General features: G+C 40.4%; 3 protein-coding genes across 4 annotated transcripts in view; 2 read left to right on the forward strand and 1 right to left on the reverse strand.

The window, feature by feature from the left end:
* The first annotated feature begins 1,680 nt into the window (after window positions 1-1,680).
* On the forward strand, window positions 1,681-79,495 carry LAMC2 (laminin subunit gamma 2). The gene is made up of 23 exons (XM_070746295.1): window positions 1,681-2,009; window positions 24,328-24,516; window positions 26,165-26,300; window positions 29,935-30,033; window positions 33,673-33,809; window positions 36,376-36,495; window positions 40,803-40,992; window positions 44,007-44,116; window positions 45,901-46,122; window positions 49,298-49,480; window positions 51,353-51,556; window positions 56,308-56,444; window positions 57,563-57,719; window positions 59,573-59,778; window positions 61,171-61,253; window positions 61,964-62,101; window positions 63,598-63,742; window positions 66,714-66,863; window positions 67,637-67,751; window positions 72,899-73,098; window positions 73,620-73,778; window positions 73,892-73,991; window positions 78,069-79,495. Exons 1-23 carry the CDS (start codon window positions 1,928-1,930, stop codon window positions 78,317-78,319), a joined length of 3,513 nt encoding a protein of 1,170 aa, XP_070602396.1. The 5' UTR covers window positions 1,681-1,927; the 3' UTR covers window positions 78,320-79,495.
* Window positions 79,496-80,815: 1,320 nt separating this feature from the next.
* On the reverse strand, window positions 80,816-202,593 carry NMNAT2 (nicotinamide nucleotide adenylyltransferase 2). Of its 2 annotated transcripts, XM_070746296.1 has the most exons (11): window positions 202,378-202,593; window positions 127,363-127,451; window positions 125,365-125,432; window positions 116,392-116,470; window positions 101,636-101,762; window positions 98,427-98,507; window positions 96,818-96,862; window positions 92,427-92,503; window positions 90,045-90,146; window positions 86,315-86,382; window positions 80,816-84,095 (listed from the first exon to the last, which is right to left on the reverse strand). In XM_070746296.1, exons 1-11 carry the CDS (start codon window positions 202,460-202,462, stop codon window positions 83,993-83,995), a joined length of 924 nt encoding a protein of 307 aa, XP_070602397.1. In that variant the 5' UTR covers window positions 202,463-202,593; the 3' UTR covers window positions 80,816-83,992. The 2 variants fall into 2 exon arrangements, with proteins under 2 accessions (XP_070602397.1, XP_070602398.1); XM_070746297.1 differs by lacking the exon at window positions 98,427-98,507.
* Window positions 202,594-248,297: 45,704 nt separating this feature from the next.
* The window catches only part of SMG7 (SMG7 nonsense mediated mRNA decay factor), a 47,713-nt gene continuing 7,652 nt past the window's right edge, over window positions 248,298-288,358 (forward strand). Inside the window, exons 1-17 of the mRNA XM_070748543.1 lie at window positions 248,298-248,536; window positions 250,904-251,036; window positions 252,648-252,819; window positions 253,521-253,592; window positions 255,220-255,370; window positions 255,597-255,701; window positions 256,025-256,160; window positions 257,699-257,861; window positions 259,774-259,930; window positions 266,032-266,102; window positions 268,358-268,418; window positions 269,168-269,287; window positions 275,395-275,827; window positions 278,419-278,563; window positions 279,341-279,738; window positions 280,165-280,242; window positions 280,596-280,970. Of these exons, the coding sequence (XP_070604644.1) occupies window positions 248,298-248,536; window positions 250,904-251,036; window positions 252,648-252,819; window positions 253,521-253,592; window positions 255,220-255,370; window positions 255,597-255,701; window positions 256,025-256,160; window positions 257,699-257,861; window positions 259,774-259,930; window positions 266,032-266,102; window positions 268,358-268,418; window positions 269,168-269,287; window positions 275,395-275,827; window positions 278,419-278,563; window positions 279,341-279,738; window positions 280,165-280,242; window positions 280,596-280,970 (3,009 nt within the window). The remainder of the gene's footprint in view (window positions 248,537-250,903; window positions 251,037-252,647; window positions 252,820-253,520; window positions 253,593-255,219; window positions 255,371-255,596; window positions 255,702-256,024; window positions 256,161-257,698; window positions 257,862-259,773; window positions 259,931-266,031; window positions 266,103-268,357; window positions 268,419-269,167; window positions 269,288-275,394; window positions 275,828-278,418; window positions 278,564-279,340; window positions 279,739-280,164; window positions 280,243-280,595; window positions 280,971-288,358) is intronic.

Consider the following 288,358-nt stretch of genomic DNA (forward strand, 5'->3'; position numbering starts at 1 on the left):
AATGGCGGCGGCTTGGGTTTGTAAGGTGAAAATAGTTTGGAAGAAGAGGCAAAAAAAATCTTAAACCCCAGGTTTGTATCTCAAAAAGTTTGTATGACGATGGATTTATAAGACGAGGTATCACTGTATATATTGTATACACACACACATACAGAGAGAGAGAAGTTTGATTTACTTGAAGTATCTGTTGAAGCACAGTATATATAATTTATGAAATATGAAATATAATTTATAAAATATAATTTATAAAATAATTTACAAGAGTCCCTAGGGAGTTGGGCGGTATTCAAATCTACACAAACAAACAAAGAAACAAACAAAGAAACAAACAAACAAAAGAATGAGATATCTGCTTTTTAAAAAATTAAGAATAGTTTATCTAATGTTAATTTTAATATGGTAATTGTTAATTGGTCACAATCATCACCACTTGAAATGTTTAACTACAATACTAACAATTTAACAGAGTCAAAAGATCTTGCAGGTCATCTAGTCCAACCCCCTACCCAAGCAGGAGACCCTACATCTGCCTCTACCTAGGATCAAACTCATAACCTCCTGATTGTGAGGCAAGAGCTTCATCTCTAGGCCATAGCAGCACTATCTACTGTCTATATTTTTCCTTTATTAAACAGGACAATAAAGGGGCTTTGGAGACATTTGTGTAATGGTGGTGGTAGAGATAGTGATGACTTACCCAAAGTTCTTAAACCCTAAATTGTATAATTCTGGTCTAAATGAATTATATGCCTTCTTTTTTAGTCTTGCATTGCTGGTAACTGTGCAAATCCAAATAATTGCTCTTGAGAATCAGTGGAACACAGAAAGCTGAAATTAAAAAGGGTGAAGCTACTGGATTATTCTCAAATTTTATAAATTATAGTGTGGAAAATGGGCTGTCTGGGAAATTCTGGAAATTGAAGTCCCTACACATCTTCAAGCCTCCCAGTTTAAAAAACACTTCCCTAGCTGATCTTGAAAAGTTAAGCAAGATTAGACCTGATTACCACTTGGATTGGAAGACATCTGGAAATCCTGAGCCTACAGGCTAGGCTGGAAAATTGCAAAATAATGCCTGAAGGAAGTTATGGCAAACCAATTCTAAATGCTTGCCAAAAGAGCCACAGAAACATGTTGATTAAGTCATCAAGAACCTAGCTCAATTCAGTCATGTCACTTATTTCCCTTACACAGTATCAACTCTGCTTCCAAATGCATCCTTTGATCTGAATGGAATCAAACTATCTAACCTCCCTTTGCACTGTAAGTTCAAAAGCTGGCAAGCATAAAGGCTGCTGCAGCGTTCCCTATAATCATCAGGCTGAGATATTTCAAAATTACTCTAATTGACTGGAGGTGAGTGAGAACATGCCCAGATCTATCCAGCACCTAGGTAAACAAAATGTAGAAAAACTGTGTGTTCCTTTGCTTTGGGACGTGAGGTTGACCTTCACATAACCATTCTAAGCAGATCCTCTGCTTTAAGTCGGTGGCAGAAGTGTGGAAGATCCAGGCTTAAATCTTACTTCCCATCCTTCTGCTGCCATCCCACTCCCTCTTGGCTCGTGGCCAGGGGCGGTTGCTGCTATACTCTGTAGAGAACCGCCCCTGTGAACAGCTAAGACGAAATAGTTAAGTACTATACCTGCTTCCACTGCTGCTCCCTCCCCCCACCACTTCTTTTTTAAAAAATTCACAAGGTGAGTCAGAGTGGAGGCAAGCTCCTTTCTTCCTGTTGAGAATGATTCAGGCAGGAGAGGCAATAAAAATTCCCTGAAAGAAGACAAGGAGACTCAGTGGAATAAGCTGCAGCGGAAAAGCCACACAGACCAGAGACTACCTCTCCATTCAAGACCTCTGTTGGGGCTGGGAAGGACGTTGGATTTGAGTCACCTCTGGAGACAAAGCTAGTCCTGGGTTGCCCGACATGTCTTTACCTTGGCTGATAACTCTGAGTTGCCTTGCAGCTTCACTTTTTACTGCAACTCTTGGCACCCAAAGAAGAGAAGGTGAGACTCAAAAAACCCCTTAAATTAAAAGCATCCTGCTTTAGATTTGGAAAAGGGTTCCATTTAATTCCATTTCTCTTTTTCCTGTTTTCCATGTGAAGGTTATTCTTGGGCAATTCTCCAGGTTGCAGCCCCTCTGGAGCTGCAAAAGAGGGTGCATAGTAAGCAGGGGGTGTTATCGAGAACTAATAGCAGAGCGCTTTGATGTGGCCAGCGCTCAACAAGTGGATGATACAGAAGGCAAGATTAGCTGTTCACCTAACTTTTCTTCCCGTGGTTTTGAACCCTTTCCTCTCCTTAAACCAGTTCATATTATCCCTCATTGAGGCTTATGGGTGGTCACCTAGCAACTAAAAGAAGCTAGATCATGTTCAGATGTAATGTTTGGGCAAGGGATAAAAAAACCACTTTGTTGTAATCACCGTTACTAGGCCAAAGCTTGGGACATATGTCCTATCGTTTCAACAGGTCCTTTCATTGCAAATGAAAATAACTGAACAATAGATAGGACTCTTGAGTGTTTCATTCATAAAGTAAATTGTTCATTCTAAATTCCATGAAAATTCTGTGCATTCTGTTTTTTTCTAATTTTTCAGATGGCCGTAACAGACAATTTAAAACCCTTTCTATATTTTGTACATAATTGTGCAGGAAATGCAATTATCTCTGAAGGGAATGCTGTAATTAATTATTTTGGCTTTCAAATTTGACACAGAGTTGAATGTACAAGTGGTGGAGCATTAGTAACATATGTTCATACAATTAATTTCATGACATAATTTTACAAAGATTAAAAAGGTGTTTCTATCATTATGCCTTTGGATAATGTGTGCAGCTGAGCTGACACATCATCTTATAACTGATAATATATAATTCTAGCTATCAATATTACACATTGATGTGTACAGTATTTTATACCATTGGAAACATTTTTCCTTTTAAACATTGTAGGAAATGTCATTTCACTGGGAAGCTGAGAATTTTAATATAAAGCCTTATTCTATATATCATGTGGGGACATCGGTTCCTCTTCTCATTGCCCCCAATTCCCAAACTTTTTCTTTGTCCCTTCAAAAACAGAATTTGGAAAAGAAAGTATATTCTCTCTATATAAAAGCTCAACTCATCAAGTGTGAGCTATTATTATTAAGAAGTGTGAAAACAAACAAACAAATCATTATTAACCAAAATTAGAGATATGGTAGGAATTGAAAGACTGTATGGAGTATCTTGAAAGAAGGAGCAACTGTTTTCTTGACTTATTTCTAATTATTAAAGCTTTAAAAATCTTTAAGAGAAATGAAATCTGACTCTGATTTCTCTATATTATTTATTTATTTGATTTGATTTTTATGCCGCCTTCTCCTTAGACTCAGGGCGGCTTACAACATATTAGCAATAGCACTTTTTTTTAACAGAGCCAGCATAAGACGGAGTGGCTATGGGTTCTGCCTCCCAAGGACAATTCCATCTGTCCATCCATCACCCGGGGGAGGAGTTATTGACCTCCCTCAGAGAGGGTCCGCAACTTGGGCGTCCTCCTCGATCCACAGCTCACATTAGAGAAACATCTTTCAGCTGTGGCGAGGGGGGCGTTTGTCCAGGTTCGCCTGGTACATCAGTTGTGGCCCTATTTGGACTGGGAGTCACTGCTCACAGTCACTCATGCCCTCATCACCTCGCGGTTCGACTACTATAATGCTCTCAACATGGGGCTACCTTTGAAAAGTGTTCAGAAACTTCAGATCGTGCAGAATGCAGCTGCGAGAGCAGTCATGGGCTTCCCCAAATATGCCCATGTTACACCAGCACTCCACAGTCTGAATTGGTTGCCCTTCATAGCACTGGGCCAGATTATCTCAGGGACTGCCTTCTGCTGCACGAATCCCAGCGACCAGTTAGGTCCCACAGAGTGGGCCTTCTCCGGGTCCCATCAACTAAACAATGTCATTTGGCAGGACCCAGGGGAAGAGCCTTCTCTGTGGCAGCCCCGGCCCTTTGGAACCAACTCCCCCCAGAGATTAGAATTGCCCCGACCCTCCTTGCCTTTCGTAAGCTCCTTAAAACCCACCTCTGCCATCAGGCATGGGGGAACTGAGATATTCTTTCCCTCTAGGCATTACAATTTACACATGGTATGTTTGTATGTATGTTTGGTTTTATAATAAGGTTTTTTTTAGTTGTTTAGTATTGGATTGTTACATGCTGTTTTTTTATCACTGTTGTTAGCTGCGCCGAGTCTGCGGAGAGGGGCTGCATACAAATCCAATTAATAATAATAATAATAATAATAATAATAATAATAATAATAATAATATGTGGGGACATCAGTCCCTCTTCTCATTGCCCCCAATTCCCAAACTTTTTCTTTGTTTGTCCCTTCAAAAACAGAATTTAGAAAAGGAAGTATATTCTCTCTATATAAAAGCTCAACTCACCAAGAAGTGTGAAAACAAACAAATCATTATCAGCCAAAATTAGAGATATGGTAGGAATTAAAAGACAGTATGGAATATCTTGAAAGGAAGAACAATTTAATACAACTGTTTTCTTGACTTATTTATAATTATTAAGGCTTTGAAAACTTTTAAGAGAAATGAAATCTGACTCTGATTTCTCTATTACCTATATTTCCTATATTAATATTGATTCTTTCCTGGTTGCTTATTTGTACCTTATGACAATCATTGTGTTGTACGTCATGATTCTTGACAAATATATCTTTTGTCAAGCATATGCACCAATGACAAATTCCTTATGTGTCCAAACACACTTGGCCAATAAAGAATTCTATTCTGTTCTGTTCTGTTCTATTATGGATATCAATCTTACCACAAGTTTTGAACAATGTGTCTGTGATGACTGAAGAGGCATTATGTGCTCACTAAAGGCACAGTAAAAAGAAGAAGCGGACAAAGAATGAGGTGGCTGGATGGAGTCAAACCAAGCATGCAATATTTGTTAAACATCAGCCCACTGAAGAATATTTATTATTACTGTGGAATTGAACAAAACATAATCTTCTCCTGCTTTACCAATGGAATTTTCTTCCCTTCTCACTTTTTTAGCTTGTAGAAGATATTGTTAGTCATTCCCATTTGCTTTCTACCAGCATTTACACATCTTAGCATTGGACCAGAATATCTCCGAGACCACCTCCTGCCGCACGAATCCCAGCGACCGATTAGGTCCCACAGAGTGGGCCTTCTCCGGGTCCCGTCAACTAAACAATGTCAGTTGGCGGGCCCCAGGGGAAGAGCCTTCTCTGTGGCGGCACCGGCCCTCTGGAACCAACTCCCCCCGGAGATTAGAACTGCCCCTACTCTTCCTGCCTTCCGTAAACTCCTTAAAACCCACCTTTGCCGTCAGGCATGGGGGAACTGAAACATCTCCCCCTGGGCATGTTTAATTTATATATGGTATGCTTGTGTGTATGTCTGTTAGTATATGGGGTCTTTTTAAAATCTTTAATATTTTAAATTGTCAGATTATTTATGATTTGTTTCCACGTGTTGTGAGCCGCCCCGAGTCTTCGGAGAGGGGCGGCATACAAATCTAAGTAATAAATAAATAAATAAATAAATAAATCTTCAGATTACTTAATACCTTTTCCCATTGTTAATAAACATTCAGCATATTACAGGTAGTCCACATCCACTATTGAAACCAGAATTTCAATTGCTAAGTAAGGCAGTTTAGTGAGTTGTGCCCAAATTTTATATCCTTTTTTTTTTGCCATGGATGTTAAGTGAATAATTTCAATTTGATAAGTGAATCAACTTATAGGGTGTGGTGTGGTGGAGTAGAACAGAACAGAACAGAACATAATTCTTTATTGGCCAAGTTTGATTGGATCCTACAAGGAATTTGGTTTTGGTGCATATGTTCTCAGTGTGCATAAAAGAAAAGATACCTTTGTTAACAATCGTGAGGTACAACACTTCATTTTTAATATGCTGTTGAATGCTGATCAATTTATTCATCCATACTTTAATTTCATCGGGACATAAAACATAAACATATTCAAGCCTATTCATTTGGTTCTCTAGTTCTATAATGAAACTTTAAGCTTTCTTTTTCTCATTTACAGTCTCAGGGACTTGCCGAAGAACAAAAATCTGCTTGCTTTTTTCTAAAGTGGAAGCTCACCAAACACTCCATCCATTCTTGAAGTTTCTTATTTGTTTGTTTGATTGGTTGGTTGTTTTAAATTTATTGGCTTGTGGATAGGGTGCAAACTAAAAGGAGACAAAAACAGCTAATCACAGGCAGCTTTGACTAAATTATTCTAATAACAAAATCCATAAAACAAATTAGTAGCCATTAAACAAACAACAAACACAGTGTAGGGCTACCAAAATTTTTACTACCACACTGTGGGTGTGGCTTATGCAGGATCCCCTGCATTTTCTTTCAACATCTTTCAGTGCAAATTGGGTGCTCTGGGGTGGAGCTCCATTTTCGCTACCCCCCACTGCGCCACCCGCCCCCGTCCTGGCAATAGCCCACCCCTGAACAAACATCCACGCTGGGGCCAAAGTTAGGTTTCCAAAGTTTTCTGGACCACTATGAGAAGATGCTATTCTTATCTCTGGAGGAATATTGTTCCAGAGAGTGGGAGCTGTTCTGTATGAAGGCTTCGAAAGCGTAACTCTTTACTGCATCCATTCTTATAGAGCCAGGGTGGCACAGCAGGTAGAGTGCAGTACTGCAGGCCACTGAAGCGGACTGTAGGTCAGCAGTTCAAATCTCATCACCAGCTCAAGGTTGACTCAGCCTTCCATCCTTCGGAGGTGGGTAAAATGAGGACCTGGATTGTGGGGGCAATATGCCGGCTCTGTTAAAAAGTGCTATTGCTAACATGTTGTAAGCCGCCCTGAGTCTAAAGAAAAGGGCGACATAAAAACAAACAAACAAATAAATAAACAAATAAATAAACAAATACTCCAAGGTCCTTTCTCTGAAACAGGAAAACTAAGACAGCTGATTGGTTGAACCAGCTAGCAGCCTTTTATTTAAAGAGATAGCTTCCTGGTTGGTTCCTTTGATGGATCTGTGTGTTATTCAATAAAGGGCTGTTAGTCACTACTGTCTCCAAGTCTCTTCAGTACCAGAACTTTACAGGAGCCACAATAGATGGCAACATTTAATGGAGGGGACCTGGAGCATATCCAGGGATGAGATTTAGCCGGTTCGCATTGGTTCATGCTGCCTTGGGAATTCTGGGAATTGAATACACCTTAAAGTTGCCAAAGTTGAGAAGCATGGGTTTACACTAGAGTTTAGGATTTTCCATTCCTGTTCTATTTAGAGTTTGGTGCAACTAAATAAATCAGTTGTGGTTCCTTAACAAATAGTGATGAAAATGATATGAATCATTACTGGCCCTTTTGTGAGGAACTGAAATTAAAAATTGATCTGGGAGTTGATTATGGTAGATATGGGATTATAGAAATAATGTAGACAAATGTTAATCTTAGAGTAAGAGTATGATATTTTAAAACTTATATCTGTACTAAATAAAGTTGGAAGTCATTCTTTTTCAGTTTTCCTTCTTTTCCTCTTTTTCACTCTTTTTCTTTTCTTTTTTCAAGTCGGTTTTTTATTTGTTTATCCCCTAGGTTTGTATTTTTTTTAATACAGTATATGAAGAATCAAATGCTCAGCCATTATAATCCTACATTCCTTATTTACAGGAATCATATCAAAATTTAGAATGAAATCCACTGGGAGCCATCTCATATAAGGCGGGCTCTGAGTCCCTCTAACCAAAAAGTGTTTATCAATAGAAGATAATTGTAGCTCAGGGTTGAGCCTTGGTGTTCTCTGAGCTTGATGGTTTTCTTACAGATGTTTCATTACCAAATTAGGTAACATCATCAGTACTAAAAGGGAATGGAGTTTGCTCTTATTTTCATATACAGTACTAGTGGCTTACCCTGTCAATGTTGTTTCACTAACATTGTTTTGATTTGTGCCAGGTCTCTATAGCCTCAGGCAGAAAAAGGCTATTCTGCACCCAGTGAAGGGCTACCAAAATTTTTACCACCATACTGTGGGTGTGGCTTATGCAGGACGCCCTGCATTTTCTTTCAACGTCTTTCAGTGCAAATTGGGTACTCTGGGATGGAGCTTCATTTTCCCACTGCATCCCCCCCCCCATCCAGGCAATAGCCCACCCCTGTCTGTTTTAAATTTATTGGCTTGTGGACAGGGTGCAAACTAAAAAGAGACAAAAACAGCTAATCACAGGCAGCTTTGACTAAATTATTCTAATAACAAAATCCGTAAAACAAATTAGTAGCCATTAAACAAACAACAAACACAGTGTAGGGCTACCAAAATTTTTACTCCCTCAAATGTTCTTTAAAATACAAAGTTTCCTAACATTCCTTTATGAACCTCCAACATGCAAACTCATCCTAAAACGAATCCTCTTTACCTGGAGCTTCAAAATTTGCTGGGAAGATGTCTAGCCAAAAGTGCATGTGTAGTGTACATCTGACTTCCTTCGTAACCAAACAAAAGTGTATTTTATGTGCAGTTCACACCCGTTGCTCGCTGGATCTGGATGTCACAAAGCAAAGCCCACATTTTGTAATTAACCCTTGTGGCCTGTTTTGACTGGCAGAGTGCTTCAGGAAGCTAACTGCTCTCCCACCCCTTGGCCACACCCACCTAGCCCAAATCCATCCAGCCGGTCATTGGGGCAGAAAACTGGTTGTTAAATTATTTGAGTCCCACCATTGAGTATCTGCTATGCTGAAATATACTGAGTGGGAAGAAACAATTGGTGTCTTAGTCTTTTTTCTGTACTGGCATCTTTTTTATGTACTCACTCATCTTATTCCTATACACATATTAATGTCACCTAAAAATCTTGTACATCCATTTATGCTGCAACAATCACCTCTGTGGATCATATTCATTCACAATGTTGCACATTCCAAGTTATAATCTTTCATATGCTATGGCCATCATTAGGTGGCCCCAGGGCATTTGTTTGCTTGTTTGTTTGTTTGTTTGCTTGCTTGCTTACTTGACTTCTCTGCCACCCAATCCCATGGGACTTTTAACTTTTATTACTCACCATCTATGCACACAACACACACACACACACATAGAGAGAGGGGGGGAGGAGAGAGAGTGTACATACATACCTATGCAAATCCACATACACATATACCAACACACAATTCGAAACCAGGAGACTGCGAGTTCTAGTTCCACTTTAGGCATGAAAGCTAGCTGGGTGACTTTGGGCCAGTCACTCTCTCAGTCCAACTCACCTCACAGTGTTGTTGTTGTGGGAAAATAGGATTAATTTATTATTAATGAAAATGGTAAAGATGGGTTAAGAAATAAGAAAACAAAGACTATAATTCAGTGATCTATAACCTCAGAATGTGATTGAGTACAAACCAACTGTGTACTTTTAATCCTGGCTGGGCTTTATTCTAATGTCATATTTGTAAATGTTCCACTATATCCTGAGATTTGGTCATTTACAATTTATAATATAGCATTGAATATATACAAAGGCTTCACAGGTTTAGACTGTTTACTAGAAATGAGGGGATCTAATGGATAATGATCCCCAGATTATTGGAAGTCACTGTCCATTAGATTACTAGGGCATAGACCTAAATAAAAGAAAGGTAAGCCATGAGAGCTAATACGGAGAGAAGAGTTTATTTTTGAGCTCACTTTATAAATCAGTGTTAGTTAGGGGCCATGAAATCAAGTTTGATTCCTGGTGATTGTATGAGCAAAATGTTCTCCATCTTACTTCCAATAATGATTTGTAGTTCTTCCAAAAATATTTTTGTAATTTCTTTGATACTGTCTATCTTATCTATTGTCTTCTTGTTCTTTTACTTCCTTCTACTTTGTCAAGCATAAGCGTTTGTTCCTAATCCTACTTATGTTATATTCTCATATTATAGTAATTTCTACTTGCTGATCATCACCACAAGCAATCCTATGTTTTTACTTAGTCAAGGCTGATTCATCCTTCTTGAAGGCTAAGGTATTATTAGAATGTTCACATCCATAATTTGAAGACACAAAACATTGCTTTTACTATTCTGATTTTATCATGAAAATATCGATATCCTTCATGATGTTGTCTATCCTTGTCTTCCTTCCTAGGATTAAAATCCTCTTCATTTTTCCAGCATATTCCTTGTCTTTATCTAGTTTTCAGCCCTGGAAAATTAAAAGTCACTTTTAATTTTCTAGTTAACTGTAAACTGTAAATTCCCATTGCCTCTGACATTTATTTATGACTTCTTGCCATAATTTTCTTTCTGGAATGTAAGAGAAGAGATTCCCCATTATTTTGGTTCTGTGCTCAATAATGTCCTCAATATTTGAGGAGCTCCACAAAGAGGGGATCAACCTATTTTTGAAATCACCATAAGGCAAGACCAGAACCAATGGATGGAAAATAATCAATGAGAGAAGCAACATAGAACTAAGGGGAAATGTCCTAATGGTGAGAACAACCAACCAGTGGAATGCCTTTCCTTCAGAAGCTGTGGGTTGCAATTACTGGAAAGTTTAAGGAAGAGACTAGACAGCCACCTCTATGAAATGGTACAGATTTTCTTGCTTGTGTAGGGAGTTGGACTTGATCAGTGGAATAACCTATTATCTTCTTCCAGATGTTTTAAAACACCAGTTTAGACTAGCCCTGGAATCTCCTAGTAGACTCTCCTCCAGATACCAGTCATGAGTAAGCCTGCTTAGCATTTTGAGACCAGCCTAGATGGGCTACCTGCTGCTACCTGTTAAACAGGTAGTCCTCGACTTATGACCACAATTGAGCCCAAACTTTATGTTGCTAAGTGAGATAGCTGTCAAGTGAATTTTGCCCCGTTCTTGCCATTTATTTATTTTATTTATTTATTCGATTTTTATGCCGCCCTTCTCCTTAGACTCAGGGCGGCTTACAACATGTTAGCAACAGCACTTTTTAACAGAGCCAGCCTATTGCCCCCACAATCCGGGTCCTCATTTTACCCACCTCGGAAGAATGGAAGGCTGAGTCAACCTTGAGCCGGTGATGAGATTTGAACCGCTGACCTTCAGATCTACAGTCAGCTTCAGTGGCCTGCAGTACAGCACTCTACTTGCTGCGCCACCCCGGCTCTCACCCCGGCCATAGTTTTTAAATGGCTCACTGCAGTTATTAAGTAAATAACTTGTCAGAGGTTTGAAAGAGGTGATGTGAGCCAGTTGCCAAGCATCCAAATTTTGATCACATAATCATGGGGATGCTGCAAGCGTGAAAAATGATCATAACTCACTTTTTTAAAAATGTTGTTGTAACTTCCAACAGTCATTAATGAATGGTTGTAAGGTAAGTGAAGGACTACCTGTATATCAAATTCCAGCCAGTCAGCTTCAGTTACAAGATGACTATGCTTAGCATAGGCAGGCTTCACTACCATGTAGACAGACTTTTAAAACAACACCTGTTCTCTCTTCTTTCTCTTTACTCATCATAGATAAAAGAGACATGAAAATGCAGAATGCTTAACTTGGAATGTTAGAAGCTCATTGAAGTAAAAGTTGTACTACAACAATTAACAGCCCAGTTGTGTCTAATAGTGTTGAATGCTTTTGGTTACTGAGCAAATATCTTTTAATCCTTCTGCCTGAATGAACAAAATGAAAAGTACTGACCCCAAAATACTCCCTTTGTAAAGACTGGAAGGAGGAAAAAACCCATTCTTTTTTTGTCTGCCAAGATCCTTAGAGCCATAAGTAGTAACTTGAATTACAGCCAAATCCTATTTCCCAGAAGCAGGGAACTCTTATCATCCCCAGCCAATCTAGCCAATAGTATGATAACCAGGAGTTCTGAAACACCCCAAATCAGCCACCGAGGCTGCCAGCCAGTGTGAAATCTTCAAAACAGACTTGTATTTTTTAAAGAAAGAAATAAAGGCTTATTTCTTATCTTTGCTTCATTATCAATAGAACAGGCTACTTGATTTAAATTTCTTCCAAAGGGGTGTGTGTTGTGTGTGTGTGTGTGTGTTTGTGTTTGTGTGTGCGTTCAAGGTAAACCAGGGTGCCTGTCAGTGATGGGCTGCCAAAATTTTACTGCCACACTGTGGGCGTGGCTTTTTGTGGGTGTGGCTTGATGGTTATGTAACCGGAGTAAGAATGGCTTGCCGGCCATGTGACCAGGTGGGAGTGGCTTGACAATCATGTGACTGGGGGGGTGCTTAAAGGTCATGTGACTGGGTGGGAGTGGCTTACCAAACAAGGCAAGTTTTCAAATAGGTGCTTGGACTCTTTTTCAGTTGATTAAGTCACATTATTTGAACAGCCACAAAAAGGACAAATGATAGACAGCATTATTTGTTGAGGAGCACAGTAACATTTTAAGGTTTTGTACTGAACCCACAAGGTTCAGTATGATAACAGATTAGGCAAGTAGCTCAATTTTCTTTAATTTCTATTTTAGATAATGATTAAAATGATTAAAGCTTTTATGGGTAAAAACAAACTATTTAATTATTTCCTATTTTAAAAGTAATTAAGGATGGCACTAAGGTACTAGAGAAGGAAGGACAATAAAAAAACTATTACCGTAAGTATTCAATAAATAGTGCATAAACTTATCACCCCCATTGTGTCCCCCCCCGTGGGGGCAGCAGCCTAAATTGATGCCAGTTATTAGTGCAAATACTACATTTATTATACAGTAAAAAAAATCTCAAGGATTCCCCCACCGCAGATTTTGTTCATCTGACTTTTGCCTTGGTTGCAGCATTTCTTCCTGTTCCTTAAAATTATTCCTTCTTCCCCTTACAAGATGTTTTAGTTCTGTTCCATCCAATCGCATCTTTTATATTGAAGGAAAAATGCAGAGGGCAAATGCCTTTAATTCCTTTAAGGCTAATGGCAGGTGTTAAGAGACTATTTTTTTTTGCAGGGGATAAAGATAAATATATGGATGTTTTCTTACTCTTATAAAATGAATGAATAACAATGCAATGACCAAAACAGACTAAACTGTCCCTTAGTGGTTAAAAAAAGGAGTTCAACATTGCTAGAGAATGAGCACCATGCCCAAGCTATATTCAGAAAAGCAACACAATCCTATACATGTCAACTTAGAAGTAAAACTCATTGAATCAAACAAAGCATTGTTCTTGATAAGATTTGTGTCTCAGGATCACTGATAGTAGCATTAACTGTGCTCTTGCAGTTGTATGTTATATTTTCAGCAAACATTAGTATTGCTTACTGCCTTTCCTTCTGGAATCCCTCTGAAATTTTTGTGAAAGTTTATAGTATTATAGAACAGTGTGGAAACATTTTTTTTCTTCATTTTTTCTATGTCTTCTTAGCTGAGATTTTGGATTCTACTTTGGCGAGATTATAATACACCTTGGAACAGCAGCAGACAACTATTCGGGGTCCATAAACCACATTAAAGACTTTTAGATACTGTCTTCTTCAAATAACATTTATAGCCTGTTATACAAATCAAACTACAAATCAAATATGTTTCATGAAATGCATATTAGGATTGATTTGTTCATTGTCTTCTTCACTTGGTAACTTTTTCCACAAGCAGATTATATTACCTTAAAGATAATCATTTATTGAAATATTGTTCTGCTTATCTCAACCACAAGGCTTTCCAATGGCAAAAACAGGAAGAAATCTATAATTATTTTGGAGATGAGAATATAGTTTTAGTCGGATAACCCATTTCCAAACTGAAAGTCTCATTCACACTGTATAAATAAATAAAAATCATGAAACAACTTGATAGGTACAACAGCCCTGGCAAAAGATACGGTTTAATTTTGTAAAAATTATAGACAGCCTTATCATGATGTCATTGTCTTGAAGGTGGTTATTTGTTTGGTTTTTTAAAAATATATATTTTTACAAGTTGCAGCAAAACCCAGACCCAATAGATTGATCTCACCCATTAATGAATTAATCTGTTGGCTAGGAAAATTGCTTTGCTATAATTATATGTGGACAGTTAACTAACCCACCATCATTTCCATATTTGAAGTTTGTAATTTTTCAAACAAATAAGCAAGAGGTATCACATTTTGTAATACACCTGGAGGAGAAGAGCAGGAAAGGATGGGAAGGGACAGAGTTAAGTGCATCATCAGTTGCATTTATGTTGCCAAAAAGATCCAAATCCAGCCTCTCTTGATTTAATCCTTATCTAGCAGCAATTTAATGCTTACCATTAATTAAGATTCTTGTGTATAGATTTAAATAAACATTGTATGCTGCAGCTTTACAAATGACCCTGATTCTTTGCATCTGGGAATTTTGTTTTGTGCTTGTTAGCATTCAGCATAGAACCAAAGTAATGGAGAGTCGAATTTTATCCTGCAGTGCAAATTATTGCCGGAATTTTGTGGCAAGAAATGGGAAGACATTTAGATATAGTCAAGCCAGCATGAATTTTACCAAATCTACTTGTGGTCCATTCCTAGGCTTTGCCCTCCACCAATACTCCGTGTTCCTTTTTTTTTACTTGTTGTGTACCAATATATGAAAATAAGCTAATCTTTGAGGAATCATTTTCTCCTTGGGTTAAAACTTTTAAAATTTAAAAGATATCACACCAAATTGTCACTGATGTTTTAGGTTTTGGGGGGAACGTTTTTCAGGGAAAGCATTTTCTATATCTCTTTGTGGTCATATAGTTGTTGACTTGAACTTTCCAACTTTGATGTAATACTTTATTACACTATAGTAGGCTGACTGGTTGGCTGATTTGGCAGATGAATCAATTCACTGTTTTGAATTATTTTTGTCAGCCTTCAAGTCCAATGATTTGGTATGGTATCTAAATAGATCAACCTTTCTACTATTTTTCTACAGGGAAGTGCCCTGAAGTCCCAGAGTGCAAAAAACAGCACAACAGACAAACTGGAAGTTCGGAAAATAGACTTCTGGTTTACCTGTTGTGCAGTAATGGGCAGCAAAAATTATTACTGCCACACTGGCTTATTTTGTGGGTGTGGCTTGCTGGCCATGTGACTGGGTGGGAGTGGCTTGCTGGCCATGTGACCAGGTGGGAGTGGCTTGAACGATCATCATCGTTCAAGTGAACAGATAAGTCTTCAACCTACAACCTCACCAGTGTTACTCTCTGGGGCGATAATTTGCTCTCCTTCCTGGGTCGCCCCCTGCCTTAGGCTGGGTAGCTAGACGAAAGGGTGCCGATCAGCTGTTGAAAAAAGAGGGGGGAGGAAATGGGCCCTCTGCATCTCCTGCCGGTGCTGGTCTTCCTGCCGCTTTCCGGGGAGGAGAAGGAGGATGGGAGGGGGGAATAGTCAGCTGGAGCTGGGCACACAGCTTCATTTCTGCCGGTGGAACTACATTCCACCCCATCCTGCCTGCTGCCCACCCCTGCTGTTGTGCTGTTTTTCACACTCTGAGGCTTCAGAAAGCTTCCCTGAAGGTTTTGGAGTGTGAAAAACAATACAATGGGAAAATTGGAATTCCAAACTTCTGGTTTGTTTGTTTTGCTATTTTTTCCAGTCTTCAGTGAGGCTTGTGTGCATGCGCATTAATAAATCAAGACAAAATCCCAATGTGGTGGAATTTACAGGCAAGGGAATTTAGGACTTTACCTATTCTAAATGGAGTTGTACTTTCTCAGAATGAAATATCCAGAATTTGGAGATACTTGTAGAGTCATCAATTGGTGATCAAGATACTATGACTAATCTCAGTCAGTATGTCAGGTATAGACTTCATAATCAGGAACAAATTATTTACAATACTTTCACCATTTGGTAATTGACAGAAACTAAAGCAAATGACCTGGGCAAAGATACCGCCTAAACAAAAGGAGGTGAAGCATATTTTAAAGTCCAGAATAACCAGATGACATTCAGAAGTGACTCCAACATAGGTCCCCCCCCCCCATCATTCACTGAACTAAGGAAGAGAAAGTACAGTACAACCAGACTTGCATGATTCTGTTATAATAGCCGATTTCAATAAAAGTAATTTTAGCTTTCATGTGAGGTTGATGTTTTGGTCTGGTTCATCTAGCAGGGCTAACTTCACCTCATCTTTATATCATTGTAGTGTGTTGTGTGTAGTCCATCCTTGTACCAGCCACAACAAACTATGCAAAACAACCCAGTGAGCTATCTGGCAATGCCTATGCAATACTTTAACTGAAGCTGCCAATTAACTCCCAAGACTTGTTCAAAGTTTTAGTTATGATATACAAGACTTTAAAAACATTGGCCCAAAGTGGCTATTAGATAGATTTGGTCAGTCACTGAGATAATTGAGGAAGTATGCTAAGCACTGTAGTAGAAAGCTTTCTGGTTGCTGTTTGTTAGGCAGATTTTCCACTGGCATTCTTTCCTTCCTGAAACTTGGGAAGTCAAATAATAATAATAATAATAATAATAATAATAATAATAATAATAATTTATTGGATTTGTATGCCGCCCCTCTCCATAGACTCGGGGCGGCTAACAACAATAATAAAAACAACATGTACAATCCAATAATAAAAACCACTAAAAACCCCTATTATAAAACCAAACATACACACAAACATACCATGCATAACTTGTAATGGCCTAGGGGGAAGAGCTACCCTGTTTCACCGATAGTAAGACACCCCTGATTGTAAGACGTATCGGGGGTTTCAGGGGGGTCGGCTAATATAAGCCGTACCCCAAAAGTAAGACATATGTCTTACTTTCGGGGAAACACGGGGGTATTGCCGCCTCCCTCTCATCTAGCTGCGCGCCGCCTCCTGCCCACGTCCGCACCGTCCCCCTCTCCATACGTCGCCGCGTCTGCCACCTCCGTCTGATCCAAATGAGCGCCGCCTCCTGCCCACTTCCACGCCGCCCCCTCCATACGTCACCCTGTCTGCCGCCTCCGTCTGATCCAAATGAGCGCCGCCTCCTGCCCACTTCCGCACTGCCCCCTCCATACGTCACCGCGTCTGCCGCCTCCGTCTGATCCAAATGAGCTCTGCCTCCTGCCCACGCCTGCGCCGTCCCCCTCTCTATACGTCGCCACGTCTGCCACCTCCCTCTGATCTTAATGAGCGCCGCCTCCTGCCCACTTCCGCGCCGCCCCCCCTCCATACGTCACCGCGTCTAAATGTTAATTTTATGGTTAAAACAAAAAATTCGACAATTTTTTTCCAATATAAGACATACCCTGAAAGTAAGACATAGTGGGGCTTTTGGGGATAAAAAGAAAGTAAGACACTGTCTTACTTTCGGGGAAACACGGTATCTCAACTCCCCCATGCCTGACGGTATAAATGAGTCTTGAGTAGTTTACGAAAGACAGGGAGGGTGGGGGCAGTTCTGATCTCCGGGGGGAGTTGGTTCCAGAGGGCCGTGGCCGCCACAGAGAAGGTTCTCCCCCTGGGGCCCGCCAAACGACATTGTTTAGTCGATGGGATCCGGAGAAGGCCAACTCTGTGGGACCTTATCGGTTGCTGGGATTCGTGCGGTAGCAGGCGGTTCCGGAGGTAATCTGGTCCGGTGCCATGTAGGGCTTTAAAGGTCATGACCAACACTTTGAATTGTGACCGGAAACTGATCGGCAGCAAATGTAAGCCACGGAGTGTTGAAGAAACGTGGGCGAATCTTGGAAGCCCCATGACTGCTCTCGCATCTGCGTTCTGCACGATCTGAAGTTTCCGAACACTTTTCAAAGGTAGCCCCATGTAGAGAGTGTTGCAGTAATCGAACCTCGAGGTGGTGAGGGCATGAGCGACTGTGAGCAATGACTCCCTGTCCAAATAGGGCCGCAACTGGTGCACCAGGCGAACCTAGGCAAACGCCCTCCTCGCCACAGCCGAAAGATGATGTTTATGTTTTGGTCTGGTTCATCTAGCAGGGCTAACTTCACCTCATCTTTATATCATTGTAGTGTGGTGTGTGTAGTCCATCCTTGTACCAGCCACAACAAACTATGCAAAACAACCCAGTGAGCTATCTGGCAATGCCTATGCAATACTTTAATTGAAGCTGCCAATTAACTCCCAAGACTTGTTCAAAGTTCTATTTATGATATACAAGACTTTAAAAACATTGGCCCAAAGTGGCTATTAGATAGATTTGGTCAGTCACTGAGATCATTGAGGAAGTATGCTAAGCACTGTAGTAGAAAGCTTTCTGGTTGCTGTTTGTTAGGCAGATTTTCCACTGGCTTTCTTTCCTTCCTGAAACTTGGGAAGTCAAAATGTGTGTCTGGGAAGAAATAGAAATTTAATTTCATTCCTTCACAAAATTGCTTTTCTCTAATTAAAGATACTGGGATGTAAAGCCTTTCTGTGCAGTACAAATAAGACCTATTTTTCTCCATACCCACCCTCTCCAGCCTCAGTAAGTCATTTTAATCATGCTATGTATTCAGTCATTAGAAGAGGTAGCTTTAAGTTAGGGAATTATTATTATTATTATTATTATTATTATTATTATTATTATTATTATTAATTGGATTTGTATGCCGCCCCTCTCCGTAGACTCGGGGCGGCTAACAACAGTAGTACAAAACAGCATGTAAATCCAATACTGAAACAGTTAAAAAACCCTTATTTGTAAAACCAAACATACATACAAACAAACAAACATACCATGCATAAATTGTAAAGGCCTAGGGGGAAAGAATATCTCAGTTCCCCCATGCCTGACGGCAGAGGTGGGTTTTAAAGAGCTTACAAAAGGCGAGGAGAGTGGGGGCAATTCTAATCTCCGGGGGGAGTTGGTTCCAGAGGGCCGGGGCCGCCACAGAGAAGGCTCTTCCCCTGGGGCCCACCAAACGACATTGTTTCGTTGACGGGACCCGGAGAAGGCCCACTCTGTGGGAATGTTTTCTCCTTGGACCCATACAGTCTAGCAGCAGTTGTTGTTTTCTCCTTGGACCCATACAGTCTAGCTACCAAATTGGATGTTCTTTACTACTGTTCCATCAATAGGTGAGGTCAAATTATGGAATCAGAGGGTAGGAAAGGACTTTAGAGCTGCAGGGCAGGAATCCTCAGACTTTCACAAGCAAAAGTTTGTTCAAACTTTGAAAGCCTCTAGCAATAGAGTGCCCATGACTCAAGAGGCAGGTTGTTTCAGTGCTTAACAGCAATCATGGTCAGGAAATTCCCTATTTTAAGTTTGGACTTCCTTCTGCAAAGCTCCCTTCTCCTTCTTTCCTACATGCAGCAAAATAGAAATTCACCAGTTCTCCACTTTTCTGTGTCGCTATCGTATTCGATAGATGACAGTTTTCCCACCATTAGGGATGTTGACAAAAGCAGAGAAGTAAATTATTTACCTTTACTAGATAAATGGTCAAAGCAATGGAAACTGCAGTTTAATGTTTCCAAATGTAAAATAATGCACTTGGGGAAAAGGAATCCTTAATCTGAGTATTGTATTGGCAGTTCTGTGTTAGAAAAAACTTCAGAAGAGAAGGATTTAGGGGTAGTGATTTCTGACAGTCTCAAAATGGGTGAGCAGTGTGGTCGGGTGGTAGGAAAAGCAAGTAGGATGCTTGGCTGCATAGCTAGAGGTATAACAAGCAGGAAGAGGGAGATTGTGATCCCACTATGTAGAGCACTGGCGAGACCACATTTGGAATACTGTGTTCAGTTCTGGAGACCTCACCTACAAAAAGATATTGACAAAATTGAACGGGTCCAAAGACGGGCTACAAGAATGGTGGAAGGTCTTAACTATAAAATGTATCAGGAAAGATTTAATGAACTCAATCTGTATCGTCTGGAGGACAAAAGGAAAAGGGGGGACATTACTGAAACATTTAAATATGTCAAAGGGTTAAAGGTTCAGGAGGGAAGTGTTTTTAATAGGAAAGTGAATACAAGAACAAGGGTACACAATCTGAAGTTAGTTGGGGGAAAGATCAAAAGCAACATGAGAAAATATTATTTTACTGAAAGAGTAGTAGATCCTTGGAACAAACTTCCAGCAGACGTGGTTGGTAAATCCACAGTAACTGAATTTAAACAAGCCTGGGATAAACATATATCCATCCTAAGATAAAATACAAAAAATAGTATAAGGGCAGACTGGATGGATCATGAGGTCTTTTTCTGCCGTCAGTCTTCTATGTTTCTATGTAACCAAAGCTGGAGGAAATCAATGACTTACTTATTAAGCCCTACAGATTCATAATCAGATCTTGGTATTGGGCAGGTAGGATAGGAATTGCTTATAGGGACTGCAACATTCATGCTGGCAGATAGTTTTCTACCAAGAGAATATATCTGTATAGCATCAGGGAAAGCTCTTAGATGCTAAATTCTCCATGTAATGTGCAGTGGACTTCAGTCAAGTTTTGTACAGTTGTTACATTAGATCAATCGGAACATATATTATAAATGCTGATACAGCAATAGACAGTGACCGGAAATTCATTCTGAATTTCTGGAAAGGCCAATTTCTTTGGAGAAAGTCAAGTTCTAGCAAGACTCACTTTCAGCGGCACTGAAGAAGGTTTTTGGGGCTGCTGCCAGGCATGTGAGCTACAGCCATGCCTCTGGCAATCTGAGTAAATTCCAGGTGGTGCAGAGTGAATGCTGAAGGGAATGAGATCAGCTTGGCAGCCATGGCAGAGCCTGGGCAGGTCTGAATTGTAGGATCTTCTCAGGTACTTGGAATGTAAGAGTCGTGCCTGAACTTGATTGTATGCGTTGGCAGCCAAAGTGAGGCTTAGCTAGAGCAGCTGTTGACGACTCTCTGGGTTTCTGACAAATATGTGGTTATTCTCAGATGGATGGATAACAGGTTGGTGGCATAGGTGACAGAGATGGAGCCATATATGCTGTTCGGGGGGTTGTTTCTGCTCAGTACTAGTATCGGAATTTTATCCCTTTTCATGAGGAATTGTTCTTATATTGCAAAGGGCTACATGTTTATATACATGCAGCAAAGGTGAAAGATAAAGGATTCCCTGTGGATTTTACTCCGTTAATCGTAGCCGACTTTAGGGAGTGGAGCTCATCTCTGTTGCAAGACCTTTGAACCAGTACTGTCTGAAGACATTTTCCACAGTCATGTGACCAGCATGACATCACAGAGCAGTGTTATCTTCCCACCAAAGAGGGTACCTCTTTATCTACTTGCATTTGCAGGCTTTCGAACTTCTAGGTTGCCAGGAGCTGAAGGCAAACAGCCCTCCCCCAGTGGGTCGACCTCTAGGGAGGCACTGGATGCCATGATTGCCACATCAGAATGAAGCAACAAAGAGAATTTTCTCAATGAGATGACCTCGATTGTATTGAGATCTCTCCTTTTATTGTATTTCACTTTTCCTGACATGTAGTACAGAATAACCAATTCGCGAACGCCACATACATTAAGCCATCCCCCAACTACCATTCACTCATGCGCTGTATAAGGCAACCTCCTCGTGACTTCCCTATAGATAATTAACGGAAGCTCCATTCTTTGCCTTTTCCTGGATTGTGTGTTTACTGGTGATTAGCAAAGGAATGAGAGTAAGGCATATATTTCCTTATATGGAAGTTAGCTATAGGTTTTCTTCATGCTGTATATCAAGTTAATTATTTTCCACGTGGTCATGGATTCTGCAGCTTGCTTACTCAGCCTGGACTTTGCTGCCCCTTCATAGAGGAAAAAAATAAGGTTTATATAGCACCCATTAGGCTAAAACATCACTCTTCAGCAATATTCCATTCCAATGTTCAGTGCCTATGAACCTATGATTACAACAAGGAGCTGGGATGGACCTTGTTGTTTGGCACCTGGGTCTTGAATATGGATTATTGGCTTTCCAGCTAACAAGACAGCATCTTAAATGCTGTGCCACCACACTACCCATATACAGTACATGCAGATGCTCAGTTTAAATCTTATTGCTGGGGTGGGGGGAAATGAATTTACATTGCTAAGAGACTTGCTTTTTTATTTTTTACAAATCTTTCTTAATCCATCTCAATATCTCAGAACAGAACTACACTAGTGCTGGATAATCCATCAGGCTCAATGCCAATGGTTATAGGGCTCCTGAGGATCTAAGAAAAAGATTTAGGCCCAACAAATCTTTATTATATAAATCTATGATCATGTTATGCTATGATTTGTCTGAAGTGGTGTAGGGTTTTCTGCCTAAATAGGGAGTTGAAGAGAAGACCTCCAAGGTCCCTTCCAACTCTGTTCTGTTCTATTCTATTCTCCCATAAATTATATATTTATCTGATTGGAAGAAGCTTCAGTTATGACAGCACCCACAGCTTAAAGAATCTGAATCCAGTTCCGAATTATACTACATTTTCAGTTGGTTTACCTTATACAATCGTGTAAAAATTCATCCATGGATTAGTTGACATTTTTAGCCATAACACCATGAAAATGTGGTAACTGTAAATAAGATGATCTCTCAAATTTTCATATGTTTGAATTTTCACAATTTGCTTATTTGAGGTTGGTGCATTTTTTCATAATAGTTTGGTTTAAAATGTAGAGGGGTTCTACTGATCTGTAGATTGGCTTATGCACAAGTTTGTATAGGATATATGGATATTTTCTTTTTCAAAAAAGCTGAGGGGAAAATCTACCACATATACTTGTGGATAAACCCATCCTTGATTAAACCAAACCCAGTGGCACCTAATATTCTTGGCTTATCTGTGAATATACACAGTATATATATATTGTGTATATATATTACCTCTTTAACAGGTATAGCTTATCTGTGAGTATATATGATTTATCTCTTTAACAGTCACAGCCTTTGTCTGTAAAATCTAGATACCGTAAGTGTAGACACTGAGAAATCTAGTAGAGATCCCTGTAGTCTCCATATTTTATGAACAATCCTGGGATTTCCATAGAGTTTAAATGACTTAATGCATTTTGTACACTGGCTGTGAAGTTTCCTTTAATTCTGCTGAAAGTAAAAGCTAAGTCCATTTTAACACATTTGTTCACAATTCTGAATAATTGCTTTTCTATCCCTTGCTGTTCCTAAGCCTTACTTCTCCTTTCTTATCATTTACCTATTGTCCTGCTACTGTTAAATTTTAGATTATAAAATTTCCTGAGGCAGGAAAATGTCATAACATATACAATAATACAACCTAATTAATACATTCACCAATTTTTTGCTGCTGTGCAAATGTGAAATTCCCCTGATTTTGTTGTTCAGAATTGCTGTATCTGCCGAAGCAAGGAAATTTAAATGAGGAGCAAGAAGGTTAGGGATCAAAACTTACTTTCTTACTGTCCCAGTTGTAAGTTACTTCTTTGTTTCAACATGGGAAGGTCTAGTTTTGCTTCCCTCAGGAACTTCTACATACTAAATGTTCTGTTGAGCTCTCTGGCAGAATCCTCCTGAAAATTCAGATATAAATTTCAGAAACACACACGTTTGAAAATTCAAAAGAATGTTCTTTATAATGAAAATTCACTTAAACTAAGCCCTCTTTTTGTATAGCAAAGAGCACTCTCTCCAAACAAACTGGTAATTGGTACAAGTCCCTTATCAGTTCTGAGATACTTAGCTTGCAGCTGTGAGGCAATTCACAGTCCTCCTTCTTTCACAAAGTGAAACACCCTTTGCTCTGCTTTAGTTTCAAAGCGGGGGAAAAAGCAACACACCAAGGTCGAAGTCAGCAAGGCAGGCACGAATCACAATGATCAGAGAATCCTCCACAATGGCCAAACCCACACGCTGCTCTTTATAGCAGCCTCACTAATTACTACAGCCCCAGCCAACCACAGGTGGCCTCATTTTCTTTGATAATAATCTCTCAGTTGTTGCTGCCTATGCATCGCTCTCCCCATGCGTGGCTGTATCATTAACTCTTGTTCCGAATCCAAGGTGGAGCTAGATAATTGATCTCCTTCTGAGCTGTCTGCCACACTCTCCTCCTCCCTGTCACTCATGTCTTCTTCGTCAGAGGAGCCTTCATCATCAGATTCCACCGGGAGCAAAACAGGCCTGTGGCATGTGGATGTCTCCCCCACATCCACAGTCCTTGGGGCAGGAGCTGGGCCAGAGCTAACCACAACACTAAATTAGGATATTCTGTTTAGCTGTGTGAGGAAAGAGAAAAGGGTTTGAAACTTGGAAAACCAGAAAGAATGAGAAGTGTAATTCATCTCTGCTCTTCTAAATTGCATTGTTTCAAGCAAGGGGGGGGGGGGAGAGAAAATCGCATTATCATTAATAGTGTTGCAAATGAGGAGTTTCTAATACTTCAATGAATGTAAACTGCACAATAAATCTAATCGCCTCGGCCTCTTTTGCTTAATGGTAGTGATTCTGTTGCTTTGCCTTCCAGCCTGTAACTGCAATGGGAAGTCCAGACACTGCATCTTCGACCTTGAGTTGCTCAGGCGGCAGGGAAATGGGTATCGGTGCCTCAACTGTATTGACAACACGGATGGAATTAACTGCGAGCGATGCAAAGAGGGCTTCTATCGCCGGTCCCAACAAGATCATTGCATGCCCTGCAACTGCAACTCCAGAGGTAGGCAGACGCAGATTTAGGAAATGGGAAGGAAGAAAAAAAAACCCTCTGACTCATAGGCCATCTTCCCACTTATACACAAGTATGCAGGTAGCTCCAGGCAATATATTTTCTGTGTCATGTTCTCATGGCTCTTCCTTCATCTTGGATTTAAAAAATGAGCTATGGTAGCGCAGTGGCTAGAGTCTAATACTGCAGGCTATTTCTGCTGCCTGCCAGCTGCTTGCAATTTGGTGGTTCAAATCTCACCAGGCTCAAGGTTGACTCAGCCTTCTATCCTTCCGAGATGGGTAGAATGAGGACACAGATTGTTGGGGGTAATATGCTGACTCTATAAACCGCTTCGAGAGGTTTACTCTCTAAGAGAGCATTGTAAAGTGGAACATAAGCAGGAGGATCGTGGATGTGGAGATGCCAGACTGAGCCATGTGATGAACTTGTGGGTGTGGGGATTCGTGCGCCTTCCGCCACACGAATCGCAGCGACCAGTTAGGTCCCACAGAGTTGGCCTTCTCCAGGTCCCATCGACTAAACAATGTCATTTGGCGGGACCCAGGGTAAGAGCCTTCTCTGTGGCGGCCCCGACCCTCTGGAACCAACTCCCCCCCAGAGATCATAATTGCCCCCACCCTCCTCGCCTTTCGCAAGCTCCTTAAAACCCACCTCTGTCGTCAGGCATGGGGGAACTGAGATATGCCCTTCCCCCTAGGCCTATACAATTTATGCATGGTATGTTTGTGTGTATGTTTGGTTTTTTAAATTAAGGTTTTTTAAATTATTTTAAATATTAGATTTGTTATATGTTGTTTCACTATTGTTGTTAGCCGCCCCGAGTCTGCGGAGAGGGGCGGCATACAAATCTAATAAATAGAAAATAGAATAGATGGATGAACCTTAACGTGGATGGGGAATTGCAGGACCGTCAGTATTGGGATGACTACAGTGTGTGTCAACATGGCTCTGTTAATAAATTGGAAATTAGAATAAATACAAGGATTGGACTCTGATTTATTTCTCAGATGTTATTTGGAACCCTGACAGGTATATTAGCTGAAGCCAAGAATAACTTACAATTGAGCCAAGAATGTATGTTTCTAAATGAGAAATTTGTTACATGGGTTTTGCCCCATTTTATATCTTTCTTGCCATAGTGGTTAAGTGAATCACTACAGTTTGTAAGTTAGTAACATAGTTGTTAAGTGAATCTGGCTTTTCTATTGACTTTGCTGAATTTTGATCACGTAACTATGGCGATGCTGCAATAGTCAAAAGTGTGAAAAACAGTCATAAGTCACTTTTTTGAGTGCTGTTGTAACTTTGAATGTTTACCAACGGAATTGTTGTAAGTCAAGGACTACTTGTATAGACTGGAATCAAAGAGGGTCTCTAAGCTTGGATTTGGTTGCTTGGAAGGAATGTTGCATCATCCAGAGCAGGCACCTTTCTCAATCCAAGAGAAGCACATATCCGTGATACTTACCTTATGGAATTAATCTTCAGAGTTTTTCTTCTCTTCCGTTGCCATATCGCTTCCAAACATCAGCACGAATTCTTCTGAAATGATTGAGATCTCATAGACAAGTTGAGAATAAATTATAATGTCAGAAATTAGTTCACAATATCATATCTCCACATTTCCTCTCTATAGGTTCTGTCAGTACACAGTGTGATAACCATGGCCGGTGTCATTGCAAACCTGGTGTGACGGGTGATAAATGTGACCGATGCCAGAACAATTTCCATTCCTTCTCTGAAGCTGGATGCATAGCTGTTGGGCAAATACAGTAAGTAACTTCAGGTTTATGGAACTGTCAATCACGGATAATTGTGTCTTTGCGGAAATTCAGATTTGCTTCAACAAAAACAAATTTGGTTGATTTTCCTATGCTTTTTACATAAAGCTCTGAATCATTCCATTTGCTAAATGGAATTCCATTTGCTAAAAATACTATATAGACTGTATATCGGAAACTGCATTTTTCAATTTTGCTGGTATTTGTGAGAATACAGTGTTCCCTCGATTTTCACAGGTTTGAACTTCGCGAAAAGTCTATACCATGGTTTTTCAAAAATATTAATTAAAAAATACTTTGCGTTTCCCCCCCCCCTATACCACGGTTTTTCCTGCCTAATGATGTCATATGTCATCGCCAAACTTTCATCTGCCTTTAATAAATATTTTTAAAAATAAACTTTCATAAATAAACATGGTGAGTAATAATCTAAATGGTTGCTAAGGGAATGGGAAATTGCAATTCAGGGGTTTAAAGTGTTAAGGGAAGGCTTGTGATACTGTTCATAGCCAAAAATAGTGTATTTACTTCCGCATCTCTACTTTGCGGAAATTCAACTTTCGCGGGCGGTCTCGGAACGCATCCCCCGCGAAAATCGAGGGAACGCTGTACATGTTTGAATGTCTCCATTTTTAAAAATCTCTTTAGGCTTACTGCATGTAGATTGCAAACGTCCAAAGAAAACCCCAATCAATGGCAGGGAAAGAGTAGAGTTTTCACTATTTTTTTATTCCCCCTCTTGTGGTCACTCAGAATTTGCAGTTCACATATTAGTAGACTTAAGCTTACTTATGCATTTGGAAGATATGTCAAAATCAGAGGACACTGTTTTCTTTGTTCGGGTACATTTTTTTCAACAGAGACCCTGCAGTTGAGAAACAATTTGACAGTCTGTGTTTTATGGATGGTGTGGTATTATTAGGAATGCTGAAAGAATTTGATCTTTCTGTACTCAATGGTGAACTGAACTGACCTCCTTTGCTGATGGGAGGATAAGAACATCTAGTCATACATTTTTTTCAGAATGAATGTTGCAGTGGAATATCTGGTTCAACAATCATGGTGAATTAAGTATGCATATTTTGAGAGAAACTGCATTTAAAAGCAAGCATTTAAATTCTATATATTCAAGGTATAGAATGAACTCAACAATGGAAACATTTGAAAAAGTAATGCAAAACAAAAATAATTCTGTTTGCTCCTAGATCTGGCCTGAAGACTATAAGTATAGCCCTGGTATTTAGACAATGATATATTCTCATCTATCTTTCCATTCATGTTATAACAAGAGCAGTACAGTACAAACATTTTTACCTAGCACAGTGACATATATGTCACTCTTACATTGCATGGTGCAGTCCCTAATCCAGTATTTCTCAATCTTAGCAACTTTAAGCTGTGTTAATTCTTTAAACATCAACTCCCCAAATTCCTCAGCCAATAAATCTAGTTGGGAAATTCTGGGAATTGAAGCCCAGATATGTAGAAATTGCTAAGATTAAAAAAATACTGCTCCAATATATCACTCTAGTATGATTTTTATTAGGGGTGAAATGCTAGTGGTTTGGCCCAGTCCAGCTGCCGGTGGTTCGGAGACCTGGTAGTGGTGGTACCGCAAGCCTCCGGCCACCCACCCAGACATTTTCTTTTTTTAACCTTCTACACATGCACAGAGGGTAAAAAAGCACGCATGACAATGGTGCATGTAAAACGTGTGCGTGAAACACAAAGCGTGTGCTTCCGAACCAGTAGGGAAGGTAAGTAGATTTCACCGCTGATTTTCATTCAATACACACTGTTGGTTTCCCCCCCCCCCCTCCATTTGCTTATATAGTTCATTGAGAAGATCTTTTATCTTTTATCTTCTGCCAATTAAACAGGTTTACATTTGTTGCATTTAACATCTTGGTAGGGATAGATTCTGTCAAATAAATATATGGACCGTGCTGGGAAGTATGATCTGCTTTCAATATTGAGGAAAGTGGACACATTTTTCAATACCCAGGGCAACCAAAGCCTACACTGGAATTAGCTTTCCAGCAACAACAAGATTCATGATTTTAAAACTAATATTTTTAATAGAAGCTCAAACAAGCATCGATGACATATTGTTAACTTTTTCAAGTAACTTTTGGATTAAAACACACACACACATATACATACACACACACATAATACATACATACATATGTACACACATGCACACACAAACATATATATATACACACATACACACACACACACACACACACACACATATATATGTACACATACACACGCACAAACATGAGAATCCATAATTGCAGCTACAATCAATTGAAAACTATTATGTTTCAGAAAAATACTATCATCAATACAAAAGGAGTTTTGGTAAAGATTCTGTTCTATAAAGTTCCATTTGTTTTTTTTAATAGTTCTACTATTCTCTCTGACCAGCTGATAACAATGTGAATTTTCTTGTTTTTCATTAAGATTTTCATGTTTTTCCTTGTTTTTCATGTTAAGATTTTACAGGTGCATTATGTGTGCATGCTATTGAACATTTACTTTCATCCTTATTTTTTAAAATCTCAACAGTCGGTAATGAATAGTCAAATGAAGAAAAAAAGTCCAAGTGCCATGTCTCCATTTTTAAGACTGTTTGTCATTATTATATTTTAAATTAAATAGCAGAACAAAGCACAATTACGATGCAAATATATACTCCAAAAATCCATAAAAAGTGTTTTAAAACAGTGAAAAGATAAAATATAATACTGTATATCACTACAGAAACATAGAAACATAGAAGACTGGCGGCAGAAAAAGACCTCATGGTCCATCTAGTCTGCCCTTATACTATTTCCTGTATTTTATCTTACAATGGATATATATTTATCCCAGGCATGTTTAAATTCAGTTACTTGGATATACCAACCACGTCTGTTGGAAGTTTGTTCCAAGGATCTACTACTCTTTCAGTGAAATAATATTTTCTCATGTTGCTTTTGATCTTTCCCCCAACTAACTTCAGATTGTGTCCCCTTGTTCTTGTGTTCACTTTCCTATTAAAAACACTTCCCTCCTGAACCTTATTTAACTCTTTAACATATTTAAATGTTTCAATCATGTCCCCCCTTTTCCTTCTGTCCTCCAGACTATACAGATTGAGTTCATTAAGTCTTTCCTGATACGTTTTATGCTTCAGACCTTCCACCATTCTTGTAGCCCGTCTTTGGACCCGTTCACTTTTGTCAATATCTTTTTGTAGGTGAGGTCTCCAGAACTGAACACAGTATTCCAAATGTGGTCTCACCGGTGCTCTATATAAGGGGATCACAATCTCCCTCTTCCTGCTTGTTATACCTCTAGCTATGCAGCCAAGCATCCTACTTGCTTTTCCTACTGCCCGACCACACTGCTCACCCAGTTAACAGTTAACAATTACCATTCTATATATACTTATCTAATGTCCTGTAAATATTATCCACACAGTCTAAAGGATGGACTGAAGTATTTCTATCTGTAGTGTGTTTGATAGTTTGAATTGGGGTCAGCCTTGTTTTATTCTGTTTGTTGCTTATGGAAATGCTTGCAAATTCCCCGAAACCAAAGTTCGATATAAGAGTGTGTTTTATTTTCCCAGGAACATTCAGTGCAATTGTGATCCATCTGGAAGCACAGGGCAGTGCATTTCTGGACTCTGTGTCTGCAAGACTGCAGTTGCAGGAGAGCGGTGTGACAGGTGTGTGAGCATGCGGTTTCTATGGTTAAAAGGTTTTGCTTTGTTTTTGTGGGAGGGGGCATTGCTATGATGTCTCCCAAAAATGTATCAGAAAATCTATGCTTGGTGGTTCCAAATCATTTTTCAATCAGATTTTATGAATGAGCCCATATACAGGATGCATTCCAAAAGTAATGCAATTTTTAAAAGTAATTTATTGAACAGATTTGCACAAACACTTAAAATTCTTCAAAGTACTGTCCTTGGGCCTCTACACACTTTTTCCAGCAACTCTGACATGACCGGTACGCGCCTGGGAAGGCTTCTTCGGGGACCTCTTGCAAGGTCATTGTTACGGCTGATTGGATCTCTTCTATGGATGAAAAACGGGTTCCTTTCAGGGCTGGGAACAAAAGGAGGTCTGCTGGGGCAATGTCAGGACTATGGGGGGGGACAGCATTGGCACCTGGTGTTTGGACAGGAACTCGCGGACCCGTAGTGTGTTGTGGCAAGGCATGTTTTTCGTCCATAGGAGAGATGCAATCAACTGTGACCTTGCAAGAGGTCCCCGAAGACACCTTCCAGGGTGCATACTGGTCATGGCAGAGTCGCTGGAAAAAATGTGTAGAGGCCCAAGGACAGTACTTTGAAGAATTTTAAGTGTTTGTGCAAATCTGTTCAATAAATTACTTTTTAAAAAAAATTACATTACTTTTGGAATGCACCCTGTAAATGTATCTGTATCTGATGCATTACTAATCAAGATTATCGAATAGAGTGATCAAAGATCATTTACTCCAAAAGGATTCATAATACGTGGAGTCATCTAACCATAACTGTAGCAAATGGACAGTAATGAGGGGCTCTATATTAGTTCAGTGATGGCTGCTTGATGCTAAGATCACATTCTAATTTAGTGTTTCTGTAGCTTAGTTCTTAATAACTTTACGATATATGGACTTCAACTCTCAGCAAGCTGGCTGGGGAATTCTGGGAGTTGAAGTCCATACAGTGATGGGCTACCAAAAGTTTTACTACCACACTGTGGGCGTGGCTTATGCATTTTGTTTCAACATCTTTCAGTGCAAATTGGGTGCTCTGGAGCGGACACCAAATTTTGCTACCAGTACTGCGTTCCTGACTATACCCGTAGGAGCCCATCACTGAGACCATACCTCTTAAAGTTACTAAGGTTTAATCACTAGCCTAGAAATAACCAAGGCCAGTATCTAAAGTAAGAAAGCTGGTGTGTCAAATTACAATTTCAAATTCTGATAATTTCAGTTTCCTTAATGAACGAACGATCTGTGGGTTTCAAGGTTTTTTTTTTTTTTTTAAAGAAATATGCTTCTCTATAATGTCCAATTTGATAGAAAGGAACTTTGGGGAGCCAAGATATATTTCTCTTCACTGCAAAACATACTATAAAACAACTGTGTCAAATAACTAGAGAATAAATGAAAATCAAAGCCCTGCCATTGAGGGCAGGCAAAAACCTGCATCAAACAACAATACAGATAAAAGAAGAGTAGAGAAATTCACATCATTTCCCTGGTACCGTAATTAGGTATCATCTACTTGGCCCAAAGCTCAGAGGATTAAATGAACAAATTCCTTCCACCTTGACCTGACCATAACATCTACAGCTTTTTGAGTCTTCGGAGAAGGGCAGCATACAAATCTAATAAATAATAATAATAATAATAATTCCATTGATAACTCTCATGAAATCCATCCACCTTGTCCATTAGCTTCCTCCTCTACTTTACTCAACTTTGCAAGAACAGTTGTTCATCTGCCTTCACCTCATATTTAAAATCATTGTCTCCAGTAGAATTGTCAGTCTTGATTTGAAAAGAGCACACAACTGATTGTGTGCTCTTTTCCAAAATCACAATTCAGAACTCTCTTCTTTCTTGAACCCCTTTTCAGTGTTCATCTTTCACAGCCTTACGTAGAATTAGAATTATTCTTCATTGTCATGTCTAGGTTTGTCATTGCTATGATTAATCTCCTCTTGATTTCTCTACTCCATTGTCTATCTATTATCAAGCTCATGGAAACAGAACTGTCTACATCCTTTATTTCTACATCAAATCTGAATTCAGCAACAATACTGGTTGTTCTCATTTTTGTTTTCTTACTCCTCTTTAAATGTAAATCCTGATTTTTTTTCTTTTCTCATTTTTATTTTTCTAACAAGCTTTCTAAAGCTTGTGCACTTTGACACCATAAGAAATGATCTCCATCTTCTGTTAGTGAGTCAATCACCAATTTTGAATTCTAGCTGTCACTTCCTCCATTCCTGCTCCTCATATAATGGATTTACTGTGTAAGTTAAACAGATAACAGATATGTGTTTATCTCACTCCAAAATAATTTCTTACAATAGGTTTTTGTTCATTGCAAAGGTTTCAAAATTATCAAGTACTCTGGCAAATTCACTAGCCTTAATATATTCCATATTTTAGCACAAATTATTCAATCAAAGGCCTTTCTGTAGCAAATACAACAAAAAAATTAAAAGTCTTTAAATTATCTTGCTGTTTTAGTCAACAACTATTTGATCTCTTGCCCTTCTGCCTTTTTAAAAAAATACTTGGACAGTTTGCATTTATCTTACCATGTATAGCTCAACTGTTCTTTGTACGACTGTAAGCAAAAGTTTGCTCACACTAAAAAGGAACTGGTAATTTGCAAATTCTCTTACATCTACTTTCTTAGCATAATTATACCAATGTTCTCACGTTTCTCAGCCACAAATAATATTGGTCCTTATTTGCTGACAAGGAGTATTTGACACTTGTTTCTTCTCTTACAGTTTTAAATAATTCCATAGGTAAATAGAATAGAACAGAATAGAATAACAGAGTTGGGAGGGACCTTGGAGGTCTTCTAGTCCAACCCCCTGCTTAAGCAGCGAACTTTACACTACTTCAGACAAATGTTTATCCAACATCTTCTTTAAAATTTCCAGTGTTGGAGCATTCATAACTTCTGGAGGCAAGTTCTCTTCTTTTTCAACATCTTCGAGGCATGTGTTCCCTCTTTTCCCCAGTGTTAAATCACTGCACGGGAGACTTCTGATGATCCATAACACGTTTATTTAATAAAACACAACGAGCAAGCGTTCTCCTGAAAGGCAACTCCCAACAAGGGCGACGGCTAACCCGTTGCCCTATTTATACCTTTTCTTAAACGCGGGCTTTCTAACTGACAACCGTTTAACTTTGGTGGCAACTTACAATTAGCCGCGTCTTAACCAATCAGTGAATTTCTTCAATTATTTAAACGAACACAACACCCAGGACCTCAAATCATGTGGTCCTGCTGTCCACCATTAAACCATCTTTCCAAGCAGTTTCCAGTGCCTTTTTCCTCACTTGGAACTGAACCCAGAATGTCGCCGTTCTACCATCAAAGTATTATTTGACTAGAAGCACACAGCTTCTTCCCAGTGATAACATCTAATGATGGTTAATCTTGAAATTCGGAAAGGGCTGGGGTTTTTTGCTGGTTAGATACTGAAATATAATATTAAGGTGAGATACTGAAATATTTTCATATCACAGGAGTTAATCAGAGAAAGGCAAAATGGAAATGTGTCAAAAATGTTTAAGAGATCCTGCAATTCGGTATCTTGATTTTTCTCTCGCACAGATGCAAGCAGGGTTATTATAACTTAAATGCAAGGAATCCAGAGGGCTGTTCGCCATGCTTTTGTTATGGACATTCAACTATATGCTCCAGTGGGGAAAATTACAGCGTCTATAAAATTACATCTAAATTTCAACAAGGTAAAACACTTAACTAATTTGGTCTTTTCTTATTTGCATGATCTGCATTCTTTTCCTGATTATACAACTGCTTTAGTTCCCCATATTTGCTTCATTCTGTCTGACAAGTGTTTTGATTGATCCATACTTAGAAACAGACAGTAGTCTTAGTGCTCTGCACACACACACACACACAGACACACACACACGCCTTATTTGGGATTCATTCTTCTCTTTCCAACTGGATGTAAATTAAGATATCCCTATCTGGACAGGGAGTCTTTGCTCACGGTCACTCATGCCCTTATCACCTCGAGGTTCGACTACTGCAATGCTCTCTACATGGGGCTACCTTTGAAGAGTGTTTGGAAACTTCAAATCATCCAAAATGCAGCCACGCGAGCGGTTATGGGTCTTCCAAGGCACACCCATATTTCACCATCACTCCGTGGACTGCATTGGCTGCCAATTAGTTTCCGGACACAATTCAAAGTGTTGGTTATGACCTACAAAGCCCTACATGGCATCAGACCAGATTACCTCCGAGACCGCCTTCTGCCGCACGAATCCCAGCATCCGGTCAGGTCCCATAGAGTGGGCCTCCTCAGGGTCCCATCAATCAGACAATGTCATTCGGTGGGTCTAGGGGAGGGCCTTCTCTGTGGGGCCCCCGGCCCTCTGGAATCAGCTCCCCCCGGAGATTAGCACTGCCCCCACCCTCCTTGCATTCTGAAAAGTTTGAAGATTTATTTATGCCACCAGGCTTGGGGTCATTAGATCTTCCTCCCTGAACTATGAGTGTTTTAGTGTGTTTCATGGAGTGAATGGTAATGAATGTTTTTAATTATATTAGAACTTTTAGGTTTTTTAATTACATTAATTGGATCCAAATGTATTGTTATGTTTTCTTTGATGTGTTTTGAGCCGCCCCGAGTCCTGGGAGAGGGGCGGCATACAAACCCAATTAATAATAATAATAATAATAATAATAATAATAATAATAATAATAATAATAATAATAATAATATAATAATAAAAAACATGCTGGTTTTTTATCATTGTTGTTAGCCGCCCCGAGTCTACGGAGAGGGGCGGCATAAATCCAATAAATAAATAATCAAACAAACAAACAAACAAATAAATAAATAAATAATACAGATACGTTGAATACAGACCACAATTCAGTATATGACTACATTAGATATTAGTAGCATAGAGGCTGGCTGGCAACAAATGACGTTGGGTAAATTTCACGCAGATATCTATTTATGTCCTTGCTGAGACATACAGTTTCCAATCCTCACCCCTCCTAATCAAGAAATTATCTTCCTATATTTTCATTGCCCTCAGCATATTTAGCATATCATTCTCTTCTGTTACTTATTTGCAGTTTCCTGAAGGACTCTTTGAATTTTAAGTGAACTTTCAAGAGTCTCCATGCTTTTTTCAGACATGCCAATCCAGAAGGTTAAAAAGGGTGTGACCAAATAGTTAAACAGCGTAAGGGCTTCTTAAAGATGTAAGTGAAACAGCTATGGCTGGATTTGGGCAAAAATCCAGGACCTGCAGTCTTGGGTTCCCAAATGACTAGTAGATGTTGAGAATAAGAGTAAATGGGCCCATCATCAATAAGAGTAAATGGGCCCATCATCAATAAGTGGAAATGCTTTGGTCACCCGGTCCTGATTTATAAAACTGTCCTCAAGGAGCAAGGCAGAAAGTGATAGCTTGCTTTGGGCATACTAGCTTCATATCTCTAAAATGTTCCTGTGTTCTCAAGTAGCGTGTTTAGAAGCAAGAGATGCGCAGGAATATCCTTACTGTAGAAAGTATTTTTCCCCCCAACAAAGATCCACCCTATGCAAAATCATCTTCTTAGCACAAACACAGTGCTGGCTAGAAGGGCTCCTTCTTTGCCTCCTTCAGAAAGACATTATATTCAGAAAGTAACTCACAGGTACTCTTTGACTTACAACAGTTGTTCACTTAGTGACTATTTGACGTTTACAACGGCACCGAATAAAGTGACTTATGACACAACTGTTGCAGTGTCTCCGTGCCCACATGATCAGAATTCTGACATTTGGCAATTAATGTTATGTTTGCAAGGTTAGAATAAATGTGATCACTGATTGGAGCAGGCGCGAGCAATAAGAAGCCCGCAAGCACAACCAATGGGAAGCCCAGGCGCGACCAATAAGGAACCTCCGGGCGCAACCAATAGGAAGCCCAGGTGCGAAGTCTTGAAACATTGTCACCAATCCCAGCGCTGGTAACAGAGTATATAAGGTGCGGTTTTGGCCGCTTGTTTCAAGTCACTACCTGCCTGCGAGCTGGTCACTTTAAATGTTCCTGATTATTAAATAAAAGAGCTGTTACCCTCTTCATTGGCCTCCAGCCTCTGATTTAACAATTAATATGTTTATTGCAGTGTCCAAAACCAGCAAAATCGAAGGAATGCATTGACCTCAGTTTCAATTACAGACTGTGGATGAAGTTGTTTCTCTCCTGTCGCAATTCCTGAATCAGTGGCTGTGGATTAGATTTCCAACTCAGCTCAGCAAGCTATGTTTTTTCTGTATTTCAGGTGGTGAAGGTTGGCAAGCTCAAGAAAATGGATCCCCATTGCAGCTCCTATGGTCTCCACAGCACAATGAAATTTCTGTCACCTCTAGAAGACCGGTTTCCAGCTATTTTGTAGCTCCAGGTGCATATTTCCATCTCTCTCTCTGACTTCTAAAGCAGTGTTTCCCAACCTTGGCAACTTGAAGATATCTGGACTTCAACTCCCAGAATTCCCCAGCCAGCATTCACTGGCTGGGGAATTCTGGGAGTTGAAGTCCAGATATCTTCAAGTTGCCAAGGTTGGGAAACACTGCTCTAAAGGACCAGTCAGCAAAATATACCTTTAAATTGTTCCTGTATAGACATATATTCAAGATTGGATCCCATTTATAGTCACATAGTGGGTTTTCCCCCCTGGTTTTGAGGTGATTATTATTATTTTAGTGTAGTGTATGTAACAGAGAGCATGTAATAGTTTTCCCAAGAATGCTTCAGTATGGTTTTCTATCATCCTTTAACCAACATTCCTCATAGTGTAACTACATGAAAAAAGTGAAAAGATTCCCACGATCTCCAAATATTTCATATTTAGGAAAATTCAATTTGGCCAGTTAGGCGCTTCTCATTTGAAAATAAGTCTGCTCTTTCAGCAAGGAACTATATAGGATGTAAAATGATCTAGCTTGTACATCAATATATAACTTACCAAAAGATTTCAATACTGGTAGTTATGTATCCTAAATATATAGCAAACGTACAATGAATAATTATCCTACTGAACAAGAAGGTTGCCTTAAACTTGTTGGTATAGACATACATTTATTTTTCTTGGTTAGAGCAGTGATTTTCAACCTTTTTTGAGCCGCGGCACATTTTTTACATTTACAAAATCCTTGGGCACACCACCAACCAAAATGACACAAAATGACACCCTAAGACACTCTCCTCTCTTATTCCATCCCTGTCTCCTCCCCCCCTTGTATTTGTGTGTGTGTGTGGGTGTATACACACTTGAACCATTTCCAAAAACAGGTGAGGGCTGGGGTTTTTCTCTCTCTTATTCTTTGGGTGCTTTTTATCATATGCTTTAAATCAAGAGTCACTTCTATCTCTCTTTTGTTTCTCTCTCTTTTCTCTCATTCTCTGCCTCAATCATTTTCTCATTTCTCTTTTTTTCTCCCCTTTTTGCTCTCATTTCTCTCTCTCTCCCTCTCCTTTTCTCTCTCTCTCTTGCTTTCTTTCTCTTTCTCTCTCTTTCTTGCTTTCTTTCTCTCACTCTTGCTTTCTCTTTTCTTTCTCTCTCTTGCTTTCTCTCTCTCTTGCTTTCTTTCTCTCTCTTTCTCTCTCTCTTGCTTTCTTTCTCTCTCTCTCTCTTGCTTTCTCTCCCAGCAAAAAGTTGTGAGACTGGAACCTGAGCTTCCTTCTTCGCGGCACACCTGACCATGTCTCGCGGCACACTAGTGTGCCACGGCACACTGGTTGAAAGACACTGAGTTAGAGAACAGGGAGATGCTTAAAGCTAACATCATTCATCCATCTACTTCGGTACTGTTGACAGTATGGCAGATTTTCAAGATTTGACATTGGAATCTTTCCCAAGGTTACTTAGAGATGCTGGAAATGTATACAAATGTGTTTTCAGCCACTATTATGGCATTTTCCCAGCAATGAGGAAGACCAGATCTGAAACAATAAAACCTTATCCAAATTGGGAGTAATTTAGTCATTTCTAGTCAAACTTGAAGTGTCTAAACAAATCAAATTAATTGTTTAAGAGCACTTCTACACAACTGTCATTCCTCAAATGCCCAGAAAGGTGATAATTCTTTTTTAAACTTCTGGACAGGCTAACAAAATCCCTGCCATGCCTCAATAATCTTCTCACAGAAGAAGGAAGGAGGTTCAGTAGGTTAATATTTGGAACAGAAAGAAAAACTTAACACATCTCTGCTCAATTTCATCTTGCCTCTTATATTTTCCAACCCAATGTTGGAAAGAAATTAGGAAACAGGCTTGTCAAGCTGTCAGCAAAACGACTCTCTGAAAACTGACTAAAGCAAAGCAAAGTTTGATTGGGTAGGAAAAATGACAAAACAAATGTCAAGTTTGAAAATTAACTCCTGAAGATCCCTGCAGGAAAGGCAGTCGGGCATATCTTGGGATGTTTCTGACTCTTCCATTCTAAATCGCCTCTTCCTCTTCCATCATGTGACCCAGCTTCTGAGATTTTTCTCAACACTTTTGCAAAGTAGTAGAGACATCTGCAGTTTTTGCATGAGAGCAGACCTGTTTCCACCCTCCTCTTAAATTGCATTTCTGTATTTGTGTTACTATGGTCTAGGAAGCATAAGAGAAGCTGCAAATGTCTTTCCAATAAGGATGCCTTTTCCTGGCTGGATCCAGCCCATTGTCAAACCTCAGTCTTTCTCTTCTATGTTACAAATTTGACCCCATTCTGTTCCTTTTTTTTTTTACAGAATTATTCTAACAACAGATTGAATAGACAGATGCAATGCTGAGTCCTTGTACAAATAATGCCTCATGGATCCCAGTGGCCGGTCTGGTCCCACAGAGTTGGCCTTCTCCAGGTTGCATCAACCAGGCAATGCCACCTGGTGGGGCCTAGGGGGAGAGTCTACTCTGTGGTAGCCCCGGCCCTCTGGAATCAAATCCCCCTGGAGATTCATATTGCCCCCACCCTCCCAGCCTTTTGTAAAGCCTTAAAAATGCACCTCTGCCAACAGGCCTGGGGTTAATTGAATTTTAACATTTACCCCACCCTATAATTTAATTGATAATGTATGCTAGTATGAAATGTGAATGATTGGTTTTTAAATGAATTGGGGTATTAGAATATGACACTTGTTAATTTTTTACGTGCTTTCAGATTTAATGTTTTTTGAGTATTTTAAATGTTGGATTTCTCGAATATTGTATTTGTCTTGTGAGCCGCCCTGAGTCTCAGGAGAAGGGTAACATAGAAATCTAACAAACAGACAAACAAACAAACAATTTCCAGTGTATTATTGGACTGGGAGGAAAAAGAAAACCACAGCTTTGAGGCAGATTCACCTATATATCAGTTGAAGTGGAAGTAGAAATCCACAATACCACTGACATCCAAAGGAATAAATGTCCAGCCAGTTTACAAAATCTATTTGGATGTACCCAAATATTTTTTTGGTAAACTTGACATGGGTTTTTTTTGTCTGAAACAGATTTTAAATATACAACTAAGTGTTCTGTCGGGCTCTCTGGTAGAATCCTCCCAAAAATTCACAGGTACAAATTTCAGACACACACACGTTTGAAAATTCAAAACAATGTTCTTTATAATGAAAATTCACTTAAACTAAGCCCTCTTTTGGTATAGCAAAGAGCACTCCTCTCCAAACAAACTGGTAATTTATACAAGTCCCTTATCAGTCCTGTGATACTTAGCTTGCAGCTGTGAGTCAATTCAAAGTCCTTCTTTCACAAAGTGAAACACACTTTGCTCTGGTTTAGTTTCAAATCAGGGAAAAATCAGCACACAAGTCAGTCAGTAAAGCAGTCACGAAACACAAGGATCAGATAATCCTCCACAAGGGCCAAACCCACAGGCTGCTATTTATAGCAGCCTCACTAATTACCACAGCCCCACCCAACCACAGGTGGCCTCATTTGTTGTTGCCTATGCATCTCTCTCCGCATGCGTGGCTGTATCATTAACTCTTGTTCTGAATCCAAGGAGGAGCTAGATAATTGATCTCATTCTGAGCTGTCTGCCCCACTCTCCTCCTCCCTGTCACTCCTGTCTTCTTGGTCAGAGGAGTCTTCATCTTCAGATTCCACCAGGGGCAAACCAGGCCTGCAGCATGTGGATGTCTCCCCCACATCCACAGTCCTTGGGGCAGGAGCTAGGCCAGAGCTAACCACAACACTAAGCAAAGAAGCAAGCCGACACACAGACAGATTGTCCAAAAGGGGCTTTTCAAAAGAAAACTCGACTTTTTGGGTTTCTTTCCTTGAAAACATTTCTTTTCTCATCCAAGAAACTTCTTCAGTCGTGGCTGAATGGTGGGGGAAATGATTGACTAGATGATTGAGAATCTCCACTGATTGAGATGATTGAGGTACACAGATTCTTAACTATACCATCGCCATTCAATTAGAAGCTACAGTATAAGATGTCGCCCTTTAATACTGATTCCTTTGAAGCCCTCTCTATTGCTCTAGAACAGTGTTTCTCAACCTTGGCCACTGGAAGATGTGTGGACTCCCAGGCTGGGGAATTCTGGGAGTTGAAGTCCACACATCTTCCAGTGGCCAAGGTTGAGAAACACTGCTCTAGAGTTAAGCTGACACTGTTAGATAAAACTTTTCCATGGTGTTTTTTTTTTAAGTCATCTGTGGAGAGTTTTAATTCTTATTTTGTATCGCTCTTTTTGCTGTGCAATTTTTTTGTAGCCAGGTTCCTTGGGAACCAGCAGCTGAGCTATGGACAGGTGCTGTCTTTTGATTATCGAGTGAACCGACCTGGATTTCGCCCTTCACCGCACGATGTCATCTTGGAAGGAGCTGGTTTAAGAGTCATGACCCAGTTCCCATCTAATGGCAGGATGCTGCCTTGTGGAATGAGGAAGACATACACATTCAGGTAAATTGCCTGGGGCTGTCTCAAACATTAAAGACGACAGTACAGCTCATAGAAACATAAAAACATAGAAATATAGCTCTCTCACTGACAGCCTATTACTAATTCTGGGTTCACATGGTTCACTTATTCTGAGTCAGCCCTTGATGACCTTAATACAAATGGGGTAAATTTAAATGAACTATCACAGATTTATTATCTCAAATAGTACTTCCATATAATTCAGTATCACCTTAATAGTTTTCAATAGAGGCAGTTTACCTATAAATATAAATACAAGAGCCCACAACAGATACAAGCTTAATATTAACTGCTCCAAACTTGACTGTAAAAAATATGACTTTAGTAATAGAGTTGTCGAAGTGCCGGACTCTACCGGACTCTAACCCCCAACACTTTACCCTTAGATTATCCACGGTTGACCTCACCAAGTTCCTAAGAGGTCAGTAAGGGGCGTACATAAGTGCACCAGAGTGCCTACCGTCCCCTGTCCTATTGTCTCTCCTATATCTCCTATATCTTCTCTTCTATACCTATATCTTTTCTGCTATTCTCTCATAGTTATATTTCACTCCTTTATTTTCTCCTCTATTCCCCCTTTAATACATTCTACCTGATTATATCCTCTATAACCCTCATTGTGTATTGGACTGTGTATTGGACAAGACAAACAAACAAATAAATAAATAAATAAGGAAATGTCAAATAATCAAAAGCTGTTTGGAAAAAATCAAGTAGTATATGTTACTATGTGAACAAGCTCTGTGAGGTTGTATTTTATAACAAATTGATTGTTTAGATCAGAGGTCTTCAAACTTGGCAGCTTTAAGACTTGTGAACTTCATCTCCCAGATAATTCTGGGAATTGAAGTCCACAAGTCTTTAAGTTGCCACGTTTGGGGACCTTGGTTTAAATATATAGTTTTCTAACTATGTCACATGAACCTCCCAACTTTATGGAAGTGTGTTAGGAATTCTGGAACAAAGAAAAACTGATCCTCCCTTGTAGCATAGAGCAGTGTTTCCCAACCTTTTTTGAGCCGCGGCACATTATTCATGTTTTCAAAATTCTGGGGAACACTGAAGGGGTGTGTGTGGGGGGCTAAAGAAAAGTTTGGACAAAAAAAATATATCTTCCTCCATTTCACTCTATTTCTCCCTCCCTCTTTCTCTCTCTTCCTTCCTTCCCTTCTTTCTCTCCATCCCTCTTTCTTTCTTTCTTCCTCTCTTTTTTGCTCTCTTTCTCTCTCCCTCCTTCCCTCCCTCTATGTCTTTCACTCTCCCTCCTTCCCCCCTTTCTTTCTCTCTCTCTCTTGCTTTCTTTCCCTCTCTTTCTCTTGCTTTCTTTCTCTCATTCTCTCTCCCCTCCTTTTTCTCTCTCTCTCTTTCTCTCTCGTTCACCACGCCAGCAACAGAGAGAAAAAGAAAGAGCGAGAGAGAGCCAGAGAGAGAGTGGAGTGCGCAGCAGCCATCAGCCTTCTCGCCCTCCCAGACGTCCCCAGCGCCCGGCCTCGCGCCGCCTCCCGTTAGCCCGGCCGAAAGCCACACAGTCCCGGACTCCCGGATCGCTCGCTTCTCCGGCCAGCGCGGCGCTTTCCTGGGCAGATGGCTTTGCTGACCGGAGAAGCGAGTGATCCGGGAGTCCGGGACTGTGTGGCTTTGTGCCATGAAGAGAAAACGGCAGCAGGGAAAAGTCGGCCGTTTTCTCTTCATGGTGCAAAGCCACACAGTCCCGGACTCCCGGATTGCTCGCCCCAAGGCAGGAGGCAGCGGCGGAGGAGAGTGGGCGGATCGGGCGGGCAATGGGGCAGGGCGGAGAAGCCAGGGGCGCGTTTGGCCGGAGGCACCGTGGGGAGGCAGGGACAGGGAGGTGCGGCAGTAGGTGCCTCCGGCCAAACGCGCCCCTGGCTTCTCCGCCCTGCCCCATTGCCCACCCGATCCGCCCACTCTCCTCCGCCGCCTCTCGCCGCGGCACAGCTGACGGTGTCTCGCGGCACACTAGTGTGCCGCGGCACACCGGTTGGGAAACGCTGACATAGAGGAACCTGTAAAGATGTAGTCTATGCACTGACTCCCCCAAAGTGACACAGCACAGCTGGTTTGTACCTATTATGGTACTTCAACTCTTCAACCCCAGCATCTTCATATTCAGGTTCTGGAGTAGAATCTTTACAGTTGCGTGCCATTTATTTATTTATTTATTTTAAAAACTTATTTATTTATTTATTTATTTATTTATTTATTTATTTATTTAGTTAGTTAGTTAGTTAGTTAGTTAGTCCAATACACAATGAGGGTTTTAGTGGGTATATATCAATATACACATAGTAAAATACATGATGAAGGTTATAGAGGAGATACTCATAGTAAAATATATCTAAGAAATAATAGAAAAGAAGATATAGGAATAGAATATATCAATGAAAGAATAGAAGAAGAGATATAGGAATAGAGGAAAGGTATAGGAGATATAGGAGAGCAATAGGACAGGGGACGGAAGGCACTCTAGTGCACTTGTACTCGCCCCTTACTGACCTCTTAGGAATCTGGATAGGTCAACCGTAGATAATCTAAAGGTAAAGTGTTGGGGGTTTGGGGATGACACTATGGAGTCCGGTAATGAGACATGCCAGTTGGAAAGAGACATGCCAGTTGGAAATAATGAATTTGAAGGAAGTTTACTCCAAACTTGAGTAACTTTTGGTGTGCAACTTTGATTCCTCGATATTAAGGAAGGATACTTAGTTGTCTAAAACTATTAAAATATATATTAATTTACTAAGTAGTTGACTTTTGTAACCATATTTGACTGTATGAGATTCAGAGAAATACAGTACATGTCCTATTTACAGTTCCTCCTTGATGTCAGAATGCTATTTTTCATTCTTTATAGCCACTTGGTTGGTACAACAGTGTTCTCTTTCTTTCATTTCTAATAGTGTTTATATTTTATATTCATTGGTGGCTAGGCATGATTTCTTAAAATATATAATTTTCTTTCTTTCTCTGGTCTGCAGGTTAGATGAACATCCTGGTAGTATCTGGAGCCCCAGGCTTAGTAACATTGAATATCATCAGTTAATTGGGAATTTGTCATCAATTAGGATCAGAGCTACTCATGGAGCTGGTGAGCTGGGATAAACTACTAGGCATAAAAAGGGGGGCTTCATATATCATTTGATTACTTATTTGAACATTTCTGTCCTATTTTATTGTCAGATAGAACACAAAGCAATAAAATGTCCTTCCTGTTAATGTCCTTCCTGTTAATAACAATAACAATAAATATAATAATAATTATAATAATAATAAACAATTATTATTATTATTATTATTATTATTATTAATGTCCTTTCTATCAATGAATACTTCAGTTTCAACAGCAGCAATACACGAGCATATAATAGATTCAAACTAAACCGCTCCAAACTTGACTGCAGAAAATATGACTTCAGCAATAGCGTAATCAATTCCTGAAATGCACTACCTAGCTCTATGGTTTCTTCCCCAAGCCCCCAAAACTTTAACCTTAGACCAGGGGTAGGCTACTGCCTGGACAGGGGGCAATGCAGTGGGGTAGCGAAAATGGAGCTCCACCCCAAAGCACCCAATTTGCACTGAAAGATGTTGAAAGAAAAAGGCAAGGTGTTCTGCATAAGCCACACCCACAGTGTGGTAGTAAAAATTTTGGTAGCCCTTCACTGCCTTAGACTGTTTACAGTCGACCTCTCCCCCTTTCTTTTTTTTTAAAATAAATTTTTATTGTAATGGAAAGATTAAAAAGAGCAGGCATATGATGTTGTATCATTCCACAATATATATAGAGCTGCCCCTAATTCCCCCTCCCTCCCCGTTGAACTGTTAGCTACACAGTTTTATATATATATATATATACATACACATACATACATACATACATACACATACACATACACACACACACACACACACATATATGTAGATTGTTCTGAGTTCGGGTTTTGCCCTGTGTAATTGATTTTAAGAACATCTGGTTTATTTACTACCATTATTTTTTTTATTGTATCGACCCAGTCATAAAATTTCTTCCAAATTTCATAGTATTTTGATTCTTCTTTATTTTTAAGTTTTTGGGTTAATCTGTCCATTTCTGCACAGTCGTATACGTATTTTTTTTAATCATTTCTCTTTCTGATGGTGTTTCTTCTTTTTTCCAATTTTGCGCTATTGTAATTCTAATTGCAGTAATCATATGTTGTATTAAATAATAGTGGTCTTTTTTAAGTTTTTGATTTATTATGCATAAAAGAAAGGTCTCTGGTTTTAATATCAGCTTAATTGTAGTAATTTCGAAGATCCACATTTTAACCTTTTTCCATATCATAAGAGGTCTATAAAGGGTGTGCATAAGCATATCACTGTGCCAGCATTCCTGTCCTACTGTCCAAAAAACATTTTTAAGAACACAAAAGTATCAGTAAGCCAAGTAAAACTATGATTTTAGTCATTCTATACACACAGAAAATTTTCCAGAGTTGTTTTTAGTACAACTTCTGCATCACACAGAAGGTTGCAAACAATGTTCCTTGGAGATAGGGTAGGCTTCTCTCATTTAAAGACATGCTGCCAAGAAGTTATGAGAAGTCCAGCACATCTGGAAACATCAGTCTGGACAAGATGTGCTTGGAGAAGGTTAATCCTTCATGTGCATCTAGTTTTCTCTCAAATTTTAAATTTTTGTTAATAAAGATTAATGCAGAAACAGGAGAGAACAAATGTTGAAAGAAGACATGTAGAAGACATCTGGAAATAGATTCTGACATCCCTACACATATTCTATTTTATGTTAAGATATGATCCAGATGTCATTGCCTAATTTTGTCACGATTTCTCCTCTGGAATATTTCCTAGAATCATTTTTTGTTCCTTTAGTCCCAGGGTACCTCAGTAATGTCATCTTGGTTTCGGCACGGCCAAGCACCAGCTCTCCGGTCCCCTGGGTGGAACAATGCGTATGTCCAACTGGATACCAAGGACAATTCTGTGAGAAGTGTGCTCCAGGGTACAAGAGAGAGAATTCGCGTAACTTTGGGGCTTTCAGGCAATGTGTTCTGTGCCAGTGCAAGGGGGGAGGAACTTGTGATACCGAAACAGGTGAGCAAATCCACAGTCTAAGTTTCTGTCATGGTGAATTTTTCTTTTGTCTATTCTATTTTATTTGAAAGGGCAAAAATGTTTTTTTTAAAAAAATATATTTTTATTGGTTTTGCACATAGGGTTACATGAAACGAACATGTAACTCCGCAGTCTGCATTGGCTGCCGATCAATTTCCGGTCACAATTCAAAGTGTTGGTTATGACCTTTAAAGCCCTTCATGGCACTGGACCAGAATATCTCCGAGACCGCCTTCTGCCGCACGAATCCCAGCGACCGGTTAGGTCCCACAGAGTGGGCCTTCTCCGGGTCCCGTCAACTAAACAATGTCGGTTGGCGGGCCCCAGGGGAAAAGCCTTCTCTGTGGCGGCCCCGACTCTCTGGAACCAACTCCCCCCAGAGATTAGAACTGCCCCTACTCTCCCTGCCTTCCGTAAACTCCTTAAAACCCACCTTTGCCGTCAGGCATGGGGGAACTGAAACACCTCCCCCGGGCATGTACAATTTATGCATGGTATGTTTGTGTGTGTGTTTGTTAATAAATGGGGTTCTTTTTAAATCTTTTTAAATATTTTAAATTTATTTGGATTTGTCATGATTTGCTGTATCTTGCTGTGAGCCGCCCCGAGTCTGCGGAGAGGGGCGGCATACAAATCTAAATAATAAATAAAATAAATAAATAAAATAAAACAGTGCAGACTGCATGTGCCCATCACCCGACTGACAATGCCCACCACCACCACCACCAATTGCAGGGGGTTCAAATATTTACTAGATTATGTTCTTTTATTTCCTTAGCTCTAATTTGCATTTGTTTACTATTCAAAGAGTGATTGGAGTTTATTTTTCACATTTTCGTCGCAAATTCTACTCAACATATAGTCTTTCACCTTATTCCATCGTACCATCAGCTTCTCCAATTTATTTTCATCAAAGTTGTTTAATCTTATTTCCATGATTTCAAAATGAATGTGATCCACCATGTAACAGTACCAGTTCTGTAATGTCCATTTTATAGACTCTTTCCAACCCAATACCACTACCGCTTGAGCGCTTTCCAGTGCTGCAGTGTTTATTTCTTTAAAACCTCTTAGTTCTCTTTGTTTAATTAATATCGCTATTTCTTTTGTAATTATCCAATTAATATTTAGCATTTTATTTATTTCGTTCTGCACTGCCTTCCAAAATTTCTGAACTTCAACACACTCCCAGAACATATGCATGAAAATTCCTTTCTTTTGGCAACCATGCCAGCAATTCCCTTTCCCTTTCCCCTGGACGTGTGCAAGTTGTGCCGGTGTATAATACCATTTATGTAAAAATTTTCTTCTCATCTCGAAAGGGCAAGAATGTTAAAATCACTGTGGGGTCAGTCGATATAATGACCAAAAAATATTTCTTTGTGAAGGAGGACCAGACATGAAGATGTATATTCTATATTATACAGTATGTCCACTATTTTAGAGAAAATAGAGAGAGAGAGTCACACTTATTAATGTGATCAGCCTCCCTGGCTGTGAAGTAATTCTACAAAAAACTATGAGAGTTTCTGGGTCAAATGTTCAGTAAATGGACCCTGAAAAAGGCCTGAAGGAAGTTTTTTTTAAATGCACATGATGTTTAGTTTTCACTTGGTTTCTGCCCACTTGGCTTACCAAAAACCAGAAATACTGCAGCAACAATAATAAGAAAGCTGCTATGAAGTTTTTAATCCTGTTGCTATATGAGCACGGCTAACAGCTAAGATTCTTGTCATTGTCGTGACTTGTCACTGTCATACTTGCTCCCAATTCAAAACATGTTTACTTACTAGTGTTCTGTATTATATTCTATGTATGGGATTATAATGTTATTTTAAATTATATAAAAGTGCAATTGCTACACAACATAAGCGACCTAATATGCAGTTCCTTGGAAGTTGTTCTGTAGGGCTCTCTGGTAGAATCCTCCCAAAAATTCACAGGTAGAAATTTCACACACACACACGTTTGAAAATTCAAAACAATGTTCTTTATAATGAAAATTCACTTAAACCAAGCCCTCTTTTTGTATAGCAAAGAGCACTCACCTCCAAACAAACTGGTAATTTGTACAAGTCCCTTATCAGTTCTGTGATACTTAGATTGCAGCTGTGAGGCACTTCACAGTCCTTCTTCTTTCACAAAGTGAAACACAGTTTGCCCTGGTTTAGTTTCAAAGCGGGGAAAAATCAGCACACAAAAGGTCAAAGTCAGTAAAGCAGTCACGAAACACAACGATCAGATAATCCTCCACAATGGCCAAACCCACAGGCTGCTATTTATAGCAGCCTCACTAATTACCACAGCCCCACCCAACCACAGGTGGCCTCATTTTCTTTGATAATAATCTCTCAGTTGTTGTTGTTGCCTATGCATCGCTCTCCGCATGCGTGGCTGTATCATTAACTCTTGTTCTGAATCCAAGGATTTGCTAGATAATTGATCTCCTTCTGAGCTGTCTGCCCCACTCTCCTCCTCCCTGTCACTCATGTCTTCTTGGTCAGAGGAGCCTTCATCAGCAGATTCCACCAGGGGCAAAACAGGCCTGCAGCATGTGGATGTCTCCCCCACATCCACAGTCCTTGGGGCAGGAGCTGTGCCAGAGCTAACCACAACAGAAGTCAAAAGGTTTTGTTTTGGATTTAGACAGTTGTTCCCTTTCCCTGTTTTTCTAAGAATTTCATTATATTCTATCAATTTATGAAAAGCAATTATTTTCCATAGAATCCTTCATCTATCATCTTTCAGCAGGCAACAAGCTCATTCCTGAGTTTTAGATCCCACATTTTTTCTGGACAGAAAAGCTGTGATTCAATTAATAAATAGCTCTTCTGTATCATTTATTGTGGGTGTGCCTGACCCCTACAATAAGCTACCATTTGTGTAATTAATGGTAGTATTCCAGCCACACAAGATGAAAATTGCTCTTCAAAAGTCTATATTTTTCAGAAAAAGCAGCTTTAATACTTATTTGCATATGCCAGCTTAGATATATCGATCTGTTCTGTATTTAATGGTTTCTTCCTGCAGAATTTTTCTTTTTGTCTCATCTGTTGCAAACTTTTCCCTATTAAAAGAAAACAAGCCAATGGGTTTTGATACAAGGCTCCATTCAACCAAATCCTCTGTCTTTTCTCTTTCCATCTTTGCTCAGGAGAGTGTTATGCTGGAGATGAAACCTTGGACCATATAAGTAATGCTTGCCCAAATGGGTTCTACAGTCTTCCTTGGGACTCAAAGAACTGCCAACCATGCCCATGCCAAAGTGGCTATGGTTGCTCAGTCCTGCCAGGCACACAGGAAATTGCTTGCCACAGATGTCCTCCAGGAACTAACGGTAGGATTCATATTCTGATGTCTGAAAATCCTCCTCCCTCCCACCACCACCACCACCACCACCAAGAGAGCTTGCTTTCTGCAAGGTACTGGCAGGGGTCTAGCCAAGGAGTGGATGGGTGATATGTGGCAAGACCATCCTGGTTCCCAACGTGGGGCCCATGCCCCATAGGGGGGCAATTTCATTTTTAATGGGGGCAATTGGAATCTTGTTTAAACTAGTTAATGACTTTTTAGGCTTCCTCCCGCTGAGTAGTTCACTCTTTGAATAATAAGAATTATATGTCATAGTGGGGGTGAGGCCTCAGGATTTTAGTGATGCTTAGGTGGGGCATAGGCAACCACTGCTATAAGGCATTCAGAGACATGTCTGGGGATGTCGCTCTCTGCTCATCTGCAGAGAGAATATGTGAAAGAAGCAAAAAGGAAATTGCCATTCTCTTCTATAATTAGGATTCCCAAATAATCCTTGCAGTAACAGACGTCTCGTGGTGGGGAGGGACGTGAGACGGGCGTCCTATCAGGGATTTATAGCTTGGTCACGTCCCTCAGTATTGTATCCAGGGCAACCTGTTCTAAAAGAAAAGTGTTGCAAGTTCAATCAAGCTTGATTGAACACACGTGCATGCTGGCCAGCTGATTTTTGGCCTTCTTTTTGGCCATTTTTGCTCTACCCAAACTTCAAGAAAGCTTCCTATTTGGACAGGGTGTCTCTGCTCACAGTCACTCATGCCCTCACCACCTCAAGGTTCGACTACTGCAATGCTCTCTACATGGGGCTACCTTTGAAAAGGGTTCGGAAACTTCAGATCGTGCAGAATGCGGCCGCGAGAGCAATCATGGGCCTCCCTAGGTATGCTCATGTCTCATCAACACTCCACGGCCTGCACTGGCTGCCGATCACTTTCCAGTCACAATTCAAAGTGTTGGTTATGACCTATAAAGCCCTACATGGCATCGGACCAGAATACCTCCGGGACCGTCTTCTGCCACACAAATCCCAGCAACCAATTAGGTCCCACAGAGTTGGCCTTCTCTGGGTCCCATCGACTAAGCAATGTCATCTGGTGGGGCCCAGGGGAAGAGCCTTCTCTGTGGCGGCCCCAGCCCTCTGGAACTAACTCCCCCCAGAGATCAGAACTGCTCCCACCCTCCTTGCCTTTCGTAAGTTGTTGAAAATTCACCTTTGCTGCCAGGCATGGGGAAATTGACACCTCCCCTAACTACTGCTTTATGTATGGTTTGATTGGGTTGTGTGATTATTTTGTTAATAAGGTTTTTAAATTGTGTTTTTTAATATTGGATTTGTACATTGTTATTATTGTTGCGAGCCGCCCCGAGTTCTCAGAGAGGGGCGGCATACAAATCTAATAAATTATTGTTATTGTTTGTTATTGTTATTGTTATTGTTATTGTTATTGTTATTGTTATTGTTATTGTTATTGCTATTGCTATTGCTATTGCTATTGCTATTGCTATTGCTATTGCTATTGCTATTGTTCCTGAACCCTGGGAATGGCAAAAAATGGCTCACTTGAAAGTTTATTTTCAAACTTTTGGTTGTCCCTTTGGGCTGTTTTTTGCCGTTCCCAAGCTTCAAGATTCCGGAGGCTTCAGTGAAGCCTGTGCACATGGCCGGGAGGGGATGCAATGTGCATGTACTGGTGGCAGTGCAGAGGTTGTGCGCATGGATGTGGGCATCAATGCGCTTGCACTCACCCGTTTGGAATCCAAGCCAAAAAAGGTTCACCATCACTGTAGTAGAGTATATGGATTTAGCTCTGTGGTTCCAGGTAGAATTCAGGGGGTGTTCATATATATGGTTGGCTCAGGACATCCCCTGCTTGCTTTTCACTGTTTTTTTTCTTTCTAGGTTCTCGCTGTGAGTTTTGCACCAATGGTTATTTTGGGGATCCCTTGGGTGAGAGTGGACCTCTACGATCCTGCCAACCATGTCGATGTAACACTGTTGACCCCAATGCTTCAGGGACTTGTGACCGCTTGACAGGGGAATGCAAGTGCAAGGATGGATTCTTTGGACACCCTTTATCTGCAAACCCAGCAGAGAAATGTCAAGGTACTCCATTATCTTGCACAAATGAAGGTTGATTTCAAAGTCAATACAACCAAAGAGCTTTCTTTCTTTCTTTCTTTCTTTCTTTCTTTCTTTCTTTCTTTCTTTCTTTCTTTCTTTCTTTCTTTACTTCTTTACTTTTATTTACTTATTTACTTATTTACTTATTTACTTATTTACTTATTTACTTATTTATTTACTTACTTACTTACTTACTTACTTACTTACTTACTTACTTACTTACTTATTGGATTTGTATGCCGCCCCTCTCTGAATCTGAATTATGAGGGTAAACCAGTACAAGTGTAATCATGGAACAACTAAAAGATTATGTATAGATGCTTGCCACATATTATTGGTTTTAGCCAATAATAGTTGGGCTACTTGTGTAATTTTTTGCAGGAGAGCTATAAATTAGGTTACTGCCCCTGTAGTCAGAAGTTTGCGGGTTGGAGAGGCAGTTCTGTTTCTTAGAGTTAGTTATTCCCATGCATAGGTGAACATGCGAACTATTAAAGAGAGAGATAATATGCACTAACATAGCTTGCTGGTCTGACATATCATATAGTGCTCCATATTGTGTATGCTTTATTTCTCTGGTTTGGCACTATCCTGAGAAGGTCCCTAAAGGCTGAAGAGCATTAGTTAAAGTGTGACTTATCCCCATTCAGTTGGCTTCCGGGCATTCATAAATAATAGAACAATAATTCTCATTTAGTCTTGAGGTTTTTATCAGCAGTATTGATTTACCAAGCTAGAGTAATATAGTTCATGTCAACATGCATTATTAGATAGAGCTCCTTCTGTTATCCATTTTTCCCCAATTTAAGAAAAATCTAATTATTTTACCTGTACAGGATGGATTCTGCAAATCTGAATGGACCTTTCCCCTGCCTGCCTTTATCATTATTTTTTTAAAAAATGTGTCAAGTTTATGACATTTTATTTATTTATTGTATTTGTTTGTTTTGTCCAATACACAATTGTTCTTTCGGGCTCTCTGGTAGACTCCTCCCAAAAATTCACAGGTACAAATTTCAGACACACCCACGTTTGAAAATTCAAAACAATGTTCTTTATAATGAAAATTCACTTAAACCAAGCCCTCTTTTGGTATAGCAAAGAGCACTCATCTCCAAACAAACTGGTAATTTGTACAAGTCCCTTATCAGTTCTGTGATACTTAGCTTGCAGCTGTGAGGCAATTCACAGTCCTTCTTCTTTCACAAAGTGAAACACACTTTGCTCTGGTTTAGTTTCAAAGCAGGGAAAAATCAGCACACAAAAGGTCAAAGTCAGTAAAGCAGTCACGAAACACAACAATCAGATAATCCTCCACAATGGCCAAACCCACAGGCTGCTATTTATAGCAGCCTCACTAATTACCACAGCCCCACCCAACCACAGGTGGCCTCATTTTCTTTGATAATAATCTCTCAGTTGTTGTTGCCTATGCATTGCTCTCCTCATGTGTGGCTGTATCATTAACTCTTGTTCTGAATCCAAGGAGGAGCTAGATAATTGATCTCCTTCTGAGCTGTCTGCCACACTCTCCTCCTCCCTGTCACTCATGTCTTCTTGGTCAGAGGAGCCTTCATAAGCAGATTCCACCGGGGGCAAAACAGGTCTGCAGCATGTGGATGTCTCCCCCACATCCACAGTCCTTGGGGCAGGAGCTGGGCCAGAGCTAACCACAACACACAATAATACTCATAGTGCTTGTCATTACCTTCTGAGACGTTTTGAGTCTCCCTAGCATTTCTTGGTTAGCTTCCATCCAAGATCTAATTAGCTCATTCCTGCTTAATTTTTTGAGATAAGCTGAGGCAGGCTTGCTACTGCCATCTGTTATATTTATTTATTTATTTATTTGGATTTATGTGTCTCCCCTCTCTGAGGTCTCTTAGCTATCTATTTATAGAAGGTTATAAAAAAGGTTCACCAACATTGCTCCATAATGATCTTTCCAGCTGGTATGTGATGTTGTAAAGTAAATAGAATATTCTCTCTTAATTCAAATTCTTTTCTAATCCATCAGTGAGATTTAAATTTTTAATTTTAAAAAAATCAGTTTCATTTGCTGAATGCAGATCTTTAAAATTGAAGAAATTGGTTTGGTCATATTTACAACTTTTTGCTATGGGAAACAGGAATATATGTCAAATTATGAAAGCCAAAAATTAAAAAAACAAGGGTAAGTGATAGATAATTCTTTTTAGTTTTGGCTTCCTGTGCCCTCCCAGAGGCCCTCTGGATGCCGGAAATGGCCTATTTCCCAACTTCTGGTGGACCCAAAAGGCTTGTGTTTCACCCTCTCCAGGCTCCAAAGCTTCCCTGGAGCCAGGAGAGGGTAAAAACACCCACCCCTATCCCTCAGAGGCTCTTTGGAAGCCATAAACGCCTTCCTAGAACCTCTGTGTGAGTCAAAAATCAGCTGGCTAGCACACACATGCACTTTGGAGTTTAGCTAGGGCAACGGCTTGTGTGCCAGTAGATATGGCTCCACATGCTACTTGTGGCACCCATGCTATAGGTTCGCCATCACTATTATAGAATATAAAACTTATGCATTAGAATCCAGACCAAATCAATTACAATAGAGTAGCACAGATCACAGTCCACTTAAAATTATGCATTATGAAGGCCAATTGATTTTCAATTGTTTCACCTGCAGAAGTTTCATTTAGCTTGTAAGATAGATACTATCATTACCGAGTAGATAAGTAAAGTGGTTGAAATGAAACAACTGGTATGATAGCCACTGCATTTCTGTTCACTTTTTACTTTCAATATGTCAGAGGAAAAACTGAAATGTTTACACTACAGTATGTAAGAAAAAGAAATCTCAAATAATATTCATCATATTATTCATCAAAGATGATGTGCTTGTGTTGGTACAGTTTTTTATAACCTGTTTTATAAACAACTCTGGATGAATTGGGTCTGAAGCAGAGGTGAGTTCCTACCGGTTCTAACCAGTCTTTGGAACTGTTAGTAAGCCGGTGATAATGTCACGATTCTGTCAGTGCCGGTCTGTGGGTGCCGCCATCTTGTTTTTGGCTTCTGCATATGTGCAGAAGCTGTTTTTTTGCTTCTGCGCATGCACAGAAGCGTGATTTTTGGCAGTCTGCATGTGCGTGCGTGTGGCACAACCGCATGGTGCACAATGCGTGCACACCCACATGACACAGAAAAAAGCAAACGAGTGGTGAAGTAAGTTAGAACCTATCCCTAGTCTGAAGCTACCAAAATTTCCAGCTGCTGACTGTACTGAGTGCAAATCTCTCCCCAATTATCTCTATTGTGATCAGTCTTGGCTATTGGCAGCCAAGGAGTGCAGGGCCCAAAAGGAAAAGCTTTTCTGCCATGGCACCCACCCTCTAGAATATCATCATCCCAGAAATTAGATTGACTCCATCTTGTTGCCTTTTGTAAGGCCTTGAAAACTTGGTTTAGTGGCCCAGACTGGGGCTCTGACCATTGGACACAGCCCATCTCTTGACTGTGTAAATGATTGGCTGGATAATGCCCAGTGGTTATGTGTTATGTTTTTATTTTTTATTTTGCATATACAGTGATACCTTGTCTTACGAACTTAATTGGTTCAGGGATGAGGTTCTTAAGGTGAAAAGTTTGTAAGACGAAACAATGTTTCCCATAGGAATCAATGGAAAAGCGATTAATGCGTGCAAGCCCAAAATTTACCCCTTTTGCCAGCTGAAGCGCCCGTTTTTGTGCTGCTGGGATTCCCCTGAGGCTCCCCTCCATGGGAAACCCCACCTCTGGATTTCTGTGTTTTTGCAATGCTGCAGGGGAATCCCAGCATCGCAAAAAAGAGTGCTTCGCTGGCAACGGAAGTCCAAAGGTGGGGTTTCCCAGCAAAGGGAGCATCAGTGAAATTGCAGCATCGCAAAAACACAGAAGTCCTCGAAACCCCACCTCCGGACTTCCGTGTTTTTGTGATGCTGCGATTTCGCTGAGGCTCCCCTCACTGGGAAACACCACCTCTGGACTTCCATTGCCAGCGAAGCACCTTTTTTTGAGCTGCTGGGATTCTCCTGCAGCATCACAAAAACATGGAAGTCTGGAGGTGGGGTTTCCCATGGAGGGGAGCCTCAGGGAATCCCAGAAGCAGAAAAACAGGTGCTTTGCTGGCAACAGAAGTCTGGAGGCGGGGCATCTCAGCGGCGGCAGTGGGTTTGAAAGGTGAAAATAGTTTGTAAGAAGAGGCAAAAAAATCTTAAACCCCGGGTTTGTATCTTGAAAAGTTTGTATGATGAAGCGTTTGTAAGACGAGGTATCACTGTATTTTTAAAATTTTATTGTAAGCTGCCTAGAGCCAGATAAAAGTGAAGTGGGTGGTGTTAAACTCGCACATAATTGAAGATGCGAGCCGCAGTAACAGTTCAGCACTTTATATTTCTCCTAGCTGTAGTGGTAGCAGAACTGCCAGCAGCCTCAGATAAACCACTTTTAAGAGTTTCTCTGAAGGCTGCTGGCCACTAATAGTTGTTCAAAGTTCCCGCTGCTGGATTAGCCAATCAGCAGCTAGCGTGTAAATAACTAAATGTACGTCCATACGTAATAGGTGGCTATGTGGATGGATGGACAGATTGATGATCTGAGTATTGTAATTATAAAATGTTTAGGTTGAAGTAAACGGAGGAAGATGAGGAAAGAGAAATTGCTTTTCTATTACGTGTTCTGGTCAAGCCACATCTCTAAATATTCTGCTTTTTTACAACCCTTTGTAGCTTGTAATTGCAATTCAGTAGGTTCTGAGCCCCTACAGTGTCGTAGTGATGGCAGCTGCATTTGTAAGCCAGGATTTGAAGGGCCTAGCTGTGAACACACCCGTTGTCCAATCTGCTACCATGAATTGAAGACTCAGGTAGGAGTTGGTACCATCTTTATATCAGTTGATGGTGTGAAAATATTGTCTCCTCCCTTACCTTTCATTGTTTGGCAGTAGGACATCTGAAGTGGCTTGCTGTTAGTTAGAATCTGCAACAAAGATAACCAGTGCTACTTTGCAATTATGAGCAAAACCAGTATTCCACTTTCCCACCCTAAATAAGACACCCATGTTCAATAGGCATGATATTGGAAGAGGCGCTTGATCCTGTGTAGGATTATTGGTAGTGTTGGGAGAACCGAACCTGCAAAGTTCGGGCTCGTGCCAAACTTTGCAGTGTTCAGCATGCCGAACCCGAACATTTTTAAAAGTTCAGGTAAAGTTTGGGTTTGGGTTCAGCGTTTAAGTGAACGCCGTGAAACGCCACCACCCAGGAGGAGAGCGGGGAATCCCATCGTGGGATTTCCCACCTCCTTTTGCTTTTGGCAGCGTTTCGTGGCGTTCAGCCGAACACCGAACCCAAACTTCACCCAAATTTTACCTGAACTTTACCTGAACTTTACCCAAACTTTACCCAAACTTTTAGAAAAAGTTTAAAAAATGCTGCTGCTGTTTGGGTTTGGGTTCGGATTCGCGTTCGGCTAACTCACCCGAACTTCACGGCAAAGTTCGGGTGAGTTTTACAAACCCGAACTTCTTGAAGTTCGCCCAACACTAATTATTGGTAAAATGCTCTACTAATAAGGCATCTGCTGTTGGATTTTTAAAAATTAAAATATTTAAAAATACCTAGTTTTTTCTAATCTGAATTTTTAACCAGATTAATCAGTAATAAATGAATGGCACACAAGTCAATGTTTAGGTTAATTAACTACTTTTGGCTCCACAGAAGTGAGAGGCATCCCAATAATTGCATTTTCATTGTTCTGAGTGTTTCAGAATTGAGTACCAGTGCAATGAATAAGCAACCAAAATGAGTAACTGAAATAGTTACACATATGTGAGAGTTGATTCCTTTGAGCCTCATTTCTGTGTTTCCTTAAAGGTCACGGAGTCACTAATCAAATTCTGAATGTTATTTTCTGGATGACTTTTAGTCATGTTTTAAAATTCACTTTAGCCTGCTAACAAGAGATGATATGCTTGGCTTCCAGGTAGATCAATACCTCCAGCAGCTGCAGGGACTTGAGATACTTGCCTCTCGAGTTCAGACAAGTGGACAGCCAGCAGATTACATTGAGCTGGAGAGGAAAATGAGGGAGGCAGAGGAGCTGCTCCAGAGGATTTTGAGAGATGCAGAAATTTTACAAGGTAACTCATGTCTTCCCAAATCGCTTTGTGGTCTGCAGAGAGAACAGATGTTACAGAGAAAAGGTCACAGTGGATTCAACCAAATTATATACTGTATAAAAAATAATAACAATAATGCATTTAATTTTTCTTTTGAAATATACCAAATTAACATTCACACAGAGAGATAAATGATCTTCACCAACTAGAGGAGGATCTGCTTTCTTTCTCTGTCAGGCTTCAGCTCCCACGTGGCAGAAATTGACCGTATTCAATAGAGAACCACATGCAGTTTTATCCTACAGGAGGAAAAAAAATCTGGCCATATTGAATCTCTATTAATCCCCTGAGAAACTGGGATCTTTCCATTGCTTTTCTTCATTCCTCAATATGGAGTTTCATAACTCTTTAAATATGTACTGAACCATTAAAAAAAACTTTAAGGAAACTCAGTAGTTCACCAATTCATTGCAGGAAGTACAATCCAGCCAAAGTTAATTCCCGTTTCATTCCTGGTTTTTTTTTTTTAAAATGGGAATGCTTTAAAGATGTTTCCTATTCTATTGGAATCTGGAGTTTTCGACATAGTTTAATCCTGGCTTAGTCATGGCCACACATAAGACACAAATAATCAAAACTGTTTATTTTAAAAGTTGATGAAATGTGACCATATGGCTTTATTGAGGCGGGGAAAACACTTTATGGATCCTAATTTTCCAGCTTTTCCTAAAACTGGTTTGTTTTCAAAGCGATGACATTGAAGGAACATTCCAAAAATGGATAAATGTGCAACTATTACTGTGGTAATAGTAACTGTGGGTGCTTCCAATCATGTATCATCAAGGAATTATTTAAATGAAAGCCAAAGCATATCTTGTATGCAATGTGCAACATTTAGCCATGGCTATTGTTTTAATACAAATACAAACTTCTTTTTAATGCAACTATTAGTATCAGATGATGAGATATGTTTGGCTGGAACATGGATAAACAGGAAAACATTATGCCATTCTTATCTGTGATCCCAATAACAATCCTTAGCCAGATAATTTAAACAAACAACACGGGAACTAAAATCTCTGCACACAGGGTAATATGACGTTAGGGGGTAAAATATGTTAAACCACATTTAAAATGGCCTGTCCACTGATAATGATAAGAGAGTAGGCATCTATCTCTTCTGTCTATCACCATGAAACATTTTGGCAAAAATGGTCTTTCTAAGTGGGATTTTCTGGAAATTATGTAAAATCTAATTGCTTGTCAAGTGGGCTTCGCTCCAGCCATGTACAGTGATACCTTGTTTTACGAACTTAATTAGTTCCGGGACAAGGTTTGTAAGGTGAAAGGTTTGTAAGATGAAACAATGTTTCCCATAGGAATCGATGAAAAAGCGATTAATGCGTGCAAGCCCAAAACTCACCCCTTTTGCCAGCCGAAGCGCCCGTTTTCATGCTGGTGGGATTCCCCTGAGGCTCCCCTCCATGGGAAACCCCACCTCCAGACTTCCATTGCCAGCCCGTTTTTGCACTGCTGGGATTCCCCTGCAGCATTGCAAAAACAAGGAGGTCCGGAGGTGGTGTTTCCCATGGAGGGGACCCTCAGGGGAATCCCAGCAGAGCAAAAATGGGCGCTTCGCTGGCAACAGAAGTCCGGAGGCGGGGCATCCCAGTGGCGGTGGCTTCAGTTTGTAAGGTGAAAATAGTTTGGAAGAAGAGGCAAAAAAAGTTTAAACCCCGGGTTTGTATCTCGAAAAGTTTGTATGATGAGGGGTTTGTAAGACGAGGTATCACTGTACTTCATTTCTATGTCAATATGATTTCTGTTGATTTTTGTTCCTGTCTGTTCCGTGTCCTTTTCTTATGATGCATTAGCTACTGGCAGAGCTTTGGGAAACCGATTTTCTAAGATGAAGTCACAAGAGTTCACGTATCGGAGTCATCTGGATGAGATCAATGAAATAGCCAGCAATGTGAACTCTCTGCAAGGTCAATACCAGAGTCAAGTACAAGATATCCAGAGGCTCATTGAGAAAGCCTACTTGGATTTGGATCAGAGTAAAGCAAAGATAGAAGGCGTGGCAAGTATCTCCCCTTGTTCAATTTTTTGGGCCAGTGGGAGTATATGATATTTACAAAGTATGAGCTTATAGTGAATCATGGATGGATAGCTATGAACAGTGATGGGCTCCTACAGGTACGGTCAGGAATGCAGAGCACACAATTTGCACTGAAAGATGTTGAAACAAAATGCATAAGCCCCGCCCACAGTGTGGTATTAAACATTTTGGTAGCCCATCACTGTCTATGACCAACAATTTTCATGAAATCTCTGGCACTTTAAGAATGTATTGCAAAAATCCAATGGCAAAATGGATGTGCTTTGATGGAGCTTCTCCCCCACCAACCACTTTAAGGGTAAGAATTTTAGGGTGGCAAGAAATACAGGAAGCTTCTAGGACAAAGGCACCCAACCTTTTGGGCTCCAGGGATCAGCTCCATGGAGAGGGTTTTTTCTGTGGTCCAGAGGAGGCATGGTTTCATGTGCTGCCTGCATCCTGCTGATGGGGCTTTGCTTGTTTGTGTGGCCAGGCTTCATGCCATGGACCAGTGCTGATCCATGGCTTGAGGGTTGGAGACCCCTGTTCTACAAAGAACTTGTCCAAAATAATTTTGGATAGTGAAATGTGCAGCATATACCATATTTTTGGAGTATAAGACACGCCTTAGTTTTTTGGGAGGAAAATAGGAGGAGAAAATCTGCCTACTAGGTTTTCATCTGGATACCATCCTTAGTTTGATCAGCTTCAACATATTATTTTATCTCCTGGTTAGGACTTTAAAAAAAAACCTTATTTAGAGCGAGTAGCAATGAAAAAAAGCCTGCAAAGACTTAGGGCTGGAAAAAAACCTTTTTGGCGAGGATAGCCATGAAAAAGCCTGCAAGCTGGCAAGAGCCAAGAAGATTGTTCGTACCTTGTTAGGGTTGGGAAAAAAAGCTTCAATAAAGCTATATTCAAAGTATAAGACGCACTTACATTTTCAGCCACTTTTGTGGGGGAGGAAGGTGCGTCTTAATACTCCAAAAAATACGGTAAATTTAATAAATAAAATGAAAAACTTTCCCCAGTCCCCCTCTCATTCCACCATAAAACCTCCTTTGCATTGGCCTCTGAGGCTGGAAGCATCCAGGCAGAGATGTACAGGCCCATTAGAGCTTATGGGCACCACCATGCAGAAATATATTTGTAGAAAAGTGCAAGAGATCTTTATAAAACCTGCAATTTTGAAGAATGTTTTAATCCTTGTGGAATTTATGCCATTGAAGACTACTTCTCAATATCTGCGACTGCAGCTAAGGAAACAATTTTTGTTTATCTTGGAAAAATATTGCCAGGGTCTTCTGTTCTTGTGTTCAAGAGATATGGATCATGAAGCAATCACAACTTAACATTGCTTTTTCCCTTCCTCAGAATGTTCCACCTTCAGATGGCACTGGAAGTAGTTCGAACAGATTCTTAATCCTAGCCAACGAAGCCATGAAGTTAGCAAACAGGTGAATCTGTTCCAGACTGATAAACTTTGTTTCTGTTACCCGGACTCATTTTTAAATCATCCGGAACTGCCTTCTACCGCACGAATCCCAGCGGCCGATAAGGTCCCACAGAGTTGGCCTTCTCCGGGTCCTGTCGACCAAATAATGTCATTTGGCAGGCCCCAGGGGAAGAGCCTTCTCTGTGGCGGCCCCGGCCCTATGGAATCAACTCCCCGCAGAGATTAGAACGGCCCCCACCCTCCTTGTCTTTTGCAAATTACTCAAGACCCACCTTTGTCGCCAGGCATGGGGGAGTTAGGATATTCCTTCCCCTAGGCCATTACAAGTTATGTATGGCATGTTTGTGTGTATGTTTGGTTTTTATAATAAGGGTTTTTTAGTTGTTTTATTAAATTGGATTGTTACATGTTGTTTTTTATCATTGTTGTTAGCCGCCCCTAGTCTGCAGATAGGGGTGGCATACAAACAAACAAATAAATAAATAGTCAACCAAACAACTTTTTAAGAAGTTGTCCTCTGTAAAATCTTGAAGCTGTAAGTTAGATCAAAAAGCTTTTTTTAAAAAAAAATGTCCAGTGACAATAGTGAATTGCTTCATGTTTTTACCAATATGTTTCTCCCACATTCTTTGGCCAAGAGAGAAGGATAGTAGCTGTCTATGAATAAGCTTCACTCTCTCACCACTTGTTTATTGCTTATTTTTTTTCCAGTCACTTGCAGCTGGCAGATACCATTGAGGAAGCAGCCAGGGCCGCAGAAGATGCCTCCCAAGAAGCATTGGCATTGCTGCAGGCCTTTGCAAGTGGAGAAAGTATTGGGACAACATCTGTACAAGGGCTCCAGAAAAAGTGAGTTGGTGGGCTTTGTGTAGGGTTACTGTAGGAGATGACCAGGCTGAGACTGACGGAGGGGTCAAATTTGGCCATGCCTGGGGGCTGTGAACATAATACCTTGTCACGTCAGACTGCAACTGTTCTACATGTGTGTGGATTCGATTGGATAATTCATCATGGTTTATTATAGGTTTGAATGTTCTTATTACTAATTATTTGATGTACTATTTATTGTTGTAAGCCGCTCTAAGTCCCATTGGGATTGGGCGGCATAAATTAAATTAATTAAATGTGTCATCAGCCTCAAATCCCAAGAGATCTAATTCCAGCCCACCTCGAATTCCATTAACTCTTACCCACCGCCAATTTGCTTTGATCATTAGAATAGAATAGAATAGAAATTTATTGGCCAAGTGTGATTGGACACACAAGGAATTTGTCTTGGTGCATATGCTCTCAGCGTACATAAAATAAAATATACATTTGTTAAGAATCATGTGGTACGACACTTAATGATTGTCATAGGGGTCAAATAAGCCATGAAGAAGCAATATTAATAAAAATCTTAGGATACAAGCAACAAGTTATAGTCATACAGTCCTAAGTGGGAGGAAAAGGATGATAGGAATGATGAGAAAAACTAGTAGAAATAGAAGTGCAGATTTAGTAGAAAGTCTGACAGTGTTGAGGGAATTATTTGTTTAGTAGAGTGATGGCGTTCGGAAAAAAACTGTTCTTCTGTCTAGTTGTCTTGGTGTGCAGTGCTCTGTAGCGACGTTTTGAGGGTAGGAGTTGAAACAGTTTGTGTCCAGGATGTGAGGGGTCAGTAAATATTTTCCCCGCCCTCTTTTTGACTCATGCAGTATACAGGGCCTCAATGGAAGGCAGGTTGGCAGGAATTGCTTTTTCTGCAGTTCTGATTGTCCTCTGAAGTCTGTGTCGGTCCTGTTGGGTTGCAACACCAAACCAGACAGTTATAGAGGTGAAGATGATAGACTCAATGATTCCTCTGTAGTTCAGACTCTTGAAGGAGGTAATTGGTTCCAGAGAGTCAGAGCAGCCACTGAGAATGCCCTCCCCTGCGGACCCGCCAGTCAACACTGTTTAGTTGACAGGACCTGAAGAAGACGAACTCTATAGGCCCTTACCGATCGCTGGGAGCTATGTGGTAGAAGGCAGTATCGAAGTAATGACCACACAATATCTCAAGAAGAGATACTGGCACGTCTCTTCTTCTATTCCTGGGTGTGGAAAAGGTCACCTCCTGAAATAACTTCATAAGGATCATGAGATTCATCTCCTTATTTGGATCCTTAGCCAAAAAACAAAAGAACACACCCCAGTAGTATATAAGGTAACCAAATGTAGAGCTTGTTTCTCTACTCTGAATTTGCATTCTCCAAATTACATAGGAGTTAAGCCACGATGGGATAAATCAAGGTGAAGCTTTAAGGGGTGGGGAAGAGAGACTTCCCCCTTTTTAGGCTCAAAGGTTTTACTCTGATCTCCAGATATGACGAGTTGAATCTGCTGACAAAGGAACTGGAGGCTGATGCTAGCCAAGCTGAACCTCATGCTGAAAGGGTCTATCAAGAGAGTCAGCAGCAGCTTGCCTCCCTGACTCGTTTAACAAAGACTGACACAACGTTTTTTCAGGTAAGGCTCGTGCCTGTGATGAATTGTGGTTCTTCCAAGAGATTTCCAATGTCTTTGTTTTACTTCATGCATTAATTTCTTCAACAAGGGATATCCTGGCAAGGGGAGAGAGAAGCTCTGGCGGTATCCACAAGGATGCCTTGCTGTCTTCTTCTGACAGGACCCCATGCTGCCCACAATGTGACTTTACCACCCACCCAGAAATGGGTCCGTGCAGTGCTGCTTTCTAGGCAACTTAATCCATGACATCCCAAGAGGCATGATTAGTTGTCTCCTTGGTTATGATATCTATGCTCTCTGTAATCAGTGGAACGACTTGCTTGCAGAAGTTGTGGGTGCTACAACCCTGAAATGTCTGAAATGCTATAGGACAGTGATAGTGAACCTTTTTGACACCAAATGCCCAAACCGGAATGTATGCGTGTGCCGCAGTGCTGGAAACCCGAAGACCAGCTGGCCAGGTGTGCATGCATGCACTGGCCACCTGGTCTTTGGGTTTACGGCATAAGCAAGCACCTTGGCCAGCTAGTCTTTGTGTGCACTGGAGTACCATAAACCCAAAGACCAGTGCATACATGCATGCGTTGACCAGCTGGTCTTTAGGTTTATTTATTTGTTTTATTTTATTTATTTATTTATTTTATTTATTTTATTTATTTTATTTATTTTATTTATTTTATTTATTTTATTTATTTTATTTATTTTATTTATTTTATTTATTTTATTTATTTTATTTATTTTATTTATTTTATTTATTTTATTTATTTTATTTATTTTATTTATTCGTTCACTCGTTCATTCATTCATTCTTTTCATTCTTTTCATTCATTCATTCATTCACTCACTCACTCATTTATTTATTTGATTTTTATGCCGCCCTTCTCCTTAGACTCAGGGCAGCTTACAACAAGTTAGCGATAGCACTTTTTAACAGAGCTAGGCTATTGCCCCCACAATCCGGCTCCTCATTTTACCCACCTCGGAAGGATGGAAGGCTGAGTCAACCTTGAACCTGTGATGAGATTTGAACCACTGACTTACAGATCTACAGTCATCGGGGTAGAGTTACAATGTTTTGCAATGGAGTCGGATTATGTTTGAGGTTTTAGCCAGATCATGTTTGCCAACAGTTATTTTTCTACTAAAATCCTTGGAGTAAAAGTACCCTGTCTGCAGAGATGCTGGGGAGCTATAATAGTAAGTCTGTGAAACTGGAGACTTCGCATCTCATGAAAGAATGTGCCAGTAACTTTGATCTTTGGCAGCAGCCTAGCCATGGTACTGATATCTCTCAATAACCCTCACTGAGAAACTGCCAAGATTATCTCTCATGCATGACTTTGGCTTGTAAAAAATGAGACTTTATATATAAAGAGATTGATTTGAAAAATCAGCGCGTGGATTCCTCCTTTGTTTCCAAGCTGTGTAGGCCCAAGATAGAACAGTTTCCTATGTGAGTGTGAGTGTGTGTGTACTAGACAAACTCCTAAATGTCTTCCAACTCTGTTATTCTGTTATCTTGTAATGATTGCAAGAGACAGGACAAAGAAATATAATTAATAGGCAAATAAAAGGCAGGTTAACCATCAGTAGGAATGTGTACAGTGCCAGTGGCTCCTCCCTAGTTTCTTGGGTTGTAAAGGGGACCAAGGAAGAAATGTATTTTCATATTTTCAAGATTCTGTCAATGTAATTTTACAATAAAGTAAGATTTAGTTACTTTATTTAGTTACTTTGATGAACTAGTTCATCTGCCGTTTATTCCTGTTTGGTCAACCTTGTGCAGCAGCCACTACCTAACATTGTCTATATACCTAGCACTGTCAACTAGTATTTTACCACTCTTTCAATTAGCACTTGGGTTACTCTGATTTTCCCCCCTCATTTCTTTCTATTTGTATGGTCTACTGACTGAACCTTTTGACTGTATGATCTTTTGACCATTCATTGGCAGCAAAAAGTGAGGGATATTTTGTGTATCCTTTGGCTGTCATCTAGTGGTCAATCAGATTTGTGCAATTGAGATACAATGATTGGATAAGTGTTCTGTCGGGCTCTCTGGTAGAATCCTCCCAAAAATTCACAGGTACAAATTTCAGACACACACACGTTTGAAAATTCAAAACAATGTTCTTTATAATGAAAATTCACTTAAACCAAGCCCTCTTTTGGTATAGCAAAGAGCACTCGTCTCCAAACAAACTGGTAATTTGCACAAGTCCCTTATCAGTTCTGTGATACTTATCTTGCAGCTGTGAGGCAATTCACAGTCCGTCTTCTTTCTCAAAGTGAAACACACTTTGCTCTGGTTTAGTTTCAAAGTGGGGAAAAATCAGCACACAAAAAGTCAAAGTCAGTAAAGCAGTCACGAAACACAAGGATCAGATAATCCTCCACAAGGGCCAAACCCACAGGCTGCTATTTATAGCAGCCTCACTAATTACCACAGCCCCACCCAACCACAGGTGGCCTCATTTTCTTTGATAATAATCTCTCCGCATGCGTGGCTGTATCATTAACTCTTGTTCTGAATCCAAGGAGGAGCTAGATAATTGATCTCCTTCTGAGCTGTCTGCCACACTCTCCTCCTCCCTGTCACTCATGTCTTCTTGGTCAGAGGAGCCTTCATCATCAGATTCCACCGGGGGCAAAACAGACCTGCAGCATGTAGATGTCTCCCCCACACCCACAGTCTTTGGGGCAGGAGCTGGGCCAGAGCTAACAACAACAGATAAGTGTGGCTGAAGAGCTGGAGTTTTAAAAAGAGATTTATTGCCAAGGTCCTAAAGACTATGGTGTGTGAGAAGAACTGAAAAACCAGGACTTCCCTGGGAGTAGTGGACATTGAGAAGAGAATAACAAACCTTGCAGGTTTCAGAAGTACAAAAACCAAACTAATTACTTTTTGTGTTAAGTCCAATCAATTTTAGAGCTTGCTTTCTTTCCCTCACTTTTTCTTCTGGTGTTTTAGGAGGAGGCCGTTCAGCTCCAGCAGAAAATGGACTCTTTATCCGGCTTCATAGATATCTACATGGCAGAGTACAAGCAGCTGAAAAACAACCTAGGGAGGTGGGAGGAAGAGATCAAATTGTTATTGGAAAAAGGACAAAATGACAGACAGGTAAGTAATCAACATAAATATGAAACCGTATATTTTGGAGTCCATAAAGTATTTAATCTTCAGCAGAAAACTTTCAATGAAAAATTTAATGAGGGATTTTTATGACATTATCACATGTTTATGATTTGTTCTCTATTTCTATATAAATACCGGTATTAAAAAATATTGACTATCGTATATTTTGGAGTATAGGATGCACCTTTTTCCTCCCTAAAAGAGGCTGAAAATTTAGGTGCGTCTTATATTCCAAATGTAGCTTTTTCAAAGGCCCCCCCCCCCACTCCTAACTAGGTAGAAACGATCTTCCTGGCTTCTTACTCCCACCAAAGGTTTTTTCCTGACCTAAGTCTTTGCAGGGTTGTTTTCATTCCAACTCCCTCTGCAAAAGGCTTTTTTACCCCTAACCAGGGGATAAAATAATGTGCTGAAGCTGAACAGGCTAAGGACACTAGCCAGATGAATACCTGTTAGGTAGAATTTTTTTCCTATTTCCTCCCCCTAAACTAAGGTGTGTCTTATACTCCAGTGCGTGTTATTCTTTGAAAAATATAGTAAGTTTATGTCATTCTTAGGAATTCCCACTAGAAGGCATAGAAACATCCCCTGAAGAATACTAAAAGTCTGAACCTGGTCTGTAAATAACTGTTGACCTTCTGAGTCTTAAGTGAAAGATCCCTAGTAGGCAAACATTTTATTATTGTACACAGCACAATTGTAGAACTGAATGCTCATGCTGTGCATTTTCACACTCTCGTCTTCCTTTCTGCTTCCAGTCATCAGTTCAGTTGTTGTCTCATGTCAACCTTGCCAAGCAAAAAGCACAGCAGGCAGTGAATGCTGGTGATTCTGCTTTCAATGATGTTGAGAATATCTTGAAGAAACTGAGAGGTGAGTTTCACGTGGGTTTAAACAAGTGGCAAGTTTCTGATGGGGCTTGGGAGTACAGCCCTTTGGATTCAGTCCCAAAAGATATTTCATCTCTGCATCTGCTAGAATGATCTGGTGGGATGAAAAAGCTGCTGTCAACTACAGAGATTATACACTGAATGTGCAGTTTCACATACTCCAAGGGAGCTTTTGGGAATCGATTTTACTCTATGTAATAACGGGTGAGAACTTCATTGAAGGACAGGCTATGATGGTCATTTAAAAACTTAACAAGAAATGGATTCACATCACGTAACTATAAATCAAGAAAAGAGCTGCTCAATTTACATTCTTTAATGTGATTTTATTTCAGTAAGCTCTTGGATTCTTTTAAAAAGTTTGGTTTTGTGTGTGTGTGTGTGTGTATTTAAGTAAGTTAGGGAAAGAAACAAAATTGTATAGATAGAGAAATTTGGTTAGAGCCATGAAGATCCCCCCAAAGTTGATTTTTCAAAAGAAAATTGGACTTTTTTTGTTTTTGCTTGAAGTCATTTCACTTCTCATGCAAGAAGCTTCTTCACTTCTTCAGTTGAATTTAAAATCTTCTGGATGAGAAGCGAAACATTTTCAAAAAATAACGAAGAAAGTCCAGTTGCCTAATGAAAAAGCACTTTTGGGACAACCACGTCTTGTGTGACTGAGAATCTCCATGGACATTGAGCCATGAAGATGTAATAAAAAAATCAAGAGACATTCCAGCTTTGTTTTTTAAAGTTTGCTTGCACATTTTCAAAATCAAGGTTTTACATTTCTTTCCTAGGACAATGTAGCTTGAATATATTCAACTTTCTTTTACATCATATACATGATTACTATTTTGCATTGTTGTAATATTGTGCATCAATGATTATGCTGACATATTTCCTAAATTTCTTTATTCTTACAAGTGTAATTCTGAACCTCTCAGTGTTTCTCATTTTTGTTTTGTTGTTTTCAAAAGTTTGAACAGGATTAGTATCTTCCTATACATTAAGACTATCAAAAAAGATTGAAAATGGGAACAGTTTGTAGGCTACTCTAATCAGGACAAAATCTAGGCTTTTTCAACAATGTTAGTTTAATTCTTGTTCCAAGAAAACATGTTCCCCTTTGGTCCTCATCTTTTAGTAACCAGTAAAAACATTTTTTTTAAAAAAATAATCTTTATTTAACTTTGACATTAAAAACAACACATCTCGACCAACAAACAAGCCAAACCAACAAACAAAAAACATGCATGCAACTACAATAATACAGACACTGAAAACAAAAAAACAGTAAATAAATAGTAATTTAGTAATTTTTATCCCAGAAGGCAATTTGAAGCAAAGCTTGTAGTTGAAAATTTCAAATTTAGGGAAGATTTTCATCACATAAATGAAGGCAAATATACATGTCGCTGGATAGTATTGCATGATTTATTTTATTTATTTATTTTGTCCAATACACAATGAGGGTTTTAGTGGGTATATATCTATATACACATAGTAAAATACATGATGAAGGAGATACTAATAGTAAAATATATCTATGAAAGAATAGAAAATAAGATATAGTAATAGAACATATCAATGAAAGAATAGAAGAAGAGATATAGGAATAGAAGAAAGGTATAGGAGATATACGATTGCAATAGGACAGGGGACAGAAGGCACTCTAGTCCAGTGTTTCCCAACCTTTTTTGAGCCGCGGCACATTATTCACATTTACAAAATCCTGGGGAACATTGAGTGGGGGCGGGTGGGCGGGTGTGTGTGTGTAAAAAAAAGTTTGGACAAAAAATATCTCTCTTCCTCCCTTTCGCTCTATTTTTCTCTCTCCCTCTTTCTCTCTCTCTCTCCCTTCCCTCCTCTTTCTTCCCCCTCTCTCTCCATCTCTCTTTGTTTCTCCCTTCCTTCCTCTCTTTTTTGCCCTCCTTCCCTCTCTCTGTCTTTCCCTCACCCTCCTTCCCCCCTCTTTCTCTCTCTCTCTTGCTTTCTCTCTCTTGCTGTCTTTCTCTCTTTCTCTCTTCCCCTCTCTCTCCCTCTCTCTTTCTCTCTCTTGCTATCTCTCTTTCTCTTTCTCTTTCTCTCTCTCTCTTTTGCTTTTTCTCTTTCTCTCCCCTCTCTCTCTCCCTCTCTCTTGCTATCTCTCTTTCTCTCTCTCTCTTTTGCTTTCTCTCTTTCTCTCCCCCCTCTCTCTCCTTCTTTCTCTCCCCCCTCTCTCCCTCTCTCTTTCTCTCTCTCCCCCCTCTCTCCCTCTCTCTCTCCCCCTCTCTTGCTATCTCTTTTTCTCCCCCCTCTCTCCCTCTCTCCTTCTCTCTCTCCCTCTCTTGCTATCTCTTTCTCTCTCTTTCTATCCCCCCTCTCTTCCTCTCTCTACCTCTCTTGCTATCTCTTTCTCTCTCTCCCTCTCTTTCTCTCTCTCCCTCTCTTGCTATATCTTTCTCTCTCTTTCTCTCCCCCCTCTCTTCCTCTCTCTTTCTCTCTCTCCCTCTCTTGCTATATCTTTCTCTCTCTTTCTCTCCCCCCTCTCTCCCTCTCTCTTTCTCCCAGTAGCCGTGGGGTGACGGCAGGGTGATCAGCTGTGAAGCGGAGCTCCAGAACGGAGGCACAGACAGCGGTGGCTAGACGCCGTACATTTCTGGCGTTGCGCTGGGCATGGACGTGGGGCTTGAGCCTCCGTCCTGGTCCAGCCAGCAGGCAAGTGCCAGCCACGCAATTCCAGCATTTCCAGCCGCCGCCGTCGGTGCCTCTGTTCCTCTGTTCTGTAGCTCCACCTCACAGCTGATCACCCTGACGTCGCCCCACGGCTACTGGGAGAAAGAGAGAGGGAGAGGGGGGGAGAGAAAGAGAAAGCAAGAGAGGGGGGAGAGAGAGGGACCACCCTGCCACTGCCCCACTGCATGGCTCCTGCCCGCTGCCGCCGCCATCACCCTCCCGCTGCACGCCGCCCTCCCGCTGCCGCTACCCTCCCACCAAGCCCCAAAGCTCACCTGCTGACAGGGAAGCTCCAGCCGGGCGGGGCGCCGCAGCTGCTGGAAAACTTGGAAGGCGCAAAGAAGCAAGCTCAGCTTCCGGTCTCACAACTTTTTTCTCTTCGCAAAAAGTTGCGAGACCAGAAGCTGAGCTTATTTCTTCGCGGCACACCTGACCATGTCTCGCGGCACACCAGTGTGCCGCGGCACACCGGTTGGGAAACACTGCTCTAGTGCACTTGATTCAGTCTGGACCAGTCACCAGGATAAGAGATTTTGTCTTCCAAGCTTTTGGACTTATGCTGGACTTATGCCTCTGGGAATTTCTCTGTCTCTCATGCTTTCCCTGAGGATGGACTCCAGCATGATTCTGAAAGCTCAGAAGATTAAAACTCTCATCCTGGTGGCTGACCCAGATCAGATCCTGCAGGAGTTTGCTGCTTCCTAATCAAATCTTTAGAGCTGGATTTTGTGGATTAAATTTTAGAATTGATTGTTTATATGGTCATCTTTGGCAAGTTGTCCTGAGATTTCATTGCAAGGTACAAATCAGAGGTGGGTTCCTGCCATTTTGCACCAGTTCTATCGATGACACCACCACTTTTTTTATTTTCTGTTTTGCTTGTTTGGGGGTTTGTTTGGGATTTTTTGCTGAATTTTCAGCACTGTCCATGCACTGCCATTTTGTTTGGTGTTTTCTCTTTCTTGCTATTTTTGATGATGATGATGATGATGATTATTATTATTATTATTATTATTATTATTGTTATTGTTATTGTTATTATTATTAATTAGATTTGTAGGCCGCCCCTCTCCGTAGCCTCGGGGCGGCTCACAGCAATAATAAAAACAATATACAATAACAAATCTAATATTTGAAAATATCTAAAAAACTCATTATTTAAAAAAGACATACACACAAACATACCATACATAACCTATATAGGCCAGGGGGAGATGTCTTAGTTCCTCCATGCCTGATGGCAGAGGTGGTTTTTAAGGAGTTTACGAAAGGCAAGGAGGGTGGGAGCGATCCTAATCTCCGGGGAGAGCTGGTTCCATAGGGTTGTGGCTGCCACAGAGAAGGCTCTTCCCCTGGGTCCCGCCAGACGACATTGTTTAGTTGACGGGACCTGGAGAAGGCCGACTCTGTTGGGACTTAATCGGTCGCTGGGATTCGTGCGGCAGAAGGCGGTCTCGCAGATATTCTGGTCCGGTGCCATGAAGGGCTTTATAGGTCATAAACAATACTTTGAATTGTGACTGGAAACTGATCGGCAACCAATGCAGACTGCGGAGTGTTGGTGTAACATGGGCATACCTAGGGAAGCCCATGATTGCTCTCGCAGCTGCATTTTGCACGATCTGAAGTTTCCGAACACTCTTCAGAGGTAGCCCCATGTAGAGAGCTACAAGCTTTTACTTCTGTGCATGTGCAGAAGCTGAGTTTTCGGCACTGTTCATGTGCATGCGTAGCACTGCCACACGGTGCGGGAGGAAGCGAACCGGCAGCGAGGTAAGTTAGAGCCCACCCCTGGTACAAATCAAATTAATGAATATCCAGAGTTAGAGGTTGGGAAACTTTAGCCCTGCACTCGATATTCAGATTCTAAAGTTGAAACATCACACCTGGCTCCAGTTCTCTGCATGTACTACATGTTATTCTATATCTTGTACCATTTTCCTCCTTAATGTCCCCAAAAGTTTAATCTCAAAGTATTAGAAAGTGATAATTCAATAAAGCTGAGGCACAAATAAAATAACTTACTCTGTGTCAGGCCCCAGGTTAATATGTGAATTCAAAGGCTGGCCTGACACAGTATGGTAGGGGGAAAAAACCACCCACACACAGGGGAGTGAGAGATATGCCACGTAGCACACATTCCTTCGCGCAGAATCCAAAGTAACTGAACACAGGAAGGAATTAGAAATCCCTGCATTGGATTTGTCCACATGATTTGCCCTTGTGGGTGTGGGGATGGGAGATGAGCTTTTGACCTGGATGTAATCTTAAGGGACCTTAAGTTGGAATGCTGAATCTAAATTGGCTCTGTTAATAAATATGACTCTACGCTAAAGAAATAAGACGTGGAAGTCATTTATTTTCTCAGATGTTTCCCCCCCCCCGTTTTTAAAAAAATTATCTTTATTTTTTTCCACCTTCTGTTTATAGATTTTAATTTCCAAGCAGGTGACAAGCAAAAAGAAGCCTTGGATGCTATGCAGAGATTACCATTCATCATCAGTAAAGTTGCAAGCGCCCGTGAAAAACTGAAGCGTGTAGAAGCAACCTTGGGCAAAGCTGTTAATGAAGCAGAGTCAGCAAGGAGAATGTCTAGTGCAGCAAAGGAGATTGCTGGGGAAATTGATCAGGTACAAATCAGGGGTGGGTTCTAACTTACCTCGCCACCAGTTTGCTTATTCCCGTGGGTGTATGCACACTGCACACTGTGTGGCTGCGGCATGCAGACACGCAAATGCGCAGTACCAAACCCTCAATGTTTGCACATGTGCAGAAGCAAAAATTAAGAGTACCGTTAATTATCAGCATTCGGGTAAGATAGAAAAAAATACCGAGAGTAAGGAGGCTCTTGTTCTAGTTCACAAAAATTTCATTGGGAGATATGAGGAAGGAGCACTACATATGGAGTCTTGAACTTTTACATAAATGTGGGGTGTAAACCAGAAAAAATTAAAGAGGCATCTGATAGAACCACTGTTTTGGGGGGATTGTTTGAGGTTGGTGTCTCAGGTTTGTGGGATTGCTTTAAAAAGTGTTACAATTGCTTATTACTTCTGCACATCAAGCCACCGGACTTGTTTCTTCAACTATCCATCCGAATATCCTCTGTGGATTTTCTTATATATTTTTCCTCTTGTATTTGCATTTCCAGGAGATAGGAAAGCTGGCCTTGGAAGCAAATCGGACAGCAGATGGTGTGCTTGTCTTCGAGAGTGGGATCATGTCTCTGAAGCATGAGGTCACAATTGTGGGGGGGAAATTGCAAGAAAAGGCAAATGCGATTGATATGGATACCTCCATGGCTCAAAGGGTAAGTTTCCGACTTTGCCTTTTTTTAAATCATGGGTGCTTTGAAGAAACATCTGGATCTGTTAGGAAGCCTACTGAACAGATTAAGATAATCTAGTACTGATATTTCTCCAGATAACTGAGGCATCCCAGAGAGCCAGAACCAATGCTGTCAGTACTGCGAATGCTGTCCAAGACACACTCAGATTCCTAGAAGATGTTTCGCGCATGATAGGTAAGAAGCAAAGTGGTCTCCATTTATGGCTAAAGCATAATTTGGTTTAATTTGTGGATGATTCAAGAAAAGTCAATCTGGTTAAATCAATTATAACAGACAACAACAAATGTGTTGATCATTGAACATAGAAACATAGAAACATAGAAGACTGACGGCAGAAAAAGACCTCATGGTCCATCTAGTCTGCCCTTATACTATTTCCTGTATTTTATCTTAGGATGGATATATGTTTATCCCAGGCATGTTTAAATTCAGTTACTGTGGATTTACCAACCACGTCTGCTGGAAGTAGGAGGGCAATAGGAGGGCAAATAATTCCATCATCATTTGAATTCTTATGATATTCTATAAAAGTATGAAAGGGATATTCAATGTGCATTTTTCAATGTACAGTGGTACCTCTACCTAAGAACGCCTCTACTTATGAACTTTTCTAGATAAGAACCGGGTGTTCAAGATTTTTTTGCCTCTTCTCAAGAACCATTTTCCATTTACAAATCCAAGCCTCCGAAACTGTAACCAGAAAAGGCAGGGAGAAGCCTCTGAAGGGCCTCTCTAGGAATCTCCTGGGAGGAAACAGGGCCTGAAAATGTGGGGAGAAGCCTCTGTGGGGCCTCTCTAGGAATCTCCTCGGAGGAAACAGGGCCTCCATCCTCCCTGTGGTTTCCCCAATCGCACACATTATTTGCTTTTACATTGATTCCTATGGGAAAAAATGCTTCTTCTTACAAACTTTTCTACTTAAGAACCTGGTCACGGAACGAATTAAGTTCATAAGTAGAGGCACCACTGTATGTATTTGGGCTAGTTAACAAAGGTATCATTGAGGTATCAATGATAGAGAATATATGATAATATTATGCCTGCATTTAATAAAAAGCAGTTTAAATCTTCACTTATTTTTTTAAATCTTCACTTAAAATTAAAATTTTAAAGCCAGTTTAGCAAATTTATCACTCAGATAATCTTTATAGATGACAACTAGCAGCTTTCATTGTACTCAAAAGCCCATTGGGAGTCAGTGCACCTCCATGAGGGTGGAGAAGTATAGTTGAGCATCATCAGCATATTGATGGTACTTCATCCTATGCCTTCAGATGACCTCATCCAAGGAGTTTATGTAAATTTTAATCAGGATTGGGGTGAGTGCCAAGCCCTGAGGTCCTCTATCCTCCATCAACACCAAAATTGATTCCAGAGGAAGGGAATGAAACCACTACAAGATAACAACATTCCAATCAAACCCATTTTTTAAAAAAAGCATTCCCAACCAAGGCCCACATAAATACACATAGAACAGCTCAAAGCACATATTTAGCTGCCCCGATACCCATGGGATTGGGCAGCATATAAATCAAATAATTTAAATTAAATTAAATTATTCCGGTAGAGAGAGGTTCCCTAAGGATGAGCTCCACCTGAGTCCAAAAGCATGGAAGATTAAACCTCTGGTCCTTGTGACTGATCCAGATTGGATTCTGCAACAAGATATGGAGAGGGGCGGCATACAAATCCAATAAATAAATAAATAAATAAGGAAGGAAGGAAAGAAAGAAAGAAAGAAAGAAAGAAAGAAAGAAAGAAAGAAAGAAAGTAAGTTGGCCTTCTCCGGGTCCCGTCGACTAAACAATGTCATCTGGCAGGACCCAGGGGAAGAGCCTTCTCTGTGGCGGCTCCGACCCTCTGGAATCAGTTCCCTCCAGAGATTAGAACTGCCCCTACCCTCCTTGCCTTTCGTAAACTCCTCAAAACCCACCTCTGTCATCAAGCGTGGGTGAACTGAGACATCTCCCCCTGCCTATGTAGTGTTAGTGCATGATATGACTGTATGTATGTTTTTTATATTGGGGTTCCTTGTTTTTAGATTTTTTAAATGTTTAGATTTTACATTATTAGATTTGTCAATACATATTGTTCTTTATCACTGTTGTGAGGCGCCCCGAGTCTATGGAGAGGGGCGGCATACAAATCTAATAAATAAATAAATGAATGAATGAATGAATGAATAAAGAAAGAAAGAAAGAAAGAAAGAAAGATCCCAATTTTTAAATATGGTGTTGGTCCAAAACGATTCTGCAATCAATAGTATCAAAAAGTACTGAGAGATTGAGGAGAATGAGGTTGGACAAACCACTTCTATCTTATTCATAAGTCATGCATAGATACCATGTTTCCTGAAAATAAGACCCTGTTTTGTTTTATTTTATTGCCACCAAAGAAAGGCACCAGGTCTTATTTGGAAGGGGGTAGATGTCAATCCACTAACTCACCTCACTTGCACGCATCACCCCTGGCCTCTTTTTTGCTATTAAGGAACTTCTTTGTCCGGCAAGTGTAGCATGGCTTTCCTGAAGGCTGCTGCAGCTGATAACAGAGCTACAGATCGATTCTCAGCTCTGTTATCGGCTAGAGTGGCCTTCAAGAAAGCCTTCCCAGCTGTAGCAAAAGAAATGGGCTGAGGTGTATGAGGCCTGGCTGCAACTATCCGAAGGTAAGTAGTTGGGCAGCTCCACACCCCGATCCCCACCGTAGTTTAATTTTTACCTGTGCACCCTGGAGTGGGGGTGGTGGTCTTAATTAGGGCTTATTTTGGGGGTAGGGCTTATATTGGGCGCACACGTAAAAGTCAAGCTAAGACTTACTTTCGGAGTAGCTCGTATTTTCAGAAAAACACAGTACGATCAATGCTGTCATAGTCCCATAACCAGATCTTAAATCATATTGGAAAGAGTTTAAGTTATCTCCTTCCTCTAGCTTTCCATCTTCCTCTCTGAAGCTCCAACATGACCATCTTCTCAAACATCTTCCTTAAAAAGGGAACATTAATTATCCAAAATGGTCAGGTCTAGCAATGGATTTGTGAGCAAGGGGTAGACCATTCTCTCTTTAAGCATCAACTGTACCAGGGGTCTCCAACCTTGGCAACTTTAAGACTTGTGGACTTGTCCATCACCCTGGGGGGGGGAGTCACTAACCCCCTCAGAGAGGATTCGCAACTTGGGCGTCCTCCTCGATCCACAGCTCACATTAGAGAAACATCTTTCAGCTGTGGCGAGGGGGGCGTTTGCCCAGGTTCGCCTGGTGCACCAGTTGAGGCCCTATTTGGACCGGGAGTCACTGTTCACAGTCACTCATGCCCTCATCACCTCGAGGCTCGACTACTGTAATGCTCTCTACATGGGGCTACCTTTGAAAAGTGTTCGGAAACTTCAGATCGTGCAGAATGCAGCTGCGAGAGCTATCATGGGCGTTCCTAAATTCACCCATGTCACACCAACACTCCGCAGTCTGCACTGGTTGCCGATCAGTTTCCGGTCACAATTCAAAGTGTTGGTTATGACCTATAAAGCCCTTCATGGCACTGGACCAGAATATCTCCGGGACCGCCTTCTGCCGCACGAATCCCAGCGACCAATTAGGTCCCACAGAGTTGGCCTTCTCCGGGTCCCGTCAACTAAACAATGTTGGTTGGCGGGGCCTAGGGGAAGAGCCTTCTCTGTGGCGGCCCCGACCCTTTGGAACCAACTCCCCCCAGATATCAGAGTTGCCCCCACCCTCCTAGCCTTTCGTAAGCTCCTTAAAACCCACCTCTGTTGTCAGGCATGGGGGAATTGACATGTTCCTTCTCCCTAGGCTTATAAAATTTATGTATGGTACGCTAGTGTGTATGATTGGTTTTAACTTGTGGGGTTTTTAAAATTAATTTAAATATTGGATTTGTTGTACATTGTGTTGCTGCTGCTGTGAGCCGCCCCGAGTCTGCGGAGAGGGGCGGCATACAAATCTGATTAAACTTAAACTTAAACTTAACTCCCAGAATTCCTCAGCCAGCTGGGAGTTGAAGTCTGCAGGTCTTAAAGTTGATACGGTTGGAAACCCCTGAGCTAAACTACTCCCTTTCTGAAGGATATGTTCATCATAAACATTGCCATTTTCCAGAGGGATCTGAGAAAAAAGTGTGCATTGGCTAACAACTTCAGTGGCTTTGATTCTTGGATTATGAGGCATCTATTTATGTAGCAATTTGGAATTATGGGTTTAGCAGAAATAATTATTCTGTTACTCTTTTTCCAGGACAACTAGAGGATGTGGATGATCAAAGTGTGAACAAGCTTGAAACCAACCTTGGCAACGCCAGAACAAGAAACAACCAGTTGAAAAAAGTGATGCTGCAACTGGAGGAAACAGTCAGCCGGCAAAAGCTTCGAGTCCAGACACTGGATAGTAGCATTACTGAGATCCTTGCAGATATTAAAAACTTGGAGGTGATCCAGAATACTCTTCCTGCAAAATGTTACAATGTACAAGCCATTGAGAGACCTTGAAGGCCTTGCTAGGAAAGCAGACTTCCATGAACCCCATTTACCAAACATCAGGGTTAGACAAATGATTTTGGGGTGAAATGAAGAGAATGGCTGCTTGTGACTCCAACAAACAGGTCCCTTGGAAGTTCTCTTCATCCGGTTGGGAGGGCAATTTCCTTACTCTGCCTTCTGAGGCAACAAGTACCTTTCAACAGCAGCACAATTTGAAGAGAATGTAATTCAAGTCCCCATGTTCTTGAAAAAACCAAAGGGGAAACAATCTGTTGACATGACAGAGAAGGCAACCATAAAGAGCACAGTGTGGAAGAGACTGGATAATTAGGATATGTATCTTCCAATATATAAAATCCTGTGTATTTTTCTGGTTTCACCTGAAGGTGCTATCCTAGACGGTCATCTACCATTGACCACTTCATTTTAGCCCTCCATCTTCTTCAATTGTGATTCAGCAGAAAAAAAAACAGATGTTGCTGCACCCTGCTAAATTTATTCTTCTCTATTATCAAAATTCTAGGCAATGAATATTTAACTTTTCCACTAAGCATCCTAGAAATAACTGTTTCTTTTCAAAAACACTTTACCCTACTACCATCTCTGGTGGCTGTTCAGATAATCATATAGGAGATGGAACATGTATCTATCGATAGACCTAAACTAGTTTTACAATAATTACCTCAGGCCAGGGATTCTGGTAACTCTCATTCTGTGATGGGAAGGAGATTTTAGTAGTATGTTCAGTAAGCTGGTGGAAAGACAATCCCCAAGCAGGAAAGTATGGGCCCTTATACACAGGTTACATAAACTTGTATAAATAGGCCTGCCTGTGATTAGATGTGTTGTTTCTTCATTTTCCTTCATTTTCTTTGTCTCTACTGACTAAATGACAAACTAGAAGGGGAAGAATTAAATAAGGGCAGTGGTCCAAGAGGAGGATTTTTTGGAGGAGGGGGTACCTACGGTACCTCAGGCTGGAAGTGACATTCAGGTCACATTTGTCAATTTAGATGATTCAACTCTTGTCCCAAGATTTATAACATGCTATGGTTCTATCCTTTCCTGCCGAGATACAGAATCCTGAAATACGAAAGAGGGTCTGCTGACTTAAATTTTAAGAACAAAGATAGGTTGAAATTGTGGTACATGAAAAATCTTAATAAATGATTTGCTCCAACAGGATGAATATGGACTAAGCTTACAGTTTTGCTTGTTAATAAAGCCTTTTCTCCCACTAAAACAGCAGCTAGGGTGTATCCCAGCAAGAAGTTCCTTCAAAAATATAGCGATCCATCTACTCTGTCAGGCAACCTTGGCTAGAACAAATGATTCAATAAAACCCAACAGGAAGAAACCTTACAGACTTTAATCTTTTTACTGGTAACCTCATTCAGTTACTTTGGCCAGTCTCTGGACAGACCTTTGCAAATAATTGTATCTGGGTCCATATTGCAAGGTATAGGCTGTACTATTCAGCTCCACCACGTGTCAAACTTGCTGCGTCATGTTTCTGTCACATGACATTTTTCCCAATCATGGGACTGTAGTGGATGTGGTCTGCGCATGATGCATCTGGCCTGTGGGCCACCAGTTTGACACTCCTGTTTACAGCAATGTAATCCATAGAAACAAAGAAACATAGAAGACTGACGGCAGAAAAAGACCTTATGGTCCATCTAGTCTGCCCTTATACTATTTTCTGTATTTTATCTTAGGATGGATATATGTTTATCCCAGGCATGTTTAAATTCAGTTACTGTGGATTTATCAACCACGTCTGCTGGAAGTTTGTTCCAAGCATCTACTACTCTTTCAGTAAAATAATATTTTCTCATGTTGCTTTTGATCTTTCCCCCAACTAACTTCAGATTGTGTCCCCTTGTTCTTGTGTTCACTTTCCTACTAAAAACACTTCCCTCCTGAACCTTATTTAACCCTTTGACATATTTAAATGTTTCGATCATTTCCCCCCTTTTCCTTCTGTCCTCCAGACAATACAGATTGAGTTCATTAAGTCTTTCCTGATACGTTTTATGCTTAAGACCTTCTACCATTCTTGTACCCCATCTTTGGACTCATCCCCCATCATTAATTTTTTGGGGTCAGTGCAGTCATAGTCTTTCAGTCTAGGGCTACAGAGGCACTCCAATAAATTTGTTCTTACGGGAAAAATTGAAATTGAAAGACCATGGTCCTGGAATAAAAGCAGGATATCTATTTGTTCAATAAAAATATAAATTATGCTATTATATAAGGGTTTAATTTGAGAGATTTGGGGGGGAAAATAATACATTTATGATGCATTGCTTTCTAACAGGATTCTGCTTCTATACAAAATGCTGCTGGTGTGTTTGCCCTATGATATTTACACAGCTGAATACTATACCTAGTTTGTTTTAATCTTTTTTAAAGAGAGAAGAAACCTTTTGTCATACTGCAAACAGAAAATATGCCCCCAAATTTCCTAATATCAAAGCAACATTAAAAGCCGTCAAAATGTAATTAGCATAATTTTATTTCTTATATTTTTAAAACATTTTTCCAATTTCAACATTGTCTTTGTGATCACGACCATTTTAGCAATAATGATCGTACTCCAGCATATTACATCAGTGTAAAACCGACATTTTCAAATCTTTTTTTCCTTTTAACATTTTTTTAAACAAAGCAAAGTTTAGTTTAAAAGGGCAGGTTCGGTAACGACAAAGAATTTTCTTCCTTCCCCGTGTAGCTAAATCCATATTTTGTGTCAAGGTAAATCAGTCTGATAGCCAATCTCCACCTTTTACCAAAGCAATCCCATTTGCATGCTCCGAATCACAGTTTCTGAACCTTGACAACTTTAAGAGATATGGACTTCAACTCCTGAAAAGCCTGGCTGCTGGCTGGGGAATTCTGGGAGTTGAAGTCCATACCTCTAAAATTGTTAAGGTTGGCAACATTGCTCCAAATGGATGCTACACCTGCTCCCCTCTCCCCCACAATCATAAGCATAACTGAGAATATGAAGGCAAAGAGTATTGTAGTAAGACTTTATATAAATAATCTGTATCACAATGCTATGTTTCTAAGGCATGCTGTCCTAAACTGGATGAAATTGGAAAGTGGCCCCAATAATCCATCTTTTTTCGTTCAGAGAAACGGAGAGCTTATCCTGTCATTTCCTTTTCATGTCCTACTTGTTTGTGTCCAACCAAAATTGTCCTTTACGCCTTTCGGGAAGGTAGATTTACAGTCACACGCACATACAACCACACACAGAGAATCACACATGCGCGCACACAGAGTTGACTATGTGGTTGTTGGGCGTTGAATCTTGGCATTAAGACCAATAGTGGATTGCAGCAGGAAGTGAATGAGAAAATGCTTTAGAAGTTGTAGCTGACATGTTTCACAGGACAGCGGGAGGACAATTTATCTAGTAATGTAGGCTATCTAAGCCTTCTCTGAGTAGAAAAAAATTCTTATCAAAGACACTGTCTTTTGTACATCTGACTATGTTAGCAGCGAGTACCCAGGTATACTCAGTGCTTTGGATGCTACAGGAAATTATGAGGGCGAGCCTCATCAAGACATCTCTGTACTCAGCTATTCTGTCTGGTTTCGGAGTGCTTGTTTGGATGGCAGCTGGTTCTCGTAAGCAACAGTTCACATCCGAGCTTGTGCGCACAAGGAATTCAGCAGGACCTTGTCGTACCTTGTTTGCTCACATTTCACAGGGAAATCCACATGACATTACCAGCCATCTGGTTTTTTTTTTTCTCTCCCATGCTACTTCTGCCACCTTCTTACTTTATAAAAAGCAATATTTGTGAGAATAAAAGAGTAGCATAATAGCCACAGATGTAAGTGCGGATTGTGATAGTCCATCTTTTTTAGGGTACCATTTAGATGCAGGCACTGACATTAATTCTTGCAATGGGCATTAATTTAGAACCCCCCCCCCATCAATTTTAGTACTAAAGTGCTTCCCTGACTATAGTTTTTTTGTAAAAAAAGAGAGAAACGACATAAATAGAAGAGTATTAAAACACGGTAACACTTCAACTTTGTTTTTAAAAAAAACAAAAATCCCCGTCTTTCTGGCTGGTTTTTTTTTTAACCAGTTCTGTCCTTCCTAATTAAATACTTCTAACTTTGCAGTCTGAAACAGGCAAACTCATTTCAATGAATAAACCACACAGCACAAAATAAACAGGTTATTATCATTATTTTCTCATAAAAAGGATCGTCACTAAGGTTTCTCCCCCATAGCTGAACGGGATCCTCCTGCTCTATGTGCTACACTGCCAGTAGTGTAGAAAACTCAAGCTGTTTTCCTAATTGCCTTTTGCCACCACTGATATTCTCCAATGATCCTAGCCCCTCTCCAGTGCCCGTAACATGCACATGCTACTAAACAGCTGTATTGGTGGACCATTTAATCTACTCCAGCTATTAGCCAGCTTCTTTTGTAATTGTTGCTGTGTTTTGGAGAGGGTTTGCTTTTCGTATGGTGGATAAAGTGTCTATTTTTACAGCATAAATTTGAGCAGCAGTTTCCTTCTGCCAAGGGAAAGAAGGCCCACAGAAAACAGGCTGCCAGACTGTAGGATCATGTACAGTTGTTGCCTACAACAAGAAATATACATGTACGTCCTTGACAGAAGAAAATAATGAACTGAAAGAGCCTACAATTATAGGACCAGCCACGGTACATCATGACAAGTAGTTAAACTGCAAATGATCTCCTGAAGAACATGAAAATCCAGGCACAGACAACTGAGGGCCACATCACTAACTATCATTCAAGAGACCTGTGTTCTGTGGCTCTTTCCCCACTTTTAAGAAATGCTCCTTTAAAAAAAAAAGATGTGCGAGTACAACAGCAACCAAAATAAAAACATACATCATCCTCTCTTTCTGAAACAGAGATCTATTTACAATGCGGGAGGGGGGGAGAGAGATGATAAATACAAAGCAAATTTACTTTCTGAGCTTTTTACACCTTTTCTCCAATAACCTTTAAAAAAAAAAGTTCCCGTTACAGAAAAGCATGACAAATGGGCAGTTCTATTTTTGCTGCTTTCTCTTGTTTTGTGTTTATGTTCACTTCAAAATTCTTCTATCAATAACCCTAAAATATTCTGGTGGGCGTTTTACTTTTTAATAAGTTTGCCAACTCATTGTCATGTTAAAGGATGGCAATTTTTTTAAAAGTCAATTTGGGAGGGCGGTAGGTGGGTGGGTGGGGTTTGAGAAAGCCAATGAGAAAGAGTAAAAATAAAGAGCCCCACCGAGAATTATTTAGCCAAGAGAGGGAGAGAGGAAGGGAAACAGAAGAGCCATCATCCTGCTCCCCAAACCATGCTGGGAAGGCAGGTAATGTTGTTTCCTCTGTTGCATGCTGGGAAGGGCAGTCCAAATCTTCTCCCTTTAAGCAATTGTGCCTGATATCCTTTATTCTTTTTCCCTCCTAACTGCAAGGGGAGAAGGGTTGCTTGATGGCATATGTACTTGGCTGTTAGCTGTAGGCAACAATTCCCAGGGCTGGGGGGGGGGAATAAATCAGAGTGGAAGAGGCAAATGCACGCGAGAGGCATTGAAAAAAAAGAAACAAATGTGAGAAAGAGAACCGTGATGAACAATCATAGGAAGGTGGAGCCACATGGCAGCTTTGCCACAATGCCAGCAAGAGCTTTAACCGGAGGCATTCAGGTACAGCTGGCTCTTAAGGATGTAATCAATGACTGGCTGGCTCAGGTAATCCACCACGTGCCCATCGCCGTGCTGAAGGGCCAGTCTGTGAGGGGTGGGGAGAGAAAGAAGAAGAAGGAAGAGGAAGCATTAACTAAGTTACTTTAAAGCCAGACAGGTATACAGTGTTCCCTTGATTTTCGCAGGTTCGAACTTTGCGAAATGTCTATACCACGGTTTTTCAAAAATATTAATTAAAAATACTTTGTGGGTTTTTTCCCTATACCCCAGTTTTCCCCCGCCCGATGACGTCACATGTCATCGCCAAACTTTCATCCGACTTTAATAAATATATTTTTTAATAAACGTTAATAAATAAACATCCCGACAAATCTAACTATCATTAGTAAAATTATGGAATGCGCAGAACTAACAAAATTAACAATGGAAATTCAAAACAAAAATGATTCAGAGTTCTACAAGGCCTGGGAGAAATGGTTCAGATGGCTATCCAGCCCTAAATATGACAAACCAAAAAATAATCAAAATCGCTTAACATAAACTAAAATTAAGATACGTATAACCAAAAAACGGACGAAAAACAATTAAATCCCTATCTGAGTTCAATCCATTTGATAACTACTAGAAATGTACTAATATCACAACTTACGATAAACTTTCACTAACAAAAACAACAAATATAATTCATCTAAGTCGTCACAACTTAAACGCCTGCTTGGTTGCAGGTAATATTTCTTACTTTCCTATCTCTCTTCTCTTTCTCTTCTCTCCCTCTCCTTTTTTCTCTCTCTTTTTTCTCCCTTTTTATCGTTTATTTTCCCACATTATTGTTGGGTTACCAAATACTACAGCTATAAAATATTTAAGAAAGAACTCTCAATACGAAATATTTACATATGGACAAATATCTGAAATGTATATGCAATAATATATATAAGCTGTGATATAATAATACTGTCTACCCCACTCCTTTCCTACCTTCTTTTTTCTGTATCCCCATTTCCCTTTCCCCCCGTTTTATTCCTTTTTGTATAAATTAATAAAGTATATTTAAATAAATAAATAAATAAATAAATAAATAAATAAATAAATAAATAAATAAACAAACATGGTGAGTAATGATCTAAATGGTTGCTAAGGGAATGGGAAATTGCACTTGTAGCAAGTGGAATCCAGCATGCAATTTTTCTCCAACCCACACCTGTTGCCAATTGAAGAGAAGTAGCCCAGGGAGAATTTAAATTGCCTGCTTTTTAGGTGACAAAAGTCATTGAAAGTTTTCAGCCTTTGCTGATCTGTTTGATAAAGCTATAAAATTCTGGATGAGCTCAGTTGCAATTTATTCCTTTTCAATTCTGCAGTGCCCTTAAAACAATTATCAGAACTCTACTGTTATTTTGAATAACAAACTTCTTGCTACATTTACGGTTTCCACAACAGGCAAAAAAGGGAGAAGGACAGGGGGAAACAACTTTGTAGCGCCAATAAGCAGGCAGGATTTATGGATTACCTCCCAAATTGTTCTGCTTGTTCATGTGCCTGTATTTTATTCTGAATGTACAGGATACAGTTGGCCACTTTAGGATCTGGTGTAGGGGTAGGCAAAGTTGGTTCTTCTATGACTTGTGAACTTCAACTCCCAGAATTCCTGAGCCAATCATGCTAGCTCGGGAATTCTGGGAGTTGAAGTCCACATGTCATAGAAGAGCCGACTTTGCCTATCCCTGTACTAGAGGAATAAAGAGTGCTGCCATAAAGGTAATCCACAATTGAGATCAGATTATCCATGGCTAAGCATGGAAGTTGTTAAATGAGTGGCACTCAATTTTATGAACTTCTTTGCCACAGTGAATGCAGCAGTGCAAATCACTGCAACAGCAAATCACTGCCGTTGTTAAAGGAATCAGGCATTTGTTAAGCAAATCTAGCTTCCCCCATTGACTCTACTTGTCGAAAGCCAGCTGGGAAGGTTACAAATGGTGATCACATGATCTCTGGACAGTGCAATTGTCATAAACACATGCCAGCTGCCAAGCAGCCGATTTTTTATCACATGACCATAGGGATGCAGTGATGGTTGTTAAGTTGAGGACTAGCTTTAGTTTTTTCAGTGCTGTTGCGGCTTTTTTTACTATCACTAAATGAATGGCTGTAAGTTGAGGTCTACCTATATTATCAAAATGTCCTTAAACAGATGGCTTCCCCTTCAACCAAACCAGTTACTTATCAATGATATTTCTGCTATTTTGTTCCCTTCCCCAGTAAATCACCTTCCCCATTCATAGCCCATTTCCCCTTACTCACCTGCTTTTAGTGGAACTGACAATAGCCATGGGGTGATTCACATCATCCTTCACAACCAGGATATTGTTCTGCGGAGGAAACATTGCCAAGGGTAAAAGCATGACTCTTTCCACATGCTCACTAAAGCAAGATATTGGCATTTTAGATTTGTAAACTCAATGGAAGGGCCTTACCTTACAACAGTGTTTCCCAACTTTAGCAACTTGAAGATATCTGGACTTCAACTCCCAGAATTCCCCAGCCAGCGTTCGCTGGCTGGGGAATTCTGGAAGTTGAAGTCCAAATATCTTCAAGTTGCTAAGGTTGGGAAACACTGCCTTAGAATGCCACCTCACCACCCCAAACCCCTTCCCATTATTTCTAAGCTCATCTTTTAAAAAAAAACCAGAGGAAAGTGAAGTTATATTGAATCAGAATTTTGAGCTGAAGAGCTGAACCTTTTTACTGAGAGATTACGGTATCTTTCATTGCAAATTATTTTAAACTAACCTAGTGCTTATTGCATTCTTACCGTTTTTTAATGATTTTTTGTAAGTCACTGAATTGTAAACCTCTGAAAGTATTGTGTACCAGCTATCTGGCAGATAGCTGGTACAAAGCTACTGTAAAGCAAAACTAATTGTATCTGATTTTTTCTCTCTCTAAATAGCTTGAATTGAGATTTGGATACACAAGCCAATAGTTAGGGGAATCCAAGTCTTAGTAAGACACTAGGTTATTCCTACTCTTCTTTTGTTTGCCTTTCAGATATAGTGAAGCCTTTAATTTTTCCAAAACAAAGGCCTGAGGTGAAAATAAAATGACGCTTGCTCACTTTTGTCAGAATCCTTGCATTTTAAAGAAGGGATTAAAAACATAGAAACATAGAAACATAGAAGACTGATGGCAGAAAAAGACCTCATGGTCCATCTAGTCTGCCCTTATACTATTTTCTGTATTTTATCTTACAATGGATATATGTTTATCCCAGGCATGTTTAAATTCAGTTACTGTGGATTTACCAACCACGTCTGCTGGAAGTTTGTTCCAAGGATCTACTACTCTTTCAGTGAAATAATATTTCCTCACGTTGCTTTTGATCTTTCCCCCAACTAACTTCAGATTGTGTCCCCTTGTTCTTGTGTTCACTTTCCTATTAAAAACACTTCCCTCCTGAACCTTATTTAACCCTTTAACATATTTAAATGTTTCGATCATGTCCCCCCTTTTCCTTCTGTCCTCCAGACTATACAGATTGAGTTCATTAAGTCTTTCCTGATACGTTTTATGCTTAAGACCTTCCACCATTATTGTAGCCCGTCTTTGGACCTGTTCAATTTTGTCAATATCTTTTTGTAGGTGAGGTCTCCAGAATTGAACACAGTATTCCAAATGTGGTCTCACCAGCGCTCTATATAAGGGGATCACAATCTCCCTCTTCCTGCTTGTTATACCTCTAGCTATGCAGCCAAGCATCCTACTTGCTTTTCCTACTGCCCGACCACACTGCTCACCCATTTTGAGATTGTCAGAAATCACTACCCCTAAATCCTTCTCTTCTGAAGTTTTTGCTAACACAGAACTGCCAATGCAATACTCAGATTGAGGATTACTTTTCCCCAAGTGCATTATTTTACATTTGGAAACATTAAACTGCAGTTTCCATTGCTTTGACCATTTATCTAGTAAAGTTAAATACATTAAAAACATATTAAAAACGGATTAAAAACATATTACTGCAGGTGAAAATCCAAATTACAGAGACTAAAACAATTAATGACTTTATCCTGAACCTGCTTAAGGCATGTTAGCCCTTCAAGGAAGCCCAGAAAAAGAGCACAATTATGAGTGCTAATTTTGTTGTGAGGTTTTGGAATCTTGAAAGACTAAGAGTATTCCTTCCACCCTCTCATCTTACCCTCCAGAAAACCATGGAGGGTCCCTGCTAAAATGTTTCCCTTGCACCTTTCTTCTTCTGTAGACAGAAATATCTTTTATATGATGATTATCCAGTCTTTGGCCATCCATTCTGTCTCCCAAGATAATTTCAACATGCCATTACTGGACAAAGAAACTATTCTTATCCTTGACTATTTGTAGGAGATGACCAGGCTGAGGGAGGGGTCAAGCTCATCATAAGTCATGAGTCCCTTCATGCCTGCAAGAGATCCAAGTCCAGCCCACCTTGAATGCCTCTCTTATCTTTCCTGCATTTTCCTTAATGGTCAGTAGCCTAGATTCTTATAGAAAGCTTAAGCTTGCAATAACCCTTTATACTCATTTCAATGAGCTGGGGTGGCGCAGCAGGTAGAGCGCTGTACTGCAGGCCATTGAAGCTGACTCTAGGTCAGCGGTTCAAATCTCATCACTGGCTCAAGGTTGACTCAGCCTTCCATCTTTCCGAGGTGGGTAAAATGAAGACCTGGATTGTGAGGGCAATATGCTGGCTCTGTTAAAAAGTGCTATTGCTAACATGTGAGCCGCACTGAGTCTAAGGAGAAGGGCGGCATTAAAAAAATTGAATAAGTAAATAAATTAAATAAATAAGTTGCCTGCATCTCCTGTTTTCCCCAACACATGACACTATTTCCAGGCAAAGCTCTTCTACTGTCCTGGATGCAACTTCCCCAGAAACCTAGTGTTGTGGTTCAGCCTGAGGCTGCTCAGGGACCGGCTGCGTCTCTGCTGGCTCCATGCCCGGAGGAGGATGACAGCGCAGAGGAGGGGGCTGAACAGTCGGACGGGGGAGAGGAGAGTCAGGAATGGGATGAAGGAGAACAGCATGAGAGCCCCGGGGGGGGGGGGGGGCTCTCCCCAGCCAGTAGCTTGGAGTCATTAGGTGATGACACACAAGCTGTCATTGACATGAGACAGAGATGTTCAGAGCAACGAAAGGAGCAGTTAAAGAACTATTATCACCATTGAATTAGAAACAGCTGGGTTTGGGTGTGGTCCTCATCAGCAGGGTTTAAAAGGCAGGCAAGGCCTTGAAGCCATGTGGAGTGTTATCAATTGGAATTGCGGTGACCTGTTTTGATTGTCAGCGTCTCTGATCTTGGCTTGTGGCCTTGCAGTCTGGAAGACTCGTGGGAGGCATCTGTTTACTATCTACAGCTTCGTCTTGGCAGCAAGAATCTGGTATTGCTTCATGGACTATTCCCTTCGTGTATATATTTGAAGTTCCAGCGTTTTTCCTGTTTGTAAGGACATTTTCTGTTACCTGTGTTTTCCTTGAATTATATAAACTGCCTTTGCCTTTTACCAGTGTGTCTGGCTTCTCTTTTTGGGTTGTTATTGGCTTCTGGAGTGACCCAGACAGAACACCTAGAAGACAGAATTCTAGTAGGGTTCCTACCCCTATGTAGACAAACCTGAAATGGACAACTGTATTGTAATGGAACTTGTGGATGATGTTGGGATTCTAGGGGAAGAGATGTTGCCTAGGAAACAATCGGACAAGAAAAACTAGAACCCAAGCGGATTAATGCTCAGAGGAAGAAATTTAGGAAGGACCTGCCATAATTGTTTGAACAGCTAAGAATGGTGCCTTTGTATCTTCACACTTAAAAGATCATATTAATGTATCTTTACAATAAAGTAGAATTAGCTCATCTAGTCATGTTTCCTGTCTGGTTTACCTGGGAGAGCTGACAGCTATGCAACCAAGGAGGTTCAAGAAAGCAGGATTGAGTACCAGCCTAAAGACTATTTATTACTGCAGTTTTAGAACAATAAAAACAAGAAAACTTACTTTATACTTGCGAAGTACAGAAGAGTGGTTCATGATCCTCTCGGTATCAGCACCATCTCGTGGCACAACAACGATGCCAAAGTCCCCCACTATCACCTCCATCTGTTTAAATTAGAATGAATACATTTTATGAAAGCATATATTTAAAGAACATTTATTCTAAATCTGAATCGGCTTTGGAGTTATTGTGAAGACATATTCTATGCACTTAGTTATATTTTGGTTTTAAGATTTTGTATTTGTGAAGAGTGGCATATAAATTTAAGTAGATAGATAGATGGATAGATAGATAGATAGATAGATAGGTAGGTAGGTTGGTAGGTAGGTAGATAGATAGATAGATAGATAGATAGATAGATAGATAGATATTGGGATCCATTTTCTTGCTCATCTGTTTTTTGTTTTCATTTTCCTCTGTATCTCAAAGGCTTCCACAGAGTTTTCAAAAACATAGCACACAGTTTTGGCTGGATCTTGTGAACTATACATACTTGAGGGAAAAAATCAATAAAATAATAACAGAGTTGGAAGGGATCTTGGAGATCTTCTTGTCCAACCCTCTGCTCAGGCAGAAAATCCTATACCATTTCAGACAAACGATTGTCCAATCTCTTCTTAAAAGCCTCCAGTGATGAAGCATCCACAACTTCGGAAGGCAAGCCATTTCACTGAATAATTCTTTTCACTGTCACGAAATTTCTCCTTAGTTCTAGGTTGGATCTCTCCTTCATTAATTTCCTTTCATTTCCTTCTCATCTTGCCTTCAGGAGAATAGTTGATCTCTTCTTTGTAGTAGCCCCTTAGATATTGGAACACGGTTATCATATCACCCCAGTCCTTCTTTTCATCAAACTAGACATACCCACTTCCTGCAATTGTACGTCATATGTTTTAGCCTCCAGTCCCATAATCATCTTTGTTGTTCTTCCATGTACTCTTTCTAGAGTTTCAACATCTTTTTTTATATGTATTGTTGTGGTTAGCTCTGGCCCAGCTCCTGCCCCAAGGAATGTGCAGGTGGATGTGGGGGAAACATCCACATGCCGCAGGCCTGTTTTGCTCCCGATGGAATCTGCCAACAAAGCCTCCTCTGACCAAGGAAGCGTGAGTGACAGGGAAGAGGGGAGTTTGGCAGACAGCCCAGGAGGAGATCAATCATCTGTATCATCCTTGGATTCTGAACAAGAATTAATGACACATCCATGCATGCATAGAGTGATGCATAGGAGACAACAACTGAAGGATTATTACAAGAGAAAATGAGGCCACCTGTGGTTGGGTGGTGCTGCTGTAATTAGTGCTACAGATAAAAAGAACAGTGTGCTGGTTTAGCCTTGTGGCAGTTTATCTGATTCATTGTTTCGTCAAGATCGTAGTTTTTGTGCTGTTCAAGATTGTGTGTGGACTCTCTGGACTTTAGAATTGGACTCAATTTCCCAGTTATTGGGTGAGCAATTGGATTGCATTTAACCTGTGCCTTGTGTGTACCAGAAAATCCCTTTGACATTTAAAAAGGGAGCTGTTTCTGTTTTTGTGTTTATAAAAACTTTTGGGTTTTCCTTTTATAGTGTGGTGTGTGTCTTCCTGGACTAACTACCCTGTAATTACGGGCAGTTGAAACACGCCGGCAGAACAATATATTATGGCAACTAAAACATGGGTGCAATATTCCAAGAATGGCCTTACCAATGCATTATAAAGTGAATTAATACTTCACGTGATCTTGATTTTATCCCTCTGTTGAATCACTTTTTTCAGTACCATTGCAACTTTGAACAATCACTAAATGAATGGTTGTAACTTGTAAGTCAAGGACTACCTGTACAATAGGTTTATCTCTGAGAGGCTTCTCAACCTTTGCATTACAGTTTCTGGAATTCTCAACAATAGTTACCCCAATGGATGAATCTGGGAATTGCAGTCCTCAGATCTTGAGAAAACCCAATTTAAAGGCTGAACCAGCATATGCGTTCATAAGAACACTGAATCAAATCCTTATCCTTGTGGATAAATCATTTAAAAAGAAAATTGGCAAGGGCTATTTTCTTGATATGGTTGTAAGAATAATCAGCTAATAACTCCTACTTCTGAAATATGAAATTACATTTATTTATTTACATTACAAACAAGTGTCTCTCTAACAGCACTATAAAAATCAATACTGTCCTTTTACTATTGTCAGAACTGGAAAAGAAGAGGTCACGAACAGAGAAAGTGGAAGTAGACTGTCAATCTATGATTTCTCAAGCCATCACAATTTAAACAAAACTCAGCAGGAAGTATGTTTTACTAAATCAGTATTTACTTTGTATAAATAGAGAGGAAGGGAGGGAGGGAAGGAAGGAAGGTCACAACTTTTACCACCTTCTGTTATCTACTCACATCAGCTTCATTCCAAAGGCCTGGGATACAGAAGGACTCCAGAAGATCGCTTCCACACAGCAGCAAGATTCGAAGCTCTGAAGAAAAAAGATACAACTATTGAGATGTTCTCGTGGATAACCACTCCCCACTAATCTCTTTGCCTTGATGCCAAGGCTTGAAAAGGAAGGAGATCCCAAAAGATGTGGCTTTAAAACAGAGTTTTGGTTTCCATGCTGTGAAAACACTCTAGATTTGTTACAGTCTGTTACAATCTGTCTGTCAGTTAATCTACTTCACTGACCATTAATATCCCTTAAGCCTTAATGTCTGTGTTATCTTCAATTTTGTTCACCAATATAATGCATGGGGCAGTGGCTTTTCTATGCCTGTATAAACACAAGTGCAGAAACAGAATAAGAGTTGGAAGGGACCTTGGATATCCACTAATCCGGCCTGCTCAAGCAAGAAATCTATACTATTTCAAACAAATGATTGTTGACTCTCTTCTTAAAAACCTCCAGTTTTGGAGCACCCACAACGTCTGAAGGCCAGTCGCTTCACTGATTAATTGTTCTAACTGTTAGAAATTTCTCCTTAGTTTAGGTTGGTGCTCTCCTTGATTAGTTTCCATCCATTGCTTCTTGTCCTGCTTTCAGGTGCTATGGAGAATAGACTGATCCCCTTCTTTGTGGTGGTCCCTAAGATTTGGAAACACTGCTATCATGTCACCCCAGTTCTTCTTTTCATTAAACTAGACATACCCAATTCTTGCAACCGTTCTTCATATTCATAAAACTTTTGATACAGTTGACTTCTAAAGAGAAAATATCCTTCTGCCTTATGTCTGAAGGTGATTCAGTTTATGGAATGCAGGAAAGTGTTCAAGGAGCTCTGTCCAAGATGCCACGTTCTATTACCTGTCACTTCACTCTGTAATGGCAGGGCTCAGTAGAATTTGCAGGTAGATTCTCATAAAATTATATTCAACATCAAGGATATGAAATTTTAAAAATATGAAATCTGCTATGGACTGCTAACTTCTGTCATGTTCCATTCTACGGATTAGCACACACAAAAAGTGTACTCCAAAGTGAACATAGTTGGGAAAGCTGAGTACAAAAAATATTGACTGGGTAGTTATTTTTGGTTAGTGTACATTAGGGGAATGCATAATTCCATCTTTTAGGGAAAATTGCACTGATAATGAATGTGGGTTTTTAATTGTAAGATTAATTTACAGACTACAATTGTGAAAGTGTGAAAAGTGAAAATGAAAGGAAAGACTTAATGAACTCAATCTGTATAGTCTGGAGGACAGAAGGAAAAGGGGGGACATGATCAAAACATTTAAATATATTAAAGGGTTAAATAAGGTTCAGGAGGGAAGTGTTTTTAATAGGAAAGTGAACAAAAGAACAAGGGGACACAATCTGAAGTTAGTTGGGGGAAAGATCAAAAGCAACATGAGAAAATATTATTTTACTGAAAGAGTAGTAGATCCTTGGAACAAACTTCCAGCAGACGTGGTAGATAAATCCACAGTAACTGAATTTAAACATGCCTGGGATAAACATATATCCATCCTAAGATAAAATACAGAAAATAGTATAAGGGCAGACTAGATGGACCATGAGGTCTTTTTCTGCCGTCAGACTTCTATGTTTCTATGTTTCTAATGAGTGCACCTGAAGCAGATTTAGAATAATTTTTCACACCCTCAATTCATTATTAGGTGCTTGTCAGTCTGAAAGGCAATGCTTTGATGTCATATTCCTTTTTTTATCTGGGAATCTGCATAGTATACAGCACGACAAATCATTTGGATTCAATCCAAAAAAGATGGTTTAGAAGGAGACACATGAATGTGGTAAATGACATATTTACAACTCTTCAAAACAGCAAAATCTTTTCCTACAATTTCATAGTCTTGGAAGATTTGCAACCATTGTTTAGAAGTTACAGACAACTGCTAAATATATAGTATCTTCATGCTCTAAAGCAGAGGTCCCCAACCTTTTTTGCACCAGGGACCGGCTTTAAGCTAGACCAGTTTTCCATGGCCCGGTGGTGGTGGTGGGGGGGGGGCTTTGGTCATATGGGGGTGGGGTTATGGAGGGGTGGAGCCAGGGCCGCCATCAGGAATTTTGGGGCCCCATACAGCCTAAGTGTCTGGGGGCCCCCCTCCCCACCATTTTAAAACTACTTTATTTTGCGACATACCAATTATGTATGAAATTTACCTTCTTTGGGGAGGGGTGAAAGGGGAGAGTAAGAGAGGAAGGAGTGAAAGAAGGGAATGAGGGAGGAAAGAAGGGAGGAAGGAAAAGGAAAGCAAGAAATGGAGGGAGGAAAGGAAGGAAGGAAAGAAAGAAAGAAAGAAAGAAAGGGGGAAGGGACAGGAACAGAGGAAGGAAGCAAGGAAACTTATGAAAGGGGAGAGTAAGAGAGGAAAGACTGAAGGAAGGGAAGGAGGGAAGAAGGTAGGAAGGAGAAAGAAAAGAAGAAATAGAGGAAGGGAAGGTAAAAGAGAGAAAGAAAAAGAGCAAGAAAGAAAGCAAGCAAGCAAGAAAGAAAGAGAATGAAAGAGAAATAAAAATAGAGAGGGGGAATGAAAGAAATGGAAGGAGAGAAAGCAAGAGAAAGAAAGAAAGCAAGAGAGAAAAAAAGAATGAAAGAGCAAGAGAGCAAGACAGCAAAAGAAAGAGAGAAAGAAAGAAAGAAAGAAAGGCAACTTCAAAGAAAGGCTCACTGAGCATCTCTCACTCTCTTTCTATCCCTCTTTCTTTCTCTCTCTTCCTTTCTATCTCTCCTCTTCCTTTATCTCCTCTCTCTCTCTCCCTCTCTCTTTCTCTCCCCCCTCTCTCCCCCCTCTTTCCCTCTCTCCCTCTCTTGCTATCTCTCCCCCCTCTCCCTCTCTCTTTCTCTCTCTCCCTCTCTCTCTCTCTCTCCCCCTCTCTCCCTCTCTCTTTCTCCCTCTCCCTCTCTTTCTCTCTCTCTCCCCCCTCTCTCCCTCTCTCTTTCTCTCTCTCCCTCTCTTGCTATCTCTTTCTCTCCCCCCTCTCTCCCTGTCTCTTTCTCTCTCTCCCTCTCTCTCTTTCTCTCTCTCTCCCCCTCTCTCCCTCTCTCTTTCTCCCTCTCCCTCTCTTTCTCTCTCTCTCCCCCCTCTCTCCCTATCTCTTTCTCTCTCTCCCTCTCTTGCTATCTCTTTCTCTCTCTTTCTCCCCCCTCTCTCCCTCTCTCTTTCTCCCTCTCCCTCCACTCACCCATCCCGGGGGTCTTTTTCGGACTTCCCAATCCAAGTCACGCAGCCTTGCGGAGCTCCTGGTGGTCTCTCATCCCCGAATCAGCCAGGTAAACACGGCCCCCTCTTCCCTGGCCCGAAACCAGCGTGAAGATTGGGGGAATTTCTGCGCAACCCCGGCCACTTTCGGGGTTAAATTCCTCTCCCCACCCTCTCCGCACCTCCGAAGGGAGCAGGGCAGCGTTGCTGGGCTGGCCAATTCTGGGCAGGGGGCGAATTCCTCCCGGGGGGGTGGAGGTGTGGATGTGTGCGTGCGCCCGGAAGGCGTCCGAACTTTGCCCGACGGAGCTCTGCAAACACGAGGCAGGGAGGGAGGGAGGCCGTTGCCCGGCCAGCGGGCACCAAACAGGGCAGGGCTCCATGGGAGGGGAGGGGGCACCTCGCGGCTGGGGGCTGCCTGGCTTTGTGATTTTGGCTGGGGGGGGGAGTTAGGAAGGTCCTACTTCTCCCCCCCCCCAGCCAAAAATTCAAAGCCTATCTGCTGGATACGGGCGATGAGTGGGACAGAGCGGCGCGGAAGCCTCTTGCAGCAGCTGCCACAGCCACCGGCTTCGGCGCCGCTCGTCCCGCTCATCGCCCGTATCCAGCAGATAGGCTTTGAGTTTTTGGCTGGGGGGGGGGGGGGAGAAGTAGGACCTTCCTAACTCCCCCCCAGCCAAAATCACAAAGCCAGGCAGCCCCCAGCCGCCAAAGGAGCCTCCTGATTCTCCCCGCCCTGCCCGACGCCCCACCCTGTCCTGCATAATGTCCTCTGCCGGGAGGGCAGCGGCGCCGCGGACCGGCTGGAAAACCCCAACGGCCCGGTCCCGGTCCGCGGACCGGCGGTTGGGGACCTCTGCTCTAAAGCACTGACTGAAATAAGTTCCAAGTAATGCAAAGTTTTTCCAAAGTTTCTGTAGAATGCAGTAGTATCTTTGTAGATGATATCATTCCAGTATTCTCCATCATGCAATACAGCTCCCATAAACTCCCTGATCTTTGCATATATGTATTGTTTTTTCAATTAATATCAACATCAACTGTGCAATAAAATAACCACAACTCATCTGCCCTTCTTATATGCAGGTACACCCACTTTTACAAGGACCTCTGGATGATGCTCACTTACCAATCTCTTCATATCTCATCACAGTCCCCAAATTAGCATTTTCATCTAGAAAACAAGAAAAAAAAATGCTGAAATTGTATTTTGCAGGATGACCTACAACAATGTAAATCTATCAGTTAAAAACACTATATTTACTAAGCAACTCTTACCACCTTATCCTGCTTTTTTACAACTGTACTTAGAGCACCTTTTATAAAGAGTGTAATGAAAAGTAATTACAGTAAAATGAGGGTTCTAAGTAGTAATAATAACAATGGCTAAAATGAAGCAGGAGATTAAATGTGGAAGAAGTTGGCAAGCCCAAATGCTGAAGGCATTATTTCAATTACTTAGTCAGCGTCCATATAGTATGTCCCTAAGAGATTCTTCTGAACTCCAGAATATATCATAGAAACATAGAAGATTGACGGCAGAAAAAGACCTCACGGTCCATCTAATCTGCCCTTATACTATTTCTTGAATTTTACCTTAGGATGGATATATGTTTATCCCAGGCATGTTTAAATTCAGTTACTGTGGATTTACCGACCATATCTGCTGGAAGTATGTTCCAAGCATCTACTACTCTTTCAGTAAAATAATATTTTCTCACATTACTTCTAATCTTTTCCCCAACTAACCTCAGATTGTGCCCCCTTGTTCTTGTGTTCACTTTCCTATTGAAAACACTTCCCTCCTGAACCTTATTTAACCCTTTAACATATTTAAATGTTTTGATCATGTCCCCCCTTTCCCTTCTGTCCTCCAGACTATACAGATTGAGTTCATTAAGTCTTTCCTGATAAGCTTTATGCTTAAGACCTTCCACTATTTTTGTAGCCCGTCTTTGGACCTGTTCAATTTTATCAATATCTTTTTGTAGGTGAGGTCTCCAGAACTGAACACAGTATTCCAAATGTGGTCTCACCAGCACTCTATATAGCGGGATCACAATCTTCCTCTTCCTGCTTGTTATACCTCTAGCTATGCAGCCAAGCATTCTACTTGCTTTCCCTACCGCCTGACTGCACTGTTCACCCATTTTGAGACTGTCAGAAATAACAGAAATATCAAATGTTTAATCCAGTATTGGGTGTCTGACAAATTGAAAAGCAAGTGTCACATTATATACTAAAAAAGGGCATTTTCAGTCCTGGTTTGGATTGATCCAACTTTTTTGAAACACATCCAAGGACATTCACATACAGTGTTCGGCACAGTCCTGGAAATACCTGGGGATAAATCGAGGAGCCCAACATACTTCCATCTTCAGCTATTGTTGGTAGAAATCATTTGATTGCTCTATTTAGTTATACAATCTCCATAGGAAAAACTAATGTCAAGCACCAGGGAATTCAGACAGTTCAGTTGAGTATAAATATTTATTGCAAACTTAAGCTCTCTACAAAAATCTGAGCTATTAAATATAAGGGAAATGAGTGGGAATTAAGAAGGCATTCAAGGTGGGCTGGACTTAAATCTAATTTGGGCACACAGGGACTCATGACTGATGACATGTTTGATCCCTCCCTTAGCTCAGCCTTGTCACCCACATCCAGGAAAGAATCTAATTTCAGCCATAGGTCACAAGTTTTAGCTGGCTACAGACTACCCCTTTTCAACAACATACCCACAAAGGTGAAACGCTCCATTGGGGGACGGACACAGCAAATCCTGCTAAGGCTTTCTCCCACCTTTCCCAAAAGTTTTGCTAAGGAAAGAAGGAAAGCAGAGGATAAAAGAGAAAAAACAGCATTTAATACAGCGTGGAAGTACTATGGTTTACAAATGAAACATTACTGCACTTTCATTTAGGGGCTTTGCTGCACAATTTAAAATAAATAACATATGTGAGTTGTGATTTGATCATCAGAATTTTTTTTAATCCTTGCTTTGACAAAATATTTCTGCTGTTGTCAAACACAGCACAGAACCTGAATGTGTTTCTGAGAACTTCCCAATGGACAAAAAAAATATGTGTCCTCTTATTCAGATGGACATTACTAAAATGCACTTTTCCCTCTGCAATTTAAATATATAACAAGAATCCAATCTGACAAATGACTTAAAAATTATACTAAATTCAGCCAAAATTAAAATATTAGAGCACCAACTAGAGTTATTTTGACAATACATTAAAACAAACATTTAAAACGAAACTCAGTGACAAAGATACTTAAATGAAAAAAACTATAATTAAAATCAACAATGAAAATAATATGTTGTCAACAGACTGATGAACAGAATAAAAATAGATGTAAAACAGTACATCATTTTATGATTGATTGAATAAAATGTAGAAATATATGTTATTGACATTTTAAGATATATGTGTTGACATAAAAATGGAAACTCTGAAGAAAAAACTTAAATACTGTATGTGTGTGTGTGTGTGTGTGTATGTGTGTGTGTGTGTGTGTGTATATATATATATATATATATATGACTAATGAGTTTAATTTATTATGATATTTTAAAAAATATTAGTGTATCATGCACATTAAAAGTAAAGTAAAACATAAATTAAAAATATATATTTTACAAAAGTATAAATAGATACTGCAATCTATTTCAGAATGCCAGACCTAAGGGCTGGTCAATGCAGAGATGCTAAAGCAGTGATGGTGAGCCTGTGATATGTATCAAAGGAGATGCGTCACAATGTTTTGGGTAACACACAAATGTTCAACAAGCCCCAATAACTATTCTAGAAAGCACATCCTGTTCTTGCACAATTTTCAGAAGACACAGAGAGTGATGTGTGCTCTCGTGCAGCTTCCACACCCTCCCAAAGTCACCCTCCCTTAGAGGTCAGTAAGGGGCGAGCATAAGTGCACTAGTGTGCCTTCCGTCCCCGGTCCAATTGTCTCTCCTATATTTTGTATATCTTTTCTCCCATCCATATATCCTTCCTCTACACTTCATTGATGTATTCTATTCTCATATCTCTTCTTCTATCCCTTCCATGATATTTACTACTACACGTTTCTCATATCTCTTCTTCTATCCCTTCCCTGATATTTACTACTACACGTTTTTATTCTCCTTAACTTTCAATTTGTATTGGACAAAATAAATAAATGAATGAATGAATGAATGAATGAATGAATGAATGAATGAATGTTAAAAGGCCGTGCTCTCAGACTTTCTGAAAATGAGTTTTAGCCATATTTTATTTTTGTAACTGTTTGATGTTTCGTTGCATACCACTGAGTATCACATGATTGGACTATTTAAAAAAAAACCTGAATATGTAAATAATTGTTTCCCTATTGTTCCTAGGGCAATATCACGTTTGGCATTTTCCAAAGTCTTGGCATGTCAAGTCCAAAATACTTGCCATGCTTGTGCTAGACTAAATACATCCGGGTCCGTCTTCTGCCGCACGAATCCCAGCGACCGGTTAGGTCCCACAGAGTTGGTCTTCTTCGAGTCCCGTCAACTAAACAATGTCGTCTGGCGGGACCCAGGGGAAAAGCCTTCTCTGTGGTGGCCCTGACCCTCTGGAACCAGCTTCCCCTGGACATCAGAATTGCCCCCACCCTCTTTGCCTTTTGTAAGCTCCTCAAAACCCACCTCTGTCATCAGGCTTGGGGGAACTGAACTACTCTTTCCCCCTAGGCCTATACAATTTATGCATGGTACGTTTGTGTGTATGTTTGGTTTTAATAAGGGTTTTTTAATTATTTTAAACATTAGATTTGTTACATGCTGTTTATTACTGTTGTTAGCCGCCCCGAGTTTACAGAGAGGGGCGGCATACAAATCTAATAGATAGATAGATAGATAGATAGATAGATAGATAGATAGATAGATAGATAGATAGAAAGATAGATAGAAAGATAGATAGATAGATAGAAAGAAAGATAGATAGAAAGATAGATAGAAAGAAAGAAAGAAAGAAAGAAAGAAAGATAGATAGAAAGAAAGAAAGATAGAAAGATAGATAGATAGATAGAAAGATAGATAGATAGATAGATAGAAAGAAAGAAAGATAGATAGAAAGATAGATAGATAGAAAGAAAGAAAGATAGAAAGAAAGAAAGATAGAAAGAAAGAAAGATAGATAGATAGATAGATAGATAGAAAGAAAGATAGAAAGATAGATGGATAGAAATAAAGATAGATAGATAGATAGATAGATGGATAGATAGATAGAAAGAAAGATAGAAAGAAAGATAGATAGATAGAAAGATAGACAGACAGACAGACAGACAGACAGATAAATAAATGGGTTCTCTATCAGATCCAATTGGGCACTTGTGTTACATTTAAAGACAATATCCCTTACTGGATGATCAAAAAGTGAAAGGATCTATTTTCCCCATTTCTCTCTCTGTCCCCATTTCTCTTTGGATACTTAGGGTTAGTGGTTTGCAAGACAAAAATTCTCTCTGCGCCATTAAACCCACTCCAAGGGTGAATCATTGCAGCTGTTCCAGTCAGTTTTTCTCCTACTTTTGTATTCACTCTCTGCCACCTGCTAAAGCCAAGAGCAAACCAGGTGTGCCAGTCAAAAGGGGAGAAAGAAGCAGATGAAAGGACGAGGAATGGCTGAAATGTTTCGACATGCAATTTAGTGGAAGGTTTCTAATTAGGGACTGGCAGCTCTCCTTAGTAAAGATTATAAAGATGAATGAGAAAGTCTGATTGAAACATTTTGCCTATTTTGGATGGAACAGGACATGTCTTTCCCTTCCACATGTCAAAGTGCCAAAAATCTAATCTGGCCAATTATTTTGGCACCTGAAGCAGGAACAAACCTTCACAGGTTCTCTTCTCTCACCTGGGTTACCCCATTTATTACTGTTGCTTCTACAGCTTTCTCTTTGCTCTTACCTGCAGTTGGCTTGTTGGAAAGGTTGCTGTTCTGGTAAATGGGTTGTGGGGTCTCGTTCTGGGGCTGCCCAATCACTGGGGTCAGGGAAGGTGTGTTCACATTGGACAGGATACAACCAGTAACTCGCTGGAAGAAATAACAGAGCAGAATAACAGAGTTGGACTGGACCTTGGAGATCTTCTAATTCAATTCAATTTAATTTAATTTCTTAAATTTATAAGCCACCCACTCCTTTCGGACTCTGGTCCAAAGTCCAAACCACAGCTCAAGCAGAAGACTGTATATCTGTGATTATAGGTTTTTGCCTTGTTTTTACAAAGCTGCCCTTGCCCAATTTTATTTTCCTATTGGCAACTCTGCCAAAACTCTCGGCCACTTTTCTCCTCCATTTTGTTCCTTCACCCTCTATCAGAAGAACAGTGTGAATATAATATTCCTGTGTCTGGATTAGACCATAGCAAGTTATTTAGGAAAAGTACTGTCATAGTCCTAATCCTGACTGCAGTTTTCCATGTACACCTCTCAATTAAACAGATGATAGATAGATAGATAGACAGATAGATAGATAAATAGATAGGTAGATAAGATAGATAGAGAGAGATAGAGAGATAGAGAGATAGAGAGAGAGAGAGAGAGAGAGAGAGAGGTAGATAGATAAATAGATAGATAGATAGATAGATAGATAGATAGATAGATAGATAGATAGATAGATAGATAGATAGATGGATGCCTGGGGAGGGCCGGCAGAGAACGCTGCTGGCCCGACATTCCTTCTGGTTGGGAGGGGTGTCTTTGCTTCCCCCCCCAGCTGATTGGGGAGTCGGGAGGCGAGGGAGTTCCCCCGAGAGTAACTGGCTCAGGGGAGATGACGCAGGAGGAGGGTGTGGTCAGCAGGCCTATTTCAGGACCTGCTTTTCTCACCCTCACTCCTTTTTACTTCCTGCTCGCCTCCCAATCGATCACCCACCCACCCTCCACTATATCCAGGATGTCTTTCCAGAGGTCGCCCGTAGAGGCCGAGAAGGAATTTTTTGCAATCTTGGAAGTTTTTGTCAGATTGTTTTTTCGCCTTCTCCATCCTGGTTGTGTGCGAGGTTTCTAAGGGTTAGGGGTATCAGTTTGTAAATAGGTTGATTTGAATTTATTTTGGTTTTGGTCACTATTTGGCAGAAACGGGGTGGAAAAGGGTGTCAGTTGCAACTGTGTGTTCTCCCTTGGGCATCTTTTAAAAGGTGATGGGTTCCTTCTTCACACAACTCAGGCTTCCTCCCCGGACGGAGCGGTGGGGGGGAGGAATGCTTGGGGCTCATCCACATCATTTCCGTTTCCAGGTCACGGGGGGTGAGCCCTCCCACACGCTGGATGTGGCTTTAGGTTTGGGTGAAGACGTGTCATGCTTCACTCTTACCAAGCAAGGAGTTCGCCCATTAGTTGCCCAGGTATGTTATGTCAGGTATTCCGCCCCATTTAGTTTCCTCTGTAGGTCTCTTTCTGTAATTCAATAAAAGTGACCCATTTTTCATCCAGCTCTTGTGTCTGAGTATTAATTCCCCATCCAATGCAATATTGTCATTGTATGTATATACACAGTATATGGGTATACAACAAAATTCACACAACTAAAGACCAGGTCCAACACACATATCTATCCCCAAAACATGCCCCACCTCCACAAATTCCCCACCCTGAACCACCCAAACATCCACAGACCAAGTAATGCTGTCCAACAGCGCACTGATGGTGACCCTTTAGTTCATTGTTAGATGCAATTATAGCTCTGGGATAAAAACTTTTCAGAAAATGTGTGGTCTGAGTTTTAATTGTTCTGTATCTTCCGCCAGAAGACAGCAGTTCAAAAATATTGTAAGCAGGCGTCTCTGAGAGACTCTCATCATCAATATAGATACGGTGTTTTGTTCACCGCCAGTGGAGCCACCGATTGCAATGTAGAATTAGGAAATGGGGCGGCCAGCATGAGGGAAGGAGGAGGAGCACGGAGAAGAGAGGGAAAGCAGCCTCCTCACCTCTCGACCGCTGCTCCATTGCCTGAATGCAGTGCTGCACCATGGAGCTTTCCCCAGCCACCCTCTGGGGCATCCCCAGGTGCCCTCACTTCTCCCAAGCATTTCTTTGCCTGTCTGATTTCCAATTTCATTGTGTTTCTTGCCATTATGTACAGGGAAGGAAAAGTTTGTGAGAGTCAGAAAAAAAATCACTCAATCAATTCCAACTTCATGAGATGTTTTTCTTATGGAAAAAGAAAAAAAACTTTTATTTGGAATAGATTTTTTTTTAGCCTCACACAAACTTTCATTTCCCTGCACATGATGGCGAGAAATGTGATGGAACTGGAAATCAGGTAGGCAAAGAAATACTTGGAGAATTTGAGGGAAGCAAGGGCACCTGGGCAGTGGTGGATGGGGAAAACTTTTCTGCTCACAAAGAGAGTATCTCCTCTATAACCTTCATCATGTATTTTACTATGTGTGTGTGTGTGTATATATATATGGGCCGAGAGGCAAAAAAGGATCTGTGATGTTCCTTCAATATACCAGGGTGATTCAACACAAAATGTAACCCTTCCCTGGTACAGAGCTGAAAGGATTGGATACTGTAGCCTGGAGGTTAATTCTCTGCCTTACAAGGCAAAGGTTGCAGGTTCAAGTCCCAGTGGGTATGGCTAGCTGATGAGGCCAAAATAAGGCCAAAATAGATCTATCCTAGTCTCCCTTAATTTTCAAATTCAGCAAAAACATGTGACACACACACACACACACGCACACACGCGTGCACACACACACACACACACACACACACACATATATATATTTGTTTTTGTAGATTTTCATGGGTACAGGTATGACGGTCTTGGTATATTCGGGTTTCTTCCCGTGTAGGATTTGGAAATTTCTGGCGACGTTTCGACGAGGTCCCACTCATCATCTTCAGGCTGGTATTTCTGTCCTTGTTCTAAGGCGAACACCTATATATAGACCCACTAAAACTCTCACTGTGTATTGGACTGACTAACTAACTAACTAACTAACTAACTAACTAACTAACTAACTAACTAACTAACTAACTAAATAAATAAATAAATAAATAAATAAATAAATAAATAAATAAATAAATAAATAGAAGATCACTCCATGCGTCCTAATGAAAAGCAGCCCAGCCACTTCCCTTCCCTGCAAAAAATCCAGGCAAACATGGCAGGACCACGTGGAAGGGAGTAGGGAAGGCAGGCCAACGGGTCGGCCACAGGGAGTGCTGGGAAGGCTGCAGGAAAGGCAGGCAAGCCCAGTGGGCCTGTGTGCCATATACAATGGAGTAAGGAAGGCAGGTGGAGACGGTGAGGTGGGCAGCTACTAAAGCTGCAACTCGCAGGCTTACTTACCCAGGCAGGCAGATCAAGGCCGCTCAGTTGGGCACAGGCACTGCATAGAAAGGCAGGCAAGCTTTCCCATGGCACGCCTGCTGTGTAGTCAACGCAAGCGAGGAGCCACACAATGTGCTATGCCAACGAGGTGAGATGAGGAGTGACTTGACTGAGCAGGGCAGGGTGAGTGGGTGGCTGGCGTGAGTGCCAACTAGAGCGAGTGGGCCAGACAGAGGTGTTATTTGCCAGTTCTCCGAACTACTCAAAATTTCCACTATCGGTTCTCCCAAACCAGTCCGAACCAGCTGAATACCACCTCTGAATAGCAAAAGCAATAAGACTTATATACCACTTCAGAATCTTTACAGAATCAGCATATTGCCCCCAACAAACTGGTCCTCATTTTACCCACCTTGGAAGGATAGAAGCCGGTGGTGGGATTTGAATTGCTGAGCTACAGCTAGCAGTTAGGTGAATTAGCTTGCAGTGTTGCACTCTAACCACTGTGCTCTTCTGGGGTGAATCACAGGATACTAGGCAGGAAGTAGGTTAGGGGGGGTGGATATCTCCAAATTGCAGCTGAGTTAGCCTAGTTATTTGAAAGGGGTTATGTCTGGATTTGCGCCTGACTACAATAACCATTTTTAATTAATCCAACTATTTTCTGATTGTCTTTAGTTCTTGTTAATTTTTGCTTATACTTTGCTCAATGCCTCTGTGCTATTGGAATTGAGATACATTAACAAATAAAACTCCTTCCATTTGTCTAAATTGTTCTTTGAGAAGCTCCAGATTATGCAATCGTAATGCTGGATCTAATGTTCTAGTAACAATCTGGTTAAAAGAAACAGGATGGTTTGACTCACAGGTTTCTTAAAGCTTGGAGAACAGGACATCCTTGTGATGATATAGCACAAATGCCTAAGGTGTTCATCTTGCTTGATGAATCTAAAACTCGTTCAATTTAAAACTTGCTTGATGATTTTAAAGCTCAATGCATATCCTCTCAAAGATGCATTTATGTTTAAAGGCCTTAAACCCTTGGTAGCCTAAACAAACCATCCTGTCCAAGGATGTTTTCAAAGGCTGAGTTTTTCAAATTCCTTATATTGTGCAATTGAAAAAAAAAGGTTTTAAAAATGTATCTGAAACAAAGCTTGTTTAATTTTTTCTCAAATCAAGGCATTTTATTCACCTTAACTTTTTAAATTCACAGTACAGTGGTACCTTAAGATACGAACTTAATTGGTGCCGGGAGGAGGTTCGTAAGGTGAAAAGTTCGTAAGACGAAACATTGTTTCCCATAGGAATCAATGGAAAAGCAATTAATGCGTGCAAGCCCAAAACTCAGAAACCGGGAAGCCGGCCGCCACCACCGAAGGAGGATTGAGCATCCCTTTGCCCCACGCTGCTTCGCCCTGCCTGTTGTCCTGGGTGAAGTGCTGGGGGGAGGGAGTCAGGAAGGTCCTCCTGCTCCCCTCCCCAGCCAAAAACAGAAAGACAGGCAGGGCGGAGCAGCGTGGAGCAAAGGGAGGCTGAAACCGCCGGCGGCTTCAGCTTCCCATTGCTCCGCGGGAACGGCAGACCGCCTTTGTATTTTTGGCTGGGGGGGGAGCAGGAGGTGCAGGATCGGGCTGGCAGCGGGTGCGCCGCGAGGTAGCAGGTCAGCATCCTGGGCGGCTGGGCGGCGGGCGAGGAGGCGCGGCCGAGCGGACCTGGCTCCGGCTCCGGCTATACTTCCAGCGAGGATGGGGCGGGCAGTGGGCGTGGCGGCAGCGGTAGCGGTGAGGGTGCATCCAATTCAGGGCTGGCGGCCCCCGACGCAGTGGGGAACATTGGCGCGGGAGGCAGGAGAGGACCGGGCGACTGGAGCAGCAGCGCGGCTTCTTTTTGCCTGGGAGGGAAGGTGAAATGCCGGCGGCTCTAGCAGCTGCTACGAGCAGCATTTCACTTTCCCTCCCAGGCAAAAAGATGCCGGCATTCTGGGATGATGGGGCCGGACTTCCCAGGCGGAAGACGTGCCCCTCTCCCCGGCATCTTTTTGCCTGGGAGGGAAGGTGAAATGCCGCTCGTAGCAGCTGCTACGAGCGGCATTTCACTTTCCCTCCCAGGCAAAAAGATGCTGGCATTCTGGGATGATGAGGCCGGACTTCCCAGGCAGAAGGCGTGCCCCTCTCCCTGGCATCTTTTTGCCTGGGAGGGAAGGTGAAATGCCGCTCGTAGCAGCTGCTTCCGCGTTCGGCTTCAGGAGACAGCTGGGAAGCGGCGCGGCTGTTTTAAAAGGTCGCAGCCGGCCTGGGGCACTTTCCAGCACCCCCCCCGAACCCAGGTTCGGGGTTCGGGGGGGGTGCTGGGAAGCCCCCCAGGCCGGCTGCGACCTTTTAAAACAGCCGCGCCGCTTCCCAGCTGTCTCCTGAAGCCGAATGCCAAAGCCGAACTTCCGCGTTTGGCTTCGGGAGACAGCTGGAAAGCGGCGCGGCTGTTTTAAAAGGTGACAGCCGGGCTGGGGGGCTTCCCAGCAACCTCCCGAACTGAACCCGGGGTTCAGAAAAATTTTGTCTCTTCTTACGAACTTTGTTCGAGTTACGAACCGGCGTTCGGGAGGCTTCTGGGAAGCCCCGCCGCCCGGCTGTCACCTTTTAAAACAGCCGCGCGGCTTCCTAGCAGTCTCCGAACGCCGGTTCATAACTCGAAAAAAGTTCGTAAGAAGAGGCAAAATTTTTCTGAACCCCAGGTTCGTATCACGAGTTGTTCGTAAGATGAGGGGTTCGTATCTTGAGGTACCACTGTATACTTCTTATTGCAATAGATGGATTATTATTATACTGTAATAATATAATAATTACAATGTTTTTTTTAAAAATATATTTTTTAAAAAGCCATAAGAGTACTTCTTATAATTTTGATTAAAATATGGCATAGAATGAAAATGAATAAATGCACAAGTAGTTGCAAAATGAAAAAAGCAAAAACTGCATTGAACTTGTTCTTTAAAAATAATATAGTACAGTAAATGCAATGTACAGTGAACCCTCGATCATCGCGAGGGTTCCGTTCCAGGACCCCAAGCGATGATCGATTTTTCGCGAAGTAGCGGTGCGGAAGTAAAAACACCATCTGCGCATGTGCGGCCATTTTTTCATGGCCGCACATGCGCAGATGGTGAAGTTTGCGTGTGGGCGGTGGGGAAGACCAAGGGAAGGTTCCTTCAGCCGCCCAACAGCTGATCTGCTCGGTAGCGCGGCAGCAGCGAGGAGCCGAAGATGGGGTTTCCCCTTTGCCTGGGCAACGGGGAAACCTCATCTTCGGCTCCTCGCTGCTGCCGCGCTACCGAGCAGATCAGCTGTTGGGCGGCTGAAGGAACGTTCCCTGGGTCTTCCCCGCCGCCTCGGATCCTCGCTGATGCCCGCCCGCCGTTTGCCGCTCGTCCCGTTCGCCCACCGCTCGCCCCGTTCGCCCGCCGCTATCGAACTTGCTATCGAGCCTGCTAATGAAATCCAACCCGCAGTGGCCCTTTCCCCCTCCAGGCTGCGGGAGGGGTCCGGAGAACAATGCCTGGCGCCGCGCTCCCGGCTGGGCTTTTTTCCCCCATTTCCCCTCGGGTGGAATTTCAGACCCTCCGCCGGTTGGATTTCATTAGCAGGCTCGATAGCAAGTTCTTCCTCCCTTTAGAAAGCCCCGCAGCCTCCTCCGCCCGGCGAGGCCGCCAGCGAGGACCCGCAAAGCCGCCGCCGCCGCAGCGAGGCCAAGCCGCCCGCTCCCACGGCACGGGCTCCCAACACAGCGCCGCACAGCCCGCCCTCGGCGATGCCTCCGCGGATCTGCAAGCCCAGCCGAGCGACGCCTCTGGTCTGGGCGAAGGCAGTGGGCAGGCCCCGCCGCAGCAGTCCCCGCGGGCACCGCGCGCCAAGGGCCGGCCAGGCCGCCGGCCAACAAAGGGGCTCCCTCGCCTCCCTCGGGCAGGTTTACAAAGGCAGCGCGGCAACTTGGAGCCCAGCACGCCCCGCAGCCCTCGCCTCACCCGCCCCCGCCTGGCCGGCGCTCCGGCTACCCCCGGCTGAGGAAGAACCGAGTAGCCCGCGCCCTCCCCCGCCCGGCTCCCTTCAGCCCCCCGTGGCCAAGCGGGCGGGGGGCGGGCGGGACTTCGCCTGTCTCCGCCGCCCGCATCGCCCCTCCGGCGGGCCGGCCTCCCCCGCCCGCCTCTGCTGCAGCCGCCGCCGCCTCCCCGACTGGCACAAAAGGGCCCCGCCCGCCCCGCCCCGAAGCTTACCTTGCGAGTTTTTGGCTGCGGGGGGAGAAGTAGGACTTTCCTAACTCCCTCCCCCCGGTCGCCGTTTGCTGCTCGCCCGTTCACCTGCCCGCCATCAGGACCGCCGCGCACTAACTTGATGACGGCCAAGCCGTCCCAGATCGTGGGGAGGGGAGCTCTTCTCCAGCCAGGGGACGGCGAGGCCCTCCCAATGCCCCACGCTTGGAGCCGGAGTGAGGCCACTTCCGCCTCCGGATGAAGGAATCTCCTCAAACTCAAAGCCTGTATCCTGCCGCCCGGTTTACCCAGGACACGAGCGGCGAAGTGAGCCACAGCCACCTCCGTTCGGGCGAAGGAATCCCTGGGCAACGGGGAAACCCCACTGAAACCGGGCGGTTTGGACTTTCCATTCCTCCAAGTCACTTCGCCGCTCGTGTCCTGGGTAAACCGGGCGGCAGGATACAGGCTTTGAGTTTGAGGAGATTCCTTCATCCGGAGGCAGAAGTGGCCTCACTCCGGCTCCAAGCGCGGGGCATTGGGAGGGCCTCGCCGTCCCCTGGCTGGAGAAGAGCTCCCCTCCCCACGATCTGGGACGGCTTGGCCGTCATCAAGTTAGTGCGCGGCGGTCCTGATGGCGGGCAGGTGAACGGGCGAGCAGCAAACGGCGACCGGGGGGAGGGAGTTAGGAAAGTCCTACTTCTCCCCCCGCAGCCAAAAACTCGCAAGGTAAGCTTCGGGGCGGGGCGGGCGGGGCCCTTTTGTGCCAGTCGGGGAGGCGGCGGCGGCTGCAGCAGAGGCGGGCGGGGGAGGCCGGCCCGCCGGAGGGGCGATGCGGGCGGCGGAGACAGGCGAAGTCCCGCCCGCCCCCCGCCCGCTTGGCCCCGGGGGGCTGAAGGGAGCCGGGCGGGGGAGGGCGGGGGCTACTCGGTTCTTCCTCAGCCGGGGGTAGCCGGAGCGCCGGCCAGGCGGGGGCGGGCGAGGCGAGGGCTGCGGGGCGTGCCGTGCTCCAAGTTGCCGCGCTGCCTTTGTAAACCTGCCCGAGGGAGGCGAGGGAGCCCCTTTGTTGGCCGGCGGCCTGGCCGGCCCTTGGCGCGCGGTGCCCGCGGGGACTGCTGCGGCGGGGCCTGCCCACTGCCTTCGCCCAGACCAGAGGCGTCGCTCGGCTGGGCTTGCAGATCCGCGGAGGCATCGCCGAGGGCGGGCTGAGCGGCGCTGTGTTGGGAGCCCGTGCCGTGGGAGCGGGCGACTTGGCCTCGCTGCGGCGGCGGCGGCTTTGCGGGTCCTCGCTGGCGGCCTCGCCGGTCGGAGGAGGCTGCGGGGCTTTCTAAAGGGAGGAAGAACTTGCTATCGAGCCTGCTAATGAAATCCAACCGGCGGAGGGTCTGAAATTCCACCCGAGGGGAAATGGGGGAAAAAAGCCCAGCCGGGAGCGCGGCGCCAGGCATTGTTCTCCGGACCCCTCCCGCAGCCTGGAGAGGGAAAGGGCTGCTGCGGGTTGGATTTCATTAGCAGGCTCGATAGCAAGTTCGATAGCGGCGGGCGAACGAGGCGAGCGGCGGGCGAACGAGGGGAGTGGGGGGCGAACGAGGGGAGCGGCGGGCGAACGAGGGGAGTGGGGGGGCGAACGAGGGGAGCGGCGGGCGAATGAGGCGAGCGGCGGGCGAACGGGACGTGCGGCCGCCGAACGGGGCGAGCGGCAAACGGCGGGCGGGCATCAGCGAGGATCCGAGGCGGCGGGGAAGACCCAGGGAACGTTCATTCGGCCGCCTAGCAGCTGATCTGCTCGGCAGCGCAGCACCAGCGAGGAGCCGAAGATCTTCGGCTCCTCGCTGCTGCTGCGCTGCCGAGCAGATCAGCTGCTAGGCGGCCGCTCGAGAGCAAGAGGGGGAGAGAAAGAGAGAGAAGGAAAGAAAGAGATGAGAGAGGGAGGAAGAGAGTGTGAGATAGGAAGAAGCAACATAGAGAAAGAGAAAGAAAGATGAGAAAGGAAGGAAGAGAGTGACCTGATCGGGTGGGGAAAATCGCGATATAGTGTTCGCGAAGATCGAGATGGTAACAATTGCTGAAAAATCGCGATATAGCGTTTTCGCGAAGATCGAGATCGCGAAACTCGAGGGATCACTATTACAGTATGCAATCACAGAAACAAACTTTTTTTCTGCCACCAGGGGGTGCAGTATTCTTTTGCAAAAGGGACAAATGAAGAGGTGGAACATTATCAGGCATTGTTGATAATTATGGAAAAGTTTGACCTACAAAAGAATTATTTGGTACTTCTTTGAATATATGGATATATGTATGTCATCATCTATAATACATTGCAACAATAATGTGGGACCTAGCTATCAAATCTTCCTCTAACAGCCTTCCCAAATATATTGCCCTTTATAACTCTCAGATTCTTCTCTTTGGCCCCCCCAACCACTATCATATTCATAAAGAAATTAAATATCGTTTTAAACATATTATCATATTTTTATTAAATGATTCTTAAGTTCAGAATAGTGTCCAAAAATGTGTGCTGTGACTTGTAGTCAACAAGTTCCTTACATCTATCTATCTATCTATCTATCTATCTATCTATCTATCTATCTATCTATCTATCTATCTATCTATCTATCTATGTCAGAAACATAGAAACATAGGAGATTGACAGCAGAAAAAGATCTCATGGTCCACTACCCCAAATCCTTCTCTTCTGAAGTTTTTGCTAGCACAGAACTGCCAATACAATACTCAGATTGAGGATTCCTTTTGCCCAAGTGCATTATTTTACATTTGGAAACATTAACTGTAGTTTCCATTGCTTTGACCACTTATCTAGTAAAGCTAAATCATTTGCCATATTACAGACGCCTCCAGGAATATCAACCCTGTTGCACACTTTAGAGTCATCTGCAAATAGGCAAACCTTCCCTACCAAACCTTCCCCTATGTCACTCCCAAAGATATTAAGAAGAATAGGACACAGAACAGACCCTTGTGGCACACCGCTTGTAACCAGGCTCTGCTCAGAATACTCGCCATTAACAACAACCCTCTGATATCTACGTTTCAGCCAGCTGCAAATCCACTGAAATATCTAGGGATTAAGTCCAATCTTCTCTAACTTATTTATCAGCTCTTTATGTGGAACCGTGTCAAAGGCTATGCTGAAGTCCAGATAGTCAGTCAGTCAGTCAGTCAGTCAGTCAGTCAGTCAGTCAGTCAGTCAGTCAGTCAGTCAGTCAGTCAGTCAGTCAGTCAGTCTGTCTGTCTGTCTGTCTGTCTGTCTGTCTGTCTGTCTGTCTGTCTGTCTGTCTGTCTGTCTGTCTATCTATCTATCTATCTATCTATCTATCTATCTATCTATCTATCTATCTATCTAATGTAATTTATATGCCGCCCAACTCCCAAAGGACTCTTTGTTGGGAGTATCAATATTACTCAAAGATTGGATAAATCCAGCAGTCGGTTGCTCTCAGTTTGGACCAGTTCTTAGAACTGGTAGCACTGGGGGTGGGAGACTCCGGCCACCCTCCAGGGATGCTTCTGTGCATACGCAGGGGCGTATGCGCATATGAGTGCATAAGCGAACTGGTTTAAAGGATTTTAGAACCCACTACTGAATAAATCCTTCTATTTTTAAAAGAACAGATGAATAAAACAGACTAAAATTTACTCAAATTGAACAATTGACAAATAAAAGGAGAGAATCCTGTGGTATCTAAAACAACACTAAGCATTTGATGCCCTGTGTTCCTTATGTTCCTTGACCAGTCAGAATCAGTCAAGTTTCCAATCCTTACTTTTTGGAACAATGAAAGGAACAAAGGTGTTCAGTGGAATCTTACTGCAAACAAATTAGATGTCATAAATATTTTGGGAGAGAGGACTGGGCTTCTTTCCTCCTTAAGCTCATTTTCCCTCTTTGCAAAACCATATTTTGAATGAAGGAACCGAAGGGGAAAGGAGGACTCTCCTTTCCCTTGTTAAGTATGACTTCCTAATATATTGCTTCTCTTTCCCTACAATATTCCCAGGGTTCTCTTTCTCATTAGCAGAAACTGAGAGCTAAAGTAAGCGTAGCAGTAAATGTGTTTCTCTTTAATTTTTCCTTTATTTTAATAGTTAAGAGCCACTGTGAGAAGCTCTGCTTTCACTGAGTTCATTGCACATGGGAAGGTAGATTCTTTTTAAAAAGTGGAGTGATTTATTCTCTGCCTTTCAACCTTTACCAAAATAATTAAATCTTTTTTTAATCTGGCCCTGTTAGAAATCACTCCCATGTGATAGCTATTAAGCCCCACTAGCATCAGTTAACTTCAGGAGCAATATGCATCAAAACCACTACAAATTATGGAAAAAAAATGGGTTTTTTTTTCTCTCAACATCTCATTTTCTTTTGGAACATTTCCACACACTCCAAGACAAAGCTTTGAAGATAGTTGACAGGGGCATTTTCAGGATGGATTAAAAAAAAAAAGACAAGATGGCAGTGACTGCATAACCAAAACCTTCATTTTTTTAAAAAAAATGAATGTTATGCATATTTTTAAACATTTTTTAAAAAAACTCTGCATCTTTGATTTGACTGACATCTTGATTTTTTTGGATCCCACTGCAGATCCCACCAATGATGGCACTCAGAATGGTTTCATCGTCTACGTTTAACAGTGCCACAGTCAAATCCAGTATGAGGTGTCTCTTTTTTCTCCCCTGGAAATTTTTATTGTTTGTATGTTTTGTTTTTTGAGGAGCAGGGCAGGATGGGAAGTAAGCAAGGGACATGTCAATATGTCAATATTTGAAATTTCTTAGAAGCTGGAAGACAAAATGTATATGGATTTATGCACACTGTGTAGGAAATGGAAATGGAAACAGTTTGCTCACTGTTTTAAGACTAGAATTTGAGTTTATCGAATGAAACAGCATGTGGAGAAAATTAGGAAGTATATATATACATACAGAATATAGTATTGTCTATATATATATATGACGGTCTTGGTATATTCGGGTTTCTTCCCATGTAGGATTTAGAAATTTCTGGTGACGTTTTGATGAGGTCCCACTCGTCATCTTCAGGGTGGTGCTTCTGTCCTTGTTCTAGGGCAAACACAGCAAGACCTGAGCTGCCTTCCTTCTATAAATACTGGTGGCTGGGTGTGGTTTGATGGCTCAGCAATTGCCTGCTGTGTAGAAACTTCCTGGTGAGTCAGTGGGGTAACACCTGGGGTCATTGATTTAACTGAGGTATGCTGATTAGTTAATGATTGTGGATTAGAAGGCAGCTCAGGTCTCGCTGTGTTCGCCCTAGAACAAGGACAGAAGCACCAGCCTGAAGATGACGAGTGGGACCTCGTCGAAACATCGCCAGAATGTAGATTGTTCTGAGTTCGGGTTTTGCCCTGTGTAATATTTTGCATGTCTATGCGACGCTTCGGTGAAATCACATTCACCATCATCAACAGCACGAAGCTTGAAACTTCAGCCTGATGATGGTGAATGTGATTTCACCGAAACGTCGCATAGACATGCAAAATATTACACAGGGCAAAACCCGAACTCAGAACAATCTACATACATATACCCGTGAAAATTTACGAAAACAAATATATATATATATATATATATATAATTCAGCTTAAACATGTGACATATATATATATATATATATATATATATATATATATATGTTAAATGTTTTTTTTTAAAATATATCTTTTCTTTTATGTACACTGAGAGCAGAGTGGGCCTTCTCCGGGTCCCGTCAACTAAACAATGTCGTTTGGCGGGACCCAGGGGAAGAGCCTTCTCTGTGGCGGCCCCAGCCCTTTGGAACGAACTCCCCCCAGAGATTAGAATTGCCCCCACCCTCCTTGCCTTTCGAAAGCTTCTTAAAACCCACCTCTGCCGTCAGGCATGGGGGAACTGAGATATTCTTTCCCCCTAGGACTTTAAAATTTACGCATGGTATGTTTGTATGTATTTTTGTTTTTATAATAAGGGTTTTTTTAGTTGTTTAGTATTGGATTGTTACATGCTGTTTTTTATCACTGTTGTTAGCCGCCCCGAGTCTGCAGAGAGGGGCGGCATACAAATCCAATAAGTAAGTAAGTAAGTAAGTAAGTAAGTAAGTAAGTAAGTAAGTAAGTAAATAAATAAATAAATAAATATGCATCAAAGACAAATCACACTTGGCTAATAAAGAATTTTATTGTTTTCTAAAGGATTTGCCAATCACCAATCATAAGAGAGTTCTTATTTGCTCCAATTTTGTTGATGGAAAATAAAATGCAAGAGAAGAGTGCTAAGGATTTCTAAGTCTGATTCCAATAAGAAGTACAATACTATGGCCTTTTGCTGGGGTCATACGCAACAGCCTCTTTCCAGAGGCAGAAGAAAATAATGTTACGTAGTATAGACATTGTCCACACACCATGCCCTTAAAATACATTCAGAATGGGGTTATGCTACTCTGCTCTCCATATAGCTCCACCATGTGACATAACAAGGACAGTTACTAGCTGAAATTCAGACATTGCCAACCATGAAGAAAATTACCCCCAATCATTGTAGGGAACATATGACGGAGTTTCTAAGGTCAAGCTGCTCCAACCTATCAATTTGTTTTCTCTTTGTCCTATTGACCTAATGGCCACTAGATGGAAGTTAAAAAACTGTCTTTCAGAGTCCTGTTGGACTGGAGCAATGTATAAAGTTAATGCAGTGGTCCTCTAGCTTAGTGTAGCCCTGATGTAGGCATCTCATAAATGGTTTGGAGTTGGAGCCCACAAAAAGTGTTCCGATATGATTCCGGGATGCTCTTGGGTACATAGACTTAGGGGAGGGGGGGGGAATGTGGGGTTGTATGTTGATGCCATACCTACAACAAGTTACGTTTTATGTTGAAATTAACCTCTTAAAGAACATCCAATGGGAATGGAACTGAATTTTAAAAATAAAAATAACTTATTGCCAGAATACAAAATATCTGATTACTCTTAATCCCTTCTCTGGTTGTAACTTAAAAATTCTAGTGTTTGAAGTGAAGTCACTTTCCATTATATTTTCAATCAATATTCAAATTTAAAAACCCCTAGCCCGGTAACCTTGAAATCTCCGAAAAGCTTCATCTGTTAACTCACTTTCATCAGGTCCCGGTGATGTTCCAGTACACTGCAGGTGGTCTGCCAGGTATCTTGGTAACATTCCCAGGGGTCCACCCTGATATGAGGAAGAAATTAGACAAATCTGATTTGGCAGTCGCAAGTAACAATTACAGTTAAGAATATCAATGTTATACCATTTATTTCCAAACTTTTACTTTAATCAGTACCACATGATTTTTGATGAATGCATCTTTTCTTTTATGTACACTGAGAGCATATGCACCAAGAAAAAATCCTTGTGTCTTCGGAGAGGGGCGGCATACAAATCTAATTAATAATAATAATAATAATAATAATAATAATAATAATAATTACACTTGGCGAATAAAGAAATCTATTCTACTCTATTCTACTCTATTCTACTCTATTCTACTCTATTCTACTCTATTCTACTCTATTCTACTCTATTCTGTTCCGTTCTGTTCCATTCCATTCTATTCAATTCTATTCTATTCTATATCACTTCATCTAAAAGAAAGTCAGTTTCTTGCCCCAAAGAAATCAGAGACAGGGAAAAAGCTCACTTGGTTCAGGTTCTCCATCTGTCAGTTGTGGTGTTCTTCTCCTGTTTAGGGAGGATTTTCCCCCTCCAACCAAATGTATCTGATCTATTTGTAATATGTGTCATGATCTTATAATGTATAAGTATATTACCTCTACCTGATTTCGGTTAATATTGAAAAGCTAAGTAGGAAGAGATCTCCTGAAAGGAAGCAAGTTAAAAAGAAATCCTGAGAAACAACCATGACAAACCAGGTTCATATGGCTGCTTAACCAGAAGGAACATCCATGAGGTCATGAGTAGCCAAACTCAACATGAAGAAAACGTTACGGATCTGCCTATATACAGGATGTACTGGTCTGTGGTCATAATCCCCTTCCAAGGGCAAACCAAGGAGAAGATTAACTGAGTACCAATTGTAGAATTGTGTTGCCGACAAAGGGAAATCAATTGATTTGGCTGAAGACATTCTTATATAGGGGTTATGATACACTTTATGCTTTGCTGACACCAGTGAATTATTTCGCTGGTACCATTACACTCTTTACTGACTTCAATATGAGAGCGCAGGGAATAGTCTGCCTTTCTATAAGATGGCTTTTCAAAAATAATATAAAAAGAACACATACCAGAGCTAGGAACATCTTGAAATGGTTAATAGAATTTACACCGGCTCTATCAATTTAAAGTTAAAATGATGAGTAGATTTCATAACGGACTTGTCATCTGATTGCAGGATAGTCTACTTGTGCCTTGGCAAAATCTTGCTCAGATCAATTGGAAAATGCTAACTGTCATTTCTTCTTTATCAAACATGACAGAATATATAGTAATAAATTGTTGTTTATTACAGCGACAATCTTTTCTTGCTTGCAGTCTTTCAAGCAAACTAATAGTACCAGTTTTTCCAATATACTTATGGTCGTGCTGTGTTATCATCAAATAAAACCGAGCTGCCTTTCATCTCGGGTATTTAGATTCCTATCTCTAATAGCAAATATTAGGGTCTCCTACTACTTCATTTTGAGAAAATCTAGTTTCATGTCAAAATTTGAGGTGTGATGAGGGAGGAGTGTGGAAAATAGATGAGTTACATTAACCCACCCAAAAACAAGAGAAGATCCAACACAAGCATGCTTGAGCTTAAATATGTGTGAGAGTTGGTAGAATGGAAATGGTGATGACTGCACAGAGTACATGTTAACATATCCTTTATTTGTTAGATTTATATCCCAACTTACTTCAGGACCTCAAGATTTATTTATTTATTTATTAATTTTGTCCAATACAAATGGAAAGTTAAAGAGAATAAAAACGTGTAGTAGTAAATATCAGGGAAGGGATAGAAGAAGAGATATGAGAATAGAATACGTCAATGAAGAGTAGAGGAAGGATATATGAATGGGAGAAAAGATATATAAAATATAGGAGAGACAATTGGACAGGGGACGGAAGGCACACTAGTGCACTTAAGATGGTATACATAGGAGGAGGGAGCCTTAATTTCCCCATAAACATCAGTGAGGCATGTAGGGTTGAGAGAGAGTAATCGGGCCAAAGTCACCCAGTGACTTTTATTGGCTGAGGGGGGACCTTTGTGATTACAGGTAGTCCTTGGCTTACAACCAGTGATGGGGTCCTACAGGTATGGCCAGGTACGCAGAACCAGTAGAAAAATTTTGGAAATTACCCAGAGTTCCTTCTGGACTCTGGTTATGTTTTTCCTATCACAGTAAATGAGGTTGAATATGTATAATTTTTGAAGAGTTGTGCGTGTGTGAGTGTGTGCGTGTGTGTGTATACACATACAGTTTATATAGTAGATAATATATCTTTTTGTGTAATATGTATGTACACACATGGCATATATATATATATATATATATATATATATATATATATATATATATATATATATATATATATATTCCATTTTACAACAGCACGAAGCTTGGAAACTTCAGCCTGATGATGGTGAATGTGATTTCACCGAAACGGCGCATAAACATGCAAAATATTACACAGGGCAAAACCCGAACTCAGAACAATCTACATACATATACCCGTGAAAATTTATGAAAACAAATATATATATATACACACACACACACACACACACACACACACACACACACACAAAATATTACACGGGGCAAAACCCGAACTCAGAACAATCTACATATATATAATCTACATATATATATATTTGTTTTCGTAGATTTTCACGGGTATATGTATGTAGATTGTTCTGAGTTCGGGTTTGCCCCGTGTAATATTTTGAGTGTCTATGTGACGTTTCGGTGAAATCACATTCACATTCACTTCAAACCAAATCTCCACCCCTAACACTATATACAAGAAAGAAATGGCAGTTGCAAACATTCCATATTTACAGCAGCACAAAGCTTATAACTTCAGCCTGATGATGGTGAATGTGATTTCACCGAAACGAAATTATATCTCTTTGAGGCGAGGAGGGACCAGGCACCCTAACACTAACCCTTGACGTGAGTGACATCAAGTTGTCCACCTTTAAGCCAGTTACATGACCTTTAAGCCACCCCTGGTCACATGATCACCAAACCACTCCCATAAAATAAGCCACGCCCACAGTGTGGTAGTAAAATTTTTTTGCAGCTCTTCATTGCTTACAATATTCATTTAGTGACTGCTCAAAGTTACAGTGGCACTGAAAAAAGTGACTTTTGACTGTTTTTCAACCTTATGACCAGGGGTGGGCTGCTTCCCGGATGGGGGAGAACGCACTGGGCTAGCAAAAATGGAGCTCCACCCCAGAGCACCCAATTTGCACTGAAAGATGAAAGAAAACACAGGGCATCCTGCATAAGCCACACCCACAGTGTGGTAGTAAAATTTTTGATAACCCTTCACTGCTTACGACCACTGCAACATCCCCATGGCCATGTGATCAAAATTCAGATTATTTGGCGACTGAGTCATATTTATGATGATTGCAGTGTCCTGGGGTCATGTGATCATCTTTTGTGACCTTTCAGCAAGCAAAGTCAATGGGGAAGGCAGATTCATTTAACAACCGCATGACTAAGTTAACAATTGCAGTGATTCACTTAACAACTGTGGCAAGTCACTTAACAAATGTCTCAATTAGCAACAGAAATGTTGGGCTAAATTGTGATCGTAAATTGAGGAGTACAGTAGTCCCTTGCTATACCGTGCTTCACCTACTGCGGCTTCACTTCATTGCGGGTTTCTGAGGAAGTCGATCGGCAGATTTAAACAGCCCACCGAACTCGATCGGCAGGGTTTTTTTAAAAAAAATAATCTAAAATTGTAAATACTGTATTTAAATACTGTATCTAAAATAAATACTGTGTGGGAAGGGTTTATAAACACTTAAAACAATGAAAACTTACCAAACAATTACAATATACATACTTAAATAAGTACTATCAGTCAATAAATTCCCCATCGCGGATTTCACCTATCGCGGCCAGGTCTGGAACGTAACACCAGCGATAGGTGAGGGACTACTGTACCTGATTTATGACAGACCGAACGAATGAAGAAGACCGCCTCATATAGTATGTACACGCAGTGCCACAATATTAGCATATTATCTCAATATGAGAGACAACTCTAGTAACTCAAATGGATTTGGATACTGGCAAATTATACATCTTACTCTGACATGACGGGATGCTGAATACTAGTACATTTCCAAAGGAATAATATTCATATTTAAAAGGTTATAAGAAGAAATCAAAGGTGATATAAAGGGTGGAATTTGTTTTATACAAATATTTGTAAGGAACAAACAGTTAGGCTAGAAAGTGTCTATTCCATATTTGTTTTAGCTTAAAGGAGCTGTGGGAACTGAATCCTACATTACTGATTAAAACCTGACCCTTATTTGAAGGGTTTAGAAGGAGAAAGAGGGAGTAGAAAGGAAAGAGAGAAGGGAAGGAGGAGAGAGAGGTAGGAAGAGGGGTTGAAAGTAGGGATCGGAGAAGGAGATAGAGAGAGGGTTGTGTGGGGGGAAAAAGAAAAAACCTGATCAATAGCAGCAAGATTAGGTATTAAAATAGGCTGTTGAATTTTGATTATTTGTGTACTATCAACATATTCCTAAGATGTATGTATTGATGTATATATCATAAAGTTCTTAAGACCCATCTCTGCCGTCAGGCATGGGGGAACTGAGACATCTCCCCCGGACCTATACAGTTTATACATGGTATGTTTGTGTGTATGTTTGCTTTTAATAATGGGTTTTTAAACATTTTTTAAATTATTATATTTGTTCTTACATTGTTCTTGTTATTGTTGTGAGCCGCCCCGAGTCTACGGAGAGGGGTGGCATACAAATCTAATAAGTAAGTAAGTAAGTAAATAAGTAAGTAAGTAAATAAATAAATAAATTGTGGAGAAAAAAATTATATATATAAAAAAAACCCTGACCCTTATTTGACTCTATGTTTTATCAGGATCTTATTGAATCAAACCTATTAGGTCTACTGGGTTCCTATCCATCTCCTCATTGTAGTTTTGGAAATCCTGCTTCCTCATTCACCCAGTTGTATCTTATGCAGGAAGTAAAGCAGCAGCGGTTATGCCAATTTCTCACATGTGGACAAATCACTGAGGGAACTGTGAAAAATGTGGCCAAATCCCCAGATTCTCCATCACCAGCCTTTTTTTTTTAAGCATGCAAATCTGATAGGCTGAGTTAGCAGCACCGGCTATTAATTGAATACTTGATGAACTGCTAAACTGAGCTGTTTCTCAAACATGTTGTTAGCAGCCAATTTTTTTTCTTATGTTCTCCATCTGAGATTCTCAGAGATGTGAAGTCACTAATTAAAGTGTAATTAAAGTGTTAAAGCACAGTTAACAATGTTGCTAACTGCTCATTCATGGAAAAAAAGGCTATTCAATATAACTATGATGGGGAAGGGTTAATGAATTAATCTAAGGTTGAATTACTTAGTAAGATCACAGTCTCATGACTTCAAAAGAAAACAATTAAACCAACCCTGAAATACCTGCAAATCTTGCTATTGAAATAGGCCAAACCCCTAGGGGCACATGAAATGAGAGGCCTGTTTTACTGGCAAGCCAAACATTTTCAAAAATTTGATCCTGGATCTAATCAGGGGTAGGCAAGCTGTGGACTTCATGCAGCTTCCAAATCTTTGAAAAATAGATCTAATTTAGGCAGCACAATTTTCAGGTTAAATTTTACATTTGCTTCCTATGAGAGTCCCAAAAGTGTTTTTATAAGGGGCAACTGGAGCTTCTGGTTTTTCTTTGAAGATATTTCACTTCTCATCCAAGAAGCTTCTTCAGATCAAAAAGAAGAAGAGCTGAAGAAACTTCAAAGAAAAACCAGAAAATCTAGTTGCCTCTTAAAAAAAGACCTTTGGGATAACCATGACCTGGATGACTGAGAATCTCCATAGACTTCTTATGAGAGGATTGCCTATAGATGTAGAATTCTTATTGACAAATACAGTAATCCCTTTCTACTTTGTGGTTCATCTTTCATGGATTCGCTACTTCAAGGGAAAAGAACGCCGGGGCAGGGACAGTTTGTGTGTGTGTGTGTGTGTGTGTGTGTGTAGGGGGAACTACAGCGGTGGCTTCCTTCAGCCCAAGTGTTAGCTGAGAGAAGCAGGTATCTCTCAGCGGTCAGCAGCGGTGGGTTGTTAACAATACAGGGAGGGTTTTAAAAGTCCAAATACTCGTTAAATACATACAAAAATATCTTTCCTCTACTTCGCGGAAATTCATTTTTTGCGGGTGGTCTTGGAACACATCCCCCGCGAAAAACGAGGGATCACTGTATAATAAAATATGGGATTCATTGATGTGGAATATGGAAGATAAAAAAGCATGGGGCTACCTCTGAAGAATGTTCGGAAACTTCAAATAATGCAGAATGCAGCTGCAAGAGCAATCATGGGCTTCCCTAGGTATGCCCATGTTACACCAACACTCCGCAGTCTGCATTGATTGCTGATCAATTTCCGGTCACAATTCAAAGTGTTGACTATGACCTATAAAGCCCTTCATGGCATTGGACCAGAATATCTCCGGGACCGCCTTCTGCCGCACGAATCGCAGCGACCGGTTAGGTCCCACAGAGTGGGCCTTCTCCGGGTCCTGTCGACTAAACAATATCATTTGGCAGGACCCAGGGGAAGAGCCTTCTCCGTGGTGGCCCCGACCCTCTGGAACCCCGGAGATTAGAATTGCCCCCACCCTCCTTGCCTTTCATAAACTCCTTAAAACCCACCTCTGCCGTCAGGCATGGGGGAATTGAGACATCTTCCCCGGGCCTATGCAGTTTATGCATGGTATGTTTGTGTGTATGTTTTTGCTTTTTAATAACGGGTTTTTACTGACTTTTAAATTATTAGATTGGCATTGGTTGCCGATCAGTTTCCGGTCACAATTCAAAGTGTTGGTTATGACCTATAAAGCCCTTCATGGCACCGGACCAGAATATCTTCGGGACCGCCTCCTGCCGCACGAATCCCAGCGACCGGTTAGGTCCCACAGAGTTGGCCTTCTCCGGGTCCCGTCGACTAAACAATGTCGTCTGGCGGGACCCAGGGGAAGAGCCTTCTCTGTGGGGGCCCCGACCCTCTGGAACCAGCTCCCCCCTGAGATTAGGATTGCCCCCACCCTCCCTGTCTTTCGAAAACTCCTTAAGACCCACCTCTGCCGTCAGGCATGGGGGAACTAAAACACCTCCCCCTTGCCCATGTTGTTTTGTTGATTGATTGACTGTGTGCCTGTTTTTATATATACTGTTTTTATGAGATTACTAATTTTAAATTGTAATTAGATTGATGGGCATTGGATTTGGTATTATGTACTGTGCTGTTTTTTATTATTGTTGTGAGCCGCCCCAAGTTTGCGGAGAGGGGCGGCATATAAATCCAATAAATCTAATCTAATCTAATCTATACATTGTTTTATTCTTGTTGTGAGCTTCCCCGAGTCTACAGAGAGGGGCGGCATACAAATCTAATAAATAATAATAATAATAATGCTGTTCAAGTATATTATAACATATTTTAATAATTTTCCATTGTATTTTTGATGATGTATGTATTTGTTTTGTTTTTTTCTTTTCCTGTTATTTTAAAAGCAATATTTTTAATATAAAAAATAATTCATGCTGTCTGATCATACTTGAGGCTAACAAACCGCAGATCTTAATATAGACCTAAATGAATGTTTCCATGTATATTCTAGTTTGGTATATTCTAGGATGCCTATCAGTAACTTCTTGCTTTGGAAAGCTTCTGTGAGGAGCTATTCTCAGTGAAATCAAATCAATGTCCATTGGGGGGGGGGATTACAAGAGTGGTTGGTGCAAATATTATGCCAACTTATAAAACCTCCAGGTATGTTGACTTCACTTCCCCAAATTTGCATGACTCTTGGTTCATGATGTTGATGACCATACATGCGGAGGTTGCCCAAGCTGCTGAAGATATATTTCATTTCATTTCATTTCATCCACTCACTTAAGAACAATTATAAATAAAATGAAATTTGCACATCTCCATCAGGTTTTAACGATTGAAATATGTTCTCTTCTTGTTGCATCTGCCATTTTAGTTTTGCAAACCTCCTGCATGTTAGCATTTCATAAAAGAGAACTATGTTCTGAATTGGAAAGCCATGAAGTCCAGACCAGAGGTGGTATTCAGCAGGTTCTGATCAGTTCTGGAGAACCGGTAGCAGAAATTTTGAGTAGTTAAGAGAACCGGTAAATACTACCTCTCTGACTGGCCCCATCCCATCTATTCTCTGCCTCCCATGTCCCAGCTGATCAGGAGGAAATGGGGAGTTTGCAGTATCCTTCCCCTGGAGTGGGGAGGGAATGGAGAATTTACACTATCCTTCGCCCAAGAAGCCATGCCCACAGAACCAGTGGTAATTTTTTTTGAATCTCACCCCTGTCCCAGACCCTGAACCAGAGAAGCAGTTGGAGGATCAGAAGGTTAAGAGAGCTGCACAATCAAAGTGCTGCCCCTTTTTTATATCCAAAATACAAAGAAAACCTATAAAATGAGGGATGGGGCTTTGATTGGACAGTGGTAGCCAATCATCTGGACTTTTCTTTAGAGACACTGCTGATGTGCCTGCTATGGAGTGGCTTATCCTGAGCTTTGATTGGACAGTTATAGCCAATCTGCTGTCCCTGCCATGAAGCAGCTTATCCTGAGATTCTCAGTCATCCAGGTCATGGTTGTCCCGAAAGTGCTTTTTCAAAAGGCAACTGAACTTTCTGCTTTTTATTTGAAGATGTTTCACTTCTCATCCAAGAAGCTCCTTCAGCTCTGACTGGATAGTGGGGAATGGAATGGGAAATACTTATCCTGAGTACCACACAAATAGTGAATTCAAGCCATTGCAGAGGACATGAGTGATGAGATGTGCTACTATACCTTATCCAGTCAGAACTCTGAACAGCCAGCTGACACATTGCCAGGCGATGCCGGCTGGAAACCAAACCCTGTAAAGAAATAGATGTCAGACTTAATGGAGATTCTGGATTGCTAGATTTTTTTAAAAGGTTAAATGCTTTTTTAGTCTTAGGTTTCAGAATCCAATTTCATTTATTGTGATATTTGCTGGGCAAACTTAACGTCCCTCAGTTCTCTAATTCAAAGATGAGCAGTGCCAAACAATCATGAGACATGATGAACTTCAGAATGGAACTTTCATAAATCACATTGCTAAGTTTCAGCAGCAAACTACCAAGAACGGACACACAATGTTTGCCAATTATTGGTAGGAAAAACTAGAAAAAAAGTCAGGTTCAATGCAGCGTTAAAAAAACTGCTATACTCTTCAAAGCAATCCCCCAAAGTCCCAATCTTCCCATGTCATCATCTTTGAAGATTTTGCTGCACCAAATAATTTTTGAAGAACAGTCCCTAAAACTTAAAAGCTTCCAATTTTTACATAGAAACATAGAAGTCTGACGGCAGAATAAGACTTCATGATCCATCTAGTTTGCCCTTATACTATTTTTTTGTATTTTATCTTAGGATGGATCTATGTTTATCCCAGGCATGTTTAAATTCAGTTACTGAGGATTTATCCACCACGTCTGTTGGAAGTTTGTTCCAAGGATCTACTACTCTTTCAGTAAAATAATATTTTTTCATGCTGCTTTTGATCTTTCCCCCAACTAACTTCAGATTGTGTCCCCTTGTTCTTGTGTTCACATTCCTATTAATAACACTTCCCTCCTGAACCTTATTTAACCCTTTAACATATTTAAATGTTTCGATCATGTCCCCCCTTTTCCTTCTGTCCTCCAGAGTCCAGACTATACAGATTGAGTTCATTAAGTCTTTCCTGATACGTTTTATGCTTAAGACCTTCCACCATTCTTGTAGCCCGTCTTTGGACCCGTTCAATTTTGTCAATATCTTTTTGTAGGTGAAGTCTTTTACTCTTTTATTATATATTTTCTCCCTTCCTATATGTTTCTAGATTGTCAGTGTTACTTATAAATTATAATAGTCTAAAATCAACTAATCAACTCTCAGAAAAAGTTGGGCACTTGCATTTTTAATAAATGTGTAGGGAGGGAATTTCAGTTGGCAAAGCTTGTTATCTAAAAGCACAAAAAATAAAGGATGTGATCAGCGTGTTCTTTACAACAATACAGAATTACAAAACAAAAATGGAAGTGAAACACCTTTTTTTTTGCTCAGCTATGTGTGATCTTTTTAAATGGAGATGGTAACAGAAAAAAAATCTTCTGTCTGTGAAGGATTACTCCACTCTGTTGCATTACATACTATGGGCCTATTTGATGAAAACAGTAAAGTATGAACTCTTGCCCCTTTTCCCAAAGGCTACTACAGCTAGTTGACAGAAATCCTGTAGGAATTAAGTGATAATTTTAGAAAATGAACTATCCCATGATGACATTGGCATACAGCATTGTGTTTCAGATGATAATTTAAAAATCAGAAGAAATGACAAATTAATGAAGAAAAAAATCGTTTGACCCATTAAAGCTTGCCATGTTCATGCTACAGATTGCTTATGTGTTGGTTGGATTGTTGAGTTGTGGGTTTTAACTGGGGTTATTGTTTTAATTTAATATTTGACTTCTTTTTATTGTAAATCGTATTTTTATATTGTTGTAAGCCATCCTGAGTCCTTTAGGATTGGGTGGCATAGAAGTCGAATAAATAACCGAGTGTGACATCTGTTGTATAAACTCTTAATTAAAATGTTTACCGTTTTCAGGTATGATATGCATTAGTTGGAGAAGTTGTGATTGTTGTTATTGTTGTTGTTATGGTTATTATTATTACTAAAGAGTTTATACAACAGATGTCACACTCGGTTATCTTAGGGTGCCTGGTAGTCATTCCCCACAGTCTTTGTGAACAAGGAAGAAAAGCAAAAAGAATACCTACCTGTTTTCCATATGAGTCATGTACGGGTGAAACTATTCCACCAATGACGATGAATCTTCCTGTCTTATGTAGATAATCTCGGGCTCTTTCTAGTGAAAGACAGACAGAAAGGAAGAGAGGCATGAATTAGTACTTAGATCACTGATTAAGAAGCCAACAAAATGAATAGAAATGTGTTTCTGCTCAGGACAGGCAGTCCTTCCAAAATGGTTCTCAGTTTCTATAAGAGAGCCATAGATTCTGATGTGCATGTAAATTTACAGGATTCATTACTGTGGTTCATTTAGTCATGAATCATATATTTAGCTTCTCATTTTAACAATTCAGGTTATTGATTATTAACAACCTTCATATTCACTTGGTTCCTCAGAGTAGATTATCCATATGATAATTTAGTTAAATGGAATTTCTTTCCTCTGAAAATCTTTACTTGGGCATAATATAAGATGTTTTAAAGCATTGGGTACAAACTTGACAGCATCTCCAAAAGTTGTTGCCAGATTAGAATACTTAAAGTAATAGAGAAATTATTAAATATATGCTTTCCTGCAGTGTGCTCCTGAGGAACAGCTTTACGGGGGGCAGGGATGGAGAAACGTGCCTTTTTTTCTTTGTTTGAGACATTTTTGTTTTTAGATTATAATATAATGACAATGACCAGTGGGCAATCTTATTATTATTATTTTTTTTCTCAAGAATCTTTGGTGGCGAGAATTTACTGTCTGGCCATCAATCTCCACTGCAACGTTGTTTCTGCTCCTTGATGACATCTATTTCACCATGACATTTTTATGATTTGCTTGCAAGCTGGATACTGGGAGGGATTTCAATCAAGATTCCAAGTTTAATGCAGCCTATATGGGCATAAGGCTTGCATATTATAGGATTAATTTGTCAGATACAGCTAATTTATGGTTAAAGATTTTCTGAGCAATAGGATAAAAATTCCACTTGATGGATTCTTATTCTTTCTGGATTACAAAGATTTTAAAACCTTTTGACAAAAAGCTTAAAAAGGAATCAATTGAGGAAAAGTTTAAATTGGATAAAGGAAATAGTTATTTTGAAAGATTATTTTTTTATGAAAGCGCTTTTGAATAAATTGGAATTAAAATAAACAAGGAAATTGGACTTTTATGGACATATTTCTGTTTACTATTAAAGAAGGCCGACAATTGATGTACTCTACAAAACAAAAGATAAAAATCATATAAACCAGACTCTAATCTGACTGTAACTATAGAGATGTTGACTATGATGCTGTCTGTAACTATGAAGTGCAATGAGATCGATATGTTAAGGACACAGGAAAACAAAGTAGAAAAAATAGGGATGGAGAAACCTGCTTTTTTTTCTTAGTTTGAGACATTTTTGCTTTTAGATTATAATATAATGACAATGACCATAAGGGCAGCAAAAATGGAGGGAATGAGAAAATCATTAGACTATTTGCTGAGAGATAGCAGCAGAGATATCAGTTATGTTTTGTCCAGAAAGTGAAGGATTTAAAAAAAATAAATAAAAAAAAAATTAGAGACTATTCAAATAAGGGTATCAGATGAGAGAGATAGCACACTGCTGCCCGCCCTAATGTAACTCTCCGAGATTGGTTCTCCCTCCCTCCCTCCCTCCCTCTCTATCTCTCATACAGGAGCCTGGAAAAGCACCAGGCCCAGACAAGATAACTCCTTCTTGCTTAAAAGTCTGTGCTGACCAATTGGCCCCCATCTTCACCCAAATCTTCAACAAATCACTAGAGTTGTGCTATGTTCCTTCCTGCTTCAAACGCTCTACTATCATCCCAGTGCCAAATAAGCCCTCCATCAAGGAACTGAATGACTACAGACCAGTTGCTCTAACATCTGTAGTTATGAAAATCTTTGAAAGGCTAGTGATGTGCCACTTGAAAATCATCATGGATCCACTGTTAGACCCCCTGCAATTTGTATACCGAGCAAAAAGATTGACAGATGATGCTGTTAATATGGCTCTATGCTACATCCTTCAACATCTTGAATCTTCAATGACCTACGCTAGGGTCCTCTTTGTAGATTTCAGTTCAGCATTCAATACCATCATACCGTAAATTCTCTTAACCAAACTAAATCAGTTAGCAGTACCTGAACACACTTGTAAGTGGATCACAAGCTTCCTAACAGACAGGAAGCAGCAGGTGACGCTAGGAAAAAATCACATCAGATACATGTACAATTAGCACCCCACCCCCAAAGGCTGTGTACTCTCACCACTTCTCTTCTCTCTATACACTAATGACTGCACCTCAAATGATCCATCTGTTAAACTACTGAAGTTTGCAGATGATACAATAGTGATCAGGCTTATTCGAGACAATGATGAATCCGCATACAGATGGGAGGTTGAACAACTATCCTTGTGGTGTGACCAGAACAATCTAGAATTAAACACACTCAAAACCGTAGAAATGGTGGTAGACTTTAGGCGAAACCCTTCCACCCTTCCACCTCTCGCAACACTAGACAACACAGTATCAACAGTAGAGACCTTCAAATTTCTAGGTTCTATCATTTCTCAAGATCTAAAATGGTCACCTAACATCAAAAACATCATCAAAAAAGCACAACAAAGAATGTTCTTTCTGTGCCAGCTCAGGAAGCTCAAACTGCCCAAGGAGCTGCTGATACAGTTCTACAGAGGAATAACTGAGTTTGTCATCTGTACCTCTATAACTGTCTGGTTTGGTGCTGCAACCCAACAGGACTGACACAGACTTCAGAGGATAATCAGAACTGCAGAAAAAACAATTGCTGCCAACCTGCCTTCCAGTATACCACACGAGTTAAAAAAAGAGTAGAGAAAATATTTACTGATCCCTCACATCCTAGACACAAACTGTTTCAACTTCTACCCTCAAAACGTCTCTACAGAACACTGCACACCAAGACAACTAGACACAAGAACAGTTTTTTCCCAAACGTCATCACTCTACTAAACAAATAATTCCCTCAACACTGTCAGACTTTTTACTAAATATGCACTTCTGTTTCTACTAGTTTTTCTCATCATTCCTATCATCCTTTTCCTCCCACTTAGGATTGTATGACTGTAATTTGTTGCTTCTATCCTAAGATTTTTATTAATATTGATTGTTTCTTCATTGCTTATTTGACCCCTATGACAATCATCAAGTGTTGTACCGCATGATTCTTGACAAATGTATCTTTTTCTTTTATGTATGCTGAGAGCATATGCACCAACACAAATTCCTTGTGTGTCTAATCACACTTGGCCAATAAAATTCTATTCTATTCTATTCTATTCTCTCTATTTCTCTCTCTCTCACACACACATACCAAGAGTGAGAGGGGGGAGGGTTTTTTAATGTTTTATTTTCCCTATTGGGAGGAAGGGGGTACCAAAAGTGCGCATCTTCTTGCATAACTAGGGGGACATTCTCCACCCCACAAAAACAATGGCTCAAAAGTGGCTCCTCTGCCATCCCTCCCCCATTCCCCCACTGCCTTCCTCAAACACTTCCCCCCATTGCAAATGTGGCATGTTGTTTGATTTGATTTGATTTGATTTGATTTGATTTGATTTGATTGCCGCCCCTCTCCACAGACTCGGGGAGGCTAGGGTGTTTGGGTGGGAAATGTCTGGAATCGCCCATACACCTTCCGGTGTCAGGCTGGCTAATGGGATGAGAGGAGAGGCAGAGAAGCAGAAGGGAAACCCTCTGAAAGAAGGGGGCTGAAGGAAAGTTCATGTGCTATGGCATGCTGTGGATGCTCTCGCTCAGCCCTTTGCGTGGCTTCCCTCCTCCCGCTGCTTTCAATCTCCCTCCCCAGTCTAGCTTAATACAGGCAGAGCCATGTTTGTTTGTTTAATTTATAGGCCACCCAACTCCTGCCGGACTCTGGGCTGCTCACAACATCTAAAAACAATATAAAAGACAGTTTAAAACCCAACAAAAAACCATTTGTATCTTTGTGTGGCCAAATCTAGATGGTACCCAGTGATGGGCTCCTACGGGAACAGTCAGGAACGTAGTTAAGGTAGCAAAATTTGGAGCTCCACCCCAGAGCACCCAATTTGCACTGAAAGATGTTGAAACAAAATGCATAAGCCACGCCCACAGTGTGGTAGTAAAAATTTTGGTAGCCCATCACTGATGGTACTACATTGATCAACAGCCCCAGGCCTGCCGTCAGAGCCAGGTCTTCACGGCTTTCTGAAAGGCCCTTTGCCCTTTGCAAGCCTGCTATCAATGAAGCTCTGGTAAGGGCTGCCTTTTGGCCTATATTTGTCTGGCTGTTGGGAGGAAAATAGCTTCTTCCCCAGGGCCCCGTCCATTTTTCAACAATGAACATTTGTGTTGTAGCCAGACTGCGTATGGCTACAACACAGCATGCTGAGAGCGCCAGGATGGGGTGCTGTGTGCCTAGACTAGATGCTTTCTCTTGAGCCTCCTTCTGGGAGCCAGGCCTGAAAGATGGCCGAACTTTGAAGGTGAAGAGTGGCCTGAGGCAGCTGGATGACATGTGGAGATCTGCAAAGGAAGTCTCACCAGGCAGAAATCAGCTAGGCCATGTGGTCAAGGCAAGCAAGGAAACCAAAGAGCAGCAGCAGCTATGCCATGGGCATGACTCTAGACTCTAGGCATCAGCCAAGATGGGCAAGGAGAGATAAGGAGTGGTTGGGAAGGGAGAGGTCAGTCAGCGGTGCAACTTGTCAATTCTCCAAACTGCACAAAAATTTTAACAACCAATTCACCTGAACTGGTTTGACCCAACTGAATCCCACCTCTGTTTGCATGGGATAACGATTTTGATATAGGAATTTATAGCCCAAAAGTATTTTTTTATAAAGGACTTATGGAGAGATTAATATTTTATTTATTTATTTATTATTTATTTATTTATTTTGTCTAATACACAATGAGGGTTTTAGTGGGTATATATCTATATACACATAGTAAAATACATGATGAAGGTTATAGAGGAGATACTCATAGTAAAATATATCTAAGAAATAATAGAAAAGAAGGTATAGTATTAGAACATATCAATGAAAGAATAGAAGAAGAGATATAGGAATAGAAGAAAGGTATAGGAGATATAGGAGAGCAATAGGACAGGGGACGGAAGGCACTCTAGTGCACTTGTACTCGCCCCTTACTGACCTCTTCGGAATCTGCATAGGTCAACCATGGATAATCTAAGGGTAAAGTGTTGGGGGTTTGGGGATGACACTATGGAGTCCAGTAATGAGTTCCACGCTTCGACAACTCAGTTACTGAAGTCATATTTTTTACAGTCAAGTTTGGAGCGGTTAATATTAAGTTTAAATCTGTTGTGTGCTCTTGTGTTGTTGTGGTTCTAACAAAAATGTATGCTTCATGAAAGATTGCAATGGAATGATATCTCCACAACTGAGTAAAATCTCTTTTGGGGAAATATCAAAACCACTCAAGGCCAATTAGCAAATGTCATACTCCTGTGAGTTTGGTTTACAAATAGAAATCTGGTTCTTTTAGATGGAGAGTAAATGAAATATTATTCCAAAAAGCAGCAATAGTGGAGAATTTAAAAAAGAAATTAAAATAACGTTTTGAAAATAATTTGGTAAAGGAACTGATTTAAAAATGGTTTGGGATGCAAAGTTTTTGTTAACAGTTATTTTATATATAACAGTCTTAAAAAGAAGAGGAAATTAAAAAAAACTATTTTGAATGAAATAAAGAAAAAAGAAGAAAAAATAAAGTAATTTCTAGAGAAAATACGTATTTTTCAACAAATTAAGCATTAACAAAATGAATATCTACCTTAATAGTAAGAGAAATGTAAATAAAAATGAATTATGTAAAGCAAAAAATGTATTTTCAAATAAGCCAGCATACAAATTATGAAAAGAAAGAAAAAGAAAGAATATGATATTGAAATTACAATAGAGAGATACTCTATTAATGGACCATGAAGCCATAAATGAAGCCTTTCTCTTTGGAGAAAGTAGATGAATAATCTAAAGAAACAAAATTTACTGAAGGTTGCAGAGGAACTGAGACAGATTACAAATGCACCTATAGCAATAAGGGAAGTTTTTGGAGCTATAAAAAAGATAAAATTAGGAAAAGTGCCTGGGCCAGGCTCTTATAAATGTCTGGAAGATAAACATTTACAACATTTACAAAACAAACACAATAAACTCTGTCCTACAGGGGAGAAGAGAGAGAATTGGGAAGAGGCCAAAACAACATTAATATTTCAAGAGGGATACGATTTGACTTCAAAAAGAAATTGTAGGGCAATATCACTACTGAATAATGTCTATAAGTTGTTTATAATGATTCTAGCTAAAAGACTGAAAATAATTTTTCAGGAATTTATTCATGACGATCAATGTGAGTTTTTACCTAAAAGACAAGCTAAAGAACAGTGTTAGTAATAGTTAGACATTTTGTAACATTTGGAGTATCATAATAAAAAACCCACCAAGCTGCATTGATCTTTGCAGATGCAAATAAGGCCTTTGACAATCTGAGCCAGGGTTTCTTGTTCAATGTTTCGGGAAATACGAATTTTGAAGAGAACTTTATAAAATGGGTAAAGTAGATTTACATTTCACAGAAAGCACAAAGAATTGTTATTGGAGATCTAACAATACCCCATGAAATATAAAAATATCAATAGAGGGAGCCCATAGTCTTCTCTCTTATATATTTTGGTTCTTGAAATTACAAATAGCATATAAGACAGGATGAGAAGATTGTGAGGGGAAAGGTTTTTTTAAAAATAAAAATAAAACACCTTTCCCCTCACAATCTTCTCAGCCTGTCTTATATGCTATTTGCTATTTTTTTTTAAAAAAAAAAACCTTGTAAGTTATTTGAGTTGGCAGAGAACTTGCTGTTGGTTTTGAAAGATCCTTTAGAGGGAATTGAAATATTAATGAACAAATTAAACGAATTTTGTGCTTTGGAAGTTTCAAGATCAATAAACCAAAGGCAAAGATGTTAACAAAATAGAAGATCAAACAGAATTTATGAATAAAATAGGTTTTAAGATTGACAAGTGTGAACTGTATGTTATTTCAAAATAACTGGTAAAATATAGAATGAAGTTTAAAAAAAGATATGTTAAGATGAGATAAACTATGGATGTCATTGCTAGGAAGAATTTCTGTGATAAAAAGGAATGTGTTGCCTATAATGATATTCTGTTTCAGAAAACACATGTTTTGAAAATGGATGCATCATTTAATAGTGGTAGAACGATATACAGTGATACCTTGTCTTACAAACTTAATTGGTTCCGGGACAAGGTTCTTAAGGTGAAAAGTTTGTAAGACGAAACAATGTTTCCCATAGGAATCAATGGAAAAGCGATTAATGCGTGCAAGCCCAAAATTCACCCCTTTTGCCAGCCGAAGCACCTGTTTTTGCGCTGTTGGGATTCCCCTGAGGCTCCCCTCCATGGGAAATCCCACCTCCGGACTTCTGTGTTTTTGCGATGCTGCAGGGGAATCCCAGCACTGCAAAAACGAGCACTTCGCTAGCAACTGAAGTCCGGAGGTGGGGTTTCTCAGTGAAGGGAGCATCAGTGAAATTGCAGCATCGCAAAAACACCGAGGTCCTCAAAACTCCACCTCTGTGTTTTTGCGATGCTGCGATTTCACTGAGGCTCCTCTCACTGGGAAACCCCATCTGCGGACTTCCGTTGCCAGCGAAGCGCCCGTTTTTGCGCTTCTGGGATTCCCCTGCAGCATCTCAAAAACATGGAAGTCCGGAGGTGGGGTTTCCCATGGAGGGGAGCCTCAGGGGAATCCCAGCAGCACAAAAACGGGTGCTTTGCTGGCAATGGAAGTCTGGAGGCGGGGCATCCCAGCGGGGGCAGTGGGTTTGTAAGGTGAAAATAGTTTGTAAGAAGAGGCAAAAAAATCTTAAACCCCGGGTTTGTATCTCGAAAAGTTTGTATGACGAGGCGTTTGTAAGACGAGGTATCACTGTATCTAAATTTGTGTGTCAATGGGAAAAAATGTCGAGTTCAATGTAAGATATTACAAGATGGAAAGGAATGAGGAGGATTGGGTTTACCAGATTTCAATTGTATTTTGTAGCTGGCTGTTTGGTTTGGATAAAAGAGTGGATGTTACTAAGAAATAGGAAGCTTTGAAGTTATGGTCCAATCAAATTAGTTAATGTAGATTTTAAAAATTATTAGATGCACCATGTTGAGAATAGACACAAACCCAAAGATGTTTTGGGGCCCCTAAACACCTTTCCGACTCTCAGTAGAACAAGGATTTTATAGACAGGAAATAATAGACAAACATAAATGGCTACCTTACTGTAAGATACTAAGAAAGGAAGGGAAGTATAAAATAAGGGATATATAAGGAAGTATAGGGAAGCATAAAATAAAATCAAGGCAAGAACTGGTAGGAGAGATACAGTGGTACCTCATGATACGAACCCCTCGTCTTACAAACAACCCGAGATACGAACCCGGAGTTCAGAAAATTTTTGCCTCTTCTTACAAACTTTTTTCTTCTTACGAACCTGCCCCCGCCGCCGCTGAGAAGCCCCGCCGCCCGGCTGTCACTTTTTGAAACAGCCGGGGGGCTTCCCAGCGTCCTCCTGAACCTGAACGCCAAACCCGAACTTCCAGGTTCAGTGTTCGGGAGGCTGCCGAGAAGCCCCCCCGGCTATTTTTAAATGTGACAGCCAGGCGGCGGGGCTTCCCAGCAGCCTCCCGAAACTGAACTTTTGCCGAACTTCTGGGTTTGGCGTTCGGGAGGCCGCCGGGAAGCCCCGCCGCCCAGCTGTCACCTTTTAAAACAGCCGGGGGGCTTCTCGGCAGCCTCCCGAACACCGAACCCGGAAGTTCGGGTTTGGCGTTCGGGTTCAGGAGGACGCTGGGAAGCACCCCCGGCTGTTTCAAAAGGTGACAGCCGGGCGGCGGCGTTTTTTTGTGGGTTTTTTTTCATTGCACGGATTAATAGATTTTATATTGTTTCCTATGGGAAACAATGTTTCGGCTTACGAACTTTTTGTCTTACGAACCTCCCCCTGGAACCAATTAGGTTCGTAAGACGAGGTATTACTGTATATAGATTTCAATGGTTCTCTTATTTAAAATTATGAGAAAGATAGACTAATATATAATCACCGTAGACAAAGGAATTTATAATTTTAAACACCATAAGACTGACTTTGAAACTAAAATGTATAAAAATTTATTGAAATTTGAAATGGAAGAATAACTGAAAGAATATAATAAGATGGGCTAAAAATTGGTTATAATAAACAGATGAAACACTGCAAAACTATGAGTTGAAAGGGTTGAAATTTACACTATGTTATAATCTTAAAGCTTATAAAATGATGTTCCATTGGTACATGTCATGAGAAAAAATGGTCAACAATGGCATTAATAAAAATTTTATGTAAAAAGCAAAACTGATTTAATATGTGGACAACAAAAATTAATTACATTTTGTTATATTTTCATTGTTATAAAATTTAAATGTAAATTGAATTGAATAAGATTGATTTGTTGGGTTCCAACATGTTTATTTGTCTAGAACTACCTTTGTTAGAGGTGGTTGACTAGCCCAGTCAATATGTGGACTTTATGTACCATTTTTATTTCTTTGGTATATTTTTGTGGCAGAATGCTCAAAATTCTATATATCATTCAAAAAATATTCCAAAATTTGTATAAATACATTATGAGAGCACAGATTTTATTATGGATTCCTGACTTGATAGGGTACTCTCTAAATAATGTATAATCAGACTATCTTAATGTCAGAAAAAGACCTGACAATTAAATACATGAAGGTCAATATTTTGTGCCAAAACATGTATCCCACTGAACCACCTTTGCCGTTTTATGAGCCTCAGCTTAGCTCAAGTTTCTTTCTTTTTAATGTTTTTATGAATAATTTAATGTACATCTACATATGTGACCATTGGACCTCTGACCCTAATTTCAGAGAGTAAACATAGCAAAATACAGCAGCTTTAATATAGATTCCTGGAGAACCTAAGCTATTTTGGAGCTGAAAGAAGAAGCAAAGGAATTTGGGGATAACTTCTTCATGTTACATATTCCTGCTTACAGTGGGAGCTGGAATGCAATCAATTCTTTCAGCTGAAAAAGTAGAACTTCTCTGCTTCTCATCTTTTCAAGCATTGCAATTGATAAATCGGTTGAAGAAGCAAGAAGTCACCTAGATCTTATCAGCAAAGACAGTGCTGTTGTCTTCTGCAGTTTTTTCTTTCTGCCAGGACTCTATTCAATTATGGATAGTTGTCCAATGCAAAAGACCCCAGAGTCTGTCAAGACAGTGCTTCCTTCAACAAATATAATATTTTAAATGTGTGCTAGGCATAAATTAAATGGTTACTGAATGATTTCTTGTTCTAGTTCCTACAGCTGGCATTGCCATGCTGTGAGCATGTGGCATTGACTTTTCTATTAGCTCAATTACAGCACTGCCTAAGCATACTATTATATTTGTAAAAGGGAAGGAAAACTACTCATCGCTCCACAAAAAGACTACTCTAATTCTACTAACACAGTACGCCTAGCCGGCTTGTAAATGTAGGCTTGCCACATTGGCTAGCATGCTGGATTTTAGAACATTTGATCAGCAGAAAACAGCAACATATCATTCTTTAATTAACTGCGTAGTGATTTGTTTTCATTAAAATACAGTAAATGTGTGATATAATGAAGCTCAATTTAAGATTAAGACAAAATGTGTTTTATATTTTATGCATGCATAAAACTTCCTTTCACTAATTAGTAAACACCTGGTTTAACAGACACCTCTTTCCCCAATTCTTTTATTAAATTGAGGATTTAATGGTAATTATTTTAAAAACAATTACCAAACAAAGCAAATACTGTACAATGATGCAACCTTTCCAGAGACTCATCTAGGTTCTTGTGAAATGAGGAAATAGGTCATGTCTATCTTTTTCCCATACATTTCCCAAGTTATGCCATTTTTCTAAGTATCTCATGATATTCTGGTGCAGTGATGGCGAACCTATGGCACGGGTGCCACAGATGGCACGCGGAGCCATATCTGCTGGTACGCTAGCTCAGTTCCATAACTGAGCATAACTGCCAGCTGATTTTCGGCTTGCCCGGAGGTTCTGGGAGGGCATTTTTGGTTTCCAGAGTGTCTCCAAAGGAATTGGGGAGGGCATGTTTGCCTCTGAAGCCTGAAGAGGGCAAAAAACGGGCCTACCGGGCCCACCAGGGTTTGGGAAATGGGCTGTTTCAGACCTCCACAGGGCCTCCGGTGGTGGGGGAAGAGAGGCCATTTTGGCTGTCTTCAGGCGTTGAATTATGGGTGTGGGCACTCACACATGCACAATGGTGCACGCACACGCAATTTCGGCACCCGAGGAAAAAATGGTTCACCATCACAGTTCTAGTCTAAACTCCTGACTGGTAACTTTTCCTATTTCAAACAGATGTTCAAAGGTCTGTGTCTCATATATAAGTTGTGAAATGGAAGTCCCAAATATATCACAAAATGAACTTATTATATGGTTATTTATCAGTGCTTCCCATTTATATTACTTTATTTCAAAGGCTCCTTCACATTGACAATGTGGTTCCTGCTGCTTTAAATGAGCAACTGCAATTATTATTATTATTATTATTATTATTATTATTATTATTATTATTATTATTAATTAGATTTGTATGCCACCCCTCTCCGTAGACTCCATTTAGAAGGCTCAGGTCACATTTTTCAAAGTGCGATACAGTTCTTAACCTCTGTTCTCATTTATCGCTAACACAGTCTTTTCAATATTATTTTTAGTTAACTCCTTAATGTCTGAAAACCAGTGGAATAAAACAAAACTACTTTTGGAATGCTCATTTTCCCAACAGTTGCTCATTTTTTACCAACTGTAGGACTACAAGGGGTTGATAGAGAAATAACCAAAACTTCCAAGGAAGCCACACTGTAGATGCTACCCATTCAAAGAAAAAACTCATTGTGACTTATTTTATGTAAAAATGGCAAAACATCTACATGAATCGCATTCTGCTACAATTCCAGCCCATGATCCATAGGTGTTGAAAATGATATAGATTACTTAAATCTGAACTATATAAAATGATCAGGCTCACCAATCATGATGGGCTCCAAAGCTTTGAATGTATAAACAAAGAGAACAGTTCCAAGAACCATATTCCACTACCTGTTCTGGCCAAAGATCCATATAATCTGAAAGCAGACTGGAAAAGAAATTGCAACTGACCAAGGGAGACTTAACTAGGGCTTGGTGCAAATAGCAACATACATTACAATTTATTCTCCATAAAAGTAACATGGCCATGACAATTGAACAATCAAAGCTGAACAAAGAAAATCTGGTGTTTTTGAACCACGTTGAGAGAAATTGGACCACAAGAAGAACAATTCACTTAATACTAGATAAAATAAAATAAGATAGACTTTAATAAGAAAATTAAAGCTTAGATGAGAGAGCTGGTTTGGTATGGTGGTTAAGACACCAGGCTAGAAACTGGAAGACTAAGATTTCTACTTCCATTTTAGGCACAAAACCAGCTGGATGTCTTTGAACTAGTCAGTCTCTCTCTGTCCTAGGAAGGAGGCAACAGCAAACCAGCTGTACATGATTAAATAGAAGATAAAAAAGGTTTAGGTATTTTGGATATATACAATCAGAGGCGGGTTCCTCCTGGTTCGGGCTGGTTCACCTGAACTGGTAGTAACCTGCTGGTGATGTCACAATGATGTCAACGAACCAGTTCGCTAGGTGCTCGTCTGTGGAGGTTGTCATCTTTTTTTAAAAATGGGGGGGGGGGGGTTGGAGGGTATTTTCCCCACTTTTTTTTTCTTCTGCACCCATGGGGAAGCCATGTTTCCGGTACCATCTTGTTTTTGGCTTTTTTAAAAAAAAATTCAACAACTGAAAAAGGCAGCAGCTACCTAATCCAAGTATGAGCTGAAGCAAATTCTAAAGATTTTCCTCTTTCTAGGTAAAGGTAAAGGTTCCCCTCACACATACGTGCTAGTTGTTCCCGACTCTAGGGGTTGGTGCTCATGTCCGTTTCAAAGCCAAAGAGCCAGCACTGTCTGAAAAAGTCTCCGTGGTCATGTGGCCAGCATGACTAAACACCAAAGGTGCACGGTGCACTTTTACCTTCCCACCAAAGGTGGCCCCTATTTCTCTACCGGCATTTTTTGCATCCTTTCGAACTGCTAGGTTGGCAGAAGCTGGGACAAGTAACAGGAGCTTACCCCGTTACTTGGCACTAGGGATTCAAACCGTTGAACTGCTGACCTTCCGATCATAAGCTCAATGTCTTAGGCACTGAGCCACTGTGTCCCTTTTTCTTTTTCTACTTGTGCTGAATTTTTTTTAAAGAGCATATTACCTCTGTTTAATGAGAACTTGTTCCTATAGTTTTGCTGCCATTATGTGGCGAAATCTTCCAGCACTATTGCAAGAATATGTTTCTGCTAAGAATAACTTTTACTACATTTTTTTTCACACTCCTCTAATAAGGAACAACCTGATTCTGCATATGAAAATGTGCAGTTTTGATTTACCATTACATCTAGTAAGTCTTCCATTACTTTGATTTGTGGCGTCCTCTTGAACTTCAGATTCATGTTCTTCTGGCATCTTTCTTAGCTTTATAAAATATATAATCCGAAGAATGTTAATATGCTGGAAACTGTGTCAGGGTCTTATATTCTGATATAATGTTCCAATAAAAAAATAATTAGAAGTCCATATAACTCTGTTCATAAGTCACTTTAACAGATTATCCAAGGATAATAGAAAAAAGAGGCAATTTTATTCACTTTTACTTTTCACTAGAAAGCCTCATGAAATGAGATTTATTTTGTCTAATACATTTCTGGAAATCCCTGATTTTCCTTTACACATTCCTTTTTCTCTTGGGCGCCCTACCTGTGTCACAGCTTGTCTCAATACATTTTCTCAATTTTTAAAATACATTTATTGTTTTACGATAGAGAGTAAAGTATGAAATATAAAACAAACAAACAAAAAGAAGCAAAACAAAAACATACCGGTACATTCACCCTAACAACAACAGCAACACTTTTTTCTCAATTTCTGATTGAAAGAATCAAATAATCCCACTCTTCAATTTCCTCAGGAATGTTAGAAAATCTTCCTCACTTTCACTGTTCAATTGCTGAATAATATTATTGTCACAAACTTTCTGATTAACATTCCATCCACTCCATGAACGCAACCTGAATTTTTCATAATTTATATGATTTGAGGCTAAGACATGCTTACAGGCTCTATAGCAGGGATGTCAAACCTGCGGCCCATAGGTCAGATGCATCATGCGCTGGTCATGTCCACCCCTGGTTAAGCGAAGGAGGAAAAAGTTGTGATACATGACGTGGTGCTGGGAGTTTGACATCCCTGCTCTATAGCATAAGAAAAACAGCTTTTCAAATAAGGATTAGTTGGGGGAAAGATCAAAAGCAACATGAGAAAATATTATTTTACTGAAAGAGTAGTAGATCCTTGGAACAAACTTCCAGCAGACGTGGTAGATAAATCCACAGTAACTGAATTTAAACATGCCTGGGATAAACATATATCCATCCTAAGATAAAATACAGAAAATAGTATAAGGGCAGACTAGATGGACCATGAGGTCTTTTTCTGCCGTCAGACTTCTATGTTTCTATGTTTCTAAGGATGAGGAATAATTAAACCTCTTTATTAAATAAATAAACCTCTCTAGTAAGCTTCCCCCCCAAGAATTATGATAGGCTGCCATCAGTCAAACTGAATCTTTTGAGCACACCTAGGTCTACCCAGCTGGCAATTTCTAAGACTCCTCCGTTCCCTCAGCTCTAAAAATAAATCTGCTTTAGATCTTCCTGCTGAAACCCCAGAAATACAGAATTTAATAACCCTTCTAATACTGATAAACAAGAAATAGCTTTATAAATACAGTGATGTGCTCGTGGGGAAGATTTTAATGATAAATTCCTCTACAAAACCAAAGAAGCTAAATTTCTAAATGGAACAAGGGCTTCTTAGGGGAGGCAACAGGTACACATAAAAAATTTCCAGATAAAATAATTTCAGTCAACCAGATCAAATTATTTCCTTGGCATAGTTTGGTATACACTCTTGGGTTTGCTGCATCTAATGGTTGGAGAATGATTTTCAGGACCTCCTGCTTGTACAAATTCAAGTATTTATTCTCAGATTTACATAAGGAAGGGCATAAATGAAAAACAACTTCTTTGGGAAGACTGAATGTTGCTTTCTAATTCAAGAATTTCATCTGTAATATATTTAGGCAACAAAACAGAAATTATCTAAGAGATAAATTCACCTGCTAAGTGCTAACTACCCTTAGTGGAATTACAAAGTTATAGTTTACTTTTTACCTGTTATGCTTTTATGTAAATGTGATTGCATGGGAGAGACACTCTTTAGAAGCAAGTTGAATCCTATCAAACCAGGAGAACCGATATAGGGTCTGTTTCTCAGGTGCTTCAGGAGATATTATGGTGCCGTATCCCAAACAGAGGTTGATTATGGTTATTATCATTTTTCTTATACATAAAAATATATCCTGTACCTTTATGCCATGTAAATCATATCACACCATACCACAACATCATCATCATTATTATTATTATTATTATTATTATTATTATTATTATTATTTAGATTTGTATGCCGCCCCTCTCTGAAGACTCGGGGCGGCTCACAACAGTACTAAAACAATATACAGTGATCCCTCGAGTAGCGTGAGGGTTACGTTCCAAGACCCCTCGCGATACTCGATTTTTCACGATATAGTGGTGCGGAAGTAAAAACACCATCTGCGCATGCGCGCCCTTTTTTCCATGGCCGCGCATGCGCAGATGGTGTTTTTACTTCCGCACCTGGGAAGACCCAGGGAAGGTTCCTTCCGCCGCCCAGCAGCTGATCTGCTCGGCAGCGCCGCAGCAGCGAGGAGCCGAAGATCGGGGTTTCCCCGCCGCCCACGCAAAGGGGAAACCCCGATCTTCGGCTCCTCGCTGCTGCCGCGCCCGCCGCTTGTCCGCCCGCCGCTTGTCCGCCGCCTGCCCGCCCACCCGCCGCTTGTCCGCCCGCCGCTTGTCCGCCGCCTGCCTGCCCGCCTGCCCGCCGCTCGGTGCACGAGAGAGGGAAAGTGAGAAATAGAGAGAGAGCAAGAGGGGGAGAGATAGAGAAAGAGAGAGAAGGAAAGAAAGAAAGAGATGAGAAAGGAAGGAAGAGAGTGAGAGAGAGGAAGAAAGAGAGAGAGAGAGAAGAGTGGAGTATTTTTGAATTAATATTTTCTGAAAAATCGCGATATAGCGTTTCGCGAAGATCGAGATCGCGAAAATCGAGGGATCACTGTAGTAGTAGACCAAATCTAATATTAAAAAACATATCAAACCCTATCATTATTTAAAAAACCAAACAGCACGTTCATACCAAACATAAAACAAAGTATTAAAAAAAGCCTGGGGGAAAGGTGTCTCAACTCCCCCATGCCTGGTGGTATAAGTGAGTCTTGAGTAGTTTACGAAAGACAGGGAGGGTGGGGGCAGTTCTAATCTCCAGGGGGAGTTGGTTCCAGAGGGCTGGGGCTGCTACAGAGAAGGCTCTTCCCCTGGGGCCCGCCAAACGACATTGTTTAGTCGACGGGACGCGGAGAAGGCCAACTCTGTGGAACATTATCGGTCGCTGGGATTCGTATGGTAGCAGGGATTCATGTGGTATACCATACCAAGCACAAACACCATATTTACTGAATATCAGTACAGCCAAAATATATTGCAGGGTGGTCCTCAAAGAAAGCTCACTAGAGAATGATGAAAACACAGAGAAATCTTCAAGTTATATTATATTGTAAGATAAACATTAACAAAACTCAACTCCCAGCATTTTAACATCAAATTACTACCATTAAGCCATGTGAAATAATATTGCTCATTGCATCATTGCACTATTGATGGATTTTGCTATAAGCCATTCTGTATTGTTGATTTGCCTTCTCCAAAGATTGTGTGTTGGCCATTTTCAAAGAATTCTAATTTTATCCAAGGTGAAATAATATTACCTGTGGTTCTTTTCTTGTGCTTTTGAATTAGTGTGCACTCCTGATTACTGCCTAGACAACTTCTTGCAGTTTTCTTGGCAAGATTTTTGAAGTGGTTTGTCCTTTCTAGGGCTGAGAGAGAGTGACTAGCCCAAGGTCACCTAGCTGGTTTTGTGCCTAACGAAGAAGTTCCATTGTCCTTTGTGCCTAAGGTAGAAGTCCTAGTCTTCCAGTTTCTAGCCTGATGCCTTAACCACTGTGCCAAACTGATGCTTTAATCACTGCATCAAACAGTGGTCAAAGCAATGGAAACTGCCATTTAATGTTTCCAAATGTAAAATAATGCACTTGGGGAAAAGGAATCCTTAATCTGAGTATTACATTGGCAGTTCTGTGTTAGCAAAAACTTCAGAAGAGGAGGATTTAGGGGTAGTGATTTCTGACAGTCTCAAAATGGGTGAACAGTGCAATCAGGCATTAGGGAAAGCAAGTAGAATGCTTGGCTGCATAGCTAGAGGTATAATAAGCAGGAAGAGGGAGATTGTGATCCCGCTATATAGAGTGCTGGCGAGACCACATTTGGAATACTGTGTTCAGTTCTGGAGACCTCACCTACAAAAAAGATATTGATAAAATTGAACGGGTCCAAAGACAGGCTACAAGAATGGTGGAAGGTCTTAAGCATAAAACGTATCAGGAAAGACTTAATGAACTCAATCTGTATAGTCTGGAGCAGTGATTTTCAACCTTTTTTGAGCCGCGGCACATTTTTTACATTTATGAAACTCTGGGGCACATTGAGCGAGGGGAGGGTGGGGGCTAAAAAAAGTTTGGACAAAAAAATTCTCTCTCTCTTCCTCCCTTTCGCTCTATGTCTCTCTCCCTCCCTCTTTCTCTCCCTTCCTTCTTTCTCTCTCCTTCCTCTCTTTTTTGCTCTCTTTCTTTCTCCCTCCCTACCTCCCTCTGTCTTTCTCTCTCTCTCCTTCCCTCCCTCTCTTTCTCTCTCTTGCTTTCTTTCTCTTGTTCACTTTCTCACTCTCTTGCTTTCTCTCTCTTTCTTGTTCTCTTTCTCTCTCTCGCTCTTTCTCTCTTTTGCTTTCTTTCTCTCTTGCTTTCTCTCTCTGAGCTTCGCGGCACACCTGACCATGTCTCACGGCACACTAGTGTGCCCCGGCACACTGGTTGAAAAACACTGGTCTGGAGGACAGAAGGAAAAGGGGGGACATGATTGAAACATTTAAATATGTTAAAGGGTTAAATAAAGTTCAGGAGGGAAGTGTTTTAAATAGGAAAGTGAACACAAAAACAAGGGGGCACAATCTGAGGTTAGTTGGGGGAAAGATCAGAATCAATGTGAGGAAATATTATTTTACTGAAAGAGTAGTAGATGCTTGGAACAAACTTCCAGCAGACGTGGTTGGTAAATCCACAGTAACTGAATTTAAACATGCCTGGGATAAACATATATCCATCCTAAGATAAAATACAGGAAATAGTATAAAGGCAGACTAGATGGACCATGAAGTCTTTTTCTGCCGTCAATCTTCTATGTTTCTAAACTGGCTCTCATCTTAAACCACTTCAATCCTACGATTATGACAGCTTTATTCCAAATCTGATTGGGTAGAGGCATTTTGGAAAGAACTCCCAATATAATTTATTCACTCCAAACAGCAGGCTATCTTTGTCCTTCTATTGGCAGTCCTCTGGGGCTGATGGTTCAATGGCCATTTGCACTGTGACAAAAGTGACCCTGAGGGCATAGATAAACACCCAAGTAGCCTCAAGAGGTCTCAGGGAGAGTGCTAACAGCCAACATCCTTCAAAACCCTCCCCTCCCCATCCTGTCATAATAGTAAAAATAATATAAAGAAACATTAGGACAGGAAACGGAAGGCATGCTGGTGCACTTATGATCCTTCCATCATCTTCCACCATCCTGCCAGAATCAATGAAGCTTGTTGGATGAGAAGCAAAATGTCTTCTTCTTCCAGTTGCCTTTTGAAAAAGCACCTTTGAGACACTTTTAACATGTTTCTTGTAATAGCAACTAGTATAATTCTTGCCTCCTAAATGAAAGTTTGCTATTTTGAAACACAGTGTTCTACTTCTTCCGTAGCTTTATTTTTTTTCCCATTCTACTTTTTTCTAGTTACCTGAAATTTAAGTGTTTACCCTCCCAAGTAGGCCATAGTGGACCCATCTAATCAGCATCCTGTTCCACAAAATGCAATTAGGAAGCCCACTTATGATAAATTAAGGCAATGTTCCATGCCTGTTGTTGTTCCTTTGCTTTTAGTGAGTAGAGCCATATAGTTTCCATAGCTGGAGGCGGTAGTTAGCCATGACGTCTAATCCATTAGCCCTTGAGAGATCTGACTGAATTTATTTAATCCTTTGGATGCCATCTACCCCAGCAACCAAACGTTTTATGGAATATCCTGGTCAGTTTCTTTGAATATGTTCCCTTGTAATTGAATGGGCCTATCCTCTAGAAGTAATAGCATAGAAACATAGAAACATAGAAGACTGACGGCAGAAAAAGACCTCATGGTCCATCTAGTCTGCTCTTATACTATTTCCTGTATTTTATCTTACAATGGATATATGTTTATCCCAGGCATGTTTAAATTCAGTTACTGTGGATTTACCAACCATGTCTGCTGGAAGTTTGTTCCAAGGATCTACTACTCTTTCAGTAAAATAATATTTTCTCATGTTGGCTTTGATCATTCCCCCAACTAACTTCAGATTGTGTCCCCTTGTTCTTGTGTTCACTTTCCTATTAAAAACACTTCCCTCCTGAACCTTATTTAACCCTTTAACATATTTAAATGTTTCGATCATGTCCCCCCTTTTCCTTCTGCCCTCCAGACTATACAGATTGAGTTCATTAAGTCTTTCCTGATACGTTTTATGCTTAAGACCTTCCACCATTCTTGTAGCCCGTCTTTGGACTCGTTCAATTTTGTCAATATCTTTTTGTAGGTGAGGTCTCCAGAACTGAACACAGTACTCCAGATGTGGTCTCACCAGCGCTCTATATAAGGGGATCACAATCTCCCTCTTCCTGCTTGTTATACCTATTATAGCAATAGCAATATAATAGCAATTGAGTATGAATACTTAATAAGAATATTAATAATGCTATTCCAAGCATAAGACTTTCTGAGTACTTTCTGAGTGTTTAGAGTTACAGCAACTATGCCAAATTTTAAACAAATTTACATCACGATGAGAGGTTATGACAGAAAGTTGGGAATACAATTGAGGAAAATGCTACTTTTTACATAAGAAAAAGAGTTGAAGCTAAAATCTTCTAAAGCTTCCGCACTCAGAGAGCTCAAACTGTCAGTTTGTCTTAATTTCATCCTGGGTGACCTTGAAGAAACTTTGCACATTTGTCTCTAACAATGCTACTTTGAGAAAGGCTGTCAACTATAGCTTTAAATGCAGCTTTCTAACTTCTTATGTCACAACCTTTGCATTAGGCTGGATGTGGGTCTGTGCACACACAAATCAACGTATGTAATATTAATAAACAAAACATAAGTAATAAAATAAACAAAAAGTAAGACTTCAGTTTAGATAGCAGGAATGCCTGTCATTGTCTCTGAATTTTTTCATTTCTTGCACAGGATAGCAGTTTTTCAAACTTTTTTTCCAGTTTGGGAGCTGGTGGAGGTGCTACAGACAGTAGTGGATTGCTACCGGTATGGTTGAGGATGATGCCCCAGTAGTGAAAGTTGAGCGGCACGCGCAGCTTCTGTTCTTCTGCGTGCATATGCGTCCCAGTTTGTTTTTGTTTCTGCCCATGCGCACAGAGCAAAATCTTGCGAGGGGACACAGATGGGGGTGAGATTTTGGTGATTTGTGTTGCTTCTGCACATGCGCAGAAGCAAAAAATTGCTGAAATCCCTCTCGACGCCTCCCCTTGTGAGAGTTTCCTTCCTGCGCACGCGCAGAAGCAAAAATATGCTGGGATGCATGCACGCATACACAGAAGTGAAGCTGCATGCACGGCGCACCAGTAGCAGCGGTAATGAGAATCTGCCCCTATCTACAGAGGATATTATAATGTCATCAGAGTGAATGGGGTTGACTTTTTTTAAATCCCTAACATTTCCTTTGGTAAAGTTAAAGGGCAAAATAGTTCAAGACAACCATTTTATTTTGCCAAGGGGAAAAGTAATAATAATAATAATAATCTATATACAGTGATACCTTGTCTTATGAACTTAATTGGTTCCAGGATGAGGTTCTTAAGGTGAAAAGTTCGTAAGAGGAAACAATGTTTCCCATAGGAATCAATGGAAAAGCGATTAATGCGTGCAAGCCCAAAATTCACCCCTTTTGCCAGCCGATGTGCCCATTTTTGCACTGCTGGGATTCCCCTGAGGCTCCCCTCCATGGGAAACCCCACCTCTGGATGTCCACGTTTTTGCGATGCTGCAAGGGAATCCCAGCATCGCAAAAACGGGTGCTTCGCTGGCAACGGAAGTCCGGAGGTGGGGTTTCCCAGCGAGGAAAGCCTCAGCGAAATCCCAGCATTGCAAAAACGGGCGCTTTGCTGGCAATGGAAGTCCGGAGGTGGGGTTTCCCAATGATGGGAGCCTTCGCCTGGCAACAGAAGTCCAGAGTTGGGGCATCCCAGCAGCAGCGGCGGGTTCATAAGGTGACCATAGTTTGGAAGAAGAGGCAAAAAAATCTTAAACCCTGTGTTCGTATCTCGAAAAGTTCATATGACGAGGGGTTTGTAAGACGAGGTATCACTGTATTTGGAGGCATTTAAGAATCACTGTGGCTTAAGTCTAAGACATTTATTTATTTATAATTTACGCATAACAAAATGTACTGGTCATTCCAGGGGTTGGTTCTACTTCCCTTCCCTACTGCTTTACATTGGATCGGAAGTTTGCTTTTTGCCCCCGTCACATTATGCAAATGACCCTCTGAATATGTGCAGAAGCCTCAGAGGTTTCTTTATAAGCCACTTTCAAGGACTGGCAACTGAAGAACCAGTTTGAGAGCATGACCAGCCTGCCATCACTGCTGGTTCAGTGAGTGGGGGCAAATGTCCGCCACTGGTACAGGAAAACTGGTTCAAACTGGCAGCAACCCACTACTGGGTCATTCCCATCCAGTGTTTGCTTTTAAAAAGAGAAAATGTGTGTATAGAGGCAAGGATGAGGCAGAATTGACTGAAGGCATGGCGGGGGGCATTGATTCATTTTTCTCCTGAAAATACCATCTGCAGATATTTTGGATTATAGACTGTGAACCAATTAAAGACACATCAAAAAAACTGAAGAAAGTAATCACTCTTCCCATTTTCTAATATCTCACTAATTCAGTTCCTGCTGTTTAGCTACTTTAACCACAATAAGCTTGGGATAAAAGTGATAATCACACTTTTAATAAGTCAAGGTGTAGTTCCATTACAGATGTCTCTTCCAATACCTAAGAAGCCATGTGGACTCTTCTCCTCAGAAGCTAACTTAGAATTGATTTTCTTCACTTGAATTCTTGAAATCACCCTTTTTTCTCACTCTGTCCATCCCAACCATGTTTCATTTCTTTGGTGCTAATAGCATGCACTTCCCCCAAATTTCTCCATTTGACATCATTATTTCTTTGTTTCTAGTCCAATGTTTCTGTGGATTTTACTGTGAAAATTCTGAAGGCTTTGAAAAAAAAACCCCAGAATACTATTTGGAAAAAAATATATATGCCCAGACTCAGAGCAAGTCTGTTTAAAGTTTCTGAGAAGACCGGGAACTGAACGTTATTTCTTTCTTATATAAAATGTAATTTCTTTTGTTTTCCAGTGTTATTGGTCTACTTGATCCCAATAAATAAAAATCAAACTTTTGCCAATACTAAAACATACTTAAATGATGTATCTTCGGTGTAATGTTGCTCAGAATAATTGAAAATGCCCAGGATCCAAGCACAGATTACACATACTTTTGACATTGGAGTATACAGGGTTTATTATTTGGGGAGAGAGGTTCCACTGATTCTGAAATGTTGGCAGAAACTATGTAAAGGGGATTGGGATTCTATCTATCAGCAGCATAAGTCTCTAAACATTGAACAGAAAAGGACCAAAATTGGTGTGGAGGAGAAGTCATCAAAACAAAGACGCTGGAAACTTTCATCCTAAACCTCTCCTTTGTGATCAGTTGCAGCATGAATTACACCATAACACATACCATAACACACACACACAGAGCGAGATAGAGAGCTAGCACATTATTATATTGTGCAGAGTAACATAATGACATTTCCTGTGGCCAATGTTAGTAAAGGCATTGTACAAATCCCAGATGTTGAAAAATGATGTACCCTTTAAACAATGGCAAAAAGATTTATCAAATTTTATATAATAGGGAGAAAACGGAGAGTAAAATAATAAGATTTAGAGAAAGCAAAAGAAAGAGGAGGATTAGAGACACCTAAATTGTATTTTGATGCAAGTTGTATAGTATGGATGAAGGAATAAATATTGTTAAGAAATAAGAAAATATTGGAATTGGAAGGTTACATTCTGAGGTTTGGGTGGCATTGTTTCTTATAGTATTAAACATTTCAGAAGAAGCTTCTTATAGAAGAGAAACAGCAGATAAAGAATGATGGTTAGCATATGTGAAAAAAGGACATCATTTTATAGGCCACCCTGAGTCCACTGGAAAAGGGTAGCCTATAAATGTAAATAAATAAATAAAATAAAAAAAATAAAATTTCCATTGTTTTCTTATAATCAAATGAAAGTGAGGTTTGGTATGAATAAAAGGACAATTGGAATTGAGAAAAAAACTGAATCTGAAGTAGAGTTACTGTATGCACAAATAATGAACCTCTATCAGGTAATATATGTAAAATTTAAATTTGTATACATTTTGTATCAGTCGAATAAAGATTTGTAACAGAAGATGAACAGATTAAATATTGCATAGTGAAATGGCCTGCAAGTTTTGGTTTTATAAATATGGGCATACTGTATGGAAGAAAATATAAGAAACTAATATTAAATGTACAGTGTGTCATAAATTAAGGCAGAACGTTTCTAAAACGATATATCAATGGGGTATGATACTGATTAAACTGCCAAAAATATATTTTAGAAAAACACCAACAAGCCAGTATTGGAAGTGTGAAAAAGAAAAAGAGACTTTTTGTCATGCTTGATGGACTTGAGAAAAAAAAAGAAAGAAATTTTGAATGCAAATTCCTCTAGAACAATGGAAAAGATAATGCAGATTGGTATTACTTTTGTTTTGAAACTTGAGTTATTTCTACTCAGTTTTATGGATACTGAACTAGAAAAGAACTAATTGGGAAATGAATTGTATATGATTCAATATGATAATTGTGACAGGATTACTCTCTCTCTCTCTCTCTCTCTCTCTCTCTCTCTCTCTGAAAATTACACAGTCACTTTCCTAGATAGACACTGTGTTAATGCTGTATTTAACTGACAGATGCACAGCAGGGATGGATTGCAACTTACCTCACTGCAGGTTCACTTCCTCCTTTGCTACATGGCTGCACCTTGTGGGTGCTCGCACACAAAGCTTGTGCACACACACTCACTCCAAATCTCCCCCTCAAAATTTTTAAAACCTGCCAAAAACAAAATGGCGACCACATGCACAGTGCTGGAAAATTAGCTTCTGCGCATGCACAGAAAAATTTAAAAACAAATTGAAAAAAAATCTCGAGCAATCTGGTTCAGTGATGTCATTGTGAAGTAAAGGGTCGGACACCGCTTGGTCGGAACAGCATTTATTCACAGGTAAGAAGCAACAACATCAACAGAGTTTAGACAAGTTAACCCCTTATATATCTCTAGCTGGCTGAGGAGAGAACCAATGAGCTTATCCCGCTTTTCCCGCTCTATGCTGTCACCATCCGTTTGTACTAACCAATCAGGGCAGGTTATAGTTCCACCAATTGCTGTACGTCTCCAGGCAAATCCTGCTTGTTTAGACGGGGACATAACAATTGTGACATCACCAGTGGGTTGCAACCAGTTTGTGTGAACTGATCTGAACTGGGAAGAACCCACCTCTTATAATATAGCAGTGAAGAACAGGAGGTTTGTTTTTGAAGTATAACTCTTCCATTCAGGAGCCACCACCCGCTGTGCTATAGGTCACTTCCAGTCAAACTAATTTCACAATTTCTGTGGTGACTGATGGCGGAAAATAAGAAAGCTGCGCCCTAAAGTGCAGTTTTATATATGAGGGAGCCTGGTGCTTTTTTTCCGATGGACACTTATCACAAAAGCTAGCATCTGTGAATAGGACTGCAGTTGCCATAGGGATTAATTCACACCGTCAGAGCAAACTCAACCGATCACCTCTGCAGTCATGACTGTCTGATATTCCCGTTCTTTAACCTCAGATTTGTTTTTTATAAATACAACATATTAGATCCCATGTAATTTCTCTCTCCATTCCCCACCTCCCATCTCTTATTCTCTCACTGAGTTACTCTTTGGAGCATGAATAGGAGTCCCTTTTTGGCCAATTGCTGTTCACATGTCTGCCAACTCAAGGGTGCATTATTATTATTATTATTATTATTATTATTATTATTATTATTATTATTTAGATTTGTATGCCGCCCCTCTCCAAAGACTCGGGGCAGCTAACAACAACATAAAAAGAAAATGTAAACAAATCTAATATTAAAAACAATCTAAAAAAACCCAATTTAAAAAACCACTCATACATACATACAAGCATACCATGTATAAATTCTATAAGCCTAGGGGGAAGAGAAATTTCAATTCCCCCATGCCTGACGACAGAGGTGGGTTTTAAGGAGCTTGCGAAAGGCAAGGAGGGTGGGGGCAACTCTGATATCTGGGGGGAGCTGGTTCCAGAGGGTCGGGGCTGCCACAGAGAAGGCTCTTCTCCTGGGTCCCACCAAACGACATTGCTTAGTCGACGGGACCCAGAGAAGGCCAACTCTGTGGGACCTAATCGGTCGCTGGGATTCGTGCGGCAGAAGGCGGTCCCGGAGGTATTCTGGTCCGATGCCATGAAGGGCTTTATAGGTCATAACCAACACTTTGAATTGTGACCGGAAATTGATCGGCAACCAATGCAGACTGCGGAGTGTTGGTGTAACATGGGCATACCTTGGGAAGCCCATGATTGCTCTCGCAGCTGCATTCTGCACGATCTGAAGTTTTCGAACACTTCTGCTACCGGTGCGCAGATTCAGATTGTGTTATATGCACAGTTATGTTGCATGCGTGCGAAGCAAAAACGTGCTGAAATCTCACAAGGAGATGCATGCATGTGCAAGATTTGGGTGATTTGCCAAAATCTTACATTCACACACGACCCCTCATGAGATTTTGCTTCTGCACATGCGCACGAAGCAAAAAATATGAAAAAAGATGGGACTGCCACCGGAGCAGTCAGGCACAAATTGCGCAATCTGGCGACTGCTACTGTAGCGCAGTCCACTACCACATCAGTATAGCAACTCAAGACTGTGCCACCTATAGAAATTTAAGATCCTTTGCTGGGAAAAGCAAGCGAGCCTGGAAGAAAATCCAAGCTGCAAAATGTTGAGATTACACTAAGTTAATGGATTGCTTTATATGTATTTCTATATGAATTCTGGTTACCTGGTGTACATTAGCCTTCACTCTAATTTTATTTTTAGATGAAAACATCACTTACTTGTCTCCCAGTCTACGCTGAAGAAAATTTAAATGAAACATTGCATGGTGTGTCGGCCAGGGTGCTATTTGTATAATTTGTGCATTTATTTATTTATTTATTTATTTATTTATTTATTTATTTATTTATTTATTTATTTATTTATTTATTTATTTATTTATTTATTTATTTATTTATTTATTTATTTATTTATTTATTTATTTATTTATTTATTTATTTATTTATTTATTTATTTATTTATTTATTTATTTATTTATTTATTTATTTATTTATTTATTTATTTATTTATTTATTTATTTATTTATTTATTTATTTATTTATTTATTTATTTATTTATTTATTTATTTATTTATTTATTTATTTATTTATTTATTTATTTATTTATTTATTTATTTATTTATTTATTTATTTATTTATTTATTTATTTATTTATTTATTTATTTATTTATTTATTTATTTATTTATTTATTTATTTATTTATTTATTTATTTATTTATTTATTTATTTATTTATTTATTTATTTATTTATTTATTTATTGGATTTGTATGCCGCCCCTCTCCGCAGACTTGGGGCGGCTAACAACAGTAATAAAAACAGCATGTAAATCCAATACTAAAACAGCTAAAAAACCCTTATTTGTAAAACCAAACATACATACAACAAGCATACCATGCATAAATTGTAAAGGCCTAGGGGGAAAGAATATCTCAGTTCCCCCATGCCTGATGGCAGAGGTGGGTTTTAAGGAACTTACGAAAGGCGAGGAGGGTGGGGGCAATTCTAATCTCCAGGGGGAGTTGGCTCCAGAGGGCCGGGGCTGCCACAGAGAAGGCTCTTCCCCTGGGTCCCGCCAAACAACATTGTTTTGTTGACGGGACCCAGAGAAGGCCCACTCTGTGGGACCTAACCGGTCGCTGGGATTCGTGCGGCAGGAGGCGGTCTCGTAGATACCCTGGTCCGGTGCCATGAAGGGCTTTATAGGTGATGACCAACACTTTGAATTGTGACCGGAAATTGATCGGCAACCAATGCAGGCTGCGGAGTGTTGGTGTGACATGGGCATATTTAGGGAAGCCCATGATTGCTCTCGCAGCTGCATTCTGCACGATCTGAAGTTTCCGAACACTTTTCAAAGGTAGCCCCATGTAGAGAGCATTACAGTAGTTGAGCCTCGAGGTGATGAGGGCATGAGTGACTGTGAGCAGTGACTCCCGGTCCAAATAGGGCCAATTGGTGCACCAGGCGAACCTGGGCAAACGCCCCCCTCGCCACAGCTGAAAGATGTTTCTCTAATGTTAGTCTTAGAAAGCAACAAGTTAGACTTTTTCCAAATCTGTTGGATAGAACTGGACAACCTATTCTTTGCTCTCTGCCTCTCTGACTAATATACAGCAACAGCTGTTTATTATCCTATTAAGCCTGGGCTGTAATAGAGGTCACCTCTGCAGGCTACTGAATAAGAGAACACTGCAGCAGGGATGAATATGAGCAAAATATATTCTACTAATGTTAAGATTCCATCAAATTAGCTCAAGGTGGGGGGGATGCTGTGTAGATTCACTTTAGAACTTGTTTAGATATTGGAAAAAGTACAAAGTCCAATATTGCAAGGATTGTGGTATTTCTCGAACTCATACTTACTCCATAATGTATTCCAATAGTTAAAAGTATTAGTATGTTCCATTGGAAGGATCCTTCATTTCATTTATTTTATTATTATTTTGTTACCTCATGATTCTTGACAAATGTATACTATTTTCTTTTAAGTACATTGAGGGTATCTTGGACCAGAATACCTCCGGAACCGCCCAGCGACTGATAAGGTCCCACAGAGTTGGCCTTCTCCAGGTCCCATCAACTAAACAATGTCGTTTGGCTGGCCCCAGGGGAAAAGCCTCTCTGTGGCGGACCCGGCCCTCTGGAATCAACTCCCCCTGGGAGATTAGAACTGCCCCCACCCTCCTTGTCTTTGGTAAACTACTCAAGACCCACCTATACCGCCAGGCATGGGGGAGTTGAGACACCTTTTCCCCAGGCTCTTTATATTTTATGTTTGGTATGTATGTATGTGTTGTTTGGTTTTTAAATATGATAGGGTTTTATATGCTTTTTTAATATTAGATTTGTTTCGCTATAATATTGTTTTTATTATTGTTGTGAGCCGCCCCGAGTCTTCGGAGAGGGGCAGCATACAAATCTGATATATTATTATTATTATTATTATTATTATTAATTAATTAATTAATTAATTATCTGCACCAAGACAAATTCCTTGCGTGTCCAATCACACTTGGCCAATAAAAAATTCTGTTCTGTTCTGTTCTATTCTATTTTATTCTATTCTATTGATATACTGTCTATAACGTTCAATTTGCAAAAAGCGACTCTGGGCAGTTTAAAATTTGTACACGTCTACAAAGATCAATCCAATAAACATACAAAATAGAACAGAGTAACAGACTTGACAGAAAGGCCAATAATGCGTATCGTATTCAAGATTATTCATTCTAGACGGGCTCACCCCACATTCTGGTCCAATGCAGGTTTTCAGGGTCTTACTTAGAAGGGTAGAAAAGTTAAGGTCATCTGAAGCTCAGGAGAATGTCAGTTCACAAGGCAATCTCCTTGACAGTAAAGGCATGCCTCCTGGGCCAGATCAGGTAGCAGTTTCAGAGAGGAGATCTAAAGCATGCCCACTGCAGGACCTGAAGAGACTGAGCAGAGTTCATTGGTGATCCCACAGATTATTTGGCCCTGTGCCATGGAGGGCTTTTGTAGGGGATATACGGTACCTTGAATTTTTCTGAACCATATAGGGGTCAGTGCAGTGAAGAATTCCTAGGGCAGTGATGGCAAACCTATGGCTCTAGTTCAGCTCCAATGTGCATGTGTGTGCCAGCCAGCTGATTTTTGGCTGACACAAAGGCTATGGGAGGGCGTTTTTGGCTTCCATAGAGCCTCCAGGGGGATGGGGAGGGTGTTTTTACCCTCCCTCGGTTCCAGGGAAGCCTTTGGAACCTGGGGAGGGTGAAACACGAGCCTACTGGGCCCCCCAGAAATAAATCTATCTATCTATCTATCTATCTATCTATCTATCTATCTATCTATCTATCTATCTATCCATCTATTTATTTATTTATTCATTTATTTATTTTGCCGCCCCTCTCCATAGACTCGGGGCAGCTAACAGCAATAATAAGACAATATAAACAAATCTAATATTTAAGTTTCAGTTAAATTAGAAAACCCTAATTTAAGAAACCAATCATACATACAGACATACCAAGCATAAATTTTATAAGCCTAAGGGGAAGGGATTCAATTCCCCCATGCCCGACGACAGAGGTGGGTTTTAAGGAGCTTACGAAAGGCAAGGAGGGTGGGGGCAACTCTGATTTCTGGGGGGAATTGGTTCCAGAGGGTCGGGGCCACCACAGGGAAGGCTCTTCCCCTGGGTCCCGCCAGACGGCATTGTTTAGTCGACGGGACCCAGAGAAGGCCAACTCTGTGGGACCTAACTGGTCGCTGGGATTCGTGCGGCAGAAGGCTGTCCTGGAGATATTCTGGTTGGGCACAGGCTATTTCCGGCCAGCAGAGGGCCTCTGGGGAGGCGGGGAAGCTGTTTTCGCCCTCTCTAGGCATTGAATTATGGGTGTGGACACTCGCATATGCACAATAGCACGCACACATGCTTTTTCGACACCTGACGGAAAAATGGTTCACCATCACTGTCCTAGGGTTTTAGATTGATGATGGAGCAGCATATATTACCCTGAATTTAGAACACTAGCATTTGGAGACATTTAGGCATTTAGGCTATTATGTGCTTAAAAGTGGAAGTCGGTTTTGTGTGTGCATGTAAAGCTAACCAGAATAGCTTTCTGATGTAGCTATTTAGTTCAATCCTTTTCCTTGCTATTTTCTGCATCCGCCTCCAATTGTTCTTGTGGAAAAGAGGGTTTCCATTCCTCAAATAGTGGGAATCTTTTCTCACAAATGAAGGCAATATATATTTGTTCCTCTTTATGCAAATCTTGGAGCTCTTGAGACCAGGGGAAATTTCTCATGTGCCCAGATGTTGCCATTTTTGCCAAAAAAGAACTGCCCGAAAATATTGAGGTCAGATTTTTTTTTCCCCTGGCACATAATATTTTTCCTACAGCTTTTTAAAAAGGAAGGAGAATAACAAGAATGAAAAAGGGGGAAACCCTGTAATTTGTGACATGTTTTTAAGGTAAAAGTAGGATAACTATTCTCCTTCTGATATACCTAAATTCTAGCACCATCATCCTCAACCAGAATTGATCTAGAATGATTTGAATTCATGCCCACATTCTCTTGTACTGCTTAGGAAATGTTCACAGGTTAAAAATCTTATCTCCCCTGTTCTGTTGGGCTCTCTGGTAGAATCCTTCCAAAAATTCACAGGTACAAATTTCAGACACACACACGTTTGAAAATTCAAAACAATGTTCTTTATAATGAAAATTCACTTAAACTAAGCCCTCTTTTGGTATAGCAAAGAGCACTCGTCTCCAAACAAACTGTTACTTTGTACAAGTCCCTTATCAGTTCTGTGATACTTAGCTTGCAGCTGTGAGGCAATTCACAGTCCTTCTTCTTTCACAAAGTGAAACACACTTTGCCCTGGTTTAGTTTCAAAGCAGGGAAAAATCAGCACACACAAAAGATCAAAGTCAGTAAAGCAGTCACGAAACACAACGATCAGATAATCCTCCACAATGGCCAAACCCACAGGCTGCTATTTATAGCAGCCTCACTAATTACCACAGCCCCACCCAACCACAGGTGGCCTCATTTTCTTTGATAATAATCTCTCAGTTGTTGTTGCCTATGCATCGCTCTTCGCATGCGTGGCTGTATCATTAACTCTTGTTCTGAATCCAAGGAGGAGCTAGATAATTTGTTTGTTTGTTTGTTTGTTCGTTTATTGATTGATTGATTGATTGATTTATTGGATTTGTATGCCACCCCTCTCCTTCTGAGCTGTCTGCCCCACTCTCCTCCTCCCTGTCACTCATGTCTTCTTGGTCAGAGGAGCCTTCATCAGCAGATTCCACCGGGGGCAAAACAGGCCTGCAGCATGTGGATGTCCTTGGGGCAGGAGCTGGGCCAGAGCTAACCACAACATCCCCCCCTGATATGACAATTTTTCCCAGACAGGGTAATGTTAGGGAAGTGGGGAAGGGAATAGAAAAATTTCCCATGGTGGCATTTGCATTAAATATGTAATTCTTCACCCACCGAATTCTACTGTGGTCACTTCAGGATGTTTATAAAGTGCCCAGGCTATTGCTGAGGTTAAAGGGGATCGTGTCCCTGCTACATTTCACAAATGATGGCTTCAGGCCAACATTATGCTCCTGTAATATTTTATATTGTCTTCTTGGGACTTTGGTGACAGGCCTGCTTTCATTTCTCACTGCGAGAAAAATCCCCCTGCTATTACAAATTTTTCTATCTAAATCTGTTCTCATACTTTATTATTAATGTGTGCATTCTGATCTGAGGTTTTTAAAACAATTATTTATTGCTGCCAGACATCTGAAATTATAAAGTTGCTGCTCTTAACAGCTCCTAACACATACCTCAGCACATACAACAGCAACAAACACACATCTGAATACTCCCTCCCCCAAGTTACATGAATAAATACTTTATTTGGAAAAGTCTATCCCTGGGTCACTATTCATACACCCTCTTAGAAAGTTAAGATCTTGACAGGCATCACAGAACTAATTGTATTGTTTCTTATTTGGTAGTGAGTTCATTGTTTTAGAGACTAAAAATCATTTTAACTGTAAGGGGCAAAAGGTGATTTTTGCTCCTGCTGAGCTGTCATTTTGTTAGTGAATCCAACCATACCATTTCAGTAAAAAGAAGAAAAGAAGCCTTTCATATCTTGGTTCTTAAGAATAAAGATTTCTTTATGCTTAAGAAAACTGGCTTCTTCCGTGACTTTTTCAGAGTTCAATTAATGTCACATCAGTGCATCTGTCCTAAAATATAAAGTGAATGGTTTTCATAAACTTTTGTTTTAAAAATGGAACCCAGCTGGAGTGACTCTTGCTGATATATAAAACATATATAAACATAGTTTCTCAAAATGTATATCAAAAATAATTATGACTGCCCAGTCAAGACCTCCACACCAATCAAATCTCAAATGCCGTCTCCAAACTGGCTTAGAAATGACCAGTAGGCTATATTTATAGCATGTTACTGTTTTACAAGTGGAAGAGGAAGTGATTAAAGGCCTAACAAGATATTGGCAAAATGAATTACGGATTAATGAAAGCGAGATGGAAGAAGTAATAGAAAATATACATAAGATAAAGAATACAAGAATTAGAGAGATGAGAAGGAAAATTTTACATAAATGGTATTTCACGCCAGTAAAACTAGCACACTTCCAGAGGAAAGGGAAAGGAAATTGCTGGCATGGTTGCCAAATAAAATGAGTTTTTATGCATATGCTCTGGGAATGTGTTGAAGTTCAAAAATTTTGGAAGGAAGTACAGAATGAAATAAATAATATGCTAAACATTAATTGGATAATTACGAAAGAATTAGCAATACTAGTTAAATATGGGGAATTACGAGAATTTAAAGAAATCAAAACAGCAGCTTTGGAAAGCGCTCAAGCAGTAGTGGTATTAGGGTGGAAGGATAGCAATAAATGGACAATCCAGAATTGGTACTGGTACATGGTGGACCACATCCACTTCGAAATTATGGAAATAAGATTAAATAACTTTGATGAAAATAAATTGGAGAAGCTGATGGCACGATGGAATAAGGTGAAAAATTATATCTTAAGTAGAATTTATGACGACAATGTGAAAAATAAATTCCAATCACTTTTTGTATGTAAAGAAATGTAAACCAGAGCTAAGGAAGAAATTGAAACTTATTGCAAATAATTTAACCCCCTAAATGGTGGTGGGGTTTTATTGGTGTTGGGCACGGTTTCTTTTAAGTATTTTTTGTTGTTGTTGTAATAAAATTTAATTTAAAAAAATTAAAAAGAAAAAGAAATGACCAGTAGGGAGGGTGTAAAACATACTTGCTGAAACTTGGTGTGGACACCAATGTAGTGTTTGCTCTATACCACCAGTTTGAGAGGTAGCATTCTCCTCCTCTTAAAGAGGTATTCAAGTCATGCCTTTGATACCCATCCAAAAGATCTAGGAAGGGCATGGATCCAATGGATCCAACTTCCAGATAGCAGTGTTATCTTTAAAAGGCAAACCATTTATTTGGAGATACAGTAAACACAAGATCTTACAAGGGAACATAAATTGTAACCAAGATAATGTGTGAAAAGCTCATGGCTTTCTTGGAGGGTATGAAATCCTGAGTGCATATTTCCATGGCATGGAGTCCTTTCCCCTGGCCCCCATCTCTAAGAATGGATGTTGAAGTCCAAAATGTATCAGTATAAGGGGTTCCACCATCAGGCTTGCAAGGAAACACCACTGAGCAACAGAGCAGATAGCATATCAACAGATGCACCAACTTGTCCCCATAGCCCTGTGTCATATAAAGACATTCAATGTGGGCACCAATGAAGGAGTGCATACAGTGAAGAGCCCTGCATTTTCTTTCAACATCTTTCAGTGCAAATTGGATGCTCTGGGGTGGAGCTCCATTTTCTCTACCCCACCGCGTTCTCCCCCCCACCCCCATCAAGGCAGTAGCCCACCCCTGAGTGCATATTATATCAACATGTCACATAGAATCACCAGTATTTCATTCTCCATCTTGATGTCTCAATTGCTGATCCCTGTCATTGCTCAGCCATATTTTGTAATGCATGCCAAGTATGCCTATCAAGCACCACATAATTGAAAAAGGTTTTCGAAGGGGGTTGGTGCTTACTACCAGAAGCTTAAAGTCATGACTATCAATCACCGTGCTACTGGGCAAAAACTAACCTAGAACTAGGAATCTGCATTACATTTATAGTCCCTCTTCTCTTCTGATATAATCTGTTCCTACTTTCACACCTCCCTCTGCCCACTTCATGGAAATCTGCCCCACAACCTCAGTTCAATTTGAGCCTTGGCAACCCCAATCTACTCCATAGGATTGCTGGGAGAGTAACTTTGGATGAATGAATATTTTGTAAGTCACTTTGCACTGCAATAAAATAATGGAATATTGATAAAGATGATGATGATGATTGATGATGATTGACAACGATGACAACTTTGATAAGTGCCAAGTATGGGTATTGCAAAAAAGCAGATGTTATATTTAGCCATGAGTCCAACTTGTCCCACTTATGTTGCCTAATAGAATTTAGTGGAGATCAAGCCAAACCTCCATTTGCAAACAGCTTTGCCAAATACTATATTTCTTGGGCCCAGTTTTCTAATTCATCAAGTGTATATTACTGTATTTCACAGAATATTCCCACACAATTTACATAGAAGTAAAAGTATTAAGTAGGGATAAATCACCTTGTATCTTTTCTAGAGAGTACTCAAGAGTGTGGCTGGAGAAACTGTTATATCACTGGAGACAACATTATCAATTTGATTTTGTTTGCTTATTTGTTTGAAGAATCTTGTATCAGGAACAATTAATAACTTCACCTGTTATCCAACCCAGGCAGGTGTAAAAACAGTGTGAGGGAGGATCAGTTTTATGAAGATTTATACATGTTATTCATGAAGCCATTTCACAAAATTGTTTTGAGGGAAACAGGAAGAAACACTATGTATACCATTCTGAGCTCCTGAATGAACAGCTGGATATAAATCTAATAAATAAATCCAGCTCCGAAGGAAACTAGCTATTCTGCGGTGACTTCTCTGAGGGCCATGAATGGGCTGCTGAAAGTTGCTTACCATCTTCAAGCTTGGGACAATCCATCACAGCCAACTTGCCACGCTATCTCACCACAGCTATCTTTCTGTGGCCAACTCACAGTGGCCATCTTGCCACAGCCAACTCACCGCAGGTTAACTCGCCATGGACAATCCCATGTGGGATAATTCAACAAACAAATTTTGTCATTTTTTTGTCAATAATGTTTCTGTGACAAGATGGCTAAGATGAATTGGCCGTAGCAAATTGTCCTAAACCCCTACAGTGTACAGATTTTTCATCTATATTGTAAGGAAAAATACCAGAATTCCTCAAGTATAGTTTTAACTACAGTATTTTCTCTTACAAATGAGCTTGTAAGCTCTTGTTTCAAATTTATTTTATTTATTTCATTTTTTAAACAAATCTCCCCTATATTATTGTTATAAATAACTCAAAAGTGGTGAAAAGGTATAAACCAGACACTGGTAATCAATTGCTATATCTCAGCTCAAATTCTTTCACAAGGTTGTTCTGAGGACAAAAGGAAGAATGATCTCTCATGTAAACTACCTTGAATTCCTAAAGGAAAGGAAAGATATATATATATATATATAACAAATAAATATGTATGCCTCCCAAACTATTTTTCATTTTCATTTCAACTTTTATAACACAATCTGAAGCACCAAGATCTAGTCTCAATTGTCTAATACATCTTGCTACAGAAGGCTTTGATTCAATGAAGATGTCCTGCAAATCATGACAGCTAATAATTTTCATGTCCAAATTAACTGCGCCAATGGTTTATTTTTCCTCACATCATTCCATATATAATATTGGCCTGTCATAAGTTTCATGATGTGGTGAATTTATTTGTGTAGCTTCCTAGACAAACAAAAGCTTATATTTTCAGTACAACAGAACAAAAAGGTTGCACTTCCACTCATGTCAAACAAAAGTACCTCATGATTATTCTTAACATTTTAGAGCTCTGAAAAAATAAATGTTACACTCTACATGTTGCCCAGTATATTTACTCTCCCTTCGTATCACAGATTAATTTTAGGGTTCAAAAATAATCAGTGGGATTTTTCCTTCTCATCTACCAAGATGCCAAATTAAGGATTATTCAAACTCCAATAGATTTCTAGCAAGGTCAAAGAATAGAAGTGTCCTATATTGCTTCTACTCCCTTCAGTTATATCAATGTGTCCAGCATGCATATTGAAACTGCTTCATGACCCTTGGTAAAGGGATTGTTTTTAAAAAATGAACTTCAGAAAACTTTGTTCTACAGGATATATGGATAAAATTTTGTGCGCAGGGAATGCATTTTCCCTCACATTTGTTCAGCCTTAGAGAACTACAGTTATGGCTAGTAAGATTATCATATATTTGTGGTGGTCAGACACGTTGTGCTTATGGCTTTAGTTTGTGTGTGTTTTAATAGTCAAATAGATACCTATTCCTTTTGTTTCCAATAGAAAAAAATGCTGCTCAAAATGGTTGATTTTGATGCTAATTGGTAGCAACATAATCTGAATGTATTCTAGAGCTTGCAAAGTGAGAGTCATAGATTACATAGAACCAGCAGGCTTTTAATTTCCAACATTTGTTCTCCAGATGGGTTAGTGACCTCTACTAAAGAGAGAAAACAATAGCTTGATCAGCAATTCAAGAAATATTCTGGAGATCTTTGGGGACACATAAGATTCTAACAAGTGTCACAGGATGAAGTATTGCTACAGTAGTTATCAAAACCCTTGCTGGTTGAAGCGGAACATAGCATTTTATTAGATCATAACCCCACAAAAAGAAGTCTTGTAGAAAATAGTATCCCCAATTCAACCACCACCGCTTTGATTTCCATAGTTCTACTATGAGTAAAATCTCATATTTGGGCAATTGTATATTTGTTTGAACTCTTCCGAAGAAAGCAAAAGGAGTGGGGGAAAACAAGAAAGTCCAGTTGCCTTTTGGAAAAGTACCTTTTGGTTAGAATGCTTTCTTCTTAGCTAGCTAGTATCTATCATGTGGACAAGCTTAGAATTAACCCCCTTTTATTTGATTTTACCCAATGGTAATACTCAGGGGTGGGCTACTACCCAGAACAGCAGGAACGCTGTTCTGGTAGTGGCAATGGAGCACGTACGCCTGCTCTGTTGCTGCTGGGCATGCAAGCGCTGTACAGCGCAGCCAGCACAATTCCACTAAAAATTACCGGGGTTTTGCTTCTGTGCATGCGCATAAGCAAAGAAATGGCAATTTTTATGGGTGGATGGGAGCCGACAGCTCCCACTGCTCGTGCCGGCGCATGGGGCGGGGGGGTGACATGGCGGCGGCGGGTAGTGCAGCAGGCGAATGGGAGCCGGCAGCTCCCATCGTTCGTGCTAGCACAGGAGGTGGGTGGGGCAGCGTGGTGGCAGCTGGTCGCGTGGCGGGCAGGTGAGAGGAGCGCAGGGGGCGGGGGGTGGCATGGTGGCGGCTGGCACTACGGCAGGCAAATGGGAGCAGGCAGCTCCCGTCGCTTGGGCCGGCACAGCGGGCAGGGGCAGCGTGGTGGCTCTTAGCTTATTTTGCTGGTCGCAAGTGACCGGCAGCTCGTCTCCAATTTCTGGGTTTTTTCTGCTTCCCTGCATGCACGGAAGCAAAACCCCCCCAGAAATTGCGCACACGGACATCTTCGCTCGAGATCTGGCATGTTCTGGCAGGGCTAAAATTGATAGCCCGTCCCTGGTAATACTAAACATTAAAATCACTGTTCTCATAACTCTTAATAATCCAACATATTGCCAGATCTTTGGTAGTCCTCGGAGAGGGGCAGCATATATATATATATATGAAGGTCTTGGCATATTTGGGTTTCTTCTTGTGTAAGTTTCAGAGATTTCTGGCGATGTTTTGACGAGGTCCCACTCATCATCTTCAGGCTGGTGCTTTTGTCCTTGTGCTAGAACAAAATGAAATGTGATGTCAGAGGTGACTTCCTGCTCCACGAAAGGACCACTTGCCCTGAAACGGTTGGTGACTCTGAAACGCTGACCCATCTGATTGACTGTCCTGCCTGTCAGATTACAGTATCTGGAACTGAGGGTAGTGAGACCCGTGTCTTGAAATGTCTGCACCCTATAATATAGTGAGGGGGGGTCAGTCATCCCAGTGGTAAAGGGAAGGCATGGTCTTGCCCTTGTCCTTGGTCTCAACTAGGATGGGATCCAGGGCATCACCGAACAGCTTGTTGCCCATGAAAGGAGCTAATGCCAACTTCCATTTGTTCTTATTGTCAGCCTGCCAATGCTTAAGCCATAGCAGGCCATGGGCTGTGACCGAGGAGGCTATAGATCTAAATGAGAACTTAGCTATATTCAGAGTGGCATCAGCTGAAAACTCCGCTGCAGCCACCAACCTGATGTCTTGATGTAGCCTAACATCTTCCAGGGAAATCCGATTTCGCATCTGGGGAAGCCAGAGCAAAGAGGCCCTATTAAAAAGGGAAGCTAATGTGGCAGCCTTAACTGCTCAGGCAGCTACCTGATGGGCCTTGCGCAATGACAACTCCACTTTCTTGTCATCTGCCTTTAAACAATCCATTGCATTAGCTGGCCGGAGAGCCTACAGATGTCAATGCTGCCACTGATTTATCCACTGTAGGAATCTGCACTGCCTCAGAAAAGTCTGCAGCAACATCGTAGAGCTTCCTTTCTGACCTTGATGGAGGAAGACCCACTCCTAGATTGTCCCACCACCTCTGGACCACATTCATAAATAGCTTGGGTGATGGAATTACCTCAGCCTCAACAGTCAGCTCTGAAAAGAGCAAATGATCAGAATCCTCAGGACTTGGAGCAGAATCTGGAACAGGATCAGACTCCAAATTTGTTATGCTTTGGCCTTACAAAGCAAAGACTTGAATAAGTCCGGTTTAAAAAGGCCTGTGAACGGCAATAGAGCAGGGTTCATCCCTTCATCCTCCGAAAAGACCATGAATTCTTCCTCCTCAGAGTTACCGCAGCTAATAGAAGGAGCTGGAAAGGAAAGACTCTGAGGATCCAACCAGGCTTCTTGAGGCGTGGGTTGCAGTTGTTGGGTCTGGTAATAGGAAACTTCCCGGGGAGATTAATTTCTTTGCTGCAAATCTGCAGTTATTCCCTGCATAATAGCTTGGGAAATAATCAATTTAAAATTCTCAGGCAATTCAGGATCAGGTACGATAAGAAGCTGGCTGCAAAAGGCCTGCATCATTAGTAGGACCCAATAAGATCCAATGGTTTCCAAATGCAATTTAAGGTGTTGGTTATTACCTATAAAGCTCTATATGGCTTAGGACCAGATTATTTACAGGACCGTCTTCTGCCTCACATGTCCCTGGGACTGATTAGATCCCACAGAGTACTGTATTGGTAAAAAGTTTTCAAATGCAGGAATAACCTCATATATATCGGAGATGACAGTGTTCCCTCGATTTTCGCGGGTTCGAACTTCGGGAAAAATCTATACCACGGTTTTTCAAAAATATTAATTAAAAAAATACTTTGCAGTTTTTTTCCCCTATACCACGTTTTTCCCCGCCCGATGATGTCATATGTCATCGCCAAACTTTCGTTTGGCCTTCTCTGGGTCCTGTCAGCCAAGCACTGCCGACTAGCTGGACCACGAAGAAGGGCCTTCTTTGATGTTTTTGCGGTCCTCTGGAATAACTCCCCCCAGAGAATCGCACTGCCTCCACCTTCCTGGCCTTCCAAAAGGCTTTAAAAACAAGACTTTGCCAGCAGGCCTGGGGCCATTGAGTGACAATACTCTGGCTAATAGTAATGAATGACAGATGGATGAATGTTTTTAACGTTGGGTTTTTAAATTTTGTATTTTGTTTTATCCTGTACGCTGCCCTGAGTCCATTAGGAAATGGGCAGCTTATAAATTAAATCAATCAATCAAACAAACAAACAAATAAATGGCCATTTTTTTCTGTGGATAGGAAAATTCCGTTCCCCCAATCCTGGCTATTCTTAGCCTTATGAATCTTGGCCAGTTCTCTTTCAATGGCCTTTTGGTGGGGTTTTTTGGCCATCTTGGAGCCTCTGCCACTTACAGTGGCTACTTTATGACCCCCATATGTTGCTCCCTAGCGCTATTTCCTGGCTTGAGGCTCCCTGCCTCTGGTCAGGGAAGCTATAGGGCTATGATGGCAAACCTATGGCACAGGTGCCACAGGTGGCATGCAGAGCCATATCTGCTGGCATGTGAACCATTGTCCTAGCTTAGCTTCAATGTGCATGTGTGTGCGGGTCAACTGATTTTTGGCTTGCACAGAGGCTCTGAGAAGGCGTTTTGGGGTTCCAAAGAGCCTCCGAGAGGATGAGGGAGGGCATTTTCACCCTCCCCCAGCTCCAGGGAAGCCTTTGGAGCCTGGAGAGGATGAAACATGAGCCTACTGGGCCCACCAGAAATTGAGAAACTGTCCTATTGAACATCTTGCCCCCTGAGGTGGGAGTGGTCCCCAATCTTCTGGCTTTCCATAACAACATCAAGACCTGGCTTTGTCAACTAGCATGACAATATAAGACACAAATCTAGGGATGTCTGGTGGCTTGTGGCACTCTCTCCAATCTTTTTATGGTATTTTTCAGAGTATAAGTTGCACTTTAGTTTTGGGTAAGGAAAATGGGGGGGAACCCTACGAGACTAGACTTTGAATCCTGGGCCTAGAAAGTTTAGAACTAAGACGCCTTAAACAAGATCTAAGTATTGCCCACAAGATCATACGCTGCAATGTCCTGCCTGTCGGCGACTACTTCAGCTTCAACCACAACAACACAAGAGCACACAACAGATTGAAACTTAATATTAACTGCTCCAAACTTGACTGTAAAAAATATGACTTCAGTAACCAAGTTGTCGAAGCGTGGAACTCATTACCGGACTCCATAGTGTCATCCCCAAACCCCCAACACTTTACCCTTAGATTATCCACGGTTGACCTATCCAGATTCCTAAGAGGTCAGTAAGGGGCGAATACAAGTGCACTAGAGTGCCTTCCGCCCCCTGTCCTATTGCTCTCCTATATCTCCTATACATTTCTTCTATTCCTATATCTCTTCTTCTATTATTTCATTGGTATGTTCTATTACTATATCTTCTTTTCTATTATTTCTTAAATATATTTTACTATGAGTATCTCCTCTATAACCTTCATCATGTATTTTACTATGTGTATATAGATATATATCCACTAAAACCCTCATTGTGTATTGGACAAAATAAATAAATAAAAACTACCTGCCAGGTATTCATCTGGCTAGTGTCCTTAGTCTGTTCAGCTTCAGCACATTATTTTATCCCCTGGTTAGGGCTGAAAATGCCTTTTTCAGAGGGAGAAGGAATGAAAACAAGGCTGCAATGACTTGGGATTGGAAAAACTGCTTTGGAGGGAGTAGGAATAAAAAGAAATGCTGCAAGCCAGGCTAGGGCTGAAAAGGCCTTTTTCAGAGGGAGTAAGAAAGAAAACAAACCTGCAAATATTTAGGTCAGAAGAAAACCTTCTTTGGAGGGAGTAAGAAGCTGGGAAGATCATTAGCACCTAGTTAGGGCTGGGGGGGAGAAAAGCTTGGAATATAAGATGTAGTCAAATTTTCAGCCACTTTTAGGGAGGAAAAAGGTGAGTCTTATACTCTGAAAAAACCAGTACTTTATTTTTCTATGGATATTTGCATCAAGTTTCTTATTTGAAAACTGCCCAGAATCACTTGGGCAATGAGATTGGCAGTAGATAAATTTGATAAATAAATGAATTGTATGATTTCAGCCTAATGTTGAAACCATAGTCATTTTTCCAACACATTCTTCAGCTTTCACATTATTATTATTATTATTATTATTATTATTATTATTATTATTTATTACATTTGTATGCCGCCCCTCTCCGCAGACTCCGCAGACACATGTTCCATTCATTTAGGCAAAGAAACAAAAACACCAGGTATCTAATTTTTAAAAAAATATAGCCAGTAAAGCAATAATTCTGCAGCAAACAATCACAAAAGTAGATGCTGGCAGCCTTAGAAAAGAAAAAATTCTTCCCAGGCTTTAATTTTTGATCCCAGAGGTTTCTTTAATGAAGGTTAAGTTGATATGCAGGGTAATAAGCTCAGAGCTGTCAAAAGTAAAATGCTAATAGTCTAATGTCCCCGGTGTGCATATCCGAGTGAGATTTTGCTTCCTGGGCATGCGCTGAAAGAAAATGACACTTGGACGCATGCATGTGCATACCAGGGACGCAGAGATGCGCATGTAGCTCCGCTACCAGAACTGTGCTGTGGCCCATACCATTAGCAACCTGCTACTACCGTGGGTGGATTCAGACCCAGAGTGAAGAGACTATCCATTACTCTTCTTATTACTTATTTCCCTATGTTTTTGCATTTCTGCCTATAGTTCTTTCTGTCATATGAAACTAATCAGAGGTTATTATTATTATTATTATTATTATTATTATTATTATTATTATTAATTAGATTTGTATGCCGCCCCTCTCCGAAGACTCGGGGCGGCTCACAACAGTAATAAAAACAGTATAACAATGGGACAAATCTAATAATAAAAATACTGTATATAAAAACCCCAATAATTAAAAACCATACAGCACATACACACCAAACATGAAATATAAAAAGCCTGGGGGAGATGTCTTAGTTCCCCCATGCCTTGCCTTGTGATATAGGTGAGTCTTGGTTTGCAGGTTTTGGGGACAGATTGTCTCACCATGTATCTAAACATGAATGTGAGTTTCTTTTTTCTTCTTAATGGTTGGATTGCTAATGCATTGTATAATTTGACACAACAGCTTTGAAAACAGTAGTAATTTTGATATTGCTTATTACTTGAGTTCACCACTTAACCGAAGTGCACAGCAAGCTTTCCTCATGACTGACTACCAAAATTCTTGTAAGCATCAGATATGAGCATCAGATAAAGACAGCACATATCTTTGTGCCATTTTTAAAGGCTTTACAGTGTTCCCTCAATTTTCGCAGGGGATGTGTTCCGAGACCGCCCGCAAAAGTCGAAATTCCGCGAAGTAGAGATGCGGTAGTAAATACACTATTTTTGGCTATGAACAGTATCACAAGCCTTCCCTTAATACTTTAAACCCCTAATTTACAATTTCCCATTCCCTTAGCAACCATTTAGATTATTACTCACCATGTTTATTTATTAAAGTTTATTAAAAATATATTTATTAAAGGCGGATGAAAGTTTGGCGATGACATATGACATCATCTGGTGGGGAAAAATGTGGTATAGGGAAAAAAACAGCAAAATATTTTTTAATTAATATTTTTGAAAAACCGTGGTATAGACTTTTCGCAAAGTTCGAACCCGCGAAAATCGAGGGAACACTGTAATCTCCAATATATATGAGGTTATTCCTGCATTTGAAAACTTTTTACCAATACTACTGGTACCACCCTGGAACAATTACAGGATCTGTTTTGAAATAAAGGATACTGAAAGATCCAGACACACATTTCTGAATATAATGTCCAGTTTGTCCCTCTGGTTACATTAAGCCATAAACTCAATATGCCACTTAAGAAAACCTATGAAATATTCTTGAACATGTTATCTAATCAGTTAATATTACTATGTTTTGTGAATCTCTCCCTCTCTTTGTTTCTCTTTCTGTCTCTCTATATGTGTGTGTGTTTCCATATCTATCTATTCATCCATCTATCTGACAAAATCTGCAAAGCAAATTAAAAAGATGACCATCATGATAAAATAAAACTTTAAAGCAGAGTTAAACTATTCTTTGGATATCATCTTTATACTAGGTAGTTAATGACTTCTACAAAGACTAATTCCTGAGAAACATCATGAGCTTGCTGAGAGTGAATGGGCTTAAAAATATGATGCCTTAGGTCCCACCTCATTTTTCTATAACCTACATCAGATTATTTCTACAATGTTTCAAGAAACCAAGTGATATACTTGGAAGATTATATTTCTTCAATTTTTAAAATTTTTGCAATGAATTATGAAAGCAGAGGTGAATATATACTGTATATATAAATCTACGAAAACACACACACACACACACACACACACATATATATATATATATTTAAGAAAGAGAATTTAGCTTCTTTTTGCATTTTTTTTCACATTTGCTACATTTGTAATACAGTATTTCCTGTTAGCAAGGTTTTGCAACAAAACCTCATGCAAGAGAGAAATCTTTAATCTATTGCAATGCTTTTCACAAATGAAAGACGAAAGAAAGAATTTTTCATTCTTATTTTATGGTTCTGTCTCATATATACTGTATTTTTCAGAGTATGAGATGCACCTTTTTTCTCCCTAAAAGAGGCTGAAAATTTGGGTGCGTCTTATATTTTGAATGCAGCTTTTCCCCCCAGCCCTAACTAGGTGCTAGTGATTGTTTGTTTGTTTGTTTGTTTGTTTGTTTGTTGATTGATTGATTGATTGATTGATTGATTGATTGATTGATTGGATTTGTATGCCGCCTCTCTCTGCAGACTCGGGGCGGCTAACCTTCCCGGCTTCCTACTCCCTCTGAATAGGTTTTTACCCAGCCCTAACGTCTTGCTTTCATTGCTTGCTTTTCCCTCTGGAAAAGGCTTTTCAGCCCTAACCAGTGGATAAAATAATATGCTGAACCTGACCAGACTAAGGACACTAGCCAGATGAATACCTGGTAGATAGATCTCCCCCCCATTTTCCTCCGCCAAAACTAAGGTGCATTTTCCATTCCGGTGTATCTTATACTCTGAAAAATACGGTACTTAACCATGTTGACAACACCAGTTTTATCTTTGATCCTATGACAATGCCTTATTTTATCCTCCCTGTTTGCTTGTAATTAGTTGTATAGATTTAAAAATTGCACTTTTCCCCATATCCCAATAGCATTCAAAGAAGGTGTCGTGGTTAGCTCTGGCCCAGCTCCTGCCCAAAGGAATGTGCAGGTGGATGTTGGGGAAACATCCACATGCTGCAGGCCTGTTTTGCTCCCGATGGAATCTGCTGACGAAGCCTCCTCTGACCAAGGAAGCGTGAGTGACAGGGAAGAGGGGAGTTTGGCAGACAGCCCAGGAAGAGATCAATCATTTGTATCATCCCTGGATTCTGAACAAGAATTAATGACACATCCACGCATGTGTAGAGTGATGCATATGAGACAACAACTGAAGGATTATTACAAGAGAAAATGAAGCCACCTTGGGTGGGGCTGCTGTAATTAGTGCTACAGATAAAAGTGCAGCCTGGTATTTTAGCCTCATGGCAGTTTATCTGATTCATTATTTCGTCAAGATCGTGGTTTTTGTGCTGTTCAAGATTGTGTGTGGACTCTCTGGACTTTAGAATTGGATTCAATTTCCCAGTTATTGGGTGAGCAATTGGATTGCATTTAACCTGTGCCTTGTGTGTACCAGAAAATCCCTTTGACATTTAAAAAGGGAGCTGTTTCTGTTTTTCTGTTTATAAAAACTTTTGGGTTTTCCTTTTATTGTGTGGTGTGTGTCTTCCTGGACTAATTACGCTGGCAGAACAGAAGGGGTAATCAATGGTAGGTATGTTTGGAAGTCTTTGGAGCCCACCCCATTCTGGTCACTACCAGCTGCCATTGCTATGTTTCTCTACCATCCTTTTAATCTCAATTACCATTTTGTTCTCTAAATCTCTTTCGCACTTGTCATTTGCCCCACCATCCAATTTTGTTTTGACATCAGCTTTGCTCCAGGAGCTCAACAAGGTGAAGAAGAGGAAAGCCAGACCTGCTGTCTTATTTAAGTTGACGTTTAGCTTAACTGCCAAGCACAATTACTATTAAAATAGGTAACTTTGCCTTAAAGGTAGCAGTCCTCCTTTTCCACTTGGCAGGGTATAGAGCATAAATGAGGGGTGATGAACTGGGTTTGCATGGTTTATTTGTCCATTTCAATCATTTCCCTGCCCTTGAAGAAAGATACAGCAGTCCATTTCAGTAAGCTTTATAGGATCTGGTTTGGTCTAAATCATGACAGTCTGCATCCTTCCTCTTTAGGCCTATGTCAAGGGCAAACAAACTAGCCTTGAAAAGACAGAATCTTCAAGTCAGATTGTGCCTATGCCATGCACAATTTCTCTGCTGATCGATAAAGTGTTGAAAGAAACCAGTAACCATGTATATAACACATAGCAACTCCCAGATAAGGACAATACCATTCACTAGTGGCTTTGAGCTGACACAATAGATCAGAACTGGCATGTGGGTAGATACCACTTCAATTGTATTTCATTTAGTTTGCAACTAAGTGCCATTCATCCCAAATCAGGAAGAAGAAAGAAACATGGCATATGTGCGGTGTGTATGTGTGTGTGTATATAACATAATGAAAATCAGGCTTTTTGAGGGTCTGTTCTGGGTCCTATTCTTTTTAATATGTTTGTGAGTGACATAAGGGAAGGTTTGGTAGGGAAGGTTTGCCTATTTGCCGATGACTCTAAAGTGTGCAATAGGGTTGATATTCCTGGAGGCGTCTGTAATATGGTAAATGATTTAGCTTTACTAGATAAATGGTCAAAGCAATGGAAACTTCAGTTTAATGTTTCCAAATGTAAAATAATGCACTTGGGGAAAAGGAATCCTCAATCTGAGTACTGTATTGCATTGGCAGTTCTGTGTTAGCAAAAACTTCAGAAGAGAAGGATTTAGGGGTAGTGATTTCTGACAGTCTCAAAATGGGTGAGCAGTGTGGTCGGGCAGTAGGAAAAGCAAGTAGGATGCTTGGCTGCATAGCTAGAGGTATAACAAGCAGGAAGAGGGAGATTGTGATCCCCTTATATAGAGCGCTGGTGAGGCCACATTTGGAATACTGTGTTCAGTTCTGGAGACCTCACCTACAAAAAGATATTGACAAAATTGAACGGGTCCAAAGACGGGCTACAAGAATGGTGGAAGGTCTTAAGCATAAAACGTATCAGGAAAGACTTAATGAACTCAATCTGTATAGTCTGGAGGACAGAAGGAAAAGGGGGGACATGATCGAAACATTTAAATATGTTAAAGGGTTAAATAAGGTTCAGGAGGGAAGTGTTTTTAATAGGAAAGTGAACACAAGAACAAGGGGACACAATCTGAAGTTAGTTGGGGGAAAGATCAAAAGCAACGTGAGGAAATATTATTTCACTGAAAGAGTAGTAGATCCTTGGAACAAACTTCCAGCAGACGTGGTTGGTAAATCCACAGTAACTGAATTTAAACATGCCTGGGATAAACATATATCCATCCTAAGATAAAACACAGGAAATAGTATAAGGGCAGACTAGATGGACCATGAGGTCTTTTTCTGCCGTCAGTCTTCTATGTTTCTATGTTTCTATGATAGGATTATTATTAAAAAAATATTAGAGTGTGAGGAACTGGACAAATTAACATATGCAATTGAACCAGAAAGAAGATACAGACGTTTACGAAAGTTGGAATATGTTCTATAGTTGGATAGAGAAAAGAAAGGAAATGAGGAGAGGAGAGGAAACAGGAGAAACTTGTAAAGTGTAAAAATATTGATGGAGATAGAGAATTAAGGAATGGAGAATAATATTATAGAAACATAGAAACATAGAAGTCTGACGGCAGAAAAAGACCTCCTGGTCCATCTAGTCTGCCCTTATACTATTTTCTGTATTTTATCTTAGGATGGATATATCTTTATCCCAGGCATGTTTAAATTCAGTTACTGTGGATTTATCTACAACGTCTGCTGGAAGTTTGTTCCAAGGATCTACTACTCTTTCAGTAAAATAATATTTTCTCATGTTGCTTTTGATCTTTCCCCCAACTAACTTCAGATTGTGCCCCCTTGTTCTTGTGTTCACTTTCCTTTTAAAAACACTTCCCTCCTGGACCTTATTTAACCCTTTAATATATATTAATATATTATCTTAATGTTTGCATGTTGGTTATACTGTATTATATAAAATGTAGATATTGAAATATTGATAATGATATTAATAAGGAAATACATTGAAAGTAAAAAAAACTGTAAAAGAAATAGTTTAACGGTATGAAATATGACAACAGTACAGTTTACTATAAAAAGAAGAGATTTAGAAGTTGATTTTTTTCCTTTTTTTCTTTACTTTCTTTCCCCCCTCATTTTCTCTTCTTTCTCTTTCTCTCTTTTTGCCTTGTTTGTAAGTCTGTTTTATATGTATTTATTTGCGTTATGTGTGTATAAGTTTAATCAGTGTTTTAGATTTATTTTTAATATTTATATCCAATAAAAAATATTTTTTTAAAAAAAGAAAATCAGGCTTTTCCTTAAGAAATTACTCCAGTTGGGTTTTTATTTCTGTTAATGTTAATCATCTTCACCCGTAGCTTAGTATAAATAAGGGATTTGTCCCTTGACAACAGTTTCCAAATCCAAATTGTGGAGTACTGGTTTTGAATGACAAATCAGACACAGAAATCATAATAGTCTACTAATTTTCCCAAGTCAATTATTTTTTCTCTATCAGAAATCAATTTCCTGATTATGTAACATCTGATTTTTTTAAAAAATCACATGGCTGTATCTAAAGTATACATTAGATAAAAACATGGAATTAAACTGTGAGAGAAAATGACTTACAGCCTATGGACACCTACACAAACAAGAGCTTTTCAAATAACCTTGGAAATCTAATAGGCACTATGCATAATTCTCTAGTGATTCACTAAGAAGTGGGCTGAGGAAGAAATGGACAAATTATCATCAGTGAAAGCATCAGTTCTGTATGAATTTTGTATGAGTTCATGGCAGAAGCTAGATTAACATGGCTGGTGGCTTTATTATTTATTTAGTTAAGAGAATATTAAGTACTGCTATGCAAAAGGTGAATTTTAGAATATGAAAGAAAAGAGAGGAAAAATAGGTCAAATGCTTCTATGATTCTTATTATTCTCTAATGGGAAAGAACATCCATGAAATAAAGAATCCAATGGACAGACAAATAGACAGGCCAATATATTGTGAGTAGAACATAGTATCAGCTAACCACAGGTTTTTGTCCTACTTTTCTTTACATATTACAAATTACACTTTGGGGGTACAACTAAAAGGGCTGCATCTATAGTTTTGGATGGGGCATTTGAAACACAGAGTATAGCTCTGTTAGACATGTTTGATGAGAAGGATGGGCAGGAAGAGGAGCCAGGTTCACCAAGTTCCAATAGTCTTGGTGTCAATATTTCCAATAGTGGCAGAACCAATGACTCCATCTGGTGGAGACAATTCTAGCAAGACCCTAGGTAGGATGTCTTGCCTGTTCCTAGTGACAGCCTCTCATATTAGGAAGTCCAGTCATCCAGTTCTAAGCAGAGGCATGTGATAGATAAAAGAATGAGAATAGAATTCTGTAGATTGCAAAGACTTCTCAAGAAGCAAGTTTTCAGAAGAGCCATTGCTGAAGAGTAAAGTGCCATAGCTGTATAATGGATGGGCTTATTTATTATACTGGTCTTACTCCATGAGAGAAAACACTAGCAAGAACTTTGCAAACTTCACTCGATTGTGCTTAACTTGCTATGCCATACTTTGAATTCCACTTTACCTTGTCTTTTGCCATTTCTTTCAGATCTATTGCTTGTTTATTGGATTTCTATTTTCAACCCCTGCTAAACCTGTCACTACATTACAATTGCCACCTTTATAGGCAATTGTAAAAATGTAAATTTTAAAATGATATGGATAAAAGGACTTTATTTTTTGTAAAAATTGTGTCTGAATTACATAATGTTGCATTGTGGTAGGCACTCATATTGCTATCTTGTTAATCAACAGCCAGCATGCCAGTACAGATAATAAGTGGCACAGACAGTGCACCCTTAATTATAAGAAAATGATGGAAGACAGAAGAATGGAATATAAAAGAGTTGTATGGAATGAATGATTGCAGGGGGGGAGAGAGGAGAGGTAAAGCGTTTTGATTAAAACACCGATGACTAGTGATATGCTGATAGGGAGGCCAGGTGGACAGGAAGTTTTTACCCAAGAGGTTGAGAGAAGAGCGTCTTGCAAACTAGTAAAATAGCAATATAAGTGGCAAGAGATATAGCTTTGGATAGTTGAAATTATTTGAGAACAAGCTAGTCTTACAGAACAGCAATATATGCTATATTTGAAAGAAGGGATGAGAAGAAAAGAAGAAAGGGTAAAGGTGTCTCCATTAAAAGCAAAGCCAATGATTACGGTAGAATGAAGAGGTGGTGAATAAACCAGCTCTTTATAATTCCTCTCTGGACAAGGAGAAGACTTGAGATTGTCCACAAATTCTCCTGACAGTTTCTCTTCCAGATAGTTGTTTCAGCAGATTTAGAGCTTTGAGAGACACGGGAATACCTTGTTTAAACCATGGTCAGCACCTTTAAGGACACTGAATTCACATTATTCCTTTTCTATTAACTTTTGGAAATTATTTATTAACTTCTTTTTAGCTGTTAGGAACCTTTGGATTGACATGTTTGGTGAGTTTCCTTGAATGCTAGTAATATAAATTTGAAATACAAGTTTAAGGACTTCTATTTAAGGACATGTGGGGGAGTATAATGGCTCAATGGTTAAAGAGACTGAGCTTGTCAGCTGGAAAACTGACAGCCTAGGTTTAAGACCTGAGCACCAGGCAACTAGCTGAGCTCCTGACCTTGCCCCAGTTTCTGCCCACCTAGCAATTCAAAGGCATGCAAGTGCAAGTTAATAAATAGGTACCACTTTGGTGGGAAGGTTCTGTGCATCTCAGCGTGCAGTCATGCTGGCCACATGATCATGGAAATGTCCTCAGACAACGTTGACTCCCTCGGCTAAGAAACAAAGTTGAGCACCACCCTCCTAGAATCAGACACAACCAGAACAGGGAAACTTTTATCTTTACCTATTTAAGAACTTGAGATCATTTCCTAAAATTGCTTATATTTATGATGAATGAAGAAGAAACTACTTTATAGATCTTTTTTCTTTTTTCTTATTATATAGTTGTTTTTCCTTTTCTCCCCCACCTCCTTTTCTACATCTTTTTTTAGTCTGTATTAGTTTTTAATCTTTGTAATTGTATTTTTTTTAAAAAATTACTGGAGAGAAAAAAGAAAGATAGAAGGAAGGAAAGAGGGGCAATGTAGTTTTCTTTTTAGATGGAAGACAATGCTAGTGGGATTTAGAACTGGAAGGTATACGTTTAGAAGGATATGAGGACAGAGAAATAAAAGAATAAGAATGACTTTGAACATATGGATGAAGAATTTGTGCCTGAATCAAGAACAAATATGAAAGTATCTATAGGAATGAGAAAAAGGAGAAGTATTTCTTCAAAGGGTCAGAAATTGTACAGAACTTTAGGCCTCTTATATTACAGCATATTGGATAAATATAGATTGATTTCATTTGATTAAAGTTTGCAGCGCTTTTAACACACCAGTGGGATTTTACCTAAATCAACATCCACCTTCGGTTCATTTTTATCATTGGCAACCAAGTGACAATTAAAAGTGGGGCTTGGAAAGGTCTAAGATTGATTTATACTGGAGAAGAATTTTATTCGGGAAAGAATCTCCCTTTCATGACACCATTTGTCATGCTATTGCCAGGATAAGACGACTTCTTCTCACACATTAATGACAAAATAATTACCCAGAATAACATTCATGCAAATCCAGATGGTTTTTTTTCTTTTTTCAAATTGCATTTTATTTTCCTTCGACATAAATACATGCAAAAATATGCCAATGCAAAAACCTCACAGCCATACCATTCATTTTCACACTCTCTGGGCATCCAGGTTGTTTAACATAAAAAGACATCTGTGTGACTGAAATACAGTAGAGTTGTTTGGTGACGTTTGTCACCTAAAAGATTCAAGTTCTCATTTTAGAGAAGCTCTTGGATTTCAAACATTAGCGACTGTTTCTTTTTTAAAGTATTCCTGCAGATCATATTTGTTTTTATGCCTCAAACTATTTTTATTTTCTTTTTCTAATTATCTGCAAAGCATTTTGTATATTTGTCCCTCATCTTTCCTCAAGAATCTCAGGAACTGTATCTCAAGGGGGTGGGGTGTTTCCAGTTGAGTGTTCATCTAAATAAAATGAGTTGAAAACTAAACTGAAGGAAATAATGAATTTACATCAAGATAGTCGTGATAAAATGAATGAAGCACTACAATATAATGGAAGAGCAATATACCTGCAGGGGCATCATTGCTATTTATTTGCTGAGTGGCTGAACTTCTGAATAATGTTGTGCTTCAGGTGATATTAAGCAACATAAATATTCCGTCTTTGTTGCCAGATCTCAGAACCCTTTATTTCTTTATTGTATTATTTATTTATTTATTGGATTTGTATGCCACCCTTCTCCGTGGACTCGGGGCGGCTAACAACAGTGATAAAAACAGAATGTAAAAATACAATACTAAAACAGCTAAAAACCCTTGTTATAAAACCAATCATACATACAAACATACCATGCATAAATTGTAGAAGCCTAGGGGGAAAAGAATATCTTAGTTCCCCCATGCCTGATGGCAGAGGTGGGTTTTGAGGAGCTTACGAAAGGCAAGGAGGGTGGGGGCAATTCTAATCTCTGGGGGGAGTTGGTTCCAGAGGGCAGGGGCCGCCACAGAGAAGGCTCTTCCCCTGGGCCCCGCCAAGCGACATTGTTTAGTTGATGGGACCCGGAGAAGGCCCACTCTGTGGGACCTAACTGGTCGCTGGGATTTGTGCGGCAGAAGGCGGTCCCTGAGATAATCTGGCCCGGTGCCATGAAGGGCTTTATAGGTCATAACTAACACTTTGAATTGTGACCGGAAACTGATCGGCAACCAATGCAGACTGCGGAGTGTTGGTGTGACATGGGCATATTCAGGGAAGCCCATGATTGCTCTCGCAGCTGCTTTTATTACAATAATCTAGTAATGAAATGGAACTCTCAACAAGGCCAAGAATTTTCAAGAAATCTATTTCTCTCACTCTTTTCATCAACAACTTATAAAGTCATTGTCAAAAAACCAAGCTCATAGAGCCATATTTAAGGCAAAAAAAATTGTAAAAGATACTGCACTGTGATTATCAGGAATAATAGAAAATAATGTTCCTTTTAAAATCCCAGACTAATAAACTACAGAAACTTGATGTTCAAACCTGAACGCTTCCTGTAAGATGAAATAATGCTTTGAAGAGAATCTCTTAAACAAATCTTTATTGGTAAAAAAAATATATTCAAAAGTATTTTTGCCTCCTTAGAATGCAGCACAATTATCGATTAAAGAATAATTCTGCACTGAAAGGAACATTTTACTATTCTATTCTTCTATATTACTTGTCCTTCAGCAGCATGATAAAATAAAGTTTTATTACATTATTGTGAAAAGGGGCAAAGTGTGTCAAACCTCCACAGTAAACACCAATGTACACAACTAGAAGAATCACATACTGTACCTTTTCCTAGGTCAGTGATGGCAAACCTTTTTTCCCTTGGGTGCCATAAGCATGTGAACATGCGTTATTGTGCACATGCAAGTGCCCACACCAATAATTCAATGCCCCCAAACTCCTGCGCATGCATGCAAGACCCCCCCGTGCTGTTATGCCCACCATGTATGCACACACAATTCCCCCACTCCATTGCTCAACTTCAGGTGGGCCCAGTAAGCCCATTTTTCACCATCTCAGGCTCCAGAGGCTTTCTTGGAGCCTGGGGAGGGCGAAAACAGCCTCTCTTGCCCCTCCCGGAGGCCCTCCAGAGGCTGGAAATGGCCTATTCCCTGACTTTCAGTGGCACTGGTAGGCCCTTTTTTTGCCCTCCTGAGGTTCCAGAGGCTTTCCTCACATGCTGGCAGAAGCTTCCCTTGCGTGCCAGCAGATATGGCTCCGCGTGCTAGGTAGTTTCAGCAGTTTACAGATGTGTGAACATGGGTTACCACATATAAATTTTCCCACTAGCTTGAACAAGAGTATTATTATTAATATACAGTAGTACCTCTACTTACAAACTTAATTTATTCCATGATCAGGTTCTTAAGTAGAAAAGTTTGTAAGAAGAAGCAATTCTTCCCATAGGAATCAATGTAAAAGCAAATAATGTGTGCGATTGGGGAAACCACCGGGAGGTTGGAGGCCCTGTTTCCTCCCAGGAGATTTCTAGAGAGGCCCCATGGAGGCTTCACCCCACCTTTTCCGACCCTGTTTCCTCCCAGGAGATTCCTAGAGAGGCCCCACAGAGGCTTCTCATCACCTTTTCCGGCCCTCTTTCCTCCCAGGAGATTCCTAGAGAGGGCCCATGGAGGCTTCTCCTTGCCTCTTCCAGTTATCTTGAACCCAGTACTTATCTAGAAACGTTTGTAAGTAGTGATGTGCAAACCCAACAGTGTTCGGGTTCTGCAAGCTCGGACGAACTTTACGCAAAATTCGGCCAAACCCAAACCAAACCCAAACTCGAACCCAAATGGGGAATCCCTCCCACGAAGAGATTCCGGGGCAGAGCTTTGACACCACCGGCAGGTTGCTAAGGACGCCAAGGTGATCACTTCCTGGATTCCATGGAATCCAGGAAGTGATCACCTTGGCGTCCTTAGCAACCTGCCCGTGACGTCAAAGCTCCGAACGCTGAACACGACCCCGAACTTTGCCCGAAGTTTAAAAAGATTTCGGATTCGTGGTCAGTATACCGAACACCGCAAAATTTGGTACGGACCCGAATTGTGCGGGTTCAGTTCGCCCATCATTATTTGTAAGTAGAGGTGTTCTTAGGTAGACGTACCACTATATTGTGTGTGTTTATACAGAATAAGGCCGAAATAGTGCTATCCTAGTCTCCCTTGGTTTTTTAAAATTCAGCATAATATTTATACTATTTTTAAACTTCCACTTGCAACTCTGCTGGTGGCATTCACATCTTTTCTCCCATTTATTTAATTCAAGCAAAAGGAAAGATCAAATTAACACTTATTCATTCATCTGCTTAATTCAGTTCACTTGCAGAATTGAGAGATATTTTTTTCTTTTTGGACTGTGTTTCTGAATGAAAAACTTCTAATGTGAATTACTGTGGAATTTAATGGTTTTCTCAATTTGCAAAATAATCCTAATATGGGATTGCACTGTAAGTAGTCAGTCTTGGTTATTTCTAAGAAAAGATTTGTGGCTTGGTGAGTAATAGTAAAACCTGTTTTAGAAGCTGTTTCTTGCACTTTAGATCACAGATTACCAGGACTTTAATCCTATGCACAATTACCTGAGGAACACATTCTACTTAATTTAATGAGTGTTACTGCTGAGCAGGCATAAATTTGGACTGTCACACTGGTGCATGAAAATGGGAATACTAGTTTAAAAAAACTTTTTAAAACTTAGTAAAAATTGCACATTGGAAATTCATTAATTGTCCTATAGTTTGAAAATACTCCAGGAAATAATTTATGCAATTTGTAGGTTGTTTAAAGAATGGTAACTATATTTATCACTTTCACTATATGGTAGCTCCCACCAGGGATGAAATTCACTTACCTTCCCTACTGGTTTGCAAATGTGTGCGTGCCATCATCTGCACATGCACAAATCCTTCCACACATGTGCAGAGCCTGGAAATCATCACAAAAAAGGGATGTCATGACGTCTGCGTAGGTGGTCAGGGCTTTGCGCAATTGGCCCTATTGGTGCACACTGTCCGGAAAGAACCAGCTGAATATCAGCCCTGGCTCCCACATTGAGTACATTTAACATGACAGAAGCAGTGTTGTGGTTAGCTCTGGCCCAGCTCCTGCCCCAAGGACTGTGGATATGGGGGAGACATCCACATGCTGCAGGTCTGTTTTGCCCCCGGTGGAATCTGATGATGAAGGCTCCTCTGACCAAGAAGACATGAGTGATAGGGAGGAGGAGAGTGGGGCAGACAGCTCAGAAGGAGATCAATTATCTAGCTCCTCTTTGGATTCAGAACAAGAGTTAATGATACAGCCACCCATGCGGAGAGCGATGCATAGGCAACAACAACTGAGAGATTATTATCAAAGAAAATGAGGCCACCTGTGGTTGGGTGGGACTGTGGTAATTAGTGAGGCTGCTATAAATAGCAGCCTGTGGGTTTGGCCATTGTGGAGGATTATCTGATCATTGTGTTTCGTGACTGCTTTACTGACTTTGACCTTTTGTGTGCTGATTTTTTCCCCGCTTTGAAACTAAACCAGAGCAAAGTGTGTTTCACTTTGTGAAAGAAGAAGGACTGTGAATTGCCTCACACTGCAAGCTAAGTATCACAGAACTGATAAGGGACTTGTACAAATTACCAGTTTGTTTGGAGACAAGTGCTCTTTGTTATACCAAAAGAGGGCTTAGTTTAAGTGACTTTTCATTATAAAGAACATTGTTTTGAATTTCCAAATGTGTGTGTGTCTGAAATTTGTACCTGTGAATTTTTGGGAGAAGTCTACCAGAGAGCCCGACAGAACAAGCAGGGTATCTAATACAGTATATTATAAATAAAGACCTGTTGAATATATTGGCAACACTAACATAATAATGCTAGTTATATCTATATCTACCTGATATTTGTTTAGATAAGATTGTATTGGATATACTGTATAACATATGATGATGATGCTGTCACAGTGATGACGAACCTATGACATGGGTGCCACAGGTGGCATGCGGAGCCATATCTGCTGGCACGCAAGCTGTTACCCTAGCTCAGCTCCAATGTGCATGTCCATGCTAGCCAGCTGATTTTTGGCTCGCCTGGAGGCCCTGGGAGGTCATTTTCGGCTCTGGAGAGGCTCTAGGGGATGAGGGAGGGCATTTTTGTCCCTGGAGCCTGGGGAGGGCAAAAAACAGCCCTACCGGGCCCACCAGAGTTTGGGGAATGGGCTGTTTCAGGCCTCTAGAGGGCCTCTGGTGGGGAGGCCATTTCCACCGTCCCCAGGCATTGAATTATGGGTGTGGGCACTTACGCATGTTCGATAGCGCACGCACACACACACACACACACACACACACACACACACACATACACATACACGTGCTTTTGGCACCCAAGGAAAAAGAGGTTCACCATCACTGTGCTATCAGTTCAAAGGTGTACAATTCACAGTGATTCTATGGACCAGCTCTCCACACATTTTCCAATTTAAAATGGATACCTCCAGTTGTTTTATGTTCTGGCTAATATTGGCTTTGTTGGTGTCTAGCCATTGTGGGTTTTGGTCTCCTCATTTCCTTTTACTACTGACCATTCCAAGCATAACCGCCTTTTCCAATGAATCTGAGTGCATGGCCGAAAAAAAATGTAAGGTAGAATTTTGTGGTTTTGCCTTCCAGTGATGCAACTAATTTTATACATTCCAGGACTTGCTTGTTTATCTCCTTTGTTTTCCAAAGAGCTTCCTCCAACATCACAGCTTGAACAAGTTGATTTTCCTATCTTGGCCCAAGATATCTGGACTGTAGGTAATTATGGGAAACACAATAATGCAGACTAATCTGCATTTCATTACCAGGCTGATTTCCTTGCTTTTCTATACTTGACTAAAGCTTATCATTGCTGTGCAACCTAGGGCAATTTGATACTTTATTTCTGGACCTTATTCACCACTTTGTTCAATCTGCATTGTAGGAAACTGAATTCTTGCACACGCTCAATCTTTTCACTGCCACTTGTTATTTTGACATTTCCCTCCCTTGCAGGAAGATGCTATGTTTTTCACTTTCTTCTTTAATCCTTATGATCATATATTTCAAGTTTTCTTTAGTTTTTGAGAAGAGCCCTGTATCATCAGCATAATGAAGATTGTAGATGTTCCTCCTTCCACTTTTTCTCCCTTTTAAAAAATTCTTCAGGATCCAGCTTACTCGTAATCACTTCGAATAAGAAGTCTGAAAGAATGTAGCCTTACCACACTCTTTTCTTTATCTTATATCTTGAATGTAAACTTTCAACTGGGTGGGAAACTCAGATTCGGGTTTCCCAGTGTAGGTGCCAGTATGACTCTGGCAATAAATTGGAACTTTGAGGAATACTTTGACTTGGACTCTGATTTAAGTTGGATGCTACCTGGAACCTTGACATTTAACCTGAATCTGAGTTTTCCACCTAGTTGAAAGTTCACAGTCCTTGTCCCCCACCCACAAACTTGTCATGTTGCCCACTCAGGTTGTGTCAGCGTGACAACTTCTCCTTCCGCTTCCGCCGAGGTGGTCGATACAAGATGGCCTTAAACCTCTTGAAAGAATGCTTTGTGACTGCATCTGTTCCCATAAACATCAGGCATTCTATAGATAGTGTGGCAAGCCATTGATTTATCACTAGCTTCTGTACCAGGTTGACACATGTCTCCATATAGTGTTCAAGCAGTGGCTTCCCTATTTGTATACAAGAACTGCAGCAACTTGAGCAGATGTGTTAGTAACCTCAGGCCTTCTGAGTCTCTCCACAGCTGATCATGATCAGACAGCCACGGGCTTTCTTGTCATCAATAAAGCAACTAAAGATATTCTTTTAAGGTTTTTTGAGATTTTTCCATGATCCAGCATAGATCTGCAATACAGTCACAACTATTGCAAAGAGCCAGTTTGAACACCTAGTCTTTCAATGGTCAGCACCAGAAGTTGTTGTATGATCTTAAATGGAACCTTGCTACCGAGTTTCCCCAAAAATAAGACAGCGTCTTATATTAATTTTTGCTATCAAAGATGTGCTACGTCTTATTTTCGGGGGATGTCTTATTTTTTTCCAGTGAATTGTATCCTGCAGCAAAAACTTGTATCCTGCAGCAAAAACGCATCCAAACACGCAGCTGCATGTTGGATGCGTGTTGGATGTGTTTTGAATCTGATTGATGCAGTGTTTAGGGATGCAATTTATGGACAGCAGTATTATATATGTTCTCTTTGGGAATGCTGTGAAACAAAATGTCTCCTACGTCTTACTTTCGGGGGATGCCTTATATTAGGCAATTCTACGAAATCTCTCCTATGTCTTACTTTCAGGGGTGACTTATTTTTGGGGAAACAGGGTAGGGTGAGGGATGAGAGCAATTGTGTAGTAATTGGAGCAATTCTTGGAGTCAACCCTTTTTGACAATGGAGTTAATATTAATTATTTCTGATCCAGTGGCCATTATTCATTCCCCAGAATTTCTGGCACAAGGCTGTGGTGATTGTGGGTGTACAGGTCTCAGCAATTCTGTAGGGATAGCAACACCTGGGATCTTGTTGTTTCGCTGTTGACTCATTACTCACATACTTTCTTACTGCTGGGAGAGTAGGCGGGCGCTGAGTCCCTTTGTTGCTGTCATACAGCTCTTCTCTACATTCTTGCCATCTGTTCTGGATACCTTGCTGGCCAGATAGTTCTTTCCCCTGATTGCTTTTGATCATGCTTTTCTGGGTAGAAAATGGTTTTCAAATCCTTTTGAATTGTGCAGGTGCATTTTTGGTGTGTCCTTTCATGCAGTCTTCCCCACCCCTCCAATAATGGTACAGACACAACTTAGAAACATAGAAACACAGAAGACTGATGGCAGAAAAAGACCTCATGGTCCATCTAGTCTGCCCTTATCTTAGGATGGATATATGTTTATCCCAGGCATGTTTAAATTCAGTTACTGTGGATTTACCAACCACGTCTCCTGGAAGTTTGTTCCAAGGATCTACTACTCTTTCAGTAAAATAATATTTTCTCACGTTACTTTTGATCTTTCCCCCAACTAACTTCAGATTGTGTCCCCTTGTTCTTGTGTTCACTTTCCTATTAAAAACACTTCCCTCCTGAACCTTATTTAACCCTTTAACATATTTAAATGTTTCGATCATGTCCCCCCTTTTCCTTCTGTCCTCCAGACTATTCAGATTGAGTTCATTAAGTCTTTCCTGATACGTTTTATGCTTAAGACCTATAAACATAAGAGATGGTCAGGAGAAAGGATTCTAGGAATATTCATTAACATTATTATTTTTATTAACTCTTGAGACATAACTGGAGTTCAATTCTGAGAAAAGGCTGTTCCTCTTTTGGAATTAACTAGAATTTTTAAACAGAGGTAGAGAAAGAGAGTCTCCACAATTCACAAGAAAGAAAAGTACAGTGAATAATAAGTAATGCACATGTTTTTCATGTTTAAACATGGCTTTGGTTATGTTCTGGAAGATTATTATTTTTCTTTTTCTATGAGATAAGCTCTTGGTCATTTAAATTTCTATACCTAGAAAGATTATTACTGTTGATGAAGTCAGTAGGAATTGTGCTTCATAATTGAAACAAGCCAGAACTCTACTCAAGGTAGAGACAGATATTTAAAGGAGTTTGTTGTGATGTCAGCTCATCCTTCCTGTTGGTGGAAACTCAGTTTACAATTCTTAAAACAATTGCTTGAATTCTAACTGGTTGGAAAAGAGCATGGAATATGTACATGAGAACTCAGCTAATAATAGGTCATTTTAAAATTAATTATTTCTATCAGTGTAGATTAGGAAAAAAAGCACAAATATAGCAAAATAATTTGCTATTAGAGGTATAACGAGCAGGAAGAGGGAGATTATGATCCCGCTATATAGAATGCTGGTGAGACCACATTTGGGATACTGTGTTCAGTTCTGGAGACCTCACCTACAAAAAGATATTGACAAAATTGAACGGGTCCAAATACGGGCTACAAGAATGGTGGAAGGTCTTAAGCATAAAACGTATCAGGAAAGACTTAATGAACTCAATCTGTATAGTCTGGAGGACAGAAGGAAAAGGGGGGACATGATTGAAACATTTAAATATATCAAAGGGTTAAATAAGGTTCAGGAGGGAAGTGTTTTTAATAGGAAAGTGAACACAAAAACAAGGGGACACAATCTGAAGTTAGTTGGGGGAAAGATCGAAGGCAACATGAGAAAATATTATTTTACTGAAAGAGTAGTAGATCCTTGGAACAAACTTCCAGCAGACATGGTAGATAAATCCACAGTAACTGAATTTAAACATGCCTGGGATAAACATATATCCATCCTAAGATAAAATACAGAAAATAGTATAAGAGCAGTCTAGATGGAACATAAGGTCTTTTTCTGCCATCAGACTTCTATGTTTCTATGTTTCTATTTAATTGCCATTTCAGAATAATGAATCCAATTTGGCTAGTTCACCTATGCATGCTTATCAGAGGAAAAATTGCATCATACTAGAACTATAATTGGAAAAATTCTATACTTCAACTGTTTTACATTGCTTGCTCATTATTTAATGACTTCAATATGTAGCAAGGATATGCAGATGTAATTGAGTCACACCAGACTAGAATCACATCATATTTCAAGCAAAAACTCCCCCCCCCCCAGTGAAATCATGACTCAGGACTACTTTTGGCAAAGGGCTCAAAGTCATATTTTGTGTATAGACTTTGCAACAAAAGATCCTAGTTCTGTGTATGGGATCCTTGCCTCTTAAATCATTGTACTGGATAAGATCTTTATTAGACTTTGTTCCCTCTGATCAGAACTGTACTATACACTATAGCCTACGACAGTAGGCTAGAGAGATTAATTGCCTAATACATTATACATAATCTTCCTATTATTTATTAGACTTTTATATAGCCTTAACCCAATCTAAATAGCTTACAACTCATAAATGCACATAATTACAAATAAAACGATCAATGGTGACAAAATGTATGTGTCCTACTATAATTACCTCACCTTAAAATGCAAAAATTGGCTTAAAACTCAACATTAAGAAAACTAAGATCATGGCACCTGACCCTCTCAATTCCTGGCAAATAGATGGGGAAGAAATGGAGGCAGTGACAGATTTAATTTTTCTGGGCTCCATGTTTACCGCAGATAGGGGCTGCAGTCAAGAAATTAAAAGACACTTGCTCCTGGGGAAGAAAGCTATGACAAATCTAAACAGAATACTAAAAAGCAGAGACATCACCCGGCCAACAAAGTGCATCTAGTCAGGGCTATGTTTTCCCAGTTGCAATTTATGGCTGTGAAAGTTAGACCATAAAAAGGGTGAGGTCAAAGAACTATGGTGTTGAAGAAGATTCCTGCAAGTCCCCTGGACTGCAAGGTGATCAAACAGGTCACTCCTAGAGGAGATCAACCCTGACTGCTTTTTAGAAGGCCAGATCCTCAAGATGAAGCTCAAATACTTTGGCCATCTAATGAGAAGGAAGGACTTTCTGGAGAAGAGCCTAATGCTGGGAAAGATTGAGGGCAAAAGAAGAAAGGCAAGACAGAGAGTGAGGTGGCTGGATGGAGTCACTGAAGCAGTAGGCATGAGCTTAAATGGACTCCAGAGGATGGTAGAGGAAGGCCTGGAGGAACACAGTCCATGAGGTTGCGATGGGTCAGACACAATTTTGCAACTAACAACAACAACAACAAAATACAAGATTCATGGGACTGCATCTCATTCAGGACAATACATTCTAACCTTCTGAAATAACTAAATCTTGACCAGCTTTTAAGAGAAAAAGGGCTACTCTTGCCTCTGGGTGAAACTGTTCCAAAGAAAACGTTTCATGTTTTATTCTAGTACTTAAGACATTTTTCTTCAACTACAGAAATCATTATAATTGATGGAATGAAAGTACAGAATGAATAATAGTACCAATGTCAATTGTAAATGTTAATTCAAACAGCAGTCCCAATAATTAAAGGCAGATTCACAAATGCATATGTCAATACAATTGTCAATACTATTTTCATAGCTACCATATACTGCTACTGTTAATAATAATTTATTAAATTTATATTCTGATTATCTTACATAATGTCATACATCAGACTTTTATATCCATGAACATTGTTTAAAAATCCATACCTCAAATAATACTCTCTTGCTAAAAATAAAAAATAGAGTATACTGTACTTGCCTTTTACTGCAATCATTTATTGTCATAATATACTGAATGGAACATAAATAAATACTACAAAAATATTTAGATTACACAAATAATGTTTTCACAAGACACTCTTATTTTATAGTGTTGTTGGAGAAAGCAAAAGTGGCACCTCTTTTGAATGCAACTGTGCAAAAGTGTAGAATGAAGCAAGATTGTGTGATATACTGAAAATTATTAAAATAATATTTCCCAAAGGGATAGCTATATTGCAACTGTCCTGTCGCTCAAAGGCTTGGGAAAGTTAGCACAATAGTGATATGTTTTATTGGTTCTTATTTCTCCATATATATTTTTAACCTAATCCAAAAAAACACACAAAAAACCCTAAGAGAGAAAAGGAAGAATAAAGTCCTAGGTCACTGAATGGTAAGGCCAGGAAGTTTTTTGCAGAGCAGCTTTTATTTCTGCAGGACCATTAAACTTTCACAGATCTAAAACAGGATATTGCTTCTCCCCTTATCCTTCTAATAGCTACTTCATTTCAAGACATATGCCCGTTTTCATGTGATATTAATGACAAAATCTCATCAATATATCCAAGATATATCACAGAAAACCCCTTCTGTATTTTCTTTAAAATAACTTAACTGTCTTTTAAAATGAAAAAACCCGAAGATCTTTATAATAATCACCATCAGATTACAAATACTTTCATTTGTACTCCTTGCACTAAGCAAGAATTGGCCATTGTTAAATCTATATTTCTACAATTTTATATTTCATCTTCCCTTCTCCCCCACTCCTTTTTATTTATTTATTTTGAAGTAGACCCATGTGTGTGAGAGTTAGGGGTGATGTGTTGGGTGAGCAAGAATTGGTCCAAGTTTTGTTGTACATCCCCAGGGCCTGACCTGCGCAATGCCTCCTTTGCCACACGAACGTAACGTTCTGCCAATCCATTAGCCCATGGCGAGTAAGGCGAGATGAGGGCATGCCTGACTCCTAGGCCGTCTAGGAACAATTCGAATTGTCTGGCTGTTAGCTGTGGCCCATTGTCAGACACTAAGATATCCGGGCAACCATGGGTGGCAAACAGTCTGCTCAATACCTTGATGGTGGCACTTGTGGTTATGTTGTTCATTGCTATTATTTCCACCCATTTGGAGAACGCATCAACCACTATTAGGAAATACTGGGATCCCACTGGACCAGCAAAGTCAATGTGGATTCTTGACCAAGGCCCAGCAGGCTGCTCCCACTCTGCTGGAGTTGTTTTGGGGGGATTGGGCCGTGACTCTTGGCATGGGTCACACTTTGATACCCAGTTTTCAATATCAGCATCCAACCCTGGCCACCATAAATGCCCTCTTGCTAGGCTCTTCATCCTGACAATCCCAGGATGGCCCACATGTAACATTTTTAGTACCTTTACCCTTAGGCTTTTGGGGATGATCACTCTATCTCCCCACAGCAGGCAACCCTTTACATAAGATAACTCAAGTCTTTTGGTTTTGAAGTCACACAATTCAGGTTTTACAGAGTCATTTTGCCATCCCTTAAGTACACAGTTGACCACTTGTTTAAGTATTTGATCTTGCTGCGTGTGTGCAGCTACCTCTTTGGCCGTGGTTAGTGGGTTATCCTCGAGCTCTATCATTAGTACATCTGCGGAAGGAGCAGGGTCCTCCACTAAGTCTGTTATGGGGCACCTGCTGAGGCCATCTGCATGATTGATTTCCTTCCCCCCCTTGTGGGTGAGATCATACTGGTACCCTGAAGGAAAAGGGCCCACCTGATCAGTCTTGGAGACATAAATGGCGGAGTGGGCTTGTTGGGGGCTAGCAGACCTAGTAAGGGCTTGTGGTCTGTAACCAATTCAAAACTTCTTCCAAAAATGTAATTGTGAAATTTCTTCACTCCTGCCACTAAAGCTAGAGCCTCTTTATCTAACTGGCTATAATTCCTCTCTGTGCTGGTCATGGTTCTGGAGAAAAATGCGATTGGGGCCTCTGTATTATTAGGCAGAACGTGAGCTAGGACTCCTCCTATGCCGTACGGTGAAGCGTCGCACGTGAGCCTAATGGGTAGTGAAGCACTGTATTGGACTACCACACTTTTAGAAGTTAGTAATTGCTTTATTTGGAAAAAGGCTTCACGTTCAGTTTCCCCCCAGGTCCAACGGGTTTCCTTCTGGAGTAAACGATGTAGAGGCTCTGCTACTGTTGCCTTCTGCTTCAAAAAAACGGAATAAAAATTAAGGAGGCCTAAAAATGCCTGCAGCTCATTCTTATCTTGTGGCTCTGGGGCTTCCCTAATGGCCCTCAGTTTCTCTGTTGTGGGGTGTATGCCTTCTTTATCCACTTTATATCCCAGGAATTCTATGCTGTTGGTTCCCCAGACACATTTGTCAGGCTTGATTCTTAAACCTTTATCCTGTAACCTCTTAAGTACTTCCCTTATTCTTTTGTTTACTTGTTCTTGGTTTTCCCCTGCAATTAAGATGTCATCAAAATATGGGATGGCCCCATTTACCCCTGACAATAGGCGTTCCATAATACTCTGGAATATCCCTGGGGCTATGCTTACCCCAAACTGTAACCTTGTGCATTTGAAAGCCCCCCTGTGTGTTACAATCGTTTGTGCGTTTGCTGTTTGTTCATCGACCGGAAGCTGCTGGTAAGCCTGCGCGAGGTCGATTTTTGCAAACCTTTTCCCTTCCCCCAGGGAGTGTAGGAGTTGTTGTACCACCGGGATGGGGTATGGGTGATGCTGTAGAGCCTTATTAAGGGTGGACTTATAGTCAGCGCAAACTCTTAACGAGCCATCTGGCTTTAGAGGCGTAACTATGGGCGTTTCCCAAGGCCCTTGTTCCACAGGGACCAGAATACCTTGGCTTATAAGTTTATCTAGCTGCAGGTCTAGCTTGGGGAGAAGCGGGAGGGGTACCCTGCGAGGTTTGAGCCGAACTGGTGGAACCTTGGGGTCAATAGAAAATGATATAGGGGGCCCCTTATACGATCCCAAGGTGGGGCTGAACACTTCAGGGAACTCTTGCACGAAGTTAGGCATATTATCACAGTTCACAGTACAAACACCCGAAATTTCTATCCCCAAAGGTTCCATCCAAGCCAAACCCAGGAGAGAGTGCTTAGCCCCTGTGACAATGAGCATGGGTAGGGTACATTTGACATTCTTAAATACAATAGGTACATTTGCTGTTCCCAGGACCGAGATTACCCCCCCTTGAAAATCTCTGATTACTACAGAGGTTTGCCTTAGATCAGATTTAGACAGGTTAGGCATGTACAGTTTAAACTTCTCCCATGGCATAATGGTATACCTAGACCCCGTATCAAGCTCCATGGAGCATGGTTGGTTAAGTAACAGCGAGATAACAATTTTGCCCCCTTTTTTGGTTGCCGTGTTATTCACGGAAAATTGAGTGTTACCTCTTGAGTAGTCGCGGTTAGCAGTTGAGTAGTTCCTTTGACCCGAATAGCGGAGCGGTCGGTTGTCTCGCTGCTGGGGCGTTTGGTTTTGTGGCCGTTGCTGGCGCAGTGTGGCGAATGTTTCCTCTGGTGCCGATGCTCTGCATGCGATGGCGATGTGGCCTCGACGGTTGCAGCGGCGGCATGTGGCGTCCCGGAAGGGGCATCGATGGCGCTGGTGGTTCCCTCGGCAGCCGGCGCAGGGAGCTGGGGGGTGAGTAGCTCTGTGGTGTCTTGGCTGGTCTTGTACCAGGAAGCAGTTGTCCTCGTTGTGCGCTGGTTGGCTGAGGTCGTCTGATCCCTCGGCGCGGGGAGACGCGGAGTCAATCTTGGCGATGAGTTCTCGCCTTCCGTGTTCCTTTAATTCCTTAGCTGCTGCTTCTGCGGCTTCTGCGGTTTGCGCTAATTTAATTACGGTTTGTAGAGTCGGTTCGTCTTCGGTGAGGAGTTTATTCCTCACCGTGGCGTTTCTCATGCCGAAAACCAAGGCATCGGTGAGGCGAGCTTCCGGGTCTTTAAACTTGCATTGTGCAAGTACCGTCCGAAGTCGCGTTGTAAACTGGTTGATTGATTCTGTTTCCTTCTGAGCCATCATGTAGAACTGATGTCGAAAAACCATGGCTGGTTTGGTCGGCTTGAAGTGGCTCGCTAGCTTGGCTTGTAGGACGTCCCAAGCGACGGTTCTTGCTGGCTGCGGGTCGGTGAGAGTCTGGGCAAGGCCACGGATTTCTGGGCCGCAGTAATTCAAAAAAATAGCCCATCTGCGATCGGCGTCAGCGTCCTGTATTCCTGCCGCTTCGAGGAAGATCTCGAAAGTAGCCAGGTATTCGTCCCAGGACGTTTTTTCGGGGTCGAAGAATTCTGGAGCCCGGCCGATCTGGACATTACTCATGTTGCACGCGAGGTTTTCTTCGTCCGTCGTCGCCAGTGAAGTAGACCCAGAGACAGGGTTCAAACAGAATCGGTACTTTTATTCAGCTCAGAGAATAAGTAACAGCTCAGCAAGGCAAGTGACACTTCAGCTAGTACCGACTGGCTCTGCTTGGAGAAACCGCTTCTTTTATACATTTGCGGCTCCCGCCAAAGCAAGAGCCAGCCGCGTCTGAGCCAATCAGGAGCGACTTCCTGTTTCAGCTCAGACAGCGCTGGAAGACGGAACAAACTATCTACAGGAAATACAAGGTAGCCATTCCAAGATACAACATATTTATTTATTGGATTTGTATGCCGCCCCTCTCCATGGATTCGGGGCGGCTAACAACAGTGATAAAAAACAGCATGTAACAATCCAATACTAAAACAACTAAAAGCTGTTATTATAAAACCAAACATACATACAAACATACCATGCATAAATTGTAGAAGTCTAGGGGGAAAGAATATCTCAGTTCCCCCATGCCTGATGACAGAGGTGGGTCTTAAGGAGCTTACAAAAGGCAAGGACGGTTGGGGCAACTCTGATATCTGGGGGAGTTGGTTCCAGAGGGTCGGGGCCGCCACAGAGAAGGCTCTTCCCCTGGGTCCCGCCAAATGACATTGTTTAGTTGACGGGACTCAGAGAAGGCCCACTCTGTGGGACCTAACTGGTCACTGGGATTTCCTAGCATCTTCCTCCAAGTGCAGGGTCCACTTTTTTTTTCAGAGGTTGTGATAGAAATTGACCAACTATCCTGTTATCCGAGCTTGATGTTGTGGGCTGAGACAGTGACTGGCCCAAAGTCACCCACTTAGTTTTGATGCATAAGGCAGGACTAGAACTCTCAGCTTCCTGGTTTTTAGGCCTATGCCTTCACTACTAGATCAAACCAGCTCTCCTCTTATGCTCATACTCATTGCTGGAAGCTATAATTTCATTATCACCAACCTCTTGCATATTATCTTCACACTTTGTTAAAATGTGGCCATATTACCATAATTCTAAACATAGTAATAGCAACAACATCTAACATTTGTATACTGGTTTTGTTCCTTGCATTGGATATGATTCATTATTTAACTGAATTCCATACAATACAATAAATCAGAATTATTATCCATCACAGAGCAGCATTTTCCATCACTATTATGCTTCCGTTTATATTTATAAAATATAAAACTATGCCATTCTTAACAGAGGAATATTTGCAGATATACACATATGTGCATACAAACAGACACAGCTGCTCTAAGCAACATGCTGTCCAAAAGTTGATGATGTGGAAACAAAAAGGACAAGGAAGGAAGGGAGAAAGTTTCATAGGAATAAATGTCTGTTTGGGCACTAGCACTTATGTATATTGCTTAACAGTGCTTTACAATCTCATCTAAGCAATTTACACAGCCAGCATATTGCCCCCAACAATTTGGGTCCTCATTTTACCCACTAAAGGATGAAAGGCTGAGTCAACCTTGAGCCTGGTGGGATTTAAATGTCAAATTTCAGGCAGCAGAATTAGCCTGCAGTACTGCACTCTAACCACTGCATCATAGAGGGTAGCTGAAAAATCAAATTTTTACAGTGAAATGAATGCCCACCCCAGCTTACATAACATTATAATTAATTTCTATCTTAAGATGTGTATGATGTGTATCTGAAAGGATGCTAATTACTTTGAACAAAATAATAACATCACCAATCAAATTATACATAATTAAAAAGATATAATTACAAAGTATTGATTTTATTATGTAAAATAATAAGGTATTATGATTTTATTAAATTAAAATGTTTAAAAATCCAACTATAAACCAAGACTAAAACCCGAACAATTTAAAAACCATTCAACCAGACTAATTCAAAACACAATCATATAATCAGCCAGAGCAAGGTATCAATGCTCAATGGTCCCAGGCCTGCTGGCAAAGGCGCATTTTCAAAACCTTTCAAAAAGCCAGGGGTGTGGGGGCAGTGTGAATCTCTTGGGGAGTTAGTTCCAAAGGACCGGAGCCTCCACAAAGAAGACCCTTCCCCTAGGCCCCGCTAGGCAATACTGCTTGGCTGACGGGGCCTGGAGTAGGCTGACTCTGTGGGATCTGACCAGCCACTGGGATACGTAAGGCAGGAGACAGTCCCGTAAGTAATCTGGTCCTAAGTCATGTAGGGTTTTATAGGTGATAAACAACTCTTTTAATTGCGTCCAAAGACTAATTGGTAGCCAATGGAGCTCAAAGAGTGATGGTCATAATGGTATACCTCAGTAAATCCATGACGGCTCACATGGCTACAATTTGGACCAGCTGCAGTCTTTGAACATTCTTTAAAGGTAGCCCCATGTAGAGCGCATTGCAGTAATTGAGCCTAGAGGTATTAAGGCCATGAGTGACTGTGAGAAGAGACTCCCTGTCCAAATAGGGCCATAACTGGTGTACCAGTTGGACTTGTGCAAATGCCCCCCTTGCCACAGATGAGAGATGATGTTCTAACCTCAGCTGTGGATCGAGGAAGATACCCAAGTTGCGGACCCTCTCTGAGGGAGTCAAAACTTCCTCCCCCCAGGGTGATGGATGGACAGATGGTGTTGTCATTGGGAGGCAAAACCCACAACCACTCCATCTTATCAGGATTGAGCTTGAGTCTGTTGACACCCATCCAGACCCTCACAGCCTCCAGGCACATCACCTCCACTGCTTCACTGAACTGACAGGGGATGGAGATGTACAGTTGAGTGTCATCAGTGTACTGATGAAAACTCAATGCATGTCATCAGATGATCTCATCCAGTGGTTTCATGTAGATGATAAATAATAAGGGGGAGAGAAGCAACCCATGAGGCACCCCACAAATGAGGGGCCTAGGGGATGACCTCTGACCACCCCACCAACACTGACTGTGATTGACCAGAGAGTCAGGAGGAGAGCCACAGTAAAATAGTGCCTCCCACCCCCTCCAGTCAGCGCAGAAGTATACCATGGTCGATGGTACTGATAGCCAGCAAGAGGTCAAGAAGCACCAGGACAGAGGAATAACCCCTGTTCCGGGCCCACTAGAGATTATCCATTAGCGTGACCAAAGCAGTTTCAGTATTATAGTCGGGCCTGAAACCAGACTGATAAGGGTCAAGATAATCGACTTAATCTAAGGACTGCAGGAGCTGGAATGCCACTACCTTTTCAACAACCTTCCCTAGAAAGGAGACAGGACAATAGTTGTTAAGAATAGCTGGATCCAGGGAAGGCTTCTTGAGGAGGGGATGCAGCACTGCCTCCTTAAATGGGGACAGGAAGGACCCCTCCATCAATGAAGCATTGACCACTGCCTGGATCCAGCCTTGTGTCACTTCCTTGCTGGTCATGGGTCCAATAAACAGGTGGGGCATGGGTGCAATAAACAGGTGGAGGAGCTCACTGCTCCCATGGCCTTGTCCACTTCATCAGGTATCACCAGATCAAACTCATTCCATATAACCAGACTAAGACAAGACCATGTCTCCTCAGTCGATACTGCCCAGTCAGAGTCCAGGTCAATCTAGATCTGAGTGACTTTATCCATGAGAAACTTATTAAATATCTCAGCTCTACCCTGCAAGGGTTCTTCCACTCTCCCCATATAAAGGAGAGAGTGAGTCGCCCTAAACAGGGTGGCTCGGTGGGATTCTGCGGATGCAATCAAGGCGGTATGATGTGAACATTTTGCCATCTCGATCACCACTAGATAAGTATTAATAAAAGTTCTTAATGGTGTCTGGTCAGATCTAGATTTACTGGTCTTCCAATGCTGTTCCAGATGTCTCTTCTGGCGTTTCATCCCCCTGAGCTCCTTGGTAAACCAAGGACATCTCCTGCGTCTACTGCCACAGAGAGGTCACAAAGGCGCAATCCAGTCCAAAGCCACCGATGCGGCTATATTCCAGGCTCTGCCAAATTGTGTATAAGCGAATCCAGTATCTCCCAAGTGCCCTCTGAAATTCTTCTGGGTCCAATAGGTGTCTGGGGCAGAACCACCAAATACTAGATCCACTTTCAGTTACACTCTTGGAAGGAAGGAAGGAAGGAAGGAAGGAAGGAAGGAAGGAAGGAAGGAAGGAAGGGGGGGGGGAGGGAGGAAAGGAAGGAAGGAAGGAAGGAAGGAAGGTAGGAAGGAAGGAAGGAAATATTTTACTAGGGATGATTTCAAAGATGATATTGAAACTTGATTGATATTATAGATGCTTGTTTCCTTAACCATTTTGTCTCGATTTCCACTATTATCTGGTCCTCAAGGACAATTCTAGAGATTCTTGAATTATATGACAACCATTCTCTGCTATGAGCAACTAATTGCTCATAGCAGTAAGACAAAGCTGAACTATGGATAGTAGATTATATTGGCAAATGAGCAGGCAAGGATTTGGGGCTCAGCACTACAGAGAAATAATTGTGTGGTAAATATGGATCAGACTTTCCCCCCACTTTGCTGACAAGTGAAAAATCAAAGGATTATTCAGAAGGAATATTGGCTTTCTTTCTTTTCTTGTATGCAAATATTGACATCAAATAAAGAGACAGAGAGAGAGAGAGCATGCAGATGTGAAATCCTTTATGAGAGGTTGTATTACATGAGGAAAAATAGAAATAAAAGTATCTACAAGCTCAGCAGGTTCTTGGAAGAATATAGGGGAAGGAGACTGAATTTTTAGTTCTGGTTATGGCCAAACAACACATATATTACTATAGTCATGAAGATCTATTTTAACTGCAGAGCACAATTAGCATATGTTGGTTTAAGAAATCAAAACATTCCTATTCCTCCTCCTAACATTGAAAATATATTACAAAACATATTACAAAAGATCATCCCTAATACATAAAGAAGTAGGATAATCTTACAACATTGATAACAAAATAATTTTAACTTAAACAGCATATGCATTATTTTCAAAGTAATGTATTCTTTCCCATTATTTGGTTGAAAATGTCATCTTTTGGCCCTATTAAAAGTTCCCCTTAAATTAGAATCTAAAATGCACTTTTCTGAAAATAATATTTACCTCCAATGGATGGAAAGGATATGAATATCTTTTCCTGAGTGTTAAAACACCCTATGCTGGGTTAGAGCTGCACAATTCCTTTATTAACTGGTTTTTGCAAATGTTATTGAGGTGAGACACTTATATAATTTTCAGTGATGTTCAATAGATAATTATCTTATGAACCAAGTGCACTTGGATATTTGTTTTCAATCATTATACTTATGGCTAGCTCATCAAAATATCAATCTCCAAACTCCCTGATATTGGTAGGAGAGGGCTACCGTTTACTATTTTTCCCATGAAGCCATTTCAGCACTTGGAGCTGTGGACAGCAAAGCACCTTAACTATTCTGCCAAAGCATATTAAAGATCATTATAATCCATTATCTTATATGGAATAGACTTTGAAGGATAGTCACAAATAACATGGGATTTTGTACTCCAGTTCAGGAGCCTGTATTAGTGCCACTGCCACCATACACACAAATATATATTAAGGGGGCAAACGAGTAAAGAAAATGACTGATGCCTTCTCACCAGTACTTTTTCATTCTTTACTTTCAAATTGCCCATACACTAGAATGTATGGCCAATAAGCTTATAGGACTGAAACCCCAAATCCAAGTATGTATCTAAAAGTGTAATTTTAATGACAGTTATATTTGGTAACTCAATCCAAAGTAAACAATACATTGATTTTTCTTCTGAGGTTATGTTTTAACAGTACAGCTAACCTCCAGATCTACTAGCGGTACAAGAAAATATTTCCTCATCTCTTTCCTTCACATCTCCGTGCTGCAAAATACTCCTCTGATTCTCCGTTCTCCCTCCGTCCCCTAACCAGTACAATAAATTACTCCCTATGATCAAGTCCACAGTTGCGTTTACAGCCTTTCACGCCTAACAGACACATTGTAGAGGTCCAGCACACACATCTGAAAGAAAGGAAACCAGGAGTGCCAACAAACCCTGCTTTTTATATCTAAGGTTCCTAAAGTCAGGCTTTTCCAAGTGCAAGTGTCAAGATTAAAATTCCCAGCAAAGTCGAACCAGGGTGAAATGCACATTACAGTAAATATTTTTTTTGTATCTAATTTTTTTAAAAAAAAATTTCCACTGTGCATCAAATAATTACATCCATATGAACCAAGCATAATAATTTTAAAAAAGAAAATATCCAAAGTATCTTGCTTTGACCCCACTCCCAGTCTTTGCCGCCAATATCTGCTGGTCTAAACCTCCATTTTTTATTCACTCGACCTTCCTATCCCTTCTCCTCCTCCTCTTCATCCTCCTACTTTCTTTAACTTTCTCTCTCCCTTCCTTCTCCAACCTCTCCACCCCCTACCTCCTCCTACGTTTCTACTTCCTCTTCTCCTTTCTTCACCTTACATTACAGTAAATAGGGGCTTTGTCGACCCCCCCCCCCGCTTATGCCATAGTGGCAGAGGGGAGGGGGGAATTGAAGTGGTCCAGTTCTTGCCCCCTCCCCCTCCGCTGTCCATTTCTGCGTAGAAGCAGGTGGGCAGGTAGCAAGGCTGACATTTTCCCAAGGAGAAGGACTCCACTGGACTACCGCTCCATAAAGGCCTCCCCCCCTCTTCTCTGACAACCCCCCCTCCCCTTGGCTACTGGACAAGGCTACTCCTCGGTTTTTCTACCTAGATCCATCTGCCATCCCCGCCCCTCATCCAACCTCTTTCTAGCTCCCTGCTTGGAACCTCTTTGGAAAGCAGCCCCCTTTCCCAGCTCAGTCCCTGCCCTACGCCCATTCTGGGGTAGTCCTCTGGTGGGATTAAAGACCCTCCGGTCTCCTCCTCCTCCTCTGACGCCGCTCCTAAGTGTCCTCTAAACAGCCCCCACCCCCGCTTTTATTTCCATCAATAGGAGCCGCCGCCCCTCCCCTCACCGCGGGAGAGCAACAGACCACAGACCTCCACCACCACCATCAGAGGATACGTCCCGAGGGGCGCTACACCCCTCCCGCCTCTCGGGGACCCCGAGCCATCACGTTCAAGCGCCCCCGTCAGAAAACATCGGGCGAGATCCGCTCCAGTTCGGGTTGTATGTAGCCCCAGGGCGGGGGAGACTCACCAAACATCTGGATGTGGCCTTTGGTGATGGGGTTGAAGCTGCCGCAGGACAGCAAGATAACGTGGGTTTTGGTGGTTTCGGTCATGGTGGCGTCTGCTTGGTTCCGCGCTAGCCTCGGAATTCCGCTCTCTCCCGGCCTCTCTCCTCTTCTTTTTGTGCGTGTGTGTGTGTGTGTGTGTCTCAATGTGTCTGCAGAGGCAGAGGAGGCGAAGAGCTCCCAGACGCAAGCAGCGTCATTCCCTCCCTCTCCCCCTCCCTCCAGCACCAATTTTAACGCCTTCAGCGCCAGGCGGAGTTTACTTAACTCTAGGGCAGTGTTTCCCAACCCTGGCAACTTGAAGATATTTGGACTTCAACTCCCAGAATTCCCCAGCCAACGGATGCTGGCTGGGGAATTCTGGTAGTTGAAGTCCAAATATCTTCAAGTTGCCAAGGTTGGGAAACACTGCTCTAGGGCATCTCCAGGCAGATGGTAAAATATCCTCGTTTTTGCCCTCTAGGATATTGAAATCATTAGTGATACTTAATTTGTTTACACACACACACACACAGCTATGTTCAAGCCAGACTGGAAGCATAAAAGACAACTCAAAGAAGACCAGCTCCTACATTCTGGTGGAGATAATCCAGAATGATGATTTACAATACAAGCTGGTCTTGTCTTCACACTCACCAAAGCGGATTATATTCCCCATTTTTATCCTCTTATTTGAATGAAAGTATAATGTGTGTGGGGGAGGAGCCATTGCTAATGCTTACAGTCTTACAGCCCCAATCCTGCAACCTTACTGTCAAATCCATGTAGTGTTACCCTCTCTTGTAGGGAGGGAGGGAAGAAAGGAAGGAAAGGAGGGAAGAATGGAGGGAGGGACATGATCTAAGCATTGTCCACAAGATTATATTATTATTATTATTATTATTATTATTATTATTATTATTTATTAGATTTGTATGCCGCCCCTCTCCGCAGACTCAGGGTGGCTCACAACAACAACAAAACAATATACAGAGAACAAATCTAATATATGCTGCAACGTCCTGCCTGTCAATGACTACTTCAGCTTCAACCACAACAACATAAGAGCACGAAACAGATTCACTAGCCAGCTGGTCTGGTGTACATGCACACTTGCCAGCTGCTCTCTTCCAGGTTCCATCATACGCATGCGCACCAGCCAGCTGGTCTTTGCAATATGCATGTGTATGATGGAACCCAGAAAAGCAGCTGGTGACAGCATATGTGCCCATAGAAAGGGCTCTGCATGCCACCTCTGGCACATGAGCCACAGGTTCACCATCACAGACCTTCCTCTATAGCAGTGTTTCCCAACCTTGGCCACTTGAAGATATTTGGACTTCAACTCCCAGAATTCCCCAGCCAGCAGATGCTGGCTGGGGAATTCTGGGAGTTGAAGTCCAGATACCTTCAAGTGGCCAAGGTTGGGAAACACTGCTCTATAGCATCTGATCAAAGTTTAGTTTAGTTTATTAGATTTGTATGTCGCCCCTCTCCGAAGACTCAGGGCGGCTCACAGCATAAAAGTAATACAATACATTACAAATCCAATAATAAAAATTAAATCAATTTAAGAAAGCATTAACCTAACTATGCAATCATACACATTCAACCTAATCTATCATACAGTAAGGCCAAAAACATAATAAAAAAGGTGGGGAAAGGTGGTCATTATCCCCACGCCTGGTGACAAAAATGTCATTCAGCATTTTATGGAAGGCGAGGAGGGTGGGGGCTGTTCAAATCTCTGGAGGGAGTTGATTCCAGAGGGCTGGGGCCGCCACAGAGAAGACTCTTCCCATGGGTCCCGCCAGCCAACATTGTTTGGTTGAGGGGACCCAGAGAAGGCCAACTCTGTGGGACCTAATCAGCCGCTGGGATTCATGCGGCAAAAGGCAGTCTCGGAGATATTCTGGTCCGATGCCATTGAAGGGCTTTATAGGTCATTACCAGCACTTTGAATTGTGACCGAAAACTGATCAGCAGCCAGTGCAGACTGCGGAGTGTTGGTGAAACGTGGGCAGATCTTGGAAGCCCCACGATGGCTCTCGCGGACGCATTCTGCATGATCTGAAGTTTCTGAACACTTTTCAAAGGAAGCCCCATGTAGAGAGCGTTGCAGTAGTCGAACCTCGAGGTGATGAGGGCATGAGTGACTGTGAGCAGTGACTTCCAGTCCAAATAGGGCCACAACTGGTGCACCAGGCGAACCTGGGCAAACGCCCTCCTCACCACAGCTGAAAGATGGTTCTCTAATGTTAGCTGTGGATCGAGGAGGACGCCCAAGTTGCAAACCCTCTCTGAGGGGGTCAATAATTCCCCCCCCCCAGGGTAATGGATGGACAGATGGAATTGTCCTTGGGAGGCAAAACCCACAGCCACTCCGTCTTGTCAGGGTTGAGTTTGAGCCTGTTAATACCCATCCAGAGCCCAACAGCCTCCAAGCACCGGCACATCACTTCCACTGCTTCACCGACTGGACATGGGGTGGAGATATATAACTGGGGCTGATCATCTGGGACTATATCTTCAATCTTATCATTAGCCTTTGGTACCTTACTATATCATTTTCATCCAATATGGTTGCTTGCTTTAACCGGGCCATTATGATGACCTTTGCATCTTGTGTGACACTGCTGCAAATTTCTACTCCTGGTAAACACTCCTGGCATTCTTTACTCATCCCTGTCAAACATACCTCCTCCAAATAAAACAGCATAGCAGTACTGATTGATTGATTGATTGATTGATTACAGTAGGTGTCATCAAGTCAGTGTTGACTTTTAGTGACCACCTAGATAGATTTAAGGGAGATATGTGTAGTCCAAATATTGGTGTCCAATGTTTTGCTTATATATTGCTTTGAAAAACTTAATTTCTACAGGTGGCAGCAATCAAATAATGGATTGATGTTTCCCCCCGCCAAATCTGGAAAGCTTTTGTATGTTTTCGCAGAGTAAAATTTCAGAAGCTAAAGAAAGAATATAGAAACCAATGAAAAGCTGTCATTCCTGTCACCTTTCCCCATCACTGTCACAGTAGTTATTATTTATTTAATGTATACAACACCTGACTTCTAACAGCAATCATACAAACATAATACACGTGCATATGTACAGAATATATCTGGTTTCTGGTTGATTATCCATAATCCACAAGAGAATATAATTTGGAATGCAGATCTCTCTTTAATACCCATTATTTTGTTTAAACAAGAATTTATTGTATCATAAAAGTAATTTAAAATGCTAATGCAAGATGCTGCTGGCTTTTTCCTTTTATTGCATTTTCATTTTTATTTTCAGTCTGAGAGATTTTCATTCCTGATATCAGTAAATTAAAGATATATTTCCTGTTAATGGCTCTCATTCCAAATCAGCAAAATCCCTATCGCTTTCTGAAAAGGCTGAGGTAGTTTTGGTTTTAGTTTTGGAAATTCACTGGAAAGCTTTCATGCAGCCAAAGGCTGAACAGATCAATGTCATAAAATGCTAATCACAACAAGCAGGAAGAAACGGAACTCAGGGTACATTTATCCCTTTGTATTGCATCTCAGTGGTTCTTGATATTTGGAAAGCTATTAACTTTAAACAGATAGAAAAGGTTATGGTTAAATTCCTCATGAAAAATCATCAAACTCAAGCTGCAGCAAAGCCAAGCTTGCAGAACTTTATTTTCAGGCACAAAATCTACAAATAGTTCTGGATTGAATCAGGATCCAAGCAAGTCCAGAGTGTGGTGGCTGTAGGTTTACAGAAAATGTTTCTCATTTTTCAATATCATTCTCCTTCAAGTTCATTTTAGAATGATGAAACGAGAAAGAATAGCAGCCTCAGATTTATTTAAGGAGTAGGCAGAGCAGATCAGTTAATCATGATCTCCTCCAAAAAGCTAAAATATATTACCTCTTATTTAAATTATTATAATAATGCTTACATTTTCTGAGCACATATAAAACAGCACATGCTATGTCAGTCTGTGCACCAGGCATATAGCCTTTGTGTCTGGGATGGGATGGGATGGAATAGAATAGAATAGAATAGAATTTTTTATTGGTCAGGTCTTATTGGACACAAGGAATTTGCCTCTGGTGCATAAGCTCCCAGTTAACTTACAAATAACAACTGTTAAATAATTATCACAATCATCATAAAATGCACTCATCATAAATCATAAGATAGAAGACTTATTGATAGTCATAGGATACTAAATAAGCAATCAATATAAATTATACTAGGATACTAAATAAAATAATTAATATAAATTGTAAGGTACAAGCAGCAAAGGTATAGTCACAAGAAGATAAGGAAATAATGTAATAGGAAGGATGAGAAGAATAATAGTAATATAGCGCTACTAGGTAGTTTGATAGTTTTGTGGGAATTAGTGCTTAGGAGAGTGGTGACATGGGCGGGGGGGACACTGCCCTTGTGTCTAGCTTTTTTTGGGGGGGAACAGCAGGTAATGCCCTATAGCATCACCTTGAAGGAAGAAGTTGAAACAATTTATGCCCAGGATGCGAGGAACATTATCAAGCTAATAATTATAATAATGGATAATGACATTATCATTATCAAGCTCTTTGGACAAAGAAAGAAACCAAAAAGATGATTAAGAAATGTCAGAAATGATGATTAAGGAGCAGATTATGCCTGACTTAAAAATAAAAGTTTGTATCTGAAACTGTACAACCCACCAGTCGCTGAGAAGAAGGATTGTCGTACAAAAATGTTGAGGAGATGCTGGAAGTATACCCAAAGTGTACGTACAGCTTTCCTTACCTCAAGCAGTATCTGTGGTTTATTAATATTAATTGAGATTGAAATATTATTTTTCCTTCAAGATAAAAACCAAAGTAAATTGCAATCAAGTGAACAAGCAAACCTATAACACTATATATTAGCTGTAAAAATTCAGGGTGATTATTTGCAAGGATAGGAACATCAAAACATCAAATAAGATTATACTGTTATATGTTTTCTTGTCTTATACCTTGCTAGACTTTTGAGTTCCAAAGCTATTCTGCATTTTCTATTTTGGCAGTCAATTATGCTTTAGATAAAATCGATCCTTTGGGATTGATCATAGCAAGATGTTATAATTCTCTTTTCAGAAGCCAATAGTATCCTAAACTTATGATCATAATTAGTCTGAATATTCTCCACTTCCTCTTTCTTTACATATTGACTTGTCTGGTTGGTGTTTTATTTCTATATACATTTACTTAAAACACAAATCATGTTGGTTTATTTGTAGTGATGATATACACATATCTATTTGATTTTTCTTTTGCACTAGTTTGTAAACATGCATTCTTTTTCTTTCAGCAAACACTATAGAATAATTTGTGTTGGAAATGGTCCTGATTGGTTTCATGCTGCCATAAGAGCATCATAACCTCAGATCACACAAATGGTTCATCTGTCATAACAATTCACTTCCCCACAGTGAATGTGAATTAACCCTTTGGAAAAGTACACAAATTGAATAAAATTTCAGTAAGGTGTTTTGGGATGCCCTTTTTCCTTGCCCTTCCTCAGAGTCACAGCATTAAAATCATCCCATACTATTCTCAAACTGAACAAAATGCATTACAAATATAGTTAACAGGTTTGCTAAACAATAAACAAAAAACAGTAACTGCATTTTACTCATTGCCCAGGGATTAGAACTGTTAATAATTTTTGTAAAAAACCAAATAAAAAACCCGAAAGAGGTAATCAACCTATAATTGGTAATAAGAATCAGTAAGTAATAGTATGAGGTTCAAATAGAGCATTTGAGTGGGTGACTGTGTACTTATAAATAAGATTCCTGGGATGGTTATTGAATCACATCGAGCTGCCTCTGTCCAGTTGCTGAATCTCAGGTACTTTCATCCTGCCCTGTGTATTATGTTTTCCCCAAAATAAGACCCTGTCTTATAATTTTTTTGAACTCTGAAATCAGTGCTTGGCCTTATTGCCATACACTCAAAATCCCGATTGGGCTTATTATCAGGGGATGACATATTTTGGGGGAAATTGGTATTTCTGATTCATACTTGATCTCATCCTTGTCACCACACAGAACGACTCAGTGTAGCTTGTATACCATTATGAGTTTGATAAAAGGAGGCATACAGGAGGCACAGATTGTTGTGCAAAAATGTAAAAGTTGCCCATTTGTTTTGAACAACTTTTTTTATGGATGCTAGAACTATGTTCTTTGATTTTCTACATCCTGCATTAAATTCCAGCATTAAATTAAGATGACATGAAAAAGTGGGGGGGATGGTTTAAAATGTGTTGGAATACTAGACCATCGTGATATCATAGAAAAAAGTGAAATTATTATGAAAAATGATCCATATATTTCACAATGAATTAATTCCATTACAGTGGAATATAATGATTAACCAAATAATTAATATAATGTAAATAAATGAAATCATACAAAATAGAAAATTAAAAAATAAAATGAAGCAAAACCAATGACAAAAGGCATTTAATTTAAACCAAAAAAAAGAATTACTTAACCCAAACTCCTGCTGTTCTTATTATAAGCATATGGAATCACCCTGTTAACTGTAAAAGAAAAGGTCATATCCCAAAGAAGGCTTAAAATTTTGAGATAGCCTTCTGATTAAGATGAAAGTGCCAAAACTGCTTATCTCTCCTTCTTAAGAGAAAAGCTAAAGAGGTTATTTCCTCCACAGTAACAAATACTTATTTTTTTTTTTATTTTGTCCAATATACAATGAGGGTTTTAGTGGGTCCATATATATATATACATAGTAAAATACATGATGAAGGTTATAGAGGAAATACTCATAGTAAAATATATCAATGAAAGAATAGAAAAAGAGATATAGGAATAGAAGAAAGGTATAGGAAATATAGGAGAGACTATAGGACAGGGAACGGAAGGCACTCTAGTGCACTTATACTCGCCCCTTACAGACCTCTTAGGAATCTGGATAGGTCAACCATGGATAATCTAAGGGTAAAGTGTTGGAGGTTTGGGGATGACACTACGGAGTCAGGTAATGAGTTCCACGCTTCGACAACTTGGTTACTGAAGTCATATTTTTTACAGTCAAGTTATACTGCAGTATAATCTATGAGATCCTTCTCATGTGACCCCAAATTTCATTGGGCACGACTTCTTTAGATTTCTATTGGCTGTTGGTTGTGCCTTGGGGTCTGCCAATTAACATTAATACTGCGATGGTGGTTTAGTGGTTAGAATGCAGTAATGCAGGCTACTTCTGCTGACACCAGCTGCCTGCAATTTGGCAGTTCAAATCCCACCAGGCTCAAAGTTGACTCACCCTTCCATCCCTTAGAGGTGGATAAAATGAGGACCCAAATTGTTTGGGGAAATAGGCTGACTCTGTAAAACTGCTTAGAGAGGGCTGTAAAGTACTGTAAAGCGGTATATAAGTGCTATTGCTATTGTAAGACCAAGATATTATAATTTACCTTCATCCCAATATTTTTTTTCAGTTTTCCTTCTCACAGCTGAACTTTTTAAAAATATTACTGAGGTCATTAATTTGTCTGTTTTGGTTCATGCAACCAAAACATTTCTTATTACATTGACTAAATTCAATAGTACTTTCCATTGGGGCCACTTTTATAGTATGAAAAGCAGGGCTTAATCCATGGTGCCTCACCAGACAGCATCTAATCTGCAGGAATATAGAGTGAGTGGGTTCAGATCAGGAACCCAGCAGGTGATGGATAGAGTTGCCCACATAGGATACTGTAGTACTATGTGGTATTAAGCCTAATTTGTTTGGCAAGGTCTGTTTAGTAAGGCCAATCTGTTTGGTAAAAACATCCACTCTTCTACAATTCCTGATTTTCAAAGGCACAGGTAAATAGTAGGATGCTTGGCTGCATAGCTAGAGGTATAACAAGCAGGAAGAGGGAGATTGTGATCCCCTTATATAGAGCGCTGGTGAGACCACATTTGGAGTACTGTGTTCAGTTCTGGAGACCTCACCTACAAAAAGATATTGACAAAATTGAACGGGTCCAAAGACGGGCTACAAGAATGGTGGAAGGTCTTAAGCATAAAACATATCGGGAAAGACTTAATGAACTCAATCTGTATAGTCTGGAGGACAGAAGGAAAAGGGGGGACATGATCGAAACATTTAAATATGTTAAAGGGTTAAATAAGGTTCAGGAGGGAAGTGTTTTTAATAGGAAAGTGAACACAAGAACAAGGGGACACAATCTGAAGTTAGTTGGGGGAAAGATCAAAGGCAACATGAGAAAATATTATTTTACTGAAAGAGTAGTAGATCCTTGGAACAAACTTCCAGCAGACGTGGTTGGTAAATCCACAGTAACTGAATTTAAACATGCCTGGGATAAACATATATCCATTGTAAAATAAAATACAGGAAATAGTATAAGGGCAGACTAGATGGACCATGAGGTCTTTTTCTGCCATCAGTCTTCTATGTTTCTATGTTTCTATCTAGTAAAGCTGGAGTTTTTGTTCATTTACAGAGAAGCCATCACGAGCAAGGGACCCCGAACAGAAGCTAAATGCAGGTTAATATACCTAATGAAATACTTCCCATTCCTACACTAGCTAATCTAGTGTAATAGGCTACAACCTATCACAGAGATACACCCAATTCTTGCTTAAATATAGTCTACATCCTGTTTCCTTTCTCCTAAAGGTGAATATTACCCTACATAGTTTATCATATGCCCTAAACAGATATGAGTTGGGTAAACAGTCCTTTCCGCAAGAGAAGCAGACATTTATCTTCCTAAAACAAAACCTAAACAGCAGACACTTATCTTCCTAAAACGAAACGTAAGCTATCTTATACACAATTAATTTTCCCTTCAAGATGATTAAATCCCCTGTATATGAACTTCATTACATTTTACCTGATATTCTTCTTCGCCCTACCAACTTCTCAGGCTTTTTTTTTCCTATATAGAAATATGGTTTCTAGCCTGGTACTTGAACCAATAGACCAAACTGGCTAGTGAGTAAATAATTTGTCTTCATTCCTGCTTGCCATGTCAGTCATGACTATATCATTCTTTATTCTTTCCATCCTTGGTTATCAAAGAGGCTTCTCAGAATAAGGCCGTCTTCTTTCATTTCCATGCTGTTGCTTCTTCTGTAGTTTAGAAACTTCTGAAATTTAAAAAGCTGACTTTGAACTTTAAAAAAAACCTTTTTGTCCCTTTTTTTAAAATCCCCCTCCTTGGTCCCTATTAATTCCAAAGCTCTTTTTGTTAGCCATAGACCTAAATTTAGCAAAACTAAAAACAAAACAAAACCCACACCACCCTGACAAATAAAGACCACATCTATCTGAAACAGAAGAGGCTGTTTGTAAGTATGGTTTGCATAAATTAAGCATTTAAATCTTTGGGGGAAATGCTTAGAAAATGCTTTGTGGCAAAGCAATTATTTCAGGATCATAAATATCTGTTGATGTCTGTAGAAGAAAAATCCTGTTGGGAATAGAGATGCTTCAAAGTGCATCTGACACATGCATACAGGCATGAAATAACACAGCATGCTTCCAAGATGATAACATTTTGTGCATTTCAAACAGCTAAACCTTTTCTAATGGGAATATATTTATAAAGCTAACAACTAAGAAATTTGTGAATGCTGAAAGAAATGTGATTTGGGTTTTGTTTTCTTTTTTTGTTTTTTTAGCTAAAATTAACCACATAAAGCTGCTAGGACAGATCATACTGGTCTTTCAACTTGAATGTAATCAATATGCTCCTGGCACCAGGCACCATGTTTTCACAATTACAAGCAAGAGTCTAGGCACTGCAGCTCATATTAGCTATCCAGACCATCATGAAATCAATAGAAAGAGGGAAAGTAATGGGGAAGAGGTAACTTGATTTGAGAAACATGAAGGCAGTCTATTGATATTGGTGGGAATATAGATTGAGTTGGATTCTAAGCTAAAAGGGAACCATAATAAAATGTCCATAAAGGATCCTACTCCGAGACAGTCTTTCACATCCTAACAATCACTAGTTATAAAGCTTGCTATTTTCTAGGAACTGGTTCCATTGAATTGTGTCTGCAGAGGCACAATTTGAATACCTGCCACAGAATCTTTACATGCATGTTGTCGAAGACATTGTGACACCTTATAGAATGCAACAAGACATTAGATCCCTTCTCCAAACTTTCCCCAAATAAACTGATATACAGTATATCATACTCTTGGAGGGCTACCCATATTTCCTAAGCATTCCACTTCATACTTTGTTGTTGTTGTTAGCTGTGAGGTTTTGTTCAACCCATCATGACTACGTTCCTCCAGGTATTCCTGTTCTCTACCATCCCCCAGAGTCCATTTAAGCTCGCACTGACTGCTTCAGTGACTCCATCTAGCCACCTCATTCTCTGTCGTCCCCTTCTTATTTTGTCCTCAATAATTCCCAACATTAGGTTCTTCTCCAATGAGTCCTTTCTTTCATTTAGTGGGCAAAGTATTTGAGTTTCATCTTCAGGGTCTGGTCTTCCAAAGAGCAGTCAGGTTTGATCTCCTTTAGGACTGACCAGTTTGATCGCCTTGCAGTCTAAGGGACTCACAGGAGTATTCTCCACCACCATAGTTCAAAGGTCTTGATTCTTTGGCACTCAACCTTCTATCTGGTCCAGCATTCACAGTCATACATTGCAACTGGGAAAACCATAGTCTTAACTATACACACTTTTGTTGGCAGGGTGATGTCTCTGCTTTTTAGTATGCTGTCTAGATTTGTCATAGCTTTCCTCCCCAAGAGCAAGTGTCTTTTAATTTCTTGGCTGTAATCTCCATCTGTGGTGATCTTGGAGCACAGGAAAATAAAATCTGTCACTATTTCATGCTTTACTTAATCCCAAATCATTATTACATTCAGCAAGCAATCATCAATACTACATTTGCACAAGACAGTCCATAGTCCATAATTATAACATCACAGATTTTCTCCAAATCAGCAAATGTACATTGAAGCTACTTTCTCATAACTTTATTCCTCTGACTTCCTGTCTCCCCTGCTACTTTCTGCTATTTGTCAATTCTCATTATTCTTGAGATATTGTCAGTTAATTTTATTTTGCTTTATTATGTTAATTAAGATTATTTGATTCCATCTGCAATGTTGTGGAGCTGTTTAGCTCCCCAAAAAAGTATAGTAAAGCATACTTTAAGTCCATTTTAGAATGATGAAACGAGAAAGAATAGCAGCCTCAGATTTATTTAAGGAGTAGGCAGAGCAGATCAGTTAATCATGATCTCCTTCAAAACGCTAAAATATATTACCTCTTATTTAAATTATAATAATAATGCTTACATTTTCTGAGCACATATAAAAAAGCACATGTTATGCCAATCTGTGTACCAGGCATATAGCCTTTGTGTCTGGGATGGGATGGGATGGAATGGAATAGAATAGAATAGAATAGAATATCTTGGGATATTATCATACCTTTCTTTGCTTTCTTTTGTTACCATTGTACTTCTTCAGGGGGGATTGGAACCCCTTTAAGATGACAACTGTAATAATGCAGTTATAACTATGTCCAAAGTTGCTGGTTCAAAACTCTGGCTGCGGCGGGGCAGATTGAGCAGGTGGGGTAGCGGGTGTGTCTCCTGGCCGAGCAGCTCGGAGAGGTGGCCAATGTTGCGGATGGCCAGACGCCACATATGGAACTTCTCATGCTGGCTGGCATTCTGCTGCTGCCCGTTGCCAGCTGCGCCCACCCTGAAGGAATTTTTCCTGCCGGTGACTCTCAGTTGGGACTGACTGCTGCCGCATCCTATCCCACGGCCACCGGCCGGCCCCAGCACCAGATGAGCACTGCGCTCTCTGGGCCCACCTAGTGGTGGGCGCTGTTGCTGCTGGCTGGGATGGCGAGATTCGGTTTCTGCATATGCACAGGTCCATTTCCGCCAGTGGAACAGCATTCCATGGCGTTCCAGTTGCTGCCCAACCCTGGTTTTCAGTCAAACTGGCTTCTTATTGGTGCAGGGTGGTGATACCACCTTGCTTCTGAAGATGCCAGTCACAATTGCTGTGAAACATCAGAAAATCTGTTGTCTTGACCACATTCTTTAAACATTCAACACTGCACTATCCCTCTTCTTTCCAAGAATTTATTTTTAATAAGTACATTTCCACTTATTCACTATTTTTCCAGTCACTTGAGATAGAGGAGTTTCAACCCTACTTGCCAGTTTCCCATTGTTATCAATATTTTAGATATACTTTCAGTAAAATTGAAACCAGCAGGGTTTCATTGGATGCAGAAAGGGCTTTTGTTATAAATTTTAAAACTTTGGTCAGATATGACATTATAAAACTAATCTGATTTTGTGTGGTTCTCTAATCCTTTCCCCAGGATTATTATAAATGAAATTACTTCTTCATCTTCAAAAATACCTCCTGGGACTCATCAAGATTAACTTTTATCTTCTCTTATTCTTCTTTTGCTACTGGAGCCATCAGCCGGCGGATTAGAATAACTCCACTGGCTGAAATTGAACATACATATTGTATGTGCTATACTAAATTATATTGCTTTTGTGCAAGAGCTTAATACATTATTAATTCCATATGGTTCCCATATTATACGAAATTAATAATTTACAAACTGTTGCGCCATATATTTTATTATTGAACATACAACATAAAATAATATTTCTACTGAAATTTTGAATATTGAAATTATTCGAAGGAAATTTTCTTCATTTCTCTCTATCTCCCTTCCTCCCTCCCTCCCCCTCTCTGTCTACACACACACACACACCACACACACACACACAATTGCTTATTGCATATGTTTAAATCCCACTTTTTCCTATGGACAAAGGTAACTGTAAAAATAAATATCACGTCAACACTGATATACAGTATTTACTCAGAGGCATTCAGGTATTTTATCAGAAAAATAAAACATTATTATTATGGTTTGTTGCATAGTTTATTTTGAGTCAGCCAGATGTTTAGACTGGACTTGGCATTTTTATCCAGCTGCTGAGGATTTCTCAAGGACCTGGGAAAGGCAGTCATGGCTTGATGGTGTTGATATTGTCACAGCATATAAACTTTTCCAAGTAAAGCTGCCTTTTGCAATTGTCTGATGGTGACCTTTTTTTCTCCAGCTCCATCAGGGAATACATAGTAACATAGAAACATAGAAGACTGACGGCAGAAAAAGACCTCATGGTCCATCTAGTCTGCCCTTATACTATTTTCTGTATTTTATCTTAGGATGGATATGTGTTTATCCCAGGCATGTTTAAATTCAGTTACTGTGGATTTATCCACCATGTCTGCTGGAAGTTTGTTCCAAGGATCTACTACTCTTTCAGTAAAATAATATTTTCTCATGTTGCTTTTGATCTTTCCCCTAACTCCGAGACCGCCTTCTGCCGCACGAATCCCAGCGACCGATTAGGTCCCACAGAGTGGGCCTCCTCCGGGTCCCGTCAACTAAACAATGTCGGTTGGCAGGCCCCAGGGGAAGAGCCTTCTCTGTGGCGGCACCGGCTCTCTGGAACCAACTCCCCCCGGAGATCAGAACTGCCCCTACTCTTCCTGCCTTCCGTAAACTCCTCAAAACCCACCTTTGCCGTCAGGCATGGGGAAATTAAACATCTCCCCCTGGGCACGTTTAATTTATACATGGTATGCTTGTGTGTGTGTCTGTTAGTATATGGGTTTTTTTTAATCTTTAAATATTTTAATTAATTGGATTATTTATGATTTGTTTTCACTTGTTGTGAGCCGCCCCGAGTCTTCGGAGAGGGGCGGCATACAAATCCAAATAATAAATAAATAAAATAAAATAAATAAACTAACTTCAGATTGTGTCCCCTTGTTCTTATGTTCACTTTCCTATTAAAAACACTTCCCTCCTGGACCTTATTTAACCCTTTAACATATTTACCGTATTTTTCGCTCCATAAGATGCAGTTTTTTTTCCTCCCAAAGTAGGATAAAAAATCAGCCCCGTCTTATGGAGCGAAGATGCAGGCAGGGAGGGGGGGGAGGCTGCGAACTCGGAAGCGCCATCCCGCCGGCTGGCTGGCTAGCTGCTGCCTGACCCCCTCCCTCCCGGAGGAGGGTCTCCCTCCTCACCACCAGTGGCACTCCCCCCGCCAGCCAGCCAGCCAAGCCCCGCGCCCGCCGGAACCGGCTCCTCGCTCTCCCCCCGCCGCCCGCCGCGTTTGCAGGTGGGGAGGGTCGGGCGGCCCGCCAAGGCCAGGAGGGACGCCGCTGCCCCCCCCTTCCCTCTCTCCGCCCGCCGCTGCGCCTCCGAGGAAATGCCGGCGAAGGCTTTTCTCAGCGGAGGCCGGCGAAGGCGATATTCAATGTCGGGGGCGCATGGGCGGTTGCGCGCGCTCCCTATCTCCCTGCTAGCCCACTCGGAATATTCAAAATAAGAAAATCCTTTGCCGGTGAAGGTTTTTCTTATTTTGAATATTCCGAGTGGGCTAGCAGGGAGATAGGGAGCGCGTGCAACCGCCCGTGCGCCCCCGACATTGAATATCACCTTTGCCGCCGGCCCCGCCTCTCCTACAACCCCCTTGCTGAGAGCCCAGGATGAAAGTGCTCTCGGCAAAGGTGAGGCGGGCAGAGCGTGCGCGCGTCACCGCTGAGAAGAACGGAGAGAGAACGAGAGTGAGTGAGAGCAACAGACAGCAAGATAGTGAGAAAGAGACAGTGAGAGAAAGGGGGGGAGAGAGAGAAAGAGAGAGGGGGAGAGATAGCAAGAGAGGGAGAGAGAGAAAGAGAGAGGGAAAGGGGGGAGAGAAAGAGAGGGAGAGGGGGGGAGAGATAGCAAGAGAGGGAGAGAGAGAAAGAGAGAGGGAAAGGGGGAGAGAGGGGGGAGAGAAAGAGAGAGGGAGGGAGAGAGAGGAGATAAAGGAAGAGGAGAGAGAGAAAGGAAGAGAAAGAAAGAAAGAGGGATAGAAAGAGAGAGAGAGTGAGAGATACTCAGTGAGCCTTTCTTTGAAGTTGCCTTTCTTTCTTTCTTTTTCTCTCTTGCTCTCTTGCTCTTTCATTCTTTTTTCTTTCTCTTGCTTTCTTTCTTTCTCTTGCTTTCTCTCCTTCCTTCCCTCCTTCCATTTCTTTCATTCCCCCTCTCTATTTTTATTTCTCTTTCATTTTCTTTCTCTCTTTCTTGCTTTCTTTCTTGCTCTTTTTCTTTCTCTCTTTTACCTTCCCTTCCTCTATTTCTTCTTTTCTTTCTCCTTCCTACCTTCTTCCCTCCCTCCCTCCCTCCCTTCAGTCCTTCCTCTCTTCCTCTCCCCTTTCATAAGTTTCCTTGCTTCCTTCCTCTGTTCCTGTTCCTTCCCCCTTTCTTTCTTTCTTTCTTTCTTTCTTTCTTTCCTTCCTTCCTTCCTTCCTTTCCTCCCTCCATTTCTTGCTTTCCTTTTCCTTCCTCCCTTCTTTCCTCCCTCACTCCCTTCTTTCACTCCTTCCTCTCTTCCTCTCCCCTTTTTGGCTCAAAATATTTTTTTTTCTATTTTCCTCCTCTAAAATCTAGGTGCGTCTTATCAGCAGGTGCGTCTTATAGAGCGAAAAATACGGTAAATGTTTTGATCATGTTCCCCCTTTTCCTTCTGTCCTCCAGACTATACAGATTGAGTTCATTAAGTCTTTCCTGATACGTTTTATGCTTAAGACCTTCCACCATTCTTGTAGCCCGTCTTTGGACCCGTTCAATTTTGCCAATATCTTTTTGTAGGTGAGGTCTCCAGAACTGAACACAGTATTCCAAATGTGGTCTCACCAGCGCTCTATATAGCGGGATCATAATCTCCCTCTTCCTGCTTGTTATACCTCTAGCTATGCAGCCAAGCATCCTACTTGCTTTCCCTACCGCCTGACTGCACTGTTCACCCATTTTGAGACTGTCAGAAATCACTACCCCTAAATCCTTTTCTTCTGAAGCTTTTGCTAACACAGAACTGCCAATACGATACTCAGATTGAGGATTCCTTTTCCCCAAGTGCATTATTTTACATTTGGAAACATTAAACTGCAGTTTCCATTGCTTTGACCATTTATCTAGTAAAGCTAAATCATTTACCATATTACAGACGCCTCCAGGAATATCAACCCTATTGCACACTTTAGAGTCATCGGCAAAAAGGCAAACCTTCCCTACCAAACCTTCCCCTATGTCACTCACAAACATATTAAAAAGAATAGGACCCAGAACAGACCCTTGTGGCACACCGCTTGTAACCTGTCTCTGCTCAGAATACTCGCTATTAACAATAACTCTCTGATGTCTACGCTTCAGCCAGCTGCAAATCCATTGAACTATCCAGGGATTAAGTCCAATCTTCACTAATTTATCTATCAGCTCTTTATGTGGAACCGTATCAAAGGCTTTGCTGAAGTCCAGGTAGGCAATATCCACGGCACCACCTTCATCCAACACCTTTGTGACATAGTCAAAGAAATCAATGAGATTAGTCTGACATGATTTGCCTTCAGTAAAGCCATGCTCATTTGGGTCCAATAAGTTATTGTTTTTTAGGTGCTGATTTATCCTCTTTTTGAGTAGAGTACAAAACAAAAAAAATAGTAGTAATGATAAAGGGGAAAATAAAAAAGGACTCTGTGATTTCTCTGATATCTTGGCACGGGGTTGACTCCATTGATAGTCATAATTCTATTGCATTTCTCACATTAAAAATTTTAAATTTGGAAGGTGTTTGAACCTACATATGAAAACCTTCCCAGCTGTAAGGTATTATGTGGTCTTCTATCCCACAAGATAGTCACTGCTGAGGATTCTGGGAATTTATGACCAGAACTGGAGGACATAAAGGATATTTTTTAAAAAAAATTCTGTTCTTGTTCGTGTTTTCACTTGTGATCAGTTGCAAACATCTTGGAAGCTCATCACAAGCATCATTCTCATCCATTTTGGTCTCAACATTCAGCATTTAGAAGTATGCTGCTTTGGAAAGTAAGTATTGATACGATTGGCTCAATTATTGAAATGTATTCTTTTTTAATCTAAGGGACTTTCATACAATGTGTTGAATGAGGAAGTGCTTTAGTTTGACTTTAATAGAATCTATTCCAAATAGAAACTGAAAACCAGTGCTGGCAATATTTTAATACATGCTTAACTATTTGCAGTTTAAATTAGTGTAGTTTCAGAATAGTGAACCCTATGAAACGATCAACCTTCAAATCACATTGGAACCAGAGGACATGCTTTTTATATCAAAGAGCTTGAGTATTGATCTCATATTATCCTGGCACACTATTGTGAGTTCATTCCCATTATTTCTTGATTGCAAAAAAAGATCCCCCTAAAGATTGTGTAAGACAAAAACCTTGGAGAAATTGGATGCAATCTTTGAACGGTTGATTTTGATGCTGATCTTTCCCAGTTTCTTATCCTTCTGCTGATTTAACATAGACCAGAAATTGCAATATTTCATTCAAATAAGTATATCATTCTTTCTTGTGTGTAAATTTCACTGTGTTCAATAAATAATTGTTGAAAAAAATGTGATGCATTACTTTCTGGATGATCCGCTTCTCTCTCTCTCTCTGTATACACACACATATATATACACTGCTCAAAAAAACAAAGGGAACACTTAAGCAACACAATATAACTCCAAGTAAATCAAACTTCTGTGAAATCAAACTGTCCACTTCAAAAGCAACATTGATTGACAATCAATTTCACATGCTGTTGTGCACATTCAAGTTTGTGCAGAGCAAAGTATTCAATGAGAATATTTCATTCATTCAGATCTATGATGTGTTATTTGAGTGTTCCCTTTATTATTTTGAGCAGTGTGTGTACGTGTGTGTCTGTGTGTGTGTGTGTATATAATATATATTTTCAAATTCAGCAAAAACATGTGACATACATATATACATACATACATACGCACACAGTGGTACCTCTACTTAAGAATGCCTCTACTTAAGAACTTTTCTAGATAAGAACCAGGGGTTGAAGATTTTTTTGCCTCTACCACATGCACCACATTTTCTACTTAAGAACCGGAGCCGGGGAAAATTTCCCAAGAAATTTGAGAGTGGCACGAAGGCATGGCCATCTCGGGCTTTTCTGGGCTGCCAGAGGAGCCTTTTGGTGGTGCTTAAGGAGGCTTTGGCAGTCCAGAGTGAACAAAGCATTTTCCTTTCTCTGGGCGCTTGGAGAGGGAATAAACCTCTGCCAGCACCCAGAGAAAAGAAACGCTCCCTTGTGACAATTTACTTTGCATTTCCTATGCTCTCCTTCCTGGGTCACCTCCCCACCTCAAGCTGGGTAGTTAGGTGAATGGGTGCTGCCAGAAGCATAAATGCTGCCAGCGCTGCTTCCACCCACACCTTCTGCTTGCACTTCAAGTGGGAGGTGGCCGCGTGAGGCTGGAGGGGAGCCGGGCAGGAGAGAAGGAAGCTCGTCCGAGGCCAGGGAGGAGGAAAGAAGAAAAAAGCGAGGAGTGAAGGCACAGCAGCAGCAGAGAAAAAAAAGGAGAGCCAAGCCGAGACCAGTAATCCAAGAAGTGACAGCTGCCAATCAGCTGGGTCTTGCCCGCTGCCCATCCCTGGCTCAAGCCATGGAAATAGCAGATTACCTGTTAATCTTAAATTAGGAAGACCTAATTTATGCTGAAGAAATGGGAACAGGGATGAAAGAAAAGGAATGCATCAATTCAGTGCACTAATCTAAATCTCTAAACCGTGTCACAGTGATTCGGTCAGGGACAGGGTAAGTCTCTAATTGCAGGGAGTTCAAAGTTGGTTTTATTCAGGGACTTCTCCCTGGAGAACTATATCTTATCCTCTGATTTATGGGCAGGCTGCTTCAAATCCTATAATTCTTTTCACTTTCTGATGTAAAGGAAGATCTTTTCCAAGGCTTGCCTTGAATAAGGTCGTGCACAGATAGAACTTATGGACATTTCAGCTATAACACATTCAGAATACAGGGGCTTTTTAAATCAAACCAAGGAAGAAGCAAAGAAAACCACATTCACCCTATGTACAATGTGTCTTTTTTGGAGGCCAAGGCTGACAGATCTGCTTTTAGTATTGTGCTCAGGCTATTTTTGTGTCCTCGCTTTCAAGAAAAATAAAACATTAAGGAGCAAAAGAATAAGAAGCAAAACAAAATCTGGTCAATTTGGGGAGCTGTTTGCCTTTGTTTTAACTCTTCCTTTCCTCCCATTTCTCTTGTGAGGTGGAGCTTGCCTTGAAATTATCGTGATTTTATTTTTAGATCTATATGCATTGCAAACATTGTATCTTACAGAATAATAATATGAAGAAAAGCCACTCAACTCCTCAAGTTGGTTTAAATATCAGAATTATTGGGTCACAAAATAACCCAGGCTCATTTCCCCCCTCAAGCTCTCCTCCATTTCAGTAATGTACTGTAGAAAATGAGGGAAATCATTATACTGTACTGCTTGTATTAAATCACTGATGATCGGAACTGCTTTGTGATGTGCAGCAAAACTATTAGTAAATCCTCAATTATTTTTTGCCCAGCTGTGAAATAGGAGGAAGTTCTAGGCAAGGCATGTTTGTTCTTGCAATATCTAACATATTGTTATTCTTACTAATTTGCAGCTGGGTAAGAGCAGTGGTCTTCACTGCTGTAAATATAATGAGAAAATACAAAACATATAATAATAGACTTGGAAGTGGGCTTCTAATCCAATCTGCTACTAAAGCAGGAGCGCCATTCTATTTTGAACTGAACAGCTGACCAATCTCTTCTTAAAAACTTCTAATGTTGAAGCTCCATACAACTTTTGGAAGCAAGTCATTTTATTGATTGATTATTCTGTCAGGAAATTTCTTCTTAGTTCTAGGTCGAATGTCTCTTTGATAAGTTTCCAACTGTTACTTCTTGTTTTGCTTTAAAGAATAGATTGTCCCAAAACAAATGACTCCAGAGATGCAGTGGCCCTTCCCAAACCCTTTTGCCATTTATTCTTTTCTCCATGCACTCAACAAGCCTGATCAAATGGGATAGAGTCACTAGATAAAGAATGCAGACCTCTGAACAAATGCTAGATGACAACAAAGAGGATGTTCTATCTATCTAACCATAGCTAGTGGTCATCCAGATTCTTGCAGCTCAGATGTGAGTGCCCAAAGGCAGGATTCCATGGCAGCTTTGCTGGCAGGGAGCTGTGAAATATTATCTTGTGCTCTACTGCCACTTTTCTGCTAGTCATTGTTCAAGCAGCAGCCCTGGATGCAGAGCTTTTAGAGGTTCCCTCAGCAAACATTGCTGTTTCCTTTGTTATGTCCCAAGAAGCTGGCAAGTTTTCACTCCAGTCTGAACAGGAACTCAAGCAGGTAAAATCTGATTGGTTCCTGAGTTAAAAGGCTCCGTATTTTAACCTCTCCGTATAGCAGGACCTTGCTGATGTTTGCTCACTATGACCAATAAAAAGCGGAAGTCACTAAACCATCTCTGCATCTTCAGTAGAGGAACTTAACACTTTGCTTCAACTTTCTAGTGAAGAGATCAGGAAAGAGAACAGGCATACTGTATCAAGGCTGCAAAAAACCTAGACCAGATGGTAGCAAAGCAAGGCAGAAAACTGCATATTTCATTGTTCAGCAGTAAAATCCTGATCATGAGATCCCCATAGTCTTCCAGAAACTTGATCTGGAAATTCCAATGAGCTGCAAATCAGTCTGCAGGAGCCATTCCCAAATGGATGAGTCTCCATAAGTGCTAGAAATTAGGAAAGGGATTGTAAACAAAATCATCTAAAGAGCACCAGATTTATTTTATTTTATTTTATTTTATTTTATTTTATTTCTTTGTTTATTTGTTTATTTGTATATTTGTTTGTTTGTTTGTTTGTTTACTTACTTACTTTACTTACTTACTTACTTACTTACTTACTTACTTACTTACTTACTTACTTACTTACTTACCGTACTTACTTACTTATTTATTAGATTTGTATGCCGCCCCTCTCCATAGACTCGGGGTGGCTCACAACAACAGTAGACCAATTCATAACAAATCTAATAATTTAAAAAACATTTAAAAAACCCCATTATTAATCAAACATACATACAAACATACCATACATAAATTGTATAGGCCCGGGGGAGATATCTCAATTCCCCCATGCCTGGCGGCAAAGGTGGTAAAGGTGGTAAAGGTGGGGGAGTTGGTTCCAGAGAGTCGGGGCCGCCACAGAGAAGGCTCTTCCCCTGGGACCCGCCAAACGACATTGTTTAGTCGACGGGACCCGGAGAAGGCCAACTCTGTGGGACCTAATCGGTCGCTAGGATTCGTGCGGCAGAAGGCGGTCCTGGATATATTCTGGTCCAATGCCATGAAGGGCTTTATAGGTCATAACCAACACTTTGAATTGTGACCGGAAATTGATCGGCAACCAATGCAGACTGCGGAGTGTTGGTGTGACATGGGCATACCTGGGGAAGCCCATGATTGCCCTCGCAGCTGCATTCTACACGATCTGAAGTTTCCGAACACTTTTCAAAGGTAGCCCCATGTAGAGAGCATTACAGTAGTCGAACCTCAATTGGGGGATATTAGTCTAGAAACTAGTATAGATTTTATCAAAACTGCTGTTCATGACTTGAAACAATGCAATGCTCCTAGCCTGCCTATTAACAACAGAAAACCACAGATGCAGATATTCCTGTTTGCCAGTATGATATATTTCAAAATGTTGTACACTATCTGTATGGCAAAATGTGAGGTGGGACAAAAGTGTCTCTCATCATAGATGTACCAAGATTTTAAAAATTGTAACTAAACTCTTTCTCCTTTTTCATCATAATTTAATGAACTCTGTGCTCTATATTAAGGCTATTCAGCACCACAGCCATAATTAGTTTTAAATCAGAGATAGACAATGACTCTACTCTATGAAGTATTTTGAGATGAGGCATAGATCATATTGCACTGTGAAAGTATTCTCAGTGAAATTGCCATGACATGTGCATCAAAAAGCTGCCTCATGCTCTGCATTAAAACTGTGATACAGCAGAAAATACTTTCTGACTTGTACTGAATTGTAGCTGTTTTTTGTTCTCTTACTAGTTTGGGAGGATATAGTAAAGTAGTACTGGGGACCATATGATATTTAGAAAGTGACATTAATGATTCATATTATTTTACAGTTACCATTTCTTCTTTGTCTACTTATACTTTCCATATGAAGCTTCTACTAGGCTTGGAGAAGGAAGGAACAGTACAGACAACCTTGAATGCTGATACATTTATTCATAATAAAGGGATTTGCATTGGAATGTCAGTGTCTTAATTTCAATAATAAACAATGATTTGCGGTAATTTCTCAATCCACAGGGAGACTTTAAAAGAGACACATAGCTGTCCACACTGCTGCCAGTTTCTAGGCATAGTAAATTACATCTCATAATTATCAACTTGCCCTCAATTGTCCCATATCCTAGAATAAAGACTATAGGTCTTTCCATAGAGGAAAATGAAATGCATTTTTAGTATATCCCTCAGTCCCATCCATTTCCTTATTTCTTGTTTTGTGCATTTGTTCATTTTTTTTAAAAAAAATCTGATCAGTTGAACAGTTCAGGTACAAAGTTATCCAGCTACCTTTTCTTTCAATGACTTGTTATAATGGAGAGAATACTGTACAGGAGTCAAGAAATGTGGAGAGATAGATGGTCTCATCAACTGTGAACAGGACCATGGTTAGCTCCATTACTTTCCACTTTAACGTGGCAACTAACTTGCATGATAGTTGAGCCAGAAACAAATAAGCTCTATTTTGAAACTGGCACAAAGAACTTGTGCATATATGGCCAACAAGTAATTATATCTCCTTACCCATATTACCTTGATGTGCAGCTTATTTCTATGGGAGAAAAGAGACATGGAAATACCAATCATGGAACTTCATAGAATACCTTGTTTGGCTCATAGTTTAGAAATAAAGATGAGTTGCCATTATTTTTCTTACAAAAATATCAGGAATTATAAAAAATGGAGGCCCTGAGCCACTATTAACAGAAATATTAAACTGTGTTACCAATCCTCTTCCCTCTATACAAATAAATAAATATTCATGAGAAAATGGCATGGAGACCACCATGAACTGAATTCAAAACTTGAGGCATGCTGATAACTTCTCAGAGTTGTCAAGAATATCAAAGAAATCATTGGTGTAAATTTTATTTATTTAGAAAATGTAGTAGTTTACTCACTCACAGCAACAACAAGCAGCTTACCAATTTTTACAGATAATGTACAATTCTATCAATAATTTCCACCAGCATAAGTCCATAATAACCAAGTTCAAGCAAAAATAAATAGAAACAGAACACAAAACAGCAACGCAAACATGTATATATGGCTGTTAAGGAATCTATCTAAAAATGTTTATAAACACTAAAAATAACCGGAAAATAATTTATGACAAGAAAATAATGGAAGACCCTGTTAAGTTCTTGGCTAATTGTCTGAAGCAAAAGAAATATAGGGTGATGATTCCAAATATCGAAAATGAAATGAATGAAATGAATAAAACCTCAAAAGATATAAATTTTAAAATTTTTATTCAGAGTTATACAGTATACCAGAGATTATATCAAGTGAAGATGTAAAGGCTTTTTAAAATAAAGCTAACCTACCCAAGTTAGATGTTACAGGTAATCCTCAACTTATGACCACAATTGAGCCCAAAATTTTTGTTGCTAAGTGAGACATTTGTTAAATGTGTTTTGCCCCATTTTACGATATTTCTTGCCACAGTAAATGAATTACTACTGTTTTTAATTTAATAATATAGTTGTTGGGGGAATCTGATTATTAAAAGTGACTAAGCAGGGCTTATAAAACCTAGGCAAGCAATTTGTAGATAGTTGTAAATATAATAATATAATAGTTGTCGATATAATAGATTTGAATAAAGATCAATTTGTAATGTTATCATTAGATGCCGAAAAGACCCTTGACAATATATATATATTATACAGTACAGTGGTATCTCTACTTACAAATTTAATTCATTCTGTGACCAGGTTCTTCAGTAGAAAAGTTTGTTAGAAGAAGCATTTTTCCCCATAGGAATCAATGTAAAAGCAAATAATGTGTGTGATTGGAGAAACCACAGGGAGAGTGGAGGCCCTGTTTCCTCCCAGGTGTTTCCTAGAGAGGCCCCATGGAAGCTTCTTCCCACCATTTCCAGCCCTGTTTCCTCCCAGGAGATTCCTAGAGAGGCCCCAAAGAGACTTCTCCCCACGTTTTCCTGCCCTGCTTCCTCCCAGGAGATTCCTAGAGAGGCCCCATGGAGGCTTCTCCCTGCCTTTTCCAGTTACCGTTTCGGTTTTGTAAGTAGAAAATGGTTCTTGAGAAGAGGCAAAAAAATCTTGAACACCCAGTTCTTATCTAGAAAAGCTCATAAGTAGAGGCGTTCTTAGGTAGAGGTACCATTGTATATGGACTGAACAGGTTCAGCTTTCCTTTTGAATTTGTAAAATGCATCATATTATGAGTCACTCAAAGCTAAAATAAAAGTTAGTGGCATGCCTTCTTCTACTGTCCCACTATTTAGAGGAATAAGACAAAGATGTCCATTTTCACCTTTGCTTTTTAATATTTGAATGGAACCCTTGGCATGTGTTATTGGACAATATACAGAGATTTATGCAGTAGTACACAAGTCGGTTGAATACAAATTGTTTGGACCTGCAGCACTGTAGCTTCTGAGACATCGGAGATACTGGGATTAGGATTGTTAAATCCTTTAAAATTAAAAAGACTTCTAATAAGAAATCAATTTGATATGCAGATGCTAAGAAATAAATAAAATAATCAAAGGTTCCTATATTGCCTAGACCAGCGTTTCCCAACCGGTGTGCCACGGCACACTAGTGTGCCGTGAGACACGGGCAGGTGTGCCGCAAAGCTTCTAGGGAAGCTCCAGCTGGGCGGGGCGCTGCCGGCGCAAACCTGCTGGGCCCCAAAGAAGGAAGGCAGGAAAAAGGAGAGCTTAATTCTTCCGCGTAAGGAGCTGGGCATTGGAGTTTGGGGTGGGGAGCGATGAAAGTGCGGAGGCCGGCTCTGCGGCTGCCCCCACCCCCCAGTGCCTCCACTCCCCTCGCGCCCATGGCTTCTCGCCGCTGACGCCCGCCCGCTCGCCTGATCTGCCCCTTTCTCCAGCTCCTCCCGCAGTGGTGGCTGCAACGGCGGCGAGCGTTCGGAGAAAACCTTCTCACAGCGGAGGTCGGAGAAGGTTCTTTGGAACGTCGGGGGTGCGTGCGTGCGCGCGCACCCTATCCCCCAGCCAGCCTACCCGGAAAAAGCTTTGCCGGCCTCCGCAGAGAAGAAAGGAAGAGAGAACAAGAGAGAGAATGAAAGGAAGAGAGAGAAAGAGATAGCAAGAGAGACAGAATGAGAGAGAGAAGAGAAAGAAAGAAAGAGACAGCAAGAGGGGGGAAGGAGGGAGAGAGAAAGAGCAAAAGACAGGAAGGAAGGGAGAAAGAAAGAGATAGCAAGAGAGACAGAATGAGAGAGAGTGAGAGAGAAAGAAAGAAAGACAGCAAGAGGGGGAAAGGAGGGAGAGAGAAAGAGAGCAAAGAGAGAGGAAGGGAGAAAGAATGAGAGAGAGAAAGAGACAGCAAGAGAGACAGAATGAGAGAGAAGAGAAAGAAAGAAACAGCAAGAGGGGGGAAGGAGGGAGAAAGAGCAAAAGAGAGAGGAAGGAAGGAAGAGAGAAAGAAAGAGATAGCAAGAGAGACAGAATGAGAGAGAGAAAGAAAGGAAAGAAGGAAAGAGACAGCAAGAGGGGGGAAGGAGGGAGAAAGAGCAAAAGAGAGAGGAAGGAAGGGAGAAAGAAAGGGATGGAGAAAGAGGGAAGGAGAGAGAAATAGAGCGAAAGGGAGGAAGAGAGATTTTTTTGTCCAAACTTTTTTGCGCCCCCCCCCCGGCTCAATGTTCCCCAGGATTTTGAAAATGTGAATAATGTGCCGCGGCTCAAAAAAGGTTGGGAAACACTGGCCTAGACCGTGATGGTGAACCTATGGCACACATTGCACAGGTGGCATATATTGGAAGACACTCAAGACTTTGCCCAGTGTCAGTTCCAGCACGTGCATGCGTGCATTGGCCAGCTGATTTTTTTGGCCTTGGGAAAGTCAATTTCGCTTTCTGGACACTTCAGGGAAGTTTCCCTGAACCTCCGGAGGCAAAAAAAAATCACCCAACATAGGAACCGGAAGTTTGGAAAATGCACTTCTGTTTTGCCGTTGTGCTGTATTTTGCACTCCGGAGGGTTCAGGGAAGCTTCATGAAGCATCAGAGTGCAAAAAAACACCACAATGGGCAAAACGGAAGTGTGTTTTCCTGAACTTCTGGTTTGCCCATTTTTTTCACATACCAGGTTTCAGTATGACCTGTGCGCATGTATGGGGGGAAGCATGGGTGTGTGTGTGTGCACATGCATGGGGGGGAAGGGGTGTGGGCATGTGCATTCATGCTAGCACACATACACACCCTTTTGGCACACGAACCCAAAAAGGTTCACCATCACTGGCCTAGACAATGGGAGAATGATTTAGCTTCTAAAGCAAGAGTGCTAATAGAGCTCAAATTATGATTTACATAACAAAAATATTTAGAAGCCATTAAAGTCTGTCGTGTTTGTGTAGAAAACAACTGTCTAAAAAGAATTTTCTTGGAGATGTATAAGGATTATGCTTCTTTAAAACACCCTTTTATAATGTCTTATACTGAATACATTTTGGAGCAAAGTACTGGATTATATAAATGTAATTGTGTGACAAAAGCTAAAAATTTCAGACAATAATATTGTCTTGAAACATTTACCTAGTTCTTGGAATTTTAACAACTGGACAATGTAAATAGCTTCTCAGCTTTATTGTGACCAAATATGCCAATATTGCAGCAATGGTAAGATAAATCCCTTTCACTCAATGGACTGAAGACCAGATTGCACTTGTTGCCACCTATGACAGGATTGCCTGAAGACATAGGCTTTTTATGGACAAATATAATGAATATATTGAAAACTGGGAGTTATACAAAATAGGCTAAAACATAATTATATAAATGTATTATTAGATAACTATGCAAGATAACTGTTTATTGCTAAATAACCTCTGAAATGTTGTTTTTTTAAAATAGAAACCACTGATTAAAATTGAAGTAATGGAAGAAATGTCTACAGAGGAAAGATAAGAAATATTCCAAAACATATATTTCCATCTGAAGGATTATTTAGAAAAATCAATACCACCTGCCACAGATCAATGATTGGACACCCCCCCCCCCCTCTGTGTCTTTGTGGATAAAAATCTTGCTGTTCATCGTTGTCACAGTCTTGTTTCTGGTTCTCTTTGTTTATACTAGGATATGATAGATAGAATAGAATAACAGAATTGGAAGGGATCCTGGAGGGATCCTTACACTGTTTCAGACAAATGGTTATCCAACATCTTCCAGTGTTGGAGCATTCACAACTTCTGGAGGCAAGTTATTCTACTGATTAATTGTTCTAATTATCAGGAAATTTCTCCTTAGTTTTAAATTGCTTCTCTCCTTGTTAGGTTTCCACCCATTGCTTCTTGTTCTACCCTCAGGGGCTTTGGAGAATAGTTTGACTCCCTCTTCTTTGCAATCCCTTAGATATTGGAACACTGCTATCATGTCTCCCCTAATCCTTCTTTTCATTAAACTAGACATACTCAGTTCCTGCAACCATTCTTCATATATCTTAACCTTCAGTAATTAAAAAATTATATTAAAAATATTCTTACAGTTTTACAGTTTTCCTTCAGAGTTGTTCTTGTAAATTGGGCATAACAGAGGAGGGAGAGAGGAAATGCCCACCACCTTTACAATTCTCAATATCTCTTGTATTACTCCATGAATATACACTGCTCAAAAAAATAAAGGGAACACTCAAATAACACATCCTTGATCTAAATGAATGAAATATTCTCATTGGGAGGGGCCTAGATCTGAATGAATGAAATATTCTCATTGGGACTGGTATGGTCAGCGCTGCGGCGAGACGGCTTCTCCTTCGCGCTCATTGGGGATGCTGAATCCCCGCTATTTGGAGATGCTGATTCCTATCAGATCGGCCCGGAACCTCCCTGGGGTGTGTGTGAAAAAGGGGTCTTTGTCTGCTGTCATTTTGGGGGCTGGCACACCCCGCAACAGACAGAGCTGTGACCTCGACCAGCAGTGGGTGAAATGACCTCGATCGCCATAGCCGCGGCGACTACATGCTGGGAAGATAGATTTGAAGTGTCAGGAGTCTTCTGGAAGGAGAAGAAACATAAGCTCTTGTGTTGGAGGGTGAGAAGAATAAAAGCCTGTTGGAAAGGGTGAGCAATTTTGCCAGAGAGGACCTTGATTCTCTTTGTTTTGGAAGTTGGGCGGAAGCGGAAATGGCTGCCGCTGTACTATTTTTGGACATATTATTCGGCATTTAAATGAACTTTAAAATTTATTTAAAAACCCAAGAACTTTACAAATTGTTTTTATCTGTGGCAGTTGGGAACACGAGACTGGATTTTCAGAATTAGCATAATTTAAATTTCAAAATGATTATAGAAGCCAGAATTGAAGAATTGGGAGTAACCGTGATTGCATATTGATGACATCTGCTGTTGAAATTGAGGCAATATTTGGTTGGACTTGTTGTTCACTAAATTTGTCCTTTATGCAGTAAGACATGGCAGATTGCTTTCCTTTTATAAGTGATAAAGAGGAACTGAAAAACAAATAGAAAGAACATCTTGGGTTTGAACTTTATTTGAACTCGGAAAGGGTGAGAAGGAAAGAAGGATATAATCTGTTTTGGAAAATTTTGCCTTCTGGATGTTATAAAGGTTAATTGGATATTTGGATAAAACATTTTGATACATTAACTTTCAAAAGATGGAAGACATAAGAGATTTGTTCAAAGATATACTTAAAGAAATCCAGGAATGGAAAGAGGAAATCAGAAATGAAAACACCTTCTTTAATATTGAAAGCTCACAGCAAGACTAGTAAAATTGAAGGAGAAGAGTCCTAAACAACTGGAATTGAATGAGCAACAGAGAAATGGAAATAGAAAGGTATCACCAGAAGGGCATTACCGAAAGGAACTGATTAAAGGACAAAACATTAATGAAATAGTGGTTTTTACAAATGAATTGGAAAATGGAAGGGTTAATGGTCATATTCTTGATTATTTAAGCACTACTTTAAGCACTAAGAAAATAAAGAATAGCTATGACTTGACACCAGGGAAATGGCAGAGTAAGAAAGAAGTCAGAATGGAAATGAAAAAGAATCTATATTTTGGTAAAAAGGGAGGCAAGGAGAAAATATATGGTTTAAAATGATAAAAAATAAAGGCCCTGAGGATTGGCAAAGATGGCATTTTGAACAGGGATGACAGATTATTAAATATGCATTAACTATGAAATGGTGGTTAGATTAATTAGGTGTTGTTTTTGACATATTACAAGTTAAATTTTATTGAACTATAGAATTATATAGAAATAGAGAAGATATATTTTGATTATTGGATTATTGAAATTATTGGGAAAGACAATGACAATGAAGTGATAAATATTTAAAGAATAATTTATTATGATTTGAAACAAAATATGATTATAATATTAAGATGATTATTAATCGAAGATTTAAAATAATGATTTGGTAAATTTTTATATTGTTATAATACTGGTATAATAATAGAGTTTGATTTTCTTTTTATTTAGCTCCCTTTTTTTCTTTGGTCTTTTCTTTCCCTTTTTTAAACTATAATTTCTCTTTTTCATTATTTGTAGTTGATAAAGTCTTTTTTCTTGTGTTTTGGAGAATACATAAGGAGGAATAGGCACTATGGCATATCTGAAGTATTAAAGGAGAACAATATTATTTTAATAAGGTTTAAAAGAAATTAAGCTTGAATTAAATTACTGTAGATGAAAATTAGATATCTAGATGACAAAATTAGAGGTCAAGGTTGGGGGAGTTTGATTGACACCGAAAGTAATTAATTTGGAACGAATAACTTTTGGGGGGGGAGATTTAATTATAAATAATGTACTAACTCGATACTGTTTTTATTATAACATGTAAATATTTTTAAATGCATGGAAGAAGTTTGTATGGATTAAATAACATATTTTTTACCAGAAATATTCTCATTGAATACTTTGTGCTGTACAAAGTTGGATGTGCTGACAACAAAATGAAATTGATTGCCAATCAGTGTCGCTCCCTAAGTGGACAGTTTGATTTCACAGAAGTTTGATTTACTTGGAGTTATATTCTGTTAAGTGTTCCCTTTATTTATTTATTTTTAGTAGTATATTTCTCTCCTTTTTTCTTTCTTTTTTCGGTACTATGTGGGTCGGAGGAAATAAAGGGTGCACAGAAGGACTGGGCCAGTCATTTTCTACTTTACTTTCTCCCCCCCAAAAACCGATGGCACTGCTTAAGGTCTAGAGAAGCATTCTTGCCCTTGATGCAAAAGGTTGGCAATTTCTTCTGCAGCATGCCTCCTTCCACTCCCTTTTATTAAAGAATCTCTTTAAAAATAGGCAGGGGTTTTGGCAGGGATCCAAGCACCCCAAGTTTAGACAATGCAGTATTCTACTTTGGTTTCATCGGTTATTCCTGGCAGTCCCAAGGAGTAACTGCCATGTACAGGAACAGAAAAGTTCGGGTGCCACGGTGGAAAGCGACCAGAAAGAATCGAAGAGAAGCCGCCACAGAAATCCCGTGGCTCGAAGGACACCATCTCTCGTCAAACGTAACTGAATCTCAGCTCTCCCCTGAGCCTTCGGACGAGCGCGACGAGCCTCACGGGCAGACTTCGACTAGTCTTATTAAAATGAATTCCACTTATTCTGGGCGGAGTGTGTGTGTGTCAAAAGATGTCTTCGCACAGGTTAGGAGACAAACTGCCAGACGGGCTTTAGAATGAGGGAAGGAGGGAGCAGGTGACTTTCCAGGCGGGAGTCGGGGAAGGAGCGCGCGCAAGAGTAGTTGCGACGGTTACCATGGCGATAACACACACACACCCGTCCCCACAGCACTATTCATCCCCCTCCTCCACTCGCACGCAACTCCCCGTTGCTATGACAGCACCACCGCCAATGGAAAGTCGCATTAGAAGGCCGCCTTGCGGGGCCCATGAGCCGACAAGGGAAGGGTTTCCGTGTGCACTAGAGACGGAAGTGGATTCCGTCGAGCTTGGGCCGCGGCCGGAAGTGAGGGTGGGAAGTCAGGAAAAAAGGAGGTATCGACTGAGAGGCTCGCCGGCTGGTTAGTCAAGCACCTGCCCGCCTTGGCTCCGCGCGAGTCAGGGGAGGCGACAGCAGCCTTCAACGTGGAGGCGGGGCAGGTCGAGCGGCTCTCGCGAGAATTCCTTTCCCCCAGTCAGGAGGCGGAGAGCGGAACTGGTCCTCCTCCCCTCGCTGCTACCTCTTCCCCCCTCCTCCCGCCTCCTCCCTCTCCAGGAAGAGCCTGGGCCCGATACGGGAAGATGGCGGCGGCCGGAGGCGGCGGCAGCAGCAGCAGCGGCGGCTGCGGCTCCCAGGCTGCGGAAGGGCCCGAGCTGTAGACCCCGACGCGGGGCCGGCGTGGACTGGCGGGCAGCGAGAGGCGGCGGCGGAGGATGAGCCTGCTTTGCGCTCAGTATCTCCGGTGAGGAGGATGGGGGAAATCCTGTTGAGGATGAGAAGCACGCTAAAGAGAGAAAGGGGGGGAAGAGAAAGTGTGTGTTGTGTGTGCGTGTTGGGGAGGTGGGGTGTGCGGATAAATTCCCATTTTGGAAAAGCTGTATGGGCTGGAGGAGCCGCTAACCCAACAGGAAACGAAGGGATAATCCAAAGTCAGCTTTACAAGAGATTTGGAAGAGTCTCCAGTGTGTGAGTGGGATGCTGGGCTGCTCTTTGGAAAGGAAGGTTTCCTGGTGAAGAAGATGAAGGAGAGAGTGACAGGAGGAAGAGAAACATGTTCTCCTGTAGGTTTCTTTTTTTAACCCCCCCCCCCCCAATTCGCAATTCTAGCATTCATAGTATTAGTTACCTGATGCTTAGCAGCTGTGCATCCAGACCATGTGTGTGTGTGAAAATCTACCTGCCTCCCCCCCCCCCCCCCCCATTGGTCTTTTTATTTAACGTGAGACATTACAATAATATCGGGTCTGGGATTTGTCTGGTGTGTGCTCCTGATTGGTTTTATTTCGAGCACCTGAAAAAAGTAAGTGAATAGACCAAAGGGGGTAAAATGGAACATGGATTCCTCACCACCTCATCAGCCTTTCCCGTGTGCACCGTACACACCTTCTGAAACAGAGTGGCATTGCAAAGGAGTGCAAGCGATGTTAAGGCTGGGTGTGTGTAGGTGATACAAATAAAACGACATGTGTGTGCACACACAGGGGATGATAACGGAGGCAAAAATTAAGAGGGCTGCTCTACAGAGGAGGGATTGCTCTAGCGCTGTACCGAGAGGGAGATTTAGTGGGAAATGTGCAGAAGGGCAGTGACGTTTCATGGCTGATGGGTGAGACAATGGTTGGCTGAGCAAATGAGAAGGCTGCATGGCCGAGAGGAACAGGCTATTAGAGAACTGAAGTGAGGAGCTCTTGTTCATTTAAAGATGCAAGTGCTGCCCTAGATATACATATGCTAATTCACTTATCTCTCACCCTAAATTGTAGTTGCAGTAATTGAAAGCTGTCCTATAAATTCAGTTATGCAGTTATGCTTTTTACATTGTTAAATGGTTCAAGAATTTACCTGTGGTGTAAAGTTAATCATTAACTCCCATAAAATATTTCTGGGAGTTCTATCTTTAAGGTGCTTTATAATTAATTTCCAAATTATGATAACTTGGTTATCAGTCCTCTGCAAGTTTCTTCTGAGCCCGCAGTGTCAACTAATTCTAAATCAAATTATTTGTCTAGAAAGAAAAGAGATAATTCAAGTGGTTAAAGCACCAAGCTAGAAAGTGGGAGACTACTCCCTTCTTAGCCATGGAAGCTAGCTGCATGACCTTGGGCCACTAAATTGTTTTCAGCCCAACTTCCCTCACAGGGTTGTTGTTCTGGGAAAAATAGGAAAGTGTGTTGGATATGTTTGACACTTCGAGTTATTTGTAAAAAGAAGAAGAAGATGGAATAGAAAGAAGACTAAAAATAAAAAGATGTTTGTTATTGGATGACTCCTTTACTGCACATAGTTTTTGGTCCCAGAATATATCATGAATAAAGAAAAACACATCTCAATTTTAGTGTGTTATATGCCAGATATTTCTCTGTATTATTCTATCATTTTAAATAAGTCTAGCATAAATTGTTTCTAGATTATTTCAGTATACATAGTGTACATGTCATTGTTATTATTTACCCAGTTAATAGAATAATACAGATAGCATACCCACCCATGGAGTTATTTTTGTTTTATCAACTATAAACTGTTAAGCTATATGAAAATGCAAAAAAAGAATAATTCCTATGTGTTTTAAAGCAATATGTCCAGTTTTAGGCTTTCCCAGTTAAAAATCTCATGTGTTCTTGGATAATGGATATTTTATAAGGTCTGTCTGTATGTATGCTTGGAATCTCTAAAGACTTGCAATTGGAGATAAATTTGGGGAACAAAACACCAGATTATTTTGGGGAAGCTGTCTTACACTTGATGATTTTGGTTACTTTTATGGGGCATCATGGTACAAGATATGATATCATAGACTGTTTCATGATAATGTTTATGTCATAAAATGTTTTATAACATTTGTGACAATTCTATAGGAGTCATGGGTTCTGGATTTTAGATGCTTTCTGTAAATTAGCTTATTTGAGGTACCTTAGTTCAAAAATTCTTGCCCTATGATGCACTATTTTGTCCAGTTAAAGATAACAGGAACAAGACTTTTAGTATAGAGATTTTTGTAATAATAATTCCATTACGGCTTATTCCAGTAGAGATGTGTTATTTTTTACATATTTCCTTTTCTTTTCTGTACATTTTCCATTGAAATTGATCCCACAATTAAATTTTGCTGGAAAAATACAGCTTCTGTACAGTCATAGTATTATATTGCGGGGCAAATACATTTATAAATATTGTGATGAAAAATAAAAGACCACTATTTTGTAATTGTAAAACCAGAGTGAGCAATAATTATTGTGACTCTTAAATATTTTTCATCGCTAAGTGATAATCCACGAAGTTGAGCAGCAAATAAATTTAAATTAATTAAACATAATAAGTGAAGTATATAGAATATTGTAATATATTCTATAATTGATAACTAAATTATGAACCTTACTGAGTGAAGCCATGTTGATGTCAGAGTAAACATGCATATGCTTATCATTTACAGTTGATCCCAGTGGAAGTGATGTGCCGGTGCCTGGAGGCTGTTGGGGTCTGGATGGGTGTCAACAGACTCAAGCTCAACCCGGATAAGACAGAGTGGCTGTGGGTTTTGCCTCCCAAGGACAATTCTATCTGTCCGTCCATCACCCTGGGGGGGGAGTCACTAACCCCCTCAGAGAGGATTCGCAACTTGGGCGTCCTCCTCGATCCACAGCTCACATTAGAAAAACATCTTTCAGCTGTGGCGAGGGGGGCGTTTGCCCAGGTTCGCCTGGTGCACCAGTTGCGGCCCTATTTGGACCGGGAGTCACTGCTCACAGTCACTCATGCCCTCATCACCTCGAGGCTCGACTACTGTAATGCTCTCTACATGGGGCTACCTTTGAAAAGTGTTCGGAAACTTCAGATCGTGCAGAATGCAGCTGCGAGAGCTATCATGGGCTTTCCTAAATATGCCCATGTCACACCAACACTCCGCAGTCTGCATTGGTTGCCGATCAGTTTCCGGTCACAATTCAAAGTGTTGGTTATGACCTATAAAGCCCTTCATGGCACTGGACCAGAATATCTCCGGGACCGCCTTCTGCCGCACGAATCCCAGCGACCAGTTAGGTCCCACAGAGTTGGCCTTCTCCGGATCCCGTCAACTAAACAATGTCGTTTGGCGGGACCCAGGGGAAGAGCCTTCTCTGTGGCGGCCCCGACCCTTTGGAACCAACTCCCCCCAGATATCAGAGTTGCCCCCACCGTCCTAGCCTTTCGTAAGCTCCTTAAAACCCACCTCTGTCGTCAGGCATGGGGGAATTAACATGTTCCCTCCCCCTAGGCTTATAAAATTTATGCATGGTACGCTAGTGTGTATGATTGGTTTTAATTTGTGGTGTTTTTAAATTAATTTAAATATTGGATTTGTCTTACATTGTATTGCTATTGCTGTGAGCCGCCCCGAGTCTGCGGAGAGGGGCGGCATACAAATCTGATTAAACTAAACTAAAACTAAACTAAAAAAACCTACTTATTCTCTGTTCATAATACATAAGCCACATCATATTCATATGAAGCCTAGGGCAGTGATGGCAAACCTTTTTGTCCTTGGTGCCAAAAGCGTGCATGCACACAGAACAGCACATGTGTATGTGCCCACACCCATAATACAATGCACACCCTACCCCTCTGCACATGTGTGTGTGACTCCCCCTTGTGCCCATTTTTTGGTCTGGAAGGCCTCCCTTTTAACTGTGTTTTAATTAAACAATCAGCGGGCTAGCAGGCTAGCGGGAGGCACGTGTGGGCTTGCAGAGAGGGCTCCACGTGCCGCCTGTGGCACATGTGCCATAGGTTCACCAACATGGGCCTAGGGCAGAGGTAGGCAAAGTTGGCTCTTCTATGACATATGGACTGCAACTCCCAGAATTCCTGAGCTGGTATGATTGGCTCAGGAATTCTGGGAGTTGAAGTCCACAAGTCATAGAAGAGCCAACTTTGCCTACCCCTGGCCTAGGGTATACCTGTGATGTTTCAAAAACATGAGATAAATTCTAATCTAACTAAAGTGACCTGAAAAATAAAATGTTACCACATATTTGAGAGGTGGAAAATCTATGTTTTTCTTAAAAAGGTGGGATGTGGATGCAGTCATGAAATTTCAGTCTAATCTATTTCAGAGAGTTGTGATGTAAATAATTACGTTGTAGGAATATATATGTTGTCTTAAACTCCAAAGAAAAAAGGTGTAATATAAATATACAGTTCTTATATTTGACTTTGAAGATATGGTAGTGTAATTAGGTATAACTTTCAATTCACTTTTACGTTGATTGTGGATTGCCTTTGAGCAATCCACAATTCACAATGAATTCAGAACCTCAAGTGTGTATTTAAAGTCTAGTGAATGAGATCAAAATCTTAATTATAACAGATATCCAACATGATTTTCAAAGATTCTATTAATAGCCTGTTGGTAATTCAGATTTAAAAACTCCAGTGTACATCAAAATAGCATACTTTTTCTATTTGACTGATATTGTACATATACATTTCTTGATGTTTAAAAAGCAATTTTTTTTGCTTAAACCTGTGAGAGGTGGTAGACTTGCCTCTTCTTATGTTTAAATTGATCTTCCACTTTTTCTTTCAAGGAGGAATAGGAAAATAAACAGATAATGATATGTTTTCCTCAAGGCATTTATGGCCTCCAATATGTTGGGTTTAGTCTGTCTCTGTATCTCTTTCTATCCTCCCTCCCTTCCATGTCTGTCTGTCTGTCTGTCTGTCTGTCTGTCTGTCTGTCTGTCTATCTATCTATCTATCTATCTATCTATCTATCTATCTATCTATCTATCTATCAAATTTGTTTACTGCCATCTCACCACAAGGTGACCCTTGTGTTTGATGGTTAATAATATTACATATTAAAAAGTATAAAACAATGTAACAGACTTTTTTTCAATAAGAGTAAAACATTATAAAAATACATATTATCTCCTATATAAAAGATAGGGAGGAAGGCATAGGATAACTCAGAAGGAGTGGGGGATCTGTTATTAATATGTCAACCACTTCCAGTGTGATATTCCCCCATTGTAGCCCCAACCCAACTGGTAGAGCCAGGTCTTTATCCTAGTATGGCAGTGGGAGCCAACCCACTCTGGGGGGCAAGATATTCCAAAAGGCAAGAGTCCAATGGGATGCACTACATGCTACCTCTGCAGGCATGCCAGTCCTAGTAGGATGAGATGGTTTCTCAGTTCTTCAATAATCCATTAGATTATGGGAACTAGACCAACTGTCTTCTGAACACTAGAATTTGGAAAATTGAAACCCATAGAGGAAAAAATCATCTTGAGTTTTTCTCTTGCCTTGGTTAATCATAATTACAATACCATACTCTACAGCATACTTGGGGCAGGGGGACTTAAGGTATGGTATTAATTTTGCTGTGTTTAGCACAAAATTGTGGGAGGTGATATTTTTTTTAGTGATTTTTGAGATGTAAAAAAAGAGGATAGGTTTGACATATTCTTAAACCAAATCCTTGTAAAATACATACATTGTGTTAGACTTATTCACAAACTTACTATCACATCAGGGAGGGTGCGTGTATTAGTATTTTAGCATACAGATTTAAAGTAATTCATTTTGACTGGGTTCCACTTTGATGTTTTTTTTCTAGTATATCCGCTATTTATTTTTACATCACAAATTGGAGATAAGCACACTCTTACAGACAGCCCTTCATATATTGTGATAAATATTAATTCTTTGCAAAGTATCATGAACTATCTACCATCCTTTACCAGATTGAACGATTACGTGCAGTCATCAACTCTATTTTTTTGCTGTTTATATAAAACTTGCACTTCATGTCTCCTTTCTCATCAAACATAACTATCTGAATTTTTGCAACATCCAACTTGATGCATCCTAGAATTTATCCAGATTTCTCATCAAACTATTCAACCAATAGAAACATAGAAGACTGAAAAAGACCTCATGGTCCATCTAGTCTGCCCTTATACTATTTCCTGTATTTTATCTTAGGATGGATATATGTTTATCCCAGGCATGTTTAAATTCAGTTACTGTGGATTTATCTACCACGTCTGCTGGAAGTTTGTTCCAAGGATCTACAGTGATCTCTCGGTTAGCGCGGGGGTTACGTTCCAAGACCTCCCGCGCTAACCGATTTCCGCGTTATACTGGATGCGGAAGTAAAAACCACCATCTGCGCATGTGCGCCATTTTTTTCATGGCCGCACATGCGCAGATGGTGGAGTTTGCGTGTGGGCGGCGGGGAAGACCAAGGGAAAGTTCCTTCAGCCGCCCAACAGCTGATCTGCTCCGCAGCGCGGAAGCAGCGAGGAGCCGAAGATGGGGTAAAGGCAAAGGGGAAACCCCATCTTCGGCTCCTCGCTGCTGCCGCGCTGCGGAGCGGATCAGGTGTTGGGCGGCTGAAGGAACCTTCCCTTGGTCTTCCCGCCGCCCAGGCAAAGGGGAATCCCCAAGATCGCTTGCCGCTTGCCGCTTTGCAGCTTGGAGCCTTGCTTCGCCTCCTTCGCTGCAATAGGCAAGCGGCAAGCGATCTTGAGAAAGAGAGAGAAAGGAGGGCGACTTGCCAGTCCACGCCCCCCTGGATGAACAGCCTCGCATGGCCCCAGCGCCGGGCTCCGCTGTTGCCTCCGCCCCCATTCGGCTCTGCAGCTGAGAGGCCTTCCCGGCAGAGCCCTCCCCAACAGCTCCCGCCGCCAGCGCAAAAAAGAAAAGAAAAAAAAATCCCCAAAAGAGGCAGGCACAAAGCGGGGGCACAAGGGGAGCTGCCCGGCAGAGGTTGCTTTTTTTCTTCTCGTGGGCAAGTGGAGGGGGGGAGAGAGAAGGGAGGAAGAGAGTGTGAGAGAGGAAGAAAGAGAGAGAGAAATGATAGAAAAAAGGGGAGAAAAAAGAGAAATGAGAAAATGATTGAAGCATAGTGACAGGAAAGAAAGAGAAAGAGACAGAGAAGTGACTCTTGGTGATGACGTATGACGTCATCGGGTGGGAAAAACCGTGGTATAGCAAAAAAAAACGCGGACTTATTTTTTAATTAATATTTTTTGAAAAACCGCGTTGCAGCGTTTCGCGCTAATCGAGAACGCGCAAATCGAGGGATCACTGTACTACTCTTTCAGTAAAATAATATTTTCTCATGTTGCTTTTGATCTTTCCCCCAACTAACTTCAGATTGTGTCCCCTTGTTCTTATGTTCACTTTCCTATTAAAAACACTTCCGTCCCGAACCTTATTTAACCCTTTAACATATTTACATGTTTCGATCATGTCCCCCCTTTTCCTTCTGTCCTCCAAACTATACAGATTGAGTTCATTAAGCCTTTCCTGATATTTTATGCTTAAGACCTTCCACCATTCTTGTAGCCCATCTTTGGACCTGTTCAATTTTGTCAATATCTTTTTGTAGGTGAGGTCTCCAAAACTGAACGAAGTATTCCAAATGTGGTCTCACCAGTATTCTATATAGCGGGATCACAATCTCTCTCTGCCTGCTTGTAATACCTCTAGCTATGCAGCCAAGCATCCTACTTGCTTTATTTACCACAATATTGTGGCATTATATTCACAGAATAATACACATTTATCCATTAATATATTAATAATCTTAAAGGTATTACAGTGTAATAAATGTTCTCTTAACATTTCATTTTTTTCATGTGTTCTTTTTTATCATAGACTGCTTATCACATTTAGCAATGAACCTTTATCTCTATAATCATGGAAACCTTTTCATAATTCAAGCCTGCTGTTATATCTTATGCTTTTTGTAAACTACAGACTAGAATAAACTTCAGAGGACCGATATAAGTAACATCTATTAGTTGGAGGACTTAATATTTTAATGGACTTCTTAACACCTGTTGGTCTTGAATAAGAAAAACATCTTATATATTTGCAAAATACAGAACTATGACTAATTTGTTATTGTACTAAAAGACATTCTGGACCTACTCAACTTCAATGAAAGATCAGGGATTTGGAGCTTGAACAACCTAAGCACTGTAACAGGCAACATTTCTTTTAAAAGAAGACAACTGAAAGATCTCAACCCTATAGAAAACCTTTCGATAGAGTAGAAAGTCTATGCTGCCCAGTGACAGTCCCAAAAAATCACTTCTCTTGAGGAGATCTGCATGGAGGAATGGGCCAACATACCAGCAACAGTGTGTGCCAACCTTGTGAGGACTTACAGAAAGGATATATAGAGATGAACTTTTGTTATTTACCAGATACTTACTTTCCACCATAATTTGAAAATAAATTCGTTCCAAATCGGACAATGTGATATTCCGGATGTGTTTTCTCATTTTGTTTCTCATAGTTGAGGTCTACCTATGATGTCAATTACAGGCCTCTCTCATCTTTTTAAGTGAGAGAACTTGCACAATTGGTGTTTGACTAAATACTTTCCCCCCTCACTGTAGGTTAGACTTTAACTATAGTCAGTTCCTTGTTTCAGCTTGTATTTTGGATACTCATTATTTATTTATTTATTCATTCATTCATTCATTCATTCATTCATTCATTCAATTTTTATGCCGCCCTTCTCCTTAGACTCAGGGTGGCTTACAACATGTTAGCAATAGCACTTTTTACAGAGCCAGCATATTGCCCCCACAATCTGGGTCCTCAAAATAGATATTAATGGAAAAAGATACAATATTATTTCTATTGAATTTCTGGTTTTGTACATATATATTTATTAGCCTATCAACGTATAGGTTCAAACCTGATACAGGCCATATCAACGTACGGGTTCATACACATATTAATACAATACTAAACAAACAATTTAAAATGAGTATAGGGTAAAATATAATAGTAATAGGATAAAATACAATAGTTGGATACAAATATATAAAATAGAATAAAATGACATAACATATTTCTTTGTCAGCCCTGTTTTATATACCAGCAGAATGCCAGTGTTTATGTGTGTGAATGATAGACCACTGGGTAAGGGAATAATGTGCCTTTACTACAACTGTATTGCATCATAGAATCGTGAGGATATATGTGTGTCTACTCTTTGGGGAAATACTGGTAGTTCATTCAAAATAGTATTAATGTGGAAATAAAAGTGCTAAATGAAACAGTAGGATTTGGAAGGTGTATTTTGAGACTGAAAATACCAGCTGACAGGAAATTAATGTAGAACTTAGCAGGCTTCAAGTTTCAGGGTTAAGTCTGTTTTTAGAGGAAAATATAGAATGGTGTAAGTGTGTATGTGTGTGTGTGCACGCGTATTTGCACAAGGCATAGACAAAGAAATATACCATATATTGAGACTTTTTTTCCATAATTCTTCCAACTAAAATATTCATGTTCACATAAATAATTAGAAAAATGATTATATTTGAATAGAACTACTTCTCAACACATGCAGTTAGGACTTAAGTATTTAGGATTTCTACAGTCCAAATTACTTGATTTTTAACATTTTGGAAAGAGGTTTTTAATTTTTTTAGCTTTTGAAGGAAACATGAAAAAATCAGGTTGCTTTTCTTTAAAAACAAATAATTAATATTTCTAAAGAGGGATGTGGGTAGGTGACAAAATTGAAAGAAACTAAAATAGAGCACAAGAATTTAGTGGTTTTGTCATATATATTGACATGTATTTCTCTGACATATAAGAACTATTATTAATTAATATTAATACTTGAAATATGCTTAGTTATTTAAGATGTTCATATACTGTTTCTTATATTGAAAACCAATCTCAAAATGGTTTGCAAAAGTATAGTAAAATACATACTAAGCAATACATTAAAATAATATTCAATAAAAATAAAGCAATAGCTACTATCCAAGTATTTTTACACTTATCAATTGATAAAGTGATGTACAGGTATTTGCATTATCCTATCCAGTTATGTGGGAAAAAAACACACTCTCATTTTCTTAGGTTTCTGAATTTATGCAGAAGTGTAATAAGAGTTTAAGTAGGAAGAGCTATTAATTTAGCAAGTGGCTTAATGTGAAAAAGCTGTACTTAATACATGGTTGATTATATATATGAGGGTAATAGATGTCCCCTAAATGAGATTTTAATGTAGGAAAGTAATCTAGTAATTATTGTACTTAAATATCTTGCTACACATGTAAGCTTTAACTGGTGTATGTATGTGTATTTTAAAGATTGCCTATTATTTGTTATTCATACATATCATCAACAATGATCTTGTAAAAGCCAGTGAACTGTACATAAAACTGCTAAAAGTGTGTATTTTTATGAATAATTTACACCGTATCAGAGCTGTGTGATAGCAGTTGTGCTATAGCAGTTTTTTTATTTGAAGTACAGTATATGAAACTATTGTCTTTGTAGACAGCAGTTTGTCTAAATTTACTAAACAATGATTTGCATCTACATTACTCTCCTTAATAATCACTTAAATAAAGGAATATGTTGGGGTGGTATAAAGCTTTCTTGAATTGGAACTGAAACAAAAGATATTGTACTTCAAAAGAGCAATTTCAAACAATGTCAAGACCTGGACACTTTGGTTCAGAGCAAGTTATTTTTCTTCTAATTTTTCCAGTTTTCCTTTAGAAAATGAATATTTTATGATGCTGCAGCCGTTCTGTGCAATAGCCAATTCCAATCATTTCAACAATGACTCTAAAATGACCTAAACACATGCATAGAATAGTTTTGTTAATATGTTATATAACAATTACAGCAGATATAAAACTTAAAGTGAAGTTGCTAAGAAGAATGATATTTATGTGAAATAACAGTAACATGGAAAACAAAAATATCTGCTAATCTAATTGTTTGGGTATGAATTCATATATTAATACCTATGCTTGATGTAGTCTCCAGTATCCCACTTTTTTATTCCTTTCTTCCATTGTGTGAAAAATATATAATTTAGCAATCTGTTGCTGCTTTATATTTTAATGTGTGCGTGCTTGCGCGGCTTACACACACACACCAAACTGGGTAGAAATGTTATTCTTAATATATTATAATGAAGGCTAAAGCATAGAACGTCAGCTGAGATTCTATTGAAGATTGCATTTTAGATACAAATTGTACAAATCCGTAAGACCTGAATATTCTTGCATTTTTAATATATTCAAAATATTGATATTTATTAATTATTTTAACAAGTATTGTATGTATTTTATATACAGGCAGGCAGAAGTCCTGAAGGCTGACATGACAGGTAATGTTTTCACCATCTAAATCTGCCAAACTTAAGTAATCAGATTACATTGAAAGTTGTTATTGTAATTCACAAACAGATTTTAATTAATTTTCTGATCTAGTGAATGTGAGTTACTAAAATCAATAGATGTGGTTGGGGAGCCATCTTTCCTACTAGCTTTGGAGTAAGAAGATACAAAGGTATCAACCTCTAATACAGGGTGGCAGCGGGAATGAGGACAAAGGGAGGACTAGCGCTATTACCCCAAGATTTTAGATACTTTGTGATCAACTGGATCACAACTGGTCTACAGTACTCTTCCAGATCATGAAAATCTTATTCTTTCCACTAACTTCTATGTGCCATTGTTCCAAATTTCTTATTTTGAATCCTGCAAAAACAAAAGAGAAATTATGATTTATTTATTTATTAGATTTTTTTCCCCTGCCACCCTTCTCCTTAGACTCAGGGCGACTTACAACATGCTAGCAATAGCAGTTTTTTTTAAACAGAGCCAGCATATTACCTCCACAATCTGGGTCCTCATTTTACCCACCTCAGAAGGATGGAAGGCTGAGTCAACCTTGAGCTGGTGATGAAATGTGAACCGCTGACCTGCAGATCTAGCAGTCAGCTTTAGTGGCCTGCAGTACTGCACTCTACCCAATGCGCCACCTCGGCTCATCAGTTAACTATGCAAGCTGGTTCAGAGCTAAGGCAATACTTTATTGGTCTAGAGCCAATAAAACCCAAGACTGGGTTTCATGGAAACCAAGGATTCCATAAGAATTATCATGGGAGTCCGTATGGCTATTTACACTTATGATTATAGTGAAATTGTAAAATGTTTATGCCTTTGTTTTGTTTAAAGGAGAGAAATCTATGACAAGGTATTATATAAAACATTTATTAATGGGATACATACAATTTTTCATATTGAGAAAGGCTTTTCAGATAACTCAAAGTTTGAGTACCATTGGTCTAGGGCAGGGCTAGGCAAAGTTGGCTCTTCTATGACATGTGGACTTCAACTCCAAAATTCCTGAGCTAGCATGATTGGCTCAAGAATTCTGAGAGTTGAAGTCCACAAGTCAGAGAAGAACCAACTTTCCTTCCCCTTGTGTAGGGGAAGTGTACATAGAAACAGACACATATAGACACATATGCAAACACACACATACACACAAACACATATATCTATTTTTCAGATTCAAAGCTGGGACCAGCCGAAGCCTGGACATCTCGACAAGCTTTACAGGACTTATACCAGAAAATGTTAGTAACGGATTTGGAGTATGCATTGGATAAAAAGGTGGAACAGGATCTGTAAGTATAACTAAGTTTGGCTTACATTATTTTGTTAAAGATGCTAGTAGTCCTTGACTTAAGAACCATTCACTTAGCAAAGTTATGATGGCCTGGGATTTATGATATCTCTCTCACCAACTCTACAGTCCCATGGTCATAGTTCAGGGACCTGGCAGCTGGCTTACATTTATGACCAGTTGCAGCTTCCTGTAGTCATGTAATCACAATTTGTAATCTTTCTTTCCAGTTTCGGGCAAAAAAGCAGCCCATTTAAAAACTGTGATTTACTTAATGCTTGGCATAAAAAATGTCATTAAATCCAGTCCAACTTGATGTATGACTGCAATAATTCACAATCAAAATTCTGGTTCCATTTGGGGTGATAAGTCAAGGACTGTACAGAAACTCTTTTTTAACTGAACAAGTACTTGAGTAAAATTGTTTGGTTGAGATCAGCATATGTGGGTCTGATTGGGGTAGATTTATTTATTTATTTATTTATTGGATTTGTATGCCGCCCCTCTCCGTAGACTCGGGGCGGCTAACAACAATGGTAAAAGACAATATGTAACAATTCAATTTAATAAAACAACTAAAAACCCTAATTATAAAAACCAAACATACACACAAAGATTGTAGCGGTTATATTGAAATACAATGTTATCTTATGTTACTTCTCTATATATTATATTTTGTGTACTTCTTGGAGAGTCCAAGCATGGGTTAACTTCTGTGTCAGCATTCCAAATAGCATCCGAGAAATAAATCAGAGTCTAAGGCTTGGTTTTCTTCAAAGTTCCAATTTATTAACAGAGCCGTGTTAGCAGAACTGGAGAAACCCAAATCGAAAGCTATGAGGGTTTCTCCACCCAGGTTCATTTCCTTGCATCTCCTCCCACAAGTTCATCACATGAACCCTACATCTTCTGCCAGTGTATCCTGCAGCTTCTTGCCAGGTGCTGAACAAAAGCTGACCTTGAGAACCTGAAAGGAATGTCTCATGGCATGCAGCCACCCCTCCCAATTTCCCATAGCAAGAAAAATTCTAAAGCATTTAAATGTGGCAGGCCAGAGGGTTCAATAAAATAGGGCTTTGGCCTGACATTCTGTCTGTTTGTCAGGGACTGAGTATCTGGCCACTCCTCCTCCTTAGCTCTACAGAGCCAGTTGTTTTACTCAGTCTAGCCTGAGAGACGCAAAAAACCTTTCTCTACTCAAAGAAACCTGAACAAACAAACAGAAATTAATTTTGGACTCTCTTTAAAAGATTTCAATTCCTGGATTCAATCTGGATTGTTAGCAGTTGGAGCGAGTGAGTGCAAGGAGGCTTCCCTAGCATTTGGGATATCTGCTGCCGCTGTGAGTGTGCGGGTTAGCTGGCTTCCTGGCAAGAACCACAACCACCTCTTTGAGCTTCAGGCAGCGCAGAGACTTGCGAGGTATTTTTATCGCAGGACCATCTAACTAGCATTCGGTCCCTGATTACTCAAGTTCAGAGACTATGATTGGCCCCATGGCTGTGCTCTCTCAGCTGCTGGGAAAGATGATATCCTGTATCGATATTGTACATTGGGCAAGACTGCATCCTCGTCCTCTTCAGTGGTTCCTGTTGCCTCAGCAGCAGCAATTTCAGGGTCAAAGCTTGGGTCTCTTCGACCATTCTCAGATCCTTCCATTGGTGGACATCCTGTGCTATGACAAGGGCTGTCTCTTCAGAGAACCCACCCATATCATGGTTACCAGTCTCTTTGGGTAGGGAGCTCACGTCCAGTCCCAGGTGGCTCAAGGATGTTGGAGCCTATTGGATTTGTCATAAACCATAAATTGGTTGGAGCTGAGAGTGGTTCATTTGGCTCTTCGTCACTTCAAGCATATAGTCTCAGACAAATATGTCCTGATCCTGACGGACAAAATGGCTCCCCAGTGACACATCAACCACCAAGGAGGCACTTTGTCCAGTTGCCTCATGCTGGAGGCACACAAGCTGGAACATCACATCTGTTCCATTAGGGTGGAACACATATCCAGGGTTTCAAACTTGCAGGTGGTTTGGCTGAGCAGGACAACTATAGATCACTCAGAGTGGCACCTGCACCTGGACCTGTTTGAAGCTCTCTCCCAGATTCTTCTCTAGATTTGCGATACTGAGGGCGGAAGGGGTCAATGCCCTATGCAGCCCATGGCCATGGGGGATGCTTAATGCCATTCCCCTTCTTCCTCTCTTTCCTAGAGTGATCAGGAAACTGCTGGTGGAGAGGGTGGAAATTCCCCTCATTGGCCCAGACATCCTTGGTACGTGGATTTGGTCAGCCTGTCCGTGACCCACCTAAGGAGAATACTCGATCACAGGATATTTTTCAGTCAGTGGGCAGTGATCCACCCAGACCCCCAATCAGTATTGGGTTACTACCTGAATTGGGGGGGGGGGTGTTAGAGAGTGTTCCAGTAGCGAAAATGGAGCTGCACACGCAACTTCGGGTGACTGGCACATGCCTGTATTGGAGCAAGATTTGGCTTCTATGCATGCTGAAATTGATATATATATACATGGCAATAGCACACATAGAAACATAGAAACATAGAAACATAGAAGTCTGACGGCAGAAAAAGACCTCATGGTCCATCTAGTCTGCCCTTATACTATTTTCTGTATTTTATCTTAGGATGGATATATGTTTATCCCAGGCATGTTTAAATTCAGTTACTGTGGATTTATCTACCACATCTGCTGGAAGTTTGTTCCAAGGATCTACTACTCTTTCAGTAAAATAATATTTTCTCATGTTGCTTTTGATCTTTCCCCCAACTAACTTCAGATTGTGTCCCCTTGTTCTTGTGTTCACTTTCCTATTAAAAACACTTCCCTCCTGAACCTTATTTAACCCTTTAATATATTTAAATGTTTCGATCATGTCCCCCCTTTTCCTTCTGTCCTCCAGACTATACAGATTGAGTTCATTAAGTCTTTCCTGATACGTTTTATGCTTAAGACCTTCCACCATTCTTGTAGCCCGTCTTTGGACCCGTTCAATTTTGTCAATATTTTTTTGTAGGTGAGGTCTCCAGAACTGAACACAGTATTCCAAATGTGGTCTCACCAGCATTCTATATAGCGGGATCATAATCTCCCTCTTCCTGCTTGTTATACCTCTAGCTATGCAGCCAAGCATCCTACTTGCTTTCCCTACCGCCTGACTGCACTGTTCACCCATTTTGAGACTGTCAGAAATCAATACCCCTAAATCCTTTTCTTTTGATGCGCCAATCACCCAACCACACCGGTAGCAGAGGTAAGCAGGAACCCCCGCCTGCCCTAATGGTTGCAACTAGCCATATGGCACTTCAAAGGGATATCTTGAGGAAGGACAAATTTTCCAGGGAGGTGATCCACACTATTCAGACTTTCAGACGGGCATCCACCAATCGCATCTATAACATCACCTGGTTGGCATTTTGTCATTTCTATTTCAAGCACAATATCACTCTGGTTTCTACATCAATACCAGCATGTACTGGACTTCCTGGAGGGATTGGACAGAGGTTTATCTCCCAAGTCAAACCCTTGGATGAATTTATATCCAATTCAACCTTGGCTGGTATTTCCTGTGGGTACTAAATATTAGCTGGCAGTTCTTGATATCCCTCTCCGGCACCTGTGTCTAGGATACTTTGCAGAGAAGAGTAAAAGAAATTCCCCGCATTTGCTTTATCACTGATTATTGTAGACAGTCAGGTTCATCTTCCTTCTTGTTACATTGTGTTCTTTGAGAGAGAAGTCATCCTTCTACTGGGACTTTTTCTAATGAGCAATCGGGGAAGAGGGGTGTTTGTCCATACTGTAAAGAGAAAAAGGGGTAATATTCCCAATTCTTATTACTAGGCAGGCTTTCTGATAATCCTCATTGCTATGAATCTTTTTGGTTAGTACTAATGTTTGACGTAAGTGTCAACAAGTGACGAAAAGGGTTAGGTAGATATATGATCATTATGTGAAGATAATATATGTGGCACTCTAGAAGCTTCATTGAAACAGCATTCCCCTTCCCCTTCAAGCAGGTATTATTCAGTATATTAGGTTTTTGTGTGTAACAAACAGTGAAAGTTGTTCCTTTTTTTAAGGTGGAATCATGCCTTTAAGAATCAGATCACAACTCTACAGGGTCAAGCAAAAAACCGAGCAAATCCAAACCGGAGTGAAGTTCAAGCAAACCTCTCTCTATTTCTAGAAGCAGCTAGTGGCTTCTATACGCAGGTGAGTCAAGAAGTAGCATTAGGGCCATGGTATAGAAATTGCATTGTTGCTCAACGTTATGAAACAGCTGTTGATTTGGGGAATTTAAACTGTAGAGTAGTGTTTAAAAGAGAGTTTTCATAATATATCTTGTTCCTGTTGGGTGGCACCTGTTAGTATTTATGAAATTATCTCCCCCCAAACTCCAAAAATTGTACGGATTCTGAAATTAAAAAAACAATTGCAAATCAATATACTTCATTTGGATTTTTAAAAAAAAAATAAGATCAGTTATAACATTATAGAACCATTTTCTTAAGGTTGTATAATAGACTCCATTTTTCGTTAGTTTGAAGGAATCTGATTTTACATATTATATTTTTGCAGCTTCATACAAGAGGCTTAACTAGAATCATAAACAATGCAGTCATTAGGCTGGTTCAAGTAATGTAGTAAACTACAATGTAATTTGTCTGAGTTGTGTAGAACCCAGCTATGCATTTCAAGCTAATCTATAAAATTCTTATCTCTATTCACATTTTCAAACAGATGCCAAAAGGTTAGTTAGTTTTATGAAGAAGCTCTCTATATAGCAGCCTGTAGGAAATCTGCCACATGTCAATCTCATAGTTCCAAGCATGAATGTCTCCCCATGTTTTAAGTTACTAGATTTTGAGTTGTGTTTTTCTTGAGTTGTTCTTTGCTCTCTTTTTATGATAGCTTTTTCTGTATGAGAATCAGGCTGTCACTCATCCACTCTTAAAATGTGATGTGTAAGCCATGAATGATTTTTCTTCTTAGTGTTAACCGGGCCTTTATGGTTTAATTTTAAAAAAATATTAAAATAAGAAAGAAAGAGAGAGGAAGAGAGAGAGAGAACCAACAGTGAAAGCCAAACATGACGGCTATATGTAAAGATAAGATTATGTATCTGAAATAAGAGTATGTATGTCTGAAATGCTAATTATTAGAAAATTATAAAAAGGAGAGAGCAATCCTTTTTTGAAAATTTTCTTTGGTATTAATTTGACTGCTTTGGAAAAAAGAACGCTGAACTCGAACTATTTATCTACCAAAACTTGTTTATTGTAGTAGTTATAGACACCAGTTTAGAAACCTAGGGGATCATGAATCCTATCCCTGCTTTTGTCTTGAAGCCAGCTTAGACTCACCCTCGTCCCAAAGAGGAATGGCAGTGGCAAACTACTTCTAAAAAATCTTAAGAAAATTCCAGGGATTGGTCTAGAAATCTTATTAAGAAAATTCCATGCAGTTGCCAGGAATCAAGATTGATACTTATTTATTTTAAAACAAATCAGACCATCGGCCTCTCTTTTACCTCTTTCAGTTAATAACAGCTCTTTGAGATTTCTAAAATCTTTTATCATTTCTATGTTATAGCATTTTTTTTTACCATTGAATCTTATTATTATTTTTAAATCAATGAGCTCAAACTTCAAAACCTTAATAAGAAATAAAACCGAATGGTAAAAAGATTTATTGTTCTATTAAATCTTCTTGAATAACTTCAAGAAAAAAGTGATTATGATGGAGAATAACAAAGAGAAATGTTTAACTTAGCTTCAATAGAGAACCTAAGATTTAGATATAACTGATAATTTCTAATTTCAGCTACTGCAGGAGCTCTGCACAGTATTTAATGTGGATTTGCCCTGCCGTGTGAAGTCCTCTCAGTTGGGAATTATCAGCAATAAACAGACGCACACCAGCGCCATAGTGAAGCCACAATCTAGCTCGTGCTCATATATATGCCAGCACTGCCTTGTCCACCTTGGAGACATCGGTAAGTATCAAAAGTAGGAAAAGTTCTTTTTTAAGCTTACCTTCAGAGATCAAAATATTTATAAATGGTAGAGCTCCAAGGAGGGGTTGAAAAAGTAGACAAATCAATTTATGAAGTACAAGACTGTATATTCTATAATGTCTTGAAGATGCCGCATTTAAGTGACATTGTGGTCTTGTGAAATTGCAGTTCAAACAGGACATTTGGATTGTAGATTGTAGGAATCTTTAAAGTGATTGTAGATTGTAGAAATCTTTAAAGCACTTGATCATCTGTGCAGTTTTGTAACTCTGGTTACTAATGGGTTTTTCAGTCTCTAAGGCAAAAAAATATTTAGACTTCCCCTCCAGCATCTAATAGAGGGACATATCAAAGGGTAATTATGTCATGAGGATAGAGTGAGAACATAAACAAGAGAGTAAGAGCAGACCAAATACAGCATTGTGTCCCTTACCATAGCCAGCCAGATTCCTTTTGCTACTCTCAAGCAGGGGAAGGTAATAATAACTCAGGTTTGGCCACAATCAATATTTGTCCTATCTTGCCAATTTTGTTACTGTCAGTTTGACTATGTAAAACTCAAAACCATATATTTGGAAGGTCAAAAATCTTACATGAACTGCTATGTATTATGCACAAACCAAGTTATTTTAGAAATAGGGTATTAATATTCTATCTAAAATAAAATCATCTCTTCCCAGCTCGCTACAGAAATCAGACCAGCCAGGCTGAATCCTATTATAGGCATGCAGCTCAGCTTGTCCCCTCCAATGGTGAGTTTTGAAAGTGTAATACACATGGTTGAATAACTTCTGTAACAGCAGAAAAGGCTTATTTGTATTTAGGATACCAATTTTAAGTTCTTATATTTTACCGTCATTGCATGGAAAGAAGGAAGATAGGGCAGACTTTCTAAGACCAACTTAATCACTGCTGAGGATTTTATATCAGAAATAGCCCTGTTTAATAGAATCTAACAGCAGGGATCTCCAATCCCTGGGCCCTAGCCTATTCGGAAACAGGCCAAATATGCACCTCGTGTAAACAGCAGGCCAACTCGTGTACATTCGCACGTAGCTCAACTTGCACAAATTTAGCCATATGCGTATATGTGCTGGCCTGCCACTTCAGAAGTCAAGCTGCGTAAACATACACATACATACTGGCTTGCTGCTCATGTGGTGGTTTATTTATTTATTCATTCAATTCTTATGCCACCCTTCTCCTTAGACTCAGGGCAGCTTACAACATGTTAGCAATAGCACTTTTTTAACAGAGCTAGGCTATTGCCCCCACAATCCGGGTCCTCATTTTACCCATCTCGGAAGGATGAAAGGCTGGGTAAACCTTGAGCCGGTGATGAGATTTGAACCGCTGACCTTCAGATCTACAGGTCAGCTTCAGTGGTCTGCAGTATAGCACTCTACCTGCTGCGCCACCCCGGTTCCCCTCCCCACCCAACTAGGTTGCCAAGCTACAAGTTTGGGGACCACTGCCTTACAGGATGCTTAGTAAGCATCACACCGAAATGTTTTTTTTTCTATTGCATTTCTGATTGGAACAGCTTTTTATGTTGTATTTTTTAAATGCACATGACATATTTGTTGGACTATTAAGACACACTCCCCCCTCCCCCACCAGTGGGTGGAAATGTCTGTGCCTCTTATAGAGCGACTATTGCCAAACTCTGCTCACATGTCAACCCCATCCTTCGGCCTCTGCATCCCAGCAATTTGCATCCTTGCAGCAAATAGCCTGTTCAGCTTTAGCACAGCCTAATTTAGCACGAGCAGCTCCCGGAATATTGACGATCAGCGATCGCCACGGCCTCTGTGCATTCTATTTCAGCCTCTGCATGTCCTGTTTTTTGTGTGTCCCATTCGGTGGCCATAGGTGGCAGTGGCAATCCCCACTGCCTGGAACAGTCTGAAAACGGGATGCATAGAAGCCAAAAATGGGGCACGCGGAAGTTATGGCAATAGGTGATAATTGCCACAGCCTGGAGCAGCTGATCAGCAGTATTCCGGGAGGCTGATACAACCACTAATCAGCTGCTTGTGCTAAATTAGGCTGAACAGGCTGTTTGCTGTTTGTTGCAATGAGGCAAATTGCTGGGAGGCAGAGGCAGATTTTTTTCCCATCCCCAAAAGTTAGTCTGAAAAATATGGTACTTTTTGACTTATAAAAGGAATTATGTAAATGAATTATTATGCTGTAAATTGAAGTGGTTCTTATTTGTCAGCACTTAATTCAGAAAGTTCTTCACTTTCCCATCAGGCTGCATTTTGATAGCGGTCCATGGACTGGGGATTTAGACCCCTGATTTAGAATATAACAAGGACGTTGGATTGTGCTTATAAAACAAAACTCAGTAACAAACCTTTTATTTATCCTATTTAGGTCAGCCTTATAATCAGCTGGCTATTTTAGCATCCTCCAAAGGAGATCACCTGACCACAATTTTCTACTACTGCAGAAGCATTGCTGTGAAATTTCCTTTCCCAGCTGCTTCTACTAACCTACAAAAAGCACTTTCTAAAGCACTGGAAAGGTAAGGCTCATTGGATGTATTCCAGAAGGGAAAGCATTGATGTATCATTGGATGTCTCTGTACAAATACCATTTTAGTTCAGTAACATCTGGGGATTATAAATTCATGTATGCAAAGTATTAACCATGTATAGGGTTTAAAGTGTGCCATACATTGTCCAAACTGCAGCATCAATATATTCTCAAAAAAGTTACAAGCAAATAATTTCCCATGTCTTTTTATCCAGTATTGGTCTGATTGTAAATGAATTCCTAATTGTAAATGCTGCATATAAATTAGATTATAATTTTATTTATGAGATGGAACAGTCCTTGGATCAATGGTTGGATAGGTAAGTTGATTTTCCTAACAGCTGGCAATTTAAAAACTGTACACAAATGCAGTCTTAAGCTTCTATTATTAATGTGGATCTTTGGTTTGTTTTGGTTAATTGCTTTTTAGTGGACAATTTGGTTTCCAAAACAATGCTGTCTAGCTTCTGACTCTCCTACTAAATATTATTTCTCCAGTTCAACCCATAATAATTCCTTTAAATAAAGTCCAGTAATAAATATGTATTTTATATTGTAAATGTTTACAAAGTGCATGTATAATATAAAAGTTTGTTTTGTGTGCTTCCAAGACTGAAATATAATCTTTGTCTTATAATTGCAGTCGTGATGAGGTGAAAACTCAGTGGGGAATATCTGATTTCATTAAGGCATTTATAAAATTTCATGGCCATGTATATCTGAGTAAAAATTTGGAGAAATTGATCCCTCTTCGTGAGAAATTAGAAGAGCAATTCAAGGTTAGTTTATGGAATACTCCCAGCTTTTCTTGCTGAACTAACATCTATATAAAATTGATTTATGGATGCAACAATCCTTGGAAGCTTCTTCTAATCCATTTAAACAGGTACACGTAGTCTTCGACTTACAACAGTTCATTTAGTGATCAATTGAAGTTACAGCAGCACTGAAAAAAGTTTGTTTATTTATTTATTTTATTTATTCAATTTTTATGCCACCCTTCTCCTTAGACTCAGGGCGACTTACAACATGTTAGCAATAGCGCTTCTTAACAGAGCCAGTCTATTTGCCCCCACAGTCCGGGTCCTCATTTTACCCACCTCAAGGCTGAGTCAACCTTGAGCCGGTGATGAGATTTGAACCGCTGACTTACAGATCTACTTCAGTGGCCTGCAGTACAGCACTCTACCTGCTGCGCCACCCTGGCTCATTAAGTTACTTATGTCAATTTTTCACATTTATGGCCATTGTAGCAATCCCATGGTCACACGATTTATATTTGGATGCTTGACCACTGATTCATATTTATGGTTGTTGAAGTGTCCTGGGATCATTTTTATCATTTTTTGCAACCTTCTGACAAGCAAAATCAGTGGGGAGGCTAGATTCACTTAACAACCATGTTACTAATTTAACAGCTGCAGTGATTTAGCTGCAGTGCTAACAAGTGCACTTAACAAATGTTGTAATATGGGGCAAAACTAATTTCTCACTTAGCAACATAAATTCTGTGTTCAATTGTGGTCGTAAATTGAGGACTACTTGCAGTAGGAATGCTGCTTTTCTTATTCTTTATTGGCTTAAGAAAGAAAGCAACCATTATGATATCATGCATCTTACCAGAAAGATCCTTTTCTTGCAAGACACCCCAATAATAATTTGCTGTAATATTTGCATCCATACACATCTGCTGTTAAAATCATTATGTTTCCATCTATAACTCCTACCTGAAATCCTGGGTTTTAAAAAGCATAGTTGCAATTCGTTTTGCTTTTTTGTGTTTTCTGCTCTTTATACTTCAAGCAACAGGCTAATAGCATGGTGATCTTAAATTGGAGGAAGGAAGGGATTAAATGTATATAGAACGATTGGGTGGTATAGAGGGACTAAAAGAATTTTTGTTCAAAAGTTGTTTGAATGCTCTTTGATGCTCTTACCTAGACTGCTTCTTTGTGTATTCCTATCAGTGATTCTGTATATTCCTATCCAGCAGGAATTGATAGACAGAAGGCATTAATGCACTGGTCTCTCCAGCAATAGCATTTTCACCAACATACATGAATTGCCATTCACCGATATATTTAAGAATTAAAAGAATTGAAGATCATGAAGGAAACTTAACTAAATCTGAGACAATAGCTATTTCTATACGAACAGTTTCACATGGTTCTATATACATTGCTATGCTGGAGGTAATTGAGTATTAAATGGTCTACAGCAGTATATTAGATGCTCTGTAATAACTGCCAGTCAGATTGAACAGTTTGACATAATATATTTTTGAAATGTTAGATTATATATTTTTTTATTATTACAGAGATTGCTGTTCCAAAAAATCTTCAGTTCTCAACAGCTTGTCCATATTACTGTCATCAACCTGTTTCAGTTGCACCATTTACGGGACTTTAGCAATGAGACTGAACAGCATAGTTACAGTGAGGATGAACAGCTATGCTGGACACAATTACTGGCACTCTTCAGTAAGTTATACAGTTGACAAGAGTATTTTGGCACAGCTATTCGCTAGATTGCTTTTTAACCAAGTTTCTTGGATCCTGGAATGAGATTATGAGGTTGGAATGAGTTTCCCATTGCACAGGCTGATTGTGCAGTGAGAAGAAACAGTTGCTTGTGATGCTAATGCTGTTATTGAATTGCATTACCTTATAGCTAAATGTCATAGTTACTGCTTTTAGAGGAGAAATTGTGACTCAATTGAGTTCTTATAGATTGTGAATAAATTAATTAAGTTTGCTAAACCTTATGAGTCCTTATTTCCGTTTAATTGTTGATTTACTCCCTGCTTTCCTGTTATATCCACATTTTTCTTTTGGCATGGTGGAAAGGGAATATATGCACTTGGGAATCTGTTTTAAGGTATAGGCCACTGAAGGCCACTTTTTCCCCTTGGGTGCCAAAAGAGCATGGGCACGCACTTTCATGGATATGCGAGTGCCCACACCCATAATTCAATGCCTGGGGAGGGCGAAAACAGCTTCCCCCGCCCTCCTGAGGCCGGAAACGGCCTGTTTCCTAACTTATGATGGGCCTAGTAGGTTCGTGTTTTGCTCTCCCCAGGCTCCAAAGGCTTCCCTGGAGCCAAGGGAGGGTAACCCCCCCCCCTTCCCGGAGGCCCTCTGCAAGCCGAAAATGCCTTCCCAGAACTTCTGTGTGAGCCAAAAATCAGCTGGCTGGTATACACATGCACTTTGGAGATGAGTTAGGGGAATGTCTCGCGTGCCAGCAGATATGGCTCTGTGTGCCACTTGTGGCACCCGTGCCAGAGGTTTGCCATCACTGGTATAGGCTGTCTGTACCACATAGAATCCTGACATTAAAAGAGCCTAAACTATATAATTTCCTGCTTTTTTTTTTAGCACATAGAAAGATTATAAGACTGTGGTGGAACTACAGTGACTGTATTCACATATCACTATTTCATATTTTGCACAGATTTAAATGCTAAAACAAAGACAATATAGATAGTCCTCAACTTAGAGTTGGTTGCTTAATGACAATTCAAAGATATATTGCACTCAAAGTTATAACCTGTCTTTAAAGTTATGACTATTGCACTGCACTATCATTTATTACATTTTGGCCACATGGCAATTATCTTGCATTTACAACTGATTGTAGCATCTCATGGTCACTTGGAGGCATATTGTTATTTTTTATATCTTATTATATTTTTTTGCTGTTTGCCAGCAAAAAACACCCTTTGGAATAGCTGGATTCATACTTGTGACCTTGCTTAACAACATGGTTACTTGCTTAACAATGATAATAAAATGGTCATAAAATTGAGTCTGCTCACTTTCTTATTTGACTTAACCCCTGACATACGACCAAAATTCTGGGCTCAGTTGTGGTATGTTTGCTCTGTTGATAAGATCCTGTGCTCAACTTTTGCAATCATATGATCATATGAGCAATATTAGCATTTTTAAAGAACAAACGTTATGAAATAAATCATTTCTCATGTTTGATAGCAATAGCAATAGCACTTCGACTTATATACTGCTTTACAGAATTTTACAGCTCCCTAATCCGGGTCCTCATTTTACCCACTTCGGATGGATGGAAGGCTGAGTTTACATTAATAGGTTTATAAAAAATATTAGATATTATGAATATCTGTTGCATAAAGCTTTTTTATTTTTTCCCTTTTATCCAGTTAATTTTTTCCTGTCTTGTTTGTAGGTTTTATTATTTTTTGTTCCTGTTTTAATTTGCATCTTGTATTTTATCTTTTGAAATTAATCACAATTTCACATAAAACATTATCACCAATAATCATCAAGAAATAATTATTGCTTGACTTTATAACCATTTTTATATCAGTCCGGTGCTCAAAGTAAAAAACACACAATCTATTTTTGTTTTTCTCAGTGTCTTTTCTTGGAATTTTGTGCAAGTGCCCACTTCAGAATGATTACCAAGAAGAATCTTGGGGTTCTTATCCCCTTCCTGCACTCAAAGTCTCAATGGACTGGCTGAAACTTCGACCCAGTGTTTTTCAGGAGACTGTGGTTGATGAAAGGCAATAGTAAGTCTTGTCTGCCTGTATTTTTTCATTTTTCTTTAGTTTAGATGAAGTAAACTTGTAATGAATAATCTAAATTTATCCTGATATAAATGTAATAAACTTGGTTGTGGTTCAAATTTTTATTAGTTGATCATAATATAAATATAAAGGAAAATAAAAATAATGGTAGATTAGAGGTTGCAAAAGGGATAAAAAGAAAGTGTAGGGTTGAAAGGGAAAATTAAAAAATAGCATTGACTTCCAACTCTTTTTAGCACAGTAGAAGATAAGAACATTACAGACTCAACTTTTTTACTTTTACACAGTAGCATGTACTACCCATTTCTAGAACAACAAATCAGCCAAACAAAATCAAATTTCATTTTTTCCCATCACAAACACAAAATTCAGAAGTGGTTTCCAAATAGGAAGAAAATTAAAATAAATTCTTTTCTTTAAATAAAGCAATCAATTTAAACATCCCTGCTTTTTTTTCTTTCTTACAATGACTTTGGACTGAAAATCCCTAGACTTAATTTTGTTTTTGCTATGAATTCTCTCATGATAGACAATCAAGTTAATAAAATGTGTTCTGCTATTTGCATTCCATCTTCATTACCCACTTGTTTCTTCTCTAAATTTGATCACAATTTGAAAAGGAAGAAATAGCTAATTTTCTAAAAGTCCTATTAGCAATTTCTTGATTTGATCCCAGATTGGAGAATGAATAGCTTCAAACTAAATTCATATAATTCTCAGTCACAAATACATAATGATTTATGTTGAATGAATGAAATATGTTGTCACTTTTGCGCAAAAGTTTATTTCATTTATATCCCAGTTTTCCATGTTAATAGGATTCCAGGTTTTATAAATGGAATTTCCTAGCGGTCTTCCACTCAGGCACTTAGCAATCCAACATCTATTATTTATTTATTTATTATTTATTAATCTGATTTCTATGCCGCCTTTCTCCTGAGACTTAGGGCGGTGTCTAGAGTGGACAGCACCAAATTTGCTCTGCAAACTTATATAAGATGAAGAAGTAGGATACATCTTGTAAATAGACCCCATTTACAAGCTCAGGCAAAGAACATGATTCTTCTCCTGTGCTCTGCTTGGAATGTCCAGGCATAGGTTAACTTCTTGTCTGTTAGCCAGGGACTGAGTAAGAAATATCTGGCCACACCTCCTCCTTGGCCCCCACTAAGCTAGTTGTTTTATTCAGTCGAGCCTAGAAGGACACAAAATATATTTCTCTACTCATTGTTTGGTCAACGGACAGGAAATTATCTTGGATAATTCACAGGTTTTTATATTTATATTTGTTTGGGAGCGGATATGTTCAGAGAATCTCCCTAACACCTTACATTTTCTATTTACTGCCATGGGATGATGAGTTTTGGTTTAGCTGGAGCTGCTTATTCCATTACAGGAGTGCTTGTCCGGGGTCCTGGTGAGCCTCCGTTACTATTTGAGGACCTAGCCAGCGGTGAGTTGGGGTTTCTGCTCACATGCTTTGACTGTCTCATTATTTGAATTTCAGCAAAGAAAAACATTTATTGTTGGCAGGGGTGCTTGGCCAGAGATCTGTTGCTTGTTAAAGATCAGCTGGCAGTTGGCTTTTTTGTATTATGTGGGTTTCAGCTCCTAAGTGCGATAATTTAAACTGTAACGGGAGTACTTGTCCGGGGACCCGGCGAGTCTCTGTGTTTCTTTTCAAGGAGCCGATCAGCTGTGAGCCGAGTCTCCCACCCATGTGGTTTGGTGCTCTTTTGAATAGGCAGCAGGAGCGCTTGTCCGGATTCCCGGCGGGGCTCCAGAGTCAAGCGGCAAGCAGTTCAGTTTGTGAGCTGGCTCTTGTTTCTCTTTCGAAGGAATTTCTGCGGCTAAGGGGAGAGTTGGCGTGGGAGCTCCCCAGCCTCTACCTTCTATTAGCATTGACGATTTCTGAATGGAGATCCAGCAGGGCTCTCTCAAACCACGTTGGAGCGATTGCAGATATTCAGAGATAGCTTGCCCACATGGCTGCAAGTTAAAAGGCAACAAGACGCCTGGTGCGGGGAAAGTATGCTCTCCAAGAGGAGGCTCTCTGACCATGTGTTACATTGTTTACATTGAGTTGGTGCTGAGTGGAATTGTTCCCCAGTCACCATTTCTGGTTGGAAACTGGCCGCTAGTGGTAGGATCTTGATATCGAGGGGATTGGTGCTCCTATTCCACCCCTTTCTGCATTCCTAGCAGTCTGGAGGCTTCCTGGTTGTTAGAAACCTCTATTAGAGAAGCCGTTTCTCCTGAATGGCAGCTTTGCATTGTAAGCTGAGCAGATTCTGGAAGAATACAGTCATCTGAAAAACAGACAAGAAGTTAACTCATGCTTGGACAGTCCCATAGCACACATAGAAGGAACGTTTAGGTAAGACAATGTTCATTTGAGAAATAACATGGTTTATATCTATTAAACTGGCTTCAGTATATTCGTTAGAACAAATTTATACAGTGAAAGAGACACCAGCGAGGTAGGTAATATGGCCTCCCCTGTACTTGATTATAGTGATAGTTTATATAAATCATATGATAGTATGGGAGACCTGCCTTCATTAATATTAATGTGCCAGTTTTACTTCCAAGGGAGGCATGACTAATATAACTATAATACTGTTACATCCAACCATAAAATTAAAATGAAAAGACATATGTTACACTCAAAATTTCAAATGATAAAAATTGATAATCAGGTTCCATTTGAAGATTTGATAGTGATAAATAAATGTTTTTACTTGAAATCTAAACTCTTCTGTCATTTGTGCTAACTGCATTTCCCCAAAGAACAAAGTCAGAATTCTATCATTTAAAAAATTGTGGATGGTTACGCTATTACCTATTTCCACTTGTGAAATCAGTTATATCCATAGATTATCTTTAAAGCATATATTAGTATTAAGTATACGTGTGTTTGTGTTGTAATAATGTCATTGTAGCTGGATTTCAATTGTGTAGCCTCTCAAGATATCTAGATTGGCTGTACCTCTTACCTATTGCCAGATAATGAAATAGAAAAAATAATAATAAAGGAAATGAATGAAGATCGGATGATAGCACTCAGTCATAATTACCATTTAATTCAAAAACTTAAACTGAAGATGGTGCATCCTTTTGTGACATTTTGCAGTGGAGTTAAGTGAGATCTACATAGAGCAGAAATTTCATGCTTTGATTATTCAGTGAATGTTTCCTAATACATGACTCGACAATTATAATGTGGACAATTGGAAGCTATAATTATTTCTAAAGTAACCTCCCCTTTTCGTTAAATAAATAGATTTTCTAATTCTTCAGTCTGTCAATGCTAAATGTTACAGAGAACTGGATTTGTGGAGAAAAAATAGCTTCAAACTAAAATAGATAATCAATGGATGGCACTGCTTTTCAAGCATGGATTGGGTATTTATGCCACTTCAGATGCTACATTTAAAGTACTGGGGTTTATTTATTATGATACGATGATAATACTATACTATATTATACTATACTAGTTATATATTGAAATTTTTAGTATTTTTGACTCATGTTCATTTGGGTTCTCTAGTTTGAAGAGCTATGTGGATTTCATTTTAGCTCATATTTATGCAAAAATAGTAAAAATTCAAATGAGATCAGAAATGTTTAAGTATCACTGTAGATGGCTTTATTATCCTCAGATAAAACAAGAATGAATCCCCATGTTGATCCATAGAAAGGTTATTTTAATTTTAAGGTCAAGAATAGTTCCTTGATACATAATCTCCTTCATCGCTTTCCTGTCCACAGAGGAAAATTCCTGTACCCAAATCTCTTGATACTGAAACTGCTTTCAATACTAATTTTGGTGCAATTTGCAAACAGGTATCTTTTGATATAAAAATTCAGTTACCTTCCAGAAGAGTCAGAAAATCTTTCTATTTTAAGATTCTTTGCTACCTACATGCAAGTTGGCAGTAATTGCTGTCAACTCTGTGGGAGTCTGCTTGAAACTAGAAGCAGTGGGTATTTCTTTTCAGTTTCAGAAAAGTAGCATTTCCCCTATTCCAAATTTCACCCAAGGGCCTTTTTGGATTTTTAACCGTGTTTCCACTTCAGTGTTACCTTCAAATGCATGAGGTTTTAGAACAGCTGAATAAAACAAGAGACAGAAGTTTGCGTAATCCCTGACTTTTTCACCAGTCACTCAGTTGTGCTGCTCTACTTCTGATATTTGGATCGGATAGCTTGAATTTTTAAATTAGAAACTGATTGCTTAATGTGAGTTCTTGTTAACAGATATTATACTATGTTATATATAGTGATGGGCGAACCCAACGGTGTTTGGGTTCGGCAAGTTCGGATGAACTTTACGCAAAATTCAGCCGAAACCGAACTCGAACTCCGAACACTGCGTGACGTCAAAGTTCCGCCCCTGGAATCCCATCGTTTTTTAATTTTATAGATTTTTTATTTTTATTTATTTTTATTTTTACGAAAAAGGACGCCGCAGCAGCGCTGCAAGCAAAGGGAGGTCCTTTCACGTAAAAATAAACATGTATGTTTTTACATGAAAAGACCGCCCTTTGCTTGCAGCGCTGCTGCAGCGTCCTTTTTCGTAAAAATAACAATGTTTATTTTTATGTGAAGACCTCCCTTTCAAGGAACTGGGGAATCCCTCCCAAGAAGAGATTCCAGGGGCGGAGCTTTGACGTCATGTATACCGGCAGGTTGCTAAGGCCGCCAAGGTGATCACTTCCTGAATTTTTTTTTTTAAATTACCTATCATGTAACAGGTTACCACATTATTCTTTCTCCTTTCTGGGCAGGCTTAAAGAGAAAAATGAAATAAGGTTTGACAATTATAGCATAAGTCAGAAATACTCTATTCTTCACTTTTAAAAATGGCCATTTTTTTTATTAAGTTTATATAATATACACATTTTTTCAACAATTTATTTTTATATATAAATCCGTTTAAATCAGCTCTCTCTACTTTCAAGGTACACCTAACATAAAATAACATACTTTAAACAAAACCCCTTGTAAACAATTAAGAATCTTAAAACAAATTTTAATAACTTTTAGCTTATTAAATGGTGGTCCAGCAGCGTCCTTATCTATCAAACATTTGCTGGAATAAAATGGCCTTCATAGCATTCCAGAAACTAAAGGGTTGGGGACTCTGGACACCTTGGGGCATATTTTTCTTCAGAGTGGTGACAACCACCAAGAGGTTTGCCTTTTTCTTCGACTCTTTTCATTTAATACAAAGTGGGGGCTCTCGGCATCCACATTTGAAAAAAATGCACAAGACTGACTGAATCCAAGGAAGAGAGAAAATGGGAGCTAAAGCCATATAAGACTAGATTAGCCAGGTTTGGTTAGTTAAAACTAAAGGAGAAAATGAAGTGAAAGGTAAAAGCCCCTCTGGATCATAAATATACTACAGCACTCTGTTTCCACAAGAATGGACCAAATATTTGTGAGAAGGCTTTGGGTTAGACATGAAATCAAGAGCAATAGGGCTCAGCTTTCTAAGTCTTGAGTGATTGTGCCCAACAGTGAAAAAAAATCAGAACTTCTGCCAGTATCCCTTAGAAACTGGCTTAGAAGTGTCTACAGAAAGGAACAGCCAAGAAATTTCCCAAAATGGGATACATAGGCATTCTCCAATTCTTCATCCATTTGTATTGTATATAGAAAAAAACAAGTAGCTACTTCAGGATTAAAATAAAATACAATTATAAGGCATTGTTTTACAATGGCATTAAGCAATGTTATAGTTATAGTTTATTAGATTTGTATGCCGCCCCTCTCCGAAGACTCAGGGTGGCTCACAGCATAACAGTAATACAATACAATGCCTGTGTATTTGAACCAATAGGTTAATGTGTGACCCTGTTATTTAAATGATACTGTAGACATATCAGTTGAAAATTGTACCGATGGTTAACTTGAATTTTCAGAAAAGGATCGAATAGAAATAATTGTTATAGATTATGTCAGAAGAGATTGATAAGAAATGGGGCATTTGATGCAGTAGGGACAAGGTATGCAATGGAAAAGGCAATAATCAGTATACAATGTGTTATGTAAGTAAAACTCTTCTTGCTTTGTAGTGTTTGGCCTTGGCTGATTTCTCTTCTGAACAGTTTTCAGCCTCATGAAGAAGACCTCTCCTGCCCTAATGGTAAGTACACTCTCATGACATAGTCCAAGGAAGGCAAGAGCAGAGTAAAGTCAAGAACAATGTAGTAGGAAGACATACATGTATACGTTTAAGTTGAATCAGAACTATTTAGCTCATCTTGATGTCATTGGTTCTGAGAACCCATAAAATTATGTAGACTCTAATCTATGCCCTTAGCCTGCATCATTTTATTTTCCCAAGCTCCTCTTCAGTGTCATCAATAGTACAGTTTGTTTATAGTTTTCTATTTGTCCTTCAATACTATCATCACTTGTAAAAAATGATATGAGTTTCAACAATTAATCAAATTATTGGCAAGTGCAGAAAATAACCACACACACCCGCAAATAAATTAACAGATGGAAATAATGTTAATAGGAATGTTTATAGATGTGAAACTATAGAATTTCACAGGATGGCTACTGAAGCTAGAGAATATTTTTCGCAATCTTAATTATGAATTTCCTTATTTGCTTTTACTGTACATTTGTTGTATTTTGGATTAAAATTTTAGTACATTCTAACTACAGGTGATTCTCGATTTATGATTGACCATTTCACACCATTCAAAATTAAAATGGCCTTGGGGCAGGTGCTGTACAAGCAGCATATAATGTCCAGGTACCTGCAATCACCTGACTACAGTTCGGATTCTTACCAACTGGCTCGTCTTTACGACTGCTTGCAGACACATGATTGCAATTTGCAACACTTTTTGCCAATTTTCTTCACAAGATTTGCTTTAACCACTGTAGTGATTCGTTTAATGATTGCTGCAAAAAATGTAAAAAGAAAAAAGGTCCCTGTTATATAGATTCCACACCAATTTATGATTGGATTTAGTTCCAATTGTTATTGTAATTTGACAACCACAACTGGGAGAGGAACAGCTAGTGCTAATCTATTGCGTTGTAAAGGTCAAGGTGATTTGACTGCTTCACTTATAAAAACATAAGAAGAGCCATGCTGAATCAGGCCAAAGACCATCGAGTCCAGCATTCTGCATCACACAGTGGCCCACCAATTGTCCATGGGGATCTTGAGCAGAAAGAGAAGGCAAGACCCTCCCTTTCCCCTGACCCCCAACAAATGTTACTCAAGGGAATCCTGCCTGCCTCAACCAACATAGAGGCGGCACATGAACATCTGTTTCAATAACCATCAATACACTTGGCATTCATGAATCTGTCTAATCCTGCCTTGAAGCTATCAAGGCTGACAGCTGTCACGACCTCTTCTGGAAGTGAATTCCATAAACCAACGACCCTCTGGGTGAAGAAATATTTCCCTTGATTTGTCCTCACTTTCTTACCTATGAGTTTTAGGGAGTGCAAACTTAGCAAGGGCAATTCCCGTTGTCATCATTAAACACATTCCACCAGTTGTTAGCCCACACTAAGCTATGCCATTCCAAGTTTGGTCCCTCCCAGCCCAGAGCAGTAAGGAACTCTGCTTCCTCTTCAACACCCCCTTCTTTCCTATCGTCCTCCAACTCCATCTCTGCCCTTTTGCCAGTGCTGCTGGTGACGTGGCAAGCAACCTACATGACTCTGGGACTATCCTGTAAGGAGCCCTTGAGCCACAGCAAAAATCCCGATCAGCATAGTGTGCAGCCTCAGTGTGTCACAACGCCACAACTGTCCTGGGAATCTCCAGCTGCCTGTGGAAGCTCTAAAAGTGGGACACAGTTGAGTAGCAACTGCCCTGCATTCCTAGACCTATGTTGCTCTCAGCGTGGTCAACCATCCGAGTTGAGCTTCAGTGCCTTCTTGCTCCCACTCTGTGCAGTGGGAGGTAGCTGCTGACCATATGAGGCCATCTTCCTCAGATCTTTTGATGAATCTTCTGTGTGTAATCTGGGGAGAAATGTTTTGTGCAGCCATCATCTGCCTAGGCATGTTTGGTCAGCACCGGGAGCAAGAAGAAGGCAGTCAACTAAGTCCACAGGAACCACAGAGTACACGGTGTGGTCTAAAAGACATATATAAGGGTGAAATAAATAAAAGTAGAGTTGAAACAACCTTGCAGTTGTAAGTGTAGGCAAACTGCCAAATGCCCGAACTTTGACCACGAGAGCACTGCAGTGGCTGCAACTTCAGGGACAAGTCATATGTCCATTCAGTACTGCTGTAACTTCACATTGAGGTCTACCTGTAACTTAAAAAGCCCTTGATATTTATTGGGTCAGATCATTGCTTACCAATACAAATTAGACTTCAATGTAGATGTGATTATTCCTTTGTTTCATTCACTAGCCACTCCTCTTCCAGAAGAGTTTGAGCTGCAGGGATTCTTAGCTCTGAGACCCTCGTTCAGGTGAGTGATTATTATAGATAAATGATACTCATCAGTGTTGTTCAAACAGTGTTAATATCCACTGATTTTTAGGCTCTTTATAATTATCACCACACTACAACATTTTGTACATCTTAATTATTTTCTGTATTACATTATTACATCGGGATTAAAATTCCTATTCTGGTTTCCTTAAATGTCAGTTTTAATATCTCTGTATTTATAGGAAACCTATAAAGGTTTCGGGTTATTTGGAGGTTATTCTTGTTTTTCACTGAAAAGGATTTCTGTTTTTAACCTGATAGATCTTTTGGTCTAATACTATACAAGATAACTGTTACTGCTATAAATTAATTTCCCTGGGTAAATCCGGGGGGAGGGGGGGAAGCTTAGCAGATCTGAACCTGTAAACATGTGCACAGTACTTTTCTATTCTGAAATTGATTCTAGTACTATTTGCTTTTATATTTGAGGGTTAAAGGTAGAAAATTACTTGAAGAACAATTGCAGCAAGGATAATAAAGCTTGATGATGCAAAATACACAAACATTGTTCAAGTATTTATCTAAAACAGAATAGTAAAACTCACTTAAAATGGGACTCTTTTCTTTTCCTGCTAACTGCAAATTCTGTGCAATTAGTTTCTCACTTAAAGGGAAACTTTAGATAACTAATCAGACAACTACATATTAGACCTGAATGTAACCCTCTTGTTCCTGATTTGATTCATAATCCAAAAGTTCCATTTTTATTTTTTTGTCAACAATCAGGAACTTGGATTTCTCTAAAGGCCATCAGGGGATTATTGGAGACAAAGAAGGGCAGCATCGCCGTATACGACAACAACGCCTGATCTTCACAGGAAAATGGATAGCTGACAATCAGTCAAGGTATCTATATAGCTGCTAGTGTCATCCTTCATCCTTCACCCATGATGGTTCTCTTTGCCATTCAGTATTACTGTTTAATGTTTATAAGGACAGATGTTAAAACTTGAAATAAAGATATAATTGTGGACACTAGTAATTTCATTTAACACTAACGCAAGAGAGTAATATATGAATGGTAGATAGATACTTAAAATTGCATAATAAGTATGCGGTTTTTTTCAGGGTTTTGAGAGCTTTTTTAGGAACTGAAAGCCATAATTTTATTTGATATAACAGGTACTTATTTTTCAGAGTATAAGATGCACCTTTTTACCCTCCAAAAGAGGGTGAAAACTTGGGTGCCTCTTATACACCGAATAAAATCCCACCCATCCACCCCCACTTTTTGGTCTCTGCTTGCCAGCAATTTGCCTCCTCTGAAGCAAACAGCAGCAGAGCCTGCTTAGTACAAGCCACTGATTATCTGCCTCCTGACACTCAGCTGATTGATTGAAGTTTCCAGCAACTAAAGCTTCGCTTCGTGGAGGCAAATTGCTGGAACGATCGGATTGTGCTGAAACTGTCTATTTTTTGCTGCAAGGAGGTAAGTCAATAACTATAAATGCCTATAGAATGTTCAAATTTTAGACTTTTTTAAAAAGACTGCTTTATTATTAACTTAAGAAAATGAAGAAGCTTTTTAAAATAAATGTTTGATCTGAAGAGGCCCAGTGCTATTGTATCTTCTTTAAAATAGCAGAAATACTTCCAGAAATCCACATAAGTTTTAAAGATTTGCAAAAGTATTATCTGAAATGTAACAGTGTCCTGTTTTAGTATTACGGTAAGGCAGCTGAGTTATACCCTCACGTATGTTTGGAGTAGATCTGTTTAAATAATTGGGAGGAGTTAGCGTGATTACATTTATGAAAACTTTCTGGAATTAATATACTGCCATAATGTACATTTCTCCAATTCTTTGCTATTTCTATGGCTCAGGCACACATGCACAGAAATACACAGTAAACAGTGTATATTATCTCTGCTGGTTGCTGTTTGGCAAATTGCTGGGAGGTAGAGACCTTTTTCCCTTATTTCCTCCCCAAAACTAAGGTGCATCTTATACTCCGGTCTGTCTTATACTCCAAAAATACGGTAGTCATTTAATTAGAAATATAGAAACATAGAACACTGACAGCAGAAATAGACCTCATGGTTCATCTAGTCTGCCCTTATACTATTTCCTGTGTTTTATCTTAGGATGGATATATGTTTATCCCAGGCATGTTTAAATTCAGTTACTGTGGATTTACCAACCACGTCTGCTGGAAGTTTGTTCCAAGGATCTACTACTCTTTCAGTGAAATAATATTTCCTCACGTTGCTTTTGATCTTTCCCCCAACTAACTTCAGATTGTGTCCCCTTGTTCTTGTGTTCACTTTCCTATTAAAAACACTTCCCTCCTGGACCTTATTTAACCCTTTAACATATTTAAATGTTTCGATCATGTCCCCGCTTTTCCTTCTGTCCTCCAGACTATACAGATTGAGTTCATTAAGTCTTTCCTGATACGTTTTATGCTTAAGACCTTCCACCATTCTTGTAGCCCGTCTTTGGACCCGTTCAATTTTATCAATATCTTTTTGTAGGTGAGGTCTCCAGAACTGAACACAGTATTCCAAATGTGGTCTCACCAGCACTCTATATAAGGGGATCACAATCTCCCTCTTCCTGCTTGTTATACCTCTAGCTATGCAGCCAAGCATCCTACTTGCTTTTCGTACTGCCTGACCACACTGCTCACCCATTTTGAGACTGTCAGAAATCACTACCCCTAAATCCTTCTCTTCTGAAGTTTTTGCTAACACAGAACTGCCAATACAATACTCAGATTGAGGATTCCTTTTCCCCAAGTGCATTATTTTACATTTGGAAACATTAAACTGCAGTTTCCATTGCTTTGACCATTTATCTAGTAAAGCTAAATCATTTACCATATTACAGACCCCTCCAGGAATATCAACCCTATTGCACACTTTAGAGTCATCGGCAAATAGGCAAACCTTCCCTACCAAACCTTCCCCTATGTCACTCACAAACATATTAAAAAGAATAAGACCCAGAACAGACCCTTGTGGCACACCGCTTGTAACCTGACTTTGCTCAGAATACTCGCCATTAACAATAACTCTTTGATATCTATGCTTCAGCCAGCTTGAAATCCACTGAACTATCCAGGGATTAAGTCCAATCTTCACTAATTTATCTATCAGCTCTTTATGGGGAACCGTTTCTAATTCTCATAATAATGCCCAACAACTTCATTCCTAATCAAACCAATGTCTCATAACTGCCCCACAGTAGTTTTGGCAGTTCTTTTGGCTATGAATCTGCTTGCTCATTACATAAAGACCCAACACATTCTGAGATGTTCCTGGCACTGTCCTTCCCATTCCTAATCCTCAGTCATTCCAAGGTAGGGAACTATTTCGGTTCCCCCATCTTCCCATCTCCCTCTTATTTCTGTCTTTTTGGCCACCTGCTACTCACTATCACTTCTGTCCATCACTGCCAGCTAGGATAGTCCTTCATGCTGGGCCTGGCTCCATGCCCCTCCTGTCTGGGACAATCCTTAATATGAAGGATCAACAAAGAAGGATCACTGAGAGACAGCCCCACTGACAAGGGCATGCAGCCAGTCATACATTTTCCCACCCACATACCCTAGCTCCCACCTGTAGAATTGCTTGCCTGCCTCTGGCACCCGCCTGGAGCAGCTGTTCTCCCCAACTAACCTTTACTGTCATTTTGCCTCCCTCTTTTTGATTGGGCAAACTATCCTGGCCACACATGAAATACTGTGGGAAGGTGGATATGTGTTGCTGCCCTGCTGAATTAAGCCAAACTTTCATGCTACACCTTGCTATAAACCACTGGCAATTGGGATGATCCTTAGAGCAAAGGGTAAAGATTGCTGCAGGATAATATTCAACACAAAGTATTTGGTGTAGGACACAAAAGGTCATCATGGCCAGAACAGAATTCCTTTCCAGCACAATTTGAGAATGAATGGGACTTAAAATCCTACTACTTTTAAGAATGACAAATTGTAGTTCATTGGGGAGAAACCCAGATTTAAAATCCTTTGTCAGTCATGAAGCTGGCAGCCACTTCCTTTCTTATTATAATCCAATCCTTCCAGGATTCATCAGAAGAAATTGGTGTGTGAGTGTAGAAACCCAATGAATAGAGTTTTTCCGAGGATAACTTTATATTGTACAGTAATACCTCATCTTACGAACCTAATTGGTTCCGGAAGGAGGTTCGTAAGGCGAAAAGTTCGTAACACGAAACAATGTTTCCCATAGGAAACAAAGTAAAAGCAATTAATGCGTGCAAGGGGGGGGAATGCAAAATGGCGCTCCGCTGGGCGCTGCCGCCGGGCTGTCACCTTTTAAAACAGCCGGGGGGCTTCTCGGCGTTCTCCCAAACCCGAAACCGAACTTTTCAGGTTTGGGAGGCCACCAAGAAGCGCTGCCGCCCGGCTGTCACGTTCTGAAACAGCCGGGGGCCTTCTCGGCGTTCTGCTGAACGCTGAACCCGGAAGTTCGGCAAATGTTCGGGTTCCGGAGGCTGCCGAGAAGCTTCCAGCTGTTTCAGAAGGTTACAGCCGGGCGGCACCACCTGGCGGAGTGCCGTTTTTGCAATCAGCAGCACCATTTTCTGCCGATCTGGAGGCTGAAACGGAGGTGGGGAATCCCAATAGGGAATTCCATGGGCGGAGCTTTGACGTCACGAAGACATCCTTCCTGGAGGCCACATTCAGGTTCAGGTTTGGGAGAACGCTGAGAAGTCCCCCGGCTGTTTTAAAAGGTGACAGCCGGGCGGCGGCACTCAGCAGAGCGCCGTTTTGCGATCTGAGGTGGGTTCGTAAGTCGAAAAAAGTTGGTATGAAGAGGCAAAAAATTTCCGAACCCCCGGTTCGTATCTCGAAATGTTCTTATAATGGGGGGTTCGTATCACGAGGTACCACTGTATTTATTTTGTATAACTTTAAAAGAAGCACCCAGCTTTTTGCATAGACATGCACCCCTTTTTTTAAAAAGAAGCAGAAAACCACAGTTGTAAGTTGAGAACTTAGTTGCCACTCCATTTTTTTCAGCATCATTGTAACTTTGAATAATTGCAGAACAAATGGATGTTAAATGCAGACTAGCTGTAGCAACATAATTTGTAAGACTACATACCACTTCAGATTCAGTGGTACACAAATGTTTCAGCATACGGGGAGGGGAGGAGAGGCAAATAAATGCCTCAGCTGCAACCCTAGAAAAAGGAGCAGCTGCTTTAAGAAGTTGCACACAGGCACCACGTTTGCATTCCCTATACGTCAAAGCATCCTTTTGACTTTGAAACACTGCCTAACCCTAATAGTGGACCAGCTAGACAGATTGAAAGAAATTAATTGTCTTTTGGTAAATCTGATCACTGACCTAGTTTGATTGCAGTTTTGTAATAACTCAGGCTCTTAGCCCGACTGCTTCACAGCTTTAAAAAGGAGCTGCCGCAGACTGAATTGGAATCTTGTGCACTCAAAGCATATGAATGAATGTAGAGGGGTTTGCTGCAGATCTCTCTATATTAAAAAGGTTTTCCTGCAGTGTTTCAACTACTTCAGCATGTAAAATTGTTGCACCATGCAATGCATGGGGCCAGAGCTAGGAATAAGTAGGACTGCCGGTTCTCTGCCTCCTTTCTTCTTTTTACTTTCTGAAGCTCTTTTTCTTCCAAAACAGCAGAAAGAGAGATTTTTCTGGAGATCTGAGCTAATCACTTGCATAGGACTTTTGAAATTAGATTGGAGATGTTGGGTATCGAAAACTGCAGGTAGTTATTCCCTACCTAGATTAATCTACTGGAGTTGGCAGGAGGGGAGGGGATAAAGTCCTTGAAGAAGGAGAATGAAAAACAATTTATTTATTTATTTATTTACTTACTTACTTACTTACTTACTTACTTACTTACTTACTTACTTACTTATTAGATTTGTATGCCGCCCCTCTCCGAAGACTCGGGGCAGCTAACAACAATATAAAAAGACAATGTAACAAATCTAATATTAAAAATAATCTAAAAACCCCCAATTTAAAGAACCACTCATACATACAAGCATACCATGTATAAATTCTATAAGCCTAGGGGGAAGGTAAATTTCAATTCCTCCATGCCTGACGACAGAGGTGGGTTTTAAGAGCTTGCGAAAGGCAAGGAGGGTGGGGGCAACTCTGATATCTGGGGGGAGCTGGTTCCAGAGGGTCGGGGCCGCCACAGAGAAGGCTCTTCTCCTGGGTCCCGCTAAACGACATTGCTTAGTCGACGGAACCCACAGAAGGCCAACTCTGTGGGACCTAACCGGTCGCTGGGATTCGTGCGGCAGAAGGGGGTCCTGGAGATATTCTGGTCCGATGCCATGAAGGGCTTTATAAGTCATAACCAACACTTGCTTTAGTAAATGCAAGATTATTACTTGCATTTTACTACTCTCATTATCTCTGTAATCAAATTCTCAAACATTAATCCCAGGTTTTAGTCAAAGTAATTTAAGGGATGGCGGTGGTGTTCATTCTTAGTGACATGGCAAAGGTGGCTTTCCTGTCTGTTGCAATGGCCAGCAAAGTAAGCAGTAGTATTGGGCAACATGTTCCAGTCAGCTGAGCTATGATAGTGTTGTGCAATTTTCTTAGTCATATTGAACTTCAGCTGCTAGTTTGAAAGAAGCACGGTGAAGGTTTTTTTAGCTCAAATGCTACCACCCAACTAAAGAAGTTACAGAAATATATCTTTAAAAGCCTTTTATCTATTAAAACGTCAGATGAGATCCAATGATAATCCCTGACTGCTTTAAAACTTCATCAAGATTACCCATTCTCAATTGGCATAAGTAAAGGTTGCTTTCCCTTTGATCTCTTCTGTGTCTATTTTACTTTGCTTTCAATTTTGTGGGCTTAAAATAAAATTTAAGAAAAACCCAGTGTCTTGATTTTTCCTACTCAAGGTTTTTGACTTTGATTATCCTTGAAAATTTATTGGTAACATACAGTTAATTGTTTTTATTATTTTATTAAAGGTTGATCCAATGTGAAAATGAGGTTGGCAAACTCATGTTTTTGACAGAGATCCCAGAACTGTTACTGGAGGAACATAATGAATCCAAACAGAGTCATGTTCTGCAGGAAGCATCAGAACCACAGTTTGTAGATGGGAGCCCAGGACTTAAGTCCGTGCTATCTACAAGTCGAAACCTGAGCAGCACCTCTGATACAGGAGATAAGCCCATGGTGACATTCAAAGAAAACATTAAACCACGAGAAATAAACCGAGAGCAAGGCCGAAACTATCTGATCAAGGAAGTAGGAAGGGAAAGAAGAGATTATAGCAAAGGAATAACAGCCAATAAAAATGATGGGAAGAAGGACATCAACAACAAAAGGAAGAATGAGATTAAGAAATGTGGCATGGACAAGAGTCAAGAAACAGGGAAGCAGAATGTAGCAGTACAGGTATGATTCTTTATATGTTATCATACCTCTGAATGTTTTCATGCTGCCACCTAATTTAGTTGCAATGTTATAAAGTTGCCTGAAGATACCTTTAAGCTTTTGGGTACGGAATAATGAGATAGCTATGAGAGACAGATGCAGCTGGAGTTTCTATACCATTGCTCCCTCTTCCATACCTTCATTTGTCTTACTAGCGGATCTAATGGAATAGTGGTTTATTTTTCTCTTTTTCATTGTATAGCTATAGTCTTTATTTTCTGTTCTCTCCTTTACTGTTAGTTTTTCTCTTCTTGGTACCTCTTTTTGGGGTCTTACAATTCATCTTCCTAATTAGAGTATGTCCAGTTTATTCTTTACTTAGTAAAGTGGAACTCACTCACTTACTCACTCACTTCATTGATTTGTGGCTGCCTTCTCATTCAGGAGTTCAGGATGCCATACATAGGACTCCCCCTCTTAGCAACAACCCTGTGATATAGATAGGCTGAGAGAGAGTGACTTGCACAAGGTCACACTTTGGAGTTTCAGACTAGAGGTGAACCTCAACATTCCCCAATGCTAGTACTACCTCTTAACATGACACTAGCATTTAATCACAGGGGTTTAATAAACTTAATGATGCTATTAGGTTTTCTGGAATTAAGCGTTATAATATTTTTTTTAAAGGGCAAGCGTTATTTGCTAGCATTCCGTGTAATATTATAGCAGCTGTTTGCCAATTTCTGGTAATTGGGAAGTGCTCTAAGTGAATCTGATTTGGAATACAGATTGTTTTAGCATTTTATAAAATGAATTCAGTACAAAGATCTTCTTGATTAGATTCTTAAATTGAAGAATGTTCTGTATTCATAGACAATTCAGTGGGGACAGATTGTACCTGATAAATTTTCTAAACACGCTATTTTGCAATTGTTCAAATTTTCTCAGGGATTCATTTTGTCGTTGTTGAACTACAGTTCTTTCAAGAGCTTTCCCTTATAAGCTGTTGCTTCTAAATAAGATATAAAGTTATCTCACAATGGGTATTGTTTATTGTTCTTTCTTTTCCTCCAAACTTTAGCTTTTTTCATTACACAGGTTTATTAATGTATTCATTTTTTTTTCCTGGAATTAGTGTGTTAGTTTGGGTGTATGCCTTTTCAAGATGCAGACATGTTGGTATCTCCATTTTTTTCTGCAAAAGAAAAGCCCAGCACATCTATGGTATATGAATTGCTATAACTTTAAAGTTGCAACTGAAATTGTATAAAATGAAGTTGACATTGCTATAAAGAAATAAGGACCAAGCTCTAATTTCATTAAAACCTACATCTTTTACTCTTGTACCTGTAAAAGCTGTAGCAATTTTGGAAACAGGGCTTCTGTTGTGATTCCGTCTGAGGCTCCTCAGGGAACGGCTGAACCTCTGCCGGCTCCCTGCTCAGAGGGGGAGGATGAGGAACAGGAGGAGGAGGAGGAGGGCCAGGCAGAAGGGGAGGAGGAATATCAGGCCGAGGGAGAACAGCCAGAGTCCCCCAGGGTGGAGCTCTCCCCAGCAAGCAGCCTGGAGTCCTTAGATGAAAATGCTCAAGCCATCATCGATCACAGGCAGAGAAGAGCAGAACAACGAAGGGGACAATTAGCCAGGTACTTCCAGTCCTAAATAGGTAACAGCTGGGTTTGGGTGTGGTTCTCCCCAGAAAGGCTGAAAAGGCAGACCCACCCTTCCTGTCTTGTGGAGTAGTATCTTTGGGAGTCCTGGGACCTGGCTGTGATCTTTGGCGTCTCTGATTCTGACTTGTGGCCTTGAAGGCTGAAACCTTGGGGAAAAAGGCGTGGGGGCTTATTCTCTACAGTGGTGTGTGTGCCAGCAAGAAGTCTGCTGTATTGTCTGGCCGTCAGGACTTTGCTGTGAAGCCTCATAGCCTGCCTGTTGGGAAGAACAGGTTTTTCTCTGTGTTTATTTTTCAAACTATAAAGTGCTTTTGCTTTTACCAGCGTGTCTAGCTGCTTTTTCCAGCTGGTGTTGAAGTCTGGGGGCACCCAGACAGAACAGCTTCTAAACAGATATCTAGTATCATAAGTCTGGTAGCTGGATAAGTATTAAAATACTTCTAAAAAATCTCACGCAATGCTTTTATCAATGTTTGTATTTTAATATTCCAATCTGCATTTCAGAATGCTTGTCCCAACTGATGGGAATTCTTACCAGCCCCTATATCAGGTTTCTTTTGAAGCTATGACTCTGAGTTCCAGCTGGAAAGCATGAAGCCAAAGACAGGTTTGAGTTGCCTCCTGTAGTCCATTGTGGAGATAATGGCTCTCCCAAATTCCAAACATGATCTTCAGTCTGAGCTCTTTTCTGAAAAAAACTAGTTATATTTTAACTTTGTGAGTCAGGGGAAAATAGTACACGACCAGTCTAAAATGTTCTGAGAACTGCAAATGTGGAGCTGGCCAAGGCAACGTTCTTTGTGTCTGTGAAACAAATCCCTGGAAAGAATTGATATGTCTTATAATAACTTTTTAATTATTACATTCTCAAGAAAGCATGGATAAGTGAACAAGGGCAGGTATTTAGAATTATTACTTTTACTGACTTATTCCTTTAGGTAAAATCCCAGACAGAGTTGAGGAAGACTCCAGTGTCTGAAGTCAGAAAAACACCAGTAACTCAGTCTCCAAATCAGGCCAGCAACTCCCAGTTCATCCCCATCCATCACCCAGGAGCTTTCCCTCCTCTTCCCAGCCGGCCAGGTAAAAATACTATTTCTCTAAACTAATCTCGGCTTGGTATAAACTGATGGAACAGACAGACTCTTCCATATAGTGAGCTCTCTTAATTCAAAGGGGAAAGGGACAAAAGGGAGAGAATGAATGTATGTGATTCAGTAAATGCATTGTTAAATGGAATGTACACATTATTTCTATGTAACTTTACATAGTATTTATCAAGCATGTCTTTCCATGGTGTCTTTTTTGCCAAGATGCAGCATAAGAAGCCATCTTGCTTTTATTTCAGTGTTTGTGTGTGTGTGCACACCCACCCATACACAGAGTATGTTAGGAGGAAGAAAACAGATCTTTTCAAACATAAAGGTAGATAGATTTTGAAGTAGAAAACATAATAAATGCAAAGCATCCCTGTACTGCTTGAACTAATTTATTTGTGTATAACATTTTTAAAAGAAACCTAAAATCCTCTGAAAGTCACAGTGAAGCATCCTCTAGAATGTTAGAGCTTTCCTAGAATTTTCCTCCAGCAAAGTGAGAGTACTACACCTGCAGGCTTACTGGCACAAGCTTCTTCCCGCAAATATTTATTCAGCACAGACAAATAGACTGAATCCATTCCTGTAATTGGATGCTGACAGATAGGAGAGCTTTGCTTTACAAAGATTCTCTTTAGCCAGCAGGATCAGAGAGGTAAGAAAGGTCCGGTCATAATCTGTCTCAGTGGTTAATCTTGAAGAGGAAGCAGGCAGTATTATCCGAGGTTTCAGTTATTAAAATGTCTGCTTTCTTTCTTTCAAGGCTTCCCACCTCCTGCCTACGTTATTCCTCCTCCTGTGGCTTTCTCTATGAGCTCAGGATATACTTTCCCAGGTGGTGTTTCTGTCCCAGGAACCTTTCTTCAGCCTGCAGCTCATTCGCCCGCAGGAAATCAGGTGCAAGCTGGGAAGCAATCCCACATTCCTTACAGCCAGCAGCGGCCCTCTGGACCAGGCCCAATGAACCAAGGACCTCAACAGACTCCACCCCCTTCTCAGCAGCCCCTTGCATCCATACCAGCTCAGGCAACAACCCCATCTGCAAGCCAGCTACAGGTCCAGGCTCTCGCCCAGCAGCAGCAACAGCAGCAGCAACAGTCCCCAACCAAAGCTGTGCAGGCATTAGGGAAGAGTCCTCCACACCACTCTGGTTTCCAGCAGGTGAGCCTCTGCTAACTTTGAGAGATGTTCAACTTCATTGTACTCAAATGATACAAAGACGCCAACTTTGATTGCAACGCTGGCCTTTCTGTAAATGTTGTAATGGCAAGTACAACCACTAAAGGAGAAAACGAATTCACAAGTCAGTGGGAAAGAGACAGACAAAATATGGTGAACAAGCTAGGATGGTAATTGAAGGCTGAGAACAGAGGAATAGCAGAATGGACATTTATTTACGATCAAATGTCTTTTTTCTAAGTGAGAGGAATCAGAATAGTTCAGATTGTATTTGATAAAAAACCTTTTCTGCTGCTTCTTCTCACGTAAGGCATGACCAGCCTTATAAAATGATGAATTGGTATTATTGAAAGATTGATTAAATATATTTGAAGGATTATAACTTAATATGCACTGTTGTGCTTGCAGAGCTGCAACATCATGTCTTCGTTGAAAGATGAGAAAGGATTGATAGATGAATCTTACTGTCCAAATGCCAGTCTTGTAGTTTGTCTCTGCTAAAAGATTGTTTTTAGCTTTTCTCTGCTTGTGAGATCTGAAAACTTTAATCTCAGAAGGAAAACTTAAACTTTGGAAGCAAACTTCCAAAGTTTGCTTTGTAGAATTGAATGTGCGGTTCTGCCTAACATGCAGAGAAGAGCAAAAGCGTTGATTTTTTTTGGTTGCTGTTATCCTATATTGCTTGAGCTATTCAACCCTATTATTTAAGTTTGAGTCAGAGCATACTTGGCATCCATATCACATTCAGTTTATTATTATTTGCTGGATCCTAAAATCAACCTCTTATCTATAGGGTCTGTATTACTGATAATGCTGAATGCTGGTGTATTTATTCTTAGTATCCCCAGGGAGACTCCTCCAAGCAGCTCTGGAACCCCTCTCAGGTTCAAGGCCCATTGGGGAAGATCATGCCTGTGAAGCAGCCGTACTATCTTCAGGGCCAGGATCCCGTGAAACTCTTTGAACACTCCTTGCAGCCTCCCCTTCTGCAACAACAGCAGCCTCTGGAGAAGAAAATGAAGCCTTTCCCTATGGAGCCATATAACCAGAATCCCTCAGAGGTCAAGATGCCAGAATTTTACTGGGACACCTATGGTATGGCTGATAACCGTGTTGTGATGGCACAACAACAAGCCAACCTGGACCGCAGAGGGAAACGTCAGCAAGGAGTCTTCCGCCCAGAGCAGGACCCAATGCCGAGGATGAGCTTTGAGGTAAACCAAGAGTTGACCATAGAAAATAGCCAATAGTTTCTTTTATGCCACAAACAGACAGTTTCTGGATTGGATGTGTAGGCCAATCATGTCTTCCTATAATGTTTGCTTGGCATTCATTGGATGAATCTGTGTTTTTGGCTCAATGGTCCCACAGCCCTATCGTTCTTATAAAGAGTTAACTGACAGAATGTTCATGAAACTAGAATAAACCCAGGTTGTTTTGTTTTAAGCTCAGAACAAAACAATCCCACTCAGAACACTTCACTGGACTATTTCAGGCATACCGTGTTCCAGTGGAGCAAACATAATGTTCCTTGTATTCATAATTATTCCCCTGCGTGAAGGCATAACAGTACATAACAAAAATCAAACCCATCAGGATAGTTTCAGAACAATCATCTCAGAACTCAAATAAATATATTAAAATGATCAACACAACGTTACCCTTAAAACAATGCTTTAGGATAGTATATGTATGTATGTAATGTGGGAATTGTCTTGGGAGACAGGGCGGAGAGAGACAGCCAAGGGAACAGCCAGATGAAAGGCAGTTCTGCCTCCACCCCACCCCACCCTGGGTAGAAATGTGGGTGGGTCTAGTGACTCAGAAGAGACCCTCCCTAGTTTCTTGGCTCTAAAGGGACAGGGGTGAAAATGTGCTTCCAGACAGGCAAGATTCTGTTTTATTGTAGAATCAATTTATCTGTCCCATGTTTCCTGTCTGGTCTAGCTCACCAGGCTGCACATCTATAATAATTTAAATACTGGTAGTCCTTGACTTACAACCACAATTGAATCCAACATTCTTGTTGTTAAGTGAGACATTTGTTAAGGGAGCTTTGCCCCATTTTACAACCTTTCTGGCCACAGCCTTTAAGTGAACCACTGCAGTTGGTAAGTGAGTTCTATACAGTTGTTGAGTGAATTTGGCTTCCCCATTGACTTTGTCTGGCAGAAGATTGCCAAATGGACCTTGGGACACAGCAACGGTTATACGTATGATCCAGTTGATCACATGAGCATAGGGATGCTATAAAGGTTGTATGTATGAAAAGCGATCATAAGTCACTTTTTCCAGTGCCATTATAACTGAACTGTTGTAAATCGAGAACTACCTGTATACATTAACTGAATAAAAGTGGGGTGGAACAATCAGACTCCGTAGTAGTAATCAAATTATATACGATGATGTGAAAAGCTGTGTGATTTCCACAAAGGCAAAGGGAGTTGAATCCTTTTAAGCACAATTTGGAGATTATAATCCTGGACTGAATATCCAAAAGAAGGCTTTGCTCAAAGAATGTAAAGAGCAGTCAGGATTCTATTGAAAAATAAGACCAGCTAGATATTGAGGGTTTTGTGATGAAAGGATCCTAAATAGGGACACCAGTAGTTTGTTCTGGACTCTGGTCCAGGGGAGCTTACTACCATATTTTTCAGAGTATAAGACGCACCTCTTCCTCCCCTCAAAAAAGTGGGTGAAATGTCAGTGCGTCTTATACACCAAATACAGCCATTTTTGGCATCCTGAAGCCCCATCGTCCCATTTTTGTGAAGGTCTGAAAAGCCTGCATAGAGCTCCTGGGGACTAGGGAAAGGCAAAAATACCCCAATTTTTGCAAAAAAACAGGCAAAAAATAGTCAGTTTTTCACAAAAATGGGGGCATTTTTGCCTTCCCCACAGCCCCTAGAAGCTCTCTGCAGGCCTCCCAAACCCTCTGCCCACCCTATTTTTTTACAAAAGAACCAGGTGAAAAAATAGGCCTATATTTGAAAAAAAACAGGGCCCACAGAGGGCTCTTTGAAATCTTGGTGCATCTTATACACCGGTGCATCTTATAGTCTAAAAAAATATGGTAATCATCAGTCAGCTAACAAGAAACATCAATAGGTTTACTTCTGCAAGGTCTACCAACAACAGCAAAAATACACTTTCGTGCAGTTAGTTTGTGATTTTTCCTAAATACACATGCATGTGTGTGTACATTTGGCAACAGTTGTCTAAAAGTTATACAGTGATCCCCCGGTTATTGCGTCCCCAACCATTGCGAACAGGGTAATTTGCGATTTTTGAACCCGGAAGTCAAAACACCATCTGCGCATGCGTGCCCTTTTTTTCTATGGGCACACATGCGTAGATGGCGCCCGGCAGATCAGCTGCTGGGCGGCTTCCCTGGGTCTTCCCCCTCTTGCTGGCGGGAGGGCGAGCAGCGGGCATCAGCAAGGAGTTTCCCCACCGCCCACGCAAACTCCTCGCTGCCGCCCGCCCTTCGCCCGCCCACGCCGTTCATTCTCGCCGCTTTCGAGCTGAGTCCTGAAGCGAATTCGCTCCAGGACTCAGCTCGAAAGCGGCGAGAGCGAGCGCGGACAAGCCGTTCGCTGGCGCTGGCTCTCGGCGCTTTTGAGCTGAGTCCTGAAGCGAATTCGCTCCAGGACTCAGCTCGAAAGCGGCGAGAGCAAGCGCGGACAAGCCGTGCGCTGGCGCTGGCTCTCGGCGCTTTTGAGCTGAGTCCTGGAGCGAATTCGCTTCAGGACTCAGCTCAAAAGCGCCGAGAGCCAGCGCCAGCGCACGGCTTGTCCACGCTTGCTCTCGCCGCTTTCGAGCTGAGTCCTGGAGCGAATTCGCTTCAGGACTCAGCTCAAAAGCGCCGAGAGCCAGCGCCAGCGAACGGCTTGTCCGCCGCCTGCCTGCCCGCTAGCGAGGAGCCGAAGATTGGGGGCGGCGCGGCTGTTTTAAAATGTCGCCGCCGGCATGGGGGGCTTGCCAGCACCCCCCGAACCCCCAACCCGGGTTTGGGGGGCTGCTAGGAAGCCCCCCATGCCAGCGGCGACGTTTTAAAACAGCCGCGCCGCCCCCAATCTTCGGCTCCTCGCTAGCGCTGCGGGAGTAAAAACACCATCTGCACATGCGCAGATGGTGTTTTTACTTCCGCAGCGCTACTTCGCGAAAACCCGCTCGTTGCGGGGGGTCCTGGAACGGAACCCTCGCAACGAGCGGGGGATCACTGTACACAAGTATCTAGCTGTTATACAGTTTCCATTCGTTCGTCCGTTCGTTCATTCGTTCACTCACTCACTCATTCATTCATTCATTCATTTGACTTATATGCCTCCTCTCCGAGGACTCCGAGTTAGCAATGTTATACGAAGCAGAAAAAATAAAGTACCATTAATTGCAAATATACACTATTCCCCCCCCCCCCCCCGCTGCCTTTTGTTTTTTAAACTTCACTTATTTTGAGAATCTTATCCATTCTCCAGAGGGGGCGGAGAGGGCAGTCAGCATGGATTGACCTTGTTCGTCAACCGATGTGGACTGAGCCCATTGTATAACATGTTGCTTGCTGTCAATCATCCTGCTTTTGGCTCAGTCCTCAACTGTTAGGACGCGTGGTCAACCCACTGACTGTATTTGCTCTAGATTCTGTTGATTCTTATTGCAAATACACACTATTTTTTTCCACTGCCTTTTGGTTTTTAAACTTCACTTACTTTTGAGGATCTTATCCATTCTGTCCAGCCACAAACTCTTCCTTTTCATCTATTCAATTTTCACATATTTATTATGTGCTTCTGTTCCAGGCCAATTCAATTTGTTTGTTTCTACTGGTTTTTTACTGTTGTACTCAACATTCATTAATTTGATACCCATTCAGACAACATTCACCCACACTTCGTAAGTAATATATGTCTTCCACATTCCATGTTAATGTTCCTGTTGACATATCCAACTCTTACTTTCCTAGAAAAAAGTGGATAGAAGAAGCACTCAGCCCTTTCTGCTTCTTTCGATAAACATTAATTGTTTTTGACAGATACCTGCTGAGATGGGGAACTATAGAAATCAAATAAATAAATACTTAGTAGTTGCCTACTTCCATTTACGTGCCTTGACATTTCTTCATCCGTTCTCACATGTATTCAATAGTACCCATAAATCAATTTATTTGCTCTGGTTTTTTTGCCATTTGACATTTTTCACTCTTGTTCGTCCTGTCACATTTGAACATTTGCTACATTAACATTCAGATCTATACTGCTCAGTTCTCAGCAAGCCGTTAGTGTTCTCTTCAAACAGCATCACATTCTCTGCATACAAAAGTACATATGTATCCACAACCTTAAACCACATACCTCTGCTGGTGCATTTCTTATATATTTACATCCATAATTATGCTAAATAACCAAGAGGATGCCACACATTTTTCTTCTTATTCTCTGTTCACTGTTGAACCGTTCTCATGAATGCTTTATTTAAATCCTACACAGCTCTTATCACATTCAGCATCCAATCTGCAATTCTACACTTGTGCCAAACATTTCAAAACTAAGACTTCTTCACCCCACAATATATGCTTTGCAAGTCAAAATGCAGAAAAGCAGCGTTTTGATCTTTTTCCCAGGGAAATGGACTGCAAAGCTTACAGTAACAAATCAAAGAATAATCCCTTTGTAGAATTGTATGCAGTGTACAGGCATATTAAACAGCTATCTGCCTGCCTGTCTGTCTATCTGTCTAACAACTTGCCTGAAATAGATAAACAACAGTGAAGTGATGATATAGATGTGGAGAAAGCAAGATGGTTTGCAAAGATTGCAATATATTAAGAGACAGGATAGTATAAAGTAATTTTAATTGTATTTTCTCCTCTTACAATTCTTTTACTTTTTCCACACTTTTAGTTACTCTGGGTAATATTGAATATGCCACAAGGGAATTGTGTGATAGCTATATATGTGTGGAAGAAAATATTTAACATGTTGCATTATATAACCCATTGATCTAATTTCCCCATAGCAAAGATTTTACAAAATGATGCCCAAACTTTCTGCCAAAGAGCAGCAGCCGCAGACAGAACAAAAGCTCTGTTCATCGTATTGAACAGAATAATAATTCTGAGATTTGGAAAACCACATACTGTAGTTACCGAAATAAGGGATAGTTGGTCAGTACAGTGGCTTAGGGAGGCTTTGCTTCATTTCCTCCTCTCCCCAGCATCTTTTGCCAGGGTGTATTAAATACATATGTATACATTAAGTATATAAAGAAATAATTAGCAACGTCATAAGATAATGCTTGCTTGTAGTATTTATTTATTGATTGATTTGATTTGATTTGATTTGATTTGTATGCCACCCCTCTCCGTAGACTTGGGGCGGCTAACAACAGTAAAAAGACAATATGAACAAACCTAATATTAAAAGTAATGTAAAAAACCCCAATTTAAGAAATCAATCATACATACGGACATACCATGCATAAATATTCAACATAAAGTTTTTAAAATTTTAAATGTCACAAGAGGAGAGGAATGGATTATTGTCTAGTGGCAAATTCTAAAGTCCAAGTAAGGTATGAATTTCTTCCAAAACTTTCCAGCTAAAATGCAATTTACAGTATTTATTCTCAAGCTTTATCACTGTACATTTGTATAAATCACTATTTAAATACTTGAATAGTCCCTAAATGTAGAGGAAGCAAACACAAACCTCTTTTCTGACATTGTCAGGGAAATTTTAAGTAAAAACCCCCAAATGTTAAGATGGCAATAGTGTAGTAAATATAAAACTCTGAAACCAGATATAACGGATTAAGAGTTATTTTGAAAACTTTGGATAAAAGTTCATACCTGTCTTGTCTGCATTTCCACATCAATGATTCATTGCAGGTTAAAGTTGTTTAAAACCAAGGAAACAATCCCCCTGCCTATTTATTTGTTTGTTTGTTCGTTTGTTTGTTTAATCAAATTTATAGAGCACCAAAAGCAACTCTGGATGGCGCACAACAAACAGATAATAAATAGCTAAACAAAAATAGAAAAATTCATAACAATAATTATCATTAAAATGAAAAATACAAATCCGGGAGAAAGATAAATATAGCTATCTCTAGAAAGGAGCCATCTGAGTAAGTCTCTGGGAGCCCAGGCCTGGCAACATAGCCTTGTTTTGAGGACTTATCAAAAGGGATGGAGCTAATCTAATTTGAGGGGGATATTATTGAGAACAGTTTGTGCAGGAAAATAATCAAGGCACAAAATCACTTCTAAAAAAGTAACTGCAGCTATCCATCAAAGTCACATTAAGACAACATTCCTAAGTATAACTATGTTTTTTTCTGACAGAAATATTCATACAAGCCTACAGGTGGTAGCCCTGATAAGAAATAAAGCTAATACTGTTAAATCTCCTTATTCCTATAAAACAGTGATGGTGAACCTTTTTTTCCTTGGATGCCAAAAGTGTGCGCACACCCACAGCCCCCACGCTGCTTTATCCCCTGTGCATGTGTTCATGACCCCTCCCCCATTTCCCGACTTCCGATGGGCCCAGTAGCCCATTTTACACCCTCCCTAGGCTCCAGTGGCATTCTTGGAGCCCGGAGAAGGCAAAAATGGCCTCTCCCACTGCCCCCCCCTTTGGAGGCCGAAAATGGCCTCCCAGAGCCTCCGTGTGAGCCAAAATAATAATGATAATAATAATAATAATAATAATAATAATAATAATAATAATAATAATAATTTATTAGATTTGTATGCCACCCCTCTCCGAAGACTCGGGGCGGCTCACAACAACAATAAAAAACAATATTATAGCAAAACAAATCTAATATTAACAAAGAAGCATATAAAAACTCTATCATATTTAAAACCAAACAACACATATATAACAAACATAAAATATAGAAAGCCTGGGGGAAAGGTGTCTCAACTCCCCCATGCCTGGCGGTATAGGTGGGTCTTGAGTAGTTTACGAAAGACAAGGAGGGTGGGGGCAGTTCTAATCTCCGGGGGGAGTTGATTCCAGAGGGCCAGGGCCGCCACAGAGAAGGTTCTTCCCCTGGAGCCCGCCAAACGACATTGTTTAGTCAACGGGACCCAGAGAAGGCCAACTCTGTGGGACCTTATCGGTTGGCTGGAGCTGGAGCTGAGCTAGGGCAGTGGCTCGCACGCTGGCAGATATGGCTCCGCATGCCACCTGTGGCATGAGTACCATAGGTTTGCCATCACAGCTATATAATATCACCTTTTAAAAAACAAAAGCAAGGAGCCAATTGCTTTCTGTTAGTAGTTGCAAATATATTAAAGATTTATATTTTGTTTGACCTTCCTATGAGAAATATTATAAAAGAATATCATAAAGCTCTATAATATTTTATGTTTCAGATTTACTTTTGTATATTTATAGATTAATTTCAATAACCTAAGACTTGATTTTATCCCAGCTGTAACAATTTTGAAGTATTTGTCCTAGGATACCATATATTTCAGGTACAAACTACATTGTTGTTGGGAACAGATGAAAAAGATAGATCATTTTTATAGACCAAGAAGGAAGCTGTGGTATTCAAGACTTTGCTTGGCTCACAAGTAGCCTTCTGAAAA

The sequence above is a fragment of the Erythrolamprus reginae genome, chromosome 3, assembly GCF_031021105.1.
Source record: "Erythrolamprus reginae isolate rEryReg1 chromosome 3, rEryReg1.hap1, whole genome shotgun sequence".
Lineage (NCBI taxonomy): Eukaryota > Metazoa > Chordata > Lepidosauria > Squamata > Dipsadidae > Erythrolamprus > Erythrolamprus reginae.

What these genes read in the sequence shown, in the direction of transcription:
- LAMC2 (XM_070746295.1), top strand. Translation starts at nt 1,928, where the DNA reads ATGTCTTTACCTTGGCTGATAACTCTGAGTTGCCTTGCAGCTTCACTT. An exon ending in CTGACACAACGTTTTTTCAG is followed by an intron (nt 63,743 to 66,713) that starts GTAAGGCTCGTG and finishes CTGGTGTTTTAG; the next exon opens with GAGGAGGCCGTTCAGCTCCA. An exon ending in AAGGACAAAATGACAGACAG is followed by an intron (nt 66,864 to 67,636) that starts GTAAGTAATCAA and finishes TTCTGCTTCCAG; the next exon opens with TCATCAGTTCAGTTGTTGTC.
- NMNAT2 (XM_070746296.1), bottom strand. Translation starts at nt 202,462, where the DNA reads ATGACCGAAACCACCAAAACCCACGTTATCTTGCTGTCCTGCGGCAGC. An exon ending in GGAGCGTTTCACCTTTGTGG is followed by an intron (nt 96,863 to 98,426) that starts GTATGTTGTTGA and finishes CTTGTTTTCTAG; the next exon opens with ATGAAAATGCTAATTTGGGG. An exon ending in GATGAGATATGAAGAGATTG is followed by an intron (nt 92,504 to 96,817) that starts GTAAGTGAGCAT and finishes TTTTTTCTTCAG; the next exon opens with AGCTTCGAATCTTGCTGCTG.